At 37.8% G+C, this 288,358-nt stretch overlaps 13 protein-coding genes and 2 long non-coding RNA genes across 30 annotated transcripts in view; 9 read left to right on the top strand and 6 right to left on the bottom strand.

Annotated features, from left to right (window-relative positions):
* The window catches only part of LOC116266926 (uncharacterized), a 6,932-nt gene extending 3,312 nt beyond the window's left edge, over positions 1 to 3,620 (bottom strand). Inside the window, exons 1-3 of one of the 3 annotated variants that reach the window (XR_007575172.1) lie at positions 3,368 to 3,620; positions 1,991 to 2,141; positions 1,366 to 1,482 (exon numbers count right to left, since the gene is read on the bottom strand). Coding sequence is in view for 1 of the 3 variants with exons in the window: in XM_031648432.2 (XP_031504292.1) it covers positions 1,366 to 1,482; positions 3,368 to 3,596 (346 nt within the window). In the remaining 2 variants the exon portion in view is untranslated. Of the gene's footprint in view, positions 1 to 1,365; positions 1,483 to 1,990 lie in introns of all 3 variants that reach the window. The other 2 variants (XR_004175486.2, XM_031648432.2) reach the window with 2 other exon arrangements.
* Positions 3,621 to 9,396: 5,776 nt separating this feature from the next.
* On the top strand, positions 9,397 to 15,194 carry LOC116266924 (magnesium-chelatase subunit ChlH, chloroplastic). The gene is made up of 5 exons (XM_031648429.2): positions 9,397 to 11,056; positions 11,149 to 11,231; positions 11,481 to 12,333; positions 12,875 to 13,824; positions 14,065 to 15,194. The coding sequence occupies exons 1-5, from the start codon at positions 9,637 to 9,639 to the stop codon at positions 14,917 to 14,919; spliced, it is 4,161 nt and encodes a 1,386-aa protein (XP_031504289.1). The 5' UTR covers positions 9,397 to 9,636; the 3' UTR covers positions 14,920 to 15,194.
* An 893-nt stretch (positions 15,195 to 16,087) lies between these two features.
* LOC116267040 (coniferyl alcohol acyltransferase-like) lies at positions 16,088 to 17,635 on the bottom strand. Its single transcript, XM_050081249.1, has 2 exons — positions 17,630 to 17,635; positions 16,088 to 17,218 (listed from the first exon to the last, which is right to left on the bottom strand). Exons 1-2 carry the CDS (start codon positions 17,633 to 17,635, stop codon positions 16,088 to 16,090), a joined length of 1,137 nt encoding a protein of 378 aa, XP_049937206.1.
* A 4,823-nt stretch (positions 17,636 to 22,458) lies between these two features.
* LOC116266925 (coniferyl alcohol acyltransferase-like) lies at positions 22,459 to 26,365 on the bottom strand. The gene is made up of 2 exons (XM_031648431.2): positions 25,818 to 26,365; positions 22,459 to 23,555 (listed from the first exon to the last, which is right to left on the bottom strand). The coding sequence occupies exons 1-2, from the start codon at positions 26,262 to 26,264 to the stop codon at positions 22,602 to 22,604; spliced, it is 1,401 nt and encodes a 466-aa protein (XP_031504291.1). The 5' UTR covers positions 26,265 to 26,365; the 3' UTR covers positions 22,459 to 22,601.
* A 25,348-nt stretch (positions 26,366 to 51,713) lies between these two features.
* Positions 51,714 to 52,853, top strand: LOC126410695 (uncharacterized). Its single transcript, XR_007575190.1, has 2 exons — positions 51,714 to 52,114; positions 52,220 to 52,853. It is a non-coding gene; the product is annotated as an uncharacterized LOC126410695 (long non-coding RNA).
* Positions 52,854 to 84,289: 31,436 nt separating this feature from the next.
* LOC116266591 (probable membrane-associated kinase regulator 1) lies at positions 84,290 to 85,968 on the bottom strand. Its single transcript, XM_031647855.2, has one exon. The coding sequence runs from the start codon at positions 85,710 to 85,712 to the stop codon at positions 84,651 to 84,653; it is 1,062 nt and encodes a 353-aa protein (XP_031503715.1). The 5' UTR covers positions 85,713 to 85,968; the 3' UTR covers positions 84,290 to 84,650.
* Positions 85,969 to 95,859: 9,891 nt separating this feature from the next.
* LOC116266939 (cyclin-T1-4-like) lies at positions 95,860 to 106,451 on the top strand. 7 transcript variants are annotated; one of them, XM_031648448.2, is made up of 8 exons: positions 95,860 to 96,348; positions 96,556 to 97,202; positions 98,813 to 98,894; positions 100,464 to 100,589; positions 100,745 to 100,920; positions 105,742 to 105,887; positions 106,015 to 106,087; positions 106,184 to 106,451. In XM_031648448.2, exons 2-7 carry the CDS (start codon positions 96,559 to 96,561, stop codon positions 106,044 to 106,046), a joined length of 1,206 nt encoding a protein of 401 aa, XP_031504308.1. In that variant the 5' UTR covers positions 95,860 to 96,348; positions 96,556 to 96,558; the 3' UTR covers positions 106,047 to 106,087; positions 106,184 to 106,451. The 7 variants fall into 7 exon arrangements, 5 of the variants coding, with proteins under 5 accessions (XP_031504308.1, XP_031504309.1, XP_031504311.1 ...); XM_031648449.2 differs by having other exon boundaries at positions 106,168 to 106,451; XR_007572011.1 differs by lacking the exons at positions 106,015 to 106,087; positions 106,184 to 106,451 and adding an exon at positions 105,124 to 105,491 and having other exon boundaries at positions 105,742 to 105,882.
* Positions 106,452 to 108,485: 2,034 nt separating this feature from the next.
* Positions 108,486 to 111,673, top strand: LOC116266940 (26S proteasome non-ATPase regulatory subunit 11 homolog). The gene is made up of 2 exons (XM_031648454.2): positions 108,486 to 108,764; positions 110,278 to 111,673. Exon 2 carries the CDS (start codon positions 110,294 to 110,296, stop codon positions 111,554 to 111,556), a length of 1,263 nt encoding a protein of 420 aa, XP_031504314.1. The 5' UTR covers positions 108,486 to 108,764; positions 110,278 to 110,293; the 3' UTR covers positions 111,557 to 111,673.
* A 7,930-nt stretch (positions 111,674 to 119,603) lies between these two features.
* Positions 119,604 to 143,417, top strand: LOC116266583 (long chain acyl-CoA synthetase 6, peroxisomal-like). Its single transcript, XM_031647844.2, has 23 exons — positions 119,604 to 119,980; positions 122,886 to 122,946; positions 124,615 to 124,692; positions 124,955 to 125,026; positions 125,151 to 125,232; positions 125,354 to 125,459; positions 125,546 to 125,622; positions 134,516 to 134,560; positions 134,651 to 134,737; positions 135,810 to 135,899; positions 135,985 to 136,064; positions 136,247 to 136,340; positions 137,609 to 137,697; positions 137,796 to 137,884; positions 138,246 to 138,375; positions 139,264 to 139,382; positions 139,607 to 139,730; positions 139,892 to 139,978; positions 140,714 to 140,817; positions 140,896 to 140,981; positions 141,098 to 141,184; positions 141,270 to 141,356; positions 143,116 to 143,417. Exons 1-23 carry the CDS (start codon positions 119,878 to 119,880, stop codon positions 143,212 to 143,214), a joined length of 2,076 nt encoding a protein of 691 aa, XP_031503704.1. The 5' UTR covers positions 119,604 to 119,877; the 3' UTR covers positions 143,215 to 143,417.
* Positions 143,418 to 145,487: 2,070 nt separating this feature from the next.
* On the top strand, positions 145,488 to 199,308 carry LOC116266793 (alpha-N-acetylglucosaminidase). 2 transcript variants are annotated; one of them, XM_031648155.2, is made up of 20 exons: positions 145,488 to 145,879; positions 146,075 to 146,148; positions 147,249 to 147,460; positions 148,048 to 148,169; positions 149,964 to 150,049; positions 153,507 to 153,601; positions 168,309 to 168,390; positions 169,268 to 169,374; positions 171,941 to 171,971; positions 173,230 to 173,347; positions 174,752 to 174,802; positions 175,393 to 175,502; positions 176,171 to 176,273; positions 177,305 to 177,403; positions 187,944 to 188,054; positions 188,614 to 188,659; positions 188,744 to 188,843; positions 198,146 to 198,383; positions 198,458 to 198,536; positions 198,675 to 199,308. In XM_031648155.2, exons 1-20 carry the CDS (start codon positions 145,640 to 145,642, stop codon positions 198,920 to 198,922), a joined length of 2,352 nt encoding a protein of 783 aa, XP_031504015.1. In that variant the 5' UTR covers positions 145,488 to 145,639; the 3' UTR covers positions 198,923 to 199,308. The 2 variants fall into 2 exon arrangements, with proteins under 2 accessions (XP_031504015.1, XP_031504014.1); XM_031648154.2 differs by having other exon boundaries at positions 188,614 to 188,843.
* LOC126410676 (uncharacterized) lies at positions 163,026 to 166,801 on the top strand. The gene is made up of 3 exons (XR_007575141.1): positions 163,026 to 166,293; positions 166,388 to 166,592; positions 166,677 to 166,801. It is a non-coding gene; the product is annotated as an uncharacterized LOC126410676 (long non-coding RNA).
* A 999-nt stretch (positions 199,309 to 200,307) lies between the features above and the next one.
* Positions 200,308 to 207,684, bottom strand: LOC116266596 (thioredoxin-like fold domain-containing protein MRL7 homolog, chloroplastic). 7 transcript variants are annotated; one of them, XM_050081071.1, is made up of 9 exons: positions 207,547 to 207,684; positions 207,129 to 207,212; positions 206,910 to 207,043; positions 205,082 to 205,251; positions 203,859 to 204,645; positions 202,630 to 202,714; positions 202,196 to 202,307; positions 201,360 to 201,481; positions 200,308 to 200,815 (listed from the first exon to the last, which is right to left on the bottom strand). In XM_050081071.1, exons 5-8 carry the CDS (start codon positions 204,599 to 204,601, stop codon positions 201,378 to 201,380), a joined length of 1,044 nt encoding a protein of 347 aa, XP_049937028.1. In that variant the 5' UTR covers positions 204,602 to 204,645; positions 205,082 to 205,251; positions 206,910 to 207,043; positions 207,129 to 207,212; positions 207,547 to 207,684; the 3' UTR covers positions 200,308 to 200,815; positions 201,360 to 201,377. The 7 variants fall into 7 exon arrangements, with proteins under 7 accessions (XP_049937028.1, XP_049937029.1, XP_049937031.1 ...); XM_050081072.1 differs by having other exon boundaries at positions 207,418 to 207,557; XM_050081074.1 differs by lacking the exon at positions 207,547 to 207,684 and having other exon boundaries at positions 200,308 to 200,809.
* A 4,182-nt stretch (positions 207,685 to 211,866) lies between these two features.
* LOC116266818 (probable glycosyltransferase STELLO1) lies at positions 211,867 to 218,343 on the top strand. The gene is made up of 3 exons (XM_031648218.2): positions 211,867 to 214,188; positions 217,372 to 217,498; positions 217,575 to 218,343. The coding sequence occupies exons 1-3, from the start codon at positions 212,426 to 212,428 to the stop codon at positions 218,049 to 218,051; spliced, it is 2,367 nt and encodes a 788-aa protein (XP_031504078.1). The 5' UTR covers positions 211,867 to 212,425; the 3' UTR covers positions 218,052 to 218,343.
* A 7,428-nt stretch (positions 218,344 to 225,771) lies between these two features.
* Positions 225,772 to 230,450, top strand: LOC116267343 (probable LRR receptor-like serine/threonine-protein kinase At1g67720). Its single transcript, XM_031649031.2, has 9 exons — positions 225,772 to 225,979; positions 226,078 to 226,615; positions 227,441 to 227,901; positions 227,987 to 228,122; positions 228,219 to 228,290; positions 228,388 to 228,456; positions 228,751 to 228,822; positions 229,798 to 229,866; positions 229,952 to 230,450. Exons 1-9 carry the CDS (start codon positions 225,892 to 225,894, stop codon positions 229,983 to 229,985), a joined length of 1,539 nt encoding a protein of 512 aa, XP_031504891.1. The 5' UTR covers positions 225,772 to 225,891; the 3' UTR covers positions 229,986 to 230,450.
* Positions 230,451 to 245,269: 14,819 nt separating this feature from the next.
* LOC116266636 (coniferyl alcohol acyltransferase-like) lies at positions 245,270 to 249,068 on the bottom strand. The gene is made up of 2 exons (XM_031647936.2): positions 248,563 to 249,068; positions 245,270 to 246,513 (listed from the first exon to the last, which is right to left on the bottom strand). Exons 1-2 carry the CDS (start codon positions 249,007 to 249,009, stop codon positions 245,563 to 245,565), a joined length of 1,398 nt encoding a protein of 465 aa, XP_031503796.1. The 5' UTR covers positions 249,010 to 249,068; the 3' UTR covers positions 245,270 to 245,562.
* Between the last annotated feature and the right edge of the window lie 39,290 nt (positions 249,069 to 288,358).

The raw sequence follows: 288,358 nt of genomic DNA, 5'->3' as shown, positions 1-288,358 counted from the left end.
TCCACGTGCTTATCAAAAACATGTACTCTTTCTAAAGAGATTTTCCACTCATTCTCTATTTCCTGGAGTATCTGTTCTCCAGTGATGCTCCTATCAATTCAAGTGATGCTGGATAAAATTTTCAGCCTTTCACTATCTGAAAATGGATTCCCTAATGAAAAACAGGAAAACTGATGCAATTTCAAGTTTAGGTGTGTTGCACAGATAATGCTTTTATATTTTATAGCTTTATATCACACACACGTCACACACACACACACACACACACATATATAATATAGCATGTCGCAACGATTGATTTGAGGCATCAGCAAAACACTGCTGTCTGTTCCAGAAAAAACAAAAAGCCCTTTGCACCACGGGATGGGAGTGGGGTCTCTATAAACAACAAATAGGAGTTGCTTAGCTAGCACTATCTCACTACCAGCTGCTTAGAAGTGGATTCAAACAACTGACACAAAGGATTTTCAGTGCTTTGCTCTAACCAGCTGAGCTACCCACCTGGCCAGCTGGATGAGCGCAGCCTCTCACACATTCTGCCGAGAGGCTAGATGGCCATAAGAACCAATCCAGTCTCTCTCTCTCTCTCTCTCTCTATATATATATATATATATATAGGAAAATTGAATGGTGCCTTTTCAGAGTCCTTCAGCTATCTAATCAAGGTCACCTGATCCAACATGATGGACAGTTAAGAGAAAAACAAAGAGAAAAAGGTGACGGGCATTTTCACCATCTAATATCAGTTCACACATTTTTCTCCTTGTTTTTCTCTAAACTATCCATTTGCTTCAGATGGAGGACCTCTCTCTCTCTCTCTCCAAAAGCTATGCAGGAGATAAGTATAAGAGGGCCTACAGGACATGCACCACTTGGTGAAAATCTGGTGGAAACATCAAGGAACTTTGTCAGAAACTCATGTTGAGCAGCAACACAAGACCACACATCTTCCATGCAGTCTGATTTCACACAATGCAATCTCTTAATCAATAGCGTGTAATATGTTCATGCAATCTTCAAGAATAACAGCACCCTGGAAAATGTAATTTCACAAGATTATGCAATTATACTTATAATAACATTCATTGACCATTTCTAAGTCTCTTTGAGATTTAGTTGTACAGATGTATCTTCATGCTTGAAACTGAAAACCTTTGGCCTTTGATATGTAAAAATATGATCAGTAGTAAGGATAAAGAAAGGAAAGGAAAATTTCTCATCTATAGATTATAAAATTTCATCTTCATATCCAAATAAACTGAGTAAAAAATGCATATTTCATACTAAAAAATTCCATTAAGAATTTTATGCAAGAAGAGGACGAAGACCTTGGATTATAGAAATGAAGAGAACTAAAAGAGGCACCTTTACTGCAGTTTCTGTCATAGCATCTCCTGCAACACAGATGAATCTCAAGCACTCCTGCAGCACGGATGAATCTTATGCAAAGCTTTGGTGCATCTTTGCCACTCATCACTGTTCCTGCAGAAAATAAGCAAGCACATTTAAGAGAACCATTAAATATGAAGAAAATACATGATAAGCTAGACACCTGAAGGGCCGAAGGCCCTTTAGCTGCAACTAATTGATCAAATGCTAAGAGAATCTGAGAGTTACAAAATTCATGTATAATTAAGCACAGGAGAAATTGATACTGCAAAGTTCATGATTGGCAAATAAATGCGAAAAAGAACTACAGACTGGAAAATACATAAAAGAATTGTATATTTGTCAGGGGCAGATAATTTCAATGATGTAACATTTGACCATGTGCCCAAACAGAGGAAATGTCATTGCGTGATTTTATTTGCTTATTCAGAAATAGTATAAATGTAACCAAAGCAGGATTCCTTAGTTTATCATGAATGAATGAAATCAATCACGTAAGTATGATTTGTCAGATAAACTTCTTTATCAATCAATAAAAAGGTGAAATTATTTACAGTACTTTAAATGCTATAATGAACAATGCACGAAAGAAAAGACGGACCTAAAAGAGTCCCTTCCCTGTAACCACTTCAACTGCAACTACCGCTGCAAATCCCATCATTGCTAAACACCCCAGCCAACTATCTAAGCCGTAGCTTTCTTTTGTACCTTGATTACATGTGATGGAAACCCAACAAGTTTTTCTTGCAGTTCTGTGTCAGCAGAACCTCCAAAATAAGTGCATCGAGTAGTAATTTTCCAAATCCTCACTCCAATAAAAAAAAACATGAGTTGTATGTGCAAAACATCAATGACAATACAAACTAGGGCAGCAAGTGCACTCGATGGAGTAACGTGCAGTACATAAATGACTAGATTTCTTCAGTTGTAAGCATTGTTACAAATATGGTTCTCGGACAAATTTCGGCAAGGTTTTCTCGGACATTTTTCAGCCAAGTTGTTCTTGGGTAAATTTCAGATTTCAACAATTTTTTAAAAAATAAAAAAACAATAAAAATAATAAGAAACCTTAAAAATTTCAAAAAAATTGAAAAATATTAAAATCTCAGGAAGAAATCGCGATAATTTGCGAGATTTTCATTTTTGGCGAGATTTTTCAAAATCTAGCGATTTTTTTTTCTCATTTTTTCGTTTTATTTGATTTTTCTCATAAATATTCCGATTTTCTAAAATATCGCGATATCTGTGACCAGTTGCAAGTGTAACAGTTTTTAGTATCAAATACAAATAGAAAAACAAGAGTATACGAACACAGTGAATTATAGTTCAGTATCAAATACAAATAGCAAAACAAGAGGATACAGGGCAAGATATCATGTCCATTGGGGAGTGACTTTAGTTCAGTATCAAATACAATAAATAATCATTCACTAATAATCCGAGAAGATTTTTGTTAAAACATCCAAAAGAGAATTTGGTCTGCTAACAAATTATAACCACTACCACTAGATAAAAACGGAATCCAGTTGCGTCCCCCGCTTTCTCGCTCAATACATCATTTAAAATACTACCAGTGTTAAATAAAATGACGATCAAATTGGATGTGGATATCTTTCTCTCATATTCGGAATCAAGGTATCATGCAATCTTTGACAATACTAGTTACATTTTTTTGGCACAGATTAATCAAACAAAAGGGAGGGAGGGAAATTGGAGAAGCCTGTGGGAATCAAACGAGGAAACAATAAATTTTGAACGGTGCAGTGCTTTTCTCAGGCACAGTATAAACGCTACAGGTGGAGGGGGATCACAGCGTTGTGCTTAGGGTTTGAGCTCGAAAAGAGGGGAAAACGAAGACTTCAATCTCTGCACGTTCTGGAGAAGACGATTGACAAGAGAGAAGAAGAAAATGCAAGGCTGTAAGCTATTTCCCCTTCTCTGAGATCACGAGGTAGCGATGGGTTCGATTTGGCGTGACCTGGGGAAGTCGACAGAGAAGAGAAGAACCGATTTCTTCTCCCTGGATTCTGCAATTGCGGCTGGGTCCTCTCTCCGTGTAATGGAGTAGTTCCTTTCTCCGCACGTTCCGGAGAAGCAACGAAGAGGAGAGGACTCAGAGATCGCCACTCTTCTTTGATGGTTTCCGCTGAACGGTGCTCTGGAGGAGCCAGACTGAGCAGAGAAGAAGCGGGCGCATTCTCTACCATGCCTCACGAGTCACGAAGGGAAAAGCGCGCCATTAGCACTACGAAAAGATGCGCATCGTGTGGGGCACACATGTTTATAGCAGCGAACGGACTCGCCGCCGTTGTAGTAATGCTCCTTAAAAATTTAAAATTTAATAACTGTTGTCTCTTAAGTACTTTTTCTCTTATGTTGTCGGTTCATTATAATGCATTTCTTATGTTAATTATTATCCGTCACACGTTACTAAATGTTTGAACATTGAATGTAGAACTTCTAGATATGATGTAAAGTTGGAGAGAAATCTACTAAACCAAGAGCCCAAACTCATTAAGGAGCACTTATATGTATAACAAAGTAAATATTAAACGATCTTAATGTAAAAAAAAATTGACAAGCTAGCAATTGCCCACACCCTATATGTGGCTTCGCCACTAGAATTAGGTTATGACAAGTCGCGGAAGTAAAAAAATTAATCAAGGGACACTAACCTTAGTGGATTTGGAGCCTGACATCACATCTAGCTGGATCATGGTCCAGCTCCCTCATAGTAATTTTTTATTCAAGGGTTGGTGTTAGTTAGCATAGGTAGTGGCCCACACCAGCCCCAAATAGCTCTGCTATTGGTCAGGATATTTGGTATAAAAATTCAGTTTAACACTCGAACAAGTTGTCAATCTTCAGTCCATATCCAAATTTGGGCTTCATCAATATTTTGTCTAATACTATATCATAAGATTTCCATCAGAAACAAAGTATTGTAGATGACATAAGGCATCTTTTGCTGATATGTTGAAGCCTCACATGTATGAACGCATATGGCTTAAGGAGTGTGGATATAAAAATTTAACCATGTATCAAAAATATGCCAATGCGTTGGTTAAAAGATAGAATGTCCCGGTTTTTAGTATTTTGGGAGAAGCTAAAACTGCTAAGAGATGAGTTGGAATCCGTCAGACCAGAAGCCCAAGCCCAGGCCCACCCAGTATAAAAGTGGGCTGGTTTGTGATATTAAATCCATTCAAATGTGAAGCAACGCATAAGTGATACAGAAAAATAGGAAAGACGAGACCTGATGATGCATGCTTTGTCTTCACAAATTCAATATTGGGTGTTCATATTGTTAAAAAGATAGAACCTAATTCAACAATGTTGGGTTGCGATCGAAGAACCACTTCCCATCAGTTCTCACAAAAATAAAAAATGCGATGCAAAATGTGGTCAATAGTTGAAGAATTGTTTGGAGGCAAATATGTGGATAGAAAGTTGTTAATTGTTATTTCGGGCAAAATATAGTCAAAAGTTAAAGAATGGTTTGGAGGCAAATATGTGGTTATAAAGTTGTTAATTGTTATTGCATGGAAACCAAGAAAAGGGAAAAAAATGCAGATGAATGAGGTGATATAAAAAAAAAAAGGACGCGAATTCATTATCGTGATTAGACACTTTTTTGCTTTCTTGAGATTAAATGCAGGATTTTCTTTTATGTACAAAACATTGAAGGGGGTTGCTTTATGGACTATGAGGCAAATAAAATTATTATTAATTACTTATATTTTCTGTTTTATTTCTTGGGTTCTCTTTCATTATTGCAATCTTCGACAAATTGCAATTTAAAATTCTGCGCAAACTTCTATATCCAATCAAATATACAACATTCGTTTGTGATCTTTTCTTATAGCATTCTAGCTAATTAATTTAGAGAAACCAATGCATGCACTACCAATATGTAACAACTTTAGATTTATAGTTGACCTATTATTATCTGGCCATTTGGTAAAAAGATATAACCAATTCACTTTTAGTATACGAAATGCAGAAGAAATAGTTGGAACCCCTAAAGGGCTATTTCTTTTTACCTGGATCCTCAAGCCATACATCTGTACATAGAGCAAGTAAATTTTTTTTGAAAAATTTCGGTCCTGTCCTTTGATGTATTATAAGAAGCTGAAAATTTTTCATTTGGTGCAATGCTCAGTAGCATGGGGCACATGGAAGTCCATGTGAACCAGCAAAGACCACTTTGTGAGGTTAAATATTATTAGGGGTTGTTTAGCAATTGTATGTAAGATGTTACTGTCGCATATATCTATTTTAAAAAATGATACAAATTGATGAAACATTTTAAAAAGTAATCTATGAATCTATCTAACTAATTTTTGAGGCAGATACACGAAACAATAACATCAAGTTACTATTGTCAATACTCCCTTAGATAAGGTTTTAGTTGCAATACCCTAAAAAAAGGTTGTCCTGTAAGAATAATGTTTTTCTAAAAACCTTTTAAATCAGTTTTTAAATTAAAGTGTAACATTCTACTATATCAGAATAGAATCCCTTTTAATGAAAATAACCACATGATTTGATGTTTCAATTCTAATAACTTATTAAGATTTTTGGGCTTCATTATTGGCTAGTAAAGTCCTAACCATACATGCAGAAAAGATGGATGTTTTTTCAGTCTATAGGCTTCAAAAATGGAGGATCACATCCATGTTTTATATATATATTAGGCCTGGGCATCGGGGCCATTACTCGGCCCGGGTTAGGGCCTGAAAAAATAGGCCCTAACTGGCCCGATAACGTATCGGGCCAGCCCAAGTCGGCCTGATTTACTTTTTAAATATTTTATATTTAAAATATATGTTATACTTTATATTTTTTATTTGATATTTAAAAAAGTTTACCCGGCCGGGCTCAAACTCAATTTTTGGGTGTCGGCTGGCTCGATGTTCAAGCGTAATATACATATATATATATATATATATATATATATATATATATATATATATATATATATATATATATATATATATATATATATATATGTGTCCGTTTGGGTATCCAAATGTCTATCTTGATATGTATTTCGTACTAAATCAATACTAAGTTCACGTTTACAAAATTATATTATGAAAAAGAGCATACACACTGAAAATGTATTTTGAGTTATTTGGTCTTGTCCCCCTTATAAATCGTCTTTAGTATGCCATTTTTTTTTGTCAGCCCGAACAACCTGGCATTTTGTATTGAATGCTCATTGTCAAATATTTAACAATGATTTACAAACTTAGAATTCAGGTTTTTACAGCAATATTGGATATTAAGATTTATTTTTTCTAACAATTAATTAACATGATCTAGTATATTCCCACATATATTATTTTTTTATCTTACGAAAAGGCAAACCGTTGAAAGTTTAGTTCTAGTATTGAGGAGTTTGGCATTGATAACACGTTGTTACTATTCCATGAACCTAACTTTAAAAAAGGCAGATTCATGAAACATTTTAAGATTCTACAATCGGATCACAGAAGTATTGGTTACAGTTACCAAACGGCCTCCATATGTTTTGGAAAACGTTCTCGGGCAACGGTACTGGCCATGAAATGAAGTAAGTTGAAAGATTGGAATACCAACATCAAGACCATTAGTTATGAATTATATTGTTTTGATGAATGACACCAAACTAAGAAAGTAAACTTCTCAAGAAGAAATTATATATGTTTCAGTCTCATGAAATTGTTTTATAAAGTCTTATGAAATTGGCCTTCCAATTATATATTTTCGGTTTGTTTTTTATGTTCTTGTTAAACACTTAAAATCATAGCGCTAAACAAATATAGGGATTGAATGGCGCCACAAGGAACATCTCTTTCAAGTTTTTATTTGCATGGAGTTCTTGAGTTCTAAGGAAAAAGTATCTCTCTTGAAGCAACGGTTGTGAGCATAAGCGGCCAGCTCTTATGTCAAATTCCTGTGGCATCAATCCTTTGTGCTTCAAAAGGAATGACACTATAAAGCAATCTTGGACCCGAGGCGAATGAAAGGAGGGGGGAAGGGAAGGCTTCGGCCTTCCTCCCACACATATGAGCCAAAAGGAAAAAAATAAATAGCGAGAATTAGGTTCTTTCTCCACTACGTACTTTGTTAATTGTAATTCGTATTGGTTCACATTGATTGACCATTAACTGCAAAGAAGCAAATGAAAATGCAAAAGGATGATCATGATAAACCACCCACATGGAATTGGAGTATCATATATTTTTGAAGTATCCAGATTGTTCGAACTGAGATTGTTCGAACTGTGATAACTACTGACCTTTTCTCAACCAAATTTTTTTGTTTTAAGTGAGCAAAAGTGGGAGAATAAGCGAAATGAACGTATCAAATGGTAAGTAGGTTCAAACCGATCCTCTGTTTTAAGATCTCAGAAGTATATGATGATGACGAACATGGTAATGGTAAAGGAAATATTAGGGGCAATATGAGTAAAAAAGTGTTTAGCTTCGATTCAAAACATGATCAAACTCTGTTAAAGATCAGAACAAAAAATTAAATTTAACAATGTTCTTACTAAAATTAATATTACATACTCTGAATTCTTAAAAGATTAGAGTGGCAGTCGCTTTTATATTCTAAATGAAAAGGGTTCGGCCAATTGTTTGCATAGGTATTTTAGAAAGATGTGAGAAACAGGAAAACCCATTTTTTTGGCTAATAAAGTTACGACATCTTCCTCAAACTTTGAAAAGTTAAGTTTGTGGAAGCGGTTGGCTTTAGGGTGAAATGGAAAACAAATTGTGCTTTCATACTCTAGATGTGCTTATATACTATTTTTCTACATATGATGGCTTTTATCACTAAGGGGGTTCGGGTAACTGTCAGAGGGGCTGGTAGGTGGTTAGTTTTTATTTCAAAATTTTGAAGCATCAACCTCCTATATTGCAAAAGATATTGCAAAAGAGAGAAAGAGGAAACATTGATATGCTCAAAGTAAGCCTCTTACCCTATAGAAATGGAGGGAAGGTTTGAGGCTTCAGGTTTTTGATTGAGCAATAGAATTAAATACTACTTTCACTCACCTAACCATATGATGATCTTTGTTGGTGGTAACTGGTTTGCTAGTTTTTTTTTTTTTTTTTTTGGAAATGATCGGATTCACCCGATCAGGTGCGGGCTGACACTTCAATTCCATAAAAACTTGAAGACTAACCATCTTTTTAAAACTTAATAATGAAGAAGTCATGTATTACAAGGTAATTTATCCACATTATTCCGTACAACTAATTTTTAATGCAACAAGGTGAAATTCTTGACCCAAAAACATGATTCCCATTTTGATGGGGATTGTTTTTCTCACAATCGAAGCTGAAATAAGTTATTCAGCACAATAGTTGTCTCAGATAAATTTCACTTGCAGCTAACAAGGCGTCAATGTTTTACCAGTTCTATGGTCAAAAAACGAAAATATCGTATCTGTAAAACCCTCTATATACGTGTACACCGAACAGCCAATAACCAAAACACCGATACACGATAACCAGTTTGTGGTATTTATATATATATATGTAGAGAGAGAGAGAGAGGGAGAGAGAGAGAGAGTAAAATTAAGGGTGTATATTTGTCAGCATACATGTACAATTACCAGCCAGGGAAACCTAAGCTTGAAAGATAAGACACCAACTTGTGGTGTTTATGGGTCATACGAGGAGATATCTTCTTCAATGTCACAGGGGAAAAAAGAGGAAAAGATCTCCTAAACTCCCTCATCCAAATCCACTATTCACAAAGCAAATGACTGCTTAGCTCTGCAAGGTGGGGAATCCCAACAGCCAATAGGATTGCTGAAAACGCCATCCCCATCTCAGCTAAAATCTCTCAAGTTTCATCTCCTTCAGCCACACAGATTCTTAAAAAGGCGGAGAAGAAGCCGAGGTCCCACTTTTCTTTTGTAGTCACGGAAGCATCCACGTTGCATTCACACTCTCACCGCCAAGAAAAAGCAAGAAGATCCCACAACAGTCACAGACCATGTATTAGAAAGAAAAAAAGAAAAAATTGTAGCACCAATGGCTGTCCTTTTTCCTTGAGATGAGCCGCAGAAATTTTAATGCATATTTAAATATCCTTCTTCACTGCGACCCCTCTGGTTCTCTTCTCCCCACATTCCCACTCTTTCTCTGTTTCTCCATTTTCCCCCGACGACTTCTCTCTTACTGAAAGTCCTCATATGAACTGACTTCACAAGCTAACAGAGGGTCTGAGTGCAGAGCAACGGCCATGGCATCTGTGGTTCAGTCTCACTTCATACTCTCCTCTAGGCACCCACGCCATGCTTCCTTCTCCAACCTCTTCAGAACTACTTTCGGTTCCCCTCTTTTACAGAATGAAAGGTTTGGGCAGGTCAGGCCTACTCCTAGAATGGGCAACATAAGGTGTACCATGCTGGGCAATGGCTTGTTCACTCAGACCACACCTGAGGTGAGGAGAATTCTACCAGAGAGGAACAACAATGGACTTCCCAGAGTGAAGGTCGTCTATGTGGTGCTTGAGGCCCAGTACCAATCCGCACTCACTGCTGCAGTCAGGAACCTAAACAGCAAGGACAGAGATGCGGCGTTTGAAGTCGTTGGGTATCTGGTGGAGGAACTCAGGAGCGAGTCTACGTACCAGACCTTCTGCAAGGATCTCTCTGACGCTAACATCTTCATCGGATCGCTCATCTTCGTCGAGGAGCTCGCTCAAAAGGTGAAGGCGGCGGTGGAGAAGGAGAGGGACAGGCTTGATGCTGTTCTGGTCTTCCCTTCTATGCCTGAAGTCATGAGGCTGAACAAACTGGGGTCTTTTAGTATGTCCCAGCTCGGCCAATCCAAGAGCCCCTTCTTTCAGCTGTTTAAGAAGAAGAAGCAGTCCGCCGGGTTCGCCGATAGCATGCTGAAATTGGTCCGGACGCTGCCCAAGGTGCTCAAGTATCTGCCAAGTGACAAAGCTCGTGATGCAAGGCTCTATATACTGAGCCTGCAATTCTGGCTTGGTGGGTCGCCGGATAATCTTGAGAATTTCCTCAAGATGATCTCCGGTTCCTATGTTCCGGCACTGAAGGATGTGAAAATGGACTATTCGGAACCAGTGGTCTTCCTAGATAGCGGAATTTGGCACCCAATGGCACCCTGTATGTACTCTGACGTAAAGGAGTATCTGAACTGGTATGGAACAAGGAAGGATGCCGTGAACATGAAGATCAAGGACCCGAATACGCCGGTGATAGGCCTGATACTGCAGAGAAGCCACATTGTGACAGGAGATGAGAGTCACTATGTTGCAGTGATCATGGAATTGGAAGCTAGGGGAGCGAAGGTGATACCAATCTTTGCAGGGGGATTGGACTTCTCAGCCCCAGCAGAGAAATTTTTAGTGGATCCCATCACAAAGAAGCCATTTGTTCATGCAGTTGTTTCGCTCACTGGTTTTGCACTTGTCGGTGGCCCTGCCCGGCAGGATCACCCCAAGGCCATTGAGGCACTGAGGAAATTGGATGTCCCCTACATTGTTGCGCTCCCCTTGGTTTTTCAGACAACAGAGGAATGGCTTGCGAGCACTTTGGGGCTGCACCCAATTCAAGTGGCTCTTCAAGTTGCGCTTCCTGAACTCGATGGTGGACTGGAACCAATTGTTTTCTCTGGTCGTGATGGCAGAACAGGTGATTGCTGGCTCTGAAAGCAGTACTTTCCACCCATTGCATGTTTCCTTTTATGATATACTGATTCTATTTTGAACATGGTAACTCAATAGGCAAGTCCCATGCTCTTCACAAGAGGGTGGAGCAGCTCTGCACTAGAGCCATTAGATGGGCAGAACTGAAAAGAAAATCAAAGGTATTTGGCTTACTGGGGAGACTTCCTTGTTTTCTTCTTTTCATACATGCCTTTTATCTGTCGTTTGTTTAGCTTTTAAATTGAATCCTTTGTGGTTCATTAAGGTTGTTATTTTTTCTTTTGGAGGTAGTATGTTGAGTAATTGGCAAATTTCAAGCTCTTCAAGACATATCGATGTGACAATACATGAACAGAGTGATGGTGTTTTTAGTCAGGCAAATGTTTAATTTGTGCGTCCAACGTGTGCAGGAGGAAAAGAAGATCGCCATCACTGTGTTCAGCTTTCCTCCAGACAAAGGAAATGTAGGGACAGCGGCATATCTCAATGTGTTTTCTTCCATCTTTAGTGTTCTCAAAGACTTGAAGAAAGATGGTTACCATGTTGATGGCTTGCCAGAAACAGCAGAAGCTCTCGTTGAGGATGTAATTCATGACAAAGAAGCAAAATTTAGTAGTCCAAACCTCAACATTGCTTACAAGATGAACATTAGGGAGTACCAGCAGCTGACTCCTTATGCAAAAGCCCTGGAGGACAGCTGGGGAAAACCACCAGGGAACCTCAACTCTGATGGGGAAAACCTGCTAGTCTATGGAAAACAGTATGGCAATGTGTTTATTGGTGTCCAACCCACTTTTGGCTACGAAGGTGACCCCATGCGCCTTCTCTTTTCAAAATCAGCAAGCCCACATCATGGATTTGCTGCCTATTATTCATTTGTCGAAAAGATTTTCAAGGCTGATGCAGTTCTGCACTTTGGAACACATGGTTCACTTGAATTTATGCCTGGAAAGCAAGTGGGGATGAGTGATGTCTGCTACCCTGACAGTCTGATTGGTAACATCCCAAACATATACTATTATGCTGCAAACAATCCATCTGAAGCCACCATTGCCAAGAGACGTAGCTATGCCAACACCATTAGTTACCTCACCCCACCAGCAGAAAATGCTGGGCTGTACAAGGGTCTGAAGCAGTTAAGTGAACTTATCTCCTCGTACCAGAGCCTCAAGGACACCGGTCGTGGCGAGCAGATTATAAACAGCATTATTAGCACTGCCAAGCAGTGCAATCTTGACAAGGATGTGAGCCTGCCTGACGAAGGTAAACTTTAGTGATCTTAATTTTTGAGATTTATCCAACCTTGCTTGCTTAATGCTGTTTCCCAAGTTGAATTGACATCTGCTCTCAGTTTTTAACATGCTAGAAATAACATGTTTTCGCAGAATTTCTTCACATGTAGGACGTCAAGTAACATATTAATTTGGATTTGGTTATATTTATAGCCCTGCAGTGAAAAAAGAAAAAAATAGTCTATAGACTCAACGAGAAACATCTAGCAGTATGGAATGTAAAAGGACTTGAATCTATCGATTTTGTCATGATACATCATTTTGAAATACATGTTGCAAGTTAATGAAATTCTAAAGTTACTGATGTTGCTCTACTTCAGGAAAGTATTGGTTGTATTCGATTTCCCTGTTTTTGTTGGAGTCTCTAAGCTGTGTTCACTTTTTAAGAACACAGACGGCAAGAATTGGTGATTGTTAGTTTGAAATCTACGAAACTTCTTATGTGAATATAATATGATTGTTCTTTCTATCAAATTTCTTTTGCAATAACCAACAAACTTATTTTTGAGCAGGTACTCAGCTGTCATCTGATGAGAGAGATCTTGTGGTTGGCAACATTTACCGCAAGATTATGGAGATTGAGTCTAGGCTGTTACCCTGTGGTTTGCACGTTATTGGAGAGCCACCTTCTGCCATGGAAGCTGTTGCAACACTTGTTAACATTGCCTCCCTGGACAGAGCGGAAGAAGGAATACGGTCTTTACCCTCAATACTAGCCGAGTCAATCAACAGAGACATCCAGGACATTTACAGAGGAAATGACAAGGGAATTCTGGATGATGTTGAGCTCCTTCGCCAGATTACAGAAGCTTCTCGAGGAGCTATATCTGCCTTTGTTGACCGGACCACAAACAAGCGTGGCCAGGTTGTCGATGTTGCAGAAAAACTTGGAACAATGTTTGGTTTTGGTTTGATGGAGCCATGGGTCCAGTATCTTTACAAAACCAGGTTTCTAAATGCTGATAAAGAACAACTGAGGACACTATTCACATACTTGGGAGAGTGTCTGAGGCTGGTTGTGGCTGATAATGAGCTTGGAAGTCTTAAACAAGCACTTGAAGGCAGCTATGTTGAGCCTGGACCAGGTGGTGACCCCATAAGGAATCCTAAGGTCTTGCCTACTGGGAAGAACATCCATGCTCTTGACCCACAGGCAATTCCAACTGCTGCAGCTCTGGAGAGTGCTAAGATTGTGGTTGATCGTCTGCTCGAGAGGCAGAAGGCTGACAATGGTGGCAAGTACCCCGAAACAGTTGCACTGGTTTTGTGGGGAACAGATAACATAAAAACTTATGGTGAATCACTAGCTCAAGTGATGTGGATGGTTGGTGTAAGACCTGTTGCAGACACTTTTGGCAGGGTGAACAAGGTTGAACCTGTAAGCCTTGAAGAGCTTGGTCGCCCCAGGATTGATGTCGTAGTCAACTGCTCTGGAGTTTTCAGGGACCTGTTCATTAATCAGGTAAACTAGAAGAGCTAACTCTTAATTGAAGCACTCCAACTCATTATCTTTAGATGTTGGAAATTTGGGATTCCTTTTTGTTTCTAGAAAACCTTCAACTTCAAAAGCTGGCTGAACACCGCTCTTTATTGTTTCCTGTTGCCCAATCAAAATCATCCGATGAATAGAAATCAGATGTTCATCATCCTAGATGATAATTCTTTCTTTTTTTCTTTCGTTTTTTTTTTCTGATTCCTGCAGATGAATCTTTTGGACCGTGCTGTGAAGTTGGTAGCTGAGCTTGATGAACCAGAGGATATGAACTATGTAAGGAAACATGCAGCTGAGCAGGCAAAAGAACTTGGTGTCAGCATTCGTGAGGCTGCCACACGGGTCTTCTCCAACGCTTCTGGTTCATACTCCTCAAATGTCAATCTTGCAGTAGAAAACTCATCATGGAATGATGAGAAGCAGCTTCAAGACATGTACTTGAGCCGTAAGTCCTTTGCTTTCGACTCGGATGCGCCTGGGATCGGCATGATGGAGAAGCGCAAGGTGTTCGAAATGGCACTCAGCACTGCAGAAGCCACATTTCAAAACCTGGATTCATCTGAGATCTCGCTCACAGATGTCAGCCATTACTTCGACTCAGACCCCACTAACCTGGTGCAGAACTTGCGCAAGGACGGCAAGAAACCAAATGCCTACATCGCTGATACCACTACTGCAAATGCACAGGTCAGAACATTGGCCGAGACAGTGAGGTTGGATGCGAGGACCAAGCTTCTGAATCCAAAATGGTATGAAGGAATGTTAGCAAGTGGGTACGAAGGAGTCAGGGAGATAGAGAAGCGGTTGACTAACACAGTGGGCTGGAGCGCCACATCTGGTCAGGTGGACAACTGGGTCTACGAAGAAGCCAACTCCACATTCATTGAGGATGAGGAGATGCTCAAGAGGCTCATGAACACTAACCCGAACTCCTTCCGGAAATTGGTGCAGACCTTCTTGGAGGCCAATGGGCGTGGGTACTGGCAGACCTCAGAGGAGAACCTTGAGAGGCTGAGGCAGCTCTACTCGGACGTTGAAGACAGGATCGAAGGGATCGATCGATAAAAAGCCGCAATCTAAGATGTTCTCAGTCTCTGTATCTCATTCTGTCCATTGCCGCTACAGCAAAACTGTATCAAGCCTGTGAATTGCACCTGTGAGTGTCTGAATGTAAAACAAGTCGCATTTTTTCTTTTCAATAAATTGGAATTAGGAAGCACTTGAAGAAGATGTCGTCATGAGTATACATGCAGAAGTCTAGTAATAATGAGCATGAAATTTGTTCTGTTTTTCCTGCTATTAACAAGTTTGGAACTTGGTGGGACACCGAGTTTGTTAAATTTCACGCGTCAATACCGATCGAATGCACTATTCGATCCTCCAGACAATCCAATACTCCCGTCTTCACTTCACAAATCCAATACAAAAAATTGAGACTCTCGGGGAAAGAGACGTACCTTCGTATCATGTTGTGAACATTCAAACGACTCCGTGTTTTTAAGAGGGAATATTTATATTGATGACAATATAGTGGAGATAGTTTCGAGGATGGATACGTTATTTGAACATAATGTTCATAACGGGAGGAAAGTTGAGAAGGATACCTAATTTTATAAATTGAATCATGTAGAACATGAAGAAGTACATGTTCAAGTGTCTCAACCACTTCAAGATAGTATGACCGACTCTCGTGAAGTTGATGATAGATATTCAATCTCACGATTCATGAAAATGTGCAAATACGAACCCTGCGTTACGGACTTAGTCTTGAAGGCAGAGCATTCCATTGTCATGACAGAAAACGTGAGGCTCTTCTTTGAAAAAAAAAAAAATCCAAAGCTGTATATTACTGACGAGATGTACGGGCTCCTCAATGTTTCTTTATTTTCAGATTAATCAATCATTTGTTTTGGTATATATATATATATATATATATATATATATGAAAATCTATGAATGAGTGCCTCTCAAAATTTTTCTTTGGCTATGATATAATAAAAGTTAGAACTATTGAGATCCTGAATCTGTTTGATATTCGAAAAGAAAGAAAAATGAAATTCTTTTGTGAAATTTTTTTGAGAAGGATGAGTTCTCAATATTATACAAGAAAATGCCAAAAGAACCCAACCAAGTATCAATCGCTCCATTAATTGTTTCAAGATACATTTAAATGAACATGCAGAGACATTCTATCTAATAAACAAGATGACTTTATTTCTTCCCTAATTAGTAGCTATTGCCAATCTTTGGCGTGCTTCCTTCTTCTCAAACCTCTTGAGGGGTGAGGTGTTGGAAAGTAAGAGGTTGAAGTATTCCCCTTCCCCATCTCCATTTCACTTCTTCTCAAACCTGTTGAGGGGTGAAGTAAGAGGTTGAAGTATCCCCCTTCCCCCATCTCTATTTCACTTCTTCCCAAACCTCTTGAGGGGTGAGGTATTGGAAAGTAAGAGGTTGAAGTATTCCCCCTTCCCCATCTGGCCATCTCTATTTTGTGAAGCTGGTGCCTGAATAGATGCATGTAAACAACCCAGTCTCCATTCCCTAGGGGGCTTGGCAGCAGCAGCACAAATCTGGCATCCCTTCCCCAAGAGAAGTGCCCGGACATCAAAAAAGGAAGACCCCAACCAAAGTCCATCTTGGAGGGATCCAACACTCTTGCATGTGACACCACAATGGCCGGCCCATCGTCGGCCCCTCTGTAGTAGACCCTTGTCATCATGGGGTTAGGCTTTTGCCCTTCGACATAGTCAATCAGCCCCTGAAAGTGCTCCCTGTTGGTGGCATAAACCAGAAGCTTGTTCACCTTCTTCGCAGCCCATCCCAACAGCTTGCTCTTCAGGTCCTCGACGGTGGCCTCCCCAAATGGGATCGAGATAACATTACCAAAGTATCCGTATAGTGCCGATCTCGGGCCCTCTTTCAAGCGAGACCGGCCATCGACGACGATGCCCATTCGACAGCAGCTCTCCGCATCACCACTGGCATTGGCCATCAACTTCCATAGAAATGTGCTGAATGCCTCCAGCTTGGTTTTCGTAGTCCCATCAGTGGAAGAAGATCTTGGAGTTGGTTCAGGGTGCTCGCGCTCAAATGATAGATCCGGCTGCTGGATTGATCCGATGAAGTACCCTCGTGCTTGGGCGGCGGGCTCAGGGATGCCATGGGCACGTACATGTTGTCTAGCGTAGGACCCAGGATGGCGTGGGCTGAGGAGAGAGTGACGGAAATTGGGGACGAGAGTGAGTGAGTTGGTCCGAGAGACCTCAGCCCATGCGGCCATGAACATGCCGAAGGAGTAGGCATCACCAATCCAGTGGTCCCATTTGCAAGCAACAACGATGCCTTCTAACATGAGCTTGGTGACCTGCTCCAAGCAAGAGGCTCAACCATCAAGTGTGAGATGCAACAAGAGATGCTAAAAAAATGTTAAATTCCATACAGCAACGCGCAAGTGAAGCTAAGAAATTCATTTTGAGACATTTTAGAAATAAAGATTAATTTTTCATAAAATTAAGAAAAAAAGGGTATTTGATAGCTAAGGATCTTGACCTCCGGTCCCATTTGACATGAAAACAGTGGATTTCATGTCCCTGTATGGGTGTTTGGAAACATTAACACTTTAAAAAGTGTTTCAAAAATCTGCCGGCCTTTTGTGTAGATGCATGGCGCAGTAATGTATCCCAAATGTAGAAAACATGAACTAAGAAGTCAACCTCTATAAAACCAAGGCAAAGAAGGAAAAATATTAAATTAAACTGTTATCACCTATAAGTACCTCCATGATCTAATTAGGGCCGGGTTTGAGTTGCTAGACAACAATTCTCATGGATGGTGGGATTTGAATCAACTAGCCAGTTTGTGACTTCTCTCAAACAGTTGCTATCAATCGTATGACAGACATCAATCGGGGGTGGAGTTAGAAAATTTTGCTTATTAGCCACTAAATGTATAGGTAATAAATTTTCAATTGGCCCACCTGGCACAATAATGTTAGCTCCATTGACGCTTTTCGTGTCTGGCCCTCATTGAACCAACTAGTCAGAGTTGAAAAGTCTAATACAATCCAAAGTAGAGATGAGACCATAATTCTCTTTCACACTTTAAAATATCAATGTTTCACCTTAGCGACATTGACGGTTGGCACCAAAATCGAACCTACACCATGCATGGATTTCTTTTACCGGGCAGCAATAAACGCGGTGCAGATATCTGAGTGAAGGATTTGCCTGTACTTTGAAGTTAATAACGACTAATATAATGCTTATCCAGAATGAAGGACACAAATATTAAATGAAAAAGTAATGCCCCCACTCACAAGTCGTGCAGGCATTCCACATGAGGGATGAATGCTTGGGATGATCGAGTTGCATGCACATGTACGCAAAAAATATACACCCCTAAAGAAAGAGAGAGTTGAGGCATTTTAGAATTTTTTTGATCATGAGGTGTAGTTTTTGGGGTTTTTACTTCCTTATAATCTCTTTTTTATCCTTTCCAAGACTTCCTTTTTCTCTTTAACAAGAGTATTCTGGTCATTACACACCCATGTGCACATAATCAGGTTCGGTGGGTGGGCTACCAACGCACCAAAGTGTCTCTTCTCAAACAAGCCCAAATAAAAAGTTAAAGAAAAAGTAAGAAGCTCCTTTGTAAGGACAAAATGAAAGAAAAAAATAGACAATTTTGCAAGGAGTAAAATGCAACCCCAATAGATCACGTAGTCTAGGTGGAAAGATATCAAATATTGAACCATGACTCCGGCATTTTAGAGTCAACCAGCAACATAATCATCCAACTTGTCATCTAATAAAGATAAAAATATGGGGACACTATAACCTTAGTGTCACATTATATCTTGTAGTGTCAGCGAAATATTGTAATATTGTCCATGAAAATTGAATTGGAGACGTATATTTCGCATGTTCGCCAGCCTGACCAATTATACTGCACTCTTTGAAGAAATTTTTGTGAATGTTGTTTGAGTAGACACGTATTATTCCCCTATTTCTAGTCTATATATCATATGCCACAATAAATATTTTTAGCCGATAAAATTAATTAAGAAAGATAAGGATCCATCCCCTCATCTTTGTAGATAACTCTAAACTCCAGACGGTCTCATGTGGGCCGGGGCCGGATGTAGTGCTGCGTGAGGGAACAGTGTGCTACGTAAGCCTCTATATATACATCCATTTTAGGGCATCCAGATTATGGACCCACAGGAGATAACAATGGAACCATAATATACGGCGCTCTAGGAGAGTGAGTTTAACTTTTAGGTCTACGAATACGATCAATCTTGAATTCATCGTTTCTTTAAATGAAAAGACAGAACTTTTCTTGACTGTATTAATTGATGAAATGGTTTGCCCACGTAAAGATTTAGAAGGCAATTAGGGAACAAAGTCATACATGGAATTTTGGCATATTGCTAATGGCTCATATTCTTATTAAACCCGTTAAAACTCTTGTAAAATTTGATTCCAAGTTTCCTTTTTTTTTTTTTTAACCTTGAAAACATTTGCCCGAATATTACTGTCAAACCAGAAATATGTTGATAAAAATATGGTGGACATTCTTGTCATCTAATATTAGTTTACAATTTTTTGTCCTTGTTTTTCTTCCAACCATTGATCTATTTTAAATAAACAACCCTGGTAAGATGGCGGGGTGACTTCAAATTGCTAGAGTCATTATTCAACTCATATATATATATATATATATATATATATATATATATATACACACACACTCATACACACACAAAAGAGAGAGAGAGAGAGAGTCCATGAACATTGACTCTAACATTAATGGACACTTAGGCAAACCATAACTAAGTCATCCATATAAACAATCATGACAGACAATAGAGTTTTTCTTCAGTGAGAGAAGCATTTTATTAATTTGTCCATTGGATCATCTGCGAAAGTCCCCAATGTATTGCCATGATGTCAACACTGTTATCATCAATGAGATGCTATCACTAATCAGATAGAGTACCACACTTTGCTTGACCTCATCTTTGAAAACATATATAGTCTAGTTAATGGAACTCTCAGTTCATAATAGACCTGGATACCTGCGCTCTAGTCTACTAGAAGTTTTCTCAATATGATTAATATAACTGTACTCAAGTACAATTGGACATACAAGTGTGCCATTAGCTTTATAAAAAGTAAAGATGCCTGGAATGAAGACAGAATAAGTTGACAAAATATTGGTCTTATTCATTGGCGAGATTCTCAAATGCGGCTTGCTTCTAACATGGAATAGTACGACTCCACTTTTGGAAGATGTGGTTGGCCTTTAAAGATCCCGTTGAATTTTATGTTCTGGCCACCTAATGATGGGCTACAGATAGATCTATATCCTATGAAGGGAGTTGTTATTACCTCTAAACCCGATGCATGTTTAACATGTGCATGCATGGTGAAAGAGATGGGTAGGTGAGAGTATACACATTTTATTCAGAGTAGTGGCAATTGGATTGTTGTTTTTCCAGCAACATCTCAATTTATTGCATCATTTTCCAATTAAGCTTTGTTTTATGTAACAGCTCTTGATATTAGATTCAAAGACTTAATATGATTTTTTATACGGTTAGAGTGTAGGAAAAAAAAAAACTCCTCTACAAAGGCAATGAAAAAGTTCAAAAAAGAACAGTGCCAAAACTAAAATTGTCCACACCCAGATATGTTTGCAGATTAATTGTTTTTTCTAGGGGAAATAAGTATCTGATTGTGTCCATTAGGCGTATTAAACCATCAGGTGTTCGTGACAGTCCATTGTCTCAAGGTCAAAAGTGTGGTGGTGGTGGTGGTGGTGATTTTGTTAGGTTCTGACACATTAAAATGAGATAAATAAGGAAAAGGAAACTATTTATTTCATCAAAAATTTGACATTTTTGGAAAAGGAGAGATGAATTCCGGTTGATGTGAATGATGAGAGCTTCACCTGAACACCGAGAACTCCTCTTCCCGTTGGTGCTACAACCGTACAAGCTTTCCCTGCACCGTCGCATAAAGGACGTGGAGCTTAAGACGTGTCTGCATGAGCTTCAATGAACTTGACACCGGTGTTGTTGCACAGAAGCTCCGGCTCGCCGCTGGAGTCGTCTACCACCTCATCTGCAAGTGGCAGTAGTGGACTAGGAGCTTCTCGAGATACTTCTTAAAAATTTCAACTGCTGAGCCAAAATAAAGGTCAGGTTTGCTGCTCGGCTTCCTGTAGCTGGAGCAGACGGTAGCATCTATGGGAGGAAGCAGCAGGTCAAGGTTAGAGAGAGGAAGCCTGATCTCTGGAAGCGGCAGCTCTGCAGTGATAAGCTCTCTGCTCTTGACGTGGACGGAGAGGTAACCATTGCTTGATTCAGACAGCAGGGAGCGATTGATGGTTGCCGGGTCGAGTGAGAGAGGGTGACTCTAGAAAAGAGACGAAGGGTGTGGACTCGAGCCACAGGCGCAGGTAATTTTTGAATCCTCGCTTAATTTCAAGTGCTTTCAAGGGAATTGGTGATTGATTGGTCCAGACCCCATGTATCTGCTACTACACACAAGGACGACATCATGATAAAGGTTAGGCTGCAGAATGACACCACTAGGACCTGATCTAGGGCCGCCAACTTGACATCATTCACAGTTCGGGCCCCCCTTTCCACTATTTAATTACCATAGTCAATTAACACAATTGGAATCAAGTATTGACACATAAATTATGCAGTTATATCTTCATCTCTTTCTCTCTCTCTCTCTCTCTCTCTTATGCACATACACACACAAGATGAGCTACCCCTGCAACAAAAAACTTAAGCACGTCGGCACGTGCTGGTAAAGAAGTTGCTTTGTCACACACTATAACGGTGGCAAAAATAACATTAAGAATTAATACACAATACTCAAAGAATATCCCAGGTGTAGAAACATGGACTAAGAAGTCAACCATTTTAAAACCAATATAATGAGAGAAATGAAAGAAACATATTAAACTCAACTATAAGTACCACCGTGATCTAATTGGGGTTTGAGTTGCTAGACAAGAATTCACATGGATGGTGGGATTTGAATCAACTAGCTAGCTTGTTACTTCTACCTTTCTCTCAGGCAATTGCTATTGGTCGTATGCAAGAACAGATAATAGTACGAATTGGTGGATTGGCTCAATCAATGCTCATCGTACTGGTCCATCATTGAATCAACTAGTCAAGCTGATAGTACAAATCCAAAAAGTTGGGCCCAAATCAAACCTGGACCACGCATGGATGTTTTTAACTGGGCAGGGACATAAACTGGGCATGCGTGTACCAAACTGTATATGGGTGATGGATTTGCAATTACTTCGACATTATTACTAAGAAATTAGATGCTTGTCGAGAAATTTTAACAAAAAGACACTAGTTAATAAAATAAATGTGTCATTAGCTTTATAAAAATCAAAGATGCGTGAAATGGGGACAGAATAATTAAGTTAACAAAATATTGGTCTCTTTTATTGGTCAGATTTGCACAATGAGGCAGTTATGGCAGAGCCGATGACTCAATTAAGTTTGGCACGAACTATTCTGCCAAGGATGAGTTCTCAATATTATACAAGAAAATGCCAAAAGAATTTAACCAAGTATAAATCGCTCCATTAATTGTTTAAAGATACATTTAAATGAACATGCAGAGACATTCTCTCTAATAATCAAGATGACTTTATTTCTTCCCTAATTAGTAGCCATTGACAATCTTTTGTGTGCTTCCTTCTTCTCAAACCTCTTGAGGGGTGAGGTGTTGGAAAGTAAGTGGTTGAAGTATTTCCCCTCCCCCCATCTCTATTTCGTGAAGCTGGTGCTTGAACAGATGCATGTAAACAACCCAGTCTCCATTCCCTAGGGGGCTTGGAAGCAGCAGCACAAATCTGGCATCCCCTTCCCAAGGGCAGTGCACGGACGTCAAGAAAGGAAGGCCCCAACCAAAGTCCATCTTAGAGGGATCCAAGACTCTTGCATGTGAGACCACAATAGCTGGCCCATCATCGGCCCCTCTATAGCAAACCCTCGTCATAATGGGGTTAGGCCTCAGCCCTTCGACATAGTCAATCAGCCCCAGGAAGTGCTCCCTGTTGGTGGCAAAACCCAGAAACTCGTTCACCTTCTTCGCGGCCCATCCCAGCGGCTTGCTCTTAAGGTCCTCAATGGTAGCCTCCCCAAAGGGGATCGAGATAACATTGCCAAAGTATCCATAGAGTGCCGATCTCGGGCCCTCGCTCAGGCGAGACCGGCCGTCGACGACGATGCCCAAACGACAGCTGCTCACTGCATCACCACTGGCATTGGCCATCAGCTTCCATAGAAGTGCGCTGAATGCCTCCAGCTTGGTTCTCCTAGTCCCATCTGTGGAAGAAAGATCTTGGAGTTGGTTCAGGGCACCTGTGCTCAGATGATAGATCCGGCTGATGAATTGATCGGACGAAGTACTCTCGTGCTTGGGCGGTGGGCTCAGGAATGCGATGGGCCCATACATGTTGTCAAGGGACTTGTCGTACGATCCAGGGTGGCGTGGGCTGAGGAGAGAGCGACGGAAGTTGGGGATGAGAGCGAGGGAGTTGGTCCGGGTGACCTCAGCCCATGCAGCCATGAACATGCCAATGGAGTAGGCATCACCGATCCGGTGGTCCGAAGTGCAAGCAACAACGATGCCTTCGCACATGAGCTTGGTGACCTGCTCCAAGCAAGAGGCTCAACCATCAAGTGTGAGAAGCTAAAAATCAATAAAAGGCAATTGATAGCTACGGATCTTGATCCCATTTGATGCATGGCACAACAATATATTCCCAATCATTGAAATCTACGGATTACAGGAATGTTCCGTTGACGAGAAGTCATGAGTGAAAAGTCTGCTGTGCTTTCATCCCTGCTGTGCCAGACGACTCGCCCTTGGCATGTCCTGCGAGTATCTCACACTCCCTTTCTTCTCTAGATCATGGACAAAAGGCCGGAGCCATGTTCCTCGGTGATAGTCGGAAAGGATTTGGGGCCCTCTTTTTTCGGCACCGTCTAGCCAAACAAGGTATAGAAGCCCTGTTTATGGCCAGAAAGCACCGGATCCCCTCTTTTCCTTCAATAACAGAGGGCTTCGATGCCCAATTCTCCAAAGAGAAAATATGCTAACAATCCATCATTTTCTTGTGAAAAAGATACAAATTACTATGGGGGTGATGCAACGAAAGAGAGAGATGTCATCAGATAAGTATTTGCCACAAACCTTCATCAGAGAGAGAGAGAGCCTCAGTCATGCCAAGCATTTAATAGAAAAGAGAGAAGAATATGGCATCAAATGAACTTTGGCTTGTAGGCCTCGTTTGTGAGAGAGAGAGAGAGAGAGAGAGAGAGAGAGAGAGAGATACAGAAAGAGATTCACCATCCTCCGGCCGGCGGTTATTCTCATCTTTCTCAAACGCTGAATTTTTTAATGTCTGATTTTAGATCAGAAGAGATAGATCCTCTGTCCGACGGTTATCAAACAAGGCCTAATCTAAGTAATGATTTTTTGTGTTAGATACCTTAATTGAGGCAGCCAACGATACTGAGAAATGGTTTTGATATTTATTCTTCAATTGATGAAGCACATATATTCATAAATATAAAGGCATATATGTTCATAAATATAAAGAACCGCATCCACTCTATTCATCACCTTTTGATTGTGGATGACAAGGACGAGAACTTTTTGTGAAGTTTCTTGGTATCTGCATAAAGTTTTTTGTTATATAATCGAACACCTGAGTTTTTTCATACAAAGCAGCATGACAACTGAAAGAATCTAAAAGTTAACATATATAATATGTATGTTCATGAAATTACTTTCATTATAGAGAAAAAATTATACTTGTTATAACTTTAATTGAAAATCCATGTGAGTTTCCTCGAAAAATCGATCAAGCTAGGCCAATGAAGGAGGACTGATAAGTTGGATCGGTCAGCACTGGTTCAAAAAAATGACCAAGGAAAATTTTCGACCAAAGAGAAAAGAGGACCGACTACAAAGTATATTTCCTTATAAAAATTTCCTAAAATACTTTAAACCACTCCCCCTCGGATGCAAGTTCTGCATGCGGCTGTTCTAAGTATATAAGAAGCATATGCCGGATGTTAACCCTATTATCTATGCATATTTATTTTTATGTCCAAAGATTGCATATACATATGCATGAGATAACAAATAAGTACAAAATAACAAATAAGTATGAAATACGCTGTATGAGACAACAAAAGATTTGTGACATAATGAGATAACAAACAGATGTATGAGATAATGCTAAATATATGTATGAGTTTATGAAATGACAAAAAAAATTTAAGATAACAGACAAATGTATGAAATAACATTAAACAAGAGTATGAAATAATTTTTTTGAGATAATAAAATATTTATGAGATTGTGAAATAACGAACTGCGTATATAACCAGCTTTGCTCCTCTCCACCCATTCATGTTTCCCTTTTGTGCATATTTGTTGCATGTACGCCTAATGCACACAACTCTGTCTCGAAAAAAACCATTAGTAGATCCCATTCTCTGAAAAAAAAAATCTTGGAGACAAAAGGTATGAAGTCTTAGCTTTTCTTGCAAAACTCGGGGATACAAATTGGTCTCATAACAAATGCAGAACAATAATAAATGACAGCACAAAATCTAAAATAATAAAAGTTCTGTTTCCTTAAAACACAAGAAGATGAAGAGGCCCAGCTTTTATTTTGAGAAATTCTTGTGCAAGGGGCTTTTATACATACATTCTCTGGAACCGAATGCAACGGAAAAACTAGTGAGACCAAAGTCTCTGAATTTAATAACGATTTTTTTGACGTTCTCGTGAAAAATACGAAAAAAAAGTAGTTACTTCATTAAACTTTAAAGTGCAAATCATGAAATTTCTGTTAAAAAAGAGATGAGATCTGGTTGATGTGAACGATAAGAGCTCCACCTGAACACTGAGAACTCCTCGTCCCTTCGATGGTACAAGCTTTCCCTGCACGGTCGCGTCGGGATCATGGAGCTTGAGACCACTGATCTCTATCTCTGCATGAGCTTCAATGAACTCGACGCCCATGTTGTTGCACAGAATCTCCGGCTCACCGCTGGAGTTGGCGACCATCTCACCTGCAAGTGGGTAGTAGTGGACTAGGACCTTAGCAAGAGACTTCTTGAGAATTTCAACTGCCGAGCCAAAGGAAAGGTCAGGTTTGCTGCTGGGCTTCCTGTATATGGAGTAAATGCTACAGTCCATGGGAGGAAACAGCAGGTCAAGGTTGGAGAGAGGCAGCCAGATCTCTGGAAATGGCAGCTCTGCAGTGACCAGCTCTCTGCTCTTGACATGGACTGAGAAGTAACCGGTGCTTGATTCATACCGCAGGGAGCCATTGGTGGCCATTGCCGGATCGAGTGGGAAGAGTGACTCTAGGAAAGAGATGAAAGATGTGGACAAGAGATTGTGCTTTGAGGAGAATTTATAGCAGTTCCAGTATTTCACGCATCGGCAGAGCTAGAAATTTTTAGTTGGCATGGCCCAAGTATGGAAATAAAGACGGGCAGAACAGTTTTTCACCTATAAGTACCTCCGTGATCTAATTAATTAGGGCCAAGTTTGAATTGCTAGACAACAATTCGCATGGATCGCGGGATTTGAATCAACTACATAGTTTGTCACTTTTGCTTCTCCCAAGCAATTGTTATCAATCGTATGATAGACACCAATCAAGGGTGAAGTCAGAAATTTATTTATGGGCCACTAAATATATAAGTAACAAAATTTTTAATTAGCCCTGGAGCAGTGATCGGGTGCTTCAGGGGCAGATCCATATAATTAAACACAAATTTACCTATATCTAAACTTTAAAAATGTGCCCACTCCTACCACTCTGGCACCAATAATAGGACATGGTGCAAGAATGTTAGCTGGATTGATGCTTATCGTATCGGGCCTTCATTGAACCAACTAGTCAGAGTTGAAGGTCTGATCGAATCCAAAGTAGAGATGACAGCACAATTCCCTCAAACTTCAAAACATCAATGTTGGCCCTAGCGACATTGACGGTCGGCACCAAAATCAAAACTGCACCAAGCATGCATTTCTTTTACCGGGCAGCGATAAAAGTGGTGCATATGTACCAGGCCATATCTGAGTGATATGGATTTGCTTGTACTTTGACCTTACTAACAAGAAATATGATGCTCCTTCACCAAGGATACAAATATTAAGGGCCCGTGGTTGGAAATATATTTTTTGGAAAAATGGAATGAGAAAAATCTTTCTTATTTTCAATTTTGATGTGTGTGTAATGACTGAGAAATAAATTCTTAGTTTGATGAGATAGAAATATATTTTCAGGTTGAGGGAAAAAAGGAAGGAGGAAGGAAGAAGGAAAAATGGGAGGAGGAAGAAGGAGGAAGAAGGGAAGGAGGGAGCGAGGGAGAGGGAGGAGGAAGAAAAAGGGAATGACAGAAGAGGAATAAGGGAGGACCCAAGATTCTAGCAAATTTGGGGATGCAGCCGCCGTTTCCTCTTCCTCTTCTTCTTCCATCCATGCTATATAGGGAGACTAAAATCAGACATATGTGACCTCTAAGACTTCAGCCATTGACAACTGGAAATCAAGAAAAGGGGATGAGAATAAGATCAAGTTTAACCACCATGGACATCACCACTGCCATCCTATGATTTCAATTTTCTTGCATTTATCAACGAAAGAACAAAATTCCAGGAAGCAGCACTGGTGTCCTTACAGACGACCAGAATTCTGAAATACACGTCCTCTCCCAAGAAAGGATCCCAAATCAACCATAAAGCTACAATTTACTTAGTGGATTTCACCATTTACATTCAATTTTATTAAAGACCATCGACCAAAACTGATTAATCAGAAACAAAAACATGTGTAAATCACAATTTTTTTTAAAAAAAGAAGAAATGGGAAAAGCAAAGAGGGAAAAGCGTCTAAGATTCGCTCCACTCAGAAAATCGGACCTGGGGAGAAGAGGGTTCTGCCGAACGGAGCCCGACGCACGATGAGTCTAACGGTAAAAATAAAACCGAAAAAATATTTTCACCTCTCACGGTGCAAACATGTTTCTGAATGAAAGTCTTGCAGGCATTCCAAGCAAGGGGTTGAATGCTTGGGGAAGATCGAGTTGCATGCACAAAACAAATATACACCCTTAATAAAAAAAAAAAAAGAGTTGGGGCATTTAAGAAATTTCTTATCATGAGGTGTAGTTTTGGTATTTTTACTTCCTTATTATCTTTTTTTTATCCTTTTCAAGACCTTCATTTTCACTTTAACAAATACCAACGCACCAAAGTGTTTCCTCTCAAATAACAGAACATGGCAAATAAAAAAATAAAAAGTTAAAGTAAAACTAAGAAGTCCTTTGAAAGGACAAAATGAAAGAAAAAAAAAATTGTAAGGACTAAAATGCATCCCCAATAGACAACTCTAATTAGATGATGAGTAGCTTTGAATTGCTAAAATTCATTATTTACTCAATATATATATATATATATATATATATATATATATATAGAGAGAGAGAGAGAGAGAGAGAGAGAGAAAGAGAGAGAGTCTACGGACATTGACTCTAAAAAGGTGATTTGGTTCATCAACTGTCCATCATGATTTCAGACGGTCTTCACGAGTGAGGCAGATAACTCTGGCTATCTAGATTCACTTATTTATATATATATATATATATATAACACTACATGATATAAGGTCCAACAAAAATCTTTTGTCTACCTATTGATCAACTCCAAATTTTTACATATAAAATGCCCCTCAAATATGGTGATTGCCCCTCAGCATAATATGTCTGGCTCTGCCACTAAAGTACCCTCTCCTCCATTAAGTCGTTAACAGTATGGGGCGGCCACCTCCTCATGAGATACTATCTGGCGATGGATTGTTTTCTTCAGTGAGAGAAGCATTTTATTGCTTTGTCCATTCGAGTGCTAAATCATGTCGTGCTGGGGAAAGTCCTCAATATATTGCCATGATGTCAAATGCCGATCAGATGATTTTGTTATGTTAAGAGACATCAACCCTCTTATCGCCAATGAGATGCCGTCACTAATCAAATGGAGTACCACACTTTGCTTGACCTCATCTTTGAAAACATATATAGTCTAGTTAATGGAACTCTCAGTTCATAATAGACCAGGATACCTGCGCATTAGTCTACTATTATTGATTGCGAGAGAACTAAGTTTTCTCAATATGATTAATATGACTGCACTTATATACAATTGGACATGATAAGTGTGCCTTTAGTTTTATAAAAAGTAAAGATGCCTGGAATGAGGACAGAATAATTTAGTTGACAAAATATTGGTCTTTTAGGGGAAATTTGCACAATGAGGCAGTTATATATCGATAGGTCACCATTTACGCATGTTAATCTTTGATGGCATAGATATTTTCCGTTGTGCGGTAGGACTTTTCAAGCTTGCTTTAGATCTAGCCTTTTATTGTGGTCGCAACAACTATTCAATTACGAGAGTTAGGTATAGAAATTGAAAGTTGTGCCAAACTAGGAAGGGAATAACTTCTCCTTGAGAAATGTGGCTGGCATCTAACATGGAATGGTGCGACTCCACTTGTGGAAGATGTGGTTCTGTTTTAAAGGTCATATTAAATTTTAAGTTCTAGGGCCGCCCATGATGCAATAGAGATGGATCTGTATCCTATAAAGGGAGTGGTTTTTACTTCTAAACTCAATGCATGTTTGACACCTCCATTGCATGCATGGTGAAAGAGATGGGTAGGCAAGCTTGGGCACCGAGCCGGGTGCCCAATGGGTACTCAGTACCAGGCCCGACTGAGGTTCAAGCCCAATAATTTGGCATTGAGCCTGCTCAGACTGGTCCGACTCAGCCAGACTCGGCCCGATTACTTAAATTTAATATTATTTTAGTACATATATAAATATATATAATAATATATATTGCATTATGGTTAATTATATTTGTACGTTATTTTACATTAAACATAATTTTTCATGTTAATTGGGCTGAGCAGGTTGGGCTTGGATTTCATGTTAATTGTTACACTGCATTTAATGTTTGCAGGCCAGTCCGGTGCCCATCCTACCCAGGTGAGAGTATGGCATATTTCATTCAGAGTAGTGGCAATTGGATTGTTATTTTTCCAATAACATTTCAATTTATTGGATCATTTATCAGATAAGCTTTGTTTTATGCAACAGCTCTTGACATTGGAGTAATCTAATTGACATTATTTTTCATATGGGAGCATGTAGGAAAAAAACTCCTCTATAAGGGTAATGAAAAAGTTCAAAAAAAAAGGACATTATTAAAACTAAAATTGCCCTCACCTAGATATGTTCACTGATTAATTATTTTCTCTAGGAGAAATGAGTATCTGATTGTTGTATCCATTAGGTGTATTAAATCATCAGGTGTTGGTGACAATCCCTTGTCACAAGGTCGAAAGTGTGGTGGTGTGGTGATTTTGTAAGGTTATGAGGCATTAAAATGAGATAGTATCCCAAAAGTAGATACAGGTTGTACTACATTTTTCTTTATCCTCCTTAGACGCATAATCCGATTGATGAAGCTCATAGTTATTAATGAACCTAAACCCGGGCACATTGTCTGCTATTATTGATTTAGAGAGGCCTAAGTTTTCTCAAACTGATTAATGCAACCGCACTTGTGGACAATCAGTTTTGATAAGTATGTCACTAGCTTTATAAAAGTATGGATGCTTGAAATGAAGGCATTTAGAAGAATAAGTCGACAAAAATATTGGTCTTTATTGTTTGTAAGATTTGCAAAATGAGGCAGTTAAGGTATAATTCACAACTTGTTGGACCTTGACATGGACTATTTTAAGTGGGAAATTGCTAATGAGATGAGTTAGATTAGATTAAATAACAATTGCCATTCATGCAAGCCAATCATGATGAACAAATTCCAATCTTGTAAGGTCAGAACAGGTGTGATGTACTCGAGGATGTCTCTGTCTTTATAATGCATGATTGGTTTTTAAGGACCTTGGCTACACGATGATGGACAAGCTAGAAAGGAATTAGCTTTTCCTCTAGAACGCATGGCTGCCTTCCAATACAAAATTGGGTGGCTAGACTTTTGGAAGACATACTTGACTTTTAAACATCATGTTCAGTTTTAAGTTTTAGGGTGTTCCATAATTTGCCCATTCAAACCCTCTGTTTTTGAAAATATATCCAAAACGCCTATTTCAACACTTGTGAAGGGTATATCAAGGTTTTCAATGTTTTAGTCTATTTTTATGTGTTCTTTTAATTTTCCATGTACAAAAGTCAAGGCTACTATCTAGTGGATTAGAAGTATGTTGTAGCAGCCAACTTTTAGTTACATACTAAGCTTTTAGAGTACTATGGATTTTCTAGAATAAAATTCTAGTGAATTAGCGTTTTAGGTTTATATAGATGATGTTCACCTATATATATCTGTAATGATCATTTGGTGGCCGACATATGTCAATGAAGAATTTCAGACATTATGGTTGTCTTAATGTAAATATCCGCTTAAGTGTTTACGTTTTGGGATATTACGTCATTTTATATGGTTTGAGACAAGTTTATAATGTATAGATACTTGTACGCAATTATGAATTCTTTGATGGGTTGAATCCATAATTGCTCATAATATAAAAGGGAAGTGGTCCCTAGGGTCGTGCACGGTTGCTTGAAATATCACTTTCTAGGGTTCTCTCTTCCTCATTTGAGAGAAACCGCACATGCTCCACACAGACCTTGGAAGATTCTACTGCGATCTCACCGTCCGGTTATTCAGATGGATTCAAGTACACTTCAGCTACAGTTAAAGTATCGATTCAATGATTTAGCATGAACAAGATTCCTGTTTTAGGGCATATTCTTTTGTTTGTATATGCATTAGGAAATCTCCCCAACAATCATGTCCCGTCCCAAATCCGAATTGTAAGGATCATTTGGTGGGCTGACATATGTCAATGAGGAATTTTAGACATTATGGCTGTCTTAATGTAAATATCCACTTAAGTGATTGCGTTTTGTGATATTACATCATTTTATATGGTATGAGACAATTTTATAATGTATAGATACCTGTATGCAATTATGAATTCTTTGATGGGTTGAATCTGTAATTGCTCATAATATAAAAGGGTAGTGGTCCCTGTGATCGTGCACGGTTGCTTGAAACATCGCTTTCTAAGGTTGTCTCTTCCCCATCTAAGAGAAACCGCACGTGCTCCGCACAGACCCTGGAAAATCCTACTGCAATCTCATCGTCTAGTTGTTCAGATGGATTCAGGTGCGCTTCTCCTACACTTAAAGTATTGATTCAATGATTTAGCATGAACAAGATTCTATTTTATGGCATATTCTTTTGTTTGCATGTGCATTAGGAAATCTCCCCAACAATTGGTATCAGTGTTTTTGTTCATTGTTGAATTATTGAATTTTTGGGTTAATTGTTGCTGCATCCGCACAATTTTTGGATGAATTTGTGTGTTTGCTCTCTCGTTGGGCCGCACCCTTTCCCATTCTCTGTTGCACGCTCTCTACCCCTCGTGCTGGTGTTAGGTTGCTGAGGAAACGGTGGAAGCCACCGTCGGCAAGACTATGAACCAAAGGGCGACACCGACCGTTAGGGCAATGGAAGTTGTCGGGCTTCTGTTGCAGGCGTGGGCAAGCGATGGAAGCCGTCGGGCTTCTGTTGCAGACGTGGGCAAGCAATGGAAGTCGTCGGGCTTCTGTTGCAGACACACAACAATGGAAGAGGAACGGGGAGAGGCAGCGGCCAACGCAAGGCCGTTCTTCCTCTCTTCTGTTGCAGCAACGCAAGGGGAAGAGGAACAGGGAAGGGCGGCGGTCGACGGCCGGCTGTTCTTCCTATTCCTCCTCACTTCCGTTGCAGACGCAAAAAAAAAGGGCAGAAGGAAGAAAGGGAAAGGGGACGGCCGGATTTCGTCATTTTGGCAGGCGACGGCCGACTTCCGGCAGTCTGGGCGCTACCCGCTAGTGACCACCCACGCTGTTGGGTGGCCTGCCGGTGGAGTTCCACCGTTCGCCTGCCGTTCGGAAGGCGAGCGTTGGAGCCACTGCGTGAGACCGCTCACGTGGTCAAGCTGTAGACGGTTGGACCCGGGTCAGGTCATGATAGACCCGATCCGGATCCATCGGGCGAACCGTGAAACCGCTCGCGCGGTAGGCGGTCGGACCCGGGTCGGGTCATGACAGACCCGACCCGTATCCATATGAATTTCGGATCTGGGTCGAGTCGTGTTGGACCCGACCCGTATCCATACTATTTAAATTTTGAAAATATGGTTCTTTCGGATCCTGGTCGAGCCATGTTGGACCCGAACCGTATCCATGCAGTTTAAATTTTGAAAATTCAGTTCTTTCGAATCTGGGTCGGGTCATGTTGGATCCGACCCGTATCCAAACTGTTTAAATTTTGGAAATACGGTTCTTTCGGTTCCAAATCGGGTCATGTTGAACCCGACCTGTATCCATACGGTTTAATTTTTTTAAAATACGGTTCTTTCGGATTTGAGACAGGACATGTCGGACCCGACCCATATCCATACGGTTTGAATTAAATCGAACCAGTTCGTTCGGTTTAAGACCGATTCAATTCGATTCAGAACCAGTTCGTACTTTTCTGAGCTGATTCTGTTCAATTTTAAAATGGTTGCTACCGAGTCAGACCCTTTTCAGACCGATTCAGTTGATTTTCAAATCGGTTCAGGGATTTTCGGACCGGTTCATTCAGTTTTAGAACTGATTTTAGCCATTTTCTAACTGGTTCAGTGGGTTTCAGAACCAATTCGGTCTATTTTTGACTGATTCGTCCAATTTTTAAATCGTTTCTGCCCTTTTTAAGGCCATGTGGGTGTTTTAATTGCGGTTTAAGAACGATATGAGCCATTTTAAGGCCGATTTAGTGGTTCTTAACCCACTTAAACACAATTAGGGTACCGCTTTATAAAATCTTGGACTCTTTCGGGCCTATTTCATTGAATCATTTTGTTTTGGATTCAATGTAAGGCAATTTTGTATGTCAATTTAATATATGTATCATGTTTTGTATGTTATTAAAATTGGGAGTGTACCTTAGATGAATATTTGGGCTATGAATTTAATCTTTGGTCATGTCTATTATTCAAAATGAGTAGATTTATACTTTATGTCACTAAAGTGACTTCTGTTGTTGGAATTTGTCTATTTCGAACATTAGATGATAGTATACTTAATCCATGCGGTTAATGATGAGCTCAATGAAGGATTGTTGTTTGGTCAGGCTTAAGCATACAGAGCAATGAATATGTGATAATTTTTAGGTTTTCATGTGAATATTGAGTTAATCCAAAGATGTACCCGTTATTTAATAGGGCTAATTATATATATTCATTGTCGACCAAGAATACCACTTGCAGTTAATATTTCAATCCAAAGATTAGATATTAATGTTGCACTGGTACCTTGTAATGAGATTTATGTCATTGTATTTAAATTCATTTATAATTGTTATTTCATCTCTGTAGATGTATTGATTGTGAGTATGTTTGGAATTTTTGTTCTTTGTATAGTGACTTCTCTATGATATCCACAAATTTGAATACTATTCTTGAGTTAAATGGTTCGAATTTTAAGGACTGAAAAGAAAAGGTTATGATTGTCCTGGGTTACATAGATTTAGACCTTGAATTTAAGGAGTCATTCCCACCTGAGTTAACAGACGGAAGTTCCCATGAGGATAAACGAAACTTTGAATGGTGGGAGCACTCAAGACGCATGTGTTTAATGATTATGAAGAAATCAATCCCAAAAAATTTTAGGGGTTCAATTACTGAAAAGGCTAGTGCCAAGGCGTTTTTCGAAGAAATTGAAAATTGTTTTGCTAAAAATGAAAAAACTGAAACAAATACTTTTTTTGAGTAAACTTGTAATGTTGAAATATAAAGGCAAAGGGAACATACGCAAGCATATGGTTCTCCTTTCTCTTCCACTACAATATGGATAGTTTAAAGTTAGTTATAACTGTCAGAAAGAGAAATTGACTCTTAATGAGTTCATTTCGCACTGTGTAGAAAAAAAAGAGAAATTGAAGCATGATAAGATAAAAAGTACTCACTTGGCTACTATGCCTAAAAGTAAGAAAATAAAGACTGTTAATGAAGTTGCAGTTGACAATTCATTCATTAAGAAATAGAAGAAATATAAGGAAGGCAAATCAGGTTGTTTCTTTTGCAAGGGTGAAGGTCATATGAAGAAGGATTGAGGTATCACGTATGGCGTGAAAAAAAAGGTACACTTCTCACTTTGGTTTATTCTGAGGTTAATTTAACTGTAGTACTCAGACATACTTGGTAGGTAGATTCGGGTGCTACTACTCACATAAGTGTTTCTGTGCAGGGCAGCCTAAATTGTCAAACGCCAAATGATGTTGAAAGATTCATCTTTGTGGGCAATGGCAAGAAGGAGAAGGTTGAAGCCATAGCAGATTTTCGGTTATTGTTAAAAAACTTATATAGTACCGTCTTTTAGACGGACTTTGATTTCTATTTTCCTACTAGACAAATTTGGTTATTATTGTTCATTTGGATGTAATAAATTTAAGTTGTTTCGGTACTCAAATTTGATTGCCACTGGTTCTTTGTTTAGTAGCGATAACCTCTATTTGCTTGATACGGTTGCTTCATATCATGAAACCTTGCATGTTACATCTAGTGATACTAAAAGAAAATTAGCAAATGAGAATTATGCTATGTTGTGGCATAGGCGCTTACGACATAACTCTGAAAAGATGATCAAAAGGCTTATGTCGAATCGAATTCTTGAATCTCTTGATTTTGCAGACTTTAATGTTTGCATTGAATGTATAAAGGGAAAACAAACAAACATTAAGGGGTTATAAGTTTTATAATCCGACCAGTAAGTCTTTCTTTGAAACGGAAATGCTCATTTCTTTGAGGATATTGAGTTTGGGGGAGGTGATAAAGTTAGACACATTGCCTTTGAAGAGGGACCTGAGTCTACTCATACAGATGTTGTAAGCAATAGTCAGGTCCTTATTCCTGTCATTGTTCAATTAACATATTCAGAATAAGACAATTATGATGGTCTCTCCATTCAAATCACTGAAGAACAAACTCAACAACCTCAAGAAAATCAAGTAGATCCACTAGAGAGAGGAGAAGCACAATTTCAAATGATTTTGTCTTTCTCCAAGAACATGATGTTGATATGGACTTAATGATCCTATTAACCTCCAACAAGTGATAAAGAGTTTTAAATCTCATAAGTGGATAGATGCCATGAATAAGAAAAGAAAGTTCATAATGGATAATGACGTATGAGACATTGTTCTCTTGCTTGAAGGTGTGAACCCCATTGGTTGTAAATGGATATTTAAAACCAAGAGAGATTCATTAGGAAACATCGAAAAGTATAAAGCACGTCTTGTCGCAAGGAGCTTTACTCAAAAAGAAGGCATTGATTATATACAGACTTTCTATACTGTTTTGTCAAAAGACTTTTTCAGGATCATAATGACACTTGTGGCTGATTTTGACTTAGAGTGCATCATATGGATGTAAAGATAACGTTTTTAAATGGAGACATTGATGAAACAATGTATATGGTGCAACCAGAAAACTTTGTTTCAAGAGATGCAAAGAAAATGGTCAGCAAACTCAAGAAATCTATTTATGGGCTAAACCAAGCTTCCCATCAGTAGTATTACAAATTTCATCAAGTTATAGTTTCATTTGGTTTCGAGACTAATATGTTGATGAAATGTTTATACCAAAAGTTCAGTGGAGGTAAATTTATCTTTCTAGTTTTATATATCGATGATATATTGCGGACAAGTAATAATGTGGGTATATTGCATGAAACTAAGAAATTTTTGTCAACAAAGTTTGACATGAAGGATCTTGGTGATGCATTTTTGTATTGGAGATCTAGATATTTCGAGATCGTTCTCGGGATATTCTTGGATTATCACAAAAGGCCTATATTGATAAGATGCTTCAGCGATATGGTATGAAAGATTACAAACCAGGAGATACTCCAGTTGCTAAAAGAGACAAGTTTAGTATCAAACAGTACCCTAAAAGTGAACTCGAAGCTAAAGAATTGAAAAGAATTTCCTATTCATCTCTTGTGGGAAGCTTTATGTATGTTCAAGTTTGTACTTGTCCGGATATTGTATTTATTGTTGGAATGTTTGGCAGATACTTAAGTAATCCTGGTATGGATCATTGAAAAGTAGCCAAAAGGGTGTTAATGTACTTAGAAAGAACAAAAGATTTTATGCTCGCATACAAGAAGTCAAACCAGTTGGAGATCATTGGGTATTTAGATTCTGACTTTGCTGGTTGCCAAGACAGTGGAAAGTCTACTTCAAGCTATATATTTCTATTGACTGGAGGAGCTATCTCCTAAAAAAGTGTTAAACAAACACTAGTAGCTACTTCAACCATGGCAGCAGAATTTATGGCATGTTACGAGGCATCCAATCATGCTTTGTGGTTGCGATTGGTTGAATCTGTAATTGCTCATAATATAAAAGGGTAGTGGTTCCTCGGGTCGTGCACTTGAAACATCACTTTCTAGAGTTGTCTCTTCCCCATCTAAGAGAAAACGTGCTTCGCACATACCCTAGAAGATCCTACTGCGGTCTCACCGTTCGATTGTTCAGATGGATTCAGGTACGCTTCCGCTACAGTTAAAGTATTGATTCAATAATTTAGCATGAAAAAGATCCTGTTTTAGGGCATATTCTTTTGTTTGTATATGCATTAGGAAATCTCCCAAACAATATCATGTTTTCGTAGACATGTTGAATTGTTATTAAGTTTATTTTTGTATGTTTTACGATCTCTTGAAGCCCTGAAAGCAATTTAGCATACTTAGTGTATGGTGGACCTTGCTTAACTTGGTGCTTTAGGAAGACTAGCTAGGCCCACTACTTCACAAATTTAAGAATCGCTTAAGCATATGGTGTGTTAGTAGCTTTTGTTTACGCTATTGTTTGAAACTTTTATATGTTTTGTTAATAACTGTGTTTGAATTATTTGATTTTGATCTCTCAAACCATATTCTATTTATTGTCAATTGATTTACTACTATCATGGCTTGGTTTTTGAGTAGAATACCTTTTTAAATGGGCTTCACTGCGAAATCACCTCAATATACTTATTAAAATCTCATAAAAAATCATAATCTTAGAAAGAAGTGAGAAGGAAAGCAAACCTATAATTCTCAATGAATTAGCTGGGGAAGATCTCCAAAGGGATTGGTGCTATAGACTAGGTGGGGGTGGAAGCAAGCAGTTTTTGTCTCGATTTTCTATGGTGTCAACTCTTTTTGCTGTAATAAAAGGAAACATCAATATACAAGTTGAAGCATAGCTTGGTGTCATCCCAAGACACCAAAACCAGACTTAGACCCTAAAGGGATAGGAAAATGAAAAAGGTTTCAACCTTCAATCGCATGGTGGGTTTAACATCCTTCTCACACAAAATAGGTGAGAATGAAGGATTTTAGTCTTCCAACTTGAGATCAGTGGTCCATCCCATATTCCCTTCTGGTGTTAGTGTCTCAAAGATTGCAATATGCCTTGAGAATGTCATGGTGAGAGGTAAAATGTTGATCACACAATTGTAAGAACCCACACATTGTCAAAAAGAGTGCTAGAGACACCTATGACTTGTAAAACTTCTTTTTCTCCTTATGTAAACCTACAAAAACAATCAACATCAACAAGAGTAAATATAAAAAAAGAAGTAAACATGATGGGATAAGGTGAAGAGACAAAAAATCCATTTGTAGGAACCCTCAGTTAAATGGTTGGAAGAAGACAACATCTATAGACATCCTTGTTGTTATGTTGCAGAAGTAGATGAAAAGTTGTAACTCCCCAAGCTTTGCAGGACATTCATGGCTGACTTTTGCTTTGTCTAGTTACTATAACAACCCGACCGACTTCTAAGCTCGGGCTCCTAGTTTGGTGGATCCCAACCCCTCCCCCCCTTTAGCAGTTTCGGCTCCAACCCTAAAAAGGCTAAAAATCAGGACAATCATTTATGGTCATGACCCCTTTATAAACCCTTGAAGATTCCTCACAATCTTCAATATGAGACTAAATATTTGGGGCGTTACAATCCAACCCCTTAAGGCACACGCGTCCACGCATGTGGAACCCCAGGTCTGAGTGTTGAACCGGCTTTGATACCATAGATGGCTGACTTTTGCTTTGTCTAGTTACTATAACAACCCGACCGACTTCTAAGCTCGGGCCCCTAGTTTGGTGGATCCCAACCCCCCCTCCTAGCAGTTTCGGCTCCAACCCTAAAAAGGCTAAAAATCAGGACAATCATTTATGGTCATGACCCCTTTATAAACCCTTGAAGATTCCTCACAATCTTCAATATGAGACTAAATATTTGGGGCGTTACAATCCAACCCCTTAAGGCACACGCGTCCGCGCATGTGGAACCCCAGGTCCGAGTGTTGAACCGACTTTGATACCACTATAACAAGCTGACCCACTCTTGAGCCCGGGGCCCTAGTTTGGCGAATATCAACACGCCCCATAGCAGTTTCGACTCCAACCCTAAAAAGGCTAGGAACCAGGACAATTATTTATGGTAGTGACCCCCTTTATAAATCCTTGAAGATTCCTCACAATCTTTAATAAGGGACTAAACATTTGGGGCATTACAATTACACATTTCCCCATATTAAGAAAAAGTGCTAAAAATGAATATTTATATGATGCCTCAAAAAGTTTCCTAAATTTATGAAATAGGTGCTATTGCCCCTTAAATTTGCAACTCGGTAATTATCTTTGATTCCTCCACTAGGATAATGAGTTTTGTAGGGATTTAAGTTTGAATCCCATGTAAGCCTATTTAGAATGGATATGGATTTAAATCTTACTGCAAACTTGACCCATAATATTAAATAGTTGTTTCTCTTATTACCTATGTTTTCATTGCAAATTCAAACAAAGCTTCTTAACATTGAAAGCAATCAAAGCATGTATTCTACATCATAAAAATTATTAAGAAGTGCATGAATTATAACATAAAATATGATGCATTGCATGCATCATTCTTTATTATAGAAAGTTTGGTATTTCATGTAAGCCTAGGCAATGACCCAGGTACTCGACGGGTACCTCGTACTTGGCCCGATCAGGCCTAGGCCCCGGCTCGACAAAATTGGCCTCTGATCTAAAATACTTAGGAGCCATGAATTTATGATCGGACCCAACCTCATTTGATCTTAAATCTGGCTTTTTTTTTTCAGTGCAAAAAGTCAAAACGAGAATTTGAACTGTTGATCTAACATAATTAAGATAAACCATAAATTTTAATATGTGTCTTTTGTGACATTAGCAAAAACACCTCGCATCAAATCCACATTAGATTTGTAGATTTTAAATTTGAAGTAAACAAACGCCCCCTTCGGTTCACCAACCTTTGCTTAGTGACAACCCATGAAAAAATTTAATAGATATAGTACCTTTTTAGAAAGTAGAAGCATCAAATTTCATGCTTATGTTTATAAAGAAATGGTCTCACCTTAATATAACAAGTGTGCATCGAATGTAGACTCTATTATCAATATGCATATTTACTTTTATGCCTAAACATTACCTATACATATACATGAGATACAAATATGTACAAAATAACAAATAAATATGAGATAATGTGTATGAGATAGTAAAAGATTTATATGATAATGAGATAACGAATAAATATATAAGATAACACTAAACATAAGTATGAGATAAAGTTAATAAAATAATAAAATATTTATGAAATAACAGATGGATGTATGAGATAGTGGTCAACATAATTATGAGATAATGTTTATCAAATAATAAAATATTTATGAGATAATTAGATACGGCACATATAACAAGCTTCTCTAATCCCCGCTCACTCATTTTTCACTTGTGTGCGTATTTGTTGCATGTACACCTAGTGCACACAACTCAATTTAGAAGAAAACTGTTCGTAGATCTCATTCTTTAAAAAATCTTGGAGACAAAAATATGGTACTTGCGTTCATCAATGCGTGGAACTACTGGGTCATTGAAGTTCAAACTTTACTGACATCTACAACAGGACATCGATGAAAGTGAAGAAAATTGTTCATCTTTACTGGCGCATTATGGTACTTGCGTTCGAAACCTTTCGATGTAGGTTATTAGCGGCATCTATTTGCATGTGTCGGTAAAAAACGAGTGAATCTCTCTGTGTCGCTGAATATTGTGCCTGTGTGTACCGACATGGAGTGGATGTCGGTAATGTTTACTTTATTAACATTATCAACATTTTTAGATTGCTTGAAGATTGAAAAGGTTGGTTCCGCGATCTCCTCTCCCTTTGGCTCTGCCAGTGTGTATAGCCTTGTAAGGAATGCATTCCTAGTGGAATTGTCCTCACTAGGTGGTGTACAAGTCTATACTTTAGATTGGCTGAAACATATTATGGGCTTTTGAAAAGGTTCTCAGGGCTAGCAAGAAAAGTTTCAAAGGAGTGCTCATACAAAAATATAACTAGCAAAGGCAACTGCATACATTGAATCACCAACTTACCATCTTTTAAAGCCTACATAGCATGTCCTTCTTCTAGGGAAATTCTAAAAATCACCACCTTATAACTTTTTATGCCTGGCCAGCTAAGGGATTTCAAGGAAAGTCTGTCGACTCAATCTTTAATTTAGTAAATAAATATCAAAATTTTCCTTTAAAAATGCGTGAAATAAAAAAACAATGCCCACCTTTCTGAATATACCTAAGTTTCTCTTGATAACTTTTTAGTATTAACAAAAAGAAAAAGATTCACCTAACTAAATACGTATTAATAGAATAACTAATTGATTTAATTAATATAGTTAGATATGTGTTCAATATCATGTGGAACTTGAAATTTGTTATTGTTCATGATGCTTTAATCATTTAGTAATTAAATGAACCCAAATCAACTAGTAATAACCTAAGTTGATTGATAGAAGGTTGTGTCTAATTAATGTTTTGAAGACTTCAATATTTATAGGTTAAATATTTTTACATTATTGCCAAATATTGACGTGTGTTCGTCACATATATTTTCGCTTGCTTTTATGAGAAGAAGTATGCTTAGTTATGTTATAACATATATTTTGAATACATTTTTTTTTAGTCGCCATATTAAATTATAGATGGTGGCTAACCCCATCCAATCTCTCAAAGAAAGGCTGCCCGTTGACCGGTTGACTTAGCTGGCTGGAAGCCGAACTGCCGTGATTCAATTCGCCAATTAGTCATCGGCAGGGCACATAAGACCAGGTCCGGTGGGGACAGGCCTGACTAGGCCCCTGTGTGCCGGCGAGGACATAGCGCCTAATATATAGCAGATTGGGACCCATCAATTGGACCTCCGGTAAACTAGGCTTGGTCAACGGTGGCCGGAGGTTGTTGAGGTACACCCTACATAATTAATTTCCCAGAAAGAGCACACAATAGCTTAAAATATACTGACCTACCGACATCTCTCCCCACTAAGCTCAGCACGGCCATTTGAAATAACATATATTTTCACTTTTTTCCACTATGATCTCATAAGTTACTTTTTGTTACTGGAGTTATATGTTGCTCCCAGTCCACCTCTGAATCTTGTTAGGAAAACAGCGTTCACTGAAATCAAATTAAAGACGCACCTGATATGTTCATATGTGCCTTCTAAATGACTAGCTATGCTAAGTTATGTCTATGTAGAGTGTGTGCGTGTGTACAAGGAAATCAGCGCTCACTGAAATCAAATGAAAGTCACACCTGATATGTGCCTCTTACCTGACTAGCTATGATACGTTATATCTGTATATCTATATATAGAGTGTGTATGCTACAATATACGTTTTTGTCAATTAGACTTGACTAGCTATGGTACTTTATATCTGTATATCTATATAGAGTGTGTATGCTACTATATACGTTTTTGTCAATTAGACTTGTTAGGATACATAATAGAGAGAGAGAGAGAGAGAGTTCAACACAATAGTGGAGCTAATGTGTGATTAGCGTGAAGTCGCCCATGCCAGCCCTTGAAATCCTGCATTGTGATTAAGATGGACATAGGCTCAGTTAGGTCCAGCCTCATCTGGTGCCCACATTAGACTTGAGTCAGTGCCCTACAACCATTCATCCCTTTAAGTGAGAGATCAATTAGGGCCCCTCAGTTAAAATTTTTTGGCTTTGCCATTGGTTCAGTGGTCCATATCTTTGCGAATGCTATCGATTTTGTGAGTTTGGGAATTCAAGGGAGCGAAGGCACCCTTCCCTTGTTCCCCCTTTCAGGGTTTAGAGCTAGGTCGAGACTTGGATGGAGTGTGATACATCTACTAAATAAAGTATGATATCTACTAAATAAAGTATGATGTATCAATCCTTTTGCAATATAAGAGTAGCACCCATGAAAATTAAACTAACAACCTGCCGCATCCATTTTGTAAGTTGAGGACATCTTTATTTAAGAAATATTAATGTCTAAAATATTGTGGATCAATATAAAAGGCACGATTGGATGAATCCGATCTACTTTTTTAAGATGAGATGTCTTTTTTTTATATCTGATTAAGATATTAGATTTTATGGATGTAAATCGAATTTATTGAGATCCTTGTGCATATGGGAGAGATATTTTATCTCGATCGAAAGCGACCGTGATTTTCTTTTCTTTGGACATGGCGCTCCTTTACAAAAGAGTCGGATGTGAGAAGGCCGTGTGCATGAACCGGATCTTGGACGGACTTAAACAGCCAAAAATCAGGATTTTTTCTACCTTTTGACACTATTGCCCTCGTATGCGACCAATGAAATAGGGGCGAAACAAGGTATAGGAAGAAAGAGCGTTCGGCCTTATCGTCGTTTCCACCAGAAGTCTAGAAGACTAGAACCTTCGGAATCGAATAATCGGAAACAATATCGCGTTTTATTGAATAAAAAAGAAACGGAACACTATATTTTTAAAATACCAGAGCCGTGCTGGAATTTTGAGGCGCACCGACGCTGTTGGGGGGCTTTCGTGGGTGGGACCCATCTCACCAGCAGGCCGGGAGGGGTGGGCCCCATTTCAACGTTTACCGGAGACGTCACAATAAATAAAAATGAGGAAAAGAAAAACGGAGAACGCGTGGAAACGCGTGGCCGCGGATTTACAGGGAAAGGCGTAGCCAGGAAAATGGGAATCTAGAGAGAGACTCTGCAAATGGCGTCTTCCACTATATATATATATATATATGGAACACCTCCGTCTTCCCAATTCCATCTCACATCTTTATGGGATTCTTCGTTTGGGACGTCTTCTGAGCCTTCCATCTTCTCCGTTCTCTCCCTTTCTTCCTCGTTCTCTTCTCTGTCTCCCTAGCGAACATCGGAAAGAGAAGGGGAACGGAAGAAAGGAGACGCTCGTGCCCGTAAAAGATTCAATAACACCCAAAACAAGACCAGGGAGAAGAGCGAGATGGGGAGGTACGTGGAGATGTTGGATTTGGGGGTGAGGATCGCCGCTCGCTTCCACTCCCACTGCCCCCAGACCGCCCGCATGTACTACAAGCCCCCTCCCACCGAGCAGCATGACGCCGCCGGCGACCGGCGCCAATCCGACGACCACGGCAAAGCCGCCTCGACGGATTTTCCGGCTTCCGATATCATTCTTTGTACCGTCGTTTGATCGTGTGAAACATTGCGCCGATTAATTGAAACGGGTCACAATCAAAATATTCCTTTTTGCTGCCTCTCTTTTTGCAGTATGCCCTATGAATTTGCCGTCATTCTTATCGTTCATCTGTTCCAGATGGGGTAATTTTCTATATAAATTGACTCGACCATTCAACCAAATTATCTTTCCCCTGTTCGCCTCTTTATTACCTCTCAATAGTGAAAGTTGATAGCAATAATAATATTATTAACAATGTTGGCATCTGGATGATAAGAAACAGAACAATTTTTCGCTTCGATTATGGAAACTGAAAACAATTCTAGCAATCGTCATGTACTGATAAAGAATAAGCCAACAAGTGCAAGTGAGAAGCAACCGCGGTAAGTAACATATGGGTGCAGATTTTCATTGTTTTAACTGATGATGTGGAGCTCTTTGTCCGTGCTCTTGGAGGAGGAATCGCCGGAAAAATTTTGGAGGATGGAAAAGATGGAACTCTTAGCTTAGCCAGGGGCCCGAAACAAAAACTGATGAGAATGATTAAAGACATCAAGAACTCAAAGCTGATTAAATGATGCAATCCCATAGTACCATCACAGATGAAATATCATATCATACTGTTAACAACTTAGCACATGAAAGGTGGTGGAGCAGCTACGCCTTCGCCAGGTGGTAAGAGGCTGGTGCTGACCTGAATACAGCTGCCGGGTAGAGACGGCTTCCAAAAATTCAAAACTTATTAAATGACGTCTGAAAGGAATCCCTTCCCCAGTTTACAGATTTTTTCTTTTGAGTAAACGTTTTGATTTCTGAAAAAAAAAAAAAAAAAAAAGATGCTATTTGCTTCTTGTTCTTTTTTTATTTTTGAAGGCAAAAACAGTACCTGCCCGGAGTGACGCCTCCCCGAATTCCCAACCGCTTTATGGCCGATGTGACTTGTCCAGCAAGCAAAATCTTCCGAATCTTTCTTAGGGTCCAAGAAAAACCACGTTTCTAGACAAGTCATAATCTCTTTTTCATTGAAAACCAACTGTCATCTCAGTTATTCCAATGGTTTGGGTAAAAAGCTCGACGGACGGGCATTAAAATATATTGGTGACCGAGCCCCGCCTGAGTCGGGTTTGGATTCGAAACTTGTGCTTGATTATCTAGTTTGGGCTCGATTCGGCCCGATTAAAATAAAGTCAATATATTTTAATGCAAAATAAAATAAATAAATATAAAATATATTTTTAATAATAAAATATATATTATTATTAAATAAAAATAATAAAAAAATTAATCAAGTCTAACCGGGTTCTATCGAGTCAACATAGACCAATTTTTTCAAGTTGAAGCCCAACCCCGATCAAACTGAGAGACTTATGATGAAGCTATGCAAGGGAGGCTAATGGTGCCGCTGAGTCATCCTTGACAGTTCACCCAAAAAAAAAAATTTATTGGCACAGCAATTTTTTTTGAATAGGTGGGGAGGCTACCATGCCCGTTTATTGTTTTTTTAATTAAAGGCTGTGGGGTAGGGGCATTTCTTTTATATAGATGGAGCTATTTGTTCTAACTTTTTTTTTTTTTACACATAATTGATTTTTTTTATTTTTCCACGGCATTCATTCATGAGCTGGATGATTTTACATAGTCAAAGCCACCGTATATATTGAAAATTTTCTGTCATGCATTCATTTAAATGTCTCACACATGTGAGCTTTGTGATGCATGGTTGTGTCCATATATGTGTCTTCTTGTATGTGTGTATGCTAAAATATTCCGGTCATCCCTCTCAAATTGACAACGCAATAGAGATTTTTATTAATCTCTGGTGAAAAATATAAATAAAGAATTTCTTTTTATTATATTTTTCAGAATAGATTATGTGGCGTGCAGCTGTATAATTTCTAGGGTAATGAATGACATTGGAACTGAAATATATCAACAAAAGTACAAGTTTTTGTATACATCTTTAGATCATGTGTGAACAGAAAAGTTCGAGGGGTCGGCCGGCGAGAAACTAGAGATGAGCCTTCTCCAGATAGAGCTCTCTCTGGCCCGGTCTTCAAAGACCCTACATCTGGGAGATTTGTACAGTGTTCTTTTCTCTCTCTCTCTCTCTCTCTCTCTCTCTTTTTAATTAGTGACTTAAAGGATAAACAATATACAGCTACCTTTTAGATATTTGTAAGATTTTATATTTAAACATTTAATTTTTACGTATGGGAGTGTATGAAAGTAAAGTGACACGGACATGTAGATACAATTGTATTTAAAACTTGAACGTTGATCTTTCGAACTTTATTTTTGTTTTAGTTTCTATCGTTCCTTCTTTTGCATTTTCCTTTCAATTATCTTTTATATTTTTCTTTATTTTTTCTTTAATATTGAGAATTTTTTTACAGATTACACACACCATCTACCATATCACCTTAGAGAAAGGTCAGGACTCATTATGAAAAGGTCAGGACTCATTGCAATTCATACCAAAAAGATCAGAACTTATTGCAATTGTATATCATTAGTAATTTTCCACAAACTGTATGTCCATCAAAATGAGTGCTGACTATACCAAAAATTTGCATGGATTTTGAAAGATTGAAAATTGGTGTGCTTCTAAGATGAACGTGCCTGGTAAATTATTGATTATTGCTTGATTTTTCTTAGTTAGTTTTGAAAAATAGTTGACATGTTTGGGTGGCACCCAGAAGTCACAGATTCACATGCTTATTCCTCCCATTTGAAGATTAATGGGAGACTTATATTGTTTCGTCACAATTGGATTCTCCACAAATCTAATTTTATCGTCACACGTCTTAAATCGCATTTAAGGGTGATGACGTAGCTTATTAGTACGAAATTAATAGGTGTGCTTTTCGATTTTTTTTTTTTTTTGCCTTTCATTTGATTGAAACAATTAAATGAACTATAGCTCATTTAAGCTTCTGCACGTCTATAGGCGAAAATTTAGTGCTTCAAAAAAGAAAGGGTTGGGAACAAAAGTATAACATTTTTGTGGTTCCAAAGTTTGGAAAAAATTGTCTAAAACCATGTTTGACTATGGATGGAATTCCTTGTTTTCTAAAAGTATCGGGGATAATCTTTCACATCGCGCGTGCTAATTGGTTTTACGTGATTTACTTCGTCTTGCCCTATCTTCATACATCTGTTTTTTTATCTATTTTTGCCAAATCATACAACAAAGAACCTTTCCTTTATCTGGATAACAATAAAATTTGAGGGAATACCTTGAAGAAGTCAAGGTCGAAGGCACAAAGATACAACCTTGAGGGCTTTGTGTCCAAGGAGAATTCTTTTCAATAAAAGTTCAAAAGAAAATCTTTTCATAATCTTCTTATAGGTGGGGTAGTTCAAATAATTGAGCTGAGTTCGAGCTCCACACGTAAGTGCCGAGTCGAGCTCGAACCTTTATCGAGCCTTAATCAAATCGATATATTCAAACAAATTTATAAGTTTGTCGAACCTTAATTGAGTCGAGCTTGAGCTCAACATGTAACGATGAATATTAATTCTATTCAAACGAATTTGTCGAGCCTTAATCGAGTCGAGCTCGAGCACAACATGAAACTACCGAGTTAAGCTCGAGCTGCTTTCATCGAGCTATTCTCGAGCTCAAGCCGAGTCGGGCTTGAGGTTTTATTAAAGCAGAATCAGACTTGAGGTTTTATTAGTCAAGCCGAACTTGACCTGCTAACTGAACTCGGACTCAACTCAGCGGGTGAAGTTACCCCTAAATAAAATAGAACGTGGGAAATGCCAAAAAGGGTAGGAGATGCCAAAAGTCGACCACTTTTTGACTTTTTAGTGATAACATTGACCATTGACTTTGTGAAAATAATGTTTTCTTATAACTCCTTTTATCGTACAGCTTTGTTGTTTGATTTTTATTCGCTAAATTCATTAAGCTTTATAAAAGTGGTGGTTATGTTTCAATCATATTATTGACTTGAAATTTTATTTCTATAACTAAACTTTCGTAAATGTATAAAAGGTATAGTACAAATATGGCTTGTTAAAAAACCGATGAGTCGATACTGAGGGGCATTTGTTTGACCTGAAATTAATAGAATTTTATAATCATTATTCTCATTCTTTAGAAATGGGCATTGATCATACAAATAATTTCAATTCAAAAATTATAGGCTCAGTCAAGAATCAGAATTAAGATTCTACCATAAGGGTGGAATTATAATTCCTGAATTCTAAAAAAATATTCATATTTCTTTGAGTCTCAAGGCGTGAATACTTTAATCCATAGATTCTAGAATTATAGCCCCCTTTCCATCAAACAAATCATTTTTTAATTCTAAACGCAACGATCTATACTATCAAACTCAAACGAAAACTGAAACTGGCATTTTTATTCTAATTTCAGGTTGAGATGGAAATTTTGATTCTAGAATCAAATTTTGTGACATCAAAACACTCGTAATGATGTTTTCTAGAAGAAGCAATAGTTATAAGATAAAACACACACATATATAATATATATATATAAAAGAGGAGTTCAATGCTGCTACATGCTAGATGTTGTCCGATAACTAAAATGTAAAAATTTGTCACCAAAAAACCATCGTTAAATTAGTATTCGTCACACTTTATGATGCAGCAACTATTTGTGATGGCTTTAGTAATCATTTATGGTGTTTTTATGATAGATTTTTAAATTTGAAGCATCCAACAACTATCCAGCAGACGATAAGATTGACTTTTGCTACACTTATATTTATTCATGACATGAGTTGAGTTGATCAAATAGTACATCAAAATATTCACGTTCAGTTACAACAACCAACAGAAAGATTAGATCTCAGAGAAGGGTGTATATATAAAGAGAGACAAGTTTGACCCTGTGCATTATGCCACACGTCATTAAAGTTATTAAAGTTGTGTTTGTTTCGCTGCATGTTTGAGGTCAAGGTGATTTAACATCCTACGATTTCAAATCCATTGAATTAATATCGGATCACCTTTTCATCCAACTTTAAATTCATAGATTTTAACATGTATTATAAATTTAAAATTCTTGTTTAACGTGATGATCTCTCAAATTGCACTTTTTTATGCTGTCTCATTTAAAGCTATCAAATGCAACCTAAAAATATTAATAATATAATAAATCAGCATACTCAAAAGTAAATATAAGAATATGACTGTATTTTCAAATTTATCTGTCGTGAAGGTGAACAACTGAACATTAGGAAGAAATTTGGTAAAAGGAAAAGGGTGTGTTGACTTGTTGGATGAGATTTTGGTGCACCGGCGTGTGTGGGGGCGACGACTATCCCGAGTCTTGCGGCACCGGTAACCGGGGACCGGTGCCGGCGGCCGGGTCACCTATCACCCCCCGTCGGTGACCTTTAACTCCTCGGGTTTTTTAAGTCAAAGGCCTTTTCAGAAAAACGAATAACTTGCGAAGAATGAGTCGCAGTAGTGTCGCACGAGGCGGCGCGTGGACGCGCGCCTATTGGGGAACCGGAAAGTGGGAAGGAAACGGAGCAGGAAGGCGCAGAGAAAGAGGGGAAGACTCCGCCTTAAATAGGGGACTCCGCACCATCTTCTTCGTCCCAGCCTTCTTTCATGGGATTTTCTCTTTGGGACGTCTTCTGAGAAATCAGTTTCCCCCTTTTTCTTTCTCTTCCTCTCTCTGCATTCCCTGTAACAGGGAGGAAGGGAAGGAAAAGGAGAAAAAGAAGCCAAAAACACCAAAATTCAGGAGATCCAACAGCAAGCGATCGGAGGAAGAGAAAAGAAAGGGAACATGGGGAGGTACGTTGAGATGCTGGACATGGGGGTGAGGATCGCCGCTCGCTTCCACTCCCACTGCCCACAGACCGCCCGGATGTACTATAAGCCTCCTCCGACCGACCACCATGATGCCGCCGGCGACCGTCGAGAACCTTACGTCACCCTAATGGGACTTCTCTGCGGGACATCTGCAGCTGCCTCCGGGGATTTCCCGGCGTCCGATTCATTCTATGTACCGTCGTTTGATCCTGAGATCATCAATTTTGGCCGTTAATTTTTGGTTCATTCAATCAATATTCTTTTACAACCCTCGTTCTTGTAGCAGCATGTCATCTCTCTCTTTCTCTCTCTTGGTCGAAGCCTTACGTTTATGTGCCTTTTTTGAATCCTGCCAACAGGATAACTTTGGCCGGACAAGTGCCGAGAATCTCTGTCTTACAAGGCCAGAGCTAATTTTGCTTCAAGAAAAACCATCCTATTTCTTGTGCTCATCCGCTGTCAGAATTTTAGAATTGAAATTCCTTTTCATGAAAGAAAAATTAAGTTATCAAACAAAGAATTTTGATTCCAGGATTATACACTCATTCTTGAATCAAAATTCTGGAATTATGATTTTGTCATATGAAGTGGAATAATGATTCTGAAATTTTAATATTTTTTTGGAGTTTTATCAAACACATAATTTTAAATCTTAGATTCAAAATTCTAGGCTATTAAACACAAAGTTAAACTAGAATTACAATTTTCATTCCAATTCTAGTTTGAGGTGAAATTTTGTTCGTAGAATTTGTATTTTTACAATCAAAATTCAAGACCTTCAAATGCTTCCTTAATGTTCATGCACAATTGCACAATTTAATCTACATGGATTCAGCAAACTAGAATGAAATAATGAATTAATCATAGTTCATTTCTTACATACTAACGTTTAAGTTATATAATCTGTTATGTCAGAAATCATACGTCATAGATAGAATTTAAAAGGTTTAAATCCTCATCAGTGAACTTTGATGGGTATTAGTTTGGCCGTGATTGAAAGGACAAAGCAAGCGTGAATTTCGTAACCTGCTGGGTTTGATGAGTTGTATCCCGTCTCCATTTTCTCAGGTTGACCAGACTTTTCCAATCTTTTGCTCGTCATATTCACAAGAAACAATCACCCAGGGGCGTGTAATGTTTCATCCAATTTGACAAGATCAATGCGTCTAAAATTCCTGTATATGTAGCTTCCTGAGTCCACACGCTTCAACGCAGATACAAATTGAGAGGACAAAAAGTTCCAAGAAGTTGAGTTTTGATGAGGGATGCCAATCGATTACAACCACAAATTTCCTAATTCGACTTGGAGTTGGATTTGAATTCAGATGTAAGAATACAAATGGAATATGAATTTTTATCTGTAATCAGATTCGGATGTTCCTTACAGTCAAATTGGCATCTGACTGCTAACCGGATGTAAAATTTCTTATCAAACTTCAAAAGACCGAATTCAAATTCCAGGGGAATAGCGAATTGTCTCTTCACCATTGACCTTCCTAGTTCTTGGCAGGCCCATGCAAACAAGTGTCACAAAAAGGAGGAAGAAAAAGAAGAAGCCGATAAGACTTACTTTTCTTCTTTCAGAAGAGAAAAGGATAGCAGGTCGCCCGCTGGCACAGAAGAATCTGTCCTAGAGAACCAGAAAAAAAGAATTTGTTCTTCTTTATGAAGAAGAGAAGAATGCACCCATATTCCATTTTCTTCGACCATAGATCAGGTCAATTATGTCTTCCTGCTTTTAGTTTTATGTGTGGTGCCAAAAGAAAGCACCTCTAGATCTCCGACTGCTAACGGAATCGCATACATGCTCTTCCATTTACAGGATTATTAAAGGTTGGAGATGGAACGTGCAAATTCATGGCTTCATTACTTGGGTTTCTGCCTGTCCGCAGATCATATTTCTCGGCGCTTGAAATCGTAGATTCTAAATGCTTTTATGAATGAAAGCAGAAATTTGAAAAAGAATACGCATGATAGCCTTTTTATACTGTCATGCTCTCTTCCCAACTCAAATTTCCCGGCGATCAGTCTTTCCAGAGAGGTACTGAGCTGAGAGCATCATAATCCGTCCCTGTCCTCCACAGACAAGAGAGATCTAGCCAGCCATTCCTCTTCCTCTTCTGCCCACATAAGAATCCCTATCCTGCCGCCCGCATCCCTCATCCTCCTCGTATTCTTGCAAGCCAGTTGTTTCCTCCTCCAATACACCAGTTTTGACAACTTGCAATTGCCCTTATCAGCAGTTGATTGCAGCAGAATCAACAGTTTCACATCTGACCGGTGGATTAGAAGTCTTTGATCTAGGGTTTGAAAGGCTATTTCCTGTGTATGGCCGTCGACAAGGTTCTGTTGATTAATCGTATGAGTTAACTGAGATGCTAGTAAATTTTTTCTTAGTTTGCTTGGATTAACCCCTTGTCACCATTATCGCATGGACACAATCTCTTTGTAATTTCCATTGCATGGGAAATTTAAGCATGTGATTCCTGCACACCATGAAGAAAAAGAAGCACAAATGATAACCTAACTTTTACACCATTATTCACTAATGATGATGGAAGAACACATTTCCAGGTTTTGTCCACATAGAAGCCCCTGATTTATATCAGTAGCATATATTTCTGCGTGTGTTGTTGATAAACAGAGATCAAATAGAAAACGTTAGACCGTACTGTTTTGTGTTTTTCATTCTATACTTAACTTCAAAGTTCAAACGTAAGCCCTTGTTGAGTTCTGTGAGCATTGAAACTCCTGTCAACTTTGCCATCTTAAATCTAAACTTTAATAGAAATTGAAAGAACTGGTGCTTTGCCTAGTCCATTTATCTCCTCCCTCTGGTCATTTTTCATGTCCACGCAAACTCAGGACTGTTGTATTTGTTTGTGCTGTGAGATCATAGTCCATTGTATATTCCTCAACCTAAACTATTGTTATCACCTCTACATTGTACATACGTACAAAACATCCAATGTAGTATTCGAAAATCAGCGAAACTGTATCTGACAATTGATCCTCATATCCAGCATTTCAAGTCATTTAGTGCTCCATGGTGATGAATGTAAAGTTTTCAAGCAGATCCCATTCAAACACCTTTCTCATACTCAGCTTCCTTCATAGCATATTTGCCTCTATTTCGATTATTAACCCCATTAAGCAGACACTCTCCACTAGTTTGTCACTTTCTCTTGGCATTGTTGAAATCATGAGTTGTTGGAATCTGCATATGGAAATTCCAGTAAACTCAGTCAAGCTTACTGAAATTCCCCTGGAAATCTAAGTGAACTTTGTTGCTTGATATCTATATCATGATTGCTGCTGCAATTCTTCTTTCTTTGTATGATTATCACTCTGATTTGTTTGACGATTGATGTTGAAGTATTAACTGTGATCAGCGATCACTGAAGCAGCTTTGCAACCTAGTTGACACATTTCGTCGTGGGCTACTACAACTTGTCCATTTTAGTATAAAAAAGGAAAAGCTCTGATCTACTAACATCTAAATATATTTTTTCCATAATGGTTTTCACTTGTCTTCTACACCATAAGTAACAAAATCATCTTGTTATTTTTTATTGCAACAAAAAGGGAAAAAATTGTTAGCATAGAAACGGATAACAACTGCGTTTTGTTATATTTATGAATTTAGAATATTGTGTTTTTGCAGTCACAACTTAAGATTGAACCAAGCTGCTGTCCCACATTTTGAAGGATGGAAAGAAACAGTTCGAATGGAGAAACCTCCAAGTTAGTAAGGTGGTCCTATATTGCCTGGCAAGGAGGCCCTTACAGAGCCTTCCATGTATCTGGTTTTCCTACTTTACTTCTCATTTTTGCAACCCATGGTGGTCAAAACCTGATCCGTCATCCATGATAACCAAACACATGCATAGAAGAAGAAGCCCTGAAGTCACTGCTATAGTTCCATCCGAACGGTTTGGTTGTATTTGACTCTTTTTAGTTGCAGAACCACCCTGTTTGTGGTGCTTAATGGAATTGAAATTGCCAGATGATGCTGCTATTCAGGCTCATCATTGGCAAGGAAGGAGTTATTCGATGGTAACATATTCGACTCTGTAGTACAAGGCTGCTTGTTTAAAGTCCATTAGATTGCTTGTTTGAAGATATGCCCAAGCCGTGTCATGTGCTGTTCTTTGGGCTGTAGCTTGCGTAGGTTATATGATGAGGTTTCAGCTGAAGTAGAAAGTGCTAAAACATAGAGAAGCAATGTAGGGTGTGGTGTGTCCATATCATTGGCCTATGCGTGATTATGTCATTAATGTAACATGGGCATCAACAGGTCATTTGCTAAGGCAAGTCATAGTGATTAGGAATGAAGTTCTCAATAATTTTCCTGCATTTGAGGCCTTTATGATTATGGGTCCACTTTAGTCTTTTACTGTGTTTTATCCTAAATATTTCAGATTCAAAAGAATAGGATGCTCTGTATCTGCTTTGGTCATTTAATGTAACATTACCCCTTTACTTGTGAGCAATTCAATCATTCCCATACCGTAGGCCACTCTAAAGAATGTAAACTAGTCGTAAATTCCTGATTCAAGTTGCAACCCGTCTAGTCTAGGCAGATTCTTTGGTTCATCGAGGAAGAGTTCTAAACAGTTGCCTTAATTTATTTTAGGTTGTTGTGTGAAGTTTCTTTCTCGTCTTTGGTTTCACTTTAGTGATTGTTTTTGGTAATTTGATTGGTTACATACCAACTAGTAACTTAGTAATACACAAAAATAGTGATGAAAATTCAGCTATGACCTTTTGGAGAGACCTGAACGAACCAACTTCAGCTGCTTGTTCGGGTCTTTTTGTTTCTGTTGGAGGAGGTGGTGGGGTTGAACTAGGATTGAACTAAGAGATAGTCAAATCAGAGCACAGTATCGTTTGGATAAAACTACGAGGTGTTTGGCTCATGTGAAGTTTTTGTCATGATGACAGAATGTATCTGCAATACATTTTAATCCTATGGAGGAAGAACTTCTATATACTATATTCCAACAGGAAATTTATATTGATTTGGTACCTCTGTTTTTTGGTAAAAGCGTTTTCCTACAGCACCATCAAAGGCTTATAGAGGAGAAAAGGCAGACAAAAGAAAGTCACAGAAAAACTGAAAAGTGGAGGGGATGAAAGAGATTAGCCATCATGTTAGTAATGAAGAATGAAAGGAACGATCAGAAGTTAAAAAAGTTCCATAGCGGCTTCCTTGAAGATGAAAGTTTTCTCTTAACTTTGTCCTAACCCGCAGAAGCAAAGTGTCTCGAACTGAAAATTTTGCGTTGTGATTCTGTACTGTGATTGATTTTGATGTTTTTGTGATCAAAGTATGCTTGTATTAGTTTGGATATCCTAATTTTCAGCTTCGGAAGATTAGATTGGTCTAGCCACACTGGGTGCTGTGGCAATTGCTCCGACATGCACGAGAACAGTCTCAAATGTAATAATAGTTCAAATGCAAATTGTTTCTCATATCCACAAAAAAGTCTATATGACTAGGTTTGTCAATGAGTCGGTTTAGTTTGTTACCCAAAAAAAAAATTGCCCATTCAAGGACATAACAAGCAACACGCAATCAACAAATTTGGTTTTCAGTAACGCATAAAGACAAGCATCAAAGACACTTTAGTCTTCTTTGTCCCGAGTTAACAAAACGTTAGTGAAAGCTTTTTTACCAACACTATTCCCATATGTGTCACAAATAGTACAATGGACACTTCAATGACGCTATTTCAGAAACCATCACTTGGGTCTTTAATAGAATTGCATATCCAGAGACACAATTTAGAAAATGTCAACTGAAGGTCCCAGCAGTATTGTATCTTTAGTGACAGAGACGCTGCTTCTTAAAACGTCATTCAACAGCAATACAATCTTAGTGACATACTTCAGAAAATGTCGCTCAAGGACTGAGCTGTATCGCACATTTATTGATGCTATTTCAGAAAATGTTACTGAAGGTCTAAGCAATTCCAAGTTCAGTGACACTATTTTAGAAAATGCTACTGAAAGTCCCAGCAGTATTGCAATTTTAGAGAAGCTATTTAATAGGACATCACACATTGAGGGTCCGAGGGGTATTGCAAGTTGTCTTCATTTTAGTGATTGATTTTATTATTTTATCCAACTTTAAAATTTTCTTCGTCAACCAGTTGTCTTTTCGCAAACAAAAACATGCACTTGACAAATTCAGTAAGGTGAAGGACAGTAACCACTTGATAAGATGTTCCATAATTCCAGAAAACATTTCATCAATGAATTTACAAAATTTTCACACAAAAAGTAGTGAAATTTTATCTGTAATAGTAAGAACTTGCCTAGAGAGAGAATACAAATTCAACATAACCAAGAGCAGAGCAATACTATATTGGGACGACTAATGTTGGGATCCCTTAAATATGACATTGCGAAACATTGTGAAGACAACTACCAAGATTAGGAAAAACCAAATTCAACGGTTGAGTTTCCCACATCGTCCCATCTGAGTATGCACCTAATTTTTTTAGACCGAGCCTATTATCCAAAGCAAGAGCTTCTCCATGACAATGTAATGATGGATTTGTCTAAAAGTTTAACATGGGGCTGGATTTGCCACCACAATATATATGGTAGGAATGGATTTATAAGAGCTTATTTAAGAGATCAATTTGGAAAAGTTTGCCATTTGGGGCTGCACAAAGAGTCAAGCCAACTTGAGCTCAAGTCGAACTCGCTTGCAAAGGCTTGACTCAAGCTCAATTTGTTTATAAATGAGCCAAACACAAGTTTAAATTTATGCTTGAAATGTTAAACAAGTAGAGTTAGAATTGTAAGAACTCGACTCGTATAAACATGGCTCAACTTTACTATATAACTGTATCATGAATGAGAGACTTTCTGCAAGTTTTTCTTTAGAGGATATTTGAATATAGAATATGTGCATTCTTTCTTTGGATTTTCTGTTAGATAATCATAGTTGAGTTAGTTAAAAGAAACTAGTTAAGCAAGTTAACAAGTTAAAAAAAGAAGCAAGACATGTTAAGTTAATAGAAATGAGTTAAGTGAGTTGAGCTCGAGCTCAACATTGTAGTGCTGAGTCGAGCCCAAGCTTGTTTTGTGCAGCTCGATTCGAGTTCGAGCTTAGCTGGAGTTCAAGAATTTTTGAGTCAAGTAAAGGCCTCGAGCTTGAATCGGTTCATGTGCAGCCCTATCTACAAGCTAAGTTTGACCTGAGATGGAGAAGATCGAACTTAACTTGAGCCTTAGATGACCCAGATCAAGCTTGATTTGAGTCCACCAGATGAGCTCAACTGGGGCGACCACAAGAGTGCTCATCAGCACGACTAAGCTCGTGGGTCGAGCTTAGTGGTGCCGAGAACAAAAAGATTTTCACTTCAGCTAGAAATAAGACACAGTACTTCAGAACACAAGGCCAAGGTATGTTGGGTAAACGAAGAAAAGGAAAAACACGAGGCCACTGCGCCAAGAACACATTCTCTTTTAAGAGTATGAAATAACTAGAAAAGAACTCGTCTGTTCAAATGGGTGTCTCCCCTTCTGCTCAATCCTAACTCGTTTAATAAATGAGTCAAACTCGAGTTGAGCTTAAGTGGAGTCCAGTATTACCGAGCTGTGGGTAAATCAGTTCCTTCTGCAGTCCTACTCGGCCTGGGCCCAGGCCCAAGCCTAGCCCGATTTGAAGTTGAACCGGTTCCAAACTGCAATTGGGTCCGGCCCGGCGCCCAGTCTTAGGGCTACTATGTAATTTCTAAAATTTTTACAAGTGCCAAGTGGGGCGTAGCCAGGAATTTTTGTCTACCGGGCACTAAATATATTGATAACAATTTTTAAACAAGGTTTTAGAGTGTCCTCCGTGGGGCATACACCCCCTCTGCCCTTGGTGCGAAGTAAGAATTTTGAAAATTTTGCAGGGTATTTTTTTTTTTTTTCAAAACTGAAGAAAGAATGCCCCTGCTAGGCTCCCTTAGCTCCACTCCTCCTGCATATCAGCTCCTTGTTGGAAAGGGAAGTGCCAGCAGGAATGTAGATACCTTTTATTATATTGAATCCTTTATTTAATCTTTTCTCTTTTTCAACTTCGTGAATGTAGAAGACGGACCTATTTACTAATATGATCCGATAAAGCCCACTTTTCTTAAGCAGGGGCAGAGCCAGAAAAAATTCTAGTTAACAGGCAGGCATTAGTTATAAAATTTAAAATTTTTAAGAGGTACCAATATGTACATGATTAAAAAAAAATCTGAAATATCAATATGAAAATAATAAAAAGCTTTTGTGGGTCTGTGTGGACAATTGCCCACACCAGCCTCAGCCCCTGATCTCAAGTATGACAATCGACTGCTGATTACAGGCAAATTAGAGAAAGAATTTTCTTTTGCAATATTGGTTCCAGGCTGCACAATTGCTGCCAGGCACAAATATCCTTTTAACAGCAGATTCTTTCACTTTTAAAGCCTGCCCCTGGTAAAGTCGACCCACAAACCACGTTGACATGAAGCTCCAAAAAATGCACATTCATCTCTTTCCACAGAACAAATAACTCCACCATGGTTGAATGGGGCCAAGACTACTGCCAGTTCCAACAGAGACAAAGGCTTTCTGGAGTTTGACATGAAAAGCAATGCTGTTTGAAGTTAACTGAGTGCAAAAACACTCAACAGCTGGATGGAAGTCTAAGGCTGAAAACATGTGGGCCTCAATGTCTGATGCTTCCATGTAAAAAACACAGGCTCTGCAGTCAAATGCTAAAAGACGCCATTATTAATTCACACAGGTCTTTTGGAGTACCAGCTTAGCCATTATGAGGGTGTTTGTCCTTTTGAACGAAAGCCTCTCCATAAAGCAGCCGCAGAATATCGATTATTGGTCTGTGGCTGTATTCGGATGTGGTAAAAAGAGATTGAAAAAGAATGGCTCCTTTGAGATGATGAGAAAAGCTGTTTCCTTTTAAGCCTCTCGTGGGAGATGAAAAGCATTACACAATATGGCAAAAGCATCTTGGACTCTCTCTCTCTTAGATCTCTCCACCTTTCTCTCTCTCTCTCTCTCTCTCTCTCTCCCCACATATGATCAAAGTAAAACAGTAAAAAAAAAAAAAAGAGTAAAGCATAAATCTGACCAAAAGTGAACTTGACTAGCTCAAAGCCACATGAGAAACTAAAGAAACTTCACATTCTTTCTCTTTTCTTTGAAATTAAACTTGCAGATTTTTCTCTCAGACGCTAAAAACTAGGAATCTACTCAAATCTATGTCTAGAGCTTCAAGAAACTTGGCCTCCCAACTGGAACATGAAGATGTTACAGCTTAAAACTCACACTTGAACAAATTCATTGCTTATGAAAACGTTGCAAAAGATTCAAGGTGCTCAGTTACACCTTTATCTAATGTAGGAAGACAAACTGCAATTGCTCATGGTACAGTTATAAGGAAACTTAATGTCGACGCAGATAAGGTGGCCATTTTGTGCTTTGTTATTGTAAAACTCCACCAGGACCATATCTGATTGGTGTTAGAGGCTAATATGCATGGTATGATTATCTGATACAGTGGTTGACGGCATCTAAATTTTCATTTTACTCTTCTATTTGCACATACATGTATCATTAAGGTCTATTTAGCAGCTGGAATACTTACATATTGTTCTCAATGATGGAGCCACATGTGGGCATGTGTGGGCAATTGCCCGCATAGTCAAATAAAAAAGTCTTATTTACGTATTTTCTAACGTTAAATTTTTGCATATTTACATATAAAATGCCCTTCAAATATATGGTGTCGACCCCTCAGCTAAATGTCTGGCTCCGCTGCTGACTGTTCCTTGATATTCATAGAACAAGTAAACACGCTTATGGTTCATCAGCTATTTAAATATGTAGACGTATGTAAGGTATGAAGTGTAAAATTAATCTTACAAAATTAATTAGAAATTAGATATCAAGAGAACTCTATTATGTTAGATGCTAGATGTTATCGGATGGCTAAAAATGCCTGAGTTTTGTCACTGAAACACCATAAACCGTCTCTAAAAGTACCATAAATAATCACGACACCATAAATAGTTGCAAATTCTTTTATAACAACATTTTAGCAACAGAATTTTTTTATTTTTAACTAGTTATCAGGCGTTATGTTTTTGAAAAGGTAACCTTATCCATTATAGTCTATGAACTAAGGAAGTTTATTAAGGCATAAATCTTATAAATGGAGTACTCATATTTATTTAGTCCACACGCGAGGTTGAGATGCTTCAAACAATTTTCTTTTTGAAGGTATTTTTCCTTTTCTTTTAGGTACATTTATTTTGAATTTTTTGCTAATTATCTTAATTACATAAATGAGTTAATAAATGAGTTAAGCCACACATATTCAAGGACTGCTATTTGAGATTCCCTCCTCTCCTTAAGATCCTCCAACCCTAACGAGGAGAGTAGCCATCGAGAGGAAAAAAGTGCCAGAAAGAGAATGTAAAGTAAGAGAGAGAATAAGGACAAAAGGCAAGAAGAGAGAGAGAGAGAGAATAGTCTCAGAAGAGTGTTGATTGGATGAATTCATTTATATGCAACTTCATCCAAGGACTTAGATGTCAAGTTGGTTGTTTTGTTAAAACAATTGACACTGAAATAATTGTCATCACCTAAAGCGTGTGTGCTTAACTGCCTATATGTATTTTCTCTGTTTCTTTCTTCAATCCTACAATTTTGAACATTTTTATTGTATTCATATTGTTCGATTCATCAAAAATCTTTTCAAATAATTGAGAAAGCTAGGCAGATGGCATAGGTATTATATTCGTGGAGATTATGATCAATACACACACATATGTGTAGAGATTATAATCAGAGCACACACACACATATATATAGCTACTAATTAATTTTGATGAAAATTATTCAAGCGGTCCTAAAAGGATATTAGATTATAGCGATTAATTAGTTACAAATATATAAGTCAAACTGTTACGAGTTTGAAGTGTCCCTTCAAAGAAGGGGATAGGGAGAGAGAGAGAGAATGAGATAAATGAGTTTCCTTAAGGAAAACAATTGTCTCCATTCAGAGACGTTTTGAACTCTTAAAAAAAATAACTTGGCTTTAATATCTGCAACTTAATCTCTACCACCCATATACATACAAGTGCTGCCGTGTTGCCGTGTGCCGGATGTTACAAAGGACTTAAAATTTAAAAAATTTTCGTTCACAAACAGCTAATAATTAGTATTAACCATACTTTATAATCCTTGGCAACAATTTACTCTTTGTAACGACGAATTTTTAGTTATTAGTTATCCGGAAACTAAAACTATCTAGCACATAATAGCATATACATATAGAGGAATTAAAATATGTCGACTGCCAAGTGTTGTCAATGAGTTTTTTTTTTTAAATCCAATGCTAAAAATTGTTGCAAGAAGTGCATTAGCAATAGTTATTGTTGGGTGACGGTTGTTCAAAGCTTTTAGCGGCGATTTCTGAGATTTTTAAATACGGATCAAAAGAAAAATATCTAGCCGACAACATTGGTTATATATATAATAGACACTCATGTCCTTCGGGATCTTCTTGTCACATATGTATGGGGAATGTACTGAGCCTGTACAATCCGGACCTCTCGAGGCCCGTGTTCTCCATCACGAGTAAAACATCTGGCACAATTCCCAAAACATTTAAGAGGTAGCGACCCAAGTCGGTTTTCTCATTATTGTGTAGATAATAAGATAGCGAGATGTCCCCAAGCAAATGGCCACGGCATTGCGTCGACCTTTCCTTTTCCACCCCTTCATTTTTCTCATACACGTGAATTTTCTATTACATATATTCATTTCTGTCGGTCACATTTTCGGACCCCGTACAGACAGTGTTTTTATTCGATGTAATGGATGCTTCTCACGGCTCGCACCAAACAAGGACTTGCTAATTTTCTTCCGGAAAATTACAGCATTTTTATGGATCTAAAACAAAGTTCATGACCAACTTTTTGTTGTAACCATCCGTTTTAATTCTGAACCCAATGTTTTAAATTGTGCTGTTATTAATTAGATCCAACTTAAAGAGGCAGATCTAGTTTATAAAAGTGCGGGATATTTGCAGAAACAAATGGCCTATGTCCTTTTTTGTGTGGTTTTTCCATGATCCAGTACATATGTTATCTTGTGACAACCATAGAGGTGTTTGACTTGTCTCGCTTATCTTTACATCAATGTCCAAGAAAGCCAAAAATTTATCCTTCTTATGATATTAGATGTCGGTTTAAGTAAAACAATATGTCATTATTTCATGAATATGACTTAGATATTGGAGTAGATTCGTAAAACAATAACAAGCTGCTCTATATTCTATTTGTCATTCAGGCCCTATAAGTGTTATTGCAAAAGATCATGAAAGCATTTCACTGACAGCCCAAAATTAGGCTTAGGATGGGTTTGGTCAAAACCCGGTCTTTACAAAACCATGTTTTCAAAAGGAATTGAATAACCTTCATCTTCTGCCCACCTTTATTCACAAAAAAATGGGTTTTGGGTGCCTGTTATTCAAATATAAAATTAATTTTTAAAAATTCATGAAGAACTTATTTTTTATAAAACCAAGTTTGTAAAACCAAATTTTCCAAGGTGTCATCCAAACGTTCCTATTTTCATAATACTTTATAGCACCAGTTCACACCAAACACATCTGTGTTCCAATTAAGTCAAAAGAAAATGTTGAAAATTTTTTGGAGTTTAACTGTCTAGGCCTGAGAGAGAGAGAGAGAGAGAGAGAGAGAGAGATGTCATGATACATTTTACATTTGAGAAATGCATTATCTCCAGTGGTCTACAAAGAGACAATTTTGCTGCTCTTGGTTGATGCTCGATCTTGACCCAGACAAACAATGTCTTCTGCAAGATAAAACTGCAGATCTGAAACCAACATCCTTCCCCATCACCTCAGCCCCACTTTATCCCCCACCTATACATATCCCATACCTTGAATCAATCACTCTCTCCATCACCAACAGTTCTGAAGCTGCCCTCTCTTGATTTCAACAACAAGAACAGCAAAAGGACACAAAAATATGTAGCAGAAGGACAAACACCAAAAGAAAAAAAAAAAAAAAACACAAGAAAATTTTCTGTGAGGTCAACCCAAGTTTTGTTGCATTACATGGATATGAACAAGTTCACGAACTCCAACTTTTCGATCATGGCAGCTCGTGAAATTGGTCATCTTCCATGCCCCAACCAAACAGAGTCCCCTCGTTTATACCCTGTCCATGAACAACTCTGGGGACGAGGGGGCGGTGCTGTACCTAAGCGGGGATTCCCTCCACAGAGGCGTCATTGGGGGAGTCAGAAGTGTTGGGGATGATACAGGAGTGATGAAGGGAGTGTGACAGGCAGAAGCAGAAGCAGAAGCAGAAGCAGAAACTGAAGGAGCAGTGGCAGAAGCTGCAAGTTGGTGAACTGGGGATGGGCCGATCGTCTCGTTATCATCAACAGCAACGCCGCTTCTGTCTTCGACCAATGACTCCATCATCTCCTGCTTGGTCTCCTCCTTGATGCTGAAAAGGAAGGTGGTCGACGGCAGAAACTTGAAGGAAGGACTTGGTGATGCAGAGTATCCCCCGAAAGATCCGACGAGAGCAGCCTCTGTGGCGAATTCCTCGCCGCCATTCCCGTCCTCTTGCCCCTTCTTGCTCTTGAATGGGAATCTCCCGAAGATGGCTGCCGGCTTCTTGGAATAGAAAGAGAGGATTTCCAGGAGGAGGACGGACGCCAATACCGCAAAAGCAACACTCAAGCCTATGGCGACACCAATCAGGGATTCCATGCACAAGAACGCGAGAGAGAGAGACAGAGATAGAGAGAGAAATGCAGAGAGGAGTGTTGGTGGCGATGTATAGCGGAGAAAAGGGGATAGGAAGGCTTTTCTTACAATACAGTACAGTACAGTAATGGTTGTTGATGAAGGGTCGGCGGAAGAGAGAGAGAGAGAGAGAGAGAAACTAAACAGCCGTTGGATTCTCTGTGCTTTGGCACCTCAAACATGCACGCTGGCATGGCTTCTTCTTTTTTCCGCAGCATGCTTGGTTTTGTTTTCAAGGAAATTAGATCACAACCATGCCTTTGGGAATTGGTAACCTCAACTGGAATTAAAGGACAAAATCATGCCTCATTTGGTTGATGTGGATGTTCAATAAGGTTTTCACCATCACAACATAAGGTTAATTGACCGGAATGGAGAGAGAGAGAGGACAAGACAGTCGTTTGGCAATGGAAACATAATGTGGGTGTTTCATGAACTGCTCAAAACCTTAAAATAAATTCATGAAATACAGAATAGTTGTTTTATGATTTACAACAATCATGGGAGTAAATACATGAAATACTGACACAATTTTCTTGCTGCTAAATGACCTTTTAGCATTCAACCCCTCAGCCCAAAGCAAATGTTTCCTCATACCATGAGAAACTTAGTGCCTTTGAGAATGCAAACGAGAATACATCCACAATGTGCCACCCTGTTCACCCAACTATGCTACATATAGAGGGAGATAGTAAAGCTGACCTAAATGTGGATTGGTCAATGCTTGTTGATGATTAAAATTGTGGTGAAGATGAAAGTAAAAGTCACTAAGTTTCGGACTACTTGTGTTTTTTTGTTGAAACAAACTGCTATGGGTATGTTGGTCAAAAATTTGTTCATTGATGAGTGTTGACTTGCAGGGACGGAATCAAGGTAGGGCCTGCATGGACCCTGCCTCACCTTAATTTAATTTTGTTAAAAAAAACATCTAAATTTTAAAAATTTTACTTGTTGTTGGCTCTGCCCTGCTTGTGTTGGCTGGTCAAATGGGTAATCTTTATATATGAAAACGTCAACTAAGTTTCACCTTTAGATACAGCAACTAAATCTCATATCATGAATGAAGCTTTTGAGAAAAAACTTGTGGAGGCGCTTAGATGATAGGCCAAAACCAGGTTGCCGCCAAAAACCGTGCTTAGAGAGAATTGGATTCCTTGGAGATTATTAACCCCAAAAAAATGGTGATGCAAAGAAAACCTTGTTCTTGAAAGAATCTCCTAAAGAATATTTACAAAAAATATATATATATGGATACAAAACTGTTTTTTAAAAACTCATTAAAAACCCTTTTTCTTTACAAATTTTTATATGAAACTGGTTTTTTCTAAGGTGTCATGGGGACGTCCTTTGCCACAAAAAGGAATCATCATTAAGTAAATTGAAGCATAGCAGAAACTACACCAAACACCGAAAACAAGTTTTTTAAAGGATGAAAAGAATTGAGTAGAAGCTCAAAAAGAGTCAGTCACGGAGACGCCCCTTTATGAATTTCGTGCTTTGGTGTCAATGAAAGTTTTCATGTATGTATTCATCTATTGATTCTTCAATGACGTTGAATTGACTGCAATTATTTTTAAGAAAGCAATGTAAGAAGTAAGGCCGATTTGACCCAACGAATGTAAGCTAAATCGGACCACAAAAACCGATACGAGTCGATAGTGACAACGGTAAACTTTTTGGTACCCATGCGGATGGAGAAGGTGAGATGTATTCAGTTATTCCATTTATTCTTCGTGTGAAATATTGATGGACGGTTTGAATAAACAATGGTAACGTTGAAAGCGTTGAGAAATTAAATCCCTTGGCAAATCCAACGGCTGCATTATCGCCATAACGGACGAACCAGTAAAAAAGGCAAAGACATTAGAATTCTTCTTTTTCCTCTGGTTTAATGACAGTATCTTGCCGAATTTCATACCCATTTATGGCCTTGGTCGAAAGTAAGTGAGCAAGATAAAATAAGTAATGATAACATAAAAAAAAATAGTTATACCTAAGCAAAAGCATAGTTATATTTTGCAACTTATTCATGTTCCAATCAATTCTACCGCCAACACAAGAGTGAGAGCTTAAGCTGCCCTTTCCTCACGCCTCTTCATTTTTTTCCCTACCTACGATTCAGGGCTTTGTTGTCAAATTTAATATCACCTTGAATAAGTGGTCTAAGCCATATTGCTTTTAAAGAGACTAGCACAACGTTCTGGACCTGAGTTGGTAGGTAGCGTGTTCATATTATGAACCCTTAGAATGTAAACTTCATTGTATACTAAATAGGGGGTCACTGAATTGCAAGTTGAAGCAAAGTAGAAAACGACATCTTAAAACACCGAAAGCAGACCTTTTACCCTAAAAAACAAAAGGTTTGGAGGAGATGAGCTTCAGCTTTTTTTTTTTTGAGCGATAGAATGAAATGTTTTTCTTGCTCACCCAAAAAGTGGCTCAGCGTATACACAATTACCTCTCAAGATTGTCCCAATGCTTCAACTTTCATGAACTTCTACCAGTTTTCTTGAAATATTTGCCATGTTTCACTTGGTAGCTACTAGAATAAGAGGATCAGATGGTTCGAGCCGGAGAACAGGTGGGTTCACGTCGTGCTATTGGGGTGGAAGGCATATGATCAACGGGTACGTGTTTATGGTGGTCGGTCCATTCATGAGTAAACGTTTTACCTGCGGGCATTGGGTCACCAAACTGGTGCGCGGTTGCTGGCCAACATAGCTCGTCCGTTGAACGCCAAGTTCGATCACTGTATATGGTTTTGGCCGGCCGGCTACCCTAACAACATTAGCCAAATTAATTAGTCCATTCGACTTGGCAATATGGACTCAAAGTTAGGGCACCAACCTTGGGGCAAGGCTGGTGGCCTCCCACCTTTTTTCACTTAAGGGAGGGCATTCGACAACTTTGTATCTGAGCTTCAAGGTGATTTGAGATCATTGAAAATCTCAAATCCATGAATTTAAGATCAGACTCATCTCTCATCCGGCTTCAAATATTGAGGTCTTGACTATAAATGAGGATCTCTGATCTTCTTTTTCTCACACCGGCAAAATTCAATGTTTGTTTATATAGTGGGTCTCCTATAAAAGGGGGGATCTATCAAAACAGACCCTCTAGGTTTTGGTTATGAAAAGCAGGGTTGGCACGGGGTCAGCTGCTAGATAAGCTCACTTCCTAGATGAATTTTTGTTGTTTAATATGTTTGAGAATGGATTTAGCCTGAAATGCATCTTAGGCTAAAGCCAAACTTTAAGTTAGGGGGCATCGGTACATAGTAAGTATTTGCAAATGCAATAAAATGTCCGTTAAAAAATTAAAATAAACGACTGCAACAATATGGGCATTATACCTAGAACAAAATATTCTTTACAATTAAAATACAAATAAATCTCTAGAGAAGGAGCGGGGAAATGATAAAAATACGTAAAAAAAAAAAAAAGTCATAAAGAGGCACGAAGATACAAGAACGTGGACATTACTCAATTGTGATGGAGGGTGGAGCCAAAAAAAAAAATTAATTAGCTCAGAAGCAACTTGGTTTGTTATCATGACTCAATGGGGATGCGTGCAGAAAGCCGAGTCCGGTAGGGACAACTTCGCTTGGCTGGACTTGAGTCTCCGCCGCTAATGGTGGTAAAATCTTTTCACCATTAACAAACTTCCATTTACTAATCATGTAGCTTATTTCTTCCCAGCCTCATAAAATACTTCTGGAGCACCAAGACATGGTAGGCTTTGATTTGCGCGTCCAAAGACTGGGATTGTAAATATTTATCTCTAACAAACATAGCGCCATCTGAAAAGGTTTCAAATGCTATATAAATTATGCTTGCGCAATGTCATTTCTTTAGATCCTTAAGTCCAATCCCACCTTCATCAATAGGGTAACAAAGATTATTCCAAATAATTAAGTGAAGCTTTTTATGGTTTTCATCATCATTCCATTTGAACATGTGACATTCCTTGTGAACGAAGGAGGAGATGCCAATGAAAGAGGCTGCTGGGAGATAGGCTCCCCTCCATTTATTGCAAGGAGTTGATATGTAAAGAACAAAATGATAAACCGGATGCATCACATCAAAGCCAGGTAAAACAAAAGCCAGTCCCAGGACAACACGTGCTCCGATAATCAACTAGTGGATTTTAGAACATGGCTTTATAAGACAAATTATACCAAAGTATGAAAGGAGTCTGCTTTTTCACCCAAAGATAGTCCGTTTAATATCTTCTCCTTTAACACAGTACAATCCTCTATCTTCTTTTTCACTGAAAACAATGTTAGAGCAAGATAAGGTATGTTGGCTTTCCCAAAGTGATAATCTTTTTGATATCTTCTCCTTTCCAGTTTCCATCTTCGTCTTCCCTGCGAACAATGGTAATCCAAGACATGATATGGGGAGATTACCTCTATTATAGCCCGAAATGTTTGAATTCAATATCACATGGACGCCAAAAGGCTTAAAACATCAACCTCTGATCGTCAAAAATTTAACCCCGCTTCCACTTGAAACTCATTTAGAACAGTTTTTACATTAGGGGCAGAGGCAGGTGTGGGCAATTGCCCATACAGACCTACAAAAAAAATTCCTATTTTCGTGTTGATATTTCATGAAAATTTTACTCATTTACATATTGGTGCCCTTTAGTTAGAATTTTCTATCTTTGTCTCTGTCTGTTTCACGCGCAGCAGAAATTTTCTACAGCACTGGAAGTTAAAATATTGTCAAAACCAGCATATAGTAAATCAACTCAGCTGAGGCAGGTGTGGGTTATGTGTGGGCAATTGCTCACATGAAGCCCAAAAAGTTTTTTTATTTTTATATTAATATTTCTGGATAAATTTTATTATTTACATATAAGTGTTCCTTAAAAATTAAAAATTTTATACCTAGTGGCCCTTAATCAGCTCCCATAATATTGGGAAGGGACAAATTGTTAGCTTGGACCTCCCAAGGAAGTCTCTTGACAGTACCTCTACTGCCGCAATGAAAAGAAAACGAGAAAGGGGATCACCTTGACAAATAATTTTTTCAATAGTGAAATTTTCTCTTTAGATTGATTGCTAATGAAGGAGACGTTATGCATGTCATGATACGAGAAGTTCTCACACCACAAAAACCCAAAAAATTCAATGTTCACTCCAACAATTTAAAAATATGAAGCTTTAACAAGACTGAACCCTTTTTGTGCTTATCCAAGCTGAAGTTGATCTTTGATTTTTCAAGTTTAAATTGTGCTTATATAATCGAACGATTGTGCTTGAACTGGAATGAAAGTCAGGTCGTTACATTAATAGAACATCTTTGTAAGAGAAACTGCACTGTAGGAAATTATGAGTGCTTCATGAGCCTGGACATGCATTACTCAGTCCGTTTGTTCATTTCCCAGGCCCTGTTGCCTCGATCAACGGCAAATACAGGAAGCTCGGATGCATTGTCGCATAAAACATTTTTAGGTCAGTCGAGAAAACTGCAAAGGACCGTCTTTTCGATAAAGATGCCAAAATAAAAAAAGAAAACCCAAAAAAATGAAAAGAGGCGTCTTTTCTCTTTTTTTTTTTGTCTTTTTTTGCATTTTTTATTATTATGTTTTCACCTTTTGCATTTTATTTTTATGATTTTTTATTTTTTTTCCAAAAAATTGTTGATATTTTCCCAAAAAACAACTTTATCAGGTTGTACGTGAGAGAAATCTCACTGTCAAACGATATTTGTGACAACAGCTTAGATGTTCATCCTTGTAGATGAACATCTATACATATTAACAAGGGAACAAATAAACCCATTGGTAAAAGCACCATAACCTTTTATTATATCATAAATTGTTGTTAATACCCTTATAACTAAAGACTTTTAAAAGCAAGTTTTAAATATTTAGCCCAACATTGGGCAGCTCGAACCTTGTTATATGTGTCATATTGGTGCATGAATTTTCATGCACTAGTATGGTCATACTAAAAAAAACTTTTTGTAAATGCAAAAATGAAAATGAAAAATAAGAAAAACACTATAAAAGATTTTTTTTAACAAATTACCACAATATCCTTCCCTCCTTAAAAACGCCTTCACTTTGCACACAACTTTGTCTCCCAACAGGCAGCCGAAGATTACTATAGCGGATTAAAGTGCTTCAACTACGGTTGACTTGGTTGGGTGCGAGGCCGATTAGACTACTCTAGTTTTGACATGAACAGTGACGGTCATCATTCATTGAGCCAGCAATGCAAGTGCACCGTGTACAGGCTGGTGCAAACATATAGGTTGCAGCCCAGACTCCAATTTTAGATGTTTAGGGTCGGTAGTAGGTGTCCGATCGCTACAGTCTCCGACGATTCAATTCGTTGTCATTTATTGCCCAAGCTAAAGGGCGTGTGCTTCGTGAAGTTATGGAGGACTTACAGCTACGGATGTCACTGGACGATCCGATGGTCTGGCCACCGAACCAAGCTGTATAGTATAACAAAGTTACGTGCTAGAAATGGCGTCCGATGCATGTCTAATTAGCAAACCCATCCTTTTGCTTCAGCTGGGAGACCTGTTTTTTAACCTTTTCGATCAAGGAAACATGCATTCTGTTTTTGTCATACATTTTAGATTGTTATAAGAGCATTTTTATTTCCCATTACTGGAACACGAGGGACAGGAACGTCCCATTCCTGGTGTTCCCCAGAACACGAACAACAAACACGGTCCTGGGAGCAGTGGTAGGGGCTCAACTTGCCGTGTGAACGGAACGGGTGTTCTTTACTTTTGTAGGACTACGCATGGAATGCACACAAGTGGGTTCTTATGATCGGCAAACTCTTCGGGCTGACTTGGAAATCACATGAGTCATCAGCTCAGATTGCCTAGAAATCTGGCCATGAGTCAAGGTTTGGGTGAGTTAGAACATGGCCTGCCCCGGACTTTGCCCGACTCATTGAGGATCACCCCTGACTCGCCCAAAATAGTCTGACTAGTTACAATAAAAATGCATTAAAAAGTAGCCCTTTAGGGAGTAAAGACCTTGCTTCATCTATATGCTGTAAAAATACATTAAAAAAATCCTTCACTTGACCCAGCCAAGTCGACGAGTTAATGCACTGACCCACTAACCTGATCATTTGCCGATCCAAGTCTGAGTCGTGGGTTTGCCAACTAAGGTTCTTGGCGACCTTTGTTTGTTGTGTTTTGTGAAAAGCAGAACAGACATGAGACAATCCACTAATACTGTGACCGAGGGACATTGCATGAACTCAGAAGTATCGTGTCTTAATGTTATATTGTTATTGTGTGGAGATGCAAATCCTAAATAGCATGGTTCCAGTTCCGACATACCGAGAGTCTTAGTAGACACCGGATCTAGTTTTTTCCATATAGGAAGATCTCAAATATTGGAACCAGAATGGTTTTGTGCTTTTCTCTATTATTCACACATGGATTGTATTCGTTGAGACGTGGTTACGTGCTATGCACCATGGACAGCCTTTGCGCTGCACTGACATAGTCTCCTTGGCCCACTTCTAAGGTATGTGCATGTGCAGGTTTAAGGTTTAGAGGCTTGTGCATATAACCAGCTTTGGTATTGTCTTTCTTTCCAAATATGAGATGTCCATCCTAAAGGGGGTTTACTGCAACAAATGGTGTGAAGGCTGGTAGGTGTCAGATTCTGTTTGGAATTTCTATAGCAACAACTTGTAATTGGAAGACACCAATATGCAAGCTAAAGCATAATGAATGTGGCACCTGAAGGCACCCAAAGCAGGTTTAGTACACTAGAGAATGGGGGAAGGGTGGAAACTTTGGCTCTTAGCTGAGCCATAAGATGAAATATCATGTTCTTATAAGATGAAAAATAATTGGACTAAAAACCAAGTCTCCAATCTTAATAAATTATTATTAGCATTTATGCACACATCAAAAGGAAATTGAAAACTTTTTGTGTGGATTCTTAAGTTTTTCAACTTAATGCATGGCTGCAATTGTGCCGCCATTTGGTTTTAAAACAGGATTTGCCTATAATTTTTTCAATTAATTCCCAAAATCCTCCTGTATTTTCCCTGCATCCAAGATCATCCATCGACATAGGCAAAAGTGCTTCTAGTGAAATTCAGCACGTAGTTCACATTTATGGTCCTAATGGTTAATTTGTAACCTTGAGGATGTATTGGTTCTTGTTGGAGGACAAGAGACATGTATTTGAAGAACTCAAATAAATAACACAAATCTATACGATGGTTATATTAACTCCATCGTGAGCTGACCTCTTAGTATTTTGGCAAAATCAACTCATCTTTTCAGCCTTGAGAGGAGTACCATAGCTGGTTAGACCAGTAGGTCGGTAAAATCCTAGTTGTCAATTTGATTCTCGTAGGCACTACTAGACTATAAACAATGGATGTGCTGTGATGAGTATTTTGCTTCCTATCTACTTGTCTGGAAGCATCCCTGAACACAAGGGGCAGGAAGAAAAGGAATGGTTTAGACTTCCCCTCAAATCGCCAGATCTTCATCTTTTCCCTTTGAACAAATTCTTGTAGGGACTTAAGGAACCCAAAACATGTTTGCAGCCTATTGTGAAGTGCCAACCGAAAATATGGCCCTCATTGTCCTCTTGTGAGGGTCCATATGATGTTGTCGATCCAATGGCAGAACCAAAACTTTTAGGCTAAAGGGGCACTAATTGAAACAATTTCAGATTCTTAGGGGTACCCATAGGAAAATGCAAAGTATTGATGATGCATTCGTAAATGTCTCGAACAATGGATGCACAACAAGAACGCAAAGATACTCAGTCATGCAATCACAAGAGCAACAGAGATTTAGGTGGTCCAGCGTTGGAACCTACGTCCACGGTGAGAAGACCTCACACTGCACTTTCATTATTCACCACATCCCTTTCCACCGCCTCACAAGGGAAAGAATGACACAAAAAATACAATTGTTCAACTTCACACAGAGTTACCAAAACACATACACAAACGACAAGGGAAAGAGAGAATGGTGATAAGGTAAGAGCTAACGGGCAGAGTGATGAAAGTAAAATCTTAAAAAATTGTGTGCTAGCTAATGGGCAGAATGATGAAAGAAAAATCTTAAAAAATTGTGTGCTGGTGTGAGCAAATTGCATGCAGCTCGGCTACTATTAACAAAAACTCTCGAACAAAAAAAAAAAACCATTTACGTTTATGTTTATGAGCAAATTATCCAGATTTGAAGTTTTTGAAGCAAAGTCAAATGCGGAATCCTTCTCACCTTGAATCTGGCATAAACGTATGCCCACACCTTGACTGCAAGGGAACAGCGAAACAGAATGTGATTAGCTATTTCTCCAGCTTCCTTAAAGACGTGAGATGATCTATTAACCGCATCATAGCCTCTCTTCCTTAACCTATCAATAGTGGACGGTCAACCCCATGAAGCAGCATAGACGAACCAATTAACTCTTGGGGAACAATAATGATACAACATCGGGGCCGATTTGTCAACAAGAAAAGCAAACTATTGAGGGACATTGATGCCGTTGAAGTATGTCAGTGACTACCTTGTATGTGAAGATGTCAATAACAGATTCAAATCGAATATACTCTTAACCGTATCCTTTTTTTTTGGATATTCACATATTATAATTTGAATGAGAACAAAAAAAAAATCATATCTGAATCCGAAACTGAAATCTGATTTCACAATCTCAATCCAACTTTTACATTTATATCAAAATCCGAATCCAAATTTTAAATCAAATTTGGCCGGTTTTCAAAATGTAAGAGCATTAAATATATGATATTTGTTTAAAAATAAATTCAAACGGAATCGGAATCCAAATCTAATCGAATATTTATATATATCTGAATCTGATCTGATTTCTTAATCGGATTTTAAATTTTTTTTCATATCCAATTTTTTCGGAATGGTAGGGTGGGATGTCTAATCCAAATTGGATATATTGACTTCCCTTGCTGCACGAGTTTTTTCATATATGCTTGAGTTTTCCACGTATGTTCATTCGGTTAGTCGTCGGCCATTTCTTCATCCTCTTCGAGCTTTAGGCTGATGACTCGCAGACCAATTGGCCTTTGGTGCAAATTAAGCACTATTGTATCATGCGTGGATTTTAAATGGGTTGTCGCTTCTTGGTTTCAACTTTCCTAGGATGTGCTACGAAAGAAATAATTCTTTTGACACTGCTCATTTCTCAACTCCCAAGCTTAATTATTCAATTTGTGATTTACTTTCCTTGCCAGTAGTCTATGGAGATCGCCTGGCGTAATTTTGTGGTGAACAGGCTACCTCTGTAGTGAACATTCTTGAAAATTGCCCTCATTACTAATCATCAGTCATGGCACCTCGAACCAACTAAAGATATTTCGCTTGATGAATTTGAGCAGCACTTTTTAGTTGTATGTTTAGGTGGCCACAACTTCAACCCATTTAAGTATACAATTCATCACAACCACCAATATGCAAATATCTTAATGATCATCAGGAAAACTCCTGCTGGGAGATCCCCCGACTTTATTCACAAAAAAATATCTTACTGATCATCAAAATGGCTCCATGAAGTCAAGTCTCAAAACGTAAGAAGAAGTCGATCGTCATAATGGAGTTGAAAGGCGTTGTGCCCCTCTTGGAACTGTTCCTCAAGGGATTGTCCTCTAAGTTTTGGCCTTTATGGAAACAGATGCTGATACCGTGTCATTTTTTATTAGCTTTTCAACCTTCTTCTCATTCAAGCAGCACATAGGGCTGACCTTGAACGATCTAAAGTGATCAGCAATGTTGGCTTGGCAAATACGAAAATGGTGGATCTTCATTTTCATTTGAAAATGGGATTAATTTCAAACTATAGAGGTGGACAAGCATTCCTAAGGACAGGTTTAGGTCATGAACATCGTGTACATCTAAAACGCTTAAAAGATTTATTTCTCAGTCTAGACCTTCAAGATCTTGTTCCTTCCTCCTATCCTTGCCATTGCTAACACCATGTTCCTCGCTCCTTTTCTCCTGGTCTAGTTGCTGGCCATCGCATTCTTTCCGCTCCTCCTTTGCTCGATGCGCTGCAGACAATAGATTGAGGCCTTGCTGAAGGCGGAATTGCAGCATCCTGATCCAAAGATTTTTCATTCTTGTCCACCATGTTAGCATTTGATCTGTCTGTGTGGCCATCAAATCATAGTTGAGAAAAAAAACTAGTTATTTAGGAAAAGAGAGGATAAATTTGTTAAAAACAATAAAATTAAAAAAACCTTGTTGTGTTGCCTTTTTGGAAGTAAACTGCAAAATGAATTTTTCACGTTTTTTCATATTTTTATTATATCTATTATTATTGTTTTTACGTTATTTTAGCTTTAAAGATTAAAAATTAAGCTAAATTATTTATCTTCATTTGTATCATTACTAAAAGATCATTGTTATCATTTTGTCAAGTTAATTTTTTTATGTTTTGTATCATTAAGTGGTTGAAGTTTGCAGTTATTTGCTTCTGTTTGTTGTTTTCCCCTTTTTCATGTGCACATTAGATCCTCCCTGTTTGGCTGTTTTCTCATAATTGCTTTCTTTGTTTTTACGTCAAATGTTGATTTCCCATCTATCTATCATGGATCTTGTGAGCTGTCCTCGTGTATTCCTGATTGTCTTGCACTTTAGACTTTGCCATCTATCTTTGATTCCTCAAGAACTCTAATGTACATCTAAGATAAATTTTTGAATGATGCTACATAACCTTTCCCTTGCAAATGCCAATATAAAGTAACTCTTGGTTCCAGAGCATTCCAGATGCATGTAAAGTGATAACTTAACATCTTCCCTGTGGAGTGGACTCTATTTGGTACCACAATAGATCCAATACTTATTTCTATTTTCTTGAACAAATTTTAACTTTATGATAGTGTACCATGTTTGCATCAATTTTTAACTTGGTGGAGTTGTGCTCGTGATTGCATTTAGATCTTCCACTAGTATCAGTGATTTTTATGCAATCCCAATGTTGCTTTGTGAATGATTAGGCTAGTTGTGGATGAAGTATCTCTACCTGAAATTTTGATTCCTTCTCTTGGCCTTTTACATCATATCTGTATGACGGATTCATCATAGTTTATTTCCTACAGGTCCAATTTTCAATAAGAACCTTTAGTAGAATATTTTGTTTGTTGTCTCAAAATTTTTGTCGCTTAAAGTTTAATTATTGTAATTAAGGGATTGTTTTGTATTATGGACAACATATGAATGTTTTATGAATTTATCTCAAAAATAAGGTAGATTTGTGAAACAGCTATTCAAGTGGTCCATGAATCTACCTCAGTTTTGGAGCAGATTCATGCACTTGTTCCTTGTTCCTAATGCCAAAAAGTACCTAAGATTAATGTTTATTATATCTGTTATAGTGCAGCTTAGTGGTCTAGCCCTAAAAGGTTATTTGGCAGCAAAAACACTATCTGAGTGTTCCATAAATTTACTCCAAAGATTAAGACATATTTATGGAACACTAAAACAACTCTGTTACAAATCTACCTTAATTTTTTTAAGTTAGATTTATGGAACATCCACCAAGTATACATGCAACTAAACGACACCCAAGCATGCACTCAAACACTGCATGATAGGCGGATGAGTAGGTCCAAACTACTACGAGCAGAGGGTGTTTAGGCTAATCCCCATGATATGCAGCTAATAAATCTGTGCTTAATTATATTTTTATAGAAAATAGAAAGTGGCACCGGATTCTTCTAAAAAAAATATAAAATGTGAGATATTGTCTAGAACCAATATTTGGTGTTCCCTGTCAACAGCGTCTAGTGACTTCAGACACTTTGACGTCCCGATACTCCGATAACATTTTCGGTCTTCATAAATCCGATCAGAGAAGCCAAGACATCGACAATGTTTGTCATCTTTACTGTGCTTGAACGTTGAGTCAGGAACAAGCAGAATATGTCTTTTGGCTGAGTGCCCTATTTTACTATAAAACTTAAGCCTCAATGCGGCAGTATGTGCCAATACGACCATATCCATGGTAAGGTAAGTGGGGGTTCGGTTTTATTGAAGTGCAACCAACCAGAATGAGACATCCCAACTACATCCCTTGCCAGGTTCTTCATCATCACTAGGTCTTAAGTGAAAGGGCACATTACCTAAGTTGATGGGTACACTATTGCCATTATTAATGCCGATCCAGTACTCAAGATCCCGAGAGAACGGTGAGTTTTCCATCCTGCTTTCCCAAACAACAAGATGTGAGGTGGAGTTCTTTTTCTGCACATATCAATAGGAGAGAGTGAGAGCCCATCATAGAGTTAAGTTTGAGTTTCGCCCTGCATCTTGTTTTGTGGACGTAACTGCATGAAACCTTCTTGTGAAACAAACACATAAAAGAAGGCTTCTACAACCTCAACCTAAACAAGAATAAAGGAGGAGTATGCAGAGGAAAACTCTTAGTTTGGACATTGATACAACTGGCTCACGCATATGCCAATCAAGACTAGGGCCATAGGTTTGAATCCTGCCACCTTGATGTTTCTTCTTCAGCATCACCTTGTCATGAAATGAATAGAACAGTCACATTGAGAGTTCACGGGGAGGTGAGCGATGGAAGTGGAGCCTCCGTTAGGACTCCATGAGGATGGCATGCGAATGGCAGAGGATGAGGCAAGATCCGGAAGAAGTGGAGGGTTGGGGAAGGTCAAGGAGCTGGCAGAAGTGGTGGTAGATAGATCGAAGAAGCCGTCCATGGAAGGGATCCCTGCAGCAATATGCCAACAAATCGCCCAATACCACTTCAATTAAGTATTTTATAAGCCACAGTTCACTTCGATCGTTTACCATTTCCACAAGGCTTTTAGTCAAATAAGTGCCGCGCTCACTAATTGCCAGCCAGATTGTTTCCCCATATTCCGTTGGCTTCTTTCTATGAAGGAATAGGCGATTGTGAGTGTTATTTCTCACCAGCAAAGGTATAATTGTAAAGCGAGTGATTTGTGCAATCACCGTCACAATATATATATATATATATATAAAAGTGAGTGAATGGCGACTATAATTTTTCAGAATCATCCAGTTGCAGATTGAGGTTGAAAGAAAAACATTAAAAAAATTGTGGAAACTAATATTAGAGGACGAAAATACCATCACCTTTTTTTATTTGTTTTTTTTAGCCGTTCATCACGATGGATTGGATGGTCTTGATTGGATGGTTAAGTGACTCTAATATATATATATATATATATATATGAGAAAATGGAACGACAAGACTTGACCATTTAATGGCACACCTATTGCCGTGCGTGCATTAGGATAATACTGTTCAAGAATGGAATTAATAACATGGTTACAACATCCACCCAATCCGACCAATTGCACTACCCATGACTTGGTAGGAAGGAAAAAAGAAAAAAGAAAAAAGATTTTGAGTGCCAACAGAATCAATTTGGGGAAAGGAGGCTCTCCATCATCCCGCCCGAAAGAATTTCAAGTGAATATTGGAACTATGCCTCATGCAGTTTCCAATAAAACATTTTAAAAATAATTTTTCCGCCACATACCCAATTGTATTACATTCTTACCAGATTTCACCACACGGTGAGTGCTGGATCAAACCGCAAAGAACTCAACTCATTAATTAAGAAATGATATATTTAATAGGGACACTTTTATTACTTTACAAACGAATTAAATATCTACGTGAAAATTCAAATACAGAACACTAGACGGACTCCAAGTCCGATGAAATTGCGTGAAGAAATTTCAATGGGAATTAAGGTTTATCATAGAGCACTAGATATGTAATTTTTTAAAAGACATTAATATTAAAATGAGAAGAATTTCATAATAAAAACTTTTTTTTGTTCACGTGAGCAATTTCCCACACCTGCCACCCACCTATTTACTGCAGTGACCTAGAAATCTTTTCAATTGGGGAAAAATCTGACTGGATTTTTTTTTTTAATACAACTTTGTGTTGTAAAGCTGCAAGTTCATGGTATTCTTACTTTTCTTTTAATTGATTTATATATTTCGTTGAATAAGTCCAGGGCCAATATCCTGACACTTTATCCTCAAATAAGGAAAGGTTAAAAGCCAGAATGCCACTTATGAGTTTGTCTGCATTCACCTAGATACGAGATCCTAAAATTTTGTCCTGAGATTTTAGATCTTAAATCCAAAGATTTCAAATCCAATCCCCAAATCAAGCCCCTCTTCCACTACCCAAGAAAAACAGAAAGCATGATTCAAGTGCTTGTTCAGTCCACATTGGAGGTTCTTGGCCTGTGCACATGCATCTCACATATCTTGTTAATTAATGAAGTTTGGGGCCTAAATCTCACTTTTCTATGTGACAGCTCGATCAGTAAGATTTAATACAACCATTTTTTATATAAAAGGACTTTACATGATTTCACAAATCGCAGAATATGTGTAGAGAGAGAGAGAGAGAGAGAGAGGGAGAGAGATTATCTTGGCTATTAACTACAGGGTAGTTGGGATGGCACCAACTATATCTGTTGCAAGCAGACCAATATTGATTACGCAGGTTTTTAGAAGATTGAATAACTTGCGGCTCCATGTGGGCTGACTGGTAGCTGGGGCGCAAATTTATGGATTTAATAGCTGCTCGATATATAGAATGGTGCGGTCAAGCTACACTTTGGCTGCCGTTTGAAGAGAATTGGCGCTGACAGGCATGGGGGTGCATGGCAGGGGCCAAGGCCCCACCTGGGATTTTGGATTTGAAAAAGAAAAAAAGTTAAAAAGTATTTTTGAAATAATTTATCTTGGCTCCTCTAAACTTTTGAAAATTACAATTTGACCCCTTAAAATTGTGAAAAGTATAGAGCCCCAGCACCCTTCCTTTTAAGAAAAAAAAAAATCCTGACACCGCCCTTTGCTGCTGAAGAGGCTGCCTACGCATGAGCTTAGACTTGACTATGACAGTAACTTGTTGGAGAGTAGGGATGTCAACGGATCGTATTCAAATCATATGTACTTTTATGCATACCTTAATCTGAATCCGATCGGTTCTTTTGAAAAAACAATCAAATTGCTTGATTTGATACTATTTTTTTTTTCATATCCAATTTTTTCGAAACAGTTTGATCAGATATCCGATCCAAATTGGATCGATCGACGTCCCTACTTGAGAAAGAGTCCTAGGGGCTCACCCCCTAGCTAGTCCAACCTTTGGAGACGAGTCGACCAACCTTAATCCAGCAGCCTACCGTTCCTGGCTAAACGAAAGTTGAATCACCATCGATCTAATTAGACAGCTAATTCAACCTGATTAACAGTTGATTTGATCGGGTCCGGGTCAATAGCGTAGCTACATGGAAGCTGACATGGGCTGCCTAATTAGACAGGCAAATCAACCTGTTTAACAGTTGAATTGACCGGGTGCGGGTCAGTGGTGGAGTACATGGGGGCTGGCGTGGGCCACCGCCTACACCAACCCGCTAAAAACAATGTGATAACTCAAAAATTACATGGGGTGCCTGCACCTGACCTGACCCGAACTGGTGACTCGAGTGTCCCTCAGCCCAAAAATCTTGACTCCGCCACACGCCACTGGTTCGAGTCCCTTAGAAGCTAAGGCAGGTTCCCTGAGCCAAACTAGAACTCCCAGCACATTAAAATATGATCTCTAGACACCTTCCTTTTCTTCAAAGCAAAAGATGAAGGTGAAAGCTATTAGCTAGGTCTGATGAGACTGAAAAAAAATAGTTTGAAATGGAATTAGGGGAGTCTTTCCAATGGACCAGCCAGTCCCGGGCACATTAAAAATGGGTTGAAAGCTGCATTATTAAGAATAATCTACTGGATCCAAGGGTTTCACTTCATGTGCAGTGACAGTTGTAGAGAATTTTCACTTGGGGAAGTGAGACATGTGATTCATTTGCTTTCTCAACATTGTTTATTTCTCCACAGAGACTGTCAAGCCAACTAGACTGTGGAGGTGCAAAAATCAGTAAAGAATCTTGGGAAAACCACAGACCAGGCTGGCCTCAAGTCTTACAGCATTTCGCAGCAATCCGAGCAGATTCTTAGCCAACTATGGATTCCGCATCAAGTGGATCCACTTGATTACTTGTCGCTAATTATATAGGGGAGAAAGCTCTGTCCTCAGCACATGTTTGGTTTCAAACAGAAACCAAGATCTTTGTTGGTACAATTCCGGGATTAAGACGTGGTTCTTAGAGACAACTTGTTCAATGACCTCAGGTCACTCTCCATGTGATGCATTTAACAAGGTCCATAACTAGGTGCATGTGTTGAAAGAAAAAAAAAATAGTCCATACAATAATAAATGAGGTCCTGTACTCAAGTAAACTTGATGGCTGTCTCTTACTTGCCTCTAGGAAAAATGCTGAAATCATGGTTGTTATGTTATCAAGGTGCTAACTAAATGCTTTTATAATTCTTTTAAAGTTCAGTTGGATAGATAACATTGCGACTAAATGAGGTCAATGCGTTAATTTTGGGTGAGCATGAGTATTTCATTCTACCACCCAGCCGAGAGCCGAGAGCCGAAGCCAGAACTCTTCTCCTCATGGTGCAGGATACGAAAACAGGCCTGGTAATAGAGGGAAAGGGTAAATAACAAGAATCCAAAATCCAGCTCAGTTGTGGATCCCATGATTGCTTTTGAAATTGTCACATCAACTGTGCATCAACACTCCATTTATTCCATTTTACTTCCTGTCCTCACTAAGAATTTTCCATTTCCGATCAGGGGACTCAATCACAGGAAGACTCAAAACTGTAACTCATGATCATTCCGTGACCTCCAGAACCAGCCATTCTGCTAAAGCTTAAGAGACGCACCAGTAATTCCAGAGATAGTGGCCTAAACCCAAATTTTGTGGAAATTAATTAATTTCCTTTGATACTTAACATAGATGATGATTCCAATCTGCCGCCTTGGTTCGATTATTGATCAAATAAAGTCAATAAACATGGTTTCATGCCTTGAGCAATAGGTTTAGGTTTAGGTCATTCCAAGGAAAATGTTTCTGGTGTTTAAACATAAATCAGAACTTTGGAAGTATAAGGGTATGGTCTTAGAGGTTTTATACCAAAGACGGATTCCCTTTAAGTAAACATTAAAAAAAATAACTAAATGTACGCCGCCGAGCCTGCATGGATGATGACTTTTTAATTGCTCTAGAAATGCTCCAATTCACTATGACACACTTAAGCCTATCCAAATCCACTAGCTAAAGGATGACTAAAACATTATTTGGTGACAAACCGATGAGTGTTAGTTCAATTACTTGCACATGCATCTTTTCATATGATGTAATACTTTTCCCCTTTGTCTCGGAAACTACCAAAGAACTATTCGCTCACGTCTCACTCAAAGTTGTAGGTCCAAACACGAGTGACGTGAATAGTTCATGCTTTGATGAGAAGTGCGTATGAATACATGCATGTATCTATGTATATGTGGGCATCACTGTTGTTCCGAGTTTTTATTTCCAATCTACTAATTGGCAGATTTAACAATGTAGAGTCATAGAAACTTGGGGAATTCTTTACAGTGATCAAAAACACAACCATAGTTTCGCTTATTGCTAAAAATGCCAGAAACCATTCCATGTTTGTAGTTAAATGGGTATCTCTTTTGCCATGCAGCCAGGAGAGAGAGAGAGAGAGCATCTGTTTGACCACGGATTAGAGGATAATAGAACAAGAAACATTAAATTAATATATGGCTGCAAAATTTGAAGAGATGAACAAATGCAAAGATTGGAGAGTTCCTAATAAATGAAAAAAAGCCTAAGTTCATGGCATTCAAATCATTTCAACATCGTTTAAACCCACCGTAGGTGTAATCAAGATTAAGCCGATGGCAATATCTGCAAAAGTTGGTGTACTCCAACCATATGCACTTTTAGCTTTTTCAGTTATTTACTGCCAATTTGTTTTCACATTTTTTAAGTTGAAGGAGGCGTTTGGATGCCACTTTATAACTTGGTTTTGAAGGCAAAATCAGGTTTGACCTCTCAAAACTACTTTTCGAAGGTGTTTGGGTGACAAGAAAATGCTGGGTTTTCACAAAACACATGACAATGAAAAACCTGGTTTTTACCTTGTCATGAAAAAAAAAATCAAGTTTTCATAAAACCTGATTTTGTAAAAACCAAGTAATCATGAAATGAAACGTTAAAAGTCCAGAGTCAAGATTGGATCATGATTTACCATATTTAACCAAAAAAGAATCTAAATAAATCATATCGAACATGAAATTATTGAGGACTGTGGCACTGGCACATGATCAGTCTTTCTCTCTCACACACATGTACACGGTGCACAGACTTATATATTTTAAACTTATAATTTAAAGCCTGGTTTCCGCAGACCAAGGCAAAGTGGTTTAGCTTTTTTACTCTGAACTTTTTCACATGAACGATGACAGTAGCAGTTGGACCGTCAAAGAGGGAAATAGTGGGAGGGCAGATAGGTGGCGTTTGCCCTCCCTACCAATCATAGCAAAATGGACCTTGCAAGGCAAGACACGGGACTTCGTGGTGTCATATATGAAACCAACAAAAGAGCAGGCGCATTTATATCACTATTGTCGCTTTCCAAGGAATGCAGTAAGTAAACAAGGTCAAATATCACAGTTCCCTATAGAGACGTCTCTGGGGAAGTGTACAGAGGAAACATCGCTGTCGCCCTCTCAAGACCTCGAAGATTTGAACCGTCGTATCAAAATTATAAACATCTCCTTCCCTTCATCTCTTGATGGGGAGTTCCAAATAACAATCTCTTCAAAACACTTCTTTAATGATCACCATTTTGGCTTTCTCCAAATTTGTTACTTTAGAGAAAGAAAGAGAGACGAAAATGGCTACTTTCCGTCATTGAAAGACACCAAACAACATCTGACCATCGCTTTTCAAACATAAGAAGTAGGAGGATTAATCTTTCATTGTATACATATGTATATATATTATATTTATATATGAAATTTGCTCACCTTCATATTATATTTATATATGAAATTTGCTCACCTTCGTTTTCCATGGTAGGCACATAAAACAAGGAAAGCACATGCGGCATGGTGAAGAGAGAGAGAGAGAGAGAGAGAACAGAGGCAAAATTTCATGATCATCTGCATTTTTTCCCACTGATACAGTGGCCTTTATCCATGGAGGAGACAGGGGGAAAGAGAGAGATCTGAAAAAAGGGAGTAACTAACACAGCTATAACATTCAGAAGGTAATCACCTGAGAAAAAGTGAATAACTACCGCGGCTATAACATTCAGATGATAATGAACAAGACAGCCAAAACTGAAAATCCTACCATTCACCAAACTTGGCAAACAAGAACAGAGAAAAAGCTCTCTGTAAACGGGAAAGAGAGAGAGAAAGAGTGAGAGAGACAGACGGCCGTCACCATCGGCCGGTGAAACCAGTACTATGTCAGTTTAAGTCATCACTTGTCATGTACAGCATTGGAGTTCTTACAATAGGCGATGGCTCCCTGGATAGCGCTCTGCAGCTCCTCCATGCTGCTGCTGTCCATCGATGGCAAGAACTCACCGGAGAAGGTCAGCACCCCACTGTGACTCGGCGACGACATCACCGACGGAGGGCAGCTCCCTATGTAGCCACGGATTGGACGCGCCGATGCCCTTCTCTTGGGAAACCCGCTCAAGTTGCCGGAGAAGGAGTGGGAGTGATGGGTGGCGTGGAAGCTGGAGCTGCCGGTGCTGCTGCAACTGTCCCTCGCCTTCACGAGCCGCTCTTCCCCTGCTTTCATGTGAGAGATCTTCTCGTAGAGGGGCTTCACCTTGTTGATGTACTTCTGGAATACGTTCTTCGCGGATCTGCTCATCTTCTTGCCCTTGGTGAGGAAGATTGAGGAGATCTTCATCTTGCTCGGTGGTTTGTTGCTTAGTGGCGGTGGCGGTGGCGGTGGCCTCGGTGTTGGCGGCGCGACCGGCTTTTTGGTGGGGAGACGGGCAAAGTGGCGGAGTTTCTTGAGGGAGGTCAGGTGGGCATCTTCGTCATCGGTTGTCGCGGAGCTGGTGCGGCGGGAGGAGTCGCAGGAGCTGCTGTTGGAGTCTCGGGAGCTCGTGGCATCGGAGCTCCAGCCGCTGGAGTCGTTGTTGGCCGTGCTGGTCAGGTGGATGGAAGGTGGTACGCGAGGAGGGAACACGGTGGTAGCCGGTCGCGGACGGGAGGCTGCCGCGGCGGCGGTGGTGGTGGAGAAAGAGATCGGTGGTGATGCATGGCGATCTGGTGGCGGTGGTGGTGAGTTAGGACGACCGGTGCTGGTAGGAGTGGTGAGGGTTTGGATGATTCGGAGGCGAGGAGGGAGGTGGAGGGGAAGAAGTTGGCCCTTGAAGAAGAGCTCATCGGCAGGGCAGTAGAGGGTGGAGGACGTCTTCCTGGAGGCAGGAGAGAGTGAGATGGTGAATTCGAAGTCCGAAGAGATTGAGGACGAGGACGACAGAGACCTGGTCAGGTTGGGGCCTTCTCCTGATTTCCCCATCACCCCATGGAGAGAGAGATAGAGAGAAAAAGATTGAACCAGCGAAGGAACTGCAACAGGGAAATTAGGTTCTGCAGAGCGAGAAAACTTGATTGATTGATTTGGGAAGGCAATGATTTGGAGGTAAAAGCCAGCAAGAGTTTTAGGAAGGAAATGATACTGAGATCAAGCGGTGGACCATGGAAGAGAGAGAGAGAGCGACGCAGAGAGATGTGGCCGTATGGGCGGAGCTATCTGGTTGTACTTGAGGTGACTCACCATGACTTCTGGCTAGAGATGTTGAAAAGAAAGAAATAAATAAATAAATAAAGACGATCAGAAAATTACGAACGTACCCCTGCCACCTGATCGCCGCCGTCCATACGTAGCCGTAGAGATTCTGACCGTTGTGGAGATGTATGAAAGTATCTAACATGCAGGTAAGGGCAGCTTTTAACAATATTAGCGATTACCCAAATGATGCTCCTGGTGTTCAAAATCTTTAATGTCACTTAAGCAATTGTCATAAAATAGTGTGGTTGAGTCAAATTTTTGGCTAAAGGGTTCTGGTAATAAAATTTAATTTTTTTAAAGAGAATCAATGTATAACTCTGATACTAAAATAAACATTTTGTGCAATACAATCCTGATATTAAAATAAAACAGTTTTGTGTGGATCTGTATAGGCATGTGTCCACACTTGTCTTCGTGCTAAAATCATGTGATAGTATTTAACTTTATTTAATTTGCATATAATCTATGGAAAATTCATAATAGTGCAGATAGCGAAGGTTCTATTTCTCCTTACTTTCGTCGTAAGAGGTTGTGAGATTTTTCTTGAAATGTAAAAATTAGTTATGATTGGCTTTTATGACTTCATCAGTAAAACTGAAGGTTCTATTTTAACTAGATCAGTTTAAATATATAACCTAGATCATATTGTTTAGATGTAAAATAAACTTATATATATATATATAAGTTTGTGAAAAAATAATTTTATGAAAACCAATCTTGTAATTAATTTTGAAAACTTGATTTGTTTGTTTGTGATATTAGGTGCAATATATTTATTTAAAACTAAATCTGATCTTAATCCGATCAAATATATATATATATATATGAACTTGAAACTGATTAGATGTCATTTCTCAAATCTGAGTATGATATGATTTTTTAGTCGGATTTTAATTATTTTTTCATATCCAATTTTTTTAGAACAGTTTGGTTGGATATCCTATCCAAATCGGATATATTAACAACCCGACATGAACAATCCTGTCGGGGTGTCACATTGAACCTCAAGGACATGCAAGGAATCAGGTAGAGCTAGTTTAGGGCATTGATTCCAATCTTTGGTAAGCACAAACACTTTCATCGTTAGTGGAGTCTAGCAAAACTGGACACCATTAAGGCCTTCTTTAGTTTGAGCCACAAATACAATGGTGCTAAAATGCTGAATGAACCAACATTAGAAATAGGTTTGATGTGGAAAACATGATAACCACAAATTTTCTCCAACCATTCCATGAATGCATTCAATAACCCAAATGGCATTACTAACTCTTCATACAATCCGTCCGGGGTTTCCAAAGTTGCTTTGGAATTTTAATTGTAAAATTTGCCATATCCATAAACTTTATGAAAATTTGCGGATCTTTTATATATTAATAATATTAACGGTAGCATATTATTAATGGTGGGTATTGAGTCATTGTGCCTTGTCGTTCATACGCTCACATGTAATTTAACTCGTTTAATAAATTTACACTAACAAACGAAGAACATGAGTAATTGCAATTAAAATAAACACAAAACTTGAGGTCTTAATCTCACTGATCGAATTGGGATAAGCACAGCGGTAAAGGACAAATGATCTCAAACATGATCTGCTAGTCCAAAACACGTCATCACAGGCTGACGAACAAGCCCTAGCTAGAAAATGATCACCAAAACCATGGGAAACTCGAGGTGGGAGGCATTTTCAGATCTAGATACGTCCCAGGGCAGAATCGTAATATCAGGTGGCTGCCGCGGTAGGTTTGTAACTCTAAAGGACAACAGCATCAGTGATGGCGGCAGGGGAGTCACATGGGTTCTCATGGGGCTATTCTTGGGAGTCTCTTTTATATTATCTTCTTTTTATTTATTTATTTATTTATTTGGTGACCCAAAATTTTTCAGGTTTACCGCACAAAAGAAACCTGAATCAGGTTTTGAGTTGCATGGTGTTAACAATGGTAGCGGTATGTTCGTAACTTGGATGTTGCATTCTACAACTTTAATACATAAAATTATGTACATAATGTTGAAATCAACTACAGTTGCTCAATGCATTGTCTGCAACTATTTTTCACATAGTGAAATTTAAAAAAAGAAAAAGGAGAGAGAGACATCTACTATATAGAATGGCTTGTTGATTTCAGTTCATATATAAAATTATAAATGATTTGTAGATTCCTCCATTTAGGTTTGGACAAAAAAATCTTTCAGCATATCGCCAGATATGATGTAATACATTGAGGTGCGTTAGTCCAAGCTTCAACGCTTCCCCTCTCCGTCATGACATCGCATAAAGGAGTTAGATCATCAGGTTCTAATTATGGAGCCATTTTGTCTCTATCTTATACAGTTTCAGGATGATTTCTTTTCAGGAGCAGCGACTCCAAGTTTTGGTGAAAAGCTGAAGCTACCTTTCTTGATGGTGACAAGTAGGAAGGTTGGACACCACGAATCGCGTTTCAAGGTTATCTTTTTCAACTTCTCCAGATGCAAATCTCTAATTTTTAAAGCAGGGCACATAAATTCGTTCGAATGATTTTGATTAATTAAAAATGAGTCCTCAATTTGTTCATAGTTATGTTTGCAACAATTCAAGTACTTACTGGAGAAATATCGGTATATCGGAAATTAAATGATATATCTCAGGCCACTTAGGACTGGGAGAAAAACCAGACCTCTAAAATTTTTATTAAAAAAGTATTTTAAGTAGTAGATGAACATTCTAATATACATGTATTTACTAATTCAACAAAAAATATGTTTTAGTTCAAGTTGTTTTTAAGAAAAACATTGATTTTTCTACTATTCAAAGTTTGATGTCATAAGAGTCATTCAGTTTTTTATTACTACATAAACATATTCAACTCAAAAAATTATTGACAAATTAAACTCAACAAATGAGTAACTTAGTGTGATTCTCATCAAAACATTCTTAAGGTTAGATCTATATGGTTGCAATATACAAAAGAGTACTTCAACTGTCTATTTTTTAGTGGTCTGGTTTTTGTCCCCTAGTTAGTGATCTGAGATCTACCAATTACTCTTTGTGTACCATTCCAATGGAGTCGATCTACATTTTTCTCAATATCATATTGTGCAATCATAACGATAAATGTGATAAATATTAAAAACCAAAATTAATTTTTTAATAATAAATGATTCCATAGGATGCATGTGAACATATATTTGGATGTGGGATCAGTGATAAATCCCACTAAGTTGTTCTAGATAGGTTTTAGCATCTGATTTGGATGTGAAATCCAGATCTCAATTCAGATTGGGGTTTGTATCAAGATCGTTTCTCTACCCTCCATTATGCCATATCCATTATGGAGTTATGGATCTGAAATTAGGTGGAAATTATCCATATCCAACCGATTCAGATAATTCTAGATTTGTTCTTCTGAATCCCATATCCAATCCAAATGAGGAATCATGGATATATATCACACCCCAACCTTTTTGACCCTCAAACACAATTTTTTTTTCTAACATAAAGCGTTAAAGTGTGACCACACAACAAATCAAAAAGAGGGAGCTATGCCATTCAAAACAATGGGGGGAACTTTTCATTTATATAACAATTTTGATTCGTATAAAATCATATCTATGTGTATGACAAAAATGCCTCAAACCATATAATTGATGTCTAACAAAAATAAGACATCAATACAGTCAAAATAAGACGCACCGGCACTACAAAATACCTAAAACCTCCCCAGTAGGACATGAGTGAAGCCATCTGTTCAAACTGCTGCATCTGGTCCACCAAAACCTGAAAAAAACAAAATAACAGAAGGCCTAGCCTTCGCAGTTTGGCAACAAGCAGGAAAAGTCCAAACCCTCTTAGGTAGGGTTCAAATATGAGAACAATCATAAAAACAATCTATCATCATGTCGTATCAGGACATAGCCACATTATTTACCAAGAAGACTCTTAACATAGACCACGACATGTAAAGGTCACTCAAGGGCCATAGTAACACAATTTCAATCGCATGCTTAAACATTTTATTTCATCTATATCATTCACAAGTACATCAATCACATACATTTTATTTCCATTAATTTCAGTGAATTGACAATTCATGTGGGTGCAAACACAGGAACATGCATACCGCGGGTGACATACAGCCAAGAGACAACCCCGTGGTGGCCCAGAATAGTATGAATCCATTCACCCGCTGCAGCGGTAGAGCACTCATTCATGGATGTGTGAATTCTAAGGAGAGATACTCAGTCTTCCCTATGACACCCAGGTTGAGAAGGCGGGAGCCCAACGCTCCAAACACATCACACAACAGTACCCTCGGGCCTTGTACCGTCTGCGCTCCGAACAGGCGAGACCAGTGGCGAAGGCGGGACAACTCCCAAACACATAGTCACATATCACTGGCCTCTCATCTCTTATTCTTTCATTTTTATAATTATAATTGCACAATCACAAAATAACTGGCTAACTCATGAGGTTGGTTCACTTCACGAGTGAACTTACACCTCCAATTGCCTCCACATGAGTGCTACACATAACAATAACAATCTTGGCTAGCTGTCATAACAATATAGGTACAACTACCCTTCAATTCGTTCATTTGCATCATTGTCGATGGCAATGTGTATGCAACAAAACTCAACATTCATATCCACTATCACATCAATCACATCTTTGAAAAACTTAGCCCAACCCAATCATAGAGAGTAGTCTCGATATATGATGGACTTGTAGCTGTCCTATGCAGTTATCATTCTAGGATGCTTTCTAATGCACAATTTGCGGTCGAGGAGACACTCGACTCGATACCCCATCTCATCTAACCTAAACAGTTATCAATACTAGCATGCACATGTAAATGCGTAACATTTTCAAAACAAGCTTCTAATAGCTTTTCGAAACAAATCATATCATATATCAAATCATTTGCATGCATACATGCATTCACTCATAAAACAATCAATCAATCACATCACAATCGTAGGATCTCACGATCCTAAGAACACACATTCACACATTCGCCCTAGACATGAATTTGCCTGGAATGCTGCCATACCTGTCGTGTGCCTTTAAAACTCTTCAAAATGTCTCAAGCTTCGAATCTGGTCGCTCAAGGTCGACGGGACGTGCCCGGTGTACCTGCAGACATAAGCAAAGATAAGATTTCTATTAGTTAGTTTCACAATCCATACAAATATAAAACAAAATCATTGAGGCACATGTCATCGCTTCAAGAAGGTGTCAACGAGTAGTGTCGACCTACAAGCCCTCCAATAGGCCTCCTCTTAGCTTCTTGACGTTGCCACCAAACATCAAAACTCAATGCTTCGATCAATCCATCACTAACACATTTCTCATTAATTTTTTTTAGTTGAGGCGTCTACCCAAAAGCACACCCAACTTACATGTTCTCCTCCAACTAACAACCGCAATACGCCCGTTGACAAAAGCTTGTTCCATATGCCCTCCAAAACAAATCTAAATCTTCTCACCCACGTCAAATCTCTACCATGCTTCCCTATTGCTTCGAAAATCAACACATCATGCTAGAAAACACTTATACACATAGATACTCGTCTTCTCAACATAGTCACAAGTTTTTCCAAAATAGCAAAGTCGCTAACATGCATCCCAAATCATCAAATTCTAAATTCTAGCATGCTTAAACAATGATTATACATGCTCTAATAGATAATATTTAATAATCTAGGTTCAATTAAGTCTCGCTCACCCTAATCTAAGTGTCCAAACTGCCGCAATGCTCCCGGCAGCCACCTCCAATGGTCGATTGAGCGTCAACACCAAGGATTGCTCGCTAAAAACAACAAAAAGGGAGTTCAAGAGAGGGGTCCGTCATTAGAAGAGGCTCACGATAGTTGTGTGGGAGGCTGAAAATGAGTGTGAGAGGGCGCTGACAGAGAGGAGGGATTGAGAGTGAGGGTTCGGACAAAAGGGGAGAGACAAGAGAGGGCAGCAAAGGAGAGGAACCGTGCAGGTGAGAGCTGGTGGGAAGGGGAAGAGGTGCATAGACAGAGAGGGCGAGAGAGTGGGAGAGGCAAAGAGAGGGGCATAGCACGGGAGAGTGGGCGTGCGAGGGGAGGAGAGAGAGAGAGAGAGGTCAGGAGGGTTTACTAGAGAGCCACCGCCACCGCCGCCCTTCCTCCACGGGCCCAGAGGTCGCCGCAACCACACCCTCCGCCGTCGGCTGTTCCTCCTGCCTCCTGTTTCTTCTTGCACTGCCACAGAGGAAGGAACGAAGAGGGAGACGAGGGAGAAGAGCTCCCTCGCGTCGGGCTCACACGCGGGTGGGTTCGGGTCCAGGTCTTGACCCAATCCGACCCACCTGCAAAAAGATTCGAGCGTTACAATATGAATTGATCCAATTAAGTTAAAATGGATTGGTTTTGAGTGCTTTGGTATGGATCTTTAATTCATAGCTGAAATTCAAATGAATAGTTGGGACTCGAACTAAATCATATGGATTGCATTTGGATCATCTGAGTTGGGTTCTAATTCAGTTTTCATACTAGACCTCGACCCAAATCGATTCAACAAAGGGAATGGATCAAGTTTGGGTCAAACGAAATTCAATTCAAGTTGACTTGTGACCTAAATAATTAAATCCATTTACTCAAGGACCTATTATGGATTCTAGATGTTGCATTAACGTCTATGTGGACGAAATCCCCAATCAAGATCCAATAAGAAATTCCAGATTAGATTTGAGTCTGAATTTAATTAGTTTTCTTACGACCCAAACCTATTTCGTCTAGATCAAATTATTATTACTAGATCATATTATTCAATTTGTTCTGGATTGGCTAGGCATCAAGATTGGAACTAGGACCCATTCAGGATCCATCTAGCATAATTGGATGTAGGTCATAAAGATTGGATCTGACTAGTTGGACGTAGGTCATAAAGATTGGATCTGACTAGTTCATGTCATCTTTTACCAGATCGAATGCAATTCTTAGAATATTTATATTCAAGATGATGGAGAAAGCTAGCTAATTTGTACTTATAATCACTAAAATAATTGAGCATATGTAGATTGAAATTTTTACATCATAAGGAGAAACCACTACTCAACTTGTGTTTAACTCATTTGCAATGGCAATACTTCCCAAAGGAAGTTTGTCATGTTTAGAAGTATAACTAGCTGGTGTAAAATAGAGTGTTTGCGTAAGAAAATATTTAGCTAATTAGTGCCCAAACATGTCTTGCTACTTGTTCTTGTTTTGCTTAGTCCTCTAGTTTTACCATATTACAACTGTTTGAGATTGGTCTGTCACATATTTTAGTCAATTCATAAGGATTCGTTTCCATTTCAATCATTAAATATGAGTTTAAAGTTGTTTCACAGAAGTTTTCAACTGGTTTAGTAATACTTTTACCTGTTTGAATTATTTAAGCCAATTTATGCATTTGCTAATCAATTTGGACAACAAGTGGGTCAGTCCATAAAGGTTTAAAACTGGCTTCATGTCCTATTATTTTGGTTCATAAGGTGTTGAACCAATTCTAAGGGTTCTATGACCAATTCATTAAGTTATGAGACTGGTTCCATATTGTTTTAGTCTAGGTTTTAATACTGTACATATTTTCAAACTAGTTTTTACACATCATTGTTCTTTGTGGAACCATTTTTCCAATATTGTTCTGTTTAATTAATCATCATTTTGAATCGAACAATGGCCTGTAAATTGATGACAAGTAATTTTATTGTATTAATTTGTTCTTACATAGTTTTGGTAGTAATGTTTGTGATTATTCAAATTGCTAAGATCATTGTAATCGTTGTATGCATGAATAGAGTATAATCATACACATAAAGTGTTCGTGTTTCAGCATATTCGTATAAATAGTATAGGACATGAATTGATAGTTAGTGGTGACTCTAAAGGGGTCACGTATGTTAATTTTTTCTTTGTGCACTACTACATGTGGTTGTTGGTTCAGCGGTCATGGAATGCTAGATATTGTAGCATAAACATAATATGATAATGCATGTATTTTGATTATTTAATCATCATATGTACATGAGGACAATATTATTGGCATTATAGGACTTATGTGAATTGGTGACAGCCATGCCACGTATATGACTTGTCTAGGTGGTTCAATATCCAATTGTGCTTAGACTTGTTGGAATGGTGTGTGTGAGGGGCAGAGCTATGAATTTTTTTGGCGCAGCAGTCGCACTGTAGTTTTAAAATTTTAACAGGACCAAAACATAATTTTTCAAAATTTGTATATGGTAAACTAATGAACAAATAAAATGTTAATTCTTCTAAAATCGGAGGGGTGCATGCGCCCATGCCTCTGTCTGCCCCTGCCTCCGGCCCTGTTGTTCAAGTAGCACAAAATACGAGACATATACTCTAATTCTTGAAATATGTGACACCCAAAGTTGCTTGTCGACTTATCTTTAGTTTACATGATCCCTTAGTTTTGCCAAATCCTATTAAGATGAAGTACCTTTGCATGTCATGATTTATGTCATGGTTCATAAGTAGTGACAATTGCCCTATGAAGACTCTCTTTTGCCCTTCAAAGTGATTGAGTGAAGCGAGTCAGCAGTGTATGTGGCCGCTAGCACTCCATTTGGAAGAAGTGCAGCCTCAATTCATTAGGACGTGTTATATATGTGTGTGTATATATATATATATATTCAAGAAGAACCACTAGATTTTTGGACCAATAACAAACAAGTTCTCACCTTAAACTACCATAAGTAAACCCTCATTTTTTCTACGTAAGTCACATACAAGTCTCTTTCATAAAAAAAAAAATTAATATAAGACTAATTTACAAATTTATCTTGTAAAATTAAAGTTTTTTAATAAAAAATAGAAAAAATTTTATGCACAGCAACAAGTGTCCATCGTCATCCGGCAAAGGGCAAACCATAATTGGCAAACTCGTGACTCAGACTCAAATCGGATGACCAGGTCACTAGGTTGACTCGTTGACTTGTGAGTTGACTCATGAACTCGGTCAAGTTTTAAATAACTTGAATTGGACAAGTTATGATGAGTTAGGGCCGAGTCATGGGCGAGTTTGATGTAGTCAAGAGCGAGTCGGGCCGAGTCCGAAATTGAATATGGAATAAGATTTGTATTCATATTTTTTTATAAAAAAAAAAAATTGAAATTTAAAAAGTCACGGTCACAAAACACTAATTTTTTAAATGCTTATTTACGAGAAATGTTATTAGGCATAAAACATCCCAAAACAAAACTCTGTCATTATGTTTTAAAGGTTCTGACTTGCTTTACTATATCTGTAGTACATCATTTAACTTGCATTTCTTCTTAACATAAACAAAGACTATAGATTCGGATTTTTCTTTTTAATTGAGAAACAGATATTAGATAGTATTTCATTTTCATCCCCAAAAGATCCACCGAACATTATCGCAACAACACCATAGCCCGCTACCTAAGACAAGTAAAAATTTGCAGATGAGGACAAATTGCGAACATCATGTATACAAATTTCTGAAAACTTAATGAAATGGTGGTTTTTTAAAATTGGCAAGCAGATTTTAGTCATTATTAGCTTGTAAGAACTTGATTTTTCAACATAATAAACTTTCAACAGACAAGCACATCTTAGTTTTTAGTTTGTAAAAATAAACTTTTAATTTGTTTTAAGAGGGCATAACGCAACCGAGTGGTTCATTTCAAAGGAGTTTGAATCGCATCGCCGCTGTGACATGTTACTCAAGTTGATGAGCATCTAAGCCTTGAAGTAATCAGAATCTTATCTTTGGAGGTTTTACTTGAAAAGGGTTTTTTTTTGCTAAGCAAACATGAGGGTGTTTCTAAATTGTGATGCAAATCTTGGTGCTTTTGAATGAAAATAATCGAACTCTCCTTCACCCACCGTTTTCTCGCTGGCCCCAAACAGACCACCAGCCCACAACACCAACGAGATTTCCATCTTCTCTCTCTCTCTCTCTTGGGGAGGAAACGCGACCTTGGTCGTGCTGCTCGAAGTCCGTGAATTTTCTCGGAAGCCGAGGAGCTTCTTTTCCATTTCTGTCGCCTTTTCTTCTTTGGTTCTTGTTTCTGAGAAATCCCTCTTTGGCCGTTTCCCACGAATATACCTTGCTTCAACAAATCTAGAAAAGATCGACCATCAAGATCGCTTTTTTTCCATTGAGAAATCTTGGCATGAAGAATAGCCCCAGCTAGAAATTCAAATATGGGGATGAGCCCTTGTGTTAGGGCCTGGATCTTTATTTCCGTTCTGTCTTTGTGATCGCTTGCATCGGAACTGAAGTTGGTGTTTTCTCGACTGGAATTACGTATTACGGACTAGTTCTGGCTTCTGTCTTTCAATTTTCAGTTTTGGAAGGGTGGATAAAACATTTCGTGGGTAATATATTTTAACTGCCATGCTGATTTTTGTGTAAGCGTCTTGATTGTGATTTTTTTGTAAGTTTGTGTTGGAAATCGAAATACGCCACTGTAATTTCTTGATCATATAATAATCCTTGGGAGATAATTCGTATGAGTTGGTTTTCCATAATTATTGTCATATACGGATTATTGCTGAGTTGGGCACCTTAATTTTGTGTCTCAGGACATGGCTTTCTCTCTAACTAATCATCGCGTGCCTTCACAATGCGGGTATCAGGATACGCGTTCGTCCTTTCAGGGGAAGTCTCATTTTGGCCAAACGTCATCATCGTTTTGCGATGGAGATGCAAGGGTGGTGAGAAACTATAACAATGTACATGATCTAACCTGGAAGTTTCAGGAGTTCTTCAGCGAGAATGAGCAGGCCGGTGCGCCTCCAGCGTATAAGAGACGGAGGAGCTCGATAATTGAGAATCCATCTGCTACAAATTATAGGTCGCCTTTCTGTTCTGGGGATTTGGATCGGACTGATCGTTCTTGGTGTGATATCAATAGCAACTCTACTACTACGCTGTTGAGACACACTGCCAATCCGTATAATGCACCATCAACAAGCAGTAGTTTCGTCTTCCAGACAAGAGCAGATGATCGCCTTGGGGCCTTTTCTGGCTACAACTACGAGCCAAGAAGTTATTCAGATAACGTCTCGACAAGTGATAACTCACGTGAATCATCTCAAGGTTTCATGTCCAGGGAAGAATTGGAAAGATGCTCTCCTTCAAGGAAGGATGGCATAGATTTGCATCGAGAGACGTACTTGAGATATTCCTACTGTGCTTTCCTTCAAAATCTGGGAATGCAGCTTAAATTGTGAGTCTTTTATCTATTTGTTATGGCTAGACTTAGTTGTTAATAATTTTGTCCACGACGTTATTTAGTCTCGTTTTTTTCAGTGCTTATGCCAAGTTGGTTTTTTTTGTTCGCGTTTACAAAGGCTGAGAATCAGATACTTGAGCTGAGGAATTGAGACGTGTTTCAGATAGCTTATGGGTTAGATTATGAAAATAACACGAGGCACTGGAAAAAAATTTTTGAGGTTTAAGTCTAATGAATTTTGAGAAAACGTAGAAACTTTAAACACTCGTGGCACTCTCATGACAACATCTTTATGGCATTATTATCATGAAAATCTTGCGAGCTTAGAAAAACTTTTAAAAAATGAGGTTTTAAAGGCAGATTTTTCGGGTAAAGAATTATAAGAATTACGTGCTTATATTAGTGTTGTTTGCTTAATTAATAGTTTTTTCTATCCGTGAGATGGATATGATGACGGCCAAATCATTATAATAGGCTTTGGAGGTACTTCTGGGTTGAACCGACTGATTATTATGGTTGGTAACTTGGTTGTCATTGAAAAGCTTGAAGTGTCGAGAGTGCCGATCCAATTGATTTTTCATGTCAGTGGTAGGCACTTCGTTCCTCACCTTGGTTCAATTCCATGATCAACAAAATGTATATTCCTATAAAAGATTGTCCATAACCCGATTACAAGTTGTCACGTCCATGAACTTTTGAATGTCTTCGAAGATGTGTGTTAAATTTCGTTGGAAATGTTGCAACCACAGCAACATGTTATTTTGTTTTGAAGCTTTTTTTGAATTGTTGATGCTTTTTGGAGTTTTTATTTTTGGAAGGCCTCTAATAGTTGTGATGAATTCAAAATCATTGTTGTATATTAAATTCAAAATATTTGCATCATATTTGCTGGCGAACCTTTTTCAAAGAAACATTGAAAAGTCATCTCATCTGGAATATTATGCATGAGATTTTAAATTATCTCGGTTCATGCTTTTATATATTCATGCTGTTCCTTGTGTCCACCGTCTTTCAAAGTAAATTTTATTTCATTGGTTTAATACTTTCTGGAAAAATAGATTAATCAAATAAATTTAATTATCCCTAGTCAAATGGGGTTTTCTAAATCTTAGCCATGGACAAAGTTAGGGCATGAGAAAGAGAGAGAGCTAGAGATAGAGAGAGAAAGAGGGAGAGAGAGAGAGAGAGAGAGTTGTTAGCAGTTGTTTGTCATAGTTGTGCGGTAACTCTTGTCAACAAATCCTGAGATGTTCTTCATATTAGTGACTTGTACAATTGATAAAGGGTGCTTATTCAGTAACACCAACATGCTGGATATGCATACTGCTACTTTATTGTTCCAATTGTTAACTATGTCTCTCAATGACCTATTCAACCTGCACTCGGGCTGGTATTTGGCTTTAATACGGTCTTATGGATTGTGGCTGTCAATTTGACACACATCATGAGCTGTTAGCCTGTTACTTATGTTAATGTCATGTAGATCAAATGGCATATTTCTAGCTTAGATAGTCTGTTCTCAGGTATAAATATGGTTGATGTATTTTAGGCAATTGCATTGTTTTTGGTTTGCTTGCTGAGGATATATTGCTAAAATTTTACAGGCCCCAGACTTCAATTGGAACTGCAATAGTCCTCTGTCACCGGTTCTTTGTTCGCCGTTCTCATGCTTGTCATGACAGATTTGTGAGTTTCCTTTCATTTTAACTTGAATTCTAAATTTCCTCGTGTCTGTCATGGCAGATTTGTGAGTTTCCTCTCCTTTTAGCTTCTAGACTATATTTTGTTTCCTGTGTTGATGCATCTCTCTCTCTCTCTCTCTTCCCCCCTTGGTGAATGATTAAAGCAAAAAAAAATGCCCTTTTTAATTTTTTTTGTTTGAATGCTAAAAAACGTAAACACTTAAACCAGGAAAGGATGGACACACTGACATCATTCCCAGTTGACATGTTCCAGGGACACATGTAATTTTCTTAGTTTACTATAGGGGTTACTGTTTTCAGTCTCTAGTATCGCAGCATAGGTTTGGTACACTTGTAGCGTACTTGAAAAGTGATGGTTTAGATTGCTTATCGTGACACGTCTTCTGATGGTTCACAATTTTGCTCATATAAATTTTTTTCTGCTTCTAGGCATCAACGTTTGGGTGTTTGTTTTAGCAACTTATTTGACCTAAGGTTCCACTGTTCATTTGATTCTCTTTTCCTTGAGAGCAAATTTGAATGTTACATTTTATATTGAGTGAGTGTTGTCACTTCCTTTTTATATTGCATTAACTGGACTTGTAACTTCTTGTTTCCGCAGTCCTCTGAAACAGGTTGTTTGGTTGTTCTGACATCTATCACAAATCACACATTTTTTATATTCCTAACGATTTGTTCTTATTTAAATTACCATTCAAATTGATTTCCATGGCAAATCAACAAAATATGTACCCCGTTGAACAGAAGCTCTTCTACAATAGGATAGGCATCTGCCAGAGCTACAGTTTGTGGCAATGTGGCTGGTAACTGTTCAATGCATAGATTTGGATGTGAACCGGAATTTGTGCTTCAGAGACATGTCCCTCTAACATGGTTATTTGCTGACATGCTGAAAACCAGAGCAGTTTGATCTAGTGTAGCCTAATATATTGCCTGAATTCTATGCAGACAATGTCAGCCAAGTCTGGCCATGGTTTTCTAACCTAATGAGCACCTCCAATTGTTTTGCCAAACCTGTTCTCAGAAACAAGATCTGTCTGCCTGAAACTTCAATGAATTCACCTCCATAGAGCTATGCACAGCATAATTTCTTTATGTTTTCTTCAAATGTATGGATACCACTTTGAAGCTTTAGAAACAATAAGGGATCAGATTCTTGCTGGTAATTATACTCCTCATAGCTTATGGACAAATAAGTTGGTTACTAGAATCTGTCTATCTAGATTGTAGGTGGGTATTTATTGAAGGAATTCCTTGGAAAACTGTCAATTGATAGAGCATTTTATCTTCTTCAACCAACATCTATCCTTTCAAGGTTCAACTGTGAGGTGTGAACTGTTTTCTGTTCCTTTTTAGGGGAAGAAAATCTAGATTAATGAAAGGGACTTATCTCTTTATGGGTGATGACTAACTAGAAGAGATTGCATTTTCCATTGATGAAGATATTGTACGCATTAGTATGCTTTAATAGAGGCAAAACTCGTGTTTTTTTTCTCAGAAATGAATGTTCCTTGTAAACAGAGTTACTTATTCATTTTTTTCATCCTTGCAGTTGATCGCAACAGCTTCCCTTTTCTTAGCTGCAAAGTCAGAGGAGACTGCTCGTCCCTTGAACACTGTGCTGAAGGCAGCTTTTGAAATTTGCCATGAACACAACTTTCCATTTTCCTCCCGTGCTGTGAGCATCCTTGTCCCTTTGACTCGAATTTTATTTTGTAGTAAAGAATTCAAATTTAAGTCCCCTTTAGGCATTGGATGTTACATCATAAATGATCCAATCACTCCTTTTCTAAGACCATGGTTGTGCTCATGGGCATGCTTGATTCTTACCAGAACTGGTTCGAGGAGTACAAGGAACAAGTCCTTGATGCTGAACACATAATATTGACAACTCTGGACTTTGAGCTTGGTGTTCAGCATCCATATGTTCCACTTACCTCAGTTCTTAATAAGCTGGGGATTAGACAATCTGTTCTTGTGAATTTGGCTTGGAGCTTGATCAATGAAGGGTAAGCTTGTTAATCCCATTGGACTGACTTTGTTCTCTTCTCTTTTCTTTCTTCACTTGACTAAGATTAAAAGTCTTCTTTTATAGCTATGTTTCTGTACGCTACCTTCATAGCAATAATGTCTTATAGTTGTACTGGAGATTGCATTTGATGGGGGTTCATTATTGTGTTCTTATCTCATAGTTGTTAAAATTGTCTAGACAAGATTACTGTTTAACTATTTGCATGGACAGATTTTGGTGATGGTAGAAAGCTAATGCTAGGTTGCTGAGCTCTCTAGTCCTTCTCTTGTTCCCTGTTGACCGCCTCTAGTATGTGCTCTACAGCCTCTACTGTGGTGGCCAATGGTACTGGCAAGTGAAGCTATTGAAGGCCTGAATATGAGTAGACATAGTACCATTAGACTTTCTGACATTCGAAACTCCTTTCTGCACTTTGTAGTAAAGAATGAAGGCTGCTGATCATGAAATCCAAGAAAAGTTCAAAGAAGTCTGTCTCAGTGATGCAGTACATGGGTTGGGTCTTTGAGAACGACGGTAGTCTTTGTTAATTGGATTTATCTGGTTACGTGAAGCTGTGGTAGTGATACACAAAAGGGGAAAAGGGAATGATGATAATGTACTGGCAAAATATGATACAGAAATAAAAAGTTAAAGCATTTTACTGGTGTCTTTGACACTAAGGGAGTTGCCTATGAGGACTTAGATGGGGCCTGGTGTTGATTGGCTTTATAAATCTTCTGTGTGGAGACAGATAAATGCCTTTTTTATTGTTTGTTCTTTTGCTTGGGATGATGGTAAGACCAAAGTTCTGATAAGCAAATGCGTCTTTTTCTTAGACGGATGGTTCTGTTTGTCCTTGCATGTTATCTTTTCAGAAAGCTACAATGGTGAAGGTACTCTGGGTCAACCTTTTTAATGACATCTCTCTCTGTCTCTCTCTCTCTCTCATATGTTGCATCTCAGTATTCTGACCATTTTGGAGCCAGCATATAATATTGGGAATTCATGACAACGTTGTCAGAATGTTACTGTGTTCATATTGTGATACCTTGATATTGTCATGATTTTATAAAAAAGAAAAAGAAGAATCTCTCTCTCTCTCCTTCTTCCCCCCCACCCCCCTCCCCCCCCCCCCTCCCCGCCCCCCCGCTGTGGAAGGTGAAGATATGGAGAGGGAGTTTAACACAGGTTTGGGTTTCTTGGCCTTTTAGAAGTAACACATGACTAAGATTGAATATGACCCTCTCTCTCTCTCCCCCCACCCCCCCCTCACTCACTCACTCACTCTTTGATGGAAGTAAAAAATGTAGAGTTTAACACAGGTATGGTGTCTTTCCTTTTAGAAATAATATATAGATCGATAAACACCTGCTTATGTTGACTATGGTGGTTATTGCTTGTGCTTTGGCAAATTGTTGTGAAGCTGGGCATATAGATGATTTCTTCTTCTGGGAGAGAGAAGTATCTATTTAGCATAAGGAAGCAGATCTATTTGTGCAGTATCCTACTGCTTTAAAAAATATTTTCTTAAGCTATTGCATTCTGCTGAGCATAGTCTAGTATAAGGTGATTTTGCCAGGTAATTTAGTTGGGAAGAATAAATATCATACCCATTCATGTCACAGTCACTACATTAACTTTGCCATGCGTTAATCTGTGTGGTTGCCTACAATGTACCTTTTACATTAAAATGTCTGCACTGTCTGTGCATCATATGGTTATGGCTGTGAAGCATTTCTTTCACTCAAAGTGTCTATTTTTTCCAAAATCTTTTGTTCTCATTCCTTTTTGGGTTATAAGCATAGAAAATTTTCATTGGTTGTTGGATTTTTCAACTGATAATTAGTATTTAGAACACTCAAAATATGTGGAGATTTGCAAGTATTGACTTTTTCTTTCAAAAGGAACTTGGGATGTTTTTTTGATAATCAGTTTTAGCCTGTTAAGTTGTCCAGATCTACACTGTTGAAGTCCATGTTAATATAAACTTGTCTGGGCTTGTTTACTGTGCACTATTATCACGCATACGTCAAACCAATTGTCCTTATGCCTGACCTCTGCATTCACATTATTCGGGGCATTTGACACTTTTGTTAGACCTGGAGTCATGTCATTAATGCGGCCCCACTTCCCATGTTTCCATATGCATGGTATCCTTTAATAAAATGCTGCAAGCTCCAAGTGTATACTTATTTTTCATTCATTTTCTTCATGTGAAATAGGTAGTCTTAATCCATCATGAAATCTCAACTGCAGGGTCTTCTCCAATTGAAATGCCCTGCTATAGGATACTACTGTCAGACTGATATGCTGTTTAATGTAGCCGTTTTATGGTTTTTGGTAGTTGAATTTTTTATTATATTTGCAATTACCTCACTTTGATATTGAGGAATAATTTTTTTTTTAGGTTTTCGCTTTTGTGCCTTCTAAGTTCTATCAATGTGCTTATGTTTTTCTTTTCTCATGCTGGCAATAGGTGGATTTGCCAGTTCCTTTCAGTTTTTGTGCAATCAATTTTTGGGAACCCTTAACCAAGTAGCTTGTGTTGTCGATCAGGCCCACATAATTTATTCAACCAATGGCAGTAATTTTTGTTTTGCCAAAATTATTAATATTAAAACTCAGAGGGGGTAATGGGTTTCTATACTATGTTTCCCTTCTCTATTTTGTTTCTATGTTTCCCTTCTCTGTACTTGTTTTTATCTCTGAAAATGGCATCTTTGGTTTCTCATTCTCTCTTTTATTCATGATTTTATAAGATCCTTAATCCTTATGATATACTTTCCATATAATCTGCGTGAATCTAATGACAATGGTTTTCCATTTAGTATTATGTCACAGGAATATCTCTATTTGGGTGAGGTACCCGTGTTGACATGGTGCGACATGGGTACAGGTATGCCCCTAGACATGGCCCGGACACAGTCAAACTCGTATCAGACGTGATTAATGCACCCTTGGCCGTATCCATCCTTTTTTGGATTTGGTCAAAGTTTTACTGAGTCCATTTTTGTCCAACAATTAGGGTTTTTTAAACCATCATGTATATGCAATGTAAATGAAGAGACTTCGCAGAAACTGAAGGGCTCTTACTATTCTCTACAATCTGATTACTCCTGTTCAGCAAGATTTTCTGATGACGGGCGATTTTTTGATGGCCTAGTTTTTCTTAATTTGTTATGTAGTGTTTTATTTGTTTAAATTCTTTTTTTGTTATATAAATATAAATATGTGGTCCCTGACCCTTATATGCCAAACTTTGTTGGGAATCATCTAGGCCATCAATTCCAATGAGATCAGATGGGCGGATATTAAGTTGCAAATATAGAAGTCAAACTGTTTTTCAAGAGTGTATAATAACCTTGAAAGGAGGAGAGGGAGAGTAGAAACAAATGAGTTTCCTTAAATGAAACTCCTTTGTCTTCTTTGAAAGATAGTTTGGACTCTTGAAAAAACAAGTTGACTTCTACTTTTGCAACTTAATCTCTATGTCTAATCTCCTTACAATTAACGGCCTAGATGATTCCATCAAGTTCAAGTTTGGTGGTATATGAGGATCTAGTATTTACCAGTTTTCCTGTATCCTCTCTCTCTCTCTCTCTCTCTCTCTCTCTCTCTCTCTCTCTCTCTCTCTCTCTCTCTCTCTCTCTCTCGCTCTTTATATATATATATATATATATATATAAACCCATACCCAGATTTTCTGAAAGTGCTCGGCACCCATACCCATGTCCATTTGACATAGGTTTGGTTCTTACAAACTTCGGGAATATCTTTCTCTCTCTCTTTTTCTCTTGCGCGTGTCTCGGATTAACATAAGGATGGATTGTGAATACGGTCTCTGAGCAACACCATTCGTGGGTTGAGATCAGTGCTTAAAACACCATTGCTCTCTTATCATATCTGTATCTGTTTTTTGTAATTTTGTATTTGCTTTTCCAGTGGGCGTGCAGCTTCAGAGATCATTTTTCAATATGTTTGTCCATATAGAGTATGTAGTTAAACATTATTTTTTTTTGTTTTTGCTATCCCATCCGATGACTGATGCAACCTGAAAATTGAAACAACTCATAAATGTCATTGGTTTTTCAACTTTTTCTAGATGATGTTGACTATTTTTTAAATTTTTGGAAGATCAATTTAAAAGCACTTGTTCCACTATACTCGCTACAAATTGCAAATTATAGTGCTTACTTTGTAGATGGAATGCATAGCTATCAGATGATCAGCTTCAGTATCTTTGAATACATCCCCAAGCCAACACTTCTGTGGCATCTAGAATGTTTGATGTTGTACATATTCTCCGTGTATGGAGCTTCAGTGAAAAATTGTGAGTATTGCACTCTTGCAAATATCCAGAGCTGTCTTCTTCATTGTAAAACTGTGAAGTACTTGTCAAACATGTGTAGTTTGGGTCTGGGAATGCATTACGAGCTCCCCAAGGGCATAAATTTGTGCCCTTGATGTGAGAATTCAACGAGGTCTCATGGTTCATCACTAGCGCTTGCAACTTTTCTTCTGAAGCATCAATTGAGGATATGTCACATGGATGGCTGCATTTTACAGTCGGTAAGGAAGCTAAATAGTAATTTCGTTCTTTGCTCTGTGTATTAGTTTCTGACCCTGTTGATCCTAGCATTGGCATTGAGGGGCATTACTATGTGGAGGTAGAAGCGTGGAACTGTAGTTTCCTCAGCTAGTGCTGCATATTCATTTACTCCTTACGTGGTTACCATTTTGCCTCATGCAATTTATGATGAATTAAGATGCGCCAAAATTTTATTTCTTGATTAGTGGTTAATCGATGGATGATTTCTAGGCTTCGGAGTTCCTTGTGGCTTCAATTTAAGCCACACCACATTGCCGCTGGAGCTGTGTTTCTTGCTTCCAAAATTCTTAATATGGATCTATTTTCCAACCGAAGTTTGTGGCTGGAGTTTCAGGCAACACCATTAATTCTGCAAGGTATTATCTGAAGATTCTCTCTGCCTTGTTTTACCTCCATTGCCTCATTCTTCCTGGGCAACCTGTTCTACTTTACCTTAGATTTTCATCCTGTTATCTGGATTGTTTTTATACTTCCCAATTGCAGATATTGTTCAGCAGTTGATGGAGCTTCTTTAGCAAGTTTACATCAGCCAGTTATGCTCCAATAACAGAATTTTGTGAGTTTATTTATATTAAACAGATCTAGTTTTCTTTATCCATTGCATATTTTCTTATATATGGCTTGTTCCTTAATCAGATCTCCATTATTTCAGGTATGCAAAAGTTTATCAGATCCTTCCTGTTGCCTTCCAAACAAAAGTAATCAGATCCTTCCTGTTGCCTTCCAAACAAAAGTTGTTTCCATGCATGTACTGTTTATCCCGATTCTTATAAGGATGAACGCTGTTGCTGAAAGCAGCAAATGTTCCCCAAGATGCTCTTTTATGCAAATTTTTTGTAACTTCTCTTTGTGCAATGTAAGTTATTCCTTAATGGGTGCTGCTTCTAAATGAGATCGATCAAACAAATAATGAATGCCTCCCTGAAGGCAAAATGCTCCATTTGGCAACTATGGCTGGAAATGCACTGAAATTCAAATGCATGTGATCAGGCAGGGTGTGCCACAAAATCAGTTCTCATATGGATTTCTTTGGAATTTGAGAAAAGCTATGCATATGGGATCCAAGTTTGGTCATTAGCCATATTGTATTTTTCAGTGTCAACTGTCGACCATCATACGTCATCATACTGGAATGCAAGAGCTGTTTCTCGATACCTTTGGCATCCCTAAAGCTGTCTGTTTGTCATCCTTATGCAAATCAATTTTGGCTATATAATCATACATTTGAGCAAAGGGAGGGAATGAAATCGCTGGTAGTATCTGAAAGAGGATATGAAATGCACTAAAGCTGGGGGCCGGTTGCAGCTGTCAATGAGCATCGATCAAAGCTCATTTCTTGGTATTAAGTTGTTTTCTGAACTATTGATTAACTTGGTCGAACGGCAAATAAACCAGCTTGCAGGATCATCATTTTTGCTCTTTACGTATGTGTTGGGAACCGACGGATTTCATGGATTGGGAAGCTATAAAGTCAGATTGCCGTCATCTAGAACGGGACTTCTGGTGGCCGGTTTCAGAATAAAGGACTTACGGGCTACGAGGCGTCAACCCTATTCTTCTTTTGTCAGGGGCTGTTGAAGCAGCCCCGAGCCCCAGAGACAAGAGAGGAGGGCAAAGCAGAAGGATGATGAACCGGCGCTGAGTCAAGCAAGGTGGTCACGCTTACTTTGTATCAGCCCCATGGTCGCAGCTAGCTCGGGTTTCCTCATCTCCTGTATAATGATTATTTAGATTGTTAAGTTACTTAATCAACTTAATGAATAATATATATACATAGGAGGATTCATATTTGCCAATGTCTAAACGATAAAATCATTTGAAAGCGTCATGAACCATTATTAATGATCTTATAGGCGACCATTTTTTACTGACAAGTTTTTAATTTTAGTCATATGAGTATGTAGAAGCTTTCAACTTCTTGGCCTTTTTTGATGAGAGGTGTGTGGTGAAGATATCCTTAATAATAGAATCTCTTTTTTATGGTATTTTGTTCTTTTCACACAAAAAAAAAACAATCTAATTTCTTAGTTTATCTCAATTCACACTTTATTCTATTAAGATACATTTAATCAGAAAAGATATTACGATTAATTGATATTGAAAACTATGTTTAAGTGTCAAGCTTAATTTCACCACAAAATTAAGTTATATGGGATATTCAGATTCCACGAAAACTAACCGTGGCAACAGGCTGATGAACCCTCTACTAGGATCCCACCCGCTGTTTTAGATCACTTTAAGAGAAGAGAAGAGAAAATATAACAGTATAAAGACCAAAAAAAAAAAGAAAAAGTAAACCTTGCGAGGCATGAAACTTTAACTAAACCCCAAATTATATACAAGAGAATCCCTGTCAAGACCAACTGTTGCTTGGTTCGTGCAGCACGTCGGTCCACATATCCATTGTAAGCTTAATGGGCGAGTGAATGCGCAAATCGCTTGAAAGTAGAGTCCGCATAAGGAAAACATAGCGAAGATAAAGGAACTTGCAATGAATAATTTCATTTATTTGAAAGCATATGAAAATGCATACAAATACCTTTATGCCGAAAACCCAAAACAAGGAATCTCAATACTTTTGTACAAGTCAACAGAACAAAAGAAATATTGTACACACGCACACAAAAGGAAGCACTCCCACACAAGGAAGCACTCCTAAACAAATTTTTAAAAACCTAATGATATAGCAATGGACATCATCACGTACAAGAAGCCATCATCAACCCGTAAAAGCGAACAATCATTTGACAACCGACCAAAGCTCGTCAACTCTCGGACTAGCAACAAGGTACGTGGGACACCGCTAGACATCCACTACTTTCTTCAGCTACCAATTTTGGGGCTGGACACTGTAATAGCTGTTGGCTTTCAAGCTGAGGCCCATCTATCGATCTCCACCTAGCCAAGAATCACACAGCATACGTGATACATCCACGAAAGACGCAAACCATTCAAAACCACATGGGGAGCACTTAGGACACCCATGGCCAGGGTCAAGCTACATGGATCTTCAGAGGGGTGCAAGAACCAAGCGACGAGAGGATGGAGGCCCGGTACTCTGGCAGCCCGACCTGGTATAAAAGATTGGGTCCGCCTACCAACCTACCGTATCTAGCGCCTGCCACCTCTCTCTTTTGCTCCTGTTCTTCTACCCTTCCAGCTTCGAGCTCAACGTCGTCTCTTCTTCTCCGTGAAATCGGATTAGTTTGAAGGGCCCAGCGGGCGCCGAAAAGGTACTCCTCTCTTCTCTCATACCAGATCCGGGAGATATATGGGTAGGGGAAATCCCGGGAAGCCGCTAGTCTTCTGATGGTTCTTAGGTTTTCCGGCGTCGGGAGAGTGGACGTGCACGAAAATGACCATTTCCAGTGTCCTCGTGCTGTAAAACTCCAGGAGATTCAGTTGATGTTCTGGGTTTTGTTTTTGAAATATTGTTAGTGCGGACATTTGTTTTGTTGTCTGTGAATCGTGTAGCCCTAGAGTTTTCTGAGTTGGATCGTAGTGTGATGGTGCTTCTTACCTTGATTGTGCGGTTAAGGCTTGGTGTCCTGAAGAAAGTGGCATAGTCCCGACAAGTTCTGTGCATCTGTTTGTCTTGATTGCGTAAACCCACAAGCTATGTTCACACGATAATAAGGATTGTTAACCCTTTTTTTTTTCTTGATGTATGGATTTGGGAGGCTTTTTCTGTATGTTTAGTTCGGTTTCAAAACGGTGAATTCAGTATAGAAAATTGTTCATGGCAAAGAAACGCATCACAGATCTTCTATATTGTGAAAAACATAGGTTGTTTTGTTGGGTAGATGAAAGTACGGCCTTTGTTATTATTTTGTTGATTGAAATGGGGTGTTGTTCAGAGCTATTTATTCTCTATGATTTGATGGGCTCTAATTAACAATTCAATTATGAAATGGTTACTGATGCTGAAGAAGTGCCTACGGGAGGAAAGTGAAAACTTGAGAGGGAAACGGACTAAAATAAACTGAGGAGGAGAGGAAGGGGTGATGGAGTACCTATGGCCGGAGAGAAGAAAATAAAGCAAGAAGCCAGAAAAGAAACCAGCAGAGGTGAGAGGGTTCACTAGAAAAAAACAGATGCTGCCAAAGAAAAACACTGTCAAGTGGACAAATTTGATGCAGGTTGAGTACGTAGGGAATTTTGCTAATTTTTTGAAGGACTTCGAGGTAAAATTTAGGCATATAGTTGTTGCAGCAATGAGAAACAGAGGAAGAAGATGGATAAGCCTCTGCCTCTTCTTTTATCTGGGCTGAGGGCTCATCCTTTTCTCCGGTGTCAGACTCATCCTTTTCTCCTTCTTCAGTCTCCTAATGTAATTATATTCTTTTAGTTTGTGTCCTTTAATGGCCATGAAGTAGGAAGATGAGAATTATGCTCTTAATGGTGTAGACTGGGTTTTTCTAGGTTCCTTAGCTCAAGAATACTCATGACACCATGACTCCCAGAATGTACTTACTGAGCCGTAGCAACTTGGTATGGATCCTAGGAATTTTTTCAAATGCATGCTATGTTTGAGCTGTGGTGTGATCCTTGACATCAACTTAATGTTCTTAATGCTGCTTATATTAAGTAATGGTTTCTTTTTCTGCTGAGTTTTCTTACAAATTTGCATGGGTAGCGTCCAGTTCTTTTTTTACTTTTTGCAATGATGTTTACAATTTTTATTTCTGGCAGCCGTTCAGTTAATGTGTGTACTGATCTGGCAATTTGTTGTGTGTTCTTTTGTAGCGTACCAGTGTTAAACATGTCTTATCTCCCAGCAACCACGGATTCTATTGCTGAAGCTCTAGAAATGAAGGAGCCATCAGAAGCTATTACTATCCTCTATCGTATTATTGCTAATCCCTCCTGTTCTCCAGAAGCCTTGCGCGTCAAGGAGCAAGCCATCACTAATCTGTCAGATCTACTCCAACAGGAAAAGAAGGCAGAAGAGTTGAGAAGCCTCTTGACACAATTAAGGCCCTTTTTTGCAGTGATTCCCAAGGCAAAAACTGCAAAAATTGTTAGGGGAATAATGGATGCAGTTACAAAAATCCCTGGGACTTCTGACTTGCAGATATCTTTGTGCAGAGAAATGGTAGAATGGACTCGGGCAGAGAAACGCACTTTTCTTAGACAGCGTGTTGAGGCTAGGCTTGCTGCTCTGCTAATGGAGAACAAGGAATATTCTGAAGCCTTAACCCTGCTTTCTGGCCTTGTGAAGGAAGTTCGCCGATTGGATGACAAACTATTGCTTGTAGACATTGATCTTTTGGAAAGCAAGCTCCATTTTTCTCTTAAGAACCTGCCAAAGGCAAAAGCTGCACTGACTGCAGCCAGAACTGCAGCGAATGCAATCTATGTGCCACCTGCTCAACAGGGTACTATTGATCTGCAAAGTGGTATTCTCCATGCAGAAGAGAAGGACTACAAAACTGCTTATAGCTACTTCTTTGAAGCATTTGAAGCATTCAATGCTCTTGAGGATCCACGTGCTGTCTTCAGCCTTAAGTACATGCTTTTATGCAAGATCATGGTTAATCAGGCTGATGATGTTGCTGGTATAATCTCATCGAAGGCAGGTTTGCAGTACATTGGTGTTGAGTTGGATGCGATGAAGGCTGTTGCAGATGCGCATGCAAAGCGCTCACTTAAGCACTTTGAAACTGCTTTAAACGACTATAAAGCACAATTGGAGGAAGATCCCATTGTTCACAGGCACCTATCTTCTTTGTATGATACCCTTTTGGAACAGAACCTCTGTAGATTGATTGAGCCATTCTCCAGAGTGGAGATTGATCACATAGCAGAATTAATTGAGCTGCCTTTGGATCACGTTGAGAAAAAAATGTCACAAATGATCCTTGACAAGAAATTTGCTGGAACTCTTGACCAAGGTGCCGGGTGCCTTGTCATTTTCGAGGTTCCAAAACCGGACGCAATTTTTCCTGCAACTTTGGATACCATCTCCAACATTAGCAAGGTCGTAGACAGCCTTTATGTAAGATCTGCTAAGATAATGGCTTAAACTGTGCCTTATTCTTTGTGGTTTTCCTGATCAGCATGTTGGTATTTGGAAGTTTATTATTTGATTCTGACATTTCGATCGTTCTGATAATTGTTAGTTTACACTCTTTTCTTTTTCCTCGATGGTTTGTGGCTTGATACGGTGATTATCTTTTGTCTATAATAGCTTCCGGAGGAAATTGATATATCTCTGTCTCTCTGTCTCTCTGTCTCTCTCTCTCTGTCTTTGTCTCTCTCTCACGCACACACACATACGCACACAAGTTGAAGCACTAAGGAGGTTTTTTCAGCACCCCTCTTTCAGTTGATTTTAGTAGCCATTTGCTCAAGCCACCTAAACATTGGAGGTGTCTGCGATGAGTGAAGTTAACCGATTCATGCAATATTACAGCATAGTTGGGGCTAACCTGATTTATAGACAATGTCTGCAATTTTCAACAAAAAAATCATTTATCTTCTACCAGGCCGCGGTTGGGTTGGCTTGTGTTTTCATTTGGACTACATATTATTCTTTATGCAGGATTTGTTATCGTCTGATAATGGCTCAAGATATGTTATTGTCTGATAATAGCCTTGAGTTGTTCTCATCTTTCCTGGTGAATCATGGTGAATGTAAGATTAATTTAGGGAATGGTGGGGCATTAATGTGGTGTTGCTGTATGATGCAAGTTCGTTGCAAGCTTGAACAGGTCAGGTTTCTCTTTGGTCCATTTAAGGAGGAAAGTGACAATATTCAACGGAAGGTAAATAAACTCAAGTATATTAGCGATGCCAATACAGGAGAGGTATCAGAAGGGAATTGAAGTCTTATCTGAATTAGCACCACGCATGGATGGTTTCCCCTACAGTTTCTGCCGAGAGCATTAGGAGCTTGCTGAAGTTCACAGAGGTCGATTGGTTCCTACCGTAAACAATTCTAATAGAGTCTTGATCACAAAAAGAAGAAACCCTAGATGTTCTCCAAGTATACATGTATCCAGATTGATCACTTTGTGCAGCATATGTACAAGTTTATAGTACATCTCTGGTCCTTCACATCAAACTGGTTCCTCGCAGACATGTGCCTCTGGCCCTTTACATGAAACTGGTTGCTAACAGGCGTCGGCTCATCACCGAGAATCCTCCTTAATAGCCTCCACAGACGGCTGTGTCATATAGGCACACTACGTGGCCTATTCCTGCTCCAGTAAGAAAGGTCTAATTGTCCATGTCACATCGAACCTGTCCAAAGCCTACGATCAAGTTGGTGGGCACTTTCTTTCTAGCACACTGATTTGTTGTTCTTGTCTAGTGGATCAAAAAGGGCATAGCTTAGAATGGCGAACTTGGGGGTGTGTTATGCAGTGTGTGTTTAATTCGACTTATAGGTGGTTATGTTCCTGTATCGTAGGAGAGGGAGGGTGGGTCACACGTACAAGTTGACGCACACCACCTAATATTGATGCAACTCAGGACCCTATGGGCAAGGGAAAGAAGGTGGACTTTGGTTCTCATCCAGGTGGTGCGATTAATCCTTCTGGTCAGTCTGATGTACATGAATGATTCCTATCAGTGGTCAAGAAAGGTCAAAGAAGGTGAGTGAATTCTACAAGTCAGGACAGGATCGATGCAAAGCAATCATCTCTTCTCTTGTATCCGTTAATGATGCAGAAAAATGTTGAATGTTCATGATTTACAAGAACATTAAAACAAATGCATCGACTACCTAGTAAATGAGAAGGGAAACCAGGTGCCACTACTAGGTAGTCACATAGACAATTTGGCAGCACAGGTACATTATGAATGTTTAAAGAGTCTGTCCTAAAGATTGGATTATGAATGTTTTAAGAGTTTGTCTTAAAGATTGGAGTAGATTTATGAAACAATAGTTTTAATGTCTGAGAACTTATCTCAATCTTTTGGGTAAATTCATGCAAACTTACGAAGTGTCTTTGCTGTCAAACGACCCTAAAAGTCTATATTTAGATCCAACAAACTCTTCTTTGTGCACAGAAAAAATGATCTCGTTGAGACTTGAGATGGGTTTCGGCCTAGTGACTAATGATGAGACGCCAGGTTGTCCTAATAGTGGTGATTCATTAATATGGTTGCCTTTAACTAATTAGAGACTTGAAAGACGGTAAAAATGGAGAACCTGACTGCTTTTTCAATTAAGCTCGTTCAATTAGGAAGAAGGTAAGAACTGCTTCTTCGAGATCAAGAAACTCTGATGCTGGTTGGGCTTAGAGCAGTTGATTTCCAATACGCATGTAAAGAAGGGTCGATATCATCCCAACTGATAATTGGAATTTGTGGAACTAATTACGCAAGAAAGCAGGACCCGTTTGATCCAATGTTGTTAATTTCGGTATCAGCACCATGTCAGCTTGACCACCCGGCCATTAAGGGCCCCGCCCGATTCAAAGTCGGGCCCGGGCCTGGGCCTGCCCCAGCCTGATTCAGTTTTAATAAAAAAAATGTTATATTATATTATATTATATATATATATATATATAAACTAATAATGATGTTTTTATCAGATGGATTCGGGTCTGGTACCAATATTTACTCCGCCTTGAACTTAAGCTCAACACAATTCAGTGTTAGGCCCGGCCCGGGCTGACCTGAACCCATTTTTACAGTCTAGGCATGGCCGGGCTCAAAAGCCCAACGGACTTGCGGCCCAGTGCTCAACCGTAGCGTACCGTATCATCTTCTTTTCTAATAAAAAAGTAAACAAAAATATTCTTAAATCAACTTCATAAAAATGGACAAGCTTTGCAAGCACTAGAGAAGCGCAGGTACTAAATTTTAGGGTTTGATAAATGGCTCCCGACAGTTCAGGAGACTCATCCTGCAATTAGCTGCATCAATGTAGTTTATATCTAAAACGGGTTATGTGCGCGCTCCTGTGTAGGGGTGGAGGCAGGGCCGTGGCTCTCATTTGATTTTTTGCAAAATTGAAATTTTATATGTAACATTTAAAAATTTTAGTTTACCGCATATAAAAATTTTGAAAAATGAGTTCTTATTAAAATTTTGAAACCATAGTTTGACCCCTACAATATAATGACCAAACTACCCTTGACTAAAGTTGAAAATGAGCCTTTTTACAAAGATAAAAAGGGGTTATAAAAGAGTTAATAAAAAAGTTTCTAAAATTCCCCAAACCCCCTCCCCCTCTTTGTTTTTGGTTATGTCAGCACAGTTGGAGCTTTGGGCATGTAGTGGTGAAACATATTGATTAATATTTGTTGGTTTTCCCTTTACTTAGAGGAGCATTAACACAGCCGGATGGCAAAGCAACTCACACTCAAGAGGTGAGGTTCGAAATTCAAATCTTGTAATTGTTGTCATGCTCCAGTGTGTATAACAAAACACTCAAGTTCCATGGGACCCGAAATTTTTTTAAGTTTGTACGGTTTTCCTTGCAGCATCAAACACATAAAATTTTACCAAGTGTTTTCCATTGAATTTGGAAAAACTTCCTACGCAAAAAAGTCGGACCTCTCTAGGTCCGACTTTTTTCCACAAAAAATTTTTTTTATGCAAAAAACTTCCTACGCATTAAAAGGGGCCTTAAGCAAATACTAAAAAATAAAAAACTGAGAATTGTATGCTTAAGGAGTTATCACACATTGTCAACAAAAAAAAAAGCTACAAAATTTTTGTAGACAGAGAAACCAAATAACCGATCAGATCCATCCTTATATTTTGTGCAGATTCAATCAACATAACATTGTATATCTTCTTAAACATGGAAACGAGCTTCGAAAATTTTATTAACAAAACAAATACTGTATACGAAAGAATACTACAGCCAGCATAGCCACAAGACTGAGGTGGCCGATTCCATGAGCGTTACGAGCTCCCCCATTTTATGGAAGTCAAACGAGCGATTTCAAGTTGAGAACATGGGCAGAGCCAATGGGGGGCATGCATGGGCCTTGAATTTATCTTAAAAAAAAAATTAAAAAATTACATGTTTACTTGCCCTACATAAAAAATTTGAAAAATAATAATTCGGTCTTTAGAATTTTTTTTGCAGCTACTTAAAGGGCTCCTTCATCATTGAACATGTATATACTAACTCAACGCACTTAGATTGACACCTCATTTTCACAAAACAGGTTGTATGAAGGTGAAAGTGCTGGTATACCATAGCTACTCGAATTAAGGGAAGAGACAAATTGTTAGTTTGATTTCTATGAAAGTAAACTTGGTCGTGATCACTGACACCGAAACAACCTAAGATCCCAAAGGCAAGGGGGCCAGAAGGTCTTTGGCTGCTTTTTTATTAGGCTGTGGGTTGTTAACCTCTGTCTCACCTGAAAAAGAAAACATGAAAGTTCTTCTTTTTCTTGTTTGGCAGGCAACCAGTAGACCCACTGTCAAAGGTTTATTTTAGTTGTATGTCAATATGGTTATGAGAGCTAGGAATGTCAATATATCTGATTTAAATTTGATATTCGACAGATTCGATATGAAAAAATAGAATATGAAAAAAAATTTAATATCTAATTAAGAAATCGGATCAGATTCAGATTTAATAAATGGCATCTGATCGAATTAAGATTCAAATTCGGATAAACATAAATATCCTATCAGATTCGGATATGGATTTTGATTGGATTCATTTTTAGATGAATATCTTGTATCTAATGCTATTAAATTTTGAAAATTGGCAAAATCCGATTCAAAATTCAAATTTGAATTTGGATATAAATATAAAAACCAGATTCGAATCGGACTCAGATTGTAAAATCAGATTTCAGATTCAGATATGACTTTTCTTTATTCGAATCGGAATATGTAAAAACCCAAAAAAGAAGATAAGATTAAGGATATATCCCATCCAAATCCAATCGGTAGACCTAACGAGTCACATCCTGACCTTGGGTAGGCCACAGCGACCTCTTTTATTATGCATAAGTGACATCTACGGTTTCCATGGACGTTTCACCCCATGGCCCCACTGGACCTTTCCTTTTTTTACTGCAAATACTATTTTCCATCAATTTCCGTCTTGACATTTAAGATTGTGAATCGAAATTCCACCTAACCGAGTCCAACCGAAAAATAAGACCTGTTTTTTAACCATATAATCACGGGCTTTTATTATCTTTCCCTACTTGTTTGTTGCATTGTTGCGCCTACTCTAAAGTTTAAACCAATTCCCTGATTTCTTCTTTAGAATATTCTTACATGAACTTCTATCAATCAATTAAACACAAGCTGCCCGAGGCACTTAAACAGTGAAGCTTCCTAAATTACTTTACCGAATAATCATGGTTTACTGAATTAGATAAATCCAAATTGCCCTTGTCGTTGGATTTTAGCTTTGAAAGATCCCCATTGTGTTCTTCTTCTTTTGGGGTTGGGGAGGGGGACACATGCTTACCTTTTTCAGTCAAAAAAAGGGCATAAATGACATTTGATAAGCAAAGAGGGAACTTGGCCCCGATCTATATGTGACTCTCGCCACAGCTAAGCATGGGCATCAGATCCCAGTACCCGGTACCCAGCCCGATTGGGTTCGGGGCGGCCCGGGTCGCACGATGGGCCCAATTTTACCCGATTTATTTTTAGTATTATTTTGTTTTAATAATGATATACATATATATTATTATTAAAATATATTTAAAATTTAATATTTTTATTTTACATTTAAAATAATATTTTTTAATTTTAACCGGGCTTAACATCGGTCCCCGGTTTGGATATCGGGTATCAAGCCCAGCCCGAACTCGATTTTCGGGTGTTGGACCAACCCGGACTGAACCCTTATTGGGCCGGGCCGGCCCGATGCTCAAGCCTAACCATGGCAATGATCCAAGAGACTATGTCAATATCATGAATAACTGCATTTTAGTTTTGCTAAAACCTGAATGGCCCACAATTGTTGTCATTTTGGGTGCTATTTTTTTTGTTTTCAATGTTTTGCTTAGAAAAATCCATATTGGACGTAAAATCCCGAAGGTTAGTACCAATATGTTTCCAATGTTTTGGTTATGTAGAAAATGATGAGACATTTTCTATGTTAGTGAAGGGAATTGGCTTTCTTTTTGGGAAGAGAACAAAATAAGTAGTTAATAGATGCTGCTGTTTGGTCCGTAAAAGAAGTTGCTAAAACATCATATTCTGTCTCCTCTCTTTCATTTATTGGAAGAAACTGTTTGGTATAAAATAGAAACTTGAACTAAGATTTTTACTAAATCAGACTCAACTTTCAAAGTCGTGACAGAAACGGTTCGTGTTTGAATATGTTGTTTCTAGATGATTGAAATTCAAGGATAAGATAACTATCCCTTATTCCCTTTTTTGTCATTGTTTTTCGTTTTTTTGGGTCGGTTAGCAACAACAATTTGTTACTTACTGTTTCACGAATTACATATTCATATAATATTATAATATAATGTTTACAGTAAGAAACTTTCCTTACTACAGTGTGTCAAAGTGGGGACTAAATGAAGATACTCTTTATTATATATCAGAACAAACTGTTCCTATTGCTAAACAACCTTTTGAATACATCTTTCGTATATTTTTTTTAAGTAAACAAACTTGAGTTGTCTGGCTTGACTAAAAACACATGCAATTATCATGGAAAAAACTCCAAACAATTGTTTTAACTTCACCTCCTTTTATATCCCTTTACTATCACGCGCTCATCACTTCGTGACTGAGTTTATGGAATATGGCGTGTTGATATTTAATGGCAGCTGAGATTGTTTCTATAATCAATTTAAAGATTCTAATCTGTACTTACACAAGGTTATATCTGGATAAATTGTATCACATGCATTGGAATGCAAATTTGCATAGGTATTATTTCAATAAAACGAGAAAATGGGCTAAAAAGGGTAGAGATTATGAACATATGCTTCAAACACGTTCTTGAGACATTTAGTTACACGATCATTATGTTACAAGATCATTATGTTAGTGTTTTATGAATCTATCTTAATTATACTACGAGATTATGAACTTTTTTGAAATTTTCATTCGAGATCAAATCAATGGAATTCAATTACAAAGCCGAGATGAAAGAAAAGACGTGTCAAACAAATACGGTCCAATATCCGATTAATCCGAACCGATCGTCAACACCATAAATCTGGAAGCTAAAAACGGCGAATCAGCCACATAAATGCAACCCGCCGCCACCAGAAGAACTGCGCACATCAGTAACGGCCACGGAAACGGAACGGACCATTCCCATCTCTCTCCTGCCATTTGCGTCTTTCTTTGTCTTTTCCGGCTCATCTCAACCAGCGCACGTCTCTTCAGCCCACCCTGGGGCTTTCTTATCCGCTACAGCCCAACCCACAAAATCTCGCGGATATTTTCCCGATATGTTACGCATGTACTTTGAATTTCATGAAGTCAACGTTTCTAGATAAAGCGCTTTCCATGCTATATCACTAACATGGGAAGACGTGTTCCAACGTCTTATTTTATGGGAGAATTATTTGGGTTCTAATTTTTACCCTTATTCGAGGGTATTCTGGTAATTTCCAACCCAGAATAGAAGGAGTTTTCACTATAAATTATAATTCATAACCGGCTTCATTCTCAGAAAACATCTTGCGACTGGCTACATATTATGACATAAGAGAGAAAGTGTCTTATTCTACTTACGTATTCAGCAAGTTCTGTTAAGGTTGACGAAGAACACCTGAATATGAAGCCAACTTCCATCTTATGGCATAATAAATGCAGGGGAGGAATCACGTCAGTAGTAGAAGAGACAGAGGAATCACGTCAGTAGTAGAAGAGACAGGTAAAATTTTTGACTGGAGAAGCACTAACCCAAAACTTTTATGTTTAGAGAGAGACACCAATATATATAAATAGTCAAAAAATATCTACAGACGTCGATATCAAAATAAATGTATTTTGTAAGAGGAGTGAGTAATTGTCTACAACAAACAACATGTGTCTCCGCCACCGATAGGTATTTAATAAATATCATATACAACTGGTCACTATTAGTCATTAGATATCACCAGCTCTCTCTATAAATAGAGAGGCAGCTTAACACGCTATCATTTCTTATCTTCCAACACATAAACGGGTCTCTTACGGCAAAAGCAAGCAGGAAAAGATATTGGGCATGCAGCACATTATTATCTTACCGTCTGCAGATAATTTTCCTAGGAACAAAGAAAAACAAAAAAAGCAAACTGGTAACGTGCGGGAAGGGTCTGCCATCTGCTCGGGCGCGTCGTCCGGGCAGTGAAGGTCCAAGAAAGCTGGTGAAGACTCTTCTTCGCTGCTTCAGCCCCGAGAAGAGCGGAAGAAAAGTGAAGCAGGGAAACGCGCCTGCCGGAGTCGATCTCCATGGATTCGACCGTCAGCCGTCGCCTCCAGGCTATCCAAGGCCACATCTCCTCGTCTCCGGCACAAGTCCGTGCGGCACCGGCCGCGGGAGAGTTCGTTTCTGGTAGGAAGTTCCGACTCCTTCACCCTCTTGTATTGGTTTCTGCTGTCGACCGATGGCTTCCGCAGCGATGATGGTTTTGGTGATCGAGTTTGCTGCTGTTGAATATGCTCTCCTGGAGAAGAGAATCTTGTTTAGTTTATTCGTTTATCTTTCTCTTGGTTTGAACATTTTCGTATAGTTTTGGGGGGAGAATTGGTAGGAACTAGTAAGAACCATCAGCGTCCGTTCAAGCGAATTGAGTTGTAGAGATTATAACTTCCTTTTAATACACTGTTCTTTTGTCACGTACGAAGTTGGTCTTCCTGACGATTGATTTCGAGTAGGAGTAACAGCTATTTCCATGCCTTGATTTGGCTTTGGGGGGATTGTTTTTAGAGAGGTGTTACTGAAAGTAGACTCGTTGTCAGGACACCGCATTGAAAAATTGATCGGGAAGAGATGCTTGGTTCCGTTTTTTTTTTTTCCCTCGATGTTTTTGTATGTCTAGTTGTCTACAAGAACCGGGCGCGTATATTTGTCGTTAGATTTGGAAGAAAGGTAGTAAAGGAAGGCGATGCTCTTCCGTGACTTGATAAGTGAATCTCCAGATGCTGCAGAATGAAACAACCGAGATGAAATCGCCTAATCATGTAGTTGCTGGGTAGGTGGTTAGAACTTGGGATTGCTTGATCCTTTTAGTGATTTCAGGACATAAATTGTGCGTTAGTGAAGGAAAATGTGTCGTGAACGTTCCTGATCTTTTCACTTGCCCACGTTGTTGGACTGATTCAATCCAAGTAATGGGTTTCTTTGGTGAAAATTAGGTAGGAGCGTGCTTGTTTGGAACGGCTTTCATGGAAGGAAAGCTACGTGTGGTCGTTTCAAGGGTTACTTCTTTGTTAAATTGGAATTTAATGTTTTTCTAGTTTGTCAGAAGGTAAAATCTTGTTAAAGCATGGGGCACGTTGTTAGTCTAGAAGCTCTTGAAGTTTAAATTTATTCTACCCGGATTGGATATTGCTGACGAAGAGTGGTGGTGTTGATGTTTCTACCAGACTATAGTGTTTAGAATCTTTAGATGATGGCACATATCTTTAAGAACCACAGGTTGTTGTTGTACAATTACTAGGATCTCATTCTTACTTCTGAATCTTTTCTTATGAGGTGGATGCTACTTCAGCTAAAGCATTCCAGGCCAGAATTGTGGGATCCCAATTGGATGAGGTCAATCAACTTAATGTTAGTTATTTATAAGAACATATTTTTGTTGGACTCTCCATGCTACCTGCATGAGAAATAAGCTCATTCACTCCCAATATTCTTTGGGATAACAGTCTTGTGGGTACAGTTACTTGCGTAGGTGTAAATGTACTGCTTAGAGATGCTTTTTAACCTACGAATAATGTATCTTATAGGTTTCATCAAAGAAATTTGAATACGAGCACCTGCTACATGCTCTAACAATAGTCTTCCCTCACCATGCTAAAGTTCCTATCTTTTCCTCCAAGTTGCTACTAGCTTTAACCTCATAACCATATAATAACAATCGATTCTAGTTTTGTCATCAAACTGTTGGACACTCCCAACAGCTATTTGCTGCCCCCCTTGCATGTATAGATAAAGGGTTTCTGCCATTGTATTAGACATGCATCTCTTGCACATTGTGAGGGATATAGAAAAACTATTCTTTATCATTATTTTGGTGAAAGTTTATATTGAGTGTAGTTAGTGGAGTATTAAGAATAATTAGAGTGATTTGGTATTTGGTCAGAGATAGCCCTTCTGCTTGATTTCTAGTCATTCGCAAAGTCTTGTACTTTTGCGAATTTTAGCATTCATCAGGTTAATGCTTCACCTGGGGTGTAAAATTGTGCAAAGCACAAGTGCATGCTACTCAGGCTTTGGCTCGTATAAGCTGTTGTTGTTCATTTACATAAATGAAGGAATTTTCAGGGATGCCAAGCATTTTTATATTTACACAAACTTGAACGTCTTTGACAGAATCTGATTGTGAGCTCAATATACTCCTGAAATATGAGGATTCAAAAAAATATTTACGTAACACAAAGCAAAAAGCTCCTTACATGTCAGGGCATTTGCTTCTGAAAGGGAGGTGATGTGTTTGAACTCTGCTTGCTCAAACTTGTTTTTCTTCCCTTATAACTTCAACTGAGCTTTGCTCGTGTGAGGCCATTTTGTTAAAGGATAGCTTGAGCTCTTGCCAGTATACTTCAATGAGCTAAGCCAATATGAGCCAAATTTGTTTGTGTAAACCGGCCAGTGTCGAACAGCTTTGACTTGGTCCTTCATGGGTCCAATTCTCGACCAGTTGATACTCTTCAGTTTCTTGCCTTTTCCTGTTAACCTTCTGGGGTTTGAGCTAAGGCAAGTGTGACAGACATGTTTCATTTTTGTTTGGTTGGCAAGCAAATTGTTTTTGTCTGAAAGAATTAGAAACCAACTGCACCCATCCTGTCTAGTTGGAAGGATGTCTGATGAATATTTTAGTACTGTTCATGCTCTTTGGTCTACAAGGCTTTGCAAAATAATATGTATGCACTTTCAATACTTTAAAATTTTAAATGGACCTACCAGGCTATTAACAGACTAATTTTTAATCTATAGCAATATTTCTGTTAAATAGATAATCCTCCCACCTTCGCTTCTTTCTAGAAGCTTGACTTGTTGCCCTTCCTTGTATCTTAACTTTTAGAAGATTGGGATTTGCATGACTTTATAAAGTTGTTTGGACCTTTAACTCTTTGTATTTTCTTGGGGCATTTAGATGTACAGAACACTGTTTGCTGTCCATTTTCCACTATGTAACTGCTTTTGTCAATCTTCTGTACACATTCACCTTGGCTTTGAAGGGTGTCACTTATCATATTTTATTTGTTTGATGCTGGATATCTTAAAATATGTGCAGACCAGGGCTATAGTGTCGTTCTTCCTGAAAAGTTGCACACAGGGAAGTGGAATGTGTACAGGTAATCAAAGAGATCAATGATGTAGCTACAAAGACAAATATAAGCATAATAGTCGTACACACATAATGAGAAATGTGTTCTGCTGGTTCACCCATCTCTTGCTTTTCCACCTCTCTCTCTCTCTCTCTCTCTCTCTCTCTCTCTCTCTCTCACCCACCCTATATCTCCTCATTCGATGCTCACTTTTGAAAGAGAAAGTGAGCAAGGGAAGGTCACATGTGAGAAAGAGAGAGAGAGAGAGAGATTGGTCAGCCAGTCCCAAAGTGGGACTGCCTGAGAGCACATGCCATGTATATGTATATGTTGACATTAGATCTTAACTTCTACAATGTTGACATTTTAACTACTAGATCTACCTCTGTCGTCACCTTTTATTGAAAGTGCAACTGTATGCATTTATTAAGAGAGAGATGGACTCAGAAGTCAAGACTGGAAGTTAAGATCTATCCCGCATATAACACTAGATCCTGAATTTTCACAACTGCCTAAGTGCACATGCCATGTATATGTATATATAGACATTAGATCCTAACCTATACAATCTTGACATCCTAACTACTTTATCTACCTCTGTCGTCACCTTTTATTGAAAGTGCAACTGTATGTTTTTATTAAGAGAGAGATGGCTCAGAAGTCAAGACTGGTAGAAGTTAAGATCTATCCCACGTATAACACTAGATCCTGACTTTTCACAATTCTAACAATCTTGGTTGACTGCTTATCTCTCATTAACTGTGAGCTACCCATATTTAACAGGGGGAAGAAGTTAGAGAGATGCATATGATGCAGTCAGGATGGTGAGAAGTGAACACACACACACACACACACACACACACACACACACACACACACACATATATATATATATATATATATATATATATATATATATATATCTACCTGATCCTCATATACCTGATGGGAATCATCTAGGTTGTTGATTCCAAAGAGATCAGATGGTGGAGATCAAGTTGCAAGTGAAGAAGCGAAGCTGTCCTTCAAAGGAGGAGGGAAAGTTGGGGGGGAGAGAGAGAGAGGGAGGGAAACAAATGAATTTTTATAAACAAAACTCCTTGTCTCCTTTGAAGGGTAACTTAGATTCTTGAAAAATCAAGTTGACTTTTATATTTGCAGCTGACTCTTCACCATCTGATTTCTATGAAATGGACCTTCTAGATGATTCCCACCAAGTCTAGTATATGAGGATCTGGTAGTTACTTGTTTCACACACACACACACACACACACACACACACACATATATATATATATATATATATATATATATATATGTATATATATATATGTATATATATAGGAAGTTTTGGGGATCTTTCTTCATTTTATTTTGAAACAACCACATGGATGTGCTCATGCACAAGCAGCACAACATGTTATTCACAAGATTTTTGGAAGGTCCAACATGGAGACATGCATTCGAATTTTATACTGCTTAGAAGCAATAGCAAGACAATGTTTAAATATTGAACCCTCAGGATACCTGTTTTTATCTTCACCTACTGGAAATACAAAATTTAAGTGCTGATCCCATGACATGGACCATTCTGAATACGCCCAGTTGATTGACTTGTAAAAATAGATCAGCACACGCTTCCACACATTTTGTGGACCATAGTCTTTGATCTAAATCCTCATACTCTTTTTGCAGGTCTGCTTATTCCCCTTTGAAGCTTGTTACCAGATTTGCTGACCATCCTGAGATTGGGACCTTGCATGATAACTTTGTGTAAGGCACTTATTCTTCTTTATTTATCCATGATATACCACTTCATGAAAATTAAGCTGTTCATATGTGATGCTAGGAATTGATTGTCTTTTGTTTATCTAATTTGAAGGCACTCAAAGGCTTTGAGGTAGTAGTGTATCATCTTGTGCACCTTAAGCAATAATTTATCTAGTTGTTTACTGAAAAATATAATCCAACACGTGCATGCACACCTGCACATATATATCTTTCAGCAGCTACCACATTCAAGTTTTTAATTCAGGCATGCTGTTGAGGCTTTCCAAAACTACAAGTACTTGGGCACAAGAATTCGGATGGATGGTACTGTTGGCGAGTAAGTCATGTTTAAGTTTCCTTTGCTTATTACCACCATACTTTTAACTTTTCCTTTTACAAAAAAATCTTTAGCTAAAAGAATCCCTTTATTTTGGTCCAACTGGAAAAAAAATGCTTTTAAGATACAAATGGATGACATATGGAGAAGCAGGAACTGCAAGGACTGCAATTGGCTCTGGGCTGATATACCATGGGATTCCAAAAGTGAGTCACAGCTAGAAACTGCTTGCCTCTAGACATCAACATGTGTCATTTATCAACACGTGTCATTGGTGCATCTCTTTGCCTAATATCAGTAACATGGTTGCTTTTTTCCTGCAATTAGGGGGCATTTGTTGGATTATACTTCATCAACAGGCCAGAGTGGATGATTGTGGATCATGCCTGCTCTGCATATTCTTTTGTATCAGTTCCTTTATATGATACCCTTGGTATGTAGCTGTGTAGCCTATTCAGTGTTCTTCCAGCTATTACTATTTTCCTCTTCTTTGGCATAAGCTAATCCTTTTCATTTCAGGCCCTGATGCTGTTAAATACATAACCAACCATGCTAGCATACAAGCCATCTTTTGTACACCTCAAACAATGGACACTGTAAGATCTCACTGTCATGATTATAATATTTTTTTCAAACAAAGTTGCATGCAAGTAATGCTACAGCCAAAGTGGAAGTGGGAAACCTAAAGTCGTGAAAGGAGAACCTAGAATTTCTGAAGCAGAATTATGTGTCAAATTCTCCAAGCAAACAATCAACAAAGTTGTTGCAGTTTGACTTTGTGGCCTGGCCAAATGAATGGTATGGGGCACTCAATGAACTAGACTAGGCATTATTTTCAAAGCTTGTAGGAGCATTCAGTACTAAGTGCCACAAAAAGCTTTGCAGTTGTCACCTACATTGCAATGGTGAAGAGAAAAGATAGGTAGGTGCTTAAGGCAGAAAATTTTGAGCCAAAGAATAGGCTGTTGGCAAACTTCCTATATGTCCCATTAGGTTCGCTGTTGGCCTCATGCATAGGCTGCAGCCATAACTATGTATGGTCTCATGGGAATGAACAGGAGGAAAACTCAACATCAAGTAAGGGGAGAGTCAATTTCCTTGCTTAGAAAACATAATCAATAACTAGGTTTGCATAGGGATGTCCTCCCAAGGGAGTCTTCTCCTAAATCATTTAGTTGGTGTGTAGATGTTTAAAGAAATGATATGCTTTGACAGAGTCTTGCATCCAATGCCTATTCAATGTTTGATGTGAGAAAAGTCAGACACTGGTTTTTTGAGCACCAGGGAGCACTTCTCTTATAGTCCATGGAAGATAATTTTTTTTGCTGCATTAAGAAGTGAATAGGATAACGAAGGCTTGTGGCAACCCTCGCCCCTCAGCACAGCACTAGGCAAAAAATTCAGCCTTTGACAAGTGGTATGAGAGTCATTGTTTGTTGACAGCTAAGTTGGTTCAGTATGTTAGGTTGGTTGTAGAGGTCTGGTTGATTTTTCTCATAGTCAAGTCAAAGCAAGCACAGGAACAATTGGAAGCACAGGAACAATTGCAACCTTCCATTAGAAGATTGACTTTAGAAAAAGGGAACAAAACAAATAAATTCTGATTGTTTGGTACTTTGGAGTTTGGACTTGCTTGATCTGTTTTTTAAGTTTAATTCCATGGATCTATTGTTGCTGATGTATTCAAGATTGGCCAAACATTCTGAGCAATGGTATCTGGTGTCAAGAGAAACAACTACTAGCAAGGAGGACCATAGCAAAGCTGGTCAATTAGACAGATAGGGCACTAGAGGGTGAACATGGAAATGAACCTCATGGGGCATGACTTCAAGGTAAGCATGTCCTCGGAATGACATGGCTCGAGGAAAGAGCATGTTGGACAAAACATCTTTATTGTTTTTGTTATACACAATGAGAGAGAGAGAATTTTTTTTTTTCATTAACCCATAGTCTCATATTAATAGAGATTAGGGTCGGTCCACAAGAATTACCAAATAGGTTCACATTGGAATAAAAATAATAACACTACTATTTTAAAGAATTACTAAAAGTCTCAACCTGTCTAAGAAATAACTTTAACACTCCCCCTCAAGTTGGAGCATAGATGTCAATCATGCTCAGCTTGTCACAACATTTAGTAACTCAGAAATGAGAAGAGGCTTTGTAAAGACATTTGCCATTTGATCTTCTGAAGGTATGTAAACTGTAGATATGATTCATGCTTGCACTATGTCACGACTCACGAATTAGTGGCAATCTACTTCAATGTGCTTGTTTCTCTTGTAGAAGTTTGAATTGTTAGCAATATGTGTAGCAGCCTTATTGTCATACCTCATCTTCATAGGGAGATCAACAAGAACACCTAAACTTGTAAGGATGGATTTTATCCAAGTTATTTCTGCAGCATCCTGGGCCGTAGCCCTATATTCTGGTTTGACTCTTGATCTGGCAACCACAACTTGCTTCTTACTCCTTCATGAGACCAAATTCCCATGTAAGGGTTGAAAAAAGCTATGTATGGTCTAAAACAGGGTTCACATGCTTGGTTTCATAAGTTGTTTGAGGTCATGTTCAGATTTGGCTTTCAAAGATCTCCTTTAGACCATTCATTGTTCATAAAAAGGGCTGTAAGGGTATAGTAGTGATGGTGGTATATAACGATGATATCATTTTGACAAAAGACAATGAACTCCCAACTCTAACACGCACACATAGAGAGAGAGAGAGAGAGTTAGGGGCAATCAAAGGGGAAAGAACGGTTTGTCAGGGTCTTTCAGAGTTTACAAAATGAAAAATTTATTAAAATGTACTCAACATTTGCCCATATTACAAACTGGTGTTCTTTCTAAAAGTATTTATTTTGTATTCCCTTTCATTTCTTTAAAATTACTAAAATATGCTCAAATTTTAACCATATTAAAATTGTCATTCAATTTGACATGAAATACTTGTGCACTATTTAACATTTTTTTATATATTTCCAAAAAACCTATGTCGTAGCCCTTACCCACTTTTTATAAAAATATTGTTTCCATACCCACATCGTCATAACTGTACCCATACTAGGGCTGGGCATTGGGCTGGGCTGGGCTGGGCCGAGGGAATATTGGGCTTCGGGCCCAAGCCTCTGCCCCGGCCTGATTAGTAACAGGCCGGGCCAATTACTAGGCCGGGCCTTGCCCTGGCTCGGCTCGTATATCGGCCTAGTATACAACATATGTTTTATGTATGTCAAGGTGTTGTTCTTCAATTCAATTAAACAACCTCCCACAGTTTGATAACAAATAGGAGAAATTAAAAAAATTATTATGAGCAAATAATAACACAAACTACATTTTTAGAAAATTTTCAATGTCATCACAAGAAAAAATATCTCAACACCATTGACACAAAAACAATGGAAACATATAAACTTTTAATCAGCATCGCCAAAGTGAAAATAACATCCAAGGATCAAAGTGCTTAGTAGCCCACATGCATTTCTTACATCAGTTTTTACATGTAGAAAATTGATAGTACATTTAAGTCTAACAATCACACCTCAGGGAACTTTTGTTCCTCAACCAGCAACATTAACAAAACACTTTCAAATTTCATCAAGACTTCTATATACGGCTCCATCTCTCCATTTGACCTACAAAACACTTTCAATGGTTAGTCTAAGAAAAATAACATGTAAGTAACGAATATTAAACAGTAAACTGAAACACACAAAATACAACATGTTTACCGCAATAAAGTATGAATCATGCATTAAATCATCTTTCGTCACCTTAAGTTTCATCTTTGTCCTCAAAATTGTGACACATATCATCACAAGCATACTACAATGTTAGTATATCATTCAAAACAAACTGAATAATTAAAATTTAGCATTGAACAATGAGCATTTTACGTTTCCCATAAATTGTCTTCATCACGAATCCAACTATGAGTGCAAACTGCAAACCAGTGCTTCAATAGTTTCATGTGTGGTTGAACATTGATAATCATTAACAGTACTCAATGCAAACTCTAAACCAACTGTAGATATAGAGATTGCTAATATATCTCGAGTCATTTTGGAATAAAACTTTATATTTACTTTCATTTGTATTCCACCAAGATAATATATTAAAGTCTTCATTAGGTTGAACTCGTTCTATTGGATCAGCTAAATATGTTTCCATATCTGTGCGAGGTACTTGAGGAGATATGAAACTCAAGTAATATGTGAAGAAGACATCTTTTGAAAATCTCTATTTTCTTCAGTTTCCAATATGGCACTGTTTGCATTTTCATTTTCTCCATCATTTGTACCATACACACTTTTGTACTAACTCATGAAGGTTGCCTTCTATTTTTTCATATTGTACCATTGTATCAAGTTCATTCAAACTTTCAAGCACATACTTCAAGTACCACAATTTGGACCTAAGATCTAAAGCAAATGCAATTGCAAAGAGGACATTGTAGTCTTTTCAATATTTGACAATTTTTTTATTGCATTGTACATGCCTATCCCCTTATATAATCATTAGGTGCTACTCGATGCCTATGCAAATAGTTATACCTTTTATATTTCTTCAAAAACAACATTAGTTGTTACATGTCTAGTGGTAGAGAGGATACTTATTGCATTGTAGAATAACTTCAAAAACTGGCACAAAGAAGATGCATAAAACCACTTATCATTAGAAGGCAAATTACGTAATCAGGATCAACATAAGCCAAATGTTGAAAGACATCTTTATAGAACAATGCATCTCTCAACATGACATGTAGAGTTCCATCGGGTAGGAACATTATAGGTTAATTTATTTGTATCATTTAAGCTCATTGTTCTTATATAATCCTTAAAAGTATGCAATTGTCTTGGTGATCCCTTTACATATTTAATAGTTTCATGAATTTTTGAAATTGTATGATGCATATCCTACGTACCATCTTGAACCATGAGATTTAGAATGTGTGCACTACAACAAATATGTATGTGCTGCCTTCTCAATGGAATAAGGTTTTTTCGTCCTAAGTTTTCTTTTAGCATAGTTATTGCACGATCATTTGTCAAACGCTTATCAGCAACAATAGAAAATAACTTTAACTGAATGTTCCATTTAGATATGCATTCTGATAAAACCTCATACAAATTGTTTGCATTATGTTGTGGAGGTACATGTACAAAATTGAACATATGAGCATGCAACTTCCGATCTCTATCAGTATATTGTCTTGTCATACATAAATACCCCAACGTTTACTGTGAAGTCCATGTATCAAATGTCAATGAAACTCGCTGCACATCATCATTTATAAGTGTAGATAGTAGAAAAACAGCAAGAAGACGATCTTATCATGGAAAACCCTCGACTCGAGGGATAAAAAACCATGATGGAGAAGATCCGACGCTCACTAGCAGCCGGGTTCACTCTTTCTCAAGTTTTCATTCACACTTTGAAATTAGGGTTACGATGGCTTAAATAGAACCCAACAGAACAACAAATCGGATCGGGTCCTGACCGAGACCCAGACTTAGACCCAAATGACATAACACGTCAACGATAAATCCTTTGAATCTCATTTTCTTATTCTTGCACATTGACGTAATCTCTCATTTAAGAGTTCTTCTGGACAATGGAACAAACCTAGGATTGAAAGCCTGAAGAAGCTTGCTATGATATTTATATTCTGCCAAATTGAACGAAAACTCATGTGCAATTACACACTTCGGCGTTAACTTTTTTGTAGACTTCATATCAAATTTTTGTATGCATAGAGAAGTTGCACCAGATTCATCAACTACAAGTGATAAAAATTTTTGTTTTCCTTCACTGATTTGCCTTTTAAAACATGAATTTAGGTGTCGATTTAAGTGACTAGTCTCATTAGCATTACATCATTTCAGTTGTTCACCATAATGTTTGCATTTGGCATACTCCAATCGTATCCAGTGTAAAATCAGTCAATACCTTTGAAGTCCTTTTTTTCTTGGAGACTTCTCTCTCAATAGATGAGTATGAGTCATTTCCCTCCATAATAGGAGTTGGATAATATTTTTTATGACTAGAACTAGAAGACATAACTGACTATGTCAGTATCATAAAACACAACCTGAACTCCAAAAACATTAAGAATTAAGATGATCAACTTTAATATTGTTTGAGAACTTAAAAATTTCATAGGAGATACATAGATGAATATAAACATGATATCTTAGTACCTTTTCATATAGGTGTATGCATGCATACATTAGAAGGTCACAGGTAGAAGACCTCTTGTTTGCACCTTAGTTGCAAGATGAATTCATCAAACTTCATTTACCATCAAGAATCTGTCCTCACTGACTATGCTTTGTCTATTGGCTTCTGAAAGTGCTATGCATCTCCTAGCATGTAACCTTTGAATAAATATTGAAGAAGGGGCAAAAAGTTTAGCTATCAATTCAAAGCAATCATGAGAAGGTCACAGGTAGAAGAAGGACACAGGCAGAAATCAATAAAATATCTAAAATTTTAGGAGCAAGAGAAAAGCATATGCAGAAAATGAAGAAGAAGAAGAAGGGGACCCCATATTTGTTAACGGGGGTTTCTTCTGATACACCAGTAAATAAATCTGTCAAGGGGAGGTTGAGGCAGTAGAAGAAGAAGAAGAAGCAGACCTATCAGCAGTCCGGCTATTACTGGACAAATTGCAAGACAACTGGCAACGACAAGCACAAGCAGGAGTAGGCAGCAGCAGGCAATGGTGATACGGCGACCGCGAGTGCCAGTCTGCATCTTTGCGAGCACAAGCAAGAGCAGGCACAACGGTAGGCGACAACAAGGCGGCGACCAGCGACGTGTCGATCGCAAGGCTTAAACCTGTGGGCAGTAGGAGCAGGTTCAAAGACTCACAATTGCTTCAATGAAGCCGGAATCCCTAAGTGGCTAACTTCAGACGTAAAAAAAAAAAATAGTAGTAATTTTTTTTTTTTAATTTGTAACTAGCTTGTCGAGCTTACCGGGCCCCTGATAGGCGAACTGTAGCACCCGGGCCTGAGCCTGAGTCAGGCTGGGTATCGGGAACCCATCGGTGCCCCGGCCTGGTGCCTAGGCTTAACGCATACCTATGTCCATGTTACTTAACTTCAAATGAAGATGATGTTTGACAAAACGATGGCTGCCTATATAGCCAATGACCTGTGTTTCATGAAAGGACAAAACATATTACAATTAGTTGTCATTATATCTGTGATATGGTCTAAAGTGAGAACATTTCTACAATTCATGTTTCAGCTGAAGCGCAACTTGCTGATGTGTTTACCACATCTCTACCTATATCTGATTTCTCTAAATGTTGTGACAAGCTAAGCATGATTAATATCTATGCTCCAACTTGATGGGGAGTTGAAAGAAAAATAATGTTAAAATGGGAGGTTATTAGAATTTAGAAAAGTATGGAGCCCTCTGTGTTCTTTTTATTTTATTCATCTGACTTATTTTGTAATTATGTTTTCCACCTCTTAATTTCTACTCAAGCAATATTAGGCTTAATCAAAGAATAGACTTTTCTTCTCTTGCAATTTTCTGTGACATCTTTCTTTGGGCAAAGTTTGTATTTGTCATGATTTCCATTTTTCTAGGCATTAAGTTGTAGTTGCATGGCTTCAGGACAACTTGTGAATGTTGCTTAATTTGGCAACAGGTAGTACATCCTAAATAAGAGTGAATAGCAAGAAGCCAAGCTCTTGTCATGGAGTGAAGGTATTATAAGAAACAAACTTTCGTCGTGGTCTAGTATGTTGAGAAAGAAATGCTGCATCCATGGTTGGCAACTTGAGCAAAGACAATAAGAAGTTGAAATTCAATTTCACAACACACCCAAAGATTGACAAGGTTAAAAGATTTTGAATTTTTAAAGTGATTTACAAAATTTTCAGTACTTCTAATTTTAGGGCATGTGTACTCAACTGTTGAAACAAAAGATGAAATAGGAAAATTGTGACATTTTGAAATAGATTTATTCGTCACTTATGCACACAAACACAATACAGAGACCCAGCTGTTGGGCTAGTTCCAATAGCCATATTATGGCTGATCACAAGGAAAAACAAACAAAAAAAAGTGAAACAGAAAAGAAATAACAAGCACATAAAAACAGAAGCTATATGGCAGTGTACATGTATACTCTGTACCTAAGTCACATGGGTACAGCTTCGGGTATGAGTATGGCGAAGTGGGTACAGCTGTACAGGTATGGTAATTTTAGAAAATTTGGGTATGGGGGTACGGTAGAGTGTGTATGTAAATATATACATTATATATATAATAATCCACAAAAAATCTCAAAATTAAAGAAAAATGAGAAGAAAATGTAGAATCTAGGTGGAAGCGAAATAAAAAAGAAGGGAAAAATCAAAATTAAAGAAAAATTAAGTTTGAAAATATAAATTTTTAATTTGTAAAATACAGCCGTACCCACGTATGCGTGTCGCCACGCCTGCATACTGACACAGGTATTTGGGCAGGTCATACGTACCCGTGTGACTTAGCTCTGTACATATATATATATACACACACACACACACACACACTCAGAAAATAAAAGCTTAGATGGAATTCACTTGATGAGTGAGTTGTTAGCTGAGGCACAACGATGGATCAATTGATATGCACAACTTGAGAACGACAAAGCGATTATGCCAAGGCTCTCGAGGGCTTGGAAATTCCTTGAGCAGATGGTGCAAGAAAGGCAGCCCATGGGCGAAGATGGGCTAGTTCCATGCATGCTTCAGTATAGACAAGAAAGACAAAGGATGGTGGCACAAATGGCAAACCGAATCCTACTCAAGCAAGTACCAAGCAAATGAGAACATCAATGTTGTGGTCGGAAAATGTCATGAACCAACTTTGTCTAGCACAGCCTAGTGAAGGGTATGGGGCATCTGCTGCAGCCAAACTAGGCTTTGTTTGAAAATCTTGTGGGAGCAATCAAAGCTAAGTCTATGGTGATGCAAAGACAAGGATGACAAGTGCACAGGGTAGTGGACCCTTAGGCGAAATATGAACCATCAACAAGTTTCCCATCCATAGCATTGGACTCGCAAACGATAGTTGGCATGAATTAGGGATAGTTTCCCCAATTGGGCTTGCAACTGTTAAACTTCTATTGTTTTAACCCCATTCGAGAACCAGAAGCGGGTTCCAGTTTTTAGTCTAGGTACTTCAGTAATTCAGTTGGATAGCACCTGTTTTAGTTTTGCCTCCATGTAGAGCAATAGTTCCTTCAAGTTTCTGTCTTACATAGAGTTGGAGGAGGAAGATTTTATGCTGGCTGATGTGAGACCATACTTTTCATGGTAGTCAAGATGCTACTGGAGAAAAGGACTGTCAAAATGGGACTCTAATGCATTTTAGACTTTTAGTTTTATATCCTTATATGTTTATTTGTTTCACTTTTTGAAATAATGAATATAATTGTGAGTGTTTTTTTTTCTTCTGCCCTTAATAGCTTTCTTCTTTCTTTTTGCAGTTGTTGAGCTTCCTATCTGAGATTCCATCTGTCCGCCTCATAGTGGTAAGATTCTAAATGGAGTTTGTTATGCTTTTATTTGTTTTCAACGCCATGTAGTTAGTATTAATTCCATCTAAAATTTCCTTGAAACAGGTTGTTGGAGTGGTGGATGAGCTCATGCCACCTCTTCCATCTTCAACCGGCATCCAGATCGTATCTTACTCAAAATTGCTTAATCAGGTACTTATGTCAATATTACAGTCATCACTGTCAAGTTACTGAGTGGTTATTGTAAAATAAATCTGGTTGAAGCTGTTTTTTCTACGCAAGAGAAGTATTTTGAGCTAGGGCAGAAAAAAAAAAAACTGAAAAAGAATGTTGACCTGAAACTCTGAAACTTTACTTTATTAATTGTTGTGATATTTGTATTTCATGCTTAAGTAAGATTTTTACATTGTTTGAGGGGCATTCAGTTTTTTCTCTTCGCCTACTTCTAATTTTTTTCACCGCTTTAGTTATTTTTCCAATCTTGCTTAAAATGATGCGTCTTAGAATCTGTAGGTGCAGAGAGAAAATTTAATGATCGACTTCTTTGCAATTTTGGAAATGAGAACCAAAATCTATTGAAAATTTATGTCTTTAGTTTTCTCCTATTCTTAGATGGATGGAAGATTTGATATTTGTTTCATTGATTCAATATCTCTGTTGACTTTTCTGATGGGGATTACTGTGTCCAACGTAATCCTGAAATATCATGATACTTTGTAAGTATATCTAATAGACTTATACTAAAAAGATTAATGACTTGTCCATGCTGTCAGGCTAGTTTTTTGTATAAAGGGCTGATCCAGCTCCAAGTACCCTATATATGGTATGGTTTAGCAACATACGAGGAAAAAGAAGAATTATGACTATAAAAATGACCTTGCCTCCTGTTTTAACACTCCCCTTGCAACTTGAAAAGACAGCATAACAACATTACAACTGTGGGGATGAGTAATCAATATGTATGTATGTTCCATTCACTAATTTTCAATTATTTTTGGTTTTCTCACTACAAAGAAACGAGGATTCATCGACGGTCAAAAAGTGTCAGTAAAACATGAAAACACATCAGTAAATGTTTTACTGATGTCTGTTGTGGTCGTCGGTGAAGAAAATATCGGTGAAAACTATCACCAACATTTTAGTTCGTCGGTGTAGACGCCTTCACTAACGCGTCCTACTTGTAGGTAAATAAACCAATTACTGACATCTGTCACATGGTAATAACACTTTTACCGACACTGTTATGAACTGTATGCTGTTTCAGGGTCAATGTAACCTGCTACAATTTCGTCCTCCAAAGCCTGAAGATATTGCAACAGTATGCTATACTAGTGGAACGACTGGCACACCAAAGGTACCGCTTTTGGTACTTTGAATAGGTTGATGTAAAAAAAATTTATTTCGTTTAATGGTTGTGTTCATATTTTCATTTTTTGCAGGGAGTTGTACTATCGCATGGAAACTTGATTGCAAATGTTGCTGGTTCATCTCTTAGAACTGAATTTTACTCGTCAGATGTGTGAGTCTTTTGTGCTCCCCACAAATTAGAAAACTCCTCTAATTTTGTCTAATCCAATATCATTATGTGTGCTTACCTGGATGCTATTATCTTATCTATCACTAACCAAGGCTACGCTTGTTTGTCATGAGGCTTTGCTATTATTTACCTAGAGTGATGTGGTGATGTATTTTGTTTGGCAGATATATTTCATATCTGCCACTGGCTCACATATATGAGCGGTGCAACCAAATTATCACAGTGTATTCTGGATGTGCTGTTGGCTTCTATCAAGGGGTATTATTATTCGCTTAAATTTATAAAGTTGCCTTTTTCTCTTAATCGTTTGTCTCATGGGTGAAACTTCTTGTATTACAAGGAAATTAGAAATTCAAGACTAGCATGTGATATTTGTTTGATCTATCTAGTTTGTCACAAAACCAAGTATTCACGAAACCAAGTTTTCATAAAACTGAATTAGATGAGGATGTCATCGAAACACCCCCTCAAGTTTAGAACAAAAGTGACATTTTTAAAACAAAATAATGGTCAACAAAACTGTCCTTTGGTTAAGAAGTTTTCTCCCAATATCAGGGAAATTTCTTTAATGTTAGCATCTCCTGTCTGCTGCAAAGGATTTAACCCCCAGAAAGTGGTGCTTTCTGGAGGAAATGAATCAAGCACCCACCTAGATGCAAGTACTGAGAGCAATTTCATGGCAGTTTAGTTAGCATACATGTGGAAAGATTCCAAACAAATTTTCAATGGCTATCCTAGAATAATGATGATGGAATACAGATAACAGCATAAAACTCTGTTAAGAGAACTGTGGTGTTGTTGCCAGCTCCTATTAGATGGTAAAAAATAAAAGTTGAGGCTTTGCTAGCTATAGATTTTCTAAGTAGATTTTTCATAAATGATGGCTTCACAGCCCATCGATAATATTTTCTCATGGAAGCTCTGAATATTTTTCACTGAAGGCTAGATCACGAGGTATTCCTTCTTGCTTCACACCATTGTTTGTCTGTATATCTATAGTATCTCATAAAAATATACTCCAAAAACAGCAATAGGCCATGACACATGGGTTACACTTCACAAAGCTTCTTGAATTACTTAAGCACTCACAAAGTGCACAAAGGCACTAGAAAGATAGATAAAAAATCATCTGAATATAATTCAATATGTTTTCAAGAAGCACATTATTACAAAGGGAGTCATCCCGTAAGGAAAAATACAAGTGAAATAAAACTAAATGAATCTTAAAATATATATACACCATGGGATACATATAACTATACACTACTTATATATATATATATATATATATATATATATATATATAATCATACTTTACTTCCACATACAAGCTACATCTTCAATCAGTATTTCTGGACAAAATATGTATTAGTGGTGCTGCCTTACCATTTTTATTAAGGAGTATATGGAGTTATTTTCCATAGAGCTTATGTAGGAATTTGTTTTCGATCTGTCACATGTTATTGTCTATAATACGAAAAATACATGATTAAGCATCATTAACCACTGGTCATCTAATGCTGCAGGACAATATGAAGCTAATGGATGACTTGGCAGTACTTAGACCAACACTCTTTTTTAGTGTGCCCAGACTATATAACCGAATCTATTCCGGGTAACATGAGTTTAAAACATGAGTTTAATTTCTTCTTATTTTCATCGATGTTGCACATAAATGACCCATTCTTGTGAATGTTTACAAAAAAATAATAGGATCATGAATGCTGTTAAATCATCCGGAGCCTTAAGAGAAAGGCTGTTCAATGCTGCCTTCAATGCTAAGAAGCGCGCAATTATGAATGGTAAGATATATGTCAGCTCATCTACCAAAAATGAACCTGAAAGCCTGTATGTGCGATATCCAGTATCAATTTTTCAGGAGTATTTAGGCGAAATGAGATCAGGACACCTGCTGTTGCATGTGCAAAACGAGCACACACATTCCTATTGGCTTGTCAATGTACTGCTTCTGGTACATCGACCAGGAAATATCTGGGCCTTGTGATGTCAATCTACATTTTATTTTTGCTCTTTTCAGTTTTGGCTGTTTTTTCTTGACCAAGTGAAAAAGGTCAACAGCAAAAAAAAGCAAGTTAGTTTCTATTTTGTGTATGCTATCTGATGTTATTTTGTGTTTATTTGTTTTGTGGATAAACTTTACAGGTAAAACACCATCACCTGTGTGGGATCAACTTGTATTTAATAAAATTAAGGCAAAACTTGGAGGACGTGTGCGTTTTATGGGTTCTGGTGCTTCACCTTTGTCTCCAGATATCTTGGATTTCTTGAGAGTGTAAGTTTGTTCTGTTTCAGAATCCGTTAAAGTGGTTGCTTGTAATCTCTAACAAGTTACAACATTAGCTTTATACCAATAAAATCCAAAATGAAAAAACACATCATGTGCCCATAGATTTTGCTTCAGTATCTGAAAGCTAGAGAGACTTCCATACTAAAAGTTGGTTGTCACATAGTTCATAATTACTCATTTCAAATGGGTTTCTGGTGTTACTTTACTGAACATATTCGTCTTATACACACACACACACACACACACACACATATATATATATATATTCCAAATTCTGTTTCATCTTCTTGTCTTACTAAGCTCTAGTATGTTTTCATCCCCAAAAAGGAAACCTATGTTGCAGAGAGAGAGGGACGTGCGATGTGAGCATTGATAAAATCGTGAAACATCTGATTCGTTAAAGGAAATGTAACATGTTTAAAGTTTGGGGCAATACTGCCCTTCATCATTCCTTTGAACACACATATATGCTTTTTCCGATTGACACGAGTCTTCGACCCAAATCAGAAACACTTGGGAAATATAACACCGATGGTTAAACTGAACAAAAATATATTATTTGCAAACCCTTGAAAGTTCAAATTTGGTTAATTACTCATCCTGCTGAAGATTTCTTGAGACCAATAGAAAGTACTTCTGGAGACAAGAAGTAATGAAATTAGTGGATTTACTTCATGTTTGTCTTATACAACTAAACATTCTATCTCAGAAATACAGTTCCACTTCAAAGGAATCTCCTTTAAGCAAAGATCATCCTGTCTTGTTAAAATGCCTAGGACAAAAGTTGAGAAAATTCAAAGCCTCTTTTTCTTCAGCCAAAAATGTGTGAAAAGTGTGATCCTGTGAAAACTATAATATAAATTAATCTTGCAGGTGCTTTGGCGGTCAGGTACTGGAAGGTTATGGAATGACAGAGAGTGCTTGCGTCATAACTTCAATGGATGTTGGCGACTTTTTGACTGGTCATGTTGGGTCTCCCAATCCTTCTTGTGGTACTCTCTCTCTCTCCCTCTCTCTCTCTCTCTCTCTCTCTACCCCTCCCCCAATGTTTGTTAAATCAAGTGCAGTAACTGGTAAAATGCAAGTTCATTTGTTGCATTCATTATGCGTTGATGTGTCAGATTATCATTGAATTTGGATGCAGTTGAAATTTTATGTTTGAATCTGTCATGCATCTGCTCATATGCCTGCTTTTATGTTTTCATATTCATCACAGAGGTGAAGCTTGTGGATGTTCCAGAAATGAATTACACAACTGATGATAAGCCTTATCCTCGTGGTGAGATCTGTGTTAGAGGTCCTATTATTTTCCAAGGCTACTACAAAGATGAAACACAAACGTAAGGCCTACCCTGAGTTCTTATCATCATACTGACAGTAAAACCTAATTGTAGAAGGTGGAAGTAGTATCTTAAATTGAAGCTGATTCTATTTTACGAGGATGTGAAGAATTATGATTTTGATCAAACAACACCTAAATCATGTCTTCTGGAATTGATAGGAGGGAGGCAATTGATGATGATCATTGGCTTCATACTGGGGATATTGGAGTATGGTTACCTGGAGGACGTCTAAAGATTATTGACAGGTATGAATCTTTAAACAGTTTCACTGGCTTCCGTAATCTCTTTCTTCATTGTCCTGTCTTGCAAAAGCAATCTTCACATAGTTGTCTACTTGTTAATCTGTTTGAAGGAATGTGCAACACCCTTGCATCTATGACGAACTGCTTTGTCTTTGCATTTGAAATATTTCTTTTCATAACATTCCATTCCCTGGGAAACACCAAGGCTTGATTTCTGACCTAAACCAGGATAGAATTTTCTTCTCCACTATATGTTAATGTTTCTCTAGAAATATATCTTTCTCTGAATTTATGTGTTCTTTAGGAAGGTTCATAACATATATGCTGTAGTGACATTCTTCTATGTGATTGTTTCTGTTTACATCATTGTTGCTGGGTTGCTCATAGTTGGCTATTTTTATCTCTGCAATTATGCTTGTCTATTGTGTTTTTCCCCATTGATTCTCTACAGCTTATCTTTTTTATATAATGCATTCGGGAGCACCTTATCATTGTCCACACATGAAAACATGCATCTTAGCATTAGTGTATGTAAGCAACTGCATCACAATATCAAACTATTGTCAGAGTGCCTGCGATACAGGACTGAGTAAAATGATAAGGTCATTGTGCACATTGTCTATCATGTTTCTTCTGTCATTTTTGTGTTTTGCAAACGTCAAGGTTGAACCTTGTTTTCTGGTTTTTCTTAATGTTCAAAAAAAGAAAATTGATATTAAATCTGGTGAATTTTCACAGGAAAAAAAATATCTTCAAGTTGGCACAAGGAGAGTACATAGCTCCCGAGAAGATTGAAAATGTGTATGCCAAGTGCAACTATGTCAGCCAGTGCTTTGTATATGGTGAGACATTATCTAATCCCTCATTTCTCACATAAGATGACTATATTGATTGGCCTTCTGATGGTTTATTGCCAATAGGGGATAGCCTGAACTCAAGTTTGGTAGCCGTTGTAGCTGTTGAACTAGATACCTTAAAGGCTTGGGCTTCTTCTGAAGGCATCAAGGTAGACTGCCTATGCAGTTTTCTTTTCTATGTATGGATGAGGTTAATGACTATATCTGAAAATTGATTTTTTCATTCTACTCGATAACTTGTTGGTCATTCCATATGGAACTGCAGTGCGATGATGTTCAACAGTTATGCTATAATCCAAGAGCCAAGGCAGTTGTACTTGCTGCAATGGATGCAGTCGGAATGGAAGCTCAGGTAAGACATTTCTGGAAGGATGTGAGAACTTATCATGTTAAGTTATGTGAGTTTGGAGATTTCATCTGGTGCCATTTTGTTGCAGTTAAGAGGATTTGAGTTTGCCAAAGCAGTGACTTTAGTTCCAGAACCTTTCTCCTTGGAGAACGGTCTTCTCACCCCAACATTCAAGGCAAGATTACTCTCTCTCTCTCTCTCTCTCTCTCTCTCTCTCTCTGCCCCCACACTACACACATAATGCACATATATGTGTATGTAGACTATGTGCGAATAGATGCTTATGGATGCAACGTTTGATAGTGATAGTGATGGTGATGGTTTCCTGTGTTCCTTTAAGGCGTTTTGTTGGGTGGAATGCGGCATCCAGGGAACACTATCTTCCACCAAATAGTGGTACCTGCACTTTCATGCAAACAAGGGATGCATTGATTGTGCTTGCTTTTTCCTGGAGGAACACGTTTTGTGTGCTTCATGCTTTCCACCTCTTGCCATTGAAAGTATGGAACCGGAAACATGTTCCCACGGCAAGTGTTTTGTTGCACAAATCAAATGTCTTCCAAGTGGCAAGTGTTTCATTACAGCAATCAAATGACCTCGAACAATTCTCTCTCTCTCTCTCTCTCTCATATACATACACACACACTCACACGTACACGTGCATGTGCACATGGATGTATATGTGTTTGAAAGTGGTATTTATGGATATAAACAGTAATAGTGATGGTGGTGGTCAGGGATGGAGCCAAGGGGCTGTGGCCCCTTTGGATTTTCCAAAAAGAACCAAAATAAATTCACACACACACACACACATATATATTTGAAAACAACTTATGTCTTCTCTTGGAACTTTTGCAGAATACAGCTGGGCCCCTTGAGACTCTCATGTCCCCCTTAATTTTTCTGGAAATTTGAGTTTCCAAAGTATTTTGCAATATATTTAAAATAAAATGCTTCGTTTTGCCAGCTTTTTGTCATTGAGATAAAAATATTCTTTTGAAACCTTAGCTAAAAGCCTAAAACTGGTTAGGTTTTCTTGTGAACAGAAAAATGAAACTGTTATACATGTGATTTGCATCTTCTTATATTTTTTGTAGGTTATACATGTGCAAAGTATTGTATATATATATATATATATATATATATATATATATATAGGGGTGTGTGTGTGCTCGTATGTGTTTGTGTGTGTGTGTGTGTGAGAGAGAGAGAGAGAGAGATATTAGATCTTGACAACGGTGGAGCAACCCCGAATTTTCCCTATATCTCTTCTATCAAATGTTCAACTTGACATTTACTAAGGAGAGAGACATAAGATTCGGAGGATTGTAGAAGTCAGGATCTCTTACATATATATACCAGCCTGACTCAGCCTCCCTGCAAAAGTTTTCTGGCTCCACACTTGGTGATGGTTGCACTTGTTCACCTGCTCCATGTCTTACCTATTTGTAAATCTAATTTTGAAGCTTTGGGTTAATACAGGAGCATGTAGAAAATCATTTGGTGTGGTGACTGCAAGGAATAATATAGAATGAAGACAAAAATTCTGGTCAATCCCATATCATAAGATACCAAACTGAAGCCCTTGGGTGATTAAGGTGACCCTTAAACCACTAAATCTTAATATACCGCTGCAACCAATGTATTTAAAGGTGAATATGGATATGCTGGTTATCCGGGTCTTAATTGCAGACAACCTTTCGTCTTCGGTTATTTTTCTTGGGTCACCACTTCTGACTTTCAAATTGAGAAATGAATGTTGCTGGAGGACAAAACATTAGATGCAATGTAATGTAATTTTCGGATGATTAGGCTGCAAAATGATTGTGAATCCCTAGTTCTTTAATTAGCTTCAAGCAACCTCGAAATCATTAGAATTAACTGCATCCTGATACACAATAGAATTGCTGATACTTGATTATTGATTGATGCAGATTAAGAGACCACAGGCAAAAGCATATTTTGCAAGGGCCATATCAGATATGTATAATGAGCTATCAGTTGCTGATGCATCAACGAAGAAAGCCTTGTGATTCAAATTAACATTATAGATTGCTGTGGAGTCTCAGCTTTATATGTCTAGGATCATTGATTATTCATTATGGGAAGCTTCATTCCTGATTGACTGGTCATGTTCATCCACAGTGAGGATGTGAGATGCATGAGGTGGGAGATGTCATTTTGATCGGATCATTTGTCAAATCAATAAATAAATGGAACTTTACAGGTGCTTTCATGGATGTTTCCCCGACTTTCGCCAAAGGGAGCTTCGTTCTGTATGCTAAAGCAAAGCTCTATCCTCTTTTTATTCTTGTATACTATATTTTCTTGAAGCCTTTTAATTGTTGGAACCCTTACCAAACCAAAAAAAAATGGAACCTTACATTTCAATTAAGAATTGTAAATCAATTTTTGTAGTTGAAGTTCTTGCCATTTTAGCAAGATGGGCAACTGACTCTAATTGAGACCACTCTATGAGACTCAACAATATCTTTGTCCTCCCTTACTCCTTATACTTCCACTTACGTTGCCTATAAATGAAGGTCTTCCTACCCATCCTATTCCTTATTATATTTGGGTTTATAATGTATTAGTAAATTCGAATTACAGTTACATCGGTCTCCATCATATGTAATAAAATATGATACTTATTTTCTCCCCAAAAATCCATAGAATGCTTGGCTCTGATGTTGGGAGAGTGCATAAATTTTCTTTAGCTTGCTATTTTTGGTTGTTCACTACTGGAAGTGGAGTAGATGCCTCCGGATCGCATGTTGGATATGCTTATATGTAAGCATTTTGTTGTAAAAATAAAGTAGATATATGGCTGGCATTGTGGATATATTCATGTCTCCAGGGAAATCAAAATTGCGTCCCAGTGTGTGCGTGTATATATGTGCGTGCGAACATATGAAAAACTGAATGGTGTGCACTTAGCTCCCGTGTACCCTTGTGCTGATTGAGAAAAATGGTCTCACTAAATCTGAGGGCACAAGTAGGTTGGTCAAACTTTATTAAAAATAACTACTCTAATCTTGTTTTCAGAAAATAAAATCTTGGTTTTTTAATGACCAAATTTTGATCCATTATTAGCTGTTACCTTTTATGTCCTTGATTTTCCTCCGTCCAAATGACGTGATTCGAGATTTTTTCTTTGTTAAACAGATCATGTTTGTTAATGCTGCCCGAGTTGCCTCTCTACCTTTAAACCATTCAACCAAGTCATTAAAGAATCCAAAATAATTTATGAACGAGACGTGCATCGTTTATTTGACAAATAATATCCAGAAGCAAGCTTGTTCTTCCGAAATCAAACATAATTTGCTGCGGCTGAAAATTAGGAGGCATCGCCACCCCATGCAACATTCTTCCAGAGGTTGCCACTGGTTGGTTTCTAATGACGATATCAGTTTTGTGCAGACTAAAGACGTACAATATTCTGACGCACAATTATATGAATCAGTCCACGAGGCTGCACCATGCACCAAAGATAATAAAAATTTGTTATTTATATATGTAGTGTTTCATAAACAAAAATTTATGTCATTCACCCCTTGAATAAAAGGCTGCTATGGACAGGGCTGCACACCAGCCGAGTCGAGCCTGAGCTTGGCCAGCTGCAACTCGATTCGACTAAAGAAACTAAGCTAGAGCTCCGCTCGAACTCGAACTCGAACTTGAGTTCCTTATAGTAAGCTCGAGCTCGACTATATTACACAAAATAGAGCACAAACTCGACTCGTTTAAACCATTTAACTCGTTTAGCATTAGTTTGTATAAGCATTAACTTGTTCAACTCGTGTAAGCGCTAACTGGTGTAACTCTGTTAACTCGTATAACTTATGAAACTTGTTTTGGCAATATTATATAGAATACTGGTTTGCGAGTCGGGTCAAGTATAAATAAATCGAGTTCTTGAAACTCGAACTCGGCTCTTTTACTGTTTCAAGTATCAATGTAAGCTCAAATTTGACTCTTTTATAAACAAATTGAGATCAAGCGAGTTCGAGCGAAGCACCAATTGGCTAAGTTTGTTGTGCAGCCATAACTATAGGTTCTTGGCGCCAACGAGCATTAAATCTGCCACGGTGTTCCTGACCAAAGAATGATCATACGTACGACCCACCGATTTCACCAGAAATAACGGTCCCTCCAACTCGTTTGGAGGCTGGGTCGTGACCGATCGGCTATTCGGCCGATTGATCGCCGATTCCAATAGATAATCCTCCACGCCACGTGGGGCCCACCAACTGTAACGGATATAAATAAATGCGAGACGTGTCGCTCGCCGCTTCATGTCCTTTTTCATCGACACTCGACAGTGGTAGGGAGCGATGGCTAAACTGGTGGGGAGCGATCGCAGTGACCCGGCCGAGTTGTTTCCCCCTTTTCTTTGCCGTTGCTTCTCCCTCTCCCTCTTCTCTCTTCTTTCTTCCGCTAATTGATTCTCGAGCGAACATGCAATCTTTACTCCCCTACCATCGTCTTCTTCTTCGCCTTCGCCTTTTCATCATTGTCATCGTTCTCCTTCTTTCGGGCGATCGAGCAAACGGGGGGTTTAATTTGATCCAAGGACTTCTGCGAAAGCTCGATGACGAGCGTGCGCCTAGTGCCGTGCAGGAGGAGGCTGCCATGGGCGTGCTCCGGCGCCTCCTTCCTTCCCATGTCTCCTCCTTCACCTTTCAGATCGTTCCCAGGGTCTCTCTCATTCTCACTCTCTCTCAATACGGGCATCCTTACGCACGTACAAACAACATGAGCAATTAGCACAGTGAACCTTCAGATGTTGTCCAATGGACCCGTCTGGCACATGATATTTTATTATCTTTTTGTTCGTTGTGCGCGTTATTTATAAATTTCTTGAACTAACTGTTTTTTAATTTAATGTGCCAGGGTAGCTGTGGTGGATATAGTTGCTTTTCGATCGATGATTACAATTCTTCCAGCGAGAAAGAGCCGGAAATTCTGTACGTGTGATTTTTTAAAGAGTTGGAGATCTATCACTAGTTCAGTAGACAATGTAAAAATTCAAGTCTGCCTCCTTTCATGGAGCGCCCAACTACCTTTTATCTTATCAATAAGATTATCAATCAGTAGCACCTGCTTATTTCTAAAGAATCTTATGCTATCACCGTCTAAACTTTTATTTGTGACATGGCATGTTGTCTTCAGCTGTTCGGTGATAGCAGAAACCTGTATACTTTAGGTTTTTGCACTTCCGGGCAATTAAACTTTCTTTTGCGCTTGATGTTGTTCGAGTAATATCCATAGACTGATAGAGTTGCTGATATGCTACTTTCACTTGTTCTGTGGCTGCCATCGCCCTTGAAATTGTCTGACATTCTCATAGAAACATATTTTTCTCTTGTTCTCCAGGCAAAACTCTTACATTTTGGACATCACAGTAGGGAGCTAGGGCTGGTTAAATCTTTCCATCATATAATGTAATCCTCAAGATGTAGAGGCTAAACATCCTAAACCCAAGTCCCTTACGATGGATGCCTCAGGGAGCTGCATGGGAGTGAGGGAATGAGGTAGGGAGATGGGAAATGTATGACAGTGCTAACTGCTAAGGATATAAGCGATTGCAAGAATGATGAACGTGGATTCATAACAGGCTAACTAATAAGGGAATAATTACATATCAGATGCATGATCTGTCAGTTCTGGTACATGATCGTAACTAAGAAGGTGTGGTATTATTTACTTCATACATACAGACGAATAGCAATATGCCTTAGCACTTTGGACACACAGATATGATCATATAAGCATGATGGCTTGTAAACTTAACAGTTTGAATTGAATCGCTAGTTCTATAACTGAGTAATTACTTTTAGTTATATTCTGTGTCTGAATCTGAAAGGCATATAAATTAGTGAAGAATGATGAGGGCCAAATACTTTTGCACTTCATCCTTAGAATTCATCCTGTTTTTCTGTCTCCTTACACATGAGAACTGCCACATTGATATGGAAAGTAGGCTCCTCTCAGACACCAGGCTCACCTATTTCATGCCTGTTTTTTGGGGTAAAATTTTTTCTTATTTCATTTGTCTTCCTTTTAGGATTAAGGGCACCACAGCTGTTGAGATGGCATTCGGCCTGCATTGGTACTTAAAGTACTGGTGTGGTGCTCACATTTCCTGGGACAAGACAGGTGGCCCTCAACTTGCTTCAGTTCCTCGGCAAGGATCACTGCCTCATGTTGGACGCAAAGGAGTGAAAATTCAACGCCCAGTTCCTTGGAGTTACTATCAAAATGTTGTCACTTCCAGCTGTAGGTTCTTATTTCCCACTTTTTCTTACTTAAACTAGAAGGAAGCAACAATAATAATGAACAGAAGAACTAGATGGAAGTCACAACTACTCAAATAGGGCATTCAAAAACAAAAGTCTAATTCTAAGTTGCATCATATTCTGATATAATTTTTTATTTTTGATATTATATTGCAAAAGGTAATGCTGTGACCTGTGCTTTTTGCAAACTCTGCCCCTCTCTCTCTCTCTCTCTGTCTTTCTCTCACATACTGTCTCTCTGTCTTTCTTTTTCTCTCTCTCTGTCTCGCTCTCTCTCACATACATGCACACATGCACACACACATACATATGCAGATATACGCACACACCATGTTTGCTCAGTAACCAGTCTTTGATCACTTGATTTGGCATACCAGCAGGTTCTGATGGACAGGTCACTTTCTATTGACAATGAGGTCTACCAGTTTAACATCTATTTTTTTTTTACCTATTATATTGACACAGTGAATCAAGTATGGTTCTTAGCAGCCTAATGCGTAAGAATGTCAATGTACTCAAGAAATGAAAAAGAAAAGAACTAAAATTCTAATTGCTGGCTTTTGACAGATTCTTTTGCTTGGTGGGATTGGGACCGATGGGTGAAGGAAATAGACTGGATGGTCCTCAATGGTATTAATCTACCGCTTGCTTTTACAGGACAAGAGAGTATATGGCAAAAGGTGTTCAAGGTGAGTAGATTGGTATTTCCTTGTTCCCTATTTAGTTCTCATTTGAACTTTTCATTCTCCTGCTCTGAATTTTACATAACTTATTTTATGTGCTGCCTTGGCACTCCAAAGAGAATTAAGTCATTGCTTTAGATGATAGTTACTGTCCCTTCAGCTACGAATCCTTTAATTAAAGTTGTGAATTGGACTTTAACCTGTGCATCTGAATACCTATTTTATTGACTCCATGATGACCCGTACTTGCTCTAATTTTGAAGCATCAATGTCAGGCTATGAACTTGTTTGACTAGTTGCTAACCAAACTCTGTGTAGCTTCTGTGTTGGTCAGGTTTCTGTAAACAAAGTATTTTGTGATTATATGATAAGGTACTAGGTTACTCTTACATTTTCTGAATATAGTTAAAATCCGTGCTAATACTGACCTTCATGCTTGCATGTTTCTAGATGACTTCAAGCCTTAAGATTAATGTCATAGGTATTATGTCACCTTGTATGATAAGTTATGATTCTGAGACATATTGAACTCGTATCATATGTATATTATATATATATCCATGTGTTATATGATAGACCATGGGTCATCGCACACAAACTTGAAGGTTGCTGAATCTGTTTCCTTGGAATTACATTTGTATTGTCGAGTCTTTACTTACTGTTTACTGTTTTCTTTTGCCAAATTCTTTTGTTTAGTTGTGTTCTTTTTGTGATCCTGTCCTTTGCTGTTTTGTTTTGTCAAGTTCTTTTGTTAGTTGTGTTCTTTTTGTGATCCTGTCCATGATTTTTTTGTGTAAAACCTTTGGAAACAAGATAAATTTTACAACGCTAAACTCCCATCTGGTTTTACACGATTTTATAGATGTGTTATGGTTTAGCAACATTCTTATTGTGAGAATAAGGAAAAATAGTTGATGTATGGCATCGCTGCATGTCCATGATGATGATGAATGACAACAAAAGTTGATGATGATAATAGAGATCCATTTATTTGTTGTTAAAAAAATGAGATGAGAACATTGGATCATATGCATACTCTTGTGTTGTGTTTGTTTATGCATGATATGTTGGAGTGTGGTTTACATTCATTACTGAATGTGGTTTACATTCATTACTGAAGTGCATAACATATTGCAGATTGAAAGCTCTTGCTGCACGCTCGGTGCATATACAGATGAATGTATGCATGTTATCTTCTGGCATTCAGTTTTCTTTATCCCATTTTTCTATATCTGTGTTACATGGGTAAACCATGAACCCTTAAGAGAACATGGAATCATATGCATGCTTTTGTGCTAGTCTTATTATGTACAATATATTGGAGGATGGATTTGCATCCATTATTGCAACACAAAACACATTGCAGATTGAAAGTTCTCCAGACACATTTGTAAGGTGAATATGCACATATTCACTTCTGGTGCTTTATTTTCATCATGGCATCAGTCAGGTACTAGTTGTCCCACATCTTCATTATGTGGGTAAAACAGTAAATAATATATCAGTTTTGTTGTTGCTTGTCCATGTCCTTGTGTTTGTCATTTATATGGACTTGCTATTGCATGCATAAGCATGTGTGTGTGTCTGTGAATCTCCTTCTTAACTCTTAAGTATGGTTCTTCAGCTGTTGAGAACTTTTCTATCTAATTCATTGTTCCATATATAGATGTCCTATAACATATCCTACACAAAGAATGCTTCTTTGATACCGGCCTTGGACTTTGAGTAAATAAAAACTTATATTTGCTAGTACCGCTGGCTATCTGATGCACTAGCTTCGAATTTTGTCTTTGATTGCAGAGGTTTAATATTACTGATGCAGACCTCAGTGATTTCTTTGGTGGACCTGCCTTCCTTGCTTGGGCTCGCATGGGTAACTTGCATGGGTAAGTTTTGTGATCATTTCATATTATGGTTTAAGCACCTTTGATTCTCCTTCATTTTGATTCATGTTAAACTGTGGTGGTCTATAAGCTCTTAGGTAACTTCTTGGTTTAGCCTCCACGATTTGCCTTCTTCTAGTTTTGTTTTATGAACACTATTAACATTTTTTTTATGTTGAATCTTGTCACTTCTCCATTAAACTCGGAAGGAATTTTATAAATGAGAGGAGAGAAAGAAGAGATAGAAGAAACGACCCAACTTGTTCATATTTACCCTTGTAAGAAAGTAAAAACAGAAGACAGTTTTGCCTGTTTTTGGCTCAAGTTGAGACAGGACATTTTAAAAGGAAGACAATTACATGAAACAATCTCCACAGTTTTATCTCCTTGTTACTTATGAGCCACGTAGTTTTGAGCTAAAGATTCCCTTGGAATATTCTCAAACCACACTAGCCTTTATATAGTAAAGAAGAACTGAGGCAATTTATGGTTTAACTCCACTATGGATATAAGCTAAAATCTTGCATTTTTTCATATTCCATTTTTTTTAACGTTTTGTAACATTCTTCCATAGCCTTTATCATGCTTTCAATTCCATTTTCAAATTTAACAAGTTTAGGCTTCCATGGACAAGATAATAGACTTCAAAGCATCTCTAGATGACCAGTTTATGAAATTCAGGATTCTTCATTTATGACATGTTCGTCAAGAGAAAAATGAGCATTTTAAGACAGTAAACTGGATCAGCCTGTCTCTGATACTGCGAAAGGAAAGCCTATTGATAATGAACCTCAAGATCTTGAAGAGAAAAAGAAAATGAGCATCAAAGCTCATAAGCACCAAAGAAAGGTTCAAAAGAAACTATTCATTCTATGACTCAAAAGTGCACTAATGCACAAACTAAAAGATGAAGTATTGTCAAGGATGCATTTGATGCGCCTGGAGAAAAGTCCTTTGCAGACTTTTTTTCCTGAATTTTTGCTGTTTTTTTTAGATCACATCAAATACACCTATTTTTTTTCCCTTGCATCCACCACCCCAAATCTAGGAAAGACTTCTGTGGAAAAACGTCAGATCCAGAGGGGTCTGACTCTTTTCCATGGAGACTGCTGGGTCCAGCTTTTTCCCACGGGAACTTTTTGGAGCTGTCTGACAACACTTCTCTGAGCCCATCTCTCTCTCGCTTCTGCCTCACTCCTCTACTTCCTTGTTCTTTCTCTCTATTGCTGCTGCTATGGAAGCAGACCTGGTGTCCCCTTGTTGTTTAGAATCAGTCTCAGAATTCCCAAACAAAAACAATTTCGTGAAAATAGCACACATTTTTACCATTTTATTCATCAGCTAAATGTAAGAAAAGAGTTAACTAAACTGTCAGTAACACTTTTTCCTAATAAAAAGGACAATGATGTTTTTTTTTTAAATTCTAAACATTATTTTCTGAATCATTACAATGTTATATTATATATATATTTTTGATAAAGGTTATTATAATGCACTTCATTTGTGACTGTAAAGTTGTTTTGAGTGGAAGTATAAGATTCCTTTTCTTGGAAGGGTTTGCATAAATTTATCTTTTTTTTGTTCTAGGCTCATCAAACCATTGTCACAAAAAACGCCATTATTTTATAAAAAACGCGTATTATACGTTAAAAACGTCTTTACCGTATAAAACGGGAATAAAATGCGTTTTTTTCAAAAAAACGTTTAAAAATAAAAGACGCGTATAAAACGCGTTTTATACCCGTCTTCCACGTTTTTTAAGACATATGTTTTTAAAAGAAATGGCATGCGTGTAATATTTGTAAAAGAATTGGTTTTTTGTAACTTGGATGCTCCTTTTAATGGCAAAAACGTCTTTTTAAAGGATGGCATGCGTGTAATATTTGTAAACGAATTGGTTTTTTTTAACTTGGACGCTCTGGCAAAAATGTCTTTTTAAAGGATGGCACGCATGTAATATTTGTAAACGAATTGGTTTTTTTAAACTTGGATGCTCCTTTTTAATGGCAAAAACGTCTTTTTAAAAGAGAAAGGGGCTTATTAACTTCCCGCCATCCTCTCCTTTTTCCGTTTTTGATTTTCTCATTTCCCGCCTCTTGCTGGAGTTCACTTGGGAGGGGAAGGGGAAGAATTTATTAACTTTAAACTTTATTTTCAATTTAAACTTTATTTTCAATTTTTAAGTTGGCAAATTGTTTCAGACATGTACCTAAAATTTGTTGCTTATCTAGCTATTTTCCAATGTTTTTTTAATTTCTCATTTATTTTATTTTTATATAATTGTTAGGATTTTTTTATTTATTTTTTAAAAATTTACCGTCTTTTTCCCGTTTTATTCCCGAGATTTTTTCCTCGCCGTATTATACCCGTTTTTTTCCTCGCCGTATTATACCCGTTAGCGTCTTATGTGACAATGCATCAAACAATAGAAAAAATCTCCAGATAAGTGTTATGTGCCCATCAAACGCTAGCTGAATTTGGATTGAAGGAAAAAATTTCTCTCAGGCCTACTGCATGAATTTTTTCTTGATAAACAATTCCTGGATTTTTTTTTTTTTGTGGCCATGAAATGATGAAACACCCCCTAAATGAATAAGAGTGAGTAGAAGTGATAGTTTATAAAAAGGAAGAAGCTCTCACTTGTAGCGAAATGTAGCACTAAATTAGTTATTACGCTGCCCCCAATGGCTAGAAAACTAGCTGTTGTCACCAGCCCAATGGCTAGTTTGGTGCTTTTAGTGCAGCCTTGAGTTAGGACATAGAAAAGAAATACAAGAAGACAAAAAAAAAAAAGAAATACAAAAGGGAAGATACAAAGAGATAAAGGATGATCCACTCCTATATATATATGTGTGTGTGTGTGTTAAAAAATATGAATGTGGATATAACTGATATATGGATGATTATATAACAGTACTTGCATATTTTCTAAATTTAGTCAGAAAAAACGTTTTTACTTGAAAAAAAAATGCAAAAAAAGCTTTAAGTAAGTCAGCCGTCTAAAACTTAAAAAGTGCCGATTTTTTAAAAAAAATTGTCAAAATGAAAAAACATGTTTTTTTTGCATTTTTTCCCCTTTCTTTCATTTTATTCACTTTTTGTAATGCCTTGATTGTTTCATTTTCTGCTTTTTATTTGTTGCAACTCTACTTATCTTTTTATGTTTGTGTTATTAGTTTCTCACTTATTTTATTTTTGTCTAATTTCAATTTTTTAATTTTTTAAAAATTTACCATATTTTCCCCATTTTTTTCAAGCTCACTGTATTATACCCAAAAAAAACCTAATTGTTTAAAATGCGAGAAAGTTTTTTGTGACTATGTTTCTGATACAACCTGCACATCGATCCTTGTACTGATTGATTTGCCATTCATGTGGGAATATGGGCTTTGTGTCCTATATGAGTTCATCACATTCATTTTACTATTCTAACTTGTGCTTGTATTTGAAACTTTGCTAGGTGGGGTGGACCCTTATCACAAGCATGGTTGGATGGTCAGTTAAATCTGCAAAAACTTATACTAGCTCGTATGCTGGAACTGGGCATGACACCAGGTTTATTTTTTGACCTGGAGCTATTGTTAATTTGCACTTCCTATATCTTTATCTTACATCATACTTACTTTCAAGTTTCAACAAAGTTCAACATCTATTTAATTGGCATTTGATGAATTGCTAGTCGTTCGATAGTTATTTCCATCTGACTTATATTTTACATTATGCTGGCGAAAGCCAGGCAAAACGCTGTGCTTATAATGATGACACCTTTTTTCACACTGCAAAGTTGCTCGAGGTCCTTCATGAAGACTTACTGTGCCCATGCGCATGTGCAGTTGCATATGGTAGCTGGCATGGGTCAGATGCATATGCAATGATCATGCGGATATGGCTGAACATGGACACACTTTATGCATGGGGATTTTTCTTCCATTTATGATGGTGTCTTGAGTTGCTGGACCCACCAGCACCCATGATGAGAAATGGCCATTGTGTGGTGGACCAGGTCTGGCCTTCAAATTTAAACTGCAGCTTATGTTGGCCTAGTTTCAGTTGAAGATACTGGCAATGACCGATTCCTGCTTTGCTTAAGGATAGGCTAGTTTGTATTCACTATTCAAGGGATCCAGACCACATTCCTGGTTTCAGCTAATGCTTCTCGTGCATCCTAGGCAGCCCACATCAGTTCCACCCCCTTAGTTGGGTCTTGACCACAAGACCCTTGACCAATTATTCCTTGAGCTCTAGATCAACTTAGCTCCATTCAGTTCCTTGGTAAAATGGAATCCATACTAACAACTAGCTGGCTAGTGGTGACTGAAGTACTGCTTTGTCCATGGCCAACAATCTGGGTGGCCCATGCCCCGATCGTTTCCTGGCCTATCTTTGTTACATGGCCATCATCTTGCTTTGCAGGCCTAGAGAAGTTTGGCCGCATGGATCTCATTCTCTTTCCAACATGGCTTTCGCTTGATGAATGAGAGGGTGTAGAGGGGTGTGAACCTTGAGAAAGATGACCAGAGCCAGGGCTCTTGGCATCAGACCCATCTTGGAACCTTGAGAAAGAAGACCAGAGCCAGGGCTCTTGGCATCAGACCCATCTTGGCTTATGGATTCACATTCAGTGTTACCACCTGTGATCAGCCTGCTGCCTTTGCTCCCTGAGTTAGCATCCCTTTGTTTCTTATATAGAGGAATCTCAACTTGACATGTCTGTCATGCTGTTAACTATTAGTAGCAACATCATGATTATGTAGGATCATCTCTCTGTGTGCGGGGAGGAACAACTCTATGCACTCATAAGGGGACCTTTTCTCGTCCAATGGTTTATGTTGAACAAAAAAAACATAGAGAACACAAAATATAATGGGGAAAACCGTCAACACGAGGAAAAAACCTCGATATTAGGAGATGATTCCGGGCTCATTAGCTGCCGGTCACTCTCGCTCTTAATTCTAATTAATTCACAAATTAAGGTTATGTAGGTTACTTAAATAGGACCCAACATGAACTGTTCCTGTAGAATGGGTCGGATCGGGTCCAAACCCGAACCCTATCATACGTAACACGTCAAACGCCCCCTCAAGTTGGGCATACAGGTCGAACATGCCCTGTTAGAATGTTAGATTGTATGCATTCTAAATGTATATATATATTTATATATATATATATATATTACATATATTAGTTATCTAATATATGTCTTATATGTATACATATATATATATATATTATATATTTGGATATTAGGATACTTATGTAATTTTTTCTTTTTTATGTATTTTTACTTTTTCTTTTTTACCCTCTTTCTTTTTCTTTATTCCCTAAAGGGGACTAGTCCCAATGGCTAGAATTCTGGCCGTTGGAACTAGTCCCAACGGCTGGCCCTCTTCTTCCTTTTGTTCTCTCCCCTATAAATAGTGTGCATTCCCCTCTTTTTAGGTGATGGCTTGTTAAGCCACATCTTGTATTATTGTTGAAGATCAATACATGTTTTCTTTAGCCTCTTGTTAGAGGACTCTTGTGTATTGCCTTGTTGAGTTAGTGAGAGATTCAAGAGTGATATTCTTGAAGTATTTGTCTTGTTTGGGCCTGATTTACATGGTATCAGAGCCTCGTCTTTGGCTCTTTGTCTTGCTGCCGTTCAAGATTGAAGGTTCAGCTTTTACTCTTACGTTGGAGCTGTGAAGCACTCCAAGTGTTCGAGATATTGCTTGCTGCAGTTTTACACAAGAAGAAGAGTGTTTTTGCTGGCCTCTTTTTGGTGATTTCTTGACGGAATTTATCTCCCTTGGTGGTGAACTCGTGGATGTTGGAAGGGTGGCTGGTTTTTATTATTGCTGAGATTTTATCCTTACCGTGGACTTCTTTTCACGTGGCAGCCATCTTCTTCATAACTTGGAAGTGGATCTACCTTGTTGATTGTGCTCATGGATGACAAAGTATATTCTCTTCCATTTCCCAAACTCTCATCAACAAATTACATACGATTGACTAGAACTATGAAACATTTTATTCGTAGTAAAAGTCTTTGGGGACTAGTTGATGGGACAAAACTTGAACCACAACTAGTCCTTACTAAAGTTGTTGATGAAAGGGCTATGGAATTGGACGGAACCAAAAAAGAGAAACTAGTGGCTGAATACAACAAGAAATGGGAAGAATGGAATGTTGGTCATCACAAAATTATTACTTGGATCTTGACTTGTGTTTATAATGCTACTAGTGGGCAAATCTCTAAATTAAATTTTGCCCTAGAGGCTTGGGAGTATGTAAAGAAAACTCATACCATGAAAGATGTTGCTTATATGTATAATGTTCAACTTAAAATTCACAATCTCCAACAAGGAGATAGATCCATTAAAGATTATGTGGCTGAAATGGATCAATTGTATGATGAATCAAGCATCTTTGAACCACATTGGATGCAAGATCTTCTTCTTAGAGAAAAGCAAATACAACGTGACAAGTTCTATAAGTTTATCATAGGTCTTAGACCCGAATTTGATGGTGTTAAAACCGCTTTACTCCATCGTTCTAAAACACCATCTATGAATGAGGCTATTGCGGAGCTTCAAATGGAAGAAAATCGACTTTGTCTTGATAAAGAAAAAGTCAACAATGTTCTTGCCACATCTAGGCCGGGGGCCCATTTGAGACCTTATAGACATCCTCACTTTAATCGTACAAATGAAGGAGCAATGAGAAAAATTATTTGCTATCATTGTCAAGAAGAAGGACATACCAAGCCTAGATGTCCAAAACTTAGATATTTTGACAAAAGAAGCAATGTTGTGGCTCCAATTCAAGAAGAAAGGAAAGATGCAAGCTCATTTCAACTTGATCAACTCATGAGTGCTCTTCAACCCAAGATCATTGAAGTTATTCAACCTTTACTAAAGGGAGGAAGCACACCCTCAACATTGGGCGCCACCGTGGCATCTACTTCTTGAAGTAAGTATTCTTGGATTATTGATTCGGGTGCATATTTTCATGACTCCTTGTGGATCCCTTCTCACCGAATGCACCAAAAATGATTCTTATTCTTTTGTGAAAACAACGGATGATACTTCTCTTGAAATTGATTTTATTGGAAATCTTGACCAAACTTTTGGATCCAAAACTCTAGAAGCACCTCAAGTAAGATATATTCTTAAGTTAAACTTAAATTTATTATCTGTTTCTCAAATAGCCGACCTTGGTTTTGATATAATCTTCTCACAATACAAATGTTTGATACAGGACCGTGTATCCAAGAAGATGATTGGAGAAGGTTTTAGAACAAATGATTTATACTACATAGAGTTTTTGGATCTTTCAAGACCATCTTGCAATATCTCCAAAGGATGTGACATTCAAACTTGACATCAAAGACTTGGACATTCTAATCTAAAAAAAATGTCTCATCTTCCCTTTATGGAGAAGTTTTGTCAAAAAAACTTTTATTGTAATGATTGTATTAAGGCAAAAATGAAAGTCTTACCTTTTCATAATAGAAATTTTATTGCCCAAAAATCTTTTGATTTGGTGCATTCGGATGTGTGGGGGCCCGCTCCTATTATGTCAAAAGGAGGATTATTGTACTATGTGATCTTTATTGATATTATTCTAGACATACTTGGGTTTACTTTCTAAAACACAAATCGGAGGTTTTCACAAACTTTAAGAATTTTTACAACATGATCTATACCTAATTTGGCTCAAGTATCAAAGTCTTTAGAAGTGATTCGAGAGGAGAATTTATGTCAAATGAATTTCAACAATTTCTAAAAGAAAAAGGCATTGTTCATCAAAGATCTTGTCTTAACACTCCACAACAAAACGGAGTGGCCGAGCGTAAGCATAGGCTCATTATTGAAACTACTAGAGCTCTTCTTTTATCTAAAAATGTCCCCAAAAACATTTGGGCTGAGGCTGTTTTGACTTCAACCTATTTAATTAATAGAATGCCTACCAAACTTTTGAAACATATTTCTCCTTTTGAAAAACTTCACCATGTTAAACCTAATTACAATAGACTAAAAGTCTTTGGTTGCAAATGTTTTGTGTTAAATGACAAAGACGACAAGCTTTATTTAAAAGCCATTGTTTTTGTTTTTATTGGGTATTCCGAATCTCAAAAGGGTTATAGATGTTATGATATTGAAAGATAAAGTTTATGTTTCTAGAAATGTGATCTTTTTAGAAAATAAAGATGGTTTCAAAGATGAACCGAAGAAACTAGAAGATTATACTTTTCTTTGGACTAATGATATTGATGATGATGAACCCGATAAAGTTGAAGAAGTGCCAATTGAAGAAGTCAACAATGATAATCCTACTCATATCATTCCTCTAAAAGAGATTTTAGTTTATAGAAGAAGAGATCCCCAAAATCAAGAGACCTATGTGACACGGATACGGCAGTTTGGGTCACGTACCGGCGTCGACATGCGGACCCTGACATGTGGACACGGCTGGATACGTTTTGGATCGTGTTTGGGTCAGACCCGATCCAAACCACTTTCATAACCCGTTTTTCTTTTTAACCCTCGTTTTCTTTTTACACTTTACCCTCGACGGTCGACCTTCCTTTACCCTCGATGACTTCCGCCGCAGCACAGTTCGGCAATGGCGGTGACGGGGACGACGACGACGACCTCCGGCGATCGACGGTCACATCCGGTGGCGTCCGACGACAGACAGGTAAGTGTTTTTTCTATTATTTTCGATATTAGAAGTTAGGGTTTCAACTTTCATTTGGGGATTTTTCAGATTGGGTATTTCTTGCTGATTTGGGGATGTTTTGGTTTGAAGATTGGACGGTTAAGGATCCTATTCTTCAATGCTATGTGCGATATTTTCTTTTTTTTTTGTTTGATTTTGGGATTTGGGATTTTTGCCTTCGTTGTTGTTGATGATGCTAGATAATGATGAATACGTGATAATAACAATCAAGTGAGATAAGCATGTTCAGCTGCATAGTCGATCGCAGCTAGATATTATAGATGAACTCGGCTGTTGCTCGGAAATTAATGATTCTAGCATCCAATCTAGATGGCATTAACATATAAAATGTTAATTTTATGCATATATATTGTGAAATGCATATATTTTTGGCTACATGATAGATATACGATATTGAAGGAGTTGAAAATTCTTTTAGACATGAATGAACTGCTTTTGCTTTTTTATCTATGAAGGTTTAGTACGATCATTTACCATTCTTGAACAAGTTTTCAGCCTTCCTTCTACTTTTGATGTTTTGTGACTGCATGTTTATACTTTGTCAGTTTGTTGTATTGTTTTATTTCATAAATTTTATGTTCATTATATGTTTTTTCCATCTTTTTATTATGTTTAATGTAGTATGGTGAGCAAAGGAAAAACAGTGTCTTAGTCTCAACCTACAAGTTGTGATGAACAATGTTTTGTTTGAGACTTTCTTGCTTATGTCTTATCACTTATGAGATTGGTGATGAACAATGTTTTGTTTGAGACTTTCTTTCTTATCAGTTATGACTTATGAGTTATGAATTGGTGATGAACAAACAATGTTTTGTTTGACACTTTTTTTCTTATGATTTATGAGATTGTAAGAGTGAATTATTAATTTCATGTTTTTTTTATTATCATTTTTAATTTTTTTGAATATAATATTCGCCACGTCCGCGTATCCTAAAATTTTGAAAATTGCCGTGTCCGCGTACCCATACCCGTATCCGTGTGACATAGCAAGAGACTAATCAATTTCTTCTTTGGAGATCGCAAAGGCACATCAGGCCTCCTCAAAGATTTATCTCTTATGAGTCCTTTTCTCCTAAATTTCGAGCTTGTCTTATGGCACATCATTCTTTTTATGAGCCATCTTCTTACCTTGAAGCTAAGGAAGATCCCAATTGGATATGCTCAAGAATATGGGATTGATTATGAAGAAACCTTTACTCTTGTTGCTCGCATGACTTTTGTTAGAATTCTTATCGCCATTGCTTCTGTTAAACATTGGACTATTTTTCAAATGGATGTTAAAAATGCCTTCTTAAATGGTCACCTACAGGAAGAAGTTTTCATGAGTTTTGACCTACCTCAAAACAAAGTTTTACGTCTTAAAAAAGCCCTTTATGGTTTAAAACAAACTCCCAAGGCCTGGTTTGACAAGTTTAGTGGTGTCATGTTCAATTAAGGTTTCCAATCTTGCTACTCTGATACTGCCATGTTTGTTAAAACCACTTCCGTAGATGTAATTGTTTTATTATTGTATGTTGATGATATGATTATTATTGAGAGTGATGATGAAGGGATTATAGAGGTAAAACATTTTCTTAAGAAATGTTTTCAAATGACTGATTTAGGAATAACATATTTTCTTGGAATTGAAGTTGCTTATAGCAAACAGGGTTATCTTCTTTCTCAAATGAAGTTTGCCAGTGAATTAGTTGACAGAACAAGTATCTCAGATGACAAAGTTGTGGATACTCCAGAAGCACTGAGAGTAAAAATGAAAATTGATGATGGAGAGATATTAGAGAATCTTACTCCCTTTCGGCAAATAGTTGGTGCTCTCTATTATATCTCCATCACCAGACCTGACATTGCTCATGTCGTGCATGTGATAAGCCAATTTCAGCAAAGACCCACCTCAGTGCACATGGGAGCAGTAATGCGATTGTTCGTTATGTGAAAAACACTATCAACAAAGGACTATTTCTGTCTTCCTCCTCTCTATTAGAATTAGTTGCTTATACATAGGGCTGGGCGTCGGGCCGGCAGCCGCCGGGCCGGGCTTGGGCCGGGAAAATCCCGGCCCGGGCCCGACAGCCAGGCTCGGGTCGGCCTGGCCCGTTAGGCCCAGTAATTAAAAAAAATATATATATATTTTAATTTTTTTGGTTTAATAATATATTTTTATTCTTAATAAATATTTTTTTATATTTAAAAATATTATTTTATAATTTAAAATTATTTTTTTAATTAAAATGGGCCGGGCTGGGCCGGGCCCGGAATTTGACTCGGGCCGGGCCAGGCCCAGAATTTGACTCGGGCCGGGCCGGGCTGGGCTGGCCGGCCCGGCCCGATACCCATCCTTACTTATACAAATGCTGATTGGGGTGGAGATCCTAATAATAGGCACTCCACCATTGGTTTTTGTGTGTTTTTAGGTGATTCCTTAATTTCCTGGCGATGCAAGAAACAAAATAAGGTGTCACTATCATCAACAGAAGCTGAGTATCGTGCAATGGCAACTACAACAATGGAGATAGTGTGGCTCAAGAGCTTGATGAAAGATATGGGAATATAATCAATCATAAACCAACAAATAAGCACAAGCATATACATTAACTCTATTTAGTTTTTAGATTCAACGGAAATTAAAGGGTTTGCACCAAACTTGTGGCCTCTCCCAAATTAAGCTCCTTGTCTTTTAGTGCAACATCTCTTTCCCAGTTCCCAACTTGCATATCCCTCGATTGTGTTAAGCAAATCTTCATCATGGTTGCAGATTTTTGGTCTCATCTTGCAGCTCAATTCTTCTTTCCAATTTGCTTTCAGCCTATGACACATGGGTATGGGTACGAGTGAGTGCTAGTACTGGTATGGTTGTGGAGCAATTTTCAAAAAGTTGGGTACGGAGACATAAGCGTACACACCCCCCACACACACATGTATTTATATAGATGCATATATGTATAATCATGAGTTTATAGTTAAATAAACACATAAATTTATTGTTTATATTCATAAAAAATATATTGCTGAACAAAAAATATTAAAATATACCCAAAAGGTACAAAAAAAAAATGTACAAAAAAAATTTACGAATTTAAGGTTGCCATGTTCAGGCCTGCACCTGTACCCACATCTTAGCATGGGTGCTTGGCCTTTCAGCCATACCCATGTTTCATACCTTTCAACCACTGTCACAAATATCACAATTATCTTCAAAATTATTGTGATATTAACGAGAAAAACCATAAAAAAAATGTATTTTTTGAAAAACTTGAAATTATATTTATGGTGTTTTTATCACATTTTTATCCTGCCTTTTTCCTTTTTTTTTCCATTTTCCTCATTTTTAAATCAATATCATGATGAATTCAAATTTAAACTTAAGAAGTTATTTATTATCATTTTTATCATCATAAAAAATTATTTTTATCACTTTATCTAATTTTTCTAATGTCTTTTTATTAGCTTCTCATTTTATTTTTTACCAAATTTTTAGATTTTTTATTTTCCCGATGTTTTCGCTAGATTTCATGAGAAAAATAACTGTGCCGGAATGTCCCAAAGAGAACTCTTGCTGTTAGAAACCTGAGAACGACATTTGTGACAACCAGGCAAGGACAGTGCTAATAATGATGACATCTTTTCTCAACTTGCAAAGTTGCTCATGTGCCCTCGACGTCCTTCATAAAGTCTTGCTATGGCCATGCTCATGTGTGATTGGGTATGGTGGTCTACATGGCCATAAGGTTCAGTCTGGTTCTCCAACCCTGTCAGTTTCAATCTAAAGGGCATAGCTGGGCTGGTGGCTCAGTTTCAGTTGAAGAGTGCCTGACAACAATTAAATTTTACCTTTCTTGATGAAAAGGCTAGGTTTATTCAAGGGGACTTAGACCACGTTCATGGTATGGGCTAATGGTTTGGGTGTGGCCTAGGCAGGCCCACATCACTAGGCTGGACGTGCACAGGGGACCTGCTAATTTCCGTTGGGGAATACGTAGGCCATTGCTTAAGGATTTCTAGGCACACCCAGACACTTAACAGCCTAGGCTTTTTTCTTCAACCGTTAAACCTCTTTATTCTTATTTTTTGCTTGTTTTTCTTCCACTTTTCATTTTCTATTTTGCTTTGTGAGATATTTCTTTATTTTTTTTTTCCTTTTACAAGTTGAAGTAGTTTCTTCTTTTGTTTCTATGCAGATTTTCCCTTTTTTTCCCTTCCATTACTTTTAATGTTGCATGTAATTTGCATTAGAAGTATATAAGGGTGAACAATGGGTCGAGCTACTCGAGCTCGACTCGTAAACGAGTTCGAGAACGAGTCGACCTCGAGTTCATGAGTCGACTCGTTCAAATGATCGAGTCGAGTTCGAGTTCATTGAACTTGAAGTGTTAAAGCTCGACTCGGCTTGTTAATGTCACTGACTCGTTTTTTCAATTGAAAAACCAGTTTCCCAACTCGATTTTTTCCGACTCGTTTGTCTTAGACGGGAAACTTTGCTTTTCACTTTTCAACGTTTCCTTTTGTTCTCTCTCTCTCTCTCTCTCTCGTTTTGAAACTTTTTGCGCCCAAATGCAACCCTAACTCCTGCTTTCCTCCACGTACAGCTAGGGGTGAACACGAGCCGAGTTGTGCCCGAGTTCAGTCAGCTTGAACTCGGCTCGATATAATGAAACATTGAGCTCAACTCAGCTCGAGAATAATTCAACGGCAGCAGCTCGAGCTCGAGAACAACTCAACGGTAGCAGCTCGAGCTCGACTCGATTAAGGCTCAACAAACTTGACAAATTCAAACTAATGCTATTAAGAAAACCAATTTTTCCCAAATTCTGTCCGCTTTATCTGATGATAAAAAATGACGGGTTTTGCAAGGTTGGTGTACCTACTAGGAGCAGTTTGTAGTTGAGAATGGACTAGTGAATGGGGAGCCAGAATCATCGTCTACCTGTGTCACCTATTGGCAGCTACTGGCTGCAATAATTCCAGGAACGAATGCTTTTTGGAAGCCAATCATAACTTGTTTGCAAGATGCAGTGTTGTACGTATCGTACGATACGACCCCGTATCATACGATACGTACCGTATCGTTTTAAAAAAATGGTATGATACTGTTAAGGCTTTTAGGCCTCTCTTGTGTATTCTTCTCTTGAGATTAATATATTTGGTATCTTCTCCTCAAGTTTGAGGTTTGGCTTTGTATTATCTATTGAAGTTGTTGGGATCTTCAAGAGTGTATCTCTTGAAGCATTTGCATTCTCAAGATCGGGCCTGATTTACAGATACACCCCCCATATCGTAAATAGGGGGTGTATCGTACGATACGGGGCGATACACCCCCGTATCGTATGATATGGGCTGATTTCGCAAAAGGGGGCCCGAGACCTACTTATTCGGCTTCTTTTTGAAGAAAAGCCTCCGTTCTTCATTTCTCAAGCTCGGATACTGCCGTCAGGGAGGGTGATCGTCCATTTTCACCATCACAAAGTTGATTTTCACCGTGAAATTGAAGATCAAGTGGTCGATTTGTGCGTGGGTTGTTGATTTTCATTGGGAGGAAAGGGGTTTTCTTCATTTCTTCTTCGTAAGGTATGAAATCTCATGTTTTTACCATGTATTCATAATTTTTTACCGTATAATCGTAGATTGAAAGATTTTGAGTGTTTTTCATCAAGTTTACCATAGGATTTCGTTTTTTTTTTTTTGAAGATATGGATCCCACATGGCAATGGTGCGAAAGGGTGAAGGAGAATAACCGCTTGGAACTCAAATGTAGCTTCTGTGGGAATACATTTTCATGAGGGATTAGTAGAATGAAACACCATTTGGCAAGGACCTCCAAAGATGTGTCTCCTTGTGTTGGAGGATCAAACAAACTTTTGCCTTCATATGTGCGTCAACAATATTTAGATATGCTTCATGTTTTACATCAAAAGAGGATACAGAAAGAAATTGAAGAGGCAGATGTAGGCTATAATGAGCCTTTGGAAGATGAAGAAGAGGAAGAAGCTTATGAATGTGATGATGAAGGTGATAGCATTCTAAGAACAGATTTGGAGACCTCAAGAGGTAGAGATGGTAGAGGAAAAGGGATCATGTGTGAAGGAGGTCGATTTGGCGTAACAGGAAGGAAGAGAAGAGGCACAGCAGATAGGGCCAGGCGTGGTATGCGACCACCTAGTGGTAGAGTTCCTACTGGTAGGTCTAGTGTTGGCTCTATTAAAAGCTTTTTCCCTTCATATACTAGCCCAGGTGGTCAGCCGCAGATTCGTGCTGCTATGACATCTAAAGATATGCTATATCAAGCACAAAAGATGGTAGGAAAATGGTTTTATGATGCATGTATTCCATTTAATGCAGCTAATTCTTTTCAATTCCAAGCCATGACAGATGCAATTGCTTCTATAGGCCCCAGATTCAAAATGTCATCATATCATTAGTTGAGGGGTAAAATTCTTCAAGATACAAGTGTCTGAACATTGCGATCAATTGAAATTATCTTGGAAGGAAACATGTTGCTCCATTATGTCAGATGGATGGACTGATACTAGGTCAAGAACACTTGTAAATTTTTTTGTTTATTGCCCTAAATGTACAATGTTCTTGAAATCTCTTGACTTGTCTGATGTTCCTAAGACTGCTGAGATTTTGTTCAATGTTTTTGATAATGTCGTACAAGAAGTTGGACCTGCAAACATTGTTCAGTTTATTACAGATAATGCTGCAAATTATAGAGCTGTAGGAGATTTGTTATTTCAAAAGGATGGAACATTCTTTTGGAGTCCATGTGCCACTCATTGTGTTAATCTTATGCTTCAAGATTTTAATGAGATGCATGATATGAAATCAGCCATTGACTAATGTCAAGAGGTAACCAAATTTGTCTATAATCATGCATATATGTATTGAGTTTGATGAGAAAGTTTACAAAAGGAGTTGAATTGATACGACATGCACAAACTAGATTTGCCACAAATGTATTGACTGTGCAGAGTGTAGTGAAACAAAGAACTCCTTTGAGGCAGATGTTCGCTAGTGAAGAATGGGCTGCATATCCACATGCTCATAAAAGAAATGTTTCTTTAGTTGTGGATATCATATTTAATAATGAATTTTGGGAATCATGTGTGAAACTATTGAAAGTTTGTGTTCCATTAGTGAAAGTCCTCAGGTTAGCTGACAGCGAGGATAGGCCTTCCATAGGGTACTTATATGAGGCCATGGATAAAGCAAAAGAGGCAATTCGAGACAACTTAAAAGGAAAGAAAAAGTTATATATGCCCATATGAAAGATGATAGATAAAAGGTGGACTTAACAGCTTCATCAACCTCTTCATGCACAACTTACTGTCTAAATCCTGCAATTAGATTTTCTCCTACATTTAAGAAGGACAGAGAAGTCTTAAGTGGTTTGTTGGATTGTATTAACGTGTTAGTGGCAGATTCTAGAGAGCAAGATGCCGTCAGCAATGAGTTGGATCTATATGATACTTGTTATCGGGGCATGGGACAACCTGTCGTCGTTTGAGCCAGGACAACCATGCGTCCAGGTAAATACATAGAAATGTTTAATTTACTTTTTGTTACATTTGATTCTTTTAGAATTTTCACATTGATTTGTTATAACGTTATATTTTTGTTTAGATTTGTGGTGGAATAGGTATGGGTTTGATTGTCCAAACCTAGCACGTTTTGCAATCAAAGTCCTCAGCCAGACATGCAGTGCTAGTGGATGCGAAAGGAACTAAAGTGTGTTCCAACATATTCATAGCAAAAAAAGGAATAGGCTCGAACATAAAAGGTTGAATGACCTTGTCTTTGTTTGATATAATATGAGGTTGAAACAAAGGTAATATAGCTTAATGTTTACATTTTTTGTACAATATATTTATATGAAATTATATATTAACAAGTTTTCTCTTATGTAACGTAGAGAATTATAAAAAACAACAGCAAGGAAGCACACATCTCAGTTCGATCCTATCAGCTTGGAAAACTTTGACGATCTGGAGCCATGGATTGAGGAAGAACCAACTATAATATTTGATGATGAAGATCTTGAATGCTTCAACCTTGAAGTTGAAGCAACAGAAGACTTTGTTGATGAAGGAGAGTCTGCTTAGTGTTACTGCTGGTGCTGAATATGTTGGTGAGGATCTTCCAATTCTTGACGATGAAGATGAAGAAGAAGATGAAGATGAAGATGATGAAGATTATGAATGAGGAATCATTATATGTATCGAACGACTTAAGAGTTATGAATCTATGGCTGTTGAACACTTGAATGTTTTATCACTTTATGGTTTATGCTTTGTTGATTGAAATTGAATGATATTGTTATGAATTTTGATGTCTATGAAGTATGAATGATGAACCGTGAACGCGTAAGTTTATAGCATTTAGCAATAATAAGTCTATCATTATCTAAAACATGTTTTCTATGAAGAATTTATTATTTTTAATTTTTCTGATTTTTTTAATGAATTTATGATTTTTTTTTTATTTTTTTCTGATTTATTATTATTTTTTAAAAAAAATTTACGATACGGTTACAATACATTACGATACATTACGATACGGCGTATCTTAAAGCCCGACCGATACGCCTTACGATACTCGTTTTACAACATTGTTTGTTGGTCTTTTAGAGAAATCACTGTTTTAAGTGATAAATCGTCAATTTGAGATAGAATATAGCCGGTTTGTGTGTGGGAGACCATAATGTATTGACTGATGATAATCATGGATTCATGTTATTAATCACAAACATATTTTCAGTTCTCATTTGGTAGAAAAAAAATAATATGTTGTGATGTGTTGTCTAAAACACTTTATACTTATTAAGTTATTCTTATGTTAACATATTGTGGCTTATGAATGATGAATGATGAATGTTCATTATGTGTGATGAGTTCTTTATATAGAACATATTTGTTATGACTTGTCCTATTTTTTATGAATTTTCCACTATTTTTTCTATTTTTATTTTTTATGAATTAAAATATAATTTTAGTATTTTACGATACGTTTATGCTACATTACGATACAATGTATGGGTCGGTTGACCCATGATACGATGTACCTTTTACAACATTGCTACAAGTAACTGTATCTTTTCATTCCATGCATATTCTTGGAAGAGATATGGTCCCAAGGGGGCATCTGTGCTCTTGAGCTCCCATTCATTGGTAAAAAACTTAACTGGAGCTCCAACTTGTGGTAATAAATGTAAATGACGAAACATTCACTTACACAGTGGAATGAAATTTCTCATTGTTTTAGTCTTCTCTTCTCAATACAGATGAGATATTTATGTTAACAACTCTTCAGTTTTGTTCATGCATAGTTTCCTCGCTTTTTGCCATGTGCTACCTATATACCTTTTTTTTTTTATGTCGAATTATGCTATAGAAACGTGAAGTTTTTTAATGAGATTGTGTTTAATGAGCCAGTGCAGGTCTGATATTTGAGGCATTCATTATCTTCCATTTTTTGAGTTTTTCCTGCTATGTTTCCTGGACTGTTAAACTCGACACTTGACTCCAAATATTTGGCAACTATGAAGTTTTACCATCATTTTCCGGGAATGTTCCTGCGGCACTTAAGAGGATATTTCCTTCAGCACATATGACAAGGCTTGGTGATTGGTATGAGGCATCACTAAATTTTGGTTGCTTATTTCTTCTCAGGATCTTCATTGATATTTCTTCATCTTTGTCTTGGTTCATGACATCACCAACTCTCTCTCTTTCCCTTCCTCCCCTAAACCTGCACACAGAAATATGTTTATTTATGTATGATATGTGCATCAATGTGTATGAGAGTGCATATAGTTTCTTGTCCTCTTTATTTGATCTTGCTGTTACGCTTGGAATTGTTCTCATTATTATGGCTGCATAACTTCAAATTCCACATGGATAAATCTTAGGTTCTAGTCTAACATGATTAAATAATGTAAAACATCCTGCAATGTACCTGTTCTTGTCTGGATATGTCATCTTATTTTATTCATCTGCGCATCTTTTGATTCTGAAAGAAGTGTTTTGCCTACATTTATGGTGTCAACAGCAATGCATCATTAGGCATCTTCTGATTTAGATTTAAAATTGTTGCTAATAATGCAATAAATTGGCATTATATTTCAAAGACACCACATTTTTGCTGCTTTGATTACAATCTATGCTGAAACGTCCATGTTGCAATCAATCAGTAGCTTTGCAGAAAAGATGTGATAACTGGTGTGACAAAGCAAGAGGACAACCTTAAAATAAAAAATATTGCTTGTTCGTGATCTACGAAAAGCTAATCTGAATCTTAATAATTGTCGCCTACATCTCAAGACCATTCTATGTTGTCGTTATTGTTGAGCCTTGTCTGTAGCCTTGGTTTTTTGATGACATTTGGCACTGATAAACTGGAGTTTAAAGCTTAACAATTTCCTAAATAAAAGTTTCTCACAAGTTTTGATGCCTACCATGGCAATTTTTGGTGTTGTGGAGTTGTTGAAAGACTTTGACATGACAGGAATACTGTGGATGGAGATCGACGTTGGTGTTGTAATTACCTTCTTGATCCTTCTGATCCCTTGTTTATTGAGATTGGGGGAGCTTTTATTAAGGAGCAAATCAAAGGTATGAGATGCTTTACCAAGGTTAAGGCTGGTTTTCTTTTTTATACAGTTTTTGAAGGGATAGGATGCTGGCAGTTGTAGATTTAGGGTGGCGATAAATTGAGCTCTCCCCCCAAGAAAAGATGTTTAGAGAGTTAAGTCATAGTTAATATTAGGATACTTGTTTGAGTACTGAATTGTGGAACATGACGCCTCTTTGAGGGTGAGACAATTTACTAATTCTAGGAGATGGATATGTTTCTTCTTTAATTCTCAAACTCTCTTTCCTGAGTCTCCCCTAGAAAGTAACTAGGTTTCTCATAATGCTTACTCTTGTTTGTATCTGTGGGTCATTAACTATGTCTTGTTCACTTTGGTGATTTTTAAATTGAATATAGCAAATAAGATTCTTAAAGGTTTTACAGTATATAGATAAAATACTTACACAATTTAACAATCATGCAATTAGTATATGTCATTTATATGGTTACATAGAAACTGTTGGACATGTTTAATGTGATAAATGACATAATCATTGATGTAATTTTTGAAATTTGTACATGGAATCAACTGGTTATCTGGCATTTCCCCCTACTTTAAGCGGTCGTTTTCTAGGAAATTTGAAAGAACATTTAATTGATGGAATGTCTTAGATGCTTGGAGGAATCTCCCTTTACTAGGCACCATCTCATGATATTGTTCTAGGACTCTAGTGGGAACTAGTTGGCATAATTTTGCCCAAACAAGAAAGAACCATGTTTGGCATGAAAGTACAAAAATGTAGTTATCAAGGAGAAGGAGGTACACTCATTATCTGGTAAGAATGATGGTCCAAAATACAAAGGACAGTTAGGTATAAAGACCAAATACAAATTTCAGAGATGAGAAAAATATTAGAATTATACAAAATCTAGGACATTTAGCTCAAACAAAACTGGTTTATGTCTGACTATGTTCTTCCTCCATGATGGTTGGGGTAATTTTGCTTATCTCTTGCTGAAATTTACGGTTTCTTTTTCCACTTATGTATGTTGCATCAGTTGTTTTAACAGTAGCATAAATATTCCCAAAGGTCTTCAAGATGTTGTATCATTTCTTGGTTGAGATATTGGGGCAAAGCTAGTATTCTAGTCATACTCTGAGAAAGTTTTAAGTTTAGAAGTGTCAGAACAGTCAGTTTTTATTTTTATTTTTATTTTTACTTGAAGGGCTATGTCACAGCTGGTGTACATGTAGATGCTGTGTGGATATATATGCATGAGTGTGTGCATGTGTGTGTGAGAAATGAGTAAAACCAGTCCCATTTTCAGACTGCTTTTTCAGGTCTCTGCCCTTCCCTATGATTCACCAAACTTATGGTGGGAATGATGGCTGTGAAGAGGGAAAAAAAAGAAAGAGAGAAAGCATAGGTGAAGTGAGAAAAGAGTGGTGAAGAAAGTAGCTCCATTTTGAGACTGGTTGAACTCAATCTTCGGATAATATATAAATATAAATATAAATAAATAAATAAATGTCTGAATTATGGGAAGACACTAAGGAGATTTTAATGTCTGAAAATGAGACCATAGGAGACCATAGGAGAACAACTTTAGCCATTTGAGCCTGGCTCTGCAACCATATCAGAGTTTGAGTTCATGCACTGGAATATCCTGCTGCAGACAAAAAAACAAGAGGGAAGATGAAGGACGTCAAGGGCTGCAGCTCCAATTGAGGGATATATAAGCTCTAATTTCTATTAATACTCTTCAATGGTACATTGGACCAACATGCCCATACAGAACTATATATTTTGCAAGTATAACAAGCACGCTTAAGAGAGGTCGAAAATCAGATCTGGACAGGATTATCCAGATCCACAAAACTGGGACGTCTTAACACTCGCTACCTTTTGGAGGGCCCAGTCCATTTGTGGGAGCCTTATTTAACCCTAACTGGGAGAACTCATACTTCATTCCTCCCTCGCATGGAAAGTACGTTCTTATACATGTCTAATCATGGTAATTTGCCAAAACTTCTACAAGGGTTGCTGAGCAATATTGGTAAATAAGCAACTTGATTTTTTTGCTGGACGTTTCTGCGATCTCCATCTTGGTATCTTGTAATGGATTTATGATTAAGGTGCAATTTGTGCATGAATTACTCTGCATGCCAAAACAGCATGCACATTTTTATTTAAATTTCTAAGTTGAATTGTGCTAAACCAAATTGTGTTCCTTTTTTAATTTCACTTGTCTATGTTTTTGCTTCTAGTGTACAAATTGTAACCTTTTAAATTTTTTATTATTTCTAAGAATCTACTCATTACTCACCAAGCACACACGTGCTTATTTATGTCCCTTCACCTTTCATGTTTCTGGCGTTTCATTTTTGCATCTGCAATTCTGCACATAAAAACACAAAATGTTTTTTCCTTGTTGCATAGGTGAATGCTGACTTTCTTTTTCACTTTTTAGATTTTAAAGACGTCTTTCTCTTATTAATTCTATATGATTTGTTATCACTAACATTACTTCTGTCTTCCCTATTTTTAGGATGGACAAGTTTTAATTTTCCATTGAATATCTAATTCGAGTTTATATGTTTCGCAGAATATGGAGCCACATCTCATATTTACAACTGGTAATTATTTGTTTATATTTTCTATTTGCATTGGTCATTTGGTGAAGCCATAAATTCATGTCTACATGCTGTAGTATATGCACGTGCAGTCCATTTTTTTTACATCAAATACACTTACTCTCTAGAGAATTAGAAAGTAGACACTCGATCTTAGTTAGCTAGTGGGGCCATTGTCTGGCTGATTTCATGTCACCCCTAGTTTACAATTTACATGCTTCGTCTTTGGATACTGTAAGCTTAATGGGGTTACTGGCCTTCAAGCTTGTTTGGGAACAATCAAGGCCATTGAAACATTGGTACAGCTGGTTGTCACAGGTGCAGGTATGGGTGCAGGCCTGGACATGCGGCCTTAATTTTTTGTATTTTTGGGGCATGTTTTAGTTTTTTTTTTTGTACCTTTTGGGTATATTTTAGTATTTTTTGTTCAGTAATATATCTTTTTATGGATATAAACAATGAATTTAAGTGTTTATATAACTAAAATCTTATGCTATATATACACACACACACACACACACGACCATATATATACATGACCATACTCTTGCACCCAACTTTTTAAAAATTGCTCCACGTCCATACACGTACCATCACCTGCACTGGCACCCATATCCATACCCAGTTACCCATGTGACATAAGTCAAGGTTATTATGATGGTAAGTGCTGCATTTCTGATCTTTTTTTTTTTGTCTCTTGTTGATTTTTTCAATAATTTTACTGACAAAGTTGTCCTCACTTACCAACCAATAACAATTCTTTCTAAATTCTACCATTTTGATTCCGTGCATTGGGAAATTCCTGCTTCCCGTTCTGCTAGTGCCACCTTCAGCCAAATAGTTCTTATCACGGTCATAATACATATCATGATAAAAATGCCAAGAACAAGGGAAATGAATTATGATATATGGAAACATCGCAAAAATATCACGTTATCTTTCAAAAAGTTAATTTTACATATTTTGAGGCTAAGCTTGTACTTAGATTTCTTTAATTTTTCAATAACTATTTGGACTTCTATCCATGTTTTTGTAGCCAAATTAGTAAAAAACTGAGTTTCATAGTTTTCCTTATATATGTATACGTATTTTTCTTTTGACTTCCTAAGGAGCAACCTTTCTGATTAATTCTTAAGAAACCTCACTGATAAAAACCCGGGAACTGTATTTATGGCAATGGTTCATCTTTGCGCTTGTGATCACCAGAAAAGTGTACAACTGTATTTATGACAATGGTTCTTTATCAATGGTTTCCTTGCAGTGACACCTTCAATGAAAACACCCCACCTACTGATAATCCAGAATACATTTCCTCACTCGGTGCTGCTGTTTACAAGGCAATGCATAATGGCGATTCTGATGCAGTTTGGCTTATGCAGGTACCCATGTTTAGATTCTTTTCCTTGTTTGACTTTTAATTATAGCTTGAAGTTCAGTAGGTTATGAATGTCTACCTAGCCCTTATGGAATAATTAGAGATCTCTTTTCTGTTAAAATATATTATGTATGTATTTTTATCTTATCTATAGTAATTGTTGAGAGTTGTTCCTATGTTGTGTGGAGGTTTTTAGTAATTTAGTAGAAGTTTTAGGGTGTTATCTTAATACTTTTATTTCTTTTGTGTACTGATTATGTAATTCCTATTAGCCGACTCTAATTCTCATTAATATGGAGACATCAGGTTGTCAATCAGGAACTTGTTCACTGCTGGACGTCATGCAACAGTGAGCATGCTTTCCTTGACCAACTTGATCTTGTTCGTTGGTTGCAATCTGTGGTTTGTGTGAAGTTCCCAAGTCATGGAAAGATATGATGTTGTCCTGTGGATGAAGATCTTTAAATCGCTAAAAAAAAAAACCCTGATGTCTTCCACTGCTGATCAGGTATTACTAGATGTTGTAACAAGCTGAGCATGATTGACACCTATGCTCCAGCTTAAGAGGAAATGTTGGGAGCTATTTCTACGTTGTGTGGAGGTTTTTAGTAATTTAGAAGTTTTAGGACGTTCTTTTATTATTTTTATTTCTCTCATGGACTTCTTATGTAATGCCTCTTAGTGGACCCCAATCCTCATTAATATGCGATTGGAACTAATGAAATTATGATCTTTTTCTCCCTCTCAACTTGCACAATAATAATAAGTGTTCAATGCATATATGACTGGATATATATATATATATATATATATATATATATATATATATATATATATATATATATATATATATATAAGATAGTACATATACTTGTGTACAGGTTTTACTGTATTTTCCTTAGTACATATACTTGTGTACAGGTTTTACTGTATTTTCCTATTGTATTTTATAACACTTAATTTTTTTTTTTTTTGGCTCAGTGACACCCTGCTCCAATTTGAGCAGGCTCAGGCTGGCCATTGGCTAGCTCCAACAACTCTTTGTTCTATATGGAGGAGGGATCATTCCTTGTAAATCAAATGCTTTTCTAAGCATTTTAGCAATTCACTTTCATTTCTTATTGGTCTATTTTGTGCCTGTATACATCTTTTGAGTATTCTTGATGATTGTTCTCTAGGGCCATTATGTTTTACCCATTTGGGCTTGTTATTCTGCTTTTTTATGGGCACTTTTTACAATTTGTCACCAATTTTTTTTAAGTTCTGTCAGCCTAATCTTCTTGTCCTTTAGATTTTAGTCTTTAATAATGAAGTGGAAAAAGAGGTGCAATTGCTTCCAGTAATAGTTGGCATTTTTATTGCATGCACCAATTCCTTTGAAGCTGAAGCTTTGATGTTGTTCAACCAGGGTTGGCTTTTCTCAGCACAATCATCTTTCTGGAAGCCACCACAAATGAAGGTGTGTAACTATCCTCGTAGAAGAAAAAAATCTCTTATTACTTTGATGTTAGATGCATGCAATTCTCTTGTTTCAGATGATTTTCCTGTTGTTGTGATTTTTCTTATTGGTTTGCCTGGTTGTGTTAAGATACATCCTATTCACAGATGCTCATGGTTATTGCATTCGAGTTTCTTGTGTACACTGTACATTTACCATATGAAAGATCTCACTGATCCTATACATTTTTGTTCTGAAATTGTATCTTAAAATAAATCTATGTTACAATTTTTTTTTAACTTTTTTGGGATATTTCTTTAGAACGAAAAATAATAAATTACTTTCTCTAACACATGCATACATGATCAAGGTTTAATAGACCGGAGGTGGTTTGATAATCCTGAAGTGTGGTTGTTATCCAATAGCTCAGGGGAAAATAGGAGAGGGCAACTATCTAGCCTAACCCAACTCAAACACAATTATGCACACACTCTCCTTGTTTTCTTATTCTGGTGTTTTTTCATCATTACGAATTCAATGAACATCTTTTATGACTTAAATTTTAATGATCAGCATACTTGGTTTTCTTTCTGACAGTTGGTCTTTTGTAGGCATTACTTCATTCTGTTCCGTTTGGAAAGATGGTTGTTCTTGATTTATTTGCTGATGTCAAGCCAATATGGCTCCGCGCTTCTCAATTTTATGGCACACCTTACATATGGTAAGTTTCCATTCATTGTTTTTTCATATTATATCTCTTCCGTTTATGTTGGACTTTTCTCCAAAAGCTTTCCTCCTTTTTTGGTTACCAAACGGATCCTTTCTTGGATGTTCTTCTATTCTTGTTTTGCAAAATTTTGGCAATTCAAGTACTTAAAAAAAAAAAAAGAATAGTATAGCAAGTTGTGCAATTATGAGTTATTTACTAAATTTCTTATAAAATTATTGACGGACATGCAAAATGGTTTTAGAATATTAAAAGAAACAATTAAAATGGAAATATATACTTAAATTACAGAGGGAAGTTTTCCTCCAAAGGCTAAAATTTTGTGATATGATCTTGATATCCTTTTTGGCAATATTTTGAAAATATCATCGTATTTTTCTAAGAAAAAAATTGTTATTTTGTTTTTTGGTGATAATAATGTGATATTTTAAGAATATGTGACAGTTTAATTTCGTCCTCAATTTTGTAAGCGAATGAAAGGCCTTATTTGTAGCAATTCAGTGTAGCAGTCATCTCCTTAAGGGTAATAAACCTTCTCTTGGCACCATTGTCACTTCATAGCCAGTGGATGCCCTTCTTGCATCAAGACACGTTGTTCTCCAGTGGACTGGCAATTTATGAAAATTCCATTAATTTTTCCCTTTTGTTGAACAAAATCTCAGGTGCATGTTGCACAACTTTGGTGGAAATCTTGAAATGTATGGCTCGTTAGATGCAATTGCATCAGGTCCAGTAGATGCTCGTCTCAGTCAGAATTCTACCATGGTATGCCATGGAATATTTTTTTTCCTGAGGGCGATTTTCTTGATATATTGAATTATCAAAATACGTTTTGTGTTTTGGTGTTTCTCTTGTACTGTTGGTATAGATTTTTTTTTATAGTGCTGAAATTTTTATTGAAGACATCGATTTCTTGATGGACTGGACAGAGTGTGTTCTGGAATATATTAATTTTAATTATACTTATTTTGTTTATTAGAATGATAATAGATGTCTATGCTTCCTTTTGAGAAAATATTAGATATGCAAGGATTTAATATAGGTGTTTTTGCTTTTAGAAATTAAAATCAGAGGTTTAGTTGTTGGTATCTAGGAAATTAGATGATTTTTCATCGTCTGTCACATTGCAAAATAGTGATCTATTAGTGAACTTGAACTGTAAGCTCGCTTTATTCATTATATATAACATTTAATATTCAATTATTGAACTTTATTAAGTTTTCTCTTTCAAACTTTCGTTGATGTTTAATTTCACAAAATGTTTAATGTTTCAGCACTAATTGGCATTTGTCGGACTGCTTAATGCAGCTAGTCTCACCTAGGCTTTAGGCTTAACTCACTGTCATGCTGCATAGCACTTTTAACAACATAGATTTTTATGCATAGGGTGCCATGTTTAAAGTTATTTGCGAAAAAGGTGAACAATCCCCGGTATTTTATCCATGGAAAAGCATTTTTTATACATTCTCAAATCTACGTTAATTTGCATATATATATATATATAGGTTGAGCTCTAATCATGTGGTAATCTGGAGTCTGCATGCCTTTTTATAGTACCTGTTGTTTTTTAATGCTTCTGAATTCTGTTTCTAATTCGCAGGAATTAATTGGAAGTGTGTTTTGAATTGTCTGAAAATGCATGTTCTGTCTTACAAAATCTATTAACTCTGTCATATAATTACGAGGAACATGTAACTGATCCATAGCTGTCTTTCTTGCATCAACAGTTCTGTGGACACCTGATCTTCCTTCATCCTTGTTTCTTCTTTTAATCTTGACATTAAACATGTTGGCAGGTTGGTGTTGGTTTGTGCATGGAAGGAATTGAGCAAAACCCTGTTGTATATGAATTAATGGCAGAAATGGCATTTCGAAGTAAGAAAGTCCAAGTACAGGTAATATAAAATTCTACTCTGCTATCTTTACCCATTATCACATGGATGAGCTACTTGTTAGTTGAACTTGATAAAATTATAATTTCCTGCTGATAAAACAATTGGACGTGGGTCAAGTCTGTCCAGATCCAAATATAACTAATATCGCATGCATGTGCAGTTTTAAGCATGCCTTGAATCATGTTGTAATTGCCTTTCTATCTTAGGGACTGTTTTCTCCTAAAAATTTCTATAGTATTATAATGGAATTCAGGTAGAGTGCTGTTTGTTGCTGCCCCACCCCCCTCCTCCTCCCCCGCCCACAATAATAAATGTGGATTGGATCAGACCCAGTTCTAAATCCAAATATATACGTCTCTTCTCCGCTCATGAAGTACATGATCTGTTCATCCGTTCTAACAAACTCAGGCTCTATTTTCTTTTCTTCAATGTTTTGCATCAGGCAGTTGGTCAATCTCAATCTGTTTGTTGAACCATACACAACATTTTTGTGATACTTTGGTGATCACACAATAAGAAAGAGCAGAAATCCCTTATCCCACTTCTGTCAAATAATGTCGTGAAAGAAATATATTGTATTTCAGTTAGTGTATCTCTTTCATGTACACACTAGCTTACTATATGCATCCTGCATGTGTATTGTAGCAGGGCTGTTATATTGTGTTTTGCCTTGTATGTTTTAGACCATATAACATAAGTGATCTGAATAATAAGATTAGGCATGCCCAAATCTGTGTGGGTGCCATCATACAGTTGAAGAAGTCCCTTCTTGCTTCTTGTCATATCTTTCTGTTATGAAAAACAAATTTGGACATAAAAAATCTGACACTAGCATGCAACATCCGTTACATGAATTGCTGCAGTAGGAATCAACAAACCATTGTCACAGATATCTCGAGATCTTTGAAAATCTCCTAATATTTACGAGAAAATCAAATAAAACGAAAAAAGGAAAAAAGTCGCACGATTTCGAAGATCTCACCAAAAATGAAGTCCTTGCAAGCTTATCACTAATTTATCATGAATTTGTTGCAATATTTTACTGATTTTAAACATTTTTTAAAGGTTTTTTATTATTTTTAATTTTTTTTAATAATTGTCGAGATTTTCTCGATATTTACTTGCTTGAGAAGAGCAACTTCGCTGAAAAATACCCCAGGAAAGCCTCACCGATATTTTCCTAAAAACGACATTTGTGACAATGCAACAAACCATTTCCCATGATCATTCTATTGCAAGTTCAACTCAGCAAGGGCAGAAGTAACAAATCTTTAACCTCCTTCATATCCTTATATTGCTAATTTCCTTCTTCGACTATATATATGGAACTTTCCCTTTGTTTTGAGGATTAAACCAAAAAATGTATTTTAATATGCCCCCTTGTGTTGCAGAAAGAATAGCTAGTAACAGTGTTGTACATGTCCTATGATATGGAGCCGTGTCCTACGATACATATTGTCTTTTTTTGGATTTGCAATATGATACACCACTGGTATCTTAATGAATGGTGTATTGCACTTGTATCATATGAACTGTAGAATGCACATACCATATCATCTGATAAAGAACGATATGCTCCATATAGCATGATATAGTGTAAACTCACAAAAAAATGAGGGCTGAGCACCCTTCTTTCAATTTGGGTTTTAAACCCCCAATGTCCACCCCACCCCACCCCCAACCACCACCATAACACAACCCCCACCCCCTCAAAAAAAAAAAAAACCCTCATTTCTAAACACTTCTAAATTCTAATAGTTAAATGAGGAAGAGCTTTTGCTAGTGTTGAGGAGAAATGGTTGATTTGGAAAGAAATCACTGATTTAAGAAATGAAAATGATGAAAACTATAACTATATTTTCATTTGTTATTTGCATTAAAATCGAAGTAATGAACAATTTCACCTTATGATGTGATGTAACTTGTTTCTTGATGTGTTATGGCTTATGAGTTATGAGATTAGATTATGTTATGTCATTGTTATGTGTCTTGATGTATGAGATCATGTTATGTCATCATATGGATGAATGTCCATAGCTTCGTAGATACACAAGCCTATCTTTATGTATGATATGATTTTTTATAAAGAACATATTTTTTTCTTGATTTTTCCTGATTGTTTTATATTTTATCTGATTTTTTTGAATTAAACAAATAAACTTACGATACGATGTGATACTTTATGTTATAGCATATCTATTGACCTGACCATTATCGGCTACAATATGCTTTTTCCAACATTGGGTACGAACATTCAATGTTCCTAGCGATTTGGTGGAGTACAGAATGTTGGAATTGTGCTTTATTCCCCTCCTCTTTCCTGGCCTGGCCCCTGGCCCCTTTTTGACAATTACCATAGCCACCCAGTTCTCTGTCATAAGAATCAAATGTAACAAGAACGTCTTGAGGATCTGCTTGAGGGAGAGTGCTTTCACAAAAGCACTTGAGTGTCATTTCATATTGCAACAACTTGGTCCTCAACTCTTCATAAGTGGGAAGAACATGAAGACTTAACGAGGAAGTGACAATCAATCGTGCTCTGTTCCTAACCTGCTTAAAATGTATTGCACTAAATCACTGTTGCTAACCGTGCAATGTGCATCCAACAACTGCAAGTTGGTGTGTGATCATCTTCATCTTGTCCAAATATTCCATGATGAACATGGAATCTTTGCAAAGCTGCTGAACTTGGGGAACATGATCATCTATGTCACATAGGTGCAGGTGCGAGAATTTTCTTAAAAAACTTGGGTGTGGTTGCAGCAAGTGTGTGTGTGTGTGTGTGTGTGTGTATATATATATATATATATATATATATATATATATATATATATATATATATATATATATATATATATATATATATATATATATATATATAGTTGATAGTGACCTTGACAACAAATTTATTTACATTAAAGGCAAAAGTACAAACAAATAAAGTTGTTAAACACACACACACACATCTAAGTCACATGGGTACTTCAGTAAGGTCCATGTGTATGTATGTGTGTTTAACAACTTTATTTGTTTGTACTTTTGCCTTCAATGTAAATAAATTTGTTGTCAAGGTCACTATGAACTAACTGAAATTTTATATAAAATAAAATAAAAGTTTTTGACAGCCTGGTTGTCCCTTTTAAAGGACAACATGTTGTAGTCCTTACCCTGGTCATCCTTTCTAAAAGGACAACAGGAGGTGGGTGGAATTTGAGGAGGCAGAGAGAGAAAGAGAGAGATACGTGAGAGTTTTTACCACTGGATGGCATCGCTGATGGATGGTCGGTGCCAGCAGATGGTTTGCTCCACTGAATGATGCCCTCCCTATATGGTAAAGTGTAAGCCCTTGGAGAGAGAACTACTCAAGCCTTGAGTCAGACATCATCTGCTTGATGAGCAGGAAAGGAAACTGTTCATTATAGGCAGATCGAACGAATCGGTTCACTTGGAAACCTATTTATATTGGACAATATTGTGTTTCATGGTGAAATCATATGGTTCCTGACTTAGATGAGTCTGATCAGACTTGGGGAACCCACCAAGACGGGCGATTAGAGGCTGATTCTCTCCAATCCTGGTGTTCTCTCACCTGAGTCCTGACTCATGGCCAGCTATAATGACGATCCGAGCCAACTCAGGCTATTCTCTAGTTGGCTTGGCCAGTTTGCCAACTATTCACAATGATGGTGTCGATTCCCTCGTTGCTTTTGTTGTCTCATTTTTTCCCTTTTTTTATGTTTTTATTTGGGAACTTGAATTAACCCACTAACAATCTGGGGCAGAAAGGGACAAATGAATCAAGCCCACATGAACACTGACTTATCCATTTCAAGAGATCTTATTTTTTCCATAACTGATTGGAATTGAGGCAGACAATAAGAAATACCAAAATATAAGGAAATCATTTATGGATATAGTGCCGAAATGTGAAGTAAATGTGTCCAACAGAACTCCAACAAAATCTGGGGAATAAGGAATAGTTCAGACAGACAAAGGAACAAACAATGGAGTATGGAGATTTTTTTTTTGTTTGCAAGAGAAAAAATAAGGAGATGTACGAGAAAAATCACAGCTGTGACTGCCGCAGTATGCAGGAAAAAGAAAGAGAAAAAAGTGGCTGCAGCAACATGTAGGTTTAGAAATAAACTTACAGAACAAACTGAAATAGATATGAGATAGAAAGAAAGGAAGAACATGATCAGACAGAAAAAGAGGTATCTTATATTGCAGAGATAAATATATCAACATGGTAGGAAGAAAGTAACAGCAGCAATGGAAACAAGATATCAAGATGTCGGGGCAGAATCAGATACATGAACAGAACAAAGAAAAATAGATGGAAAGAGGAGGGAGTAGCATAGAAAAATGAGAAGAAAAGAAAGAAACCGAACGTTCTAACTGGCAGCAGATGGAGGTCTCCAATGTCACACCATTGAAAGCAGTCTTTCCATGGTTTGTGGCTTTTATGCCATGACAGATTTTGATTCTCAGAATTGTTTAACGTGAGAAGGGAGCATAATATGAGAGAGGTTTTCTTTCAACAAAGTATTGGCAGCAATGCTTGATCTAGGTGTGCAGTAAACTTATCAATGAGAGGACTTATCTTAGATGGACTAAAAAAATACATGATATAAGAGTCCTGCCACTATACACTGTGAGAATCTTCACTAAAACATCACCGAATCACGTCTCTCCGTCTGAAAATAAGGAGGATGGAGAATAGAGAATAGAAGAAGGCAATGAAGGTAAGAGAACCGGCGGCCAATACAGCCACACTATGCTTGATCTCTATTATTAAAACATAAACCTAATTAGGTTACAACAAAAAGAGGAATAAAACATGAAGTAATTACAAGAGGTGCCACCACTTAGACGTGAAGACATAAAAACGAAGTGGATCGGGTCTGAACAGACCCGATCCAGACCCGATCCCTTTACATTGATGCGTACAGACTTAACATACACATGCAAGATGGATTTAACATGTGGATCACACACACACACACACACACACACACATATTTCTTTTGTACCCGAATATGGAGTGGTCTTTCTCCTCCCATTGAGGTACTCAGGTTTTTTTATGTACACTGTCAAAGTCAGCCCTTTGTCATCCTTTTGATCATGTGCAACAAACTTTGGTGTAACTAGAGTGCTCTCCTCTAGGTGCCTGAGAAAACCTTGACTCCTTGTGAAAGGAATAGTCTACCTTCCAAGTAAGAAAAATAGAGTTATTCAATTTCTTAGAAACAAGTTGGCTGAGGAAGTTCAAAAAGATGCCAAGTGAGAAGAAGAGAGCTCCATTGGCACCAAATCACAAATGCAATTAGAAGACAGGAGGAGGGGCAATGAGAATGACTAGCAAAAACTGAATATGAAAGATAATATAAAAACAAAGTGTCATGCAGTCAGAGAATATGAGAATATTCCAGATAAACCAAATGAAGTCAAACCCCTGCTTTTTCCTTTTCTTCTTTAGCTTCCTTTTGCTTCTTCGTTTTCCTTTTTGATGGTTAAAGACTTAAAACTTTGGCTGAAACTAACAGAAATTCAATCAGACCCTAGTATGTTGATCAATAAGGCATTTTGACTTAAAGAAAAAAATAGAAGACGTCAAATTGAAGCACTTTTTACTTTTGAAACTTCATACATTTTAATTTTGTGGAATTTCAGGTGTCTGAGTTGCTCTAATTTCAGATGCCTGATTTTTCTTTCTTTGTCAGATTTCTGTGTGAACTTGATCAATTGTTGCTGAAATGGATCAATTGTATGATCAGGTATCAAGACAAAGGCATTGTGGCTGAAATGGATCAATTGTATGATGAATTGAGTATTTTTGAACCACATTGGACACAAGATCTTATTCTTAGAGAAAAGCAAATACAACGTGAGAAGTTTTACAAGTTTATCATAGGTCTTAGACCGGAATTTGATGGTGTCAAAACCGCTTTACTTCATCGTTCTAAAACACCATCTATGAATGAGGCTATTGCGGAACTTCAAATGGAGGAAAATCGTCTTTGTCTTGATAAAGAGAAAGTCAACAATGTGCTTGCCACATCTAGGCCGGGGGCCCACTTGAGACCTTATAGACCTCCTCACTTCAATCGTACAAATGAAGGAACAAGGAGAAAAATTATTTGCTATCATTGTCAAGAAGAAGGACATACCAAGCCAAGATGTCCAAAACTTAGAATTTTTGATAAAAGAAGCAATGTTGCGGCTCAAATTCAAGAAGAGAAGAAAGAAGCAAGTTCATTCCAACTTGAGCAACTCATAAGTGCTCTTCAACCTTTTCTAAAAGGAGGAAGCACACCTTCGACTTTGGGAGCGACCGTGGCATCTACTTCTTCAAGTAAGTACTCTTGGATTATTGATTCGGGTGCATCTTTTCATATGACTCCTTATGAATCCCTTCTCACCGAATGCACTAAAAATGATTCTTATTCCTTTGTGAAAACGGCGGATGGTACCTCTCTTGAAATTGATTTTATTGGAAATCTTGACCTAGCTTTTGGATCCAAAATTTTAAAAGTACCTCAAGTAAGACATATTCCTAAATTAAACTTAAATTTATTGTCCGTTTCTCAAATAGCCGACCTTGGTTTTGATGTAATCTTCTCACAATCCAAATGTTTGATACAGGATCGGATATCCAAGAAGATGATTGGGGAAGGTTTTAGAACAAATAATCTCTACTACATAGACTTTTTGGACCTTTCAAGACCATCTTGCAATATCTCCAAAGAATGTGACATTCAAACTTGGCATCAAAGACTTGGACATTCAAATATAGAAAAAATGTCTCATCTTCCATTCATGGAGAATTTTTGTCAAAAGAACTTTGATTGTAATGATTGTATTAAGGCTAAAATGAAAGCCTTACCTTTTGATAATAGAAATTTTATTGCCCAAAAATCTTTTGATTTAGTGCATTCGGATGTGTGGGGACCCGCTCCTATTATGTCAAAAGGAGGATTATTGTACTATGTGATCTTTATTGATGATTATTCTAGGCATACTTGAGTTTATTTTCTCAAGCACAAATCGGAAGTATTCACAAACTTTAAGAATTTCTACAACATGATCTATACCCAATTTGGCTCAAATATCAAAGTCTTTAGAAGTGATTCGGGAGGAGAATTTATGTCAAATGAATTTCAACAATTTCTAAAAGAAAAAGGCATTGTTCATCAAAGATCTTGTCCTAACACTCCACAACAAAACGGAGTGGCCGAACGTAAACATAGGCACATTATTGAAACTACTAGAGCCCTTCTTTTATCTAAAAATGTTCCCAAAAACAATTGGGCCGAGGCTGTTTTGACTTCAACCTATTTAATTAATAGAATGCCTACCAAACTTTTGAAACATATTTCTCCTTTTGAAAGACTTCATCATGTTAAACCTAATTACAATAGACTTAAAGTCTTTGGTTGCAAATGTTTTGTGTTAAATGACAAAGACGATAAGCTTTCCTCCAAAGCTATTTGTTGTGTTTTTATTGGGTATTCCGAAACTCAAAAGGGTTATAGATGTTATGATATTAAAAAAGATAAAGTTTATGTTTCTAGAAATGTGATCTTTTTAGAAAATGAAGATGGTTTCAAAGATGAACCCAAGAAACTAGAAGATTATACTTTTCTTTGGACTAATGATATTGATGATGATGATGATATTGATGATGATGAACCCGATAAAGGTATAGAGGTACCAATTGAAGAAGTCAACAATGATAATTCTACTCATATCATCCCTCCAAAAGAGATCTTAGTTTATAGAAGAAGAGACCCCCAAAATCAAGAAACTAATCAATCTCTTCCTAGGAGATCCCAAAGGCACATTAGGCCTCCTCAAAGATTTGTCTCTTATGAGTCTTTTTCTCCAAAATTTCGAGCTTGTATTATGGCACATCATTCTTTTCATGAGCCATCTTCTTACCTTGAAGCTAAAGAAGATCCCAATTGGATTGAAGCCATGAATCTTGAGCTTAAAGCTCTTGAAAGCAATGAAACTTGGGATATTGTGCCTCTACCAACGGGGAAAAAGACTATTGGTTGTAGATGGATCTATAAAATCAAAACTAGAAGTGATGGAACCTTAGAAAGATATAAGGCCAGACTTGTTGCCAAGGGATATGCTCAAGAATATGGGATTGATTATGAAGAAACCTTTGCTCCTGTTGCTCGCATGACTTCTGTTAGAACCCTTATTGCCATTGCCTCTGTTAAACATTGGACTGTTTTTCAAATGGATGTTAAAAATGCTTTCTTAAATGGTCACCTACAAGAAGAAGTTTCCATGAGTGCTCCCCCTGGTTTTGATCTACCCCAAAACAAAGTTTTACGCCTTAAGAAAGCTCTTTATGGTTTAAAACAAGCTCCCAAAGCCTGGTTTGACAAGTTTAGTAGTGTCATGTTTAATCAAGGTTTTAAATCTTGCTACTCTGATACTGCCATGTTTGTAAAAACTACCTCCGTAGGTGTAATTGTTTTATTACTGTATGTTGATGATATGGTTATTACTGGGAGTGATGATGAAGGGATTATAGAGGTAAAACACTTTCTTAGCAAATGTTTTCAAATGACTGATTTGGGAAGACTAACTTATTTTCTTGGAATTGAAGTTGCTTATAGCAAACAAGGTTATCTTCTTTCTCAAATGAAGTTTGCTAGTGAATTAGTTGACAGAACAGGTATCTCAGATGACAAAGTTGTGGATACTCCAGCAGCACTGGGAGTAAAAATGAAAATTGATGATGGAGAGATATTTGAGAATCCCACTCCTTTTCGGCAAATAGTTGGCGCTCTCTCTTATCTATCCATCACCAGACCTGACATTGCTCATGCTGTGCATGTGATAAGCCAATTTCAACAAAGACCTACCTCAGTACATATGGGAGCGGCAATGCGGATTGTCCGTTATGTGAAAAACACTATCAACAAAGGACTATTTCTGTCTTCTTCTTCTATATTAGAATTAGTTGCGTATACAGATGCTGATTGGGGTGGAGATCCCAATAATAGGCACTCCACCACTGGTTTTTGTGTGTTTTTAGGTGACTCCTTAATTTCCTGGCGATGCAAGAAACAGAATAAGGTATCGCTATCATCAACAGAAGCTGAATATCGAGCAATGGCAACTACAACAATGGAGATAGTGTGGCTCAAAAGCTTACTGAAAGATATGGGAATTCATATTACGAATCCTGTCAAGCTTTGTTGCGACAACAAAAGTGCAATCTATATTGCTAGCAATCACACATTCCATGAAAGAACAAAGCATATAGAGATGGACTGCCATTATGTTCGTGAAGAGTTCCTTCAGAAAAACATAGATCTCTCCTATGTCCAATCAGAGTATCAACTTGGCGATTTCTTCACTAAAGCTCTCGCTGCTACCAGATTTAATTTTCTCCTTGGCAAACTTTCGGTTATCACACCGTAAGTTTGAGGGGGGTGTTAGAATGTATGTATCCCATATGTATACATATATACATTTATATATATCACATATATTAGTCATCTAATATATGCTTTATATATATATATATATATTTTATATTTTGGGTACTTAGGACACCTATGTAATTTTCACTTTCTTTATGTATTTTTTCTTTATGTATTATTTTCTGTTTTCCCCTTTTATCCCTCTCCTTTTTCTATTTTTCATAGAGGGAGACTAGTCCCAACGGCTAGATTTCTAGCCGTTGGGACTGCCTCCTCCTTCTTCTCTTTGGCCCTCTCCTCTATAAATAGGGCAGCTCTCCCATTGTTTATGGTATGGCTTTTTAGCCTACTTCTTGTATCTCTTTGTGTGATTAATTTAAGTTCTTCTTCACCTCTTGTTTGAGGGTTTGTGAGATTGACTTGTTGGTGAAAGCTTCAAGGCTGATATTACTTGAAGAGGTTGTTTCTTTGGGCCTGATTTACAAATATGAGCTGACAGATACACCACGTTTATGATATCTTTTACTTCCAAGTTTCTTGTGATCTTATCAGAATGAAATTGCAACAGATTCATTGACTTCAAGAAAATTGGAGTTGTTGAGAGTTTGTCTGCAAATTTTATGTTCTCAAAAAAGTTAAAGAACCTGGAACTTGGTTAACAGTACATATAGCATGTAGCTGATGCTTTATTGGATCTAACTTCATTCTTGTTCTGTATACTTGTGTGATAAAATCAAAACTAGGCTAATGGTTGTTAATTTATTCCCTTACTGAAACTGTTGCAAGATATTCTGTGCATTTGTCTTAGCCTCTTCAGTTGGCTCTTTATATGAAATGCAGGATTCTTGTTCAGTAACATGCTTTTATTACAAATTTTCTGAGCTTAAGATTTAATCTTCTCTTGGTGTTTCAAATGTTTGATCTCTTGATTACTTGTTCCTTTGAAGCTTGACACATATGTTTTTCCTCCTTTTTAATTCTTTTGGAAATGTTAAATGGTTTTTAGCTTTTCCCAAACTCCCTATTGATGATTTTGCACTTTCATTTTTGTGGGATACTGATCCAAGTAATTTTTTTTTTTGTTGCTCAAGCAATGGATTAAATCCTACAGCCATCGACGCTATGGCCAACAGCATATGCAACTTGAATCTGCATGGGATATTCTTTATCGCACCATATACAACTGTACAGATGGGATAGCTGTAAGTCTTCAAATGCCTTTGTTTCATTCGTATAATGGAAGAAACCATAGACTGTAAGAAGAACAATGTTTATTGACCCGACCAATTAGCCTTATCTTTAGAAAACCTTGAATTATGCATGCTAGAGTATATAATATATACATGTGTGTGTGTGTGTGTGTGTGTGTGTGTGTGTGTAGAGAGAGAAGGAGAGAGAGGTGAGAAGTAATGAGATACATACTTACATCATTGTGTCAGCAAAGCATTTTCTTGCCCTTCCAAAGAGTGGTATCAAACTAAAGCACATCTTGGTGAAAGAGTATGTGTTTGCTGTTTTTGCTTTATGAACAATGTCTGAATCAGTTTCCTTTTGTGGATCAGTCCATCTACACACCTTCTCATTTATGTTCTTTACATAATGGATTCTATAATGTCTGACAATAACAATATGAGATCCAACAATTAACTATTTGCACATTTGATATGCGATATGGGCCGTCACCTTGTTTCAGCTGAATGTGATTTTCAGGCTCCAGATTTTCTTTCTTGTGCTTATTTTTCTGTCTTGAACATATAACAGGACCATAACAAAGACTTCATAGTTGAGCTGCCCGATATTTCTCCAGGTGTAGAATCTAATGGCAAAATGCTTCATTTTGAAGTTAGTGAAAGGATTAAGCGATTTATTCTCAGTGAGACTGACCTTGCAGTGACCACACCTCATTTATGGTATCCGCCTAAAGAAGTTATCCGTGCACTTCAGCTGTTCCTTGATGGAGGCTATAATGTAGCTGGAAGTCCTACATATAGGTAAATAACCATACAAGAAGTTTAGGCTAATCATCATCTGTTACCCAGCATTTGTAGTGTTGATTATCCATTTTTGTAGTATAATAAGAAGTAATCTCATTCTATTCCACCACCGGCACTGACTGTTTCAAATCTTGCCAATTTCTTCAGCGGTGGTGAAACAAGTTCGATAAGTTGGTTTGAGACCTGTACTGGTAGCTCTATTGAAGATATTAGTTTTAGCATTTCCTTTGCACCAGGCCATGGGCTTTTCTCTCCCATGTCTGCATCACTATTATATCTTTTTGTCCTATATAGATTCTTAAATGTTCATTCAGTGTGCAAGCAAACGTACAAAATGGCAGCAATTATGATTTGTGAATGTGTGTTTACATCAAAGCTCTAGATTCTAGAACAGATGTGTGTACACACACACACACACACACAGCACCTAGACTATGGCTACTGAAATATAAGGAATAAATCTGACGAGTGACAACTAATACTTATGACATCCTTATTCTTGTTCTTGCCAACTATACAAATGTGATCTACAAAATTGATTTTATAAAAGTTAATACTTCATTTGCTCAGGTGTGACCATATATACAAGTTTTAAATAAAAATTGGATTCTCATGTATATGTGTGTGTGTGTGTGCATCCAGAGAGAAAGAAACTAGTATGTGCTAGATACTTATATGCTAGATAGATAAGAAGCAATTTCAGCCCTTGATCGTTTCCAGTTTAGCGGTTGAGAGAGGAACAAGGAGGAAAAGGTGTTTGGGTATTTTCATCATCTAGTATTAGTTCACACTTTTTTGTTTTTTCCTCAACCACTGATCTGGAAAAAAAAAATCAAGGACTGAAGTTGTTCCTTAGCTGTCTAGCACCTACCACTCTCTCTCTCTCTCTCTCTCTCTCTCTCTCTAGATATATATATATATATATATATATATATATATATGTTGAAATTAGAAAGTTTATTTTAAGTGTGGTAGTTTTCTGATTATTTAAAAGTTAGAGTCTTCTTCAGTCATTTATATCTTTATTTGTCTCTCTTGTGTAAAGACTCTAGCCGACCCTTATTCTCTCTTTAAATAAGAGATTAGGGTAAGCAATGAATAAGAAAGTTCTTTCTCTCTCTCTCTTTTCTCGTTCTCTTTTGTTCCCTCTCTTTCTCCGTCTTTCTAAACATGGTATCAGAGCCAGCGGCGTGATCCCTTCAGGCTGCCGGCGACTAGCAGACTTCCGGCAACCTCCTCTTTGGTGACCGTCAGACTTCTTTCTCTCCTTTCTCGTCTTCTTCTTCTTCCTCCTCTCCTTTCTCATCTTCTTCCTCTTCTCTACTGCTCGCTGGTTGGTGGAATCTGATCACGCCTATGTAGAACGCGTGATCAGATCCACTAGTGGAACGTGTATAGCCTGTTGCTGTTTCTGATTAGAGATGGCCTGGTGCTGCTGTGATCGTGGAGAAAGCCTGTAGTTGCTGCTGATTGTGGAGATAGCCTGTTGATGCTGCTGACTGTGGAACAGCAAGATGTGGACTTGCTGTTTGAGAAGTTGAGGTTGGGATCAGCAGAAGCAGCGACAGTCTTCGTCGTTTCGTCTGTAAGTTTTTTTATTCAGGGTCGTGAAGAGGGTGTGGCTGTTGTATGATATGACTGCAAGTTAACAACGTCTGGAAGCTAGAAACTGTTTTCTGGCTGAAAAGAAAGGTCTAAATTTTTTGGTATTATCTAGTCGTGGAATGACGCACAACACTGTTTTCTTGTACCACTGAAGTCTGAGGTTATGTTGAAAGTTCTGAAGTTGTTGGAAAATAAGTTTTTGTTGGCTGCCGTTAAGTTTGTGCACAACTTATGATATTATTGCTCACGTCAGACTTTGAAAAACGTATACATATACTTAGTTAGAAGATGTTGGCATAATTATCGCTGTGACATTAGTGGCATGTGGAAGTGGTGTTGCGTGTGATATATTGTTGATTTCCACCTTGCTGATCAGCCCCTTGACGTGTGACAGTGGTGCTGCGACTGCGAGTGATATTGTTGAGGTTTGTGGTGTTGATCAGCCCCTTGCCTAACTGATTAATTATAAGTTGAACGTTCTTTTTGTGTTTTCAAACTGCTGCAACATTGTTTTGGTGCCTCTCTGGCTGAGATTAGCAAACCAGATGATGGCAATGATTATAAAGGAACTGGGAATCCCTCCTCCTTTGGATTTACGATCACAGTTAACATTTCTTCGAGTTCTACTGAGTGCTCCTGAGTTCAAATCATCTATGCGGATGTATATTGATCAGTGCGGATGTCACTTTCTTCGAATCTCAGTCCTACTTTAATCATACTTCTATGTCATCTGAGATGTCATGTCCTATTCCTCTACTTATCCCTCCAGTCCCGTTGCAGTCTTTTCTTTCTCCATATATACAGTCTTTTCCTTCTCCTACTCCAACTATGAATAGGTTCCAGGACCCTCCATTGGTATATTCTCGTCGGCAGGATCCCTCTCATGGTCGACCATCAGAAACTTCTTAGGATGTGAGCTCCATTGAAGTAAGTATACCTGACAGTGATCCTTTTCAGGACTTGCCTATAGCCCTGCGCAAAGGCAAGAGACAGTGTACTATGCATCCTATCTCACAATTTGTTTCCACTAACCACCTTAATGACAACTTGCAACAGTTTCTTCATGCTATGACAGTTCATACTGTACCAACTAGTCATCAACAGGCATTACTAGACTGTAAATGGCGAAAAGCCATGCAAGATGAGATGGATGCTCTCTTACAGCGTGGTACCTGGGAATTTGTTGACCCTCCTTCTAATTGTGATATTGTCAGCTTCAAATGGGTCTTTACAGTCAAGTACCATTCAGATGGGTCTGTAGAGAGATATAAGACTCGATTAGTGGCTAAAGGTTATACCCAGACATATGGAGTTGACTTCTTTGAGACTTTCTCTCCTGTGGCTAGGTTGGGTACTATTCGGCTCATTATCTCTGTTGTGGTACACTCTGATTGGCCTATGTATCAGCTGAATGTAAAGAATGTCTTTCTCTATGGTGATCTTGAAGAGACTGTATATATGCAGCAGCCCCCAGGGTTCGAGCGACAGGGGGAGTGTAGAAAAGTGTGTCGTCTGAAGAAGGCAATTTATGGACTTAAACAAAGTCCTAGGGCGTGGTTTCACAAATCATCTGAGGTCGTTTCACAGTGTGGATTTGAAAGATCTCCTTTGGACCATTCTCTATTCATCAAGAAGACCTCCAAAGGTATAGTTGTTATGGTAGTTTATGTTGATGACATTATCTTGACAGGTGATTGTGATCAAGAAATTTCGGTCACAAGACGTTCCTTCAAAAGCTCTTTGTCACGAAAGATCTTGGTCACTTGTGATATTTTCTTGAGATTGAGGTTGCTCATAGCAAAGAAGGTGTAGTGTTGTCTCAAAGGAAATATGTATTTGACCTACTGCAGGATACAGGGATGTTAGGAGCCAAGCCGGCTAATCTTCCGATGAATCCACGTCTTCATCTTCATGATGATCAATCGGAACTAGTGGATTCATGATCTTACAGGTCTCTTATTGGCAGGCTTCTGTATGTCACTGTGACTAGACCAAACATTAGTTTTGTTGTTGGGAAACTAAGTCAGTTTATGGAAAAACCTAGAAAAGTCCATTGGGATACTGCATTGATGGTTTGGAAATACCTAAAGTCATCCCCGAGTAGGGGCCTCTTTTTCAAGAAAGGTGAATCTCTAGAAATTGTTGTTTACAGTGATGCTGACTATGCAGGGTCTGTTGATGACAGAAAATCCACCACAGGCTTCTGTATCTTTGTTGGGGGCAACCTAATATCATGGAGAAACAAGAAACAAAATGTAGTTTTGAGATCAAGTGCAGAATCTGAATATAGAGCAATGACTCAAACGGCTACTGAGATGACTTGGGTTAAGTCTATGCTGACAAATATGAGTATTCAGGTTCCTCTTCCTATAAAAATGTACTGTGATAACAAGGCTGCCACTTACATTGCAAATAACCCAGTATTTTATGAGAGAACAAAACACATAGAGGTCAATTGTCATTATGTTCGGGATCTTATACAAGAAGGTGTTGTGTCTACAGTTCATGTAGCTTCTGAAGATCAGATGTAGCTTCTGAAGATCAGGCGGCAGATATGTTTACTAAGGCTCTTCCTATTGGTGATCTCTAGATGTTGTAACAAGCTGAGCATGATTGATATCTATGCTTCAGCTTGAGGGGGAGTGTTGAAATTAGAAAGTTTATATTCAAGTGTGGTAGTTTTCTGATAATTTAAAAGTTAGAGTCTTCTTCAGTCATTTATATCTTTATTTGTCTCTCTTGTGTAAAGACTCTAGCCGACCCTTATTCTCTCTTGAAATAAGAGATTAGGGTAAGCAATGAATAAGAAAGTTCTTTCTCTCTCTCTCTCTTTTCTCGTTCTCTTTTGTTCCCTCTCTTTCTCCATCTTTCCGAACAATAGATATATATATATATATATTCCCGGACAGCTTTTGTTTATATGATTTTACATGTTTTGCATATAGCCTGAATGCGTACATGATTATCATTAATTTTAAGAAACATAATACGTTGAATCAGTAATTCTAATCTCTTCATGTGCCTGTTTTGGCAATAAAAGTCTAATGGTTCACCATTCAAGCAATAAAGAAGCACTTAAAGTTTGATTCATTCAATCAAATTGGGTTGTAAAATGACTAAAATCTATTCAACCCAAGGCACGGTATGCTATGTTACATGGGAAATCTGTACGATAAGAGCCTGCAAGACTAATTGAGACCAGTCAACATTAATCAATTCAATTCATCTAAGTCAATTGACTATGAATAATTAATATGTATATTTTTATGGGAATAAATACAAATACAAATATATATGTATATATATATATATATATATATGCAAAGAGTGCACATATAAATTTATAGGTTGGGGATTACTTGGCTGCTTGATGACTCTGCTAACCACTAACTGATTAAGTAATTAAGTAATCTAACCAACTAGTCACGTTTAAAACACAGGCTGTTGATGACTGACTGAACTGAGTAGTCCAACTAGTGGCAAACTAGCTGGGATTTTGACAACAAAGCTTCTATAATCATGACGTGTCCTTTGCTAACACTTCTAAAACACCTATACTGACACATCTTAATGGTGCCTCTTTTTTGTCCCCATTAATTCAAAAAGAGGTTGTTGGGCTTTTTATCAAATTAGACAGGGACATAGGTGCTACTCCTCTTTCACTCCTTTTTGGACAGATAATAAAGCGAGTAGACACACCACTCATTTAAACATAACGTGTCTAACTAGAATCAAACCCACTGCTTAGGTAAATACAAATACAAGCATGATGTAGATATATGGCTGTGTCCATGTGCCTACCTTTGTTATTCTGTGACGTGTTTGACCCTCTTGTAAGGTTTTGGATTACCAACACTCGTGTCAGTGTTTGTGCAATGTGCATCGTATTCAGTGACTAAACAATGATAAGTATATTCTAGGGTCAGTTAAAATCATGTTGAAGTATGTCTCCTTAGGTATCTTAATCAGGTCTGCAATATGAGCTGTGTGTGTGTGTGTGTATCAAACTAGTCTGCCTCGTTTCTATCTCTTGTCATGTACTTGCATTTGTGCATGTGTATATGTATAGTTTTCTTGATTGAACTAGGGATTTTCGTACACTTAGGATGTTTGAAAATTATGTAAGCACATGATTAAGATCCAACAAACCGAAACACAAAATGTGAAGTAAGCTGCTGTTATCCCATTACAAGATGCAGTACAGGAGTTACATCAGCTCAGCATACTATGCTGCTCAATAAAGAGAAAAAGAAAGGTACAATTGGAGGGGCATAACCCTAACTTAAGAACTAGAAAGGACAATAAAAGTCTAAACTGCCATTCATTTATAAAACTGATAATAAATGAATTAAGAATAAGAGATAACTAGGGACCATACAATATTAAGTGAATAAACATGGACGACTATGACCTTTGACTAAGACATGAAGCATGACTTATGTATTTTAACACTCCCCTTCAAACTCGGTACGATCAAGAGATACCATTCCAAGTTTGGGAAAAAAGGACCTGAATATGGTTGGTGATAAACTCTGGTTAAATATGTTTTCAACTTTATCTTCATAGTGTATATGTTGGAGAGAGATTAGCCCTTCTTTGTATGCCTTGTGAAATGATATTTAATCTCATATGCTTCATCTTTTCATGGAATTCTGGATTTTTAGCAATCTAAAAAGCACTCATATTATCACTAATCAACCTGGTTTTGTTATTGGTTGGAATTCCAATCTCTTGTAGCAACCAGCATGTCCAAATTACTTCAATGGTGGTTTGTATCACAGCTCTATACTCAATTTGAGCTGTGGATAATGCTACCCTTTGCTGCTTTTTGCTCTTCTAAAGTTTCTAAGGAAAATACAAAATCCTGTTATAGAGATTCTACCATCAACTGATCAACCAAAATCAACACAACACTAAGCTATGAGATCTTTAAAATTTGATGAAGAAAAGAACGTGCCATAATCCATTGTGTGCCTTATATACCCAAAAAGTCTTGTGTTGATCTAGGTGCACTTAGATTGGCTTACTACATTAACTGCATATGTTATGTCAGGTCTAGAGATGGTAAGATAAATCGAACTCCCAATAAGTTGCATCCAAAACAATGGATTTTAAATTCTTTCCTTCAAGAGCCCTTATTTCTTATTTGCTTGCATAGGAGTCCCTACTTTTTCTTGTCATCATACAATCTAGCCTTAGCCACAAGATCGGATACATACTAGCATTGAGATAAGAACAAACCTCTTTTTAAGTCTTTTATTTCAAACATTTGCACCAAATTCTCTTTATTTCATAGCTTTAAGATTATTCCTAGTAATGATCATACCATCAACATATAAAAGTAGTTGATGCTTTCCTTTCTTTGTGGAGGATACAAACAATGTTGGACCATGAAAACTTTAACTAAATAAAAATTCTTTAACTATTGTGTTGAACTTTTCAAACCATGCTCTTTGGTCCTGTTTTGGCTGATATGGAGCTCTCTTCAATTTATAGATCCTGCCTTATAAATCTAAAACACCTTGATGGAGCTTCAATATAAGCTTTTTCTTCTAGATCCTCATTCAAAAGGCATTATTTACATCAAGTTGCTATAGATTCCAATACTTTGCAAAAGCCACTGCACGTAGAATTCTGATAGTAGACATGAGCAATTGGTGCAAATGTCTGTGAGTATATTTCAAATTGCTGGTTATAACCTTTTGCAACTAGCCTGCCCTTGTAATGTTCAATTGATTGATTTGCTTTTGTCTTAACCTTAAATACCCACTTACAACCACAATATTCTTCCTTGGAGGAAGTTTTACCAAATCCCATGTCTTCATTCTTTCTAAAGCACTCAGTTCCTCTGTCATAACAAGCTTCCATTCCTCTTTAGATGCAGTTTTGTCGTGGTTCTTGGACTCATCATAAAAATGGATCAAAGCAAGATAAAGTTATAAACATTATGTTTAGGAAAAAAACACTTTGTTCAGCAAAAACTTGGACAAAAAAAAAAATAGCCTGAGTTTGTTGGTCACAGAAAACCCATCTTTCTCTAAAGAAACCCAATAAAAATGTTAAAAACTATGAAAATAAAAACTTACCCTTTTACTTTTTTTAAGAAAAACTCCAAAATGAATTTTTTGTGTTTTGTTGTGTTTATTTCATTATTTATATGTTATCTTTGCTTTAAAGTTTCAAACTTAAGTTAAATTATTTATCTTCATTTTTGCTATTACTAGAACAACATTTTTATCATTTTATCAAGTTTTTTTTTATGTTTCTTGCTAGTTTTTTCAATTATTCTACTTTTTCCTAATTTTTAAGATTTTTCTTTTATAAAAAAATTACTGAGCTTTTCAGCTTTGCCAAAAAATACCCATTAACGATGTTTGTGACTATGAATTGATAAACAGGAAACGTTTTTTTTTTTAATATGAAACTTTTTTTTCCTGGTTTTTCTCTAATTTTTTTTGTTTCAAACAGTAAAAATAAATTTATAATTTTGTACGTTAAATAACTAACTATTGGCCCAAGTGATACATGTTATCTCATGTACTGTACTATATTTTATTATTTGTGCTATTTACATGGCAAGCAATTACACTTTTTATGTGATGACTCAACATATTGAGATGGATTATCTCTATGCCTATGAAAAATATTTGAAGAAGAATATGGATTTGACTGTTTGTCTCCTTAGAATTTCAATTAGCTGATTTTTTTGCCATGGTTTTTTTGTGCTCTAAGATTTTATTTTTTATTTTATAAACTTCCAGTTACAACACCTTAAGCTTTGAGCATTATCACATATATCATTTACGGGTATTATACGGCGAGGAATTTCTCAGGTATAATATGGCAAAGTTGTATATCTCGGGAAAACCGTGGCAAATTAAAAAAAAAATGTAAAAGTTCCTGAAAATTATATAAAATTAAAACAAATAAGAATTACTAAAAAATAAGAAAACGAGTCTTACTGCCAGTTTATACAGCTGACTGGTTTTTGGCATATTTATTGCATCTTTTTCTATTAATATGTGATATTTGTGACACTGGTTTCAAGGAGAGTTCGAATATATATATATATATATATATATATATATATATATATATATATATATATATATATATATAGGTTCTTTCTTATGGATATTGGTTTTTAACTTTTTATACTTGTATATATATCTACGTTTTCCTTATGTAATACTTATTTTTATTTTCTATTGGCTGCATTATTGTGTAAGTTGACCTTTGACCAGATGGAGCTATCCCAACGGCTAGTTCTTGGCCCTCTAATTTCCTCTATAAATTGAGAATTCCTCCCCCACATTGTGTATGCTCTTTTCAGCCATTTTGGCTTCTTCAGTAATATTGGTATTCATTATTAGTTGTTTCTTCTTGTGACTGGGTGCACTAGTGTGCTTGTGTGAGGATATCTTGTGCTCTTTATGAGCTTTTGTGTGAAGTGTTCTCTTTTTAGGTACATCGGAATGTATTGCAGTAGAGAGAGAGAGAGAGAGAGAGAGAGAGATCTGCTGTATCTTTTTCCTATTGATTATTTGCACTCTTTCACATTTCAGACATTCATTTTAGAAAAAGATCTTTTACTTTGTTCTGCTGCTGAGCGTTTGGGGCTTTGCAATGTTATGTCTGTGTGTGTGTGTGTGTGTGTGTGTGTGGAAGTAATTTTTACTAGTTTTTCTGGTCAGGTATGATTTGGTTGATCTTACTCGGCAAGTCCTCTCAAAATTTGCAAACCAAGTTTACCGAGAGGCAATACATGCTTTCCAAGTGAATGACCTTCATTACCTAACGGTTCAAAGTAAAAAATTCATTGATCTTATAAAGGATATCGACATCCTTCTGGGTTCGAATGATAACTTTTTGCTTGGAACATGGCTTGAAAGTGCAAAAGGACTTGGTACAAGTCCTCAAGAAAAGCAGCAGGTAATGAGCATTATTTGAATGTAGCTAATATGCAACTTCAACATTTTTATTTGTTCTTGTGTCACTTTGGACAGTACGAATGGAATGCAAGGACTCAAGTGACGATGTGGTATGATAACACAAAGACCAAGCAGAGCATGCTTCATGACTATGGTTAGCTTTGTATTTCAGCAGCTTTGTGTTTGCACTTTTGATTTTCCTTCTGAAATTTTGTTAAATTAATGGTGAGATCTTTAACGTACCTGGTTGACACCTTCACGTTGTTTTTCTGACTTTGGTGAAACTCTCAAGCAAACAAGTACTGGAGTGGTCTATTGGAGGATTATTATCTGCCAAGAGCATGCACCTATTTTGGTTACTTGCTGAAAAGCTTGAGAGAAAACAGAAGCTTCCCTTTGGATCAATGGAGAGGAGAATGGATTGCTTATTCTAACAAATGGCAGGCAGGTTCACAGCTTTACTCTGTTAAAGCTACTGGAGATTCCTTCAGCATCTCCAGGTCACTCTTCAGAAAGTACATTGATGCCACGAGTTATTAAAGTGCTTCCAACAGCATGCCAGGGCATGGTTGGGAAGGAAAGGAACACTATGACAAGACCGTTGGACTTCTTGCTGCAACCGATTTCATGTATGAAAGCACCTAGATATCCCAAACTGTGGGGTATGTTTTGTTTCAACGGTCAAGTGTGTATTGTATGTATGAAAGCACCTAGATATCCCAAACTGTGGGGTATGTTTTGTTTCAACGGTATAGATTTGGGACTATACTACATTTATGGGGAGATGGAGGAGCGTCACTATGTTATTGAAAATGCACCTGGAAACTACGTGTTTATTGTTTCTTTATTGTGTTTGTAGTTTATGTAATATTTACCAGGTATTTCTTCCTGCCGACCCTTGATGGAAATATGTTTACTGTTCTGTACGTGCCTTGAGTTTTGAAACCTAAACACCTTTCGCTTTGCTTTAAGGCAAACTAAGGGCCATGTTTGTGCTATGTTTGTGCTTGCTGTGGCGTATGAGAGTCCTAACAAACTCATACCATCTAGTAGAAGATAAGAATAGCCATTAATGGCTAAAATGACCCGAATGCAGGCGGGAGGGTCTGGGTCGCAGGTTCCTCGCTTTCTTGTTATTATGGTTTCAAATGCAAAAATGTAATTTAATTGAAGAGTGTGATCATGGGTTATCCTATTCGTGGAAGAATGAGGGTTCACAAGTCTTGCCGTTTTCGTGGAAATAAGCGTAGTTGTGAAACCATATGTTTCTCCTCGAGTACGAAATTGTTCAACATGCCCTGGTTATTGAAGTCACATTCAATGTCGTCTATGTCGTCTTTTTTTCTTATAGGCTCTCTTAGCCGAAACTATGGACTGCTCTCTTTTTGTTTTCTGAACCTAATTTCCTACATAACAAGAAAAAGGATGGAGACCCTTTCGGGTCAGTCGGATTTGAAGCCGCTTATTCAGGGTAAGAGATTATGGGGTTCTTCTCTGGTACATGTTGGTAGAAGGGCACAGTTAGGATCCAAAAGACTGACCGTTGGATCCTTTTTAGCCCGAAATGAGAAGAAGACCCATCATAGTAGAGCTGGACCACCTTACCCCTGCCCATTGGAAATAAGTTTGTGTTTATAAAACGTGGTATTTTTTGTTATCAATGTGACATTCATGTATGTGTAAATCATATTTTGTAAATTTTCCAACTAATATTGGATTTGATTGAGTTTGCATACAGAAAGTGAACTCCCACTTGATGAATGATGATGATTAAGGATAACAAGCAAGCAAGCAAGCAAAATGGTGAGCTTACACGGCATATTGCAATAAAAAAATCCCACCCGTTTGATTCCAACCACAAAAAAACTCGTCAGGCAAATGTCGGGTGGATGGTTAATAGCTGATAAACTATTATTCTATCAAACTGTGACCAAACCATGCAGCTCTTTCATGGATTCCAAATAAAAGTCTAGATGAGAGCGTGATTGGCAAGATGAACAGCATCTGAGAACTGCCCACGACGAACAAGGCTATTACGATTTGACCAGACCATGCAGCCATATCATTCGATTCGCTGCTAGAGAAGCAAACCTGCCCAAATGCCGAAACAGCCCAATACCCTAAAGGCAAGGGGAAAAGACTAAAGAGAGGAGTCTCGACTTCCTCAAACATCGCAATTGTCTAAAGGGAAGAGGTTAAAAGCAAACTTCACCGTGACATGGCCAAGACCACTTCGTATTGCCTGTTTCACATGCTTTCCAAGAGAACATTTTTTTCATTCGATGCCACCTTAGATGGAGAGACTTTGTTGCTTGTCTAAGCACCTCTTTCTGCCCCGAGACTTATGGATGGGCGCCCACCGGGTTCAAGCCAGCGATGGCCTGCTCCAGATCTGCCGCAATGTGCAACGTCCTTTGGTGCTTTTAACTTCTCCTAGGAAGATAATCGAAATAAAAAAATTTATTTTAAATTTTGTCACAAATATGTGCCATATTTTGGAAATATCACCATATATTCAAGACATCACCAAATATATATATATATATATTTCCTTCAGAAAAATAAAAATAAATTGTATGTATTTTAAATGTATGCTTCCATTTATGTTCCTTTTAAACTTTTAAAGCCTATCTTGAATCTTAATCAACATTTTTTAAAAAAATTGGGAGAAAACTCAATTTCCTATTTCTTCCAGCTACCTTTTATATTTTTTCTTCTTAAAATTTTCATGAATTTCCCAAGAAAACAGGATTTCAGAAAATACCAAAAAACCCCAGGTCAATATTTAGAAAATAATCTTTAATAAAGCACATTAGCAAGTATGAAGGAAATCCTCAATAAATTGAACCCTAAGAAGAACCTCTTTTGTTCCAGAAACTATCACGTATGGATGAATAGTATAGTGTTTGATTGCTCAAGTAGACAAAAAATTACTGTAAGCAACCCTGCAAGCAGCAAGCACAACAAAAAAGAATACCTCGAAAGTATCGTAAGTTTAGTATGGAGGGGCAATTGCGTTAGCATCTACCCAGGATGGCTTCCGTGCATTGTAGTAGAAGAATGCTATCATCTGAACCAGTTCATCTGCTGATCGAATGTCTGTGCAAAACCAGATGAATAAATATCCTTTAGAAATACAGTCTAATCCGGAAACTAACTAGGGCCTTGAAACAAGTTGCTTCCCAAAAATAGCCTATCCAAGCCTATACATATTCATTATTCAGCACTCATGCTTCATGAATTTATTGCAGTAAAGGAAATTTGAACAAAATTTTACAGATAAATTGCTCAAAGCAAGTGTAAATTGATGACGCGCATGGTGGACATAATTGCCATTTGGAGAACTACAAAATTTTGGTGTGTTGGTCCTAGAAACATTTCAAGGAACAACAAGATGCTGAAGCTAAATGTAGTGCTGAAGGTAGACGTTAATGAAATATATGCAGCTGCCACAAACATGCCATATCACAGTTACTAATGGAACATTTAAGTTGGAGATGTAGTAACATCATTAAAGTGAAAGACAAGGTAATGGAAAACCAGATGGACATAATTGTGTTATAATAGTAACAGTGAAGTTTGAAAACCGACTAGAGCTGGTTGACAAATTGCACATTGACACAATAAAGGGGCATTTTCTGTATCTGACACCAAGTTGCAAGCAATTATGTATGCACAATTTACATACCTCGTTTGGTATAACAAGGATAAGGAAGCAGAATGAACAAACAGAGCAGATAAAAACTTAACCAGGTCTGAGCTTCATACTCTCAAATTACCAAAAATTACTGCATAAAACTAAAGGTTCTCTACCTTTCTCCCTATATAAAATTCTGTTTCCACGGAGAAATAGCAACTGGGGACATTCTCTAACTTTAAGTGCATATGCCAAATCTCTTTCAATATTGATATCAATCTTCACAGTCTGCAACAATAAGAAAGAGGAGTTCAAAGATACCACTTGATACAAAAAATCTTCAATTTTAGCATCCTAAATGCTACAAGTCTTAAGCAAATGATCACAATCTGCTAAGCAATTTCATCACTTATATCAACCATAAACTCTAAACAAGACATATAACTTAGAAAATATTTTTACACACAACTTAAAGGATAAGAAAATTGTCTATATACCACTTTTAAAAAAGGCATCACTGAAGAAAAAGCAAACAACAGCTTTCTTCACTTTCAGAATAATCTTTTAAAAAACTATTGCAGTTAATGATAAAATAGCAACAATTATGTACCCTGGGTGGCAACCGATCCTTTGAGTTCCAGTATATTCTAGCTGCAGCTTCCAGCTCCTTCATTGCTCTCCAATTATCAGCAATTCTACACAAAATGAGCACATGTTATATAAGGAAGAAGAAGAAAGAGACCAATCAGTCAAATTCTTAAAATGGGATTTGTTTCCTCGTGTTCTGTCCTAAAGAAAAAGAGGTGTTTTTCAACTAAATTTACAAGTTTCAGAATTCCCTTCTTAACTACACAATTTTGTAAATTTAATTTCAACAGAAAGAAAAACCAACAGTCGGTTGTAGATTAACACTATAATACAAAACCAAATAAAGGGAGAAGTGCAAAAAAATTGGTGAAACCAGTGCTGCATGTATGAGTGCACAATGTAAGACACAACGGTACGTTACGGTATGTAACCTACTTTTTAGAGTGCATATTACATTACATTCCTGAAACTAGTAGTGACAGGAATCTAACACCCCCATAATGTACATGCAGGGCCCGCATCATACGATACAGCATACACTGTATTATAGCACATATCATACAATAAGGACCTAGCAAAAATTTCAGGGGAACCCAATTCCTTTGTTTTCTGGGTACAAAAACCCAGAGACCCAACACCTACAAACTTTCAGGAGCTGTGTGCGAGGAAGGTCTTGCTATTCTGACAAAAATGTTGATTTGAGGCCAGATTTGTGTTTGGAAGATCAATTTTTCTGAGGAAAGGTTCTCACAGATTATAAGGAGCCTACATATGTTGGGGAAGATATTGAGTTTGAAAAAGAAGACCAAGATGAAGATGATAATAATGATGAATGATCATTTCATTCGGCATTGTACAGAATGAGTTTATGCATAAAATTTTAAGCTCCTTTCTCGATAGGTTATGTGACTATGCACGGTAAACTCATGAATGTTCATTGATGTATTTATGTCTGAGAATCTGACATGCTTTCCGCAGAATGGTTTTCGCTGATTTTCCAGATAATTCAAACTTTAAAAAGTCAAATTTCTGATTTTTTGTGTTATATCTACATGTCTAACCATAGGCCCAACCGAAATGGCTTACATGACACACTTTACAACATTGAATGAAACACCAGCATTTCTACCATGCATTGGAAAATTGAAAACAAGAAACAGTAGACTACAAATTAAGAACATAACTTAAAGCATTTTGAACTGCAGCAAGCAAAATTATACAAGAACACAAAAAGAAATGGAGATGACTAACCTATTATAGCGTTCAAAAACTAGCACCACAAGGGGGCTTGGATGGAATGCAAAGCTCTCCCATTCCAAACAATTGATCTCCTTCACCCACGGTGCCTCCATCTCCCCTTCCCAGTCCACCTCTACCCCATTCTCATCCACCACATTCCGAATTGGATACTTATCAAAAAACTCTGAAGCTCTAATTCCCCACCCAACATCAGCATCCAGTGGCCAATCTGAGTTTTCAGCATCAAGGACATGGCCAACCTCCTCCTCCTGCTCCCCCTCCTCGGCACCTATTCCTGCTTGTCCTTCTCCATGTTCTTCTTCCTCTTTATCCACCGACTTCAAGGTCTCCTGTTCAGACAGTATCTTGTTTGTTGGCTTTCCCATTTCCATGTATCTGCACTCAAGTGAACCATGCATAAAATCCCCATTGCCAAGAACTCCACTTTGTTGCTCATACCTTGTCTTCTGGGGTGTCGTCATTAAGAAATTCTGGGAGGGATTTGACAGTGTTTCAAGTTTCTCATTTGAAGTCTTCTTAGGACTGACATGATGTTTGCGGTTACGCTTAGAGGTACGGTTCTGGGATGCAAAAACAGAGATGAAGCAGTGGTGTGCAGGATTTTGACACGTAAAGAATGACTTTCGTAGTGTCCCCGAAACAGTAATTGATGGAACAAAATTAGAGAGAACTTGAAGACCATTGTTTTTCTCAAACGAATGGGTGATGTTTAGCATTTGGTGATTTAAAATCATCTTCCCCTCCTACACCTCCTTTGCTTCCTCCTCCACTATAGTATCTACGTAAGAACCCATTGAAAATAGTGAGAAAGACTTAAACAAGTGAAAAAAAACATGCAGGTATTATGCAATAGAAGAAAATGCTTAACAAAAACTTCCCTCAACATAAATTGACGGAACTAGAAACAGACATAAAATTATGAGTGTACTTGAAAAATTAAATGTAGCTCAAAGATAATAAAGGTTGAATCTATGCCACACAGGTACTGCTAAAATGGCGCAGTACCAGTGTCGTACCAGGTATGGCCTCAAGCATGGCTTGGGTAGTACTCGAGGCCAAATTGATAAATTTTTTTGGACTCAGTCAACTTAATGAGACCAAGACCATCCACAAATTGGCTTTTTTTAATGCACCTTCAATAAACACGGTGATTCTCCAACCCTCGACAGAAATCGAAGGGTTAGAGGAGAAGGCAGTGGATCTCCAATACCCACCTGAGCACCGAACTACCTCTGGCAACTCCCGGCGAAGTGGTATACTCTCTGCTGAGTAGATTTTTCTCTTTTCTCCGACGAGCCCTAAGTTTGCACTTCAGTTCTTCTCTTCTTTATCAGTTCCAGCATGAGCACGGCCGCACAATCATGTGGGACTGATTGTGTGTTGCCTGTGAGCACGAATACACATTGACAAATGACTGTCTGTTTGGTTGTTAACTGGTTTTCAGTCAATTATTTGTTGTTTTAGCATCATGTGGGACTCGGTATGCTACCGTTTTTTTCTTTTCATGCCACCATATGGCTGAATGGGTCAACAGTCAACACTCTGTTGAAAGTCGGCTGAATGGCTTGTGTTTTATTTTTTCTTGAAATCAAAATAAATTTGTTTGTGTTATTAGGATAGATTCTTTTACCATTATATCAGATTATCTATATGTTCTTAAGTTCTTAAATCTAAACATAACATATTAAAACAAGATTTGATTTGTCAATAGTTTTTTAACGGTAAGATTTTTCTCGAGTATATTACGGTCAATGTATATTACGGTCAGTTTGAAAACAATGAAAAAAATATGATAAATTTTTTAAAAAAAATAAAAAATTAAAAATGAGGAGAAAATAAAATAAATAACAAACTAATAACACAAATATCTAAGTAAATTTGGAACAAATAAAAAACAAAAAATGAAAAAAAAAACTAGTTGGCATTAAAAAATGAAAAAAAACGAAAAAGGTGAAAAAAATATATTCAAATGCGTTTTTTTTAACGTTTTTTTTTTAAAACACTTTTTAGTTTAAACAGCAATTTAATTTATTGCGTTTTTTGTTTTTTTTTTTTTAAATACGTTTTCTGTGACTATACCAGCAATTTTATTCTCAGAATGTGTTGTTTTAGCAGACAATCCAATTTACATTTGAGATGGATTGCATGTGGTAGAAAGAAATGGCATGATTCGCAAGAAGCCAACATTTCTTGATATATAAAAGATACGTCTGAAAGTTTAGATCAACAGTCACTGATGCTGGTGATATTTTGGAAACATCAGGGTTATAATGCCAAAATAGCTCCAAATGGCATTATTAGGAAACTTATATTATCAAAATGATGTAAATTGTGATATTTATCACAATAGCGTCACAAAATACTTTCCTTTCTTGGAAAAAAAAACTTTCATTTACATACATCTAAAGTGTATGGTTTTTCAATTTTTTTCTTGCTTAAAAATTCAAACTTAAAGAACTGTTGTGAAATATTTGACTATATTTTCAGTCAAAAAAAGTAACAAAAACTTGTAATTTCATAGTAATCCAACCTTTGATCCGACATCTGCTACCTATGAAGAGGAAGGGAATAAATTTAGTTTTTTGCGGTATCATTCTTTCGTTTTTTCTGCTAATTTGTTAATAACAGATCTTAAATTTTCCAAAACTTAAAATTATAACCAACTTTTCACCAGCAGATGGTTGCAAATCTGCATTAGATTTCACTTCTGAGATGCGAACGGATGTCAGAAGTTCTCATTTTACAAAAGTTGGTCTTTTTCTCTACTTCTATGAGATCTACGTCTTTGAATTGTACTCACTCGTTTGATATCCTAGGTCACAATGCAAGTCTAGAAGGTTCTCAGATTCACAACACCTTTCTTGAAGCCCTGACTTTTTCCTTTCTTCCCCAGAAAGAACACTTTTGGAGCAATAAACTCGTTCATGCATCTGCTTGATTGATGGCAAGAAGGAGAAGTTTTATAGCACCTTAAAGATTTTTCTCACATTATCTTCAAAAGGCACCCATATATGAGACTGTTTTAATCATCATTTTCTGTACCTCAGTTGCAATTTCCATTGCTTGTCCTGCTTTAATCATTTGGGAAATACTTGTTCATTATTTGCTGATGGATTAGCTTCTAAAAGTTCCACACAGAATTCTCTTCAAAATGTAATAGTCAAGTGCCATTTCACCTGCCCAGCATGACCAATGAAGGCCTAACCATTTATAACAAAAAAGGCAAAAAAAAATTGAAGCAAGAGACCAGGTTCCAGTTACCAGTTCTGCCTTTGTTCTGCCTTGGAGACTTGGAGTAAAGGTAACTCGAGCAATCAACAACGCTGCTGAAGAAGATAGCCAGCTCTGCTTAAACACAACAATATAATTTGAGATATTTTCACAAACAATTGATATGCAACGTTACTTGCATTGCAGAGAAAGAGTAAACGCAAGAACACACACACACAGGGAAAGAGATTAGGGGCTGCAACCCCTAACTTGCAGGAGAAGGGTTCTTTAGCAGCAACACACACTCAGCGAGAGAGAGAGAGAGAAAGCGATAGATTACGGGCAGCGACGGCAGCCCCTGACTTCATGCCATAGAAGGTCGACCTTCTCCCGCAGCAGAAAAGGAAAAGAGAGAGAGTCCGACAGCAACACAGACACACACAGAGACTACCGAACTGCGTCGACGTACGTCGTAAGAAGAAGCGGCGAAAGGTGCGTGACGGCGAAATAGAGCGAGCGATGCGCGAGATGGAAATGGCGCTTCATGGGTCGAGTGGTTTTTGAAAATAACCTATTTTTCATTTTTCTGTTCTTTGAGAGCGAGAACACTTTGTTCTTAAGGTTATCTTGAATGCTTGATTCTTGTCCAGCGTTCGGCAACACGAACACGTTTATGAGCTGCGTTCTTGGAACGCATTGTTCTCGTTACCAAACGCCCTCCATAGTTAATTTAAAAAGAAAAATCTTTAAGTTTAGTGTAAACTCATTATTCGTCCTTAGAAAAGAACACTCCGTAAACACACTAAGTTTCTCGTCTAACTCGAGCGTTAATAAAAAGAACCACCTCCTTAATGCAAATATTAATGAAAAAAAAAGTTTTTTTTTGCCATAAAACTCTTAAAGTCATACCTTTATGCAAAGAGACGAATACAAACTCATGAGCATAAATTATTTATATTGACGGTATTTTAGTTATTCACAGATATCAGCAACATTTTTGGAGACGCTCCTGCTGGAGGATGGGCCTCCTTCCTCCTATTCAAGTTGAGAGAAAATTTACAGTGCCGAAAGAACAAAAGCACACTTCATTCCCCGCTGACGCTCCTGCTGAAGGATAGTCCTCCGCCTCATTCCCTTCATGAGCTACGAACAGGAGGACCCTTCATTTTTTTAAGGGTCCAATCTACATGGAATGGAATGAGGACCAATTTTTCCTGGCCCTGTTGCTTGTCCCCTGCTGGATTCCAATCCTCCTCTCCAGGGATAGAGCGCTTAGGAGCTGAGCACTCTCATCGTCTGTGACCTTGGGACCGTCTTGAAGATTATGAAAAAGCTTACCTGATGTTTGATTCACACCCAAAAGGTTAGAGAAAAACCGATCACATAAGGATCTGATCTCGTCTGCCCTGGAAGGAAGTGATGCCTCCCTTCTACAGGGAGTGGATCACATTCTTTGATCTTCGCCCCCCCCACACTAACGCCTGAAAGTAAGTTGTGTTTCTATTGCTTTCCTTCATCCATTTTACTCTGGCTCTTTGCCGCCACATTTGTGTGTTCCTCCTCATCCAGAGAACATCGCAGCTTTTCTCTAAGCATCTGATCAATGTTAATTGCCGCTGAATCCCCTTGGTCCACCCTTAGATGTGCTTTGCCTATCTCCTCTTTCAGGCTACAGATTCTTGCCCAACATGCTTCTGTTCCACCCAAATGGTTGCTGCCTAACCTTTTCAAGTTCGATAATAACTTGAACCATCAGGCAGCCTCTGTGGGTTGGAACCAAATATCCTCCACAATCCCCTTAGAACACTCTGTGGAACTCCAACTATGATATGAGATTGTTCTTGGCAAAACCATGAGACGACCATCATTCCCAGATGCATCTGACCATGTCTGGCTGATCATACACTAGTCTAGCGGCAAAGGATGTGAAAGATCTGTTGGGTTCTTCCATAATTCTAAGACTGCGGTCCACAACAGAAGAGGTACCCTATAGTCTTTGATTAACCGTTGGAGATCTACCATAGCTTCTAGTCTGTTGTTAAGAATAGCAGGAAGGTAGATGCGGCCCATGAGGACCTGTGTGCTGTTGTTCACAAAGAAGAACTTCAGATATCAGCAGCATTTCAAAATATTATGATAATACTGCCACAAAAATGTGAAAGTAGAAAACAGGAGCGCTCAATCAAGTCTCAAAGTCCCCCAAATAAACATAGAAAGACAAGAACTCGTTGAGATATTATGAAAACATCCCCTGAAAATTATAATGGCATTTTCGGTTGCTTTTAAACAAGCTCACTTTTAATCTTAAGCTTTTGTTTTCAATTTTCATTGCCTTTAGCATTTTAATAACTATCTTGGATGTTTACCAAACTTTTTCTAAGAAAAATGGTAGAAAATTCAAAATTTCACATTTTTTAATTATTTTTTCTAGATTTTTTAAATTTTTTGAGTTCTCAAAGTTTTCTCTAGACCCCAACATTAACATCCAAGAAGAACCTTTCGAGTAGAAACCAAGAAAAAAGAAGTTTGTGACAACGGTTCGAATTATTATAATCAACTCGGTTTAAGTTAATGATAAGCTAGGTTAAATGGCAGATTGCTATTCTTTACTTATGGTGCAAATATTAGGTGTATAAAAACGTTAGCCGCATATTTTATAATTACAATACCTTTCCTTTATTATTGGAATTCTTTCATTTTTCTCCTGCCAAACAGAAAATTTAGAAAGACTTCTAAAAATTTGCTGGAAACAACAGATCCTGTGCCTCGTTTGGATTTAACAAAAATGACTTGTCCTTTCCAAAGGTGAAAGTAAGACATAAAAAAGATTTCCATCGGACATATCTATATGCATCATATCACGTTACGGAATAGCAAAATTTTGCAGCCCAGTGAATCTTCAACTTAACTGATGGGTTCAAGGCAGCTATTCCGTAACGTGAGAGAGAGAGAGAGAGAGAGAAATAAATGAGTTTTCTCAACAAGAAACCCTTTGTCACCTTTAGGAGTTTAAGAGTGAAAAAAACAACTTTACGTAGATGATTTTTATAACTCTTGTTTTATATATATAATGAGTGAATGATGACTTGGTTTTTCAAAGTCACCCAGCGCTGAGTTATTCGTATGAAACAAATAGAAAGTTGAGAGAAAAAGAGGTAGACTCATACTAGATAACGAAAATATCTATCACATTTTTCTCTTTGTTTCTCTCTTAACTATTCAAATCGAACGATCCCACCTGCCCGTTCGGGTACCCCACTCATTGCCCACGTTATGCTTAATTAATTTGAGCCAAGACAGTCACATGCCCAACCTGGCGAGTATTTGATTGAGCGACAGCAAGCAATATAAATGAGGGGGAAAAGAAAAGGAAAAACAAATCGAGCAAAATATATGGTTGAAATTCCATGCTTCCCTTGGATGCCCATTTAATATAATGCAAGTTGATGTCTACATTAAAGTCTGTTGATTTACATCTATTTTGGTGTCATCGAGTCTAAGCAAGAGAAAGAGAAGGAAGAAGTAGGAAGATGGTACAGTGGGGCCAATTAATGGCCCCATCCTACCAACCACCACCAGGAGGAAGAAAGAAGAAAGGGCCTCCAATCTGATGCGGCCGGCCACCACCAATTGAAAGCGTGGCTCTCGTGCTCCCAAAGACAGAAGCAAAACTGTCGGCAGTCCTGTCCTGCCCACTTCCCCTGAGCTTCCTTTTCTATATTCTGGTTTGTTCTCTGGGTCGTCGGCTGTTGAGGATGAGTACACGTAAATGGCTGGCCCCTCTGCCTACGAGCGAAGCTCTTCGGGAGACGCCGCTGTACAATTCGGATGGGACAGATTCAAATTGGTACACAATTTGGTCATCAAAATCCAAAATCTGATCATTACAATCCAGTTCAGATTCAATTCCAAACGTTGGGTTGGAATCGGATTAAAGTTCTGATTAAGTCGAACTTGGTAGCCGGTATGTCTAACCTGAGTAGGAGGAACACCTACCTTTTAGTACATAAATAAAACGTACTAAGGTTGATTGAGCGGCTTAAATTTTTTATGTTACATGAATTGGTTCAAACATGTACCACTTCTGCCTCAAAGGGCATTTTGCAACCAAGTAATAGGCAGCTCATGCTGTATATATATATATATATATATATATATATATATATATATATATATATATATATATATATATATATATATATATATATATATATATATATATATATATATATAGAGAGAGAGAGAGAGAGAGAGAGATTGATTTTACAGAGAAAGTGAAGACACAATAGGAGGTGCAATGCCATTTTGTCGTCAACGGTTACCGGAGAATGCTTTTTACTTCGTTAAGACCTTTGTTGATTGTTTCACCCATGCGAACATAAATCCCTTTCAAAACGGCACATTTGTACGTGACGAGGCTTCTAGGTTAGATAGCCTCATTATTTCTGATCCACTGTTGATCTGAAATCCACTGTTCAAGCAAGCACAGATCTCAGCAGCGTAGGGTAAAAAACCGTGATTGTGAGGTCCCATGACGGGGTTCCGACTAAAGATCTTCAGATATGAAAACCTGGATAGATCACCATAGCTAGAAAACGCACCCCTGATAGAAGTAATTTGTTTGAAAAATCAGTAAAAAAATTTTAATTAACGATTTTTATAGTAACTAACTTTTAGCTTTTATATTAAAAAAAAGTATTTTTAGTTAATAAAAAATTAAAAAAGTCTGTCGTTAAATGCCTTGATGTGCAAGAAACTTCTTCCAACCGATGATGATTGATTGGAAGAAAAAAAGAGTTGTTTTAGGACCCGGGAGTAACACGGTCCCTCTGCGTCCTGTTTCCGCCATTAGGAAAAAGATTACAAATGACTGCAGGAGTGTCAGCGAGGAAGAATTTAGAACCAGGCTCCTTGAGTTGATCCCACTCTATTTTCATCTAGAAATTAGTCAATTACCTTCCACTGACAGGGGACAGGCACTCCTTAACGACTAGCCTTCACTCTCATGGCTACCTACAAAGAACGAGGGAGGTGACAATTATTTTATAGAATAGTTAAGTGAAGAGTAAGAAAGTGGCTATTTGCTTGTTGCTGGAGACACAAGCACCAACTCCATTGCTTCGGCTGATGAGTGCAACACAGAAGAAGAAAAGGGACGAACAGCAGCAGGAAGGAGGGAGGAGACCAAGCTGACGATGGTATTGATTTCTCGAGGGATTCAAGCGAGAAGATTGAGAAGGAGACGGAGACCTTTGGAGGTCTAAGCAGATGAAAAGCAAGTGACTAGAGCCTAGACATTGAACAGAGAGAGAAAGGGAGGTCCTCCTCTTCTCCCCCCATTATCAATCATGTTTGTCCAAGACAGATCCGAACCAGCAGCAGCGCCATCCCCGCCACCACCCAATTACTCAAAATCCCAAATCAAACCCACAAGGCTTCCTCATCTGCCCAAGCACAAAGAAGACGAAGAAGGACCTCACAACGCCCTAGGCCTCTCCTGCTTCTCCCATAACCTGTCCAAGGTTCTTGTCTTCTCCTTCGCCCTTGCCACAGCGGCCATCGTTTTTTTCCTCTTCCGCGCCAGCGACGCCACCGCCTTCTGCTTCCAGTCCGCCTCTCTCAGGGAGATAGAGTCGAAAATTACATACCCTCAAGTCCAATTCAATTCTGTTCCGCCAATCACCGACCGTACGAAGTACTCCTCCTTCAAAACCGAGCGATGGATCGTCGTCTCCGTCTCCTCGCCCCCCACCGACGCCGTCCGTGCTCTGGTGAGGATGAAGGGATGGCAAGTTCTCGCGATTGGCAACGCCGACACTCCGAGTGACTGGCAGTTGAAGGGTGCCATCTTCCTCTCTCTCGATGACCAAGCCAAATTAGGCTTCCGAATCATTGACCATCTTCCCTACAATTCTTACGTTAGGAAGAACGTTGGCTATCTCTTCGCCATCCAGCATGGCGCCAAGAAGATATACGATGCCGACGATCGGGTGGAAGTTATCGGCGGGGATCTCGGCAACCATTTCGATGTCGAATTGGACGGGGAGGAGGCCCGAAGAGGGACGATGTTGCAGTATGTTCATCGGGAGGTCCAGAACAAGAACAATAGCCACGTGGGTAGTCCGGTTGTGAATCCGTATATACATTTTGGGCAGAGATCTGTCTGGCCGAGAGGATTGCCTCTTGAAAACGTTGGAGATCTCGGGCATGAAGAATTCTATACGGAGGTCTATGGCGGGAAACAATTCATACAGCAGGGTATATCGAACGGTTTGCCGGACGTTGATTCGGTGTTCTACTTCACGAGGAAGACGGGATTCGAGACATTCGATATCAGATTCGATGACCATGCCCCTCGAGTTGCATTACCGCAGGGGCTAATGGCGCCCATGAATTCGTTCAATACATTGTTCCACGGTCCCGCTTTTTGGGGTTTGATGCTCCCTGTTTCGGTTAGTTCCATGGCTTCGGATGTGATCAGGGGATACTTGGCACAGAGGATTCTGTGGGAGATGGGAGGATGTCTTGCTGTTTATCCTCCAACAGTTCATCGGGTTGATCAGATTCAACTGTATCCATTTGCAGAGGAGAAAGATTTACATGTTCATGTAGGTAGACTGATCAAGTTTTTGATCTCTTGGCGATCGAATATGCAGACGCTGTTTGATAAGATACTGCATTTGAGCTATTCCATGGCGGAAGAGGGGTTCTGGACGGAGCAGGATGTGAAATTCACCGCAGCTTGGCTCCTGGACTTGTTAGCGGTTGGTTATGTTCAGCCAAGACTAATGACGCTCGAACTCGATCGGGGGCGGACAGTTGTTGGTCATGGAGATCCGAAGGAATTCGTCCCGCTCAAGCTTCCATCAATGCATCTTGGTGTTGAAGAAGGGGGAGCTGTGAACTTTGAGATCGGAAACCTCATACAGTGGCGAAAGAATCTTGGCAATGTTGTTCTGATCATGTACTGTGATGGCCGTAATGTGAACCATACTGCTTTGGAATGGAGAATGCTTTACGGGCGGGTATTCAAACGGGTAGTCATTCTATCGGAACAGGCCAATCCTGAACATGGTGTTGAATTTGGTGGGAAATACTGGGAAGTGTACAAGTAAGTTGCTTCTTGCTCTTAGCTTGACTGAGCTTTCATTTTTGTTTGAGATCTTTTCATGTGTAGAACCCCTTTCCTCCGCGTCGACAAATATATACATTGGTAGAAGACGAACGGACGTGATTGTGCGGTGACCCTTTATTTCTCTTGTGGTATTTAGAATGACGGAGCAAATGGACTCTTTCTCCAACATCTGAGAATTTTGTTTCCTATTTTTTGCCAATTGCACACCTGTCTTTGCAGGCCATTTGTAGTTGTTTTGAGGGGCTAACTTTTTAGGATGTCTTCTCGCACACTATGGTGGTTCTAAATTTGCAAGTTTATGTTTTTAGCCGTTATTGCTTTAAATGGTTCCTCGTTTCCACTGGACGTTGATGAGTTTTCCGCCTGTTACTTCAAGTGTTTTCTGTATTTCCTTCCAATTTCTCTGCCTGGTTTTTAAGCTACGGTTGGAGTTTCTGATGCCTGATCTGCATGGGTGATATGCAACTCTTTTCCTAATATTACTTATAAAATGTAGTTAGAATGTAGGATATTCATATACCCTTGTCTCTTTGGCAGTTTAGATGATAATTTTATCTTGAAGTAGTACTTCCATTGGTTGAGGTCATTTCTACATGGATCAGTTTTTTTCTTTTTGACGAAACAAGAGGTTTTGTTAAAGGTAATAGGATGACGAGAAGTCAGCTATTACATGAGAGCAGCACGCCCTTCTTACATAAAGGGGCATATATCAGATAGTTCAGTGACTACTAGATTAGTCTGATCGAGATCCTTTTGGACCATAGACGCAGCTATACAATGAGAAATCATAGTAAATGCTTGGTGATGTAATAGCAGGTTTAATAACTTGCAACTGAACTTCAAGTGAACGAAGGCCTAATAGTGGGCTCATGTCTGTCTCTTGTTCTTGCCTTGCCCACCTTTCTTGTCACCCACATGCCTACTGCATCTTTTGCTGCTGGAATATTTCCCCAAGAACCCAGTGATTGCATATTGACTGTCTTGAGGCTTAACTAATATCAACTGAATGATGCAGTTTGTGACTAAATAATGCTGCATAATTCTAAATAAAGGTTTCATAGTCAATAAGGTTGTAGTCAACGGTGATACTTGGTTACATGAAAAATGTTCATGTTTTAGTAACCTCAAAACAACCTCAGAAGATTAGCTAATAGATAAGTTACATAAGAGAAATTCGAGTGACAAATTTTACCATTAACTGAGTGACTAAACTAGTACATTGGCATGACAGTCAGTTATTGATTATTACCACTTAACCTGTTAACTTACACACTCAGCTGTCGAAAAGGAAACACAGGTACGAGAATGAAGATTTCAAAATGTGTAGATAACTTGATAGCCCTAAGGTTGGAAACCAACCATAATTAGATAGGCCATAGTATTGCAGGTTTGCAACCTTAAAATCCAATAGTTTGGTTATTGAGAAACATGCATAATGTCAGCAGAATGGGTTCTGGACAGGCAAGGTAGATAAAGAGTCCATCTATTTTCAATGTTTCATCATTATGTTTAAGTAAAAAAGTTGAAAATAGGATGGCATATTTATGCAGACCCAGTAATTTTCAGTGGGTGTTGAGCCAGTAGGTCATGACGTGCTTGTAGCCTTGTAATAAAGTAGACTTGCAAGGTTGGATAACTCTTTATTAAATTATGCCCTTTTTTAAATATCTACATGTATGACTTCTTGTCTGCACATGCCCCATGTCTTAGATGGTTCAAGATGAAAAAATATACTTTGAAATGGAAAGCATGGTAGATTTTACAGATCTACAGAAGTTACTGCATGCTGCATGCTTATAGCCTTATTATCCATGTGGCATTGGAGAGTAGGTGAACGGAAGAATGACTAAGAAACTAAGAAAATCGGTAGGTATAGTCTAAGGTAAAGTGGATTAACCAAGTCAAAAAAAACCAATCTGTGAATTATCAACTCTGTCAAACTTGGTGAAGCCTTGAGGTCTAGTATATACCTAACCAATCTGTGCATTATGAAGTCATTGTTTAGTGGTCCAGAGGAGGATAAGTAGGCAATCATATCTACTGTTGGCTGGAGGAGGATAAGCATGCCCTTAACTTTATTGCAGTAGTTGTCAACTCTTTTGCTTTCTTATGTCTCCCTTTCCGTTGAGTTGCTTTTTTATGTTTTGTTAGTTGTTCTTTAGGCATACTACTGACTTCTCTTTGACTAAGTATATTGTCTTCTACATCTTTCACTTAATCTTTTGGTGTGGAAAGGGCAAAAAAGCAACTGTCAAGTAAAATCTTTAGTAATAGGGCCTTTTGTTATTAGTGCTGAGTGTTGCTCTGGAAGATGATACTCTGACAGTGACACACATTGTAATGAAGGTACATGTCAGGATGACTTGTTTGCTTGAACTTGTCATCTTAGTATTCGGTTCTAACAAACTATGTTCAGAACTAGATTAACTAAAATGGGATAAATTTTGAATGTGGAATTCTTAGGGGAGGATGTGATTGGAGTCTCCTTGAATTTTAAGGTTTTAACGTCTTCTGAATGTGAAATGCCATTTGGTGCTCAGAGGGCCCAGAGTACTGCACAAGTCAAATGTGCAGCCTACGTCCATCCGTCTTTTCAGCACTGAGTTGAGGCAGATGATGTTCTGTGTTCACTTATTTGGTTGAATTTGTCTTCTTGGCTTGTTACTGGGAAACCGTGCTGTTAGTTAACAATGTGCAGGATCGAACTAAGCAATTGAATTAGGCTGAATATGGGATACAGGATTCTTAAGGGAAGATCTGGTTGTTGTTTTTGAATTTAACGTGTTCTGATGTCTGAAATGCAAGATGACTTTGAGTTAGCCCGACAGTTGTTGGTGAAAGTTAATCAGATGAGTTTCTGGTTAACATCTCTCGTTAGTATTTCTTGTTTGTATGTGCCAATCTTCTTTGGTAGCTGGAAGGAAAACCCTTTGTCATGCTTTAGTTTTCTTTTTTCATTCAATTTCATATAATTTGATCAGCTTCAGCATTGGCTTCAGTAATATATATATATATATATATATATATATATACATATATTTATATAAACCTCTGGGTCGGAAACCCTGATACTGTATCTTTCGGCATATTGTTTACTGTGTTAATTCTCTCATGGAAGAGTATAAGATTTTTGTATGCTTTGGTTACACCATGTTGTAGGGTCCTACCAAAGATATTTGACAGATTTGCAAATGCTGAAGGGTTTCTTTTTATTACCGATGACACTATCCTCAACTATTGGAACCTACTGCAGGCAGACAGGGATAAGCTATGGATTACTAACAAGGTAATTTCTAATTCTAAATTTGCTGCTGATACTTTGATGTGAGATCTCGTGAGGATTCATAATCCATGTCCATCAGGTTCCAAAGTCCTGGATTACTGCACCTACCAATTCTAAGAATTCAGCTTGGTACATAAGAGAAGGTGTGGATATCGTGAAGAAACTTATGACCTCTCTTCCTGTCCATTTCCAAATCAATTACAAGGAGAACATTGGTGAAGAAAAGCTTGTCATCTGCAGTTCAGACATATTTTATGTTTCTCAGCGATTTGTGGCAGATTTTGTTGATCTTGTGAGCCATGTTGGAGATCTGAAGCTGCATCAGAAGATTGCTGTACCAATGTTTTTTCTGGCAATGGATTCATCATCTAACTTTGATTCTCAGGCCCTCAAAAGTATGATTTACAGAGTTGGTGGTGAATCATCTGACCCTAAGAGCTTTTATTTGGCTCAAGCTGCTGCCGTCCATCCATGGAAGGTGTCCAATGATTCTGATTTCATGAAGCTTATTAGGGCCATGTCTTCAGGTGATCCACTCTTACTGGAGCTGCTGTAACATCACTTGGAGGAGTTTGTTACGAAGATTGTTTATTGGGATTAAGCAAAGTGGTTTGGATGGGGGATTCTTTTGTAGATGCATGCCTCTGTTTACTTAAAGATTCGTGAATCTGCTGCGCACTCAAGCCGACAATGCAAATAGAAATTTCTTGGATTCAACAGAAGTGGCTGTACAAGGGTTCGTTAATAGAAAACTTCCACACAAAGAATGATATTCTGTTTCCTGTCATTGCCAAAGGAAAAATTGTATCTGATAATCATCAATGAAAAATCTCTCTCTATCTCTCTCTCATGTTGGCTAGACTTAGTGAGGCAGATGTCAACCAGATCAAATTAAAACGTAAAGGCCTCAAAGCCGCCGTAGCAGTCTTCCCAACCCGAGTACCCACCATTTGCCCAAGTGGAGTCACGTTTGACGCCATTAAGTTAGTTTATGAACCACGGTACGTTTAGTTCTGCAGAGTTCCAACAGCTACAGGGGGTTCCCTGATTCTCCTTCAAATGACCTCTTCAACTAAGCTCATCGCTGCCCTTACCCGATCCCTCTGCCGCATAAGATGTAGAAGTTGAGTGTCTTGGGTATATGCTCAAATGGCTTGATGGGTCCAAGTAATTGATAGTGACAAAGAAGAAGTTGATTAATTTTAACTTTATCAGTAGTTGGTTTCCCTTGGTTTGCTTGAGACACGAGACTGTATGAGAAGACCTCACATACACGGTCTTAGTTTTGGTGTCTAACATAAATGATGATCTTCGTCACATTATGTGTTTTCAAATAAAACAGGAGCTTCATTGAGAACAATGTGAAATACTAGCTTGCTAGTGTATGTCCATTTGTTATCATGTAGTATAATGGAAGTGGGGAAGATAACATTCGGTTCAATGCTTGGAGTTGGCCCTAGCACAAAAATGGAAAGGATACAGTGGAAAAAGGATGAAGAGGACATTTTCCTTGCCTTACCTGCATGAAACGCTTCAGAAACAATTTTGTTATGATTTATGTTTGACATAAAGTAAAGTCATGGCTTAAGCATGAAAGTCAAGCATATGATGCCATGGCTTAAGCTTCTCCATGATTTTTGAAGTGTCAGCCGCCAAGAGAGGTTAACTTGAGAAGGATCAGTTGTTGCAGACATGTTTGATCTATTGAACACGAAGTGTACAACTGAAATGCCAATTCAATAATATTAGCCAGCCATTCAAATGACACATATAGTTAGGGGAGGTTGAGAAACAAAAGCATGACAATAGAATACGGCAAACATAATGTAAGTAAAGGATTACCACTAAATATGCAGCATTAGTATGTATCAAATAGAAAGTACAGAAGGAGTTCCAAGTAACACAAAACACAATAAAACTTACCTGGGGCAAAATCCAGAGTGTGTTTGATAGCATAAGGTATCAGATCTGATGCTGATCTAACATCTCCCTTTTGTGGCAATGTAAACAAAATCAAATTTTATGATCACTATGTGAAAAATGAGTATTTGGGTTCCTCAATTTAAGGTCAAAACCTCATATTTGAAGTCGGATGGGAGGAGGGGTACGATCTTAACTCTGCGATTTGAGAATCCCAATAATCTCCAATCGCCTCGGACCTCATATGTGAGGCTATAAAACGTCCCCTTAAGTTTCCACGTTACCCAACCTCCAAATGGCATCTTCATTATATCATCACTATGAGAAGGTCGTAAATTTTATTTTTGTGGGAAAAGACATGCCATAATGTACTGACATAATAGAAATGTAAGATTCAGCATTACCAGAGATGTCTAAATATAAACTCACATAATACACTGTTCCAAATTGTAGAGAAGAAATAACAATAGAGCTAGCAAGAGTTAACAATGACAAATAACATTCAAGTGTTCCAAATTACAGTGTACCGTAGTACTGATTTAAAGATCACCAGAAAAGTAAGAATTAAGATTGCTCTTCTATATATTGCTAATTTAATCTATAGTTGTAGCAGTACGAACTACGGTAGTAGCTATACTGCTACTCTTGGCAGTGAAAGAAACAAACTCTTAATTGAAAAATTTTTTTCTTATCTTGAAATCATAGTGTAAAAGGATGACAAAATTACCTCATCTTTCTGAGTCACTTAAACAAGGGCAGTCAATTTAGTAAAGTCTAATGAATTAGCCTTCACTATGGTCCATAGCCTGTCTACTTCAGAGGAACTGCTGCTAAAAAGAAGATTGTGCAATCAATATTTTCAGAACAATTCTCAACGACTTAATCTCTAAGGCCAACCAAAAGGTTTTTGGCACTGATGTAATCAAACATACTTTTAATTATATCTTTTTTTTGTTCGGATATTCATATATTCAAATTCGAATTAGGATTCAAATAGGAATAAAAAAAAGTTGTATCTGAATCATAATCCGATTTCCGAATCCAATCTGAATCTGATTTTTACATTCATATTCGAATCCAAATCTGAATTTTAAACCAAATTTGGCAGATTTTTAAAAAGCAATAGTATTGGATATAGGATATTTGTTTAACAATTGATTGGTCCGAATCCATATTCGAATCTGAATGGATATTTATGCATATCCAAATCCGAATCCTATCATATGTTATTTTTAAAATCTGAATCCAACCCGATCTCTTTGTCAGATATTAAAGTTTTTTCCATATCCGATTTTTTCGAAATGGTTCCATCGTATATCTAATTCAAGTTGGATGTATTGACATCCCTAGTGGCCAAAGTAGAAATTTTTGGACAAGATACACCGAAACATTGGATTTCAAATTTCAAGGGGTGCCTAACATGCTAACACATAATCAGTTGTGGATGAAAAGCACTAGAAAGAAAAATTCTATATCACACTTTTTAGGACTACACGATCTACTTCTTCTTCTTTCATGCGGTGGTGAACTTCTTTGAGGGATTGCATTAATCCTTTCAAAGACGAGTTATTGGGTGTTTAAGGGCTGGACTTGAACTTGCTCAGTTCAGTTCAACTCGATCTCGACTCATTTGCTAAGCAAGTTCGATCTCAATCTTAAATTTAAGCTCGAAATTTATAAATGAGCGGAGTTTGAGTTACAAGGATTCAACTAGAATATTAAACTTTGAGTATTCTCATGTACCTTATCAAGCTTATTGGCTTACGCAAGTTCAGTTAGCTTACTGGGCTCGAGGCAAGCTAAAGCACTATAGCTCTAGCTGAAGCTCGATACATGTGTAAAGGAGTAAAAATATTACAACATGCATTGTCATTCCTGAGATTTTCAGAATATGGGTGCAAGAATGTAGAACGACTCAAACTTTTTGTTGTATTGTGAAAAAGAAAAGCAGTTTGGATTCTGAAAAAGAAAATCGTAATTAGAATAATGTAAAACAGGAAGAATACTTGCTCTTCCTACATTATAGGATCTCATAGTAATTGTTGTATTATTTCCCAACCCACAAGATTGGGGTGTCGTATTATACGTATAAGTATCGGATTGCGGTCTTGTATTATGTATATATGTATCAGCTTTCCGACTGAGCAGGAGGATTAATCATGTCACTTAGGTGAGAGCCGAAGCCCTCTCACCTTTTCTTTGTCCTAAGATCTCAACGTGCTTCAACTTGCAGGTATGACCCACCTCCCTTATAGTACAGAAGCATAGTTACCCGCAAGTCGAACAAGAGAGTCCTTCATAGCATGGGAGCATAGTCCCTCACAAGTCGGACCAGAGACATGATGCATACATTTTGGTAGGGCTGAACAATGAGCTCGAGAGCGAGCCAGCCTTTTTGCTAAACAAGTCAAGCTCGATTTAAGGTCGAGTTCACAAACAGGTTGACTCGCCTCGGCTCGACTCGACATGATTTCATGTATATTTACAATTTCATTTTATGTTAAGTTGATTTGATTAAACAAGCTTATTAAAAAATCTTGTCACTTAAATGGGTGTTGCGAAACCAACTTAAATGAGATGAGGTTGAGCTTTGACTTGGTCTATTGAGTCGAGTCGAGCACGAGCTGACATTGTCAAGTTCGACTGGAAGACATAGCGGGGCAATCCAAGAGCCGAGGACTTGACTATCGGCCAGCACTCTCCTTGTCTGTTTCTTAGATCTAATTCTAATTGAGAGGAGAAGGGTATCTGACGACCCTCCAAGTCCTCTCCTCCACCAAAACTTGTAAGCCGTCATTGGTGTTGGTGGTAGACTTGAAGAAGATGATGCCATACGACTGTTTCTTCCACAAAGAGGAACATCAGGACCACAACCAATATGGCTGACGCCAGTGTCATATAATATATATAATATGATCGGGGACCAAGAACAGGCAGACGTCATTATAGTAAAAGATATAAATATGGTAACTTTAGTTTTTTAAATCAACGTGCCATTTAATAAGAATAGTTCGATCCATCAAAATGAACGGTTAAAAAAATAAAACCAAGAAAAATAAAGTCACGAGTATTTTCATTATTAGTGTTTATTTTTTTATGTTTTTTTTTACTATCTACATCACATGAACTTAGATAGTTACATAACTCAAAGTCACAATTCACTCACTCATATATATATATATATATATATATATATATATATATATATATACATATATATGAACTTAAATAACTTATACATCACATGAACTTAGACAGTTACATAACTCAAAGTCACAATTCACCCACTCATATATATATATATATATATATATATATATATATATATAATTGAATGGTAACTCTTGTTTTTTAGATCATCATGTCATTTAATAAGAATAGTTTGATCTATCAAAATGAATGGTTCAGAAAAAAATAAAGAAAAAAAATGATGAGTATTTTCTTATCTAATATTAGTTTTTATTTTGTTTATGTTTTTTTTTATCTATCTACATCACACGAACTTAGATAGTTAGATAACTCAAAGTCACAATTCACTCACTCATATATATATATGTACAATTGAGCTGAGCTTGTGAAAACTCAACTCCAGCGTAGCAATATGTGAGTCCAACTCTAGAACCAGAGACCAAAATTTAATTTGGATTGCTTCAAGGAGGGGTGTGGCGGCTAGGCATGGCCAATTTTACATCAACAGCAGCAACAGAGGGATCGGAGGAAAGGAAACAGCGGTCGAGCTATAAATTTTTTTTAAAGGGGACAATGTGAAGGAACAGTCATTGCTTAAAAATATTAATTTGAAAATAAAAAAAAAAGCCTTGAAGAAAAATTACCCACTTTAACCCATATGCCCGTTCGCCTCTACAGGAGAAAGGTGAGAAAAGGGCCACATATTAAATGGCCGTAATGGGAGAACTATTTTTTTCAAAAATCATATCTTAATTTTGTAATTGTTCAAAAGAACAGGTAATTTGGTAATTAACTAAAAGTTGGGTCTCTTGTTTGTAATGTTTTTAGCTGGTAGGAACGACGACGGGAGCAAGAACACTGAAGAATGAACAAACCGTTCAACGTGATCGCTGGTCAACTCAAGGGAAAAAATATAACATGTATATACAGGGCCGAAACCAGAAACTTTTTTATGAGGGAGACCCAATTAAAATTTTTATATTTTAACATGGCACGACATATCATTTTTCAAAATTTTTATATAAGACAAATAAAATTTTTTAAAATTTACATGTAAATTATTATTTTTTTTAAGGTGGGGCCTTTTCTTGCACTCTATCATTTAATAAATAATCTGGTTTATGACACTTTGAGATCATCATAACCATGATTCTAAAAAAGACAAACCAGTCAACATGCAGTTGGATCTCTCACACACACATATATATATATATATATATTGAACGTCACTCAACTACTTAATCTTACATATTTTTCTCTCAACTATTCATCTACTTTACATCAACTGCCTTGATTAGATAATTGTGTGACTCTAAATAACCAGAGCCAGCGTTCACTTATATATATATATATATATATATATATGTGTATATATGAAGAAATAAAAATAAATCAAATTAGAAAAGGGAGAGGTAGAGTCGGTAGTAGTTCACAGTTCTTAAGTTTTGCAAGAGAGGAACCGAAGACCCAACCGAGAGAAAGAAAAGCAGAAGCTAGCACCAGATGTCACAGGTTTCGCCCTTACAATAATTATCTTGTGAACATCTTCCATGCTTATTGGTCCAAACAAAATCTAATATAAAGCTATGATTTTTTTTTTTTTTTTGGGGGTCTCTATCTCAGGTCGCACGAATTCTAGTAAATAAAATTTATACAAATTTTAAATCTCTTTGTTTGCAGAAAAACGGAACTAAGATGTTCTTTATTATAAGCATTACTAAAGAATATGTTAACAATTATCCACTTAACCCTAATTCACTGGATTCAGGCGCACTACTCTACAATTTTAACAACTTTGACATTACGTTTTAATTTATTTTTAATAAAATTTTAATAACTTTGATAACTACAATTTTAATATCTTTTTTAAGAATATCCCTTTTAATATATATTTTTTTAATATAGTATGGTTAAAATTATCCCTCTTGGGCTTCCCCCATTCGAATTTCACAAATCTTACCATACAAATGAAAATCAAGTTATGAATTCAAAGACTTAGAAAAAATCACAAAAATCAAATGTATAAGATCGATTTTGTAAGGTTCTAAAAATCAACCCTTATAAAGTTCTACATTCATAAAATCCGTTTTAAACGATGAACTTAATTCAGAAATTAAATTTTCATATTTCATCTGTTATGGCTAGACTTGTAGAAAGGTTAAAATACTAAGATACATGTGTCCAAAAAAATATATTTGGGGAGGCACAATGTTCTTGACATTATTTTTTCAAAATTCTCTCTCATGACAATTGAACGAGAAAAAGATTAATTGCCTGCACGAGCCCCACATAAATTAATTTATTACTTATTGTTGCCGCATAATATTTTACTATATAATATTAAGTAGCTATCTATTCGTTCCCCTTACAAAAAACCTCTTGGCTCCACAGGCTGAATTTTGGAATACTGGCACTGGTTGGCATTTTTTAGTGTGCAAGTTCAATTTTAATAATCAACAGTCAATTTTTTTAGTTCACCAAAATTTGATTTTTCATAATTTTAAAAATGTATGGCACATCTATCTAAGTACTTGTTGAACTTTAAAAATCCATATTTACTCAGTTCGGCGTTTGTTAACACATTTTTCAAATTTTTTCCTTCTTTTAGATTTTGTGCTAATTTAAAAAATTCATATCTTTTGGACGTTAATTTCAAAAATATTTCTTTTTAAAATAAAATAATTAAGATATAAACCAAACACAAGTTGCTAATTCTCCAAAGACTAGCTAGAATCGAACCAATGATTTGTTTTCTGTACAGCTACTTACTCGACCAACTATGCTATATTCTTCAAGCATCGTAAAACTTTTGCTTTTCCATTCAGTTTTTGGGCTTAGCTTTAACCATTTTATTAATCAATACGCTAAAAGCTCAAAATGTATATTTATTATTAAATAATTTTAAAAATTTTAATTCAATTGTTACCGACAAAGTTCCGCATGTAATGTTCAAAATTTTTCAATTAAATAACATGGGGAAATGAATACTTCGGGACAACAACGCGCTTCCATAAGTATATTTTGCCATTGCATAAAGAGTGAGAGTAATAAAGTTTGAGCATGTTTTTGGTATTTCACTAAAAGTGTTGGGGTCTTTTCGTAAAGCATGATTAGGAAAAACTCTTTTCATCGTTCCCACTTTGAATCGAACAAACTAACCGTTCACGTTTGGTGACATTCCTTGCTTCTTCCTTTCTCCCCACTCGGCCCCCTCCTTGGACCGTTTCAGAAGTCGACCTCCTTAAAATCTCTGTCTCTCTCTCTTTTTCTCTCTCTCTCTGTCCGCCATGGCTCCCTCTACCTCTCTCCCTCTCTTCTTCTTCTTCTTCTCCACCCTGTTCTTCATCTCCCAATCTCAGATAACAGCTCGCAATGGTCTCTCTCTCTCTCTTTCTCTCTCTCCCCCCTCGATTTCTCTCTGCCTGTCTCTGTCTCTCATGGACGTCTAATTTCGATTTTTGCTGTTTTTGCAGGTCTTATGATCAACTGCGGGTCGTCGCGGTCGATCGTCTCAAACGGGCTGTCATGGACTCCCGACTCCTCCTACATCACTACAGGTTCCTCAGCGTCCCTGAAGCGCCCCAACACAGACCCTGTCTTCTCCACCCTCCGTTACTTCAATGAAACGGCCCGGAAGTCGTGCTTCGTCCTCCCGGTCCTCCGTGGCATCCGCTACCTCGTCAGGACAGCGTACTTCTACGGGGGATTTGATGGCCGGAACGTTCCTCCGGTCTTTGACCAAATTGTGGATGGGACCTTCTGGAGCACGGTCAACACCTCGAAGGATTACGCCATGAACCGGCCTTCCTTTTACGAGCTCATTCTTGCCGCTACCAGGAAGACGATCAGCGTTTGCGTGGCGAGGAACAAGAAGACGACCACCTATCCCTTCATTTCTGCTATTCAATTGATACGTTTGGAGGGCTCGGTTTATAATTCGACTGACTTTGGGAAACATGCACTCAGCACCGTCGCCCGGCACGCGTTCGGCTATGGAGGCAAAACGATCAGGTAGAGCTTTTGGTTTCATGTGTCTGAAGCTTTTTTCTTTGGTGGTTTTAGAGTGTGTGTCTCGGTTTTAACATTAAAATTTTGTTAATTTCGACCAATTATTCTGTCAATCACATATTTTGAATTAGAAATGGATGTAAACCTCTGTAAGCGTTTAATATTCTTGATAGAATTATGTCCAATTTGGAATTGGATACTGCCATACTGGGTTCTGTTCCTAGTCGCGCTGATCCTTTTCATCTTTTCAAGTAAATTCTATGATTCTTTCTGATGGAAACATTATCGGATGAGGTAGTTTGATTTTATATTGGTCATTAGAGTTGCTGTTTTTCACATAGTATGAGTTGTTGGACTTCTATTATTGGAAATACTCGAATAAAGTAGCGCTGTTTGTTATTTTTGAATCCCGTTTCGATAGTTGGTTTGATCTTGTTTAAGTATTTGCTGTAGCGTTATGTTCAATAACGAAATGGTTTGTGTGGTGGCCTCATTAAGTGGAACGGAGTGGTTAATCACGACTTGAGAAACAACATGTACAGTGATCATTGTCGTTATAACTTCTTATGATGTAGCTTAAAAGAAGATGACTGTTCTGTATAGGCCAGTTGTTATTGCATAATTTTGTAAAAAAGAGATGGTGGTAATTGGATTTGCTAGTAAATTATGGCAGACTGCTGTTTTTGTTATTTAGAGTACGGGTTTAGTTTAGCTTGGTACTTTCTTTGTGAACTTGGGTTTATGGATGCTGAGTTCGTTTTTGTCTTTTGCTTAATTTCCAATTGGAGCGTAGCAACCTAAGACACTTGTTGTTCATTTGAATTTAAGGTTTCCTGATGATCAGTTTGATCGCTTCTGGGATCAGTTTCCTGATAATCAGTCATTCAGCACCACTTCAAATGTCTCTGTGACTGGGTTTTGGAATATGCCACCATCAAAGGTGTTTGATACCGGATTGACACCAAAGGAAGGGAAAAAATTGGAACTTCAGTGGCCCTCTGTAGCCCTTCAGAACTCAAGTTACTATATTGCCCTGTATTTTAGACATCACCAAGTTCCTGGATCACCACCCTGGAGAGCCTTAAGCGTGTCTGTTAATAACGTGGAATTCTACCGAAACTTGAATGTTACACCTGGTGGGGAGGTTGTGTTTGCTACGAGGTGGCCTCTATTTAATTTTACAAGGATCTCGTTGTCAGCCTCTGCACAGTCAGCTGTTGGACCAGTTATTAATGCTGGAGAGCTTCTTCAAATAGTGAATCTTGGAGGGAGAACATTAACAAGAGATGGTATAGTCCTTCTTTTACTGATTAACCCAATTTCTTTTGCATTGCTGCACAATATGGACTTGCTGATATGCTGGGTTGGATGCAGTTATTGCCTTGGAAGCACTAAAGAGAAGCATGCTTACGCCACCATTGGATTGGAATGGAGATCCTTGTTTGCCTCAAGAGAACTCTTGGACTGGCGTCACATGTTACGAAGGTTCGCGAGTTCGTGTGGTTCGCCTGTGAGTGCTAAAGCTTTCTCATATGACCTCTTTCGAGCCTTTTATATAGAAACAACTGATTTTTTGACTTTACATTCCTTTCCTGGATTTGGACAGGAATTTAACTGGCATGGGTATTAGTGGATCTTTGCCACCATTGATTGCCAAAATGTCAGCGCTTGATGAGATGTGAGCTGCTTTTTGATTTTTTTTTTCCAGTTTTTTTGTTTCTCTTTTATGTTCTTGAGTAAACTTTTGTACTGTTATCTGGCTATGATGATTGCAGTTGGCTTGGGTACAATAAGTTTTCAGGAACCATTCCTGATCTGAGACCGTTGAAAAGGCTAAAGATACTGTAAGTAATGTTATTTCCATGGGTTGTTATTTTGTGGTTTAACAAGTCTTAGAAAAGTCGAAAACTTGGTTGTGCAGTTTGGGCAAGATACATCATACCCACTGTTAATATGCAAATTTAACTTCACTTATCAATTTTCTACTTTCAATTTTTTGTGCTAGTTGATGTATAGTGACCCTTACCCAGTCATTCCTGAATCAACTCAGACGCTGAGCATTATGATTCTTGAACCTGTTCTTGATTGACTGCCCTGTCTCATATCTCATGAGGACCCTGATTCATATATTGTTGCAGGCATCTGGAGAATAATGAACTCAATGGAACTATTCCATCGACACTAGGAATGGTTCAAAATCTACGTGAACTGTAAGTAATAAAAGTTCTTGTGATTTTCATGTTAGGACTTAGGTGTTGTTTGTTACATTTTTTTCATCCTTCTACTTCTCCAAGTAATCTTTTAGAAATTAAAGTCAAAATACAGAATAAATTGTTTATGGTTGCTTTGTCTTCTAGACACAGAAGTTTGAAAAATAATTTGGGACTTGAGTAATTGTTTATTGATGCATTGTCCTCTACTATAGACTTGAGATTAAGAAGGCATGGTGTAGGAAACTGGAAACCTAATGAGAATTTCTTTCATGATTCTTCAATGTTAATTTATGTTAAGTTGTTCATTGGCATGTTGTGCGGAAGATCCTTTTCTTCCCCTCCTTCTGGATAGGATATTCATATCCATATGTCACCCTTTACAAGGTCGACTGGTAATTGTTTGATGGACATTTTCTATGTCAAAATTAATTGTTAAGAAGAGTGAGTAAGAAGTCTGGAGCCAAGGAAACTTATAAAAGAACAAGATACAGGTCAAAGAATCTGATAGATGTTTACCAGTTGATGACCTTATAATGTATTAGGCAGGTGGCTTTCATGGTCACTGGAAATGTGCTTTGATAATTGTCATGCAAGTGCAAAACCCTGTTGTTTCTGTTTTTTATGACAAAAATTCCTTCTCCCAAATTGGTTATACAGTAAAACACTCTGTAGTGAATTGAAGACTTCATTGCAAACTCTTAGAGCATAACATGAAAATATAAACCAGTAATGATAGTTCAGCTTACTGAAATACTGTTGTTGGTTTGTGTTTTTCATCTGCGTCTGCAGAAATACTGGTAATTTTCTTGTCATTTCCTAGGACCAGTAGCTGATCATATAGTACATTTACCTGATTTCTGTAGCATGGACTGGCTTCTGGTGATGTTAGATAGGAAATCTGCCAAATATTATTATTGGGATTGTATCATCAGACAGTGAAACAACAATATTGTGTTTTGTGTTTTCAACCAGGTACTTGCAAAACAACAATCTCACAGGGAAAATACCAGCAAATCTAAGAAAAGCTGGATTACATCTACAGTGAGTGATTTGTCTTCTCTTGGTTAAGGTTAACATTTGAAGAAAAATCAAAAAATACTGACATATATGCCTTCCTACCTTTCAGGATATCTCCTGGAAACCCTCTCTTGAGAAGATGATCTTAAATCAGTTGCAAATCCATTACAAGTTCCAAGTTTCAGAAGTTGCTGCTTAGTTGATACCATACAGAGGGCTGTTTATCTTACACTTTCGCCAACATTAAGGTCAACGCCTCCCCACTAGTTTGTGAAGAACTTACAGAGGGTGAAAGATATCTGGCGAGTTGTATAGCTGTGCCTGAGGTTATGTCGCAGCAGAGTTATGAGATTCAATTTGTTGTTGGTTTTGGCTTTTCTTGCCTTTATCTGTATAAAATCGGATGTAGGTGATTTATCTGTACAAAACCTTGTGTTGTAATCATACGCGTGTATATTGGTGTCATCTGTTGCATAAGAAATGGCAAATTCCATTTCTTAGTGCCAAATCGTGAGTCACTGAACAGGTTCCAGAATCATCAAAGTCAAGTCCAGTTCCATTGAAATCTGGTTTATCCCATAACGTTACCACGAAGATGGAATTTAGTAGTGGTACATTTTCTCTCTGTTTGTATAAAAATGCTATCCTCATAGTTTTGGACCTTTGGTACGAGGAAGAATGTCATTCCTGGAGGTAGGGATGTCGGCTGTCCCAACTCGGGTTGGATCTACCATTTATTATATCCAATTTGATTGGGTCTTCATTACTTCGTGTTGGACTCGGATTTGGGTCCAGACTTGAAAATTTGAAACTGAATTTGGATGCAATAAGAGAAACATTCGACTTTTACCTGAATCATATGCTGAATTCAAGTCTGATATTGCTTTGAATTCCTTTTGCCTTTATGGATCTTGCTATACAAATCTGGTTTTGGGTTACAGTGAGATGTTTATCTGACCATTTTCATCCCTACTCTTGGCAATAACAAGCCTTATATTGTTTTCTCTTTCGAAAATTTTTCGACGTAATAACGTTGCCCATCAACAATACCAAGAGCTTTTTCTTCTGCCATTTAAAACCCAAAAATGTTTATATTTTATGGCCTTAAAATGATAAACTATGTATCTAAAAAGGTAAGTTCTGTAGAAAATGAAATTGGTATCGGAAAGTGTAAGCCTTATGATGATGTAAATTATCCTTCTCGCTTGACTTGTTATCATGAGGCAATAGTTCGAATGTTTCGATTAAGAGAGAAAAAATAAAATAGGGATTATTTGATGTTCGAAACTAAAAATGGTCTACCAAATGGGAACATCTATTACATATAGGGTTAAAAGTGCTTCTCAAAATACCATTAAAAGAGATTTGCAATCAAAATGAGCTTGGTTAACATTCTCAAAACTAGTGAATCTAATATCTGAAGATCGAACATGATTAAAAAATTTTCCAGTATGCTTATCTCATTCAATCCTTTTCACCATGGCTCTAGAGCTTCTTTTACAAATGTTATCCACTCTTCGTTTGAGACAAGAAACTATTAAAAAAACAGGGAATAATTTTGAATGGGTAGAAGCTATGGGCAAGGAATGGCTTCAAATTGAGTTAAAACATGGGAAGTACAACAACTATCTAATGAAAAGAAAAACACTTTTTACGTCCACCATTATGTAAACAACTGAGATTTTTTTCGGAAAAAGAAATTGAAAATGTTATTACAGATGGAAATTTATATAAATGCCCTCTTAGGCATGAATATTCCCGAATTTAATTTGCTTCACTTGAGTAGGACCCTTTATGAATTAATTATTAAGGCAAGCTTGGTTTAAAAAGTTAATATGGTCGTCATAGGCTGCAGCTCTAAGTCATGTTTTGCTCCCACAACTTCTTTCGTCGAGAATTCAAATGCATGTTTACCATTATGTTGATGAAATGTGGATTACAGGCAAAGATGATGAAAGAATGAACAGTATTAAATCTATTCTGTGAAGAAATTTGAAATACTAAATTTGGTTCTCGTGACGTTTTAATTTTGGCATAAAATTTGCCTATTTTCGTTGTGGTTCTCTTTGCCGTTTCAAACTAAACTTGCCATAGACATCATACAAATCGCTCGGAGCATTGATGTATTACACTAACATAACATTGCTCATTTAATACATGCATTTGGGAAGTTCCAACGTCCACTTACTGTGGTAAACATGAGTACCATACTCTGAATTATAAAGCACATCAAAAGATCGACCACCAAGAGATTATTTGTTTTCACCTTTCTATCATGAAATTTGATTCTGTACACAAATTCTAACTGAGAACTTACTTGAATAATTGTCAGGCTAATGTCACTCAGCTTAGTTCTTGTCAAGGACGACGAACATTTTCCATTTTGAATGATGGCGAATGAAAAATATTATACTTTTTACCGAAGACAATATGCGGTTGCGGATCAAATCACTATATTATAATCTTTATAATATGAGAAAAAGATCTTGCTTGGTCAATCACCCTGTCTCTCATTCTTCAAAAATCAGAAAGGACCTTTTGGTAATTGAATTTTCCATTTAGAATCTGGTTTCTTTCCTTTCTTTGATTCCCTTTCGTCATTGCTTTGAGTCCCATGTTTTGGATAATTTGGAATATATCCCATTTTCTCATTGAATGAAGGTTGCAAAACCAGTTACGTTCATTTTTTTGTATTATGTCAAATTGGTCGCTAATATTTTCTTTCGTCTCCCTTTATCTCTAATACACGGGTACTAACCCATCCCCTTCTCCTTCCCCTGATCCTCGATCCCGCAGCTTAGCTCTTGTGTACTTGTACTTCGTTTTATCAACTTCATGCTTGCTCTAGGGGCGGAGACAGGTGTGGTCAATTGCCCACACAGGCCTACAGGAGGTATTCATTTTTATATTGAAATTTTATGGCAGTTTTTCTCATTTGCACACAAATGCGCCTTCAAAAATTTGAAATTATATAACTAATGCTCCATAACCAAATTGTCTGGCTCCGCCCTGCTCTGATCATATTGTATAACAACATCACTAGAATCCAAAGGAGTTGTGGCGAATGAAATCCTTAATGCCAAATTTAATCAGGGATTGAATACTCAAAGAACTCGAGCTAAATTTGGATTCCGTTGAGTCAGACCAGTGTGATCAACCACCTAACAACAACTATGTTCATAGCAATATTTCGAGTCCAAAATGTCGCTTGGCTTTTTTAATTATCATTGTCAACTCTGATGATCTCTACCACTATCCTTTTCCAAAGGATGTTGGTGGTACAATGAACTGAATTCCAACCAATAAAGAGATGGTTGGATTTGATATCTGTTATTAGTAGTTAGGAAAAATTGTATGCAAAGTCAGTATTGCTTGTAGCTCTTTAGGTTTGAAAATTTCAATCTTCCATGTTACTTGCAAAGACCAATTTGAAAAGTGCATGTTCGTCTATAAGATCTTCCAAATCTGTCTTTAAACGAAGTGGGCAAATGAGATCTGATAAGTAGAACTCAATTTCTAAATCATATTAAACCCAAGAGGCCATAGCAGTCATGGACTCTAAACTCTTCATGGCCGCTTTTTTATTCAAGTTGCATTGCGGAAGCTCGTGAATAGGGTTCAACGGCTCTCCCCTGAGATTTACGTTGTACAACAAGTCGAGCGAACTCGCAAATGAGCTTAAACGAGTGGAGCTCGAGCAGGGTTGGGTCTATCAAGTTGAGCTCTAGCTGACCTTATATAGCTTGACTTGAGATTGAGCCAAACATTATATGGGTCGACTCGAACCGACCAAGCTCGAGCTCAACTCGGCTCATGTGCTGTTATTGACATCTAAATCTGTGAAAAAATTTATGGTAGATTTAGGTGACATGAGAGGCAGTTGAAGAATCAATTCGTTTGACTCGTCACTATTCAGTGGCAGAGCCAATAGCATCAGGAAAATCTTTATTTTCGTGTTGACACTTTAAAAAAATTGCTTATTTATACATAGTGGCACAAATTAAAGCATAAGCATGAGGCCTTTTTAATTATTGTGCTCGTAAATCATAAGGTAAAGCATAAGCGTAAGATATAAAATTTATTTTCAATTACCCATGGATTTTGCTGCGGGTATATGGAGTTCAACGTTTTATACCAACAACCCGCGACCCGTATCCATCATGTCCGCGCGATTTTATTTGGCGCGAAAGTTTTTGGCGGTCGGGAGGAAGACTTCAGAGCCAGGCTCAAATTTGCCGCACATAGCGCATTTCTTTTATTTTGCTTTGTCTTTCCCGTGATTTTCTCTGGGTCTGGGCCGTTGATCGGATTCTTTTTTCCGTGTTTGTTATTCAGTGAGGCGATGATGTGAAGAAAAACCATGTCCCATAGCTGTTAATCTTTCCGGCATCTCTCGTTTGAGAACTAGGTTCCTATTTTCTAACTCTACTTAAGGTTTTCTAGTGGGGCAATTACTTATTATTTTTATTTTTCTCGTTTAGTGATCAGAGGGAGAATCATCATCCGATTCAATCATTCCTACTGTTCTTGATTATTGCATGGATGTCGTTAGGGCATTGTTCGTCCTTGCGCCTACAAATTCTTCCGCTTTTCCTCCCTTGCTCGTAAGGGTTTGACGGTAAGGCTTTTTATTCATTCGATGGATTTAGGGCGTTCATTTGTTTGGCAGAAAATAGTAGGACATTCATTTGCTATATGCAGTTATGCATTTTCACGACATTTAATGGCTGTCTATGCTGGTTTTAATTTTGTCTTTTATTATTTGTTTCTGCGATTCTGCTCCCAATTACTCCGTTACGGTTTAATTAACTTTTTTTTTTAAGACATCAATAAGATGATTTGCTGGTTAGGCATATTCATCGTTTCCTCTCTGTCTCTTGGCCAGACTGTCCAACTGAGGTTCTTGTTGGTTTGGCATCTTGAACGCTGTTTTACAATTGACGTGACAAAAACTCTCATGGAGTGATGGAAATGTTGGTATTAAAATTGAATATTTTACCTTGAGAACCACACTTAGTCAATGGAGGAACATGTCATACGAGAGGGGGCTCAAGGACTCATCTTGGAAGGCAGTGACTGCACTTAGGCATGGGGCTGGAGGAGAGATAATGAAGCAACTAAATATGAGACAATGAAAAAACTAGAGAAAAGAGGCGAAACACACATAACTAACGTTGTTCAGCCTTAATGGCCTACGTCGGTCCACGGTAGAACCAGCTCCTCGCTGGATTGAACTTCATTCACGCATGGTCGATTAAGATGGTGCTTCATAAGCACAACTCAAGACACCGGCTTTCCACAAAAGGTGGTAGGGAATATTAAGCCTCTGGCCACTGCCGGGTACCCTATACTTGACCCGACGTCTTATTGGACCAGGCTCGACCTGGTACTTTAACTGGTCGGGCTCGGGCTTGAAACTATGCCCGTCGAGGGCCCGAGAAGCCCGACGGTAACTATTTTTTTTTTTTTTTAAAGAGATAATTTAGGTTAGGGACTTGGGGTTTCAACTTTCAAGTTTTTCATTTCAACATTCGTATTTCATTCTCCCCGTGAGCCCGTCGTTCTCCTCTGCAGCTTTGCGAGACTGCGACTGCCTCCTCCCCGTCGCCCATCGGCTGTGCGACTGCCGAGTGCCGACTGCCGACTGCCGACTGCCGCCTTGCCGTCACTGCCTCGCCATCACCGTCACTGCCTCGCCATCATCACCGCCGCTGCCGACTGCCGTCAAGCGGATCATTTCGCCCCGTCGAAGGTTCGCCCCGTCGAAGGTGGGTTTTTCAGAAACTCAGTTTCAACCGCACGATGGAAAGGACTTCAAAAAGCATGATTTGTTTTGCTGCAAGAATTTAGATGCAACACTTTTGAATATTTGCATTTTCTTCTTCTTTCTTCACGAATCTGTGGATCCTTCATAGTGGCATGCCCTTTTTCTTTGGCCCCCAGTTGTTTGCGTATTTAGATAACAGCAAGCGGTATCAGAATCTCTTGGCTTTTGATTGTTATTAAATGGTTTAGGACCAAATGATGTGGCCAGTTGATATTCATTAGGTCTGCTGTGATCCGTTAAAGAAGTTGGAAAAGATTACACATATACATTTTGATGGTATTCATGATAACCATTAACCAGGGTTTAGAGCAGGTACAGGAGACTGCTGAGTGTCTCATGGAAATTGATATTTCTACCTGCCCAAACTTGCTCATTTTAGTAACAAATGTGTATCTCTGTTTATGTTCCTATCCACCATTAATTTAATTTATATAGGGATAGTGAGAAAATGGAACACTGCCTTTCTAGTTTCCTTGAATAAACTTATCTGATATCTCAGTTATTTCTGTTTTGTTTTCTGTTTGGCATTAAGTATTGCTCGTGAAAGGATGACACTTCATATCATATCTCGATGAAAGATTCAAGTTTAAAATAATTCTGCTGGCCGTTTGATGAATGTCTTGAGCTTATATCATGTATGCAAACAAACTTTTGCTTTGTTAATGCCATGCAGCCTCAAGATGGTTCTTTCCTTTTCTCATGGCCAAATTCTGATGGCAACATCAGTATTATCTATCATAGTGGATGTTTTTCTAGATTAGGAATTGCATGAGTTGGTGTTGTTCGGGTATGAACTGTGGTGCTACTTGACATTACATAGGAAGTATGGTTGTGACAACTTTTTAGCTCTGCATTTTTTTTAATGGAGTTGCTTCTGAGCTACACTGATGATCATGAGATTAGGATTATCTTTTTTTTTTGTGGCTTTTAATATTTCCAGCATCTTGCTCTTCCCATTATTGATATTTTTTTGGGATTAATTCAAAAAGTTCTTAGCTTTCATTATACAACATTTTCGTTTGATGGAATGGTTCACAAAATTCATTTTCAGATCTAGAATCTTTTAAAAGTTCTTTTGTTCATTGCTTGATTGGGTGCACTGTTTCCTCATGTAGAGCATATGAATTGATACTGTTGCAGTTTGGGTGAAAAAATAGAATACTCCAGAGAGCACACATTTTGAAGACACATAAAAGAAACAACTATAACTGCAAAGAAACAGAATCCAATTTCAAAGTCGGGGGGCCCAACTTAGAGGATGAAAGTTATAGCCTTACACTAATGCATTCAAAAGCAGCTTCTTTTAGTGTAACCTAAGAAAAACTTGAAATTGCAACTGTAAAAGGTTTTTTCAATTTGAATATTTGATGTCTCAAAATGTAGAGGGAGAAATAAAGAGGTCGAGATTTCTATATGGTCAGATCTAGGCACATAGCATCCTCCTTTTGCTTAATAGTAACTATGACACCATGATTTTTTCCTATCATTAAGTAAGGAACATTAAATAGATGTGGCGGTGGAAACTATGGAAGCTTCTGAAATCAAATGACAAATGTAGATGATGGTTTACAATTTGTTTGTTATCAAACTTTCCCATACATACTGGAACAAGTGGTCAGGTTGGCTTCCTCCACCTTCACCAATAAGTTAACCTAAAGCAGAGCAGACATCCTCTTGCTTTGTTGTTTGTTTCTTGTATTTGTTGATTGTTCATTCTTTGCATTTTGTAGTTGAATCATGTTCACTGTAAAGTTGGGTTTATCCTATTTATGGTGGAATAGATGGACTCAGTTGTAGCTGATTCTTATCTGCATTAATTCTTTTTACCTGCTAAGATTAAGATGTGTAAGAGAGGAGAGGGAAGGTAAGGAATATGATGTTTATCAATGGTGTCTTATACTGTACTAGTCAGAACAATGAGCTAACTGACCATGCCAAATGGATGGCTTATTATACTCTGTGACATTAACTTCACTATGACTTGGAAAACATGAATCGGAAGAGTGAGGTTTTGACATTTGTGGAGCTCCTTCAAGGACATACATATCTCCTTTGCGAGTGCCCTCAGCGAATGTCTTCTTGGTTCGAGCATCCTTGACATAAACAGAAGAGGGTGTGAATTCAACAGAGGATTGAGTATCATCAATAAGCTTGGACACTGAAATAATATTTTTCTTGACACTTGAAACAACAAGAACATTCTTTAATGGAATCGAAGAAGAGCCCATAGAAATTTGTACATTTCCAATGTGTGATATTGTGTGATGGGAACCATCTCCCGTGACAACTGAGCCTTTATCTAAGTAAGGGAGAGCACTAGAGAGATTACCTGCGTCACCAGTAATATGAGCTGCTGCTCCAGAGTCCACATACCATTCTCCTTGCTCGTTTTGTTTCAAATGAAGCTTAGACAGGGCTGTCATGAGGAGTTGCTGTACGTCTGCTGAAACATTAGATGTCTGATTTGAGCCAGATGATGATGAAGCTGACCCTGCTGCTGCCTTGTTCTCATGTCTAATTTGATTATTTTTGTTCTGCGGATTGTACCAACATTCTGACTTTACATGTCCCCTCTTGTTGCAATAGAAACAAGTCGGAACCCTTCTAGATGTGGCAGAAGTATTCATGCCCTATGGTGTTGGGAGAATCCCTCTTCCCATTCCTGCCTGAGGAGTCCAAGTACGAGTGCGATTCCCTTGCATGTGTCCCTGTGATCAGTACATTGTGACTGTTGGAAGGAATCCAATTCTGTCGCTGAACACGACTAGCTTCGTGTTGGAATAACTTAGCCTTGAGATCTTCGAAAGATGGAAGAACAGGTAGGACTTCCAAGGCTGTGCAAAAAATATCAAAATCTGTTCCCAGTCCACTCAAGGCTTGTTGCACTTTGTCTTTGTCACTGACGGGATGTCCAATGGCAGCAAGTTGATCACTTACACTTTTAATTTCATTCAAATATTCCAAGACAGTACGCTTCTCACGCTTGATGTCCTGAAATTGCCTTCTTAACTGCAGAACACGTGCTTCGGATACTTGAGAATACGTGGTGGCATGGGTAGACCACAACTCTAGGGTTGTTAAATCATCATCAATACCTCCTAATACTTCCTCTGACAAAGTAGAAGTAATATAGGCAACAAGGGACTGGTCGTGAGCCAGCCAAACTTCATACTCAGGATTATTTTCAGTAATGGTTTCATATTCAAATCTGATTTCACTCACAGCCGCAGCCCCAACAGCTTGATCTCCCACTACGGTCTTCTTCACTTCACGGTCAATATACATAGGAGGTGTTGGAGTGGTCCCATCGATATGCCCGTAGAGTCTATGACTTTTAATAAAAAGGACTATTTGACGTTTCCAAGTCAAATAGTTACTATGATGCAACTTTTGAGAAATAAGTTGGGAGAGAAAGCTAGAAGATAGAAGAGAGGGAGTCGGCTGATCCATAATTGAATAAAAGTGATTAGGGCAGACCACACGAGCAAGATTTAGGGCAATGACAGAAATTAGCGCAAAACGATGAGAAATTATGGCAAAACGATTAGGGCAAATCAATTAGGGCAAATCACGCAAGATTTAGGACAGAAACTGAAAAGAGGGATAACCACGCCAGAAAGGAAAGAATTTAGGGCAGATTAGGGATAATCACATCAAACTGAAATCACTCACCGGAGGACGATGCAACCTGGCTCTGGTACCATGTAAGAATCTTCACAAAGAACTCGCGCCTCTTCGTATGCAAATCAGATATATTGAAAGGAGAGGATGAAAGAAGACGATGGAGGAAAGGGAGCAGCCGGCTTAACACAGCCCTGCGTTCCTTGATCTTTTAATTAATCAATAACCCTAATAGGTTACAACAGATTTGTACATAAAATTATAAAATATTAGAAGAGAGCCACCGCCTAGTAACTTTAGGCGTGTGGTTATAAAGAGAATGGATCGGGTCTGAACAGACCCGATCCCCATAGGCCCATACGCTAACACCTCGTCCCCTGCCAGAGCATGGAGAGAGATTTTAGGGACTCCCATCGGTGATCTCTGCAGCCTCCTCCATGACTGTCGCTGGATCATTTCCTCCCTCTGTCCCTCAAACTCATCTGGTGGTTCATCGTCTTCTTCCACTAGATACATGTGAAGTTTTCGACAGGTATGGCCAGGTGTCCACGGTTAGTCACAATGGAAGCAAACTCCCCGACAATGCTTCTCCTTGATCTGTTCTGGCGTAAGGCGACGGACCACTTGGCATCCCATTTGGTTCGTTTTTGATTAGCTGCGGGCGCTTCAGTTGCATCGATACGCGAGGTCGTCGGTTGATGCGGGTTTCACTCTGGATATAAAATCCGATTGCTATAGCTCAATCTGTGTTGCTTTTCCTCTACCAGTCGAGCTAACTCAAAGCATTTAGATAGGTTTCTAGGCTTCGTCGCCTGAACCTCAATACGTAGATCATCCTGCAGTCCCCCGACAAACGCTCCTATCAGGGCGTTTAATGTTCATCCACAAACCATATTGCTGAGGTCCTCAAAGCACTCTTGGTACTCAACCACGATGCCTTTTTGTCTAATTTTCATCAGCTCGACGTTATAGTCTAGATATGCTGACGGTCCAAACCGAGCCCTCATCGTGTCGATCAGTCCTGGCCACGTCGTCCTCCCCTGCTGCGTCATGAGCCACCTATACCACCTGATGGCGGCTCCTTCAAAGTGCATTGCGGCGTGGCTGACCCTCTTATCTCCTTCGATGTTACTACAATCAAAGAATTGTTCTGCCTTGAAGATCCAACTTAGTGGATCTTCACCGGAGAAGCGGGGAAAATCCATACGCAGCTGCTTCCACGGCAAGGGACCTAGTCCTCTGTCCCCAACGGCCGGTGAGGTCATTAGTGTGCTTCCTATTGACCGTGGAGGAGATGGATGCGGTGGCAGAATTGAAGGTGGGAATGAAGACGAAGGAGGTCGCATCTCACCGTCGGCAGCCTCCGTGCGATCGGTGCTGGTTGATCTGGTTCCCTTGCCTAGTTTCAGCATCTCCCGCATCAAGGACATCAACGAGGAATGCTCTGCCATGGACATCAACGAGGAATGCTCTGCCAAGAACGTCTGCATCCTAGCTTCCGCCTCCTTGTTCTAATGTTCGACTGCCTGCAGATGACGGTTCATGATCTCCATTGTTTCCTCTAGGCGTTCTTGATGGGATTCCATGGCAGCCATGACATCCTTCGATATCACCTTGCTAGATGCGGCCATGAACCTACGTTCTGATGCCAAATGTGAGACTTCACGCTAACTCACACACACCAACTTTTGATGAAAGCCCAGCCCTCACACGAAACAGTAAAATTCATTTCTATTAGGGTTTAATCCTTGCGATGACTTCATACAATCCCTAAGTGGGTTGGATTAAGCTCTCTAATTATCTCCCTGGACACGTGTACTGGATCCATTTGCTGACCCACTAACCCATTTCGTTATTCAACTTAGAAACAGCAAACACGCAAACACTCAAGTCAAACAGATGCCTAACAAAAACTTACAGAACTTGGAAAACGCTTCATCCTTGGGTTTCAACAAATAGAGCCATTTAACTTCAGAGAATCGTCAATAGATGTCAAAATAATAGCTATAACAGCAGGACCCCAAACATCAGACTGTACTGATTCAAATGTGCAGAAGCATTTATTTTCAGAATCACTATCTAAGCATCTTAGCAAATTTGCAAATATCACAAAAACAAGAATCAAAATATAGACCAGGCATCCAAAATTTTCATAGGTCGACTAGACAGTGCCCTAGGTGTTTCTGCTAGAGATTTCCATTAGTTTTAGTCTTTGCCGTCACTGCTAGGCTCTTGTTCTCCAATACGTAGAGATCATGACATAGAGATCCCTCACCAATCGTCATATCCGTCACAAGTTCCTAAATCACTGCGTTTGTAGGAGAAAAAATAATTTGACAAGTGAGATCTTTTGTGATTTTGGAGACTGACAACATATTCAAAGAGAGACCAGGCATATGAACCTTAGAGTTATGTGACCACTCTAAAAAGGATATCTCACCAATACCCTGAACATGCATAGACGACCCATCGGCTATTGTAAGAGTTATTTACAACATGCTCAGAAAGGTTACTTAGCAAATCACGTTCCATTGTCAGATGACCACTAGACCCTGAATCTATTATCCAATAATTAGATGACGTACCTCTCTGATCTGCATGAACACTGGTTGAGGCGGCCATGGCTTCTTGTTAGTTTCCATGTTTTTCATCAGCTCACTTATTTTCTCCAGAATTATTGATGCATCAAAAGTTTTGTGCCCGAGCCGGATTAGAGCTGGTCACAAATGCACAAATCACAAGAAGGGAAGATGGGTAATCGAGAAAGTATAGAGAGAGAGAGAGAGAGAGAGAGAGAGAGAGAGAGAGAGAGAGAGAACAGGGAGCCTCCAGATTGGCAAATCCTCCTTAAGGTGGCCGAGTCCCTGCACAGGAGGAACCCCAAACAGCTCAAGTGGATGAGGGTCCGCATTGTACAGAATGAAGCCTGAACATCTACTGAATTTATTTGGAGCTGACAGAGGTGCCTCTCCATTGCAACGCTTCTAAGAAAATGAGAAGAGTTGTTTTATTCTTCTTCTTCCTCCTTTTGTTAGAGTAGAGAGTGGGAAAGAGTGCTTTCTGTGTGCGATCGAAAAAAAAGGGAAAATAGTGAAACAATAAGAAAACGAAAAATTTTGTTGTTGTTTTTCCATTGACAGTAGGACCTACCGGTTATGGTTTCTAATGCTGCATCCTTGCCAATCAATTCTTCTTCTATGCACAGTCCCTATTCATCATAATACATGAAACGTCCCGTAGGATCTCAGAGGCAATGCTGTTTAGGTGCTTGGATGAAGTGCGGATTGATTGGAAAGTAGGTAAACTAACAGTGGTGGATGTATTACAAAGTCTGATCTTTGTTTATTCACTGCTGATGAGATGAGGAATTAAAGGCAATGCTTTTGATTCCATACAGCAAAAAGAGGGACTTGCGAGTTACACACCAAATGTTCGGGAAAATGTCTGACCGGGATTTGGTACCTTGGAACTCTTTGATTTCCATGTATGTGGTGAGGGGTTGACACCATGCTTTGCTTTGTTTATCCTTTTATCCATTTTTAAAGTTGACTTCGTTTTGCAATGGTTGGCAATGAATTGTGTTCTATATGGGAAAAGGTTTCTTCTATGCATTCAATATGGCTTCTTGACATATTTTTCAAAATTTACAGATTTGACGAAATATTGGCTTTACTGTGAAAGTTTTCCTCGTTTGGAAAGAAAGCAAGAGTGGCTTTAAAGCTGTGGAGATGGAGAAGAAGAGGAGCAAGAAGGAGCTGAGGGTGAATCACGGCTTTCTCCTTTTTTTGTAATTTAGAAGTAATTCACTATAATATATCAATTTTATTAACATATTATAGTGAAATAGCAGTTTATTTCAATGTTTGTTTATTGTCAATGTTAAGTCTACTTTTATATGTTTTCTTCTTTATTAGTGTATACTGTATTAGCACTAATATTCACATAAATTGTTGTTGAAATGCAAGGATCAAGGTGAACATGCAATGGACGAGCATTATTTTATGGTGCTGGTGGCTGCTTTGATTACATATGAATCGTCATTATTTTCAAGTCATGAACTTCACTAAGAATATGAAAAATTTTCTTTTTAGTCATATAACTATCATGCATTTGGTTGTTTCTAAAAGTTTGTATCTAAATATTTTTGTATGGTTTGTATTTAACAAATTGAAAGCTTACTCTTCAATTGAAAGCTTAATTGGATGATGTTTTCTTTTGTAATATATGGATTTTGTCATTTATAGGAGAGAGAGAAAGAGAGAAAACAAGAATGAGAAAAGACGGAGAATATTATGGTGGTTGGTAAATTTTAGGTTGCTTGTATTTGTAGAGATAGAAAGAGCGAGATAGTACTTTTTGTTAGCTTAGATGTTTTTTTACATATTATGTTGTTTTTTATTATATATCGATTTTAAGTCTCTCATGTAAGAGAGAGAAAAAGAAAGAGTGAATATTTCTATTTGTTTGTATTTTTAATATGTTTTTTGAAATATTTTCTTTTGTCATATGTGAGTTTTTTATTGAGAAAAAATTTATTTTTATTAGTTATATATATTTTCTTTTGTCATTTGTTTTATCATGTAATTATATATATATATATATATATAGAGAGAGAGAGAGAGAGAGAGAGATGCAAAACATGTGTTGTCTGTCTACTTATTTAAACAAACCACAGACAAGATAAGTTGAAAATTTTGTCCTTATAATCAAAACGCTGGATAAAATTACAACTTGTTCATAAGAATACTTGTCCTTGCAACTAAACTGCATTTAAGGGACGTCTACCACTGTTTTTTTATCTCTTTAATGTTCTTGAACAAAGGAAACATTCTAACAATATCATTTTTGTTGGCTGTATAAATCTTTTGCGTTCTTCCAAATCTACTCCGCCATTTCAGCAAAGAAGAAGCCCCGTGTCTAGCCAGATGATTGTTTGATGTCCATTCTTCATATGATGAGTCATTTTCATCAGGTCTGAGAATCGCCGGTAACATACTCCAGTTTGGATTTGCCACTAAGGCATAACAATAGCTGACCTCGACCAATAGTTGGAGCCTTTCAAGAGAACAGACGTGATTTTGTTTGCTGGATTTGTTTGCTCCTGAACGGCAGTCTTCTCGACAACCCTGTGCTACTAGTGGAATGCTCAACTGTACTGATGAGCATTCCACTATACTGATGAGGATCAGGAAGAATCAGCAATCGACTTTGACAAAGTAAAGGCGCTCTAATATTATGTAGAAACATTGAAGGAACTAAGCGTGAGATAATGAAGAAACAAAGAAAAGAGGCGAAACACACAAAACTAACATGGTTCAGCTGTAATGGCCTACGTACACGGTAGAACGGTCTCTACGCTGGATTGAACTTGGCTTTCCACAAGAGGTGGTACCGATAAAGTGCAACCGCACAAAAGATAAAAGGCAACCTTACACAAGATACCAAAATATGAAATCAATATCGCTACAAACTAGGCAATAAGGTCACGACAAAGACAACTGCTGTATCGGATAAGCCTTTCCATTCTCAATAATTACTTATTAAGACACGCAAAAATGCTTATTTTTATACATGTTGGTGCATCTTAAACTGTTAAAATTTTATAACAAGTGCCCCTTAGCTAGAATTTTTGACTTGGCCCGTGCTTAGGGGGACATTGAGGGTGTCCTAACTGGTGCCTTATTTTCTAAAAGACATAAGTAAATCATGAACATTTAGATTATTTGAACAATACCTAGTAGACATGTTCTTACTGAAATGGGTTGGCATCATTTAAGCAATACCTGCTATTCATGCTACATGATGTTAAATGATGTCTTTAATTTCTTTGTTCCTTAACACGACTTGTTAAGCTGCGCTGAAGAACAGTTCTAGTTTTACAAATTTAGCGTCGGGGAGTGATTTAGAACACTTAAATAGAAGGCGGCCATAGCAATAAGACATGGATGGATCTCTCGATTACCTCCCGCCGATCACCACTGAACAATAAGAAAAAGAAAACCCTTTATTTTTGTAATCATGCATTAAATCTACAATAATCAACTACCTACTATGGCACTACCACAGAATGGAAATTCAATGTATGCATAATGCAAATACAAACATGAACCAGCCACCACAAACAATTAAGAATATGCTTACAATTGTACAACCTCATGATGAAGCCGCTGCCAGTCACGCATGAAATCATAATATTTCTTATACGCTCGTAGGAAACAATACTTATATCAGAAATACAATATTTTTCTGCAGGTTTTTTCTTCCTCTTCTTCTCAAACTTCCTGAGGGGTGAGGTGTTGCACGGTAAGAGGCTGAAGTATGCCCCCTTCCACCGTCTCTATGTCATGCAGCTGGTGCCTGAAGAGGTGCATGTAAACAATCCAGTCTCCGTTTCCCACAGGGCTCGGAAGCAGCAGCACGTATCTAGCGTCCCCTCCCCAAGGGAAGTGCCCCGAGCTAAGGAACGGAAGGCCCCAACCAAAGTCAATCTTAGAGGCATCAAAGAGCCTTCCATAAGAGACCACAATGGCCGGCCCATCGTTGGCCCCTCTGTAGTAAACCCTCGTCATCATGGGGTTAGGTCTCTGCCCTTCGACATAGTCAATCAGCCCCTGGAAATGCTCCTCGTTCGTGGCGAAACCCAGAAGCTCGTTCACCTTCTTTGCGGCCCAACCCAGCGGCTTGCTCTTAAGGTCCTTGACGCTGGCCTCCCCAAATGGGATCGAGAGAACATTGCCAAAGTAGCCGTAGAGTGCCGATTTCGGGCTGTCGCTCAGGCGAGACCGACCGTCGACGACGATGCCCAGGCGGCAGCTCTCGGCGTCGCTGGCGTTCGCTATCAACTTCCACAGAAGCGCGCTGAACGCCTCCAGCTTGGTTCTCTTGGTCCCGTTGGTGGAGGATAGGTCCTGGAGTTGGTCCATGTCGCCGGCGCGGACGTGGTAGATCCGGCTGATGAATTGGTCCGGCGAGGTCTCGCACATGGCCTCCTGGGGATTGAGGGACGCGATGGGGACGTACATGTTGTCCAGAGACTTGTCGTAGGAGGCGGCGGGACGGCGGGGGCTGAGGAGGGAGCGGCGGAAGTTGGGGATGAAGGTGAGGGAGTTGGTGCGGGCCACCTGGGCCCATGCGGCCACAAACATGTTGGTGGAGTAGGCGTCGGCGATCCGGTGATCCAGAGTGCAAGCAACGACGATGCCTCCGCACTTGAGTTTGGTCACCTGCTCCCGGCAGGGGGTTCAACCATTAAGTCATTAACTGTGAGTTGCAAGAAATCAAGTGCCCAACAGATCAGGGAAATCAAACACAGACACGGCCGCTGCAACAACATCCGTTTGTTCCCCTTTTCTTCTAGTATTTGCTGTCTAGGAGGATTTTGGCTTCTTAGTTCATACGTTATTTGATAGTTGTGACTACTGTCTTCTGATGGCCTCAGATATTGTTAATTATTTGATCTATAGTAGCATCATATCTCCTACATATTAATATATATATATATACAAAAAGATGCATCCGAGTACTCTCTCTCTCTCTGTAATATATAGAAAGTAGTCTTGAGTTGTTTGGCTACTTTAGCCAAGAACAGAAACACTAACGAAGGCATCTCTGTTCCCTGATACAATTCGGTTTCACTCTAGTGTCAACAACATATGGCCATGGCCATTTTCTGATGGATGCTTTTAAGTGATAATAATAAATTGTTTGAAGGGATCACCCTTGAAGAGTGATTGAAGGATGACTCTAGTTATTTAGAGTTACCCACCATTAGAGCCATTCAAATGAAACAACGAATGATTGAGAAAAAAACAATGAGAAAAAAATGTTAACTAATACTAAATGACGAATATACACATCACATTTTTCTTCATGTTTTCTCTTAAATATGATTTTGATTTGAATCAAATAACTTTGATTAGATGGCTGAGTGATTATAAAAAGCTAGTCAATTTTTTGCTTTGGAAAGGGGTCCTCATGTTGGAAACACGAGAGATGCTAATTATTCATGCGTGAATATTGTAATTCTTGGTAGTATCGAACCCCTTGAATATTGATAATTCTTGGTAGTATCGAACCCCTTGAATATTGACAATTCTGCCCTACAAGGAGTAAGACAATAGCCAATTAAGAAATATACCTGCCTAAGAAACTCATATTAAATATTTTAGACGAAAGGATGAACTTTTAGTAAAGTAGAAAAACACGGTAGAGATTCCAAAAGAAAAAAAAAACATTAGTTTAAGTGCTGATTTTGCATGATACATACGTACCTTGATTCAGGCAGCCAACCTAAGCATGTCTTTGATATTAATCCTTCATTAGAGGAACATATATAATTCTCCGTAAATTAGAACCACATTAATCACTTTTTCACTGGATAACGACCACAAAAACTATCAAGTTTTTCAGACAAGACGAAAGTAGTTACACTTGACGCCTGAGATCTTGATATTAATGTTATAGAAAAGCCAGCATAATTTCAGAATGAATCCGGAATGTTAACTGCATATTAAGCATTTTACAAAGAAAATGCTTAATATGAGTCGATTTTCTTTTAAGTCCATAAAGGGTGGACATAAAAGTTGATTGGGTTACCGGTGGATTGGAAAAAATGACGAAGGAAAAGTGGAAAAGTTACACGAAGAAAAAGGAGAACCGTTTCCGACGTAGTCAAATTTCATTTCTTTAAACCGTTTACCAACCTTTCCTTAATGACAGCCCAGGTATAAATTTAATAGAAACACTTCTTCCCAAATTGAAGCATCAACTCTTGTCTTTTTCAGGGGAGTAAAGCAAAGTAAATCGCGCCGAAGAGTTTTTTGACACAAGGAAAACCATTCATATATCTCACTCTCCGGAAAATCTTGAAAAACGGGCAATCTAAAACTCACAAAACAACAACAGATCAGAACGGGCAATCTAAAATAACAAACTTATTTCGTCCTAGAACACAAGAAAAGGAGGGATCCTGATTGCTTGGATTGCTAGTAATCAGTATGGCCCCATTTCAGACAGAGCCTCCCTGCGCTTAATATTGTGGAAAATTCTTGGGCATGAGGGCTTTCACTTCTGAGTTTTACATTCGCCGGAAGCTAACCGTAGATTGGACGGAAAAACCAGGTCTCTGACTTCAAGAACAATTTTCATTCACGTACAAAAGAAGGAAAGGAAAATTATTTACCGGATTAAAACTCAAATAAAATCATACGATTTTTGGAGAAAAGAAGAATTGAAATCTGGTAACTGGTTGACGTGAATGATGAGAGATCCACCTGAACACAGAGAACTCCTCGTGCCTTCGCAGGTACAAGCTTCCCCTGCACCGTCGCGTCTGGGTCATGGAGCTTGAGACCATTGAGCTCTATGTCTGCATGAGCCTCAATGAACTCGACGCCGGTGTTGTTGCACAGAAGCTCCGGCTCGCCGTTGGAGTTGGCGATCATCTCACCTGCAAGTGGGTAGTAGTGGACTAGGACCTTAGCGAGAGACTTCTTGAGAATTTCAACTGCTGAGCCAAAGGAAAGGTCAGGCTTGCTGCTCGGCTTCCTGTAAATGAAGTAGATGCTAGCATCTATGGGAGGAAGCAGCAGGTCAAGGTTGGAGAGCGGAAGCCAGATCTCCGGAAGCGGCAGCTCTGCGGTGATCACCTCTCTGCTCTTGACAAGGACGGAGAAGTAACCAGTGTTTGATTCAGACATCAGGCAGCCATTGATAGCCATTGTCGGACACAGAGCACAGAGAGAGAGGGGAAGAGAGAGAGAGAGAGAGAGAGAGAGAAGGTTGTGGAGACGAGATTGCACTTTGAGGAGAATTTATAGATGTAGTTCCAAGACTGCACCTCAGTCGTGGTTATTTCTCCAAGACAAGGATACTTGTTCAATGGGTCCACACAAAGAGGATTTTTCTACGAAGTAACAATAAACAAGATGGTGAAGGTGAATCCCTTAAAGGGTACGAACTAGAAAATAACAAGTTTGATGTAATTGAATCCATTAACTTAAATAAAATTGAGCTGGATCTTGGGACAGGGCAAATCTGGACTTTACGAGCTCCAACTCCAACATTTTTCATGAATGCATGCACCATTAATTATGAGAGACAGTTATGTGCACGATCCTGGTGCAGCAGCATGTACGCACCAAAAGTGGAACTATGATATTTTGAAGACTTTTTAAGAAGAAACGTTTCTTTTTTATAGCCCTTTTATTATAGTTTTCTACCCTTACAAAAAGATTTTCCTTTTTTTTTTTAAACTTAAGTGTTCTGCCCAATTTTTTTGTGTACCAAGAGAGTGCATATAACCAGCTTCGATTTTGAAAAGCTAGAACTTGTTTCACAGTCGAGCCCTTCTTTGTAATTTTTTTCTTTGGTTGTTTTTCTGTGTGTTCTGTGATTCCTTCATTCATTGTGAAGTTCATTCCCGGAAGAACTAGGCACTTGGCGTGTGTTTTCTTATGGAATAAGAAGCATGGTTGCCAAATGAAAATTCCATCTCTTTGAGGAAACAACTTTTCATAATGTGAATCCTGCTCCAACAAAATAATGTTGAACTTCTTGAAATTCAAAGTTGGCAGTTGCACTGCTCATCCAACGGGACAGAATCTAGAATCAATCTGTTAAAACTTTCAATAGTTTGGAAAATGGGGTGAATCTGGTTCAGGACTATTATTTCATGGTTTTTGGATGTCCCAGACCCGATTCAGATCGAGGCTCCAATGTCAATGTATTAATTAGCAAAACCCTATACTGAACCCATCTCTAGTTTAGATTCTAATCGTAATCTAGAGACTTTTAAAGTTTGATTGAAGAAGACCTGAACATGATCTGAACAAAGAATCACGCTATACATGAAATCATTTGAGCGGATACCTTACACCTTTTGTTAACTCATCTGATTACCAGCCTCCAATATTATCATATATTGCTTAGTAATCAAAACATACAAGTCTCTCGGACAAGCATGAAGAGAAATGTGGTTGCAAAAATGTCATTCACACAAAAGCACTTGATCTTTGCTCTCAAGCAAGCTTTTGTGTTCCATCGGACCAAACCACAGTATTTTACCCGACCAACTTTGGTTTTTGGACTACATCGATGAACACTTTTGCTGCAAGACAATGTTAACTCTGGTTAGCAACATCAAAACAAGCCAACCGCACACATTTTTTCTTGGTGCTTAAATCTACCTGCCGTATCTTTTGCTTTAAGACTTGCAAAAGATATCGTCTAAAAAACTTGGTAATTATGTGGTGGTTGGGGGAAGTAGCCCTTTCGTTATAGGTGCACTCTAGCACATTATTATTGAAATAAAATAATGCCGTGTACCTTAAATTGACAATAATTGAGGTTATGGATTGCTCGATCGGGTACATGATGAAATCAAGTTCATTGATTTACTATAATTAATCAAAGCTTGTTATATGCACCGCCTTATGCACAAAAAAATATGCATTGAAAGGCATAATGATTAAAATGCCCCTTATTAAGGACAAAAGAAAGTAGTAGAAGTTAAAAAGTCTAAAATAAACAATATTTCGCTTTGAAAAATCCTAAAAATACTCCAAATCTCTCTCTCTCTCTTTTCTTTTTGCCGGTCACATATTTTCTGTGTGGTTTTCGCATGGACGCGCATTGTAAATCAACAATTCTTTTTTTTAAAAAACGAAAAACATGAACACCTTCCCGATCTGCGACTGCCCAACATGTTATTTAGCAAACATTGCTCGTAATTAACTTGTTTTTGAAGAAAAAAATTGGAGTGCCTATATAGTAAACATCTATTTTTTATCCCAATTATCTGGTTAAAAAAAATCATTGGGGGGTAGCTTACGATTGGTGAACATATTATTCAATGTTGCTCTCTTATTGTAGAGAGAGAGGGGAACGAGGGTAAAAGCGAATGTGATCCAGTGAAAGAGAGTTATTACAATCGAAATCAAAGGTGTTAGGGGTGTGTATATATACATATAATATTGTAAACTAAGTTATATCATTACTTTTTCTTTCCTTTAGTTCATTTCCTTTTAGTCTCCATCATTGGACTCTTCATTTCTTTTCCTTTCCTTAATTTCCATTCCTTGTAATCCTTTCATTTTCCTCGAGCTCCATACAAACGTAACGCAAGATAGCTCAACTTTGACTCAAGTTCAGCTAGGCTTAATTATTTTGAGCCAATTTGAATAGTTTTGATTTACCAAAAGATTTTAAACCAACAAAGACACCACCATACTGTACTAACCATAATACCTTGAAAGATGTCATACATGTAGTATAATTCTAACCACCCTGCTCGAGATTACGTGAGTACACTTTACTTAGCTTGAACTGAATGAGTTTGCCCCTCAGCTTCGCTAATAACTGAGTCGGCATGAATGGCTCAAATTGTGATTCACTGCACATTCCTACGTTGATAACAGAGTGTGACCGGCAGCCATGTCCAAAATACCACAGAATAATCAGTGTTCCTATTGCCGAACAACCCTTAAGGACAGCTTTTACTCAGTAGTCGAACTATATTTGTATGTTTATGCCTCCTTAAATTTTTACTTATTTATATACGGGTGCCACTTAAGTTTTAAAACTTAAACTCTTAATGTTTCATAAATAAAACTTGTACAGAATTACAGACTTTGGCCTTGCAACTCTCTCTCTCTCTCTCTCTCTTTCTGCGCCGACGAAATAAAAAACTTTAACTTGGGTTTAATCGCATTAAGCAAGCACAAGCACGTGGACACAAGCTGGTAAAGAAGTCAATTGTCTCCGTAACATATGCATAAAAATATTGAGAAGTAATACATACTACTGAAGAATATCACAAGCACAGAAAACAAGAATTCAACCTCTCTAAAACCAAGATAATGAAAGAAAAGAAACAAAACTCAACTTTAATCACCTAACTTACCAACCGATTGTGTAAAAGGTAAGAGACAAAACAAAACGAGACAAGTAAGCCTACAAAGGCTTACGTCTACGGATCGTGTTTACTCCTTTCCCTTCAATTTTTCTTAATGCAAAGATACAAGCGAGCAGGCCCTTTATTTATTTGTACATCAACAGAGAAGGAGAGACAGCGTTACGCATCAGCTAAGATTAACAAGATCCGTTAATTTAGGATCTTCATTGACTCTGGCCATTAGTTTCACCGGTCATTTCCAGTTTCTGCAGTCCGATCTGTAATTCTAGATATGGGACGTGTATGATTCATATTACCTTTAACAAATTGAGCCACAAAGGGCCAGTACTCCATTCATTGAAGCTCCCCACAAGAAAATTAACTAATGTAGGTTTTAGAAGATAGAGATCAAGCATTCACATGGATGGTGGAAGTCGAATATCAACGATGAGTGCCATAATAGTTGAAGCAACAAGGGTTTGGTTGATCCTACAACTAATTTGTTTTCCCTATTTTCCAAGCAATTGACGATTATAAGAGAGAATGGTGAAGGCCACCAAACTTAATTTGCGTGTATCGGTGTTTGATCGAAACTGATGCTTATACTATCGGCCCTCACTGAATCAACTGGCCACTCTAGTTGTGAAGAAATAGATAACCACTCAATTCTCTTTACTATTTAGCAGATACGTTTCACCTCTAATATTACTTTAGCATGAAGAAATTTGGTGCCTCCCTAGGAAACAAACAAAAAGCAAACACAAAATGGAGGTAACGGCGCCACCCACATGCACAGTGCAACCAGCAGGTATTCCACGGAGGAGAAGTGACATTGACAAGGGAGGATGTCAATACATGAGATTCGAATAACATATACTCTTGACCATATATTCATATACTCGGATTATTTGGATGAAGAAAGTCACATCTGAATCTGAATCCAAATCCAAAACCAGATTTCACATTTCAAATCTGATCCAAATCCAATTTTTACATTCATATCCAAATCCGCTTCTGAATTTTGTGGTCGATTTTCATGATATGGGAGCACTGAATGTATAATATTTATTTAAAACCAAATCCGATCCAATATTTATGTATCTCCAAATCCGAACCAATATTTATGTATCTCCAAATGCGAATCTGAGTCTGATCAGATCTCACTTCTTAAATCTGAACTCGATCTGATTTCTTATTTGGATGTTAATTTTTTTTTAAATATTCGATTTTTTCATGAAATTCCTAGTTAAACGCTAGCTGTATTATTATTAAGAGGATACCGTCTTCTCACTTTCAACGTTTTGGTTGGCCCAACCAACTACCCGTTACATCTCATCCGCCGATCAGCTGTCGGTTTACCGGCGGGTGGAGCATTATTCCGCTGTTCCGTCCGTTGAGAGCTTTAAATCATCCCCTGTTGATGAATGACGAGAGTCCGTTGTCACAAGGTCGCAGGCAATCATAGGCAACCATGTAGGGATACCAACATTCAAAGATGCGGCCGCATGAAAAGTGTGCAGTAATCAAACAGAGCACTGTTCTTTTGTTTCCTCCTCCTCAAAAGAACAGTGAGACGCATTTCCCTACCACCTGCTCATTAGAATATATAATATTATTGATGTAGAAAAGACTAGGTATTCACGAAATCACGATTGCTCTGATTAATATAACTGCAGTCATACTGTAGGATTCGCCAGAACAAGTCTGCCCCAGCTTTGTAAAATCAAAGTCAAAATGCTAGTATATTTGGGGTTCGTTTGGCTAATTTAACAGTAACATCATGAACTTATTTTAATAGTTCTAGTGTTTCGTCGGCTTGCTCTAATTTTTGTGACAGGTTCATGAAATATTATTGGGCTGTTGTAAAATCAAAGTCAAATGCTAGTATATTGGGGGTCATTTGGCTAATCTAACAGTAACATCATGAACTTATTTTAATGGTTCTCGTCGGCTTGCTGTAATTTTTGTGATAGGTTCATAAAATATTATTATGTCACTGTTAGAATAACCAATTGATCCTTTAGAAGTTGTTTGACACTAATAACAAATTGTTATTGTCTAGTGCAACTGTTAAAAAATTAAGGTAGATTCATGAAACTTTATAACATAACATTTTATAGATCTACTTTAAATTTTGGAGCAGAATCATTGGACAGTAACAATATGTGTCAAACAGCTTCTTAGGAATTGTTTGACATTAAGAATACCCATGAATTTTCTTCTCAAAATTGAGGTTAGATTAATAAATATTTATTCTCAAATATTTGTTTCACAAATCCAACCTAATTTTAGGACAGATTAATAAAATACTTACACAATATTCCTAATGACAAGTAACCCTTTAGAGGAATAAATTAACATGTCAATTGATGCCTGATTTATTGGTGAGACATGGGCAGTGAGCCTAGTATTCCATGGTGGAGTTTGCGGGCTCAACATGGCAACATACCGAACACTATGGTAAGATAACTTTTCATGAAAACCAGACACCTAGGTTAGGAATAAAAACTAGACCCCTTGATTTTGATTTTTAAAATGTTTTTTTTTTACAATCTAATCTTATTAATATGATCTTAAAATTGAAATTGGGTTGATGCAAAACATATACTAAGTTGATAATTTATTAGACTTTCATGATATTTTTATAATAAGAAAAAATGAACAGCCCTCATAGCATGATGATAAAAAAAAATTAACATTTTGCATTAAAACAACTTGAATAGACACATGTTTTGCATCAAAATAGTCTTTATAAACATATTAAGATGTTTATATTATATTTACAATAGTTTTTTTTACGAAAGATCAATGGGTCTGGTTTTTATCCTTAACCTAAGTGTTTGCTTTTTATCAATTTCTTTTTTTTCTCTTTCTCTCAGTGGCGAAGCCAAATGGTGGCTCACCAGCCTCACAAAATTAGTTTGATATATATGTTAATTTTGATATATTTGATTGTTATATATATAAACGCCCTACAAATTAAAGGTATTGAATGAGTACCTCACCATAAAAAATTTCTGGCTCCACTACTGTGCTCTCTCTCTCTCTCTCTCTCTCTATATATATATATATATATATATATATATATATTAAAAAAATTTATTTTAATCGGCTCCAGCAGGTGTGTATGCCTCCTTTATTAGAGAAGGGAAATGGATAGTTGAGGCACCGATTTGAACGTTAGGTGTTTCTAGTTAACTTCTTGGAACAAGTTAATGCTCGTCTCATGTTGACCAGAATTAGTTAATAAATTAACAAAAGGTCTAAATCTTGATTTTGAAATATCATAAAGAAATATTCCATCAAGAAATAATGCATAAACTAATCAAATTCTCGGGATGCATGCGGCTTTCTGAAGAAGTCGATCGATGGAGAGAAATTGCATGCAGCCGGGAAAACTAATCCAAAACGCACCACCAAAACGTCATGAAAATCTCTCAAGATTTTCTTCATTCAAAATGTTGGAAAAGAAATAGTTTACAGATAACATTTGGCCTCTATTCTATCCTGGACTAATTCATATTTCATTTATGTACATGACATAATTTTCCTTTCTGGTGTTGTACTGGCAAGATAGATCATGCAACCCTGTAAGCATAAAATTAATAATATTTTCTGCCGTTGAAGGCAATACGTGTCCTTTCACAATGGAATTACTAGGTTTCTATATGTAAAATTTTTTACCCAATTATTCATTAAAAAATGTTGTCATTCCATCCATCTCATGCATTTCTAGATCCAAGTAAGAAATGATGATCAGTATCAAGTTAGTTTGCTCTCTCCCTTCTCCTATTTAGGATTGTGATATACTGCTAAATCTACATAACATCCCAAAGAATTTTATGCAACTGTGCTCATGTATGTACGTAGATGATCTAATCATTGCCCAACATCACCTTTGCGATCCATTCTCTCAGTCGACGTATGCTTAAACCCACTACAGTACAAGGCTGCTCTCAAAGTTTTTACACTACTTAAAACTTCATCTTGATGATCAAGGACTATAATTCCCTTGAAATGAAGATTTTCGACTGGGCAGCTTGAAAAGACACTCGAAGATAAAATTCTGCCTCTTGTGTCTTGAGGCAATCTCATCTCTTGGAAATGAAGAATAATTGATAATTTGATAGTTTTACGGTTACTCTGTGGAAGCAGAGTATCGTGCATCTCATGACCAACACGTTATGAAAATGTGAGGTTGAAATATCTGTTGACTGATTTCCAAGTTAGTTGTTCCGCTGTAGTCACGCTGTTCTAGCGACAATAATTCAACTCTTCAAATTTGCTGCAAATTGGATATTACATGAAGGAATTGCCACCTAGCATGCAAGCTGATTAAGAAGGAAAGGTGCAATCTCGACTAAGTTTGTTCGCTCACAACATTAACTGGCGGGCAGATTCATGAAATCCTTCACAAAACCATGCATCACAAATCTACTCTAATTTGAAAACAAATTCATCCATCTGTTTCAAATGAATAGCCCTGATTTGATGGTTGTGTGACTCTAGATAACAGAATAATCATCCACTCACTATATATACATATGCATAAGTCGATTCACTTTCGTTAGATATTGAAAGTTGGCTAAAATAAAAAATTTTGTCGCAAAAAAGAGCCATTATATGACATTAACTAGCAGTGGTTTTCCAGCAAGTAACCAGCACTCACGAAATATATATATATATATATATATATATATATATATATATATATATATATATATAGAGAGAGAGAGAGAGAGAGAGAGAGAGTCAATGCATGCCATATGTTAGATAGTTGCGTGTGAATGAGATGAGAAACAAGAAAGAAGAGAAAGTAGCGACTCAAGAAGATGAGTGTGAGTAATTCTCTTGCATATTTCTTGCAATAGTATACCTTGTATTATATGCTGTAATTTGTGATCAGTTACATAACGTTATAGGAATGGTACAACTATACGACGTTACTGCATTAGAACATATATGGTAATAACTCAAAATTCTTTCTATAGTTTGAGAAGATCCTTCACTCGATAATCACTGATTGATAACGCTCATCTGCTGCATATTTCCTTGTCATATCTTTCCTTAACATGCTCCCTCAAGCTGAATGTTGGTTCAACCACGTTTAGCTTGTCTCTAAACAAGTTGAACGAACTAGTGCTGAGAGCTTTCGTCATTCCATCAGCTAGCTGCTCAACAGATCGTATAAATTGAACTTGGATATTTCCTTGATTTATGTGGTCTCGAACGAAATTAAAATATACTTCCACATGTTTAGTTTGAGCATAAAAAACTGGATTGGCTGCAAGATATAATGCTCCAATGTTGTCACACCAAAGAACTAGTGAAGATGAGAAATTTATCCCCAACTCTTTGAGAAGTGATTTTAACCAAAGAAGTTCAACAGCTGCACATGCCAAAGATTTTTATTTAGCTTCAGTGCTAGATCTGGCCACAGTTCATTGTTTCCTAGATGCCCAAGATATGATATTATCTCTTAAGAATACAACAAATCCACCTGTAGATTTTTTTATCTTCTGGATTTCTTGCCCAATCGGCATATGCAAAGGCATAAAGTTGTAATGCTGATGATGGTTTGAGATGCAATACATAATGACTGGTTCCACTCAAGTAGCGCATGATTCGTTTAACCATTATCCAATAATTCTTTGTAGGAGAGTGCAAGAATTGACAAGGCCGATTGACAGTAAATGCTATGTATGGTCTAGTAAGAGTGGCATATTGTAATGCCCCCACCACACTTCAATATAAGAAAGGATCAACAAAAAGCATTGGAGATGACTCTTTGTCTTTATTAGTACTCATCGGTGAGACGGTAGGCTTGGCCTTGGCCATATTAGCCCGCTTGATGATATTGGAGATATAGGATTGTTGACATAGATATAACGGTTGTGTTGTCCGTTTGACTTTGATACCAAGAAAATATGATAAGAGTCCAAGATCTTTCATTGAAAATGTAGCCTGTAGTTGTCGAATAGCCCAGTCAAGAAGAGATTGGGACAATCCAGTAAGGATGATATCATCAACATAAACAAGCATATAAAGTTTGACATTGCATTTGGAATAAATAAATAGTGACACATTAGGTTGTGAGCTGAGGAAACCAAGTTTTTGAAGATGACAACTGAGCTGATGATACCATGCTTGAGGAGCTTGTTTGAAACCATAGATGGCTTTTTCCAGTTTGCATACGTAAGTAGAATGTTCTTGATCTTCAAATCCTTCAGGTTGAGTCATATAGACATCTTCATCAAGATAGCCATTAAGAAACACATTGTCAAAATCAAGTTGACAAAGATGCCACCCATATTGCACGGCTAAAGAAAGTAAAATCCGAATAGTGGGTTTTACTGTTGAACTGAATGTTTCGGAGTAGTCGATGTCTTCTTGTTGGAAACCACGAGCAACAAGTCATGTCTTATGTCAAGATATGGTCCCATCAGCGTTCCGTTTAATTTTGTAAACCCATTTTGAGCTAATGATATGAAGACCAGGGCGTGTGGGAAAGAGACGTCATGTGTGGTTTTGTTTGAGTGTCTCGATCTCATATTTTATTGCTTGCTGTCAGTCACTATGCTTAATCGCTTCTTTAAACGAGGTTGGTTCGCATAACACAAAAAGTTTTTAGTACCAAGGAACCGGTCATCGACCTTGTGACCATAGGATGAGTATGATGCAAAGGTCGAGTGATAGATAATTTTTCAGCAAGCTCTTGTATGGTTCCATTTTCAGCCTCCTTTGTGTGTTCAGCCAGATCTTGTATGGGTGAAATGACCGGATAGGGGATATCATTATGAGAACATGATGTCACAAGAGGTAATAAGAGGCTTGGTTGTTGTGGTATGGACCTATTTGCAACATGATCTCGTGAAAGAGAGATAGTCATGTCATGACAATCATTGTGAGAAGCAGAAAAATCAGTGACGTGTGGCATGAAAGAACTTTGTTGTTAGATGGTACTGATGCATGATTGAATAGTGAAAGAGTGCTATCTTGATATGATGGCTCAACTAGTGGAGGTCTCATGTCGTGAGAGTTGCTATGTTCAAGATTAATATTTGTACCTTGATCAAGTTGAACATTGGGCATCCATAGAGAAGGATAAAAAATTGTCGGTGACTATCAATTATGCAAACTTTCATAAAAAATCACATGCCGAGAGACAAGAGTCCTTTGAAGTGTGGCATCATAACAAATATACCCTTTATGTCTGCTTGCATAGCCAAGAAAAATGCACAGAGTGGCCTTTGTTTGGAATTTGGTGTTGTCAGATAAAGTGAGAAGTGGATAACATATGGTCCCAAAAACTCGTAGGTGAGTGTAATCAGACACCCTGTCAAACAACAACCGAAATGAAATCTTTTGTTTGAGCTTGAGAGTCGGTAGTTGATTAATGATGTATATTGCAGTCCTAAAAGATTTAACCCAAAATTTGTTGTCGAGCCAAGAATCATGCAACATACTCAAACCTGTTTCTACAGCTTGTCTATTCTTTCTTTCAACTATGTCATTTTGTTCAGGCATATAAGGACATGAAAATTGATGGACAATTTCATGTTCTTCACAGAATGATTCCAACGCCTTGTTGCTAAATTCACTGTCATTGTCTCATTAAATGGCGGCAATAGTTGAATTCAATTGTTTCTCCACTAAGACTTGAAAATTGCAAACACAATTCACTACTTCAGATTTTGTCTTTAGAGGGAATATCCATGAACAACGACAAAAATTATCAACTATTAAAAGGAAGTATTTGAAAAACATCCTTGGAGAACAGAGGAGCCGATCTCCAAACGTCCATGTGTAATACTTCAAGAACTCGAAAAGCATGAAAATCAGAAGAAGGAAATAGTTGTTTATGCATTTTTCCAACAACACAAGATTCACAAACATCTCTTCCAGATGAAGAGTTTATTGAAATTAAACAAGTAGAATTTAAAAGAATAAAAAGGTTGTATTATTCTAGCGTGAAACAACTGTTGAAGGCTGTTCTTTCTTGATTCTCGCTAGCTCTCTTAAGCGTAATGGGATAAAGTCCATTACGCTTCTTTGGTCCCTGATGAAGAATCTTGTTTGTTCGTCAATCCTTGATCAGAAAATCATACGGTGAGAACTCAAAATATCGTTATTATCAATAGTAAATTTTCCAACCGATAACAAATTGTGAGCAATGGTGGGGACGTGAAGAGTATTCTTGAGTTCAAAAGAATTTCCATCAACATCAACTAATAGATCACCAATATGTTTAATAAAAAGGCAAGAACCATTACCAATTATGACGTTTTCTTGTCCATCCTGAAGTGCTTCGTTATGCATCATATCATCGTTTGCTATAATATGGTTTGTAGCACATGTATCTGGATACCAGTATTCATTTAATGAATTTAGCAGGCTCATGGCAGAGTAGGCTTGAGGAATGTCGTAGCATGTACAAGCTGAGTGCCCCTTCCATCCACAACATTGGCAAACAATAGGAGGGCGTTGATATTGTGTTCTGGTTGAACCAGATCGCTGTTGTAGTTGGGGTTGATTGCCATGCCCTTGAAATAGATTTCCACGACTACCATGATTTCTTCCTTATCGACCAAGAAAAAATCCTCGGCCTCGACGTTGCCTGCAAGAAACGTTGAACGCAGTGTGGTTGATAACCTGCGATGCGGGCTGAACAACTTCAGTCGAGTTCATCGAAGTCGACTTAAGTAAGGCAAGCCATTTTTCTTGATTGAGCAGAAGATCAAATAGTTCAAAAAAAGAAAGTGTTGATGATGATGGACCAGTAAGCATGGTTATAAAAGTTTCATGACAATCCATTAAGTGTGACTTGTACTAGATCTTGACCAGAAATTTCTTGATCAACAATGGATAAAGTATCCAAAAGCTGATTTTATCTAAATAAGTTTGCATAGACATACTTCCCTTTTTTATCAGAAGCAACTCCTTACGCAACAACATGATTCTCAGAGGGGACTGAGAACCATATGATTTCTCAAGGGTCGACCAAGTAACATGGGCAGTTTTGGCATGCATAATCTGCCCCAACACAGCTTTTGTGACCATTGCCTTGATTCATCTTAATGCAAGATGATCCATCTTTCTCCGTGCAACAAATTCTGGACTTTAGTTTTGTCATCCTTTGTCATCTCTTTCGGTGGTTCACTTGAGTCTCATCAACGAACTGAAGAAGACCTTGAGAGTCCATTACTGACTCTAGTTGACTTCGCCATAATAGATAGTTATCTCAGTTGAGTTTGACTGAGACCAGTGCACCAGCAGCATTCCATTGGATAGGCAACGTGGCAGTCATGGTACTTAGACGCCACCAAAAATACACAATACCAGGGAGTCGAGAGTTGACAATATCTCTGCAGCAAAGGGATTTCTCTCTCTGTCTGAGATCACAGCCGCAAGCGTCGAGCAGCCCTATCGACGGTTTCAATGGCGTGCGGAAAGGAGGCAAGCAGAGACGGAACGAGAGGAGATAGCGTTGGTCTATTGCCCCTTTTTACATGCTGAACAGAGGACCCGCAGATAGGTGGCCAGAAACCACCTGATTCCGACCAACTCCGGCACTGAATTCGGTCGAGCATCGGTCCGTCAGAAAGAAGACTCTTTAGCGATGCTTCCCGTGCAACCTCGAGGGGATCTGCAAAGCAAGGAGACAGTGTCGTATTTTTGAAGTGAAAAGCGGGAGTTTCCCCTATTTCACAGAAGACACAACAGGAAAAGCGACTGGAAACCACCTGATTCCGACCAACTCTGGCACTAAATCTGGTCGAGCACAGGGCTGTCGGAGAGAAGACTCCTTAGCGATGCTTGCTGTGGCAGAAACGGAAGGTTCCAGTCGACTCAGGTGACGGTTTTGGTCAAAGATGGGCTCCTTGGAACCGCGACGAGTGAGGGATGTTTCCTGAGCAGTGTGAGGAATAGCGGAGGCTGACACCAGCAACGGTGTACAGATGAACAAGTATGTCGTGTTTCCTTGTTTCACGCACTAAAGAAGAAGAAGCCGTGTTGATGTGCAGGTGAATAGGAACACTCAAAAGAGCTATGGCTGAACAAAGGGGCAACCAGAACAGATGAGCACAGATGGCTCTGATACCATGAATGAGATGAGAAACAAGAAAGAAGAGAAAGTAGCGACTCAAGAAGATAAGTATGAGTAACTCTCTTGCATATTTCTTGCAAGAGTATTCCTTGTATTATATACTGTAATTTGTGATCAGTTATATAACGTTACATGAATGGTACAACTATACAACGTTACATCATTGAAACATATATGGTAATAACTCAAAATTCTTTCTATAGTTTGAGAAGATCCTTCACTCAATAATCACTGATTGATAACATTCATCCGTTGCATATCTCCTTGTCATATCCTTCCTTAGCTGGGTGGATAAAATTTTAAAATTCATTGTTAACAAGGCTATAAGCAAAAACAACTATAAAGTGTCACTGCATTATAAACCTTGACTAGCAATCATTTATTGCCTTTTTTTAGTAATAAATTTTCAAATTGTAGTCATTGGGTAACCTTCTGGCATATAGCAGCCTTGAACTCCTATATATATATAATTGCTCTTTGCTGCTCTTAAGGGTTTAGTTTCAAGTAAGAGTGTCCATGGATGTGCAACATAATTGGTCTGCTGCTATACCATATGATTTTTTGCAACAGAAAATTAAGTAAATAAATATACAATAGCTTGTGGAAAGCATTGAGTTCAGTTTTATCTCATTGTCACTGCTATTTGTCTCTATTTTACTCTCTTTCTTCTCCCCTCACTTAACCTTTTCTTTATTTTACATCATCACATAGGGGAACTGAGGGGTTGTGATGATTTGAAGGGTTGAGGATAAAATCATTCTTGAAGGGGTATTTTCTCGGGGAAAGCAGACTCATCCTTCAAATATCTCAATCAGTGTTTGGGCTTGTGAGTCGTATTTTAAGGACCTACCAAATGGGCATGTGATCTCCATGCAGTTAGGCCAGGGCATCGGGCCGGGCCGCCGCCGGGCCAGCCCGGCCCAAGCCAGTACGGGCCGGGTTCAGGTCGAACATTTTCCTTATCGGGCTCAACTTGAGTGAGCCCGGGCCGCCGCCGGGCCAGCCTGGCCCAAGCCAGTACGGGCCGGGTTCAGGTCGAACATTTTCCTTATCGGGCTCAACTTGAGTGAGCCCTGCCCGGCCCGATGGCCCGTTAGGTCAATCTCTTTCCTTCCCACTTCCACTTCCACTGACTCCAAGGTCTTCTACCTCAAGATGAAGGGCGACTACCACTGGTATCTTGCCATGTTCAAGACCGGCGCCAAGCGCAAGGAGGCCGCTGAGAACACCCTCAACGCTTACAAACCTGCCCAGGTTTTTCTCTCGCTTGCTCTTTTTCCTCTCGCTATTATGGTTCCAAGTTTGCCTGATTTAGGGATTTTTTTCTTCATTTTTCTTGTCGGTTACAGGAGATCACGAATGCAGATCTGGCTCCAACGCATCCTCCCCGTTGCGCCCTCCCTCCCTCCCTTCCTCCCCTTTCGCATTTCCTTCCCTCCGTCGGGAGGGGTCTCTTCTGCTCCTGGGGAACGGAACAGGGCTTGCTTCGAGTAGAAGGGCGCGCGGCAGTGCAGAGGTCGGGGGGAAGGGAGCGCAGCTGCGCAAGGCAGCCCTGGTCGCCGTTCGGGAACAGAGGGAAGTCGATGGGGTCGTTGGCAGGGCGGAGAGCCGACTGGGAGGAGGCGGAGATGGCCGTGTGGGCATCAGGCCAACCCGGCAAGACCCGGCCCGGCCCGCCAGTTAACAAAAACGGGTCGGGCTGGGCCTCGGGCATGGTCGACCAGGCCTGGTACCCGGCCCATCAAATAATCAGGCCGGGCCCGGGCCGGGTCTTGGGCCCGACAGGCCGGGCATGCCGGCCCGGCCCGATGCCCAGGCCTACACGCTGTGGCTGGAGTCACAAATTTCTGGTTAATGGGCATTATAAGTTTAAATTTCAAACTTGAAGGGGCACTCATATGCAAAAAAGTAAAAACCAATGACATTTTATATGTAAATAAAGTAAAATTTGTAGGCTAGTGTGGGCAATTGCCTACACCAGCTATAACGTAGCTCTGTGACTACCTCCATGGATCCCTTGAGACTGGTTTTACTCCAATGGACCTTTTGATTCACTCCCTCTCATAAAAAATTAGGCATGCTTATTGCATTCTTAACATGCATTCTTGGAAAATTTTCCTATGTTAAAAGTAAGTATATATATATATATATATATATAATTTGTGATCAAGTCCAACTTGATTCAAAATCATTCATGTTATGCACAAAAGAAAAAAAACTTTTGATATTCAAATTGTAAAACAGATGCTTGCTGGTTGCAGAAGGAGCAACGATAAATGTTGTCACAATCAGGGTGAATTCCAAACAATCAGTGTCGTCCACCTACGCCCTTGAGTGTCAGGGGAAGAAGAATGACTTCATCATTCTCGCCATCCGCTTTCTTTTATAATTCTTTTTTTCTATTTAAGGGTGAATAGGTCATCTTACCGTAGTCATTGCCCCTCCTCTTATGCTGCCTACTTATAGGGTTTAGGTAACTTGTTTCAGAATCTCTGATAGTCTAGACGAAGTGCCCATTAATACATGACACCAACCACTCCTTCGTTTATGATTAATGCCCAGCTCCGCTAGTTTTATTGTTGCAATTCTCATGCATGACATTTAATGAGCAGATCGATTGGTGAGGCAAGCAGTACTCATTGCAACGTAACTAGTCCCTGTAGATGGCCAGCGGGACGAAAGCAACGTAACTAATTCCTGCAGATGGGAATTCCCACCAAGTCGCCACCTGTTCGATGGCCAGCGGAATGAAAGCAAAGGTACCTGTCCCTGACACTCTTTCACGTTATCAGTGCAATGATAAAGGTACGACTTCAACCAAGCTGATGAAGGATTCCATAATTAGTTATAAAGTTATAAGCCTTAAATAAAGGTGTGCTTGATGGCAACTGATATGCTCTCTTCTGTCATAGCAAAGCAGTTAGACTTGGGGGTTGTTGAAAGCTTGGCCGTGATTCCTTTAAGCATTATTCTTCTCAACCACAAACAAACACAAACAAACAGTAAATGCACGTCCATAGTTCGTTCATCAGTTTGATTCTCATAAGTGCTGCTATTTTAAGCTACAATTAAACTGATATACAACATTTTAATTGATGAGGATATCGCTTTGGACCCAAATAGTGAGCACTACACCTTGAGGGAGAGGGCCTCACCTCTTAGGGGTATTTCCCTCCTCTCTATGAAAATATTATTATATATTATAAACGCTATTTGTCATATTTGGTATTTATAAAAGGGAAATGCATTAGGTCGCTGTAGATGTGATCTCCAACTAACAGCAAATGGGATGAGGATTAATACAGGAATGGCAAGATCTGCACAACAAAGAAATCAGAGAAACCTAAACAGAATATTGATGGACAGATATCCTTCATAAAGCTTGAGAATCAATCAAATCAAGGATTTCATTGACTAAGTCACAACTATAGTACCTTTTAAAAGTTGATTCTCTGATACATTGTGTGCATAGGTCTCTCTTCTATGTATCAAACCTGAGAAAGAGTGAGATGTAACATGCTTCTATAGGCCTAATATTATTCGGGAATCTAACTGCTGGCAGGTCCTTTATCTGTCCATCAACCCGACCAGCTGTTTAAGCTACTTAGGGAGGGTGGAGAGGGGAGAGATATTTTCTTTAAATCCATAGTGTTTTACATATAACATGTATTTATCCATGTTATTGAGATCCTTAGCTTGTTTAAACTTGAACTGAGGATCTCCCAGAGCTATGTAGTCTTGGTCTTAGATTAGAAGCAAATGTTTAATGGTAAAAGAAAGCTAGCAACGATCAAGATCGATGCTAAACCCATTTAAACAGGGTGGTCTGCCAGATTACCTTATATGCTCTCACAAACTGATCAATTGAGCCACCTACCGTTAACATCAATCCAATTTTAATTTGCTGCCGGCCAGATTTCATGTGCTTTAATACTTTCAAATTCACTGTGAGGTAACATTACTGCCATCAGAAATTCTTTACATAGGAGTAGGAATACGAATGCTTTGGGACCATTGAAAGGAGGTTGGGCAGGCACGAACATGGTAATATGCATGATACTAGTGCACGAAATTTGGTGCGCCAATATACCCACTCTCGGTTCACATTGAAAAAGAAAACTTTTCACACACCAATATACCCACTCTCGGTTCACATTGAAAAAGAAAACTTTTCACAGAGAAATCCCAAAAGTGAAAAGACTATAAAGGATATTTATTTTTGAAAAATTACTAAAATGTCACATCTGCTCTTTTAAGTCGTATATAGGTTGCATGTGTGACTTTATAGTGCACGTAACTCACTCTCAAACAGGCACAGTCTAAATTGGTACATGCGTAAACACCAGCGCCCGCTAAACCATATTCAGCCTACCAGAAACCTTAATAAATAAATAAGACAAGCTTATTCAAAGCAAAAAAGTAGCAACCCAGATGTATATGAACGGTTATCACCAATTGTTGTCATTTTCCTCAAAGAGCATAGGGTAGCTGGTTGGGTTAGAGTCTCTCCAAAAGCAGGTCTCCAGCTTTTTTATTCCGGTAGACGCTATACTACTTTCTTCCCTGATGTTGACACAGCCTAAAACCCCAAAGGCAAAAAAACGTAAGGTTGAAGGGGTAGGGGGTGGCTCCATGCCTTCTTTCCAGGTAGTGGGTTGTTAGCTTCTCGCCCCCAACACTGGTTAAATACAATCAAAGGATTAATTCTTCATTTTATATATTCAAAATTGCAAAGGGTGTAAAAGTATTTTGATTCACTAGTGACAAAGCTCAAGACGTCAAATCCTGTAACTGAAAGTCTTATAATAAGTAATCACATTTTGAGAAACTAAACTACCTAGGTTGGGAGTGCAATTCTTTTTTCTTTCACAAAAACATATGGAATGCAACCTTTATGCAACCCTGTGATTATTGTCATTGGTAGGTTTCTATACATTTCCTAGTCAATTATTTATTTTTTTAAAAGACAAGTTCAATGGGAAATTCAAGCTTAGAATTTCTTGAAGGCAACAGTAAAATCCTTTGATTTTGCCTCCGGGAGCAGGTTATAAACACTAATTACTGGTTGCGCACTGGATTGTGCAAAATTGATTAAGTATTGACACCTTCTGGATCTAGACAATCACTATTTGTTTAACCTATATATATCGTGACTACCTGTGGCATATTGATCCTTTTGCTACTGTTCATATAGTTATATATATGTTGCTAGATTGCGGTATATTGATGAATCACATCATAGCCATGAGAAAGAGAGAGAGTAAGAGAAAAGCATATGCTAAATTAATTAGCAGACGATTACTTGAGAAAACAAATTTGCTTGTACAATTTGCATGCAATCTTAAATATTCTTTGCGTGAGAAAAATGATTATAATAGTTCAGATTCTTTTTCAATCAGTTGTTATGGAATCTAATTTCTAGCAATACTAGAAAATGGCTCGATGGGCACATGACGACTGAAAGGGAAACTTTATAAGGGTCAGAAAATCTTAAAAAAAAAGTACATTAAATGGATATTAGACAGGAACTAACCAAAATAATTGTTTACCTTTGTCAGAAATTAACCCAACAAAAGCTCCGTTAAATAGATATTGGAATGAAATTAATCAATATGATTGTTTATCTTGGTGTAATTGATTAATAAGTGAAGGCAATTTCTTCGGCTAAAAAGAAAACGCCGGAGGCCTACGGGGTAGCCGAGTTATGAGGACTGTTTTGAAAGGTGAAGACTCCTTTCATTTTGGTATGGTTAATGAGTTTGACTTTTGGTATGGTTAATGAGTTTGACCCGTTTTGAAACCAAATTTCTCAAAGGAAAGGGGTTCCGTAATGCTAATGTTTTCTGTATGTTTCTTGATCATTTCTTTTTCTTTGTCACCCGCATCACAGATGGCAAAGCTAGTTTTACCCCAGCAACAAGGGTATAGCATTACTGGTCCGGGGTGCATAAAAGATGCATTGCCGGTTTGATTTGTGTAATTGCTACTTTCCTAGACTGTGAATAGTGAGACTGAGACACACTCAGCTGAAGGGTGTACTGTACCTCACCCAGTCTCGACACAGGCTGTGACCCCAAGAGCAGGAAGCATGCAGTGCTTTTGGGTCTTTTTCTAAAAGGTCAGTAGTTAACTTCCTGCTTATCCCCAGATTTCCTGCTTACTGCAACTCATTCTCTTCATCTGGCTTCTCTTCAATATCCTTAATGAGCAAGTTGCCTCCACAGAGCTCCAGAACAATGAGTGGCAGCTGCTAGATTTATGACCATAGCGCTCATTGGGGGAGAATCAATTCTTAATTTTCCGAATCCCTTTTAGGGTAGAGAGTCATGTATGCGTTTGGCGATAGATGTCTACAGCTTTCTATATTTTGACTTGAAAATTAATGTATTTTTTTGTTTCAGGTGAAGGAATTTCTTTTTTTAGGTTCCTACATATGCTTGTAGATGCTGAGAGAAAGAACGTGCCTTCTTCCATCATCAAATTAGATTAAAGAGCAAATGGGAGATTTTTGTTTGCCAAGAGAGAGCCTCCAAACACTTCATGTCCATTTTGATACACTTAGTTTTGTTGTTTTAACACAATGATTTTTCTGTCTGTTCGGGAGAGTTTTGCATATACATCATTGCATGCATCTGTTCTTTTTTCCTTTTTCATTTCTTCTGCGTTTTTCGTTTTTACGCCTTTCATTGTATATGATATGCATGCAGAGGCAGAATCAGAATTTTGGCTAAGGGACATTAGCTATATACAATTTTAAACTTTTAAGAGGCACCTGTATGTAAATGAGAAATACTGCTGTATGAAAATACACACTTTTTGTGGGCCTGTGTGGGCAATTGTCCACACCTACCAAGGCCCCTGTATGCATGTTGTTGTAGAGATGGTTGCACAAGATTTGATATTTAATTTGAAGGTACCTATTAATGATATATGCAGCCATGGTAACTATATGTTGAAACTGCCAATTGATCATTTACGTAGTCTTTTGCACCTTCGAATTTCTCTTCAGCAGTACTGATATGGTTAATATGTGCAAACTATTCAATAGCCATGATCTTGAAAGAAAATCAATTTGCTTGATCAATTGCAGCAGTAAAACTTTTTCAAATGAAAGCATATGGGAAAATGTGGTGCAAGTCTTCTAAGAGTGGATGGAACTAAAAGCATTCTCTTTATAAACAAGATGATATCGGGCGTGAATGGTGAGCAATCTAACTACTCAGTATTCCCAGCCCTGCATCCATTTAAGGCACATGAAGATATTTTTGGTTTATCCGATAACTTCCTTTCAATGGAAATCAAAGTGGGTTCTTTCAGAATTAGCAGTTATCTTTTCAGTGGGCTCTTAATTGAACTTTCCGTTCAAATCATCTATGAAATAATTATATATCTAGTTACGTCTATATATCCACACAATTGTTTTTAAACATACTTAAAGAACACCTTATATTGTATATCCACTAAGAAATATATGGTTGCACGAATGTTTCAATCATGCATGATGGTGGGAGTGGTCATACTGTGGATTGACCATATATTATATATATCATATCAAATAATGCCGTTTATCAAATTACACAAATGAAGATCTTGCATTGCAGATTTAGTATTCAAAATGTGGCATTTATGGTACCGAAATTTCAATGCGCATACAATAAACTTTCTCTTAACAAACAAAAGAATAGAGTAGAAGAAAGTTATGATAAAAATACAGTATCCATGAAAACTAATAAGGTTTGGCATTGTTTCCGGTAGTTATGATGAACTTCTGATTGCCATATTTTGGCACTTGCATCTTTATGCATAAACAATATTCTTTTCGCTAGTAATAACATCGAGTTGTTGAAGCATGAGGGACTCGTTGTCAAGTCATTTTAAGATAAAAAGACCCGAGTGACTTTTGAGCAGTAAAAAATTTGAGCTCCACCAACTTGTCACCTGCCGACAACATGACATACTCGATCAAGAGTTATTTGCAGTGTTATTGTGGTACCACCATTGCAACTGCATTTCATCATTCATTTTGTTGTTAGTTATGCAACTTAGCTCATGAAGATCTCGCAATCCATTTCATTAATGGTACTATATCCATGTTAATTAAGTTCTTTTCTGTATCGAAACAAGTAGTTTAATACTAATTTTCATATTATGCTTAAATAGAATTCATCTTACTTGGTTTCAGCATAATCTTCCTGCAAATATTTTGGAACGTTGAGGAGTTGTGCACATTGAATGCATAACAGGTGTTGTTGTTTCTACCAAATAAAGTATCCACCTGCAAGGGCGGGCCACGGTGTTTCTTTAATCCAGACACCCAGAGACTGGATGCAGCGAAGGGACGTCTATATAACTCCCACTTTGCTGAACTGAAGGGGAGGCAGAAAAGTGTTTCAAGAAATTGGTCTCTGCATCTCCATGGCTGCCCCGACCGTCAGAGGCGCAGCAAGTGCAGGCATAAGGAGAGGCGCATGGAGCAAGGAGGAAGATACGTTGCTCAGGAAATGTGTAGAGAAGTATGGAGAGGGAAAATGGCATCTCGTGCCCCGGAGAGCAGGTACTGAAGCGCGCATGCTCAGTGTTTTTCCTTTAATTTATTTACATTTTCTCTTAACTGAACACCAGGCCGAGAGAAACCCCTCATACTTGGCTTGAGTGGATTGATTTGGAAAAATGAAATTAAAAGAAGATCTAAAGTTCATTTATGATGTATTTCGCAAGAAGCTGAAGATGTACGTATAGGATTCACGTAATATTGCTCTTTTTAGCGCAGTTTCTCCTGAACGCAATATCTTTTGCTTCAAATTAACGCGTCTACTGTTCATCTTTTTTGCTTGCAAAGTTTCGATTTCGAACGAGTGGAAAGAACACCCGGAACTGATATCAATTGGAAGCAGCTAGCGGCTGAACTTCTTACTGTTCTTCTTGAATATCAACATGTGAACTGCACTTCTACCATCCAGCTCCAGCTTCTACTGGAGATTAACATAATACTTGGACCAACAAACGAAACTTGGATGTCTCAACGCTTGACAAATTGGCGTTAGGCAGATCCAGCTTCTGGGAAGACTACAATAGAAAGTAAGAATTAGGTACTCCCAGGCACCAAACTCTTTACTCTTAAAGCAAATAAGAAAAGCTTCCAAACATATTAGCCTTCAGATTTGTGTTCTCCGTCTCTGATACGTTTGTAATTCATGTGCGGTTATTTAATTTGCAATAAGCTATGCTGTTAGGAATAGAAGTATATATGCATGTTGGCCTATATATAATTAGCGCGGCTGTTAAACCATAGGCAACGTAGTTCAACTCTTATTAGCTTCTCTCATCGTAAAAGATCGAAGTAAGGGCTACTAACTTCACTCTTAAAAGGTTCACTCACTCTTAAAAGAGTGGTGGGGGTGGGGTTGGTGGGCAGTCAATTCTTTTTTCTAATTGTATCAGCTTCCATGGGCTACAAACATGAAACATGAGGCCATTGATGTGTGAGTTAAAGTACAGTGGGCTAACATCTTAAGGGGCATTGAAAGTAGACTTTATAGTCTAAAAAAAGAAGAGGCTACATGAGAAGTTCTGCACTTTATTGAGTGATAAGATAAAATACTCCTATATACTTGAGCACTAGCACTTTATTGATTGAAAAGATACTTCTATGTGCGGTTTTTTAAGGGTAGCTCTTACAAAGGGAAATTAAATGAAGTAAATGGAGAAGAAGCCTAAAGTGGTGATTTACGCACAGCTAGCGATCAGATTCAAGGCTATTATGGTGTCGAAGCTGGTTATAAATTTTAATAATGACAAAAAGTACTCATGATTAATATAAAAAAATTAAAAGAAAAGAAAAACACAAAAAAAAGGAAAAAATCTCTGGCGATTAATATAAAAAAAATAGAAGAAAAAAAACACAATGTCTGTTCGTTAGTTTTCGGTGAAAGAAACGCAAACTGCCGCGATTGATCTAAATGGACATCATCAATAGTCGCAGGCAATTTATTGCTGCATAAAAAATGGTTCAGAAGAATATATATATAAAGAAGGCGAGAATGCAGGAGCCAAAGCAAGGCCACGAGCCTTTTTCGAGTCATCAAGTCTGGACCGATGGTTGGCGGTCAACACGTGCACAATTCATTTAACTGAACAATATTGCAAGGCAATATTTTAAGGCAATATTTTAGGTCGAAAATTTTGATTTAAATACACAAAACATTGCATAAAATTTCATAAGTTTACTTCAATCTTTGGAAGGTTAGTATGGCATTTGCGGAACGCTAAAAGCACGAAGGCTTAAATTTTTTTGACATATAAAAGAAAAGTGCTGCTCGATCGAGTTGCAGGTGGTTTAGTGGCAAAGGCATACATGCTTCCATACTTTTGACATGCGTTCCGGTTTCTATTGAAATCCAGGGCTCAGACGGTGCCGGAAAAGTTGCAGGCTGAGATGGCTCAACTACCTCAGCCCGAATATCAAGCGTGGGGAATTTTCAACAGATGAAGACGACCTTATCATCAGGATGCACGCGCTTCTGGGAAACAAGTAGAAGTCTAAATCCTTCACATTTTCAAGTGTTCGCTCAACTAGACAAAGAAAACGGACCAAGGAAATCCTTATATACTTCTGAAAAATCGACACTGAAATCTGATCATAGCTTGTGATCACCTTCTTATAATTTCTCTACTTTTGCTTTATATGTATATACGTATGTATTTATTTATTTTATAAATTGAATGGTGACTCTAACCTTTTATGTTCACCAGCCATCGAACCAAGACCGTCCAATCTAGCATGGTGGACTGTTTTATATATATATATATACACACACACACGAGGCGGAATGTTACCGAATAAATTTTGTATAAAATCCATTGCAGAAAAACTCCAAAACTTGTTGCTCAAAATCTTGAAATAATGTGATCTAACAAAAACCATACCTGATGCACTTATTAGGACAGTTTTCAGTGACAGATTTTTTAAAATATATTCATATAGTAACATTGGACATCTCGAAGATTTCAGGTTTTTCTTAGCAACAATTTAAGTTTAGGTGCACCCTTGTATACATGATTTAACACACTGTCATTTTATGTATTAACCCTTGTATATATATATAAGTTGATACAAAGTTTTATGAGTAAATCATACTTTACATTTTCAAGCCATAAAGTTGATTTTTGATACATTAATGGCATTTACTTTTTACATGAATTATTTCTAGTGTATTCCCCGGCAATTCTCTCTAGTATATTTAACTAATGGGACCCAAAACTTAATATGTTCTGTAACTTATATTGATCTCGTCCATTAAATTGTTTGACTATTTAGTTGGATTGTAGAAGTCGATGAACGAATGGAAACATGGGGTGCACAAACAACCGTACTATAAATAAATGACCAAAATAAGGAATTTCATTTTCTTGATTGATTAAAAAATTAAAATCCATACATACCTCACACATATGGACAAACATGTTTGATTTCTTAAACCATCTTTTATGAGACATTACAAGAAAACGATACAGAAAAGCCAGCTACACAACATTTTGAAGGTTTTCGCTTCTGTTGGGCGTGCATAGGGGCAAAGCTAAGGTAGAGCTTGCTTGGGTCTTCTTTCTACTTAAAAAATAAAAAATAAAAATTTAGATGTAAATTTTACAAAATTTTATTTTATATAAAAATTTTAAAAAATAATATTTTAGTTATTATTCAAAATTTAAAAACTTTAATTCAATTCTCAACTCCTCCTATGCTCACCCCACATTCGGAGGGCTGTGAACCATAGCCCTCAAGAACAATGTAACTTTCACCGCTTAACATTATGCCATTTCGTTGTGGCTGACAAGCTGTAACATTCGTTTGACGTGAAGATGGTCACTGATCGCCGGAAGAATCCCTGGAAGGACCGCCAATGGCGTCAAGAATTACTGGAACTCCCACCTGTCTAAAAAATTTCCGGCCGAGCAAGCCAGGGCGGAGGTCCCAGCAGCCCGGCCAGCTCACGTCGTCAGCAAGCCACAAGCTCACAGGGTCTCCGTTAGAAGCCGGGAGTTGCTGTGCCAGATGTTCTCACAACGGGAGCGAGGCGTCACCCGGCCTTCAAACTCTTTCCAGCCGGTGGACAATGCGAAGATTCCGGACCAGCCGTTTCCTGCTCCGGCTTCGGTATCAAGCTCCGATTGGCCATGGTCGCCAGGGGAATTCCTTGACTGTGGGGAATTCCCACTGGAAGAAGGAAATTGCTTCCTCGATGCTGAACTTAAACTTGATGATTACCCTTTATGTGATTCATCACTTTGGGATTGGTTGAAGAATGATAATGGTTTACCACCGTTAGATTAACAAGTAACACCTCAAAAATGTTTAGTCGCTTATGTAAGATTGAGAAGAATCTTATACAACTTATAAAAGAATTGTTAAATGATTGATTGTATTAATTTCTATCTCGTTTCTGTTGAAACCGAAGCTACTATGAGCGGAGTTGGTGTGGGCTCCCTCCCTCTCTCTCTCTCTCTCAATTTGTGCTTATATATGTAGCAACTGTGGAGAAATTGAATTTTATCAACAAACTACTGCTGTTTCAGCCGGAGAGCCCTCTAGAATTATATAGAAGAAGTTTGTTTCGGCTTTGTTTTTTCCTTTTAAGGATCTGCAGTACCATTCATGATGTATAAATTCAATCAAAAGACAATCAACCCTATTCGTCTAAATGCTGCAAATTGTTCATCATCGGGATCTGAACTGTTATCGGAACTCGATGCATACAAGGCACTTCAACAATCGCATTTAAAAAGTCTGGTTTTTGACCCATTTTGTCTCATCAAATTTTACTTAAAGATCCTATCAGGTTAGATTGCACAGAAGGCACTTTAACAATCACATTTAAAGATCTGATGTTTGTCCCATCACAATTTTCTTAAGGTCATGTCTATCAATAAGGTTAGATTACATAAAGAGCACTTTAAGAGTCATGTATGAGTCTGATTTTTGTCTCTGACCTCCACTGTGAAACTCTCTCTCTCTCTCTCTCTCTCTCTCTCTCTCTCTCTACTATGTATATATATATATATATGAGGGTTAAAAACATGGCCTCTTCAATTTGTATTAAAAAGTATTCTAAACAAATTGTGAACCTCCTAACGTGTTTATAAACACTAATTTAATATAAATCAAATTTTACTTTGAGTTATTTCTATAGATAATTTATCTTTTTTACTATCAAAATTTTAATGTTATAAGAGTTGTTCATTTTTTTATTAGTAAGACAATATTGCTTAAGAAAAAAATGACTAACTGGTGCTCATTAAATCACTCTTACAATCATACCTATAAGGTTAAATTACAAAAAATTACTTTAATAATTATTTACTTGGATCGGGTATTTGTCCTTTGCCCAAATGGTCTGGCTTTAAACAACTTTTATATATATATATATATATATATATATATATATATAGAGAGAGAGAGAGAGAGAGAGAAGAAGCTATTTTAAAAACATCAACTTGTAAAACTAAAATCATGTAAACCTATTTGTACTCTTCCTTTGTTTCGTCTGCCCTTTTTTTTTTATTTCACCACTTGCTATAGAAAAGTAATCCTCAGACCAATGCTTCTCAAAAACCCAAAAGCACGATTTGTGACACCAAATCTGATCTGCTCTCGAAGATCCTCATAATTAAGATCAGATTTCCCCCGCTAATCTTAGATCAAATCTTTAAAAAGATAAAAAGTGTGGATGGATCTCAAATCCAACCACGATCCTTAGGTTGATAAACTACTACAGATTTTGTGTCTCATCAGATCCATAGATTAATTAAGACGCCTGGGTACGTTCAAATACAAGATAAAGATATCTGATATCTCCTGTCACCAGCATCATCAAATCTATAGATTTGCCCTCAAAAGAAGCGGTTTCAAACTTGTGATTAATTTCTCTATATATTCATTATATTTTTGCATCGTTTAGTGACTCTTAGTAGTTTCCATGTTTGAAATTCCTTTCTCACTTTTAGAGTCTCATGATTTTCACTCTTTTGAGATGTAACTTTTCCTTGTTGATTAAAATTAATACCCGGTCGGCACGTCACCTGTTGTTGTCAGTGTTTCTAGAGTTTGACAGAAGCCAAAATATCAGTTTTCAAAATTTTTATATATGACAACTACTGAAATTTTTTAAAATTTATATATAAATTAAAAAAAATTAAGGGGGTTGAAGCCAAGTTGTAAAATTTCGTATAACGGTTAATGATGAATATGCCCTTGTTTGATAGAAAGCAAGATATGTTTTGAGACAAAAAAAAAAATGAAATCACAAAAAAGTGAGAAGATTCAAAAGAATAATTCTTTTTCAAATATTTCTTTTTTTTGTGTAAGTTTGTTGCATGCACCGTGCGACGCACACAACTCAAATTAGAAATTGGTGTATGCACATCTTTCAAGGTGCTGCCACAAGGTCTAGCACGTGCATCAGCGATCTGTGCAAGAAAACTTCAATCGGCTTTGTAGATCAAGGATCGAGTTGGTGAAGGTTCTAAATTATAGTTTTTAGATTTCAATAGAGTTGAAGTATGATATTTTAAAATTTTTATATTAAATAAACGAATTTTTTTCAATTTACATGTATGTAAATTTAACTTTTTTTTTTTGAAGGGTGTTGGTGGCCTTTGCCACCCCAACCTTCTTTCCAGCTCTAATGTGTTGCCTGCATGACGTAGGGTGGCGGTATATAACAAGATTCCTTTATTTTTTAGAGAAGGGGCACTATGTATTTTTGGAAATTTATATACGAGCCACATTGAAATTTTTGAAAAAGTTGTGTAGTAAGATCGAAATTTTTAAAACCTCAGGTAGGCCTACAGCCTCCCGAGCTCTTCGCCTACTTCCATTTACACAAAACATCTGTATTAAAGGAATTTTGGGGCATTTTTGCTGAGACATGTCAATTTATTTGAATTGGATAAGTGGAACAGAAAATCTGATATGGAAAAACATTTAATATTCAATAAATAAATCGAATCCGATTTGGTTTCTTAATGACATTTGATTGGATTCGGATATGGATACGCATAAAATCTAGTCAGATTCAGTTCAGATTTAGTTTTAAATAAATATCTTATATCTAGTGCTCTTACATTTTGAACATTGGTGAGAATCGGTTCAATATTGAATAATGTAAAATTCGGAGTTGGATCACTTTCAAATTGTAAAATCAAATTTTGAATTCAGATTCAGTTATGAATTTTTTCATTAGTATTTGAATTTGAATATTTGAAAAAAGTGATATAGTTAAGAGTATATCTGATTCGAATTCGATCTTTTGACATCTCTCTTTTTGCTACTTATGAAAAGAAAAATAATATTTTGAAAATTTTACCATTTTCACATATGAGCTTCTTGCCCTTATACGTCAGATGGACTTTACCTTCACAGACCAAGGGCACTTTGATCATTTTCGGCCTTTATTAATAGATTAGTTCTCCCTTGGATCTAGAACATCAACCTTACTGTTCCAAAATTTTGAAGTGAAAACTGATCGCTTCATTTTGTGGTTTTAACTTTTCCTGGCCTCTTTCTTTTTACTTTATTTTCCCATTTCAATATATATATATATACTTCGTCGTACCCCATGCCCATAATTTTTAAAATTAATGTACCCGAACCCATATCTCCGTAGTCAACAACTTAAATAGTTTATCGTTATCATATATAAAATCATTATTTAAAAAAGTAAACAAAAATCTGTATTTTGAATTTTTGAAAAAAACTGAAATATAAATCATAGTACATACACACACATGTATATATTGAAGTGAGTAAAATATGTAAAGCACGCACGCACGCACACACAGAAACACGAACGCCGACAATGCACATGCACACGAATACAAACAACGCGCAAACGTGCACACATGCACACAAACACGGACAACACGCGCCCGCGCGCGTCCCGGCACGAGGGGCAAGTGCAGACGACGAAGAGGAAAACATTCAAGACGAAGAGTGCAGGGAACATTTTTGGTCAAGTCCTGACGATTCTCTCGTCCGGTTCTCTCTCACTGTAGGATCAAATTTTAAAAAAATAACAGCGCCCGAGGTCGCTAGGAAAAGCACAAACGCACTACTGGCTCTGGCTCTGGCTCTGGCTCCTTGAAAGCGCCAGCTTCTCCTCGCCTTGGCCCGCGCCCCCATCCCCCGCACATGCCATCCCCCGCTTCCTCGTCCTTCCTTCTCGCTTCCCCACGCCATCAACTCATATTATTCTAAAACCCTAATTTTATTAAAACCCCACAAACTTACTTTGGATTCTTACTAAAACCCCTCTCTCTCTCTCTCTCCCTATATATATATATATATATATATATATATATATAAAATCTTAATAATATTTTAGTAAGAATCATGCACTAAATTAGTTTTTTTTTTAGTTTAATAGGTTTTTTTGGCAATGAAAAAATAAACGGCTCTTTTGATACCAAACTTTTGACAGTAGAAATAAGTGTCCTTAAAACCAACTTGACTTAAGACATATTTTACGTTAATTAGTATTCACAAACGTTCTTATTTTGTTTAAAGCCATCTTTTTAGAAGAATTTAAAAGATCTCGTTTTTGTATATGGGATATGCCAACATATACATATTTTGGTGAGAAACATGTAATTAAGTTAATGGTTTTCTTTCTTGATAATGTTTTTTTAAATAATATAAAATGAACTCATATAACATCAAAACTTTGATAGTAGAAAGATCAATTCTTTCTTTTTTCAAAAATGAGTTAAACCAAAGCATGATCTAATTAAATTAGTGTCTATATATATAATACCTCATCATCCCCCATCCAATCGTGAAGCTCTTCACCTCTTCCTTCCGCCTTTTTTTTCCTCTCCTTTCTTTCATCTTTCTCATCACAGAGAGAAAGAAAGAGGGTTCTTGGCCTACCCAGTTCTGTTACTCCACAGCGGGGCCTGCTTCTAGGTAGCTGCCAACCGTCTCAAAAGATCAGAAAAAAAAAAATGGCCGCCTCCGACATCAAGTACTCGACGAAGGGCAACTGCTTCGCCAAGAGGTGCAGCAGGCTGGTCAAGGAACAGCGAGCCCGCCTCTACATTCTTCGAAGGTGCGCTACCATGCTGCTCTGCTGGTACATCCAGGGAGACGACGCCTGAGCTTAACCATCGCATGCTGGTGCTTGAGTTTCACTTCCTAGATGTTACCATGTAATTAATGATCAGGAAGACGTCGACGGAGTGCTCATACGGGCGACTCCCTACTAGCTAGCTAATTGTGAGACCTGGCCTTTTGGTTGGAGTTCATCTTCAACCTTCTTTTTGTTGCCCAGGATCATCGAGTTTCCTTCATCACCCAGCTCCCATGGCTGCTCTTGGAAGGACGTTGATCCAGCTTCTTTTTGCCAGATCTTGACATGCTTGGTCTGGTTTTTTTCAACGGCCATGGAAATACATCTTATATACTACAAACTGATTATATATAGCCTTAAAGAAAGGTTTTTTGTTTGTTTTCCTTTAATTTGTTCTGATGTCTGTCACTGTAGTTCGTTTTTTGTGTGTCGATGGAATATGGTTGGATTCGGATCATCGCTTACTTCTTTTTTCTTTGACCTAATTACCTTTTGGCTTGGTTGAATGCTAACTTCCAGGTATAGCTGGAATGAGAACTTTGTTCCCCATTCTATTTTTCTTAGATGTGTGGTGGAAGGGGGATTTTTATATCCAGGTAATACTTTCCCTTGTTTGATGGAATGAGAGGAAGTTGATGGGAACAACTGTTGCTTGAGCTCCTTCTAAATGCCCTAACAGGCAGATTTCTGTGATGTGTGATGAAATAGGATTTTCAGTCCAGGTAATACTTTCCCTGTTTGATGGAATGGGAAGAAGTTGATGGGAACAACTAGTTCCCCCACTTAATGTCCTGACCGGCAGATTTTCAATGCTGGGATTTTCAGAATGGGATGCATAATCCATCCCCTGTTTGATGAATCCGGAACCAAATTCTAATTTTTGAATTTGGATTCCCTGTCTACAATATAATCCAGGGTTAGCAAACGTGCCCTAAAGACAAATTGTGACTTGAAGAGCCTTTTGTGACTTGAAGCTCATGTGAACCTTCTTAGTGAAACTTTTCTTTGTTCAGATTGGCAGACTATGTAATCAAATTGAGCCTTCCTATGGCACTTATCTGGATCCGAGAAGCATGAACGTTTTAAAAGAGAAATTAGGGCCGTAAATTGTCTAATTAAGTTCCTCTAGGATATGAGAATCAATTAGTGTCTCAATCATACATAAGACCGTAATTTCTGAAAATATAGGCATATATTCATGTCTTCTATGCTAATTTAAACAATAGCAAAAAAGGATTAGGACTAAAATTAGTATGAATATTAGAAAATATGATCTTCATAGGCTCCTACTTTCAATGAGAAACATTTAACTCCTCTAGTACCGAACGTGTGTGGTTAGGAGTGGAGCCAGGAATTTTTTTGGCGCGGCCGAACTATAGTTTCAAAATTTTAATGGGGACCAAAATAAAATTTTTCAAATTTTTTACATATATTAAACTAATTTCTTTTAGATTTACATATAAATTTTTAAAATCTAAGAGGGGTCAAGGCCCCTACAGGCCCCCTCCTTCCCTCCGCCCCTGCGTGCGACCTAGTGGTGCAGGCCACTAAGGCTAGGCAACTGGTGGGTGCACGCTCTTCACAAGCTAGAAGAGCTTCGAGACAAGGATGCTAATGAGCCCTCCAAATTGTTGGGTTAAATTCAACTCGAGCTCTTGTAAGTTAAATGAATCGAGTTTGAGCTTAATTGATAACTCGCGTTTGTAAAACAAGTCGAGAACTCGAATTGATTAAACTCGATTAGACTCGTTTAACTCTAATATATTTTTTTTAATTTCAAAACTCTAATACTCGATTAGATACCAAGCAAATTCATTCAAGTCGATCCGTAATAGGAGAAAGTGTGCTTCGTGCACGGAGTTGCTTACCCCGATATTTGCTATGAGAAGACGCAAAGCATGGTACTCAACGCTGACTGTAATATTTCATATTAGCTTTAAGCTTTAAGAACAAATCATTGAAGATGTGTAGCGTATTTGCCACTTACCTTTACGTGACATTCAACTTTCAACCACATGGGCTAAGCTTTTTCTTGAAGCACAGAAGGAGACTATGTTGAGTATCCTTAGCTAGCTACGTTCGTGGCTACCTTGCAATGATGACCACGATTTTTAGCCACGGAATGCATTTTTGTGACAGTTTTTTAACTATACAAAGTAAAAAATAACCGTTCATCCATAGAACTAGCCAACTGAATTAAGTAATAAGTAGTGTAATATATGCACACACCAAACCCTCTTATGTCACAAAAGTAAAAGTCAAGCCGTTTTTAGAGGCATGAGAGAGAGAGTAAACCATTTATCTCTCTCCTTCATCTCTTCTCGAGGAGTTGGGGACGGGTTGAAGAGGCAGCAAGGGCTGGTAGGCAGTCAATTTCTATTTCGAACTTCCATGGCGTCAATCATATGTATTGTAAAAAGAATGACATCGATATGCAAATAGTGGATAGATGGAGTACTTACCTTAAGGTACCAACATAGCCTTGAATCCTAAGAAAATGAAGGGAAGAAAGAGGGGATTCGAAGTGGGATTAACCTCTTGCTCACCCAAACCAATTATCTCTTCGAACTATATTTTGGATTCTTAAAAAGTCAACATAGCTTTTATCTATTTGCCCACCTTAATTTTCACTGTCCATATATATATATATATATATATATATATATATATATATATATATATATATATATATATATATATATATAAAAGAAATCAAAATTATCATAAATGAATAAAGCTCCAAAGCATTAGACAACACATTATATAGAAGTCACATGTGCTAATTAATGGCATAAAAACTTAGGAATGTTTCGATGAGAAGCATACACTAAATTAATCATTTTTCAGTTGAATAATATTTTCATATTAACAAAAAATTGAATGGATTTTCCATGCAACGTCGTTGTTGCATGCACTGTTACCGTAGTACACGACGACAAGTTGCAGATGCAGGAACAATTTCCTGCGGACTGTTTTCCCTGGTTACCATGAACAGAGACGAGGTCTTCATTCTGATATTGCTAGAGCATAACAAATTCCATCCGACTGCGTCCACAATATATAACATTTATTTTGTTAAGCTAGACAGAAACAAAGCTACATTGAACAACATGGGAGGTAGATTCAAGAAATCGAAGCTGGTTAAAACCAAAAGCTCTCATACCATGTTAAGTCGACAGGGAATTTAAAAAAAAATCGATAACCTCACTTGTACACTATGAGGTGTTGCGAATTTGATTATATAGAAAACATATTTTGCATAAAATAAATATATTTAGAACAAGAAGTCCAGTTACAGTTACACAGTCTAGATATGAAGCACAATGTTCCAGTTTTCTTCAGTTGTCCTTGGCTGGTAGTTGTTTTGAATTGATATCCTTGACGGTAGGAAATCTTACCCCCAAAAATATGTGTTTTTACGAGGGGTGGAGCCAGAAAATTCTAGCTAAGGGTCATTAAATATAAAATTTTTTAAAGTTTTAAGAAGCACCAATATGTAAATGAGAAAAATTACTTACAAATATCAATACAAAATAAAAAGCTAGGTTCATGCATGCAATTGCCCACACCTGTCTCCACTCCCCGTTCTACATAAAAGGACATTCTCCAACCTAAAAGCATTGGAAGAGGTAAAATGCATATTGAATGGAAGAGGTTTTGTAAGGATCAGCATCCTAATTGAAATCTTGATTTTGATGTGCTGCAAGATTTATGGGGTTCAGTGGCGCGGGACACAAAGAGTGTCACTACAAAGGTCATCTATGGTCACAGTTGTAAATCATTTACTGTATATCTAAGTCCACCTATGCCTAACCCGAGCACTACTTTTGTTTCCCAAAGGAAAAAAGGAACTTTTTTTCCCAAGTGAAAATAGTCTCTCGATTCAATTTAAAGAGACATTCTTGATGAAGGGGGTGGAGACAGATACATAGCCTGTTAAATCTGAAGAGACCAAGAATTTTGTTTGTGTTTGATTGGAATGCCAGTGCAGGCTCTTATGGTACATTTTGATCAAATTCTTGGAGAGATGGTTTACGGGTAAAGTAAAACTTATCTGACTCAAAGGGGTCGGCCAGAGCATGTATAGAATGCGGCTCCTAGGTAAGCAGCCAGGTTCAAACCTCAAACCTCGCGAGCAATTTCTTCAAAGAAGGGTAAAGAAAACCAAGTTTTGTTGTTTGGGTCTAGTAGCCTTTTGGGTGAGGAAGAGGCTAATTTATTTTTTCTCACATCCCAAAGATCTAGGGCTGCTTTGTAGTGCTTCGATGTCTATGCACTATTTACACATTGGTTCAGCACTAATGCTGCACATGAGCCGAGTATAGCCCGAGCTTGGCTAGCTCAAACTCAAATCGGCTAAAAAAACTCGAGATCGAGATCGGCTGAAATTCGAGTTGACCTCAGTTGAAACTCGAGTCGAACTCTTTATAGCAAGCTCGAGTTCAACTCGACTACACAAAATCGAGCTCCAACTCGACTTGCTTAACCCACTTAAGTGGTTTGGGCGTTAATTCATGTAAGCATTAACTCATTTAACTCGTGCAAACGTTTAACTCGTGCAACTTGTGAAAATTTGTTTTTGTCCCAAAAATTAAAACTAGTGATTCGGTAATCCAGTTTTGGCAAATATTACACAAAGTGTCGGTTTTGCGAGTATAAACGAGTAAAGTTTCTGAAACTTACTCGACTTGTTTATTGTCTCAAGTATCTATATAAGTTCAAACGCTGTCTATAAACAAGTCATCACAAACCGAGTTTTTTCAACAAGCCAAGCCATGTTCAGCACAAAACAAAAATGGCAGGTGCACGAATTAAAAGGGAAAAAGAAGTGTCCGGCGATTCAGTGGCGGATATCGATTCAGTGGCTTTATTAATCGGGAAATATCTGTTGGAGATTCTGATATGTCCGGCGCTTAACACGCATTTAGATCAGAACTGTCGGGTCCAATCTTTTTTTGTGCCGGCATGTGCCTTCTCTCGATTCTGTGCAAATCCCGTACTCCGGCACGTGATGGCAGCACAAGTGGGAAAGATTTTGTTAGTAGGTAGAGAAGATTATAGTGTTGCATAAATACGCTTAGCTCCCTGTCGACATAGTGCAGGATTAGACGTGGTTCTGTGCAAATTTGTTTGAATTTGTGAGACCCGATCAGATCCAGTATGGATTAATCTTTCCTGGTTTATGGATCTTTAAAACAAGATCCGGTTGTACGTATTAATTCGTAGGATTTGCTGTTAATCTTTGTGGATCTTTCAAGCAAAGATATCTCGGATTTAAACCAATATTTTGGTATATTTATGGTTTATAGATTATCAGTAACATGGAATTGCATGGTCCTAAGGGGGTTGGTGCAACAGTTCGACGGAGAAGGGAGTGGAGGGTTGGTGGAATCGCTAGTTCTCATTTGAATTCTCAAAGCGTTAAGGTACTTATTGATGTGCAAATTGAAGCACTATAGGTGTTGCACCCGAAACACCAAAAACAAATTTTGCATCTTGAAAGGACAAAGAATTAAGTAAGAGTTTTGTCTTTCTTCTCTCAATGATAAGATGACCCAATAACATGCAACCATTTTTTTTTCTCCACATCTTGAAATGAAATGTTGCTTCAGCTGTCTAATATTAAGATCCCACTCAATTTCTATTGAGAAACATGTTTTTCCTTCCAATATCCCCCATGCAAAAGTAAGCTACCTTTTATAGAAACATATTTATCATGCATTTCTTGGATGACGTTGGTCAAATCAATATCAAAGTAAATTTAAGTCAATATATATAATTAATATAAAATAATATATAAATATAATTAATTGTAAAAATATTATAATTATATATATATATATATCAATAAAATATGTACTAAAAATTTTTTAAAGAGTCAAACCAGGCTTAATCAAGCCCACCCAAGTGGGCCCGATAACTTATAGGGCCAGTTCGGTGTCTCTTTTTTGAGTCCAAGCCAAGGACTGAGTCGAGCTGGGTACCCAACCCAACGCCCAGCCGTAAGTTAGCTCCAATGCACCCAACTTTATGCTATATGTGATAAATTAATTTAGCAATCATTTTAAAATGTTCAAAAATTATAATTTGGCCCTAGTCAAGGGCAGAGGAAATGGTTTTGTGGGTGTCCCCGAGAAATTGAAAATAAAATTTCAGACATTATATTTTAACCTCATAACAATTAAAAAAAAAAACGCACACAAATTTATTCAGCCGTGTTGGTAGGGCAGCCATTCCAATCAGCCCTAGACTTAAGAAAATCAAAAAAAAAAATTGCATCCTTACTCATAACAGCTTCTCTAATAGGGGAACTGGCTTGGCACAACTGACCCTTTAAATCTTTGGGGTGTTAAACTTTTTGTTCTACAAAACAGATGGTTATTGATGCACAAGTTGAAGCGATGTGGAGATTAGCAATTCAAATCAGTTCTACGATTAAGAATATGAAAAAATATGATGTTTCGACTCTCATTGAGCCAACTCCACTTTAACACCCTTGAAGATCCAGGATGAGTTTTGCAAAATTGATCTCCAAAGGCAATGAGTAGGGGGCGACTCCCCCTTTGTAGATCAACATGTATAATGTGTCCCAAGAACAAAATGTTACCCTCATAATCACAAATAACTTCTCAGAATTTTAAACGGCAAGTTTTTTTTTTTAGTATAATACTCAAACTTTAAAAATACAAGAAAAAATGAAAAACAAAATGGTATTTAAAAAATTAAAAAAAAAAACTAAAAATAAGGGAAAATAAAATAAGTGAGAAAATAATAACACAAATATCAAAAGATAGGTAGATTTGCAACAAATAAAAAATAGAAAATAAAAAGAAAACCTGTTTGACATTGAAAAAATAAAAAAATTATAAAAAAACGAAAAAAATGAGTTTTTTCGTTTTTCACACTTTTTTCAAAAAATAAATGTTTAAGTTTTAAATGGAAATTCATTTTCTCACTTTTTTTTGTTTTGCTTTTTTAAAAAATAACATGTTTTGGTTACACAAAAGCTACAACCATAATTGTGGCAAAGGAAGTTGGCTGCAGTCAAGGCTTGGTAATGACATAATGTGTCGTCAGCACGACCCCCAATATGACCAGCTATACTTGAAGTCTTGAACGATACACTTCTTTCCTCTACTGATTATGTCATGCAGAGTTATATGATTGATGGGGACTTGGTTGAGGTGATTCTCATTCGACACTCTCTCAGTGACTTCTTTGCTCACTGAAGGCAGCTTGATCCCACCTCCGACAAGTCCGCCATTGTTCCCATCAGTATTTTCCCTTCAACCACCCTCTGCTACCAGTCAAGGAATTGCCACTCTCCTGCCTTGGTTTCTCTCTCTTTCACGACTGTTTGAAAGATGGGTCTGTCAACCTCCTCTACGTGGTTGACAAGCTTTGCATCATCCAAAGTTGCTGTCTAGTTCAATGGCCGCTTAGTTATGCCTCACCAATCACGTCCTTTCTAGCGTCATTGGCTATGGAAGCTTGAGTTTCCATTTATCAAGTTTCAATTCTAGCAGATGTTGCTTTTCTAAAGTGAAAATGATGGTTGCGAACACTCGATTAAATTGTAGGGTATAGTGATGACTACCTATGTCTCGAAGCAACCCTGAACCTCAAGAACAAGGAAAAAGAGGGTAACCTCGCCTCTCATGAACTCGACAAAGAAGTCTGCTGGTCAGCTTTTGAGTTGATGTGGCATAATAAAATCGTTTATTACTACAAGAAGGAGGAAAAGAGAGAGTAGATCCCTTGAACGAACAACGGTCTTTGACTCCACAGTAATTTTTTGAGACCAGATTCACCAGCATCCACTAAAATCACGATACAAAGTTCTGATGAACAATTAATGTAAATTAGAAGAAACATTTCCTAGAAAGATCACATTTCATGAGGGCCACCTCTTTTATGCAAAGTATTCAAAATAAGTTACAGTAGAGGAATGCCTAGAACATCAGCAAAACAGAAGGTATGAATAAGCTACAAGACATTGCAAAGGGAGGTTCTCTGTTTGCTCCTGACTTGCTTTTTTAATACAAAATATTTGCAAATAGATTGGTTGATTTGTCATGGAAATCTAGCACGCTATGTAGATTGCAAACACTTGACGTTATTAACTTTCGTATCGCTATGTCAATGTGTAGGAAAAAAAAGACAGCGCTCAACTTTCCATAATAGTAGGTGGTGTTATATATATATATATATATATCTGTATAAAAAAACAAAATTCAGAACAGATGCTTAATTCGGAATGAATGCAAAATGCCCATATATATCTGTATAAAAAAACAAAATTCAGAACAGATGCATAATTCAAATTATATAATAGATAAAAAAAAAAATCAAACGGCGATTCTAAAAATATTGATCATTTGAATGTCCTTACTCATCTATGACGTTGGATTTGCCAAAAACAGGAAGCTTCAGATGTCTATAACTGGGCATCGATGGACATGGACAGGCGTCCACATTGGCGTAAAAGAGAGTCTATGTTCAATTTGTTGATACATCCAATCTGCCGTGTTGCAAGGACACAGGACACTGGCTTTTGTTTCTTTCAGGGGCAGAGTCAAAGAGGGCCGGCAGAGATTTTCAATAATAATAATAATAATATGTAATTTAAAAAATAACATGCAGCTGAAATAAAAATTTAGAAAGAATTGTTTTTTACCTTTATTTTGAAAATACAGTTTGACCTTTAAATAAAAAATTTAGAAAGAAAAAAGTAATTCGATTCGATAGATTAATTGACTACAGAGAGATGCCCAGAAGTGCAGCCTTATTGGTAAGAGAAACAAAAGGTAAAGTGACAAAATCGGGAAAATATAACAAAAAAACAATTTAATGCAAATAGTCTAAGCAATTTTTCAAATGTTGAACTCTTATGCATAATTTTTTCGTAAAAAAAAATCCAGTAAGATGAAGGTAGGCAGATTGGT

This window comes from Nymphaea colorata, chromosome 13 (assembly GCF_008831285.2).
Source record: "Nymphaea colorata isolate Beijing-Zhang1983 chromosome 13, ASM883128v2, whole genome shotgun sequence".
Lineage (NCBI taxonomy): Eukaryota > Viridiplantae > Streptophyta > Magnoliopsida > Nymphaeales > Nymphaeaceae > Nymphaea > Nymphaea colorata.
Note: the sequence above shows the minus strand (reverse complement) of the source record. Positions and strands in the feature narration are given on the sequence as shown.

Excerpts from the sequence above, each read along its gene's own strand:
- LOC116266924 (XM_031648429.2), top strand. The coding sequence starts at position 9,637 with ATGGCATCTGTGGTTCAGTCTCACTTCATACTCTCCTCTAGGCACCCA. Across the intron at positions 11,232-11,480 it reads AACTGAAAAGAAAATCAAAG|GAGGAAAAGAAGATCGCCAT; the intron begins GTATTTGGCTTA and ends CAACGTGTGCAG. Across the intron at positions 13,825-14,064 it reads GGGACCTGTTCATTAATCAG|ATGAATCTTTTGGACCGTGC; the intron begins GTAAACTAGAAG and ends TGATTCCTGCAG.
- LOC116266925 (XM_031648431.2), bottom strand. The coding sequence starts at position 26,264 with ATGGCCACCAATGGCTCCCTGCGGTATGAATCAAGCACCGGTTACTTC. Across the intron at positions 23,556-25,817 it reads GAGGAGTTCTCAGTGTTCAG|GTCACCAAGCTCATGTGCGA; the intron begins GTGGAGCTCTTA and ends TGCTTGGAGCAG.
- LOC116266591 (XM_031647855.2), bottom strand. The coding sequence starts at position 85,712 with ATGGGGAAATCAGGAGAAGGCCCCAACCTGACCAGGTCTCTGTCGTCC.
- LOC116266939 (XM_031648448.2), top strand. The coding sequence starts at position 96,559 with ATGGCTTTCTCTCTAACTAATCATCGCGTGCCTTCACAATGCGGGTAT. Across the intron at positions 100,590-100,744 it reads TTCCATTTTCCTCCCGTGCT|AACTGGTTCGAGGAGTACAA; the intron begins GTGAGCATCCTT and ends GATTCTTACCAG. Across the intron at positions 100,921-105,741 it reads TGGAGCTTGATCAATGAAGG|GCTTCGGAGTTCCTTGTGGC; the intron begins GTAAGCTTGTTA and ends GATGATTTCTAG.
- LOC116266940 (XM_031648454.2), top strand. The coding sequence starts at position 110,294 with ATGTCTTATCTCCCAGCAACCACGGATTCTATTGCTGAAGCTCTAGAA.
- LOC116266583 (XM_031647844.2), top strand. The coding sequence starts at position 119,878 with ATGGATTCGACCGTCAGCCGTCGCCTCCAGGCTATCCAAGGCCACATC. Across the intron at positions 135,900-135,984 it reads GAACGACTGGCACACCAAAG|GGAGTTGTACTATCGCATGG; the intron begins GTACCGCTTTTG and ends CATTTTTTGCAG. Across the intron at positions 137,885-138,245 it reads GAAGCGCGCAATTATGAATG|GTAAAACACCATCACCTGTG; the intron begins GTAAGATATATG and ends TAAACTTTACAG.
- LOC116266793 (XM_031648154.2), top strand. The coding sequence starts at position 145,640 with ATGCAATCTTTACTCCCCTACCATCGTCTTCTTCTTCGCCTTCGCCTT. Across the intron at positions 175,503-176,170 it reads TATGGCACACCTTACATATG|GTGCATGTTGCACAACTTTG; the intron begins GTAAGTTTCCAT and ends ACAAAATCTCAG. Across the intron at positions 198,384-198,457 it reads GTCCTCAAGAAAAGCAGCAG|TACGAATGGAATGCAAGGAC; the intron begins GTAATGAGCATT and ends CACTTTGGACAG.
- LOC116266596 (XM_050081071.1), bottom strand. The coding sequence starts at position 204,601 with ATGATTTTAAATCACCAAATGCTAAACATCACCCATTCGTTTGAGAAA. Across the intron at positions 202,308-202,629 it reads AGGATCGGTTGCCACCCAGG|ACTGTGAAGATTGATATCAA; the intron begins GTACATAATTGT and ends TTATTGTTGCAG. Across the intron at positions 201,482-202,195 it reads AATTTTATATAGGGAGAAAG|ACATTCGATCAGCAGATGAA; the intron begins GTAGAGAACCTT and ends GGTTTTGCACAG.
- LOC116266818 (XM_031648218.2), top strand. The coding sequence starts at position 212,426 with ATGTTTGTCCAAGACAGATCCGAACCAGCAGCAGCGCCATCCCCGCCA. Across the intron at positions 214,189-217,371 it reads AAATACTGGGAAGTGTACAA|GGTCCTACCAAAGATATTTG; the intron begins GTAAGTTGCTTC and ends ACCATGTTGTAG. Across the intron at positions 217,499-217,574 it reads AGCTATGGATTACTAACAAG|GTTCCAAAGTCCTGGATTAC; the intron begins GTAATTTCTAAT and ends CATGTCCATCAG.
- LOC116267343 (XM_031649031.2), top strand. The coding sequence starts at position 225,892 with ATGGCTCCCTCTACCTCTCTCCCTCTCTTCTTCTTCTTCTTCTCCACC. Across the intron at positions 227,902-227,986 it reads GAGAACATTAACAAGAGATG|TTATTGCCTTGGAAGCACTA; the intron begins GTATAGTCCTTC and ends GGTTGGATGCAG. Across the intron at positions 228,291-228,387 it reads ATGTCAGCGCTTGATGAGAT|TTGGCTTGGGTACAATAAGT; the intron begins GTGAGCTGCTTT and ends TGATGATTGCAG.
- LOC116266636 (XM_031647936.2), bottom strand. The coding sequence starts at position 249,009 with ATGGCTATCAATGGCTGCCTGATGTCTGAATCAAACACTGGTTACTTC. Across the intron at positions 246,514-248,562 it reads GAGGAGTTCTCTGTGTTCAG|GTGACCAAACTCAAGTGCGG; the intron begins GTGGATCTCTCA and ends TGCCGGGAGCAG.